Source organism: Enhydra lutris, unplaced genomic scaffold (genome assembly GCF_002288905.1).
Source record: "Enhydra lutris kenyoni isolate GAN:26980312 unplaced genomic scaffold, ASM228890v2 scaffoldscaffold14, whole genome shotgun sequence".
In the NCBI taxonomy this organism is placed as follows: Eukaryota; Metazoa; Chordata; class Mammalia; order Carnivora; family Mustelidae; genus Enhydra; species Enhydra lutris.
In genome coordinates, this window is record NW_019154098.1 from 45208266 (window position 1) to 45496623 (window position 288358).

At 37.6% G+C, this 288358-nt stretch overlaps 3 protein-coding genes and 1 long non-coding RNA gene across 6 annotated transcripts; 1 reads left to right on the forward strand and 3 right to left on the reverse strand.

The window, feature by feature from the left end:
* Positions 1 to 3691: 3691 nt before the first annotated feature.
* LOC111146693 (solute carrier family 26 member 7) lies at positions 3692 to 116450 on the reverse strand. Its single transcript, XM_022502356.1, has 19 exons — positions 116429 to 116450; positions 115984 to 116291; positions 87867 to 87977; positions 85819 to 85991; positions 67736 to 67900; positions 55561 to 55713; positions 51852 to 51934; positions 49552 to 49699; positions 47402 to 47515; positions 34186 to 34263; positions 33087 to 33182; positions 28675 to 28781; positions 27522 to 27588; positions 23675 to 23812; positions 19363 to 19411; positions 9591 to 9691; positions 4798 to 4852; positions 4612 to 4715; positions 3692 to 3727 (listed from the first exon to the last, which is right to left on the reverse strand). The coding sequence occupies exons 2-19, from the start codon at positions 116174 to 116176 to the stop codon at positions 3692 to 3694; spliced, it is 1971 nt and encodes a 656-aa protein (XP_022358064.1). The 5' UTR covers positions 116177 to 116291; positions 116429 to 116450.
* A 28093-nt stretch (positions 116451 to 144543) lies between these two features.
* On the reverse strand, positions 144544 to 250238 carry LOC111146846 (leucine rich repeat containing 69). 2 transcript variants are annotated; one of them, XM_022502552.1, is made up of 8 exons: positions 250056 to 250238; positions 212070 to 212196; positions 208422 to 208494; positions 201834 to 202029; positions 198835 to 198906; positions 168142 to 168243; positions 160161 to 160340; positions 144544 to 144654 (listed from the first exon to the last, which is right to left on the reverse strand). In XM_022502552.1, exons 1-8 carry the CDS (start codon positions 250236 to 250238, stop codon positions 144544 to 144546), a joined length of 1044 nt encoding a protein of 347 aa, XP_022358260.1. The 2 variants fall into 2 exon arrangements, with proteins under 2 accessions (XP_022358260.1, XP_022358261.1); XM_022502553.1 differs by lacking the exons at positions 198835 to 198906; positions 201834 to 202029; positions 208422 to 208494; positions 212070 to 212196.
* An 11114-nt stretch (positions 250239 to 261352) lies between these two features.
* Positions 261353 to 276452, reverse strand: LOC111146784 (OTU domain containing 6B). 2 transcript variants are annotated; one of them, XM_022502466.1, is made up of 7 exons: positions 276193 to 276452; positions 275375 to 275526; positions 272696 to 272776; positions 267829 to 268141; positions 266111 to 266172; positions 262791 to 262897; positions 261353 to 262004 (listed from the first exon to the last, which is right to left on the reverse strand). In XM_022502466.1, exons 1-7 carry the CDS (start codon positions 276365 to 276367, stop codon positions 261920 to 261922), a joined length of 975 nt encoding a protein of 324 aa, XP_022358174.1. In that variant the 5' UTR covers positions 276368 to 276452; the 3' UTR covers positions 261353 to 261919. The 2 variants fall into 2 exon arrangements, with proteins under 2 accessions (XP_022358174.1, XP_022358175.1); XM_022502467.1 differs by lacking the exons at positions 272696 to 272776; positions 275375 to 275526; positions 276193 to 276452 and adding an exon at positions 269948 to 269959.
* Positions 276453 to 276674: 222 nt separating this feature from the next.
* LOC111146785 lies at positions 276675 to 278662 on the forward strand. Its single transcript, XR_002640563.1, has 2 exons — positions 276675 to 276747; positions 276856 to 278662. It is a non-coding gene; the product is annotated as an uncharacterized LOC111146785 (long non-coding RNA).
* The last annotated feature ends 9696 nt before the right edge of the window (positions 278663 to 288358 follow it).

Consider the following 288358-nt stretch of genomic DNA (forward strand, 5'->3'; position numbering starts at 1 on the left):
CTGTGCTGTTTTGTTACAGTAGCCTGAACAGACTAAGACCTCCCACCAGTCACTGTTCCTGCCACCTCGTCTAGGAAACCCAGTTTCCGCCATACTTCCCATCCTCTTTTCTTGCATTATTCTTATTATTAGCACATATTATCATCTAACTTACAATAAGTATATTTTACATTTATCCATTGATGTCCAGTTTTCCCTTGTTAGAATGTAAGCTCCATGAGGAGAGGGATTTTTGTTGTTCTTTATTCATTGCTAGATCTCTAAAACCTAGAAGCATGTGTTAGCTTCTGATCTTTGGAATGTCAACTTTTAAAATGCTGAAGAATATGGACCCTGGCCTAGACACTCAGAAGAGATTAACAACAACACATAAATGAAGAACCCAAACAAATAGAAAATGAGCATGGACCCATTAATGACAATCAGAACGTAACAGATGCAAGCCTGCAGAAAGGCTTGCATAGATGTTGTCTCGCAGCAGAAAGTGCCCTTATTAGTGGTCCATAAATGAAGGGATAATACCTTACCATTGATATTTTGTAAGAACAAATTACCAAGTGTAATGGATGCTTCCAAGAATTTTCAACACACCCTGGTCAGTGTAAAAAAGCAATATGTATTATTCGCTTTGCAGGAGAGTAAATACTTGGAAATAATGGATACAAATCTATTCAAGCATAATAGTTATTATATTTCAATTTATTTCCATGTAAATTGCTTGTTACATGCTGAGTTAGTACAAAGAATTACAAAAGAGATAATTGAATGCATTGAAAAATATAAAAAAATAAATGTGACATATTAGACTACATGATTTTTAACTAAAAATCTTTGGATTGTGAAGGCATCACTTAACTCCCTATTTGAAATCTGGCAACAAACTCACTGCCAAAAAGCATATGCTATATCAAATTAGATCATCATCCCACAGAATACAGAACATGCATTTTTAAGGCATATGTATATTCAACAACATACCAATATATTTTGGTAACCACTAAATGTCAAACGTTATCCATACAAGGTATTAACACATTAACGTTTTCATTAAAAAAGAAAGATCTCTTTCCTCATTACATTACACATTTATAGAATAGAGAACTGTCAAATAAATTACCACAAAGTAGTTCAAGCTAGACCTTATAACACTTGAATCATATAATCGGGGGCAAATAACCTTTAAAATGAAAGACAAATGGTAAAATTTAAGGGCATTTAATTTGCATAAACGTAATGTTAACAGTCTTTTCCTGGTTTCATATAATATGCTTAATTTATATATGTCACTCTATTAGGTCCTTAACACTCTTATAGGTCAGTTTTAATTTTTTCTAATTTTATTTTACCATAATAAGTAATATGGAAGTAGTTTATCATATATAAAAATAAGGTGAACTCATAAAAATAATTGAGCATGACTAGAAACATTCTAGCATCAAGACCATATTATAGTTCCTTTGTTAATGCTTGCTTTGAAATAAATATGTGTATTTTAGATTCTTGTGTGTTGAAAACTTATATTCAACTTTGGATTCTCAGAACTGAATTCCAAGGAATTCTTCCAGATTAACAGTCATTATGATTTTGTATGCAGAAAAAGACAGAACAAAGAGCTTTACATGGTGCGTGGTTTGGTCTTCCTTTACTTTGAAAATATTAACATTTGACACTCAAGTTCATGACCTCAAAGTTTTATCCATTAAACTTCTACATAAACACTGAAATGCATTCAAATACACTTGCTCAGACAATACTGTGTCACCTTTAACAATAAAATAGAACAAAGCATCCACTGATTAACTGTAGTGATTTCAAGGTCATCCATGACCTATAATCCCTAACAAATTATAAAATGCCAGCAGTGCATGATTTTAGCTCTAGGTCAAAGTTGGACAGCAAAATATCAGTTTATAAACAACAAATTATATTTTCTTTTCTTAACTTTCTTTGACTTATCTTTATGTGCCAACATCAATGGATTCTGGATGGTAAATTTTGCAATCATCCACTGATGGGATAATTTAAATGGATAAAACAGAGTGAAATTCCTTTCTCTAAAGAAATTTTACCTCCAACTATTACTTTCACTTATTCTTGGAACAATAAGCGATGAGAATGAAAGTTGTCCTCACTCATTTTAATCCAAATCAGTGATGAGAGGATTAAGGCTTCCTTTAGGACAAAAACATTTCTTTTTCTTTTTCTTTATGTCAACCAAAATTGAAATGGAAGGGGTAAGGTATGAGATTCAAAACATCTATTATTCCCCATCATTTTATTACATTGTCCTCCTATGACTTAATGTGAAAATTAAGGGCCATGTGAATGTTCACCACACATTTGCTAGGGACCTTTATATTACTTGGCAGGCATATTCTCATACAGATGCCCATAAAAATACTCAAATGACCAGTCTAAGTTTTGTTTTTCAACCTACTTTTCAAATTCAAGTACTTTAAAGTACTTGGTTTTTTGTTACACTGGTAATTTCAAGAATAGTTCTAATACCTTCAAACTGAAGCAGACCTACCTTTGAAAATGAGATTTCTTCATAAGCGTATCCAATTGCCTGATAAAAATATGAAACTGTGTAATTGTACATGATCAAAAATATATATACAAGCATGAAAACAATAATTTATACAGGTCATCCTGGCCTATGGAGCTTTTCAGTTATCCTACTGATTTGGTATTTTTACAGATAATTGCATATCTAAGTTCTACTCTGGCAAAATAAAAAGAAAAACATACAATAGAGACCTAAGTGGATAGAGAGATAAATGTATTATATTATATTGGCTGTTTCTCTGAAATAGGAAAGTCCTAAACTACTACAATTAATTGTATACTAGAATAGCACAAAGCTATTCTACTGGTGGTATTTATTTTCTCATCTAAAAATCACATTTGTGACAAAATATAAAATGTGCAACTTCCATATGCTCTGGCTCCAATGAAACCTAAGGTAAAAACAGAGACTTTTGGGATTTGGAATGCAGAATTTAGGACTAAGCATTTCCAATATTCAGAGTAACACAGACTACTATCAAGAACTTGGTTTCACTGGGACACTGGTTATCTTGAAAATAGTCTTGAAAACTTCCTTGCATGGAAAGACATGAAGAACAATGGTTTCTAGTTTGTCATTTGTTTTTGTTAGAGTTAATTTCTGTGAATTTCGTATCATACTGTAAAGAAACATTTAATCTTATTGATGTTTACTGGCTTGTTTTTTGGAGAGGAACATGGCACATTTGCTAAGTTGTTTTTATGTATTAGTTACAGATGATCCTGGATTTTTACAAATGTCTTGCAAATGTTCTAAATCTCTTATGCAAAGTGTTTCTCAGTTTTGCAAGTTTACTTACAACGAAACAGAAATAAAACACAAAATACTGTGGCAAAGGAAATAAATTCATGTTTACCTTTTAGTACACTAAAACTAAATGCATACCAATTTTTATAAAATAACTCTACAATAACCTACTAAGTAAATATGCTTACAAGCAAAGATTGGGAAAAATTGCTGGTGAATTCTCCACCCGTGGCTACATGGTCATTAAGTCACATCCTCCTTACAGTCGAGGTCATCTGCAGGATCTCAACAATAGAATAGGTTGTGCAAAATGCCAGAGTACGGCCTCTTCAGGGCAGTTGCTAAAGGCAAGAGCTGAACTGCAGCAAAAGGGTCTCAGACTTCACTGTGATCACTGAGTTTGCTCAAATTCTAAAATAGAAGAGGAAGAAATAAGCACATGTTCAACTCTTAAATTGGTACCATAATCAAAGAACAGTAGCAACTGATGCAAGCTGTCCAGCCAAGTTAAGCAGACAGACATTCTGTGAGGCATGAGAGTTTGGTGAGTATCTACCTCATAAGGTTGTGGCAAGTCTAATGAATTAATATAGGTAAAGCTCTTAGGATATTTCTGCAAGATAAGGAATACTCAATAAATGTCAGGTATATCATCATCATAATAATTGTTCTGTCATTGTTATCATTTTGTAAATATATGCTATTCTGACTGAATGTGATAGGGATGATTCTGGGAAGTGCCAAATGCTGTTCTAGGGATGGGAAAAGCAAAATGATTCAAAGTCAAAGAAAAATTGCAGGAAATCAAAGATCTAGGAACTGCTCTTTAACTAGAAAGCCCAGTATTTGGAGGATAAGTGTGATGCTTCACATCAGGGGAATGCTGGGCTCTGCAAATAATATTCCCAAGGATGCCAATATGAACTTAGAGGTAAGAGTATTAGAGCAGAAAAAGGCTATATAAGACTAAATCTAAAGTTTTAGTATTTGACAGAGGTGCATTCAAATTCCCAGGATAGTAGATCCTGGAAGAAGCATTTATTTTTACAAGCAAGCACTTTGCACTTAATGGGTGATCCCCAAATCCTCTAAGCCATGATATTGTTGGAGACCCAAATTATTAAACAGCGTTCATAACTGATCCAAGTTGGGAATGGAAACATCCTTTACTGCAGCAGAAGACTCTGAGAGGGGAATACAAAAAAAAAAAAAAAAAAAAAAAAAAAAAAGCAAAGCCCTGGATTCTACATTCTAATTTTTCTTATAACTCCTGCATGCCAACTTGCATGGCTCACCTTATTTGAGTAGATGTTACTTAGTGCAGCAGATACTGAATCAAAATAAATTGGTTTCTCTGAGTCTGGGTTTCCACAGTACTTCATTGCTTTTACCAAGGAAGCTACAAGAAAACACAAGTAATTTAAGGCTAGCTGGAGCGGCAGAAGGATCCTGTTCAATGTTAGTCAAGAATCCTCCCTTACCTGTGCAATGGGTTAACGAGACATCCACACTTCCGCTCTTACAGTCATTATAAACCTGGAGGAATGAAGATAGTATCTCATAATTAATACAGGAGAGCAGGCAGGGAAGAAAAAGATGGGCTTAAGAAGAAAGGAGAATTCCTAGTTAAAAACAAAAAAGCCAATGTGTCCGATGTCACACCACCAGAGGGAGACATTGCTACACAGTCGGGCACACCCAGGCACACTTCTAAAAGACAGCCTTAGCCAACACCATTAAGGCGGCAGGATATTCACCTTTCCAGCAACTAAATCCAGCTACTTAATAAATGAAACTTCATGTCATAAAAACTAAAACACCACATTCCCTTCCCTGTAAGAATACTAGAAAGTTGTTCTCAACCTTCTTTTCCTGGAAAAGTCAAGGACCCACTTATAAAAGTGATGAAAACTGTTGACCTCCTGATTAGTTTAATATTTTACAACAATTTGTGCATATTCGTGGACTCTCAAATCCCATCCATGGACGGTAAGCTGAGAACTAACAGAATCAAAGCCGAGTTTGATTGCCCAACCTCCCATTTTTTAAAGGCCATCAAGATGAGAGATGTTAACTAACGTGCTCGGTGTATTTTGGAGGCTTGCATCATTCAGGTCCTAGAAAACACCATGGAGGAACAACTTATTGAATGCCCAGACTTTAAATTCACCCAGACAGAAGTCAATCCATGAAACTCGGTGAAAATAAAATGAGAAGTTTTAGCAACAGTAGGATAGATTTGGTTATGTAATAGAGATGTATCTTACATACAAAATAGAGAAAGCATTTACAACACATTCTAAGAGTTTGCATGATACATTCAAAAATTTTCCCTTATATTTTTCCGGCAGTAAGTAGTTATATGGTAGAAGAATTGCAGAATAATAAGAGATGTGTCGCTCTGAGCATGAATAAATAAGCAAACAAACGAACAATACATGGGCTGAAACTTGGCCAAAATAAATGGCTCCTGTTTTTATAAAGTAAAAGGACTAATTCAAGGTGACTGGTCAGTGTTTGACTTTTTCCTCAAGCTCAGAAAGCTCAAACACATTGCTACAGGTGGTTTATTGATGTTGATAAACATAATCTCCAGTTCACTGACCTTCCCAGGGTCCTAAGTAGAAGAATAAACAGAAGTCATTCCATTTCCTCCAACCTAGAACTCACAGGGGCATGTTCCTAGCACTACAGTGACTAAGGAAATAAACGAGGAACTTTAGGAAGCAGGAAGACAGGCATGGCTCAAGACACCCTGGGGTTCTTACTCTAGACCCTCTTTCAGTGGCTGAAACTAAAACAATAGTATTATTTGCATTTTAAGAAATGACTTTTGCGGGGCACCTGGGTGGCTCAGTGGGTTAAGCCACTGCCTTCGGCTCAGGTCATGATCTCAGGGTCCTGGGATCAAGTCCCGCATCGGGCTCTCTGCTCAGCGGGGAGCCTGCTTCCCCCTCGCTCTCTGCCTGCCTCTCTGCCTACTTGTGATCTCTCTCTCTGTCACATAAAAAAATTAAAAAATTTAAAAAGATTAAAAAAAAAAGAAATGACTTTTGCAAAATGAAAACAAATAATAAAAGCTAGAATTACTGAGCACTTAATAACTTCTAAAAACTTTGTTGTGTGCTTTCTTTGCAATGTATCACTGTAAAGCTTCACAACTTGATGAAGCAGGTATGTCTACTTTCAGCTTACAGAAAAGTAAATATGTTAGCCCAGATCATGAAACTCGTTATATGGCTAATACTCGGAGCCAGGGTTTATCTATCTTTAAAGCCAATGTTCTTAATATACATCATAATTTACTGTAATCATAATGAAATAAACCAAACAGAAATAAAGAAATTAAAAAGGGCAAACTGACACAAAGCCGCTGGTGTCCTATATACAGACAGGAAACACTAGGCCAAGAGCAAATGTTATTTTTTGCTAATCTAAAAATAAAATGCATTAGCTGATTTATCTCATAATTCCATTGTGCAGTATTTTAAAACCATGAAGATGAATGGAAAAAACAAAAACCAAGGGTGCCTGGGTGGCTCAGTGGGTTAAGCCACTGCCTTCGGCTCAGGTCATAATCTCAGGGTCCTGGGATCGAGCCCTGCATCCGGCTCTTTGCTCAGTGGGGAGCCTGTTTCCTTCTCTCTCTCTCTGCCTGCCTCTCTGCCTGCTTGTGATCTTTCTCTGTCAAATAAATAAATAAAATCTTAAAAAAAGAAAAAAACTCTTTCTCAACATGCCTAGTACCTGAGTTGTTTGGATTCCTCTGAATTTTCAACTTTAGATCTTAACCTTAGTGGGGATAGGTAACTGTTTCCTCCTGTTTACTAACTCTAATACTGATTTGTAATCTCTAGAGAGGGGTGCTGATAAACATTTGAGCATATTCAAAATATATTTAAAATACAATTAAACCAAAACTGTACATCCTGGTCTTTCCCAGTAAAGGGACAATCCTAATCTAGTGTTTCCCAGAATGTGATCTTATTGCCTTATTGCCTTATTGCCACTTGCCTCAGAATCACCTGTGGTTGTTTAAATAAAGATTCCTGGACCAAAACTAGGACCCAGACAACCACGTGGACGACAAGCAACCCAGGTGAGCCCTTCTGCACAACCACTGGAGAGCACTCTTCTAGACCCTGGTGACACAGAGGAAACAGAAAGGCCGAACAGCCAAGAACCATCTGTCTACAGTCCAGATTTGGATGCAAGAAAACATGACGTATTCAGGTTGAACTATGCCAAATTGTGCAGTTTTTATAGTGAAAGAAACAAGAAAATGAAAGCATATTATATGGGGGGAAAAAGGGTGACATACCAAAAACAGCCACTAGATTTAAGTCTAGGATATATTTAAAACTCAACCATTTTTACATGATTTTCTTTCTAAATATCTACTCATACTGAGACAAAATCCTCCCCTCATTTTTACGAGGGGCATAAACAGCGACCCACGGGGCTTAGTGATATCCCTCATGCCTCACAGATAGTGGGATAGTACTAGGACCACACCCCGACTGTCACACACTACCCATATTCTCACCCTTTGTTCATAGGAAAGCGATACAGAAGTTGGCCTTTGCACTGTGTTTCTTGTCTTTTTTTTTGGTGTGTGTGTGTTTTGTTTTTTTGTTTTTGTTTTTGTTTTTTTGACTTTGCACTTTCTTAAATCTGGAAGTCTGGACATTTCAATTTTATATTTATAAATGGATAGAGGCACAGTTATGCAACACCACAGAAAACAACCAACACCCATAATGTGAAACTGTCCAAAAACTACTGATCTTAACTCTTTAAAGCTCTAGTTCCAATTTCTACATCTTGCCCTGATGAGTAACTAACGAGACTATCCCAAACTCCATAAAAGTAGACAACCAAACAAAAACATACGAACAACTGTTTTCAGATAGTGGGAACAGGGAGCACAGGACTGAGTGCCCTGAGGGAAAGAAGACAGATGAGAGAAGCTCCCTAGGAGTTCAGCTTTCTGCACAAAGCAGCTTCTGGGCCAGAGAATGATGGATGCCTGAGTAAAATGTGAGAGCTTCACTGAGCTGAGCAGACAGAAGTAGAGTTCAGGAAGGATTAGGTGGGCGGAATCAGTGGGAGAGAGTAATGGAAATGAGGGAGATAAGCAGAGAAAGAGCTCCAGAAATGTTCATATGATTTTGATTAAGTTTTTGGCAGAATACAAAATTACCCATGACTATGAGGCAGGGTAAAGAGCCCATGGGGAGCAGATACCCAGAGACAGGTAGGCCGAGCTCCATGCAGCAGAAGCTGGTAGAGGACTGAGGACAGTTGAGGAACAGATGTAGCTCCATCCTCAAGACCCTTCCCCAACAAATTCAAGACACTGAGGGAGAGAACAAATGGAGAAAGGAGGTAACTTCCCCTGTTGGCATAGTATTTAGTAAAAAAAAAAAAAAAAAAAAAAAAAAGGATGTCTGGGTGGCTTAGTAGGTTAAGCATCTGCCTTCAGCTCAGGTCATGTTCCAGGGTCCTAGGATCGAGTCCTGCATGGGGCATCTTGCTCAGCTGGAAGCCTGCTTCTCCCTCTGCCTGCCACTCCCCGTGCTTGTGGGTGCTCTCTCTCTGACGCATAATCAAATAAAATCTTTTTTTAAAAAAGCAGAGGAAGAAAATTCCAGAAGTGTCTGAGTTTTCCTTGAATTGGAAAAATTCGGTGTTGTTCTTCCTGTGGAAATGTCTTGTGACCCATGTTCATTTTAAGGAAATAATCAGTTTTATATTTTGCACACCAGGGCCATGGAGACACCATGAAGATCACAGGGTAGAGAAGTGAACACTATCATCTGACAGAATGGAGAAAAGCTCCCGTACTGGGGACTGTTTGAGAGATCAGATAAGGTATCTGGTGAAACTACACCCATCCATGAGGATGAGAGAAAAGATCCTGCCATGACCAGGGCCACTTTCTCATGGAGGGGACTTTTCTTTTCAGAAGCTTGTAAGCTGACTGCCCAGCAGGCACTATGCCCACTACATCTCAAGCCTGTGTTCTGTTTTCTCTGATCACCCCATGTGATTACCCCCACCGCTGGCCCCCTCACATACACACACCGGAAGCTTGATGGGATCTCCTGAAGTCAACTCTATGGCAGTGTGAAGCGTCAAGTTCTATGTCCTTTGGGGAAAATGGGTGAGACGAGCACTGAAACAAGTGGAGTCAAAACCCTGGGGCTGTGAGAGTAGCCCTGTTACTACAGAAAAGGGAAAGAATCAGTCCAAACACAAGCTATGTAAATACCTCAACAAGCATGGAGACTCCAGAATAGTCAAAAAAAGTCACTCCACTGCAATCCAGGATTAAAAAGCACTTCTCACTTGGACCGGGCTGGGACGCTTCCTCTGCAGGAGAAACAGAGACTCGAGTTAGGGAGAATTCTCAGAGATGTCTGCTGCAGGCTGTGCTGAATGTGGATGTGTAACAGCCACCTCATGTTTAACAAGACTGATTCCAAACACTCTTCAGTTTTTATGTTTTTCACTTAATTACAGATTACTTCTGAACTCTTTAACATTTAATTACTCAAATGTGACTTCAGGTACTTATTACGTAACTCAGAGAGGAAGATTGGATGGGTTAATTACCTCTCATTTCACAGAGAGACAAGCTGAAACTCAGCCATCATTTTAAACGGTTTGAAAGAACACGGGCAAGTCCTCTCCAAAGAAAGACTGGAATCGAGGCCTCCAGGCATCCTGAGTAGTACTCCTTCCACACTATCATACCATTTCCTTCATGGGTATGCCCAGAGGTAGAGCCCTGCTTTGTGGTGTCCAAAGCTAATATAGTTTGGGGGTCACATTTTAAGGAAAAGATTCATCATTGGGGCTTATCTCTTGGGCATGGAAGGGATTTATAAGAGAGACCCTAAAAAACGAAGCTTTCTTTGTTCACAGTAAATCAGCCTCTGAATGTACCTGAGGGAGAAAAATTTACTCAGGACATCATGGATCCTGACCTCTCATTTGCTGATATCTTCACCACCATGGTTTCCTCATGTGACATGGTTTCAGACAGGCCATGTCTAAAGTCCCTCTAAAGAGTGATATGGCTCTCAGAACAGACCATGTAAAGTTGGTAGGCAAAATCTATCAAATAAATTCCAGGTCATTAGTGATTATGAAATTCTCTGAAGAAATAAATTCTTAATTGGACTAGTTTTGCTATTTAAAATACCCATGATTTTCATCTATAGTGGCTACAAAACCATGGGAATATTATTGTTTCTCAGTTAGCATTGGAGGGAAGTATAAGGGAAATTATCTATTTTTTTAATACTGCTGCTTAAAGGTAAAAAGAGGTGGGTGGAAAATATAGAACAAACACTGAACATTTACTTTTCACAGTAACTACTAGCAAAAAGAGAACTGCCACACAGTGATTTTAATGTATTTGAAAAGTGGTATTCAGGTATAAGATTTGTTTCCAAGTTTCACCTTTAGATCTATACTTATATTTATTACTTGAAATAATAAGTATCGAGCAGGTACTCCATTCAGGGAAACTTTTTGAATATAGTTGCTCAAATGTAGTTCAAACTACAAGGTTTCAACATGGTAGAGGGTAATACAAGTCAAATACTATCCCTTTCTTCTAGAAGCTCATCCTTGAGTGCCAAGAATAAGATTGGTATATAAATGACATGATAAATGAAGATGAATGGACATTTACAAAAAGGATAAGTCTGTGGAGTGATCACTCAAGGCTTCGGGCAAAGTAGACTTGTAGGATGTGTATGATTCCAAAAAGGAGAAATGATGCACTGTGAGTATTCCATATGGACAGCTGTAACTGAACACTAATGATAGTTTGAGATTTCAAATTCCTCTTCACTCAACCAGCATATATTGAGGACCTACTGTGTGCTAGGCACTCCAGCAGGCCTTCTGTTTTCCTATTTCTCCCACAGAAAGGAGGGCTAAGGAGTAAGTGTAGGTTTAGGCTATGCTTCCATTGGCCCAAAACAGCAAATTAGGACTTTAAAAAAAATTGGGAGTAACCATAACTGAGATCATCCACTGACCACTCAGTAGTAATCACTCTCATTCACTATTTGCCTCATTAAATATGGAACCTACCTCCACTAATGCAAAGACTCTTATTTATATCCTCAGATATAATGTGCCCTGCTCACTATCAGAGATAAGAGAGGATCTCCTGAAAGATCACAGGAAAAAGAAAAATACGTATCTGAAGCAAAGGTAAATGGTGGCATGCTGACTGGCCTTTATTCCTTCTATCTCTCAGTCCCATAAATACACACACACACACACACACACACACACACACACACACATATTTATACACACATACACACATATATACACACATAAGTTGGTACTATAATAATTGCTGTATATATACTGTTACTTTATTTTGCTTAGAATTACAGAGGATGAATCACTACATCGATGTCAAAAGAGCTTCTAAGACATTTGGCTCATTATTTGATCCATGATATGTATTTCCTTGAGTATTTTTTAAGATTCATAAGCACACTTTTATCCAATTCAAACATTTTGTTGAATTTTCAGAGTATAAAAATTTCCCTCTAATGATTAAATTACCAGATAAGCTTTCTTACAAATGTTCGATAATTCATGATATCCATATATAAAATGTATACAATAGATTAGACATTTTCTCACAAAGTTAGACATAAAAAGTTTTAGTAAGACTAATGTTTGCAATGTACCATGGAATTCAATACTTAAATGGTTTCTATGAAGATACTTTCAAATATACCTGTCTTAGCAATAAAATTTATGTGATTTCTTTAAAGGCAGTACTGGGTTGAGGCCAGCTCATACCAGCTCTCTTGACATCTCTTCAGTATGTCAATTGTGTACATATCTTCTCAACTCCAAGATTAAGGACAGCCTGTTGGTAGTTTGGAATCAGTCATGGTAGAAATATTTACACCATGGAAATGGGCAAATACTACACATCAGTTCTACTCCACCAACTTACCTCGTGCCCCCTGTTCCAAGAGTTTCTTGTTATGTACCAGCACTTCACTGTTTAAAGGTGGAGATGCTTATTAAATATATGGAATGCAATCAGTAGTTTTTAAAAATCCAGTGGCTTTAACTAAATACCTTTTTTTAAAGATTTTATTTATTTGACAGAGAGAGAGATCACGAGTAGGCAGAGAGGCAGGCAGAGAGAGAGGGGGAAGCAGGCTCCCCACTGAGCAGAGAGCCTGATGTAGGGCTCGATCCCAGAACCCTGAGATCATGACCTGAGCCGAAGGCAGAAGAGGTTTAACCCACTGAGCCACCCAGGTGCCCCACTAATACATTTCTTAAACCACTTCCATCTTTAGCAAGAAATCTTAAAATGACAATGATGACAAAATTTGATATCAGAATCTCTATAGCCTATTTTCCATCCATTTATGGCACCATTATTAACAAATGACATATGTCTTTTACAAAACAGTTTATATTTCAAAATAAGCTACAATTTAAATTCTTAGTTCAAAAAATTCTTTGGAAAAAATTATCATTAGTATTTAATCCCAAAAATTAAAAATATGAATTTTTCCGAGAACTTTTTCATTATTATTTACTTACTAAAAAACATATATGAATTTTTCTGAGAACTTTTTCATTATTATTTACTTACTAAAAAACATAACTGTCATTGGTACTATCTACAAGAGAAGCTTGGAAAAAAGTAACTATAATCTAAAAAAATACCAGAATTGTTTTATTTAGAAATGTCAAAAGAATGTCAAAGCATTGCTTTTTCTGAAAGAAGCCACATAAATTATTATCTATAATTATTACACTATGGCATAAGTTCTATCATACCCATTCCTCAGCCAGACAGAAATGACTGATCAATCACGGTGCTTTTTCCACTGAGGTCAAAGATCTTAGAATTTTTATCAACTCCCTGCTTCAGGAAGCCACTAGTAGTTCACAAGAAATGTATCTGTCAATCTGAACTCAATACTACTGTGAAAAAAAAACAATCTATTTAGATATTATTTAGAGGGATTGATCACTGGATCTAAATGACCAGAAAATGGTGGTAAAACATACAGAAAATTCTTTAAGAAACAATTTTTTCTTCTTCCCTAACCCATCACACTTACTTCACTTATAAATTGCACTTGTCATTCTCTATATTTTCTCATGGTTATTTCATAATTTAAGTGGTGATAGGCTGTTAAGTATAAAAATGTTTGGGTTTTTCCACTAATAGTACAAAACTTTCCCTTCTGTCGTCTCAGTGGGCTTGCTTTGTCTTTCCTCCAGTTTCCTCTTTCTTGTTCCCCTCATCAAAATACGGCATTTTTTCAGACCATTCAAAATGAAAGAAAATAACGTAAAACAAAAGAATTGTGCCATGTAGTTGTAGGTTATTATTTAAGTAAGCTATTTTAAGAGAAGTAATTCATGATGCCTTTTCCAAATAAAAAAGACATCTTTAGTGGTAAAGTTACCAATTCACTCAAATGAAAATTTAAAGACAATGGACACTTCTGAAATCTTTCCACAAATAAGTGAAGTTTTCTTTTACACACGACCCTCTGAGTTCTGCCATTGTACTGGTTTTATGGCTATAACCTTGTGTTTTAAGTTTCTAAGTAAATCAACCAGTGCAATAAAAATCACATCATCATAGAAAAAAGGAAAGTGAATTCACAGCTAATATCCTACCTTAAGCAAAATGAGGTAAGCTTGGAGCATGTGCAAAGGAGACAACTAATCTATACCCATGTGGAATGTGGTAAATGATGGGCTTTATCTACAAAAACCAACATTTCAGAAAGAAATTAACCATCAGGTGTGGGTGGGCAATTAACTCCAGACTGTGGAAGCTAGCTCTTTCCTGTAGAATATTCATTAACTCCTTTAATTAAAAAGTATTCATAGCTGCATAATTTAGGAGTGCTTTTCATATACTTCAAAAGGTTCTTGACAGTCTGTGAGTCACTCATAATTTTTTAAGAGAAGGAATTTTCTGTTGATATCAATTAACTATTGAGAAGCAGATTTACATCTCTAATTTCTCAAGAAAACAGGGAACTATGAAATATTTAGGACAAACCACAACATTCTCTTTGGAAAACATGTGCACATATTATCAAGCATCTCATTTGTTCATTCATTCATTCAAGCAGTCAGTCAATATGGGCGTATTCAGGGCTCTGAATGCTGTCCTAAGTAAGGCAAGTAGAATGGTGAACAAGAGAGATGATGTTCTCTGCCCTCAATAGGCTCACAACAAAGCCAGCAAACCAGTTGACTGAATTAGTAATCTGAAATATTCTGAAGGCTGGAAAAAAATATGCACAAAGAGCTAAGGAGATATAAGAGTGACCCGGTATGGGGGATAGAATAATGACCCCAAAGATGTCCACATCTTAATTCCAAGACCTGTAAATAGGTTGTTATATGGCAAAAAGAATTCTGTGGATTTGATTAAGTTAAGCACCTTAAGATAGAGACATTATCTTAGATTATCCAGGAGGGGGTCCAATGTAATCACAGGGGTCCTTATGAGAGGAAGATGGGAGGGTGGGAATCAGAGAAGAGGTGGAGGCAGAAGAAGAGGTCAAAGAGAAATCTGATGATGCCACCATACTGCTGGTTTGAAGAAGGAGGAAGGGGCCAGGAGTCACAGAATGCACATGGCTTCTAGAATTTGGGAAAAGCGAGGAAATAAATGGATTTTCTTCTAGAGCCTCCAGGAAGAATATAATCCTGCCAAAACTTTGATTTTCTCCTGTGTGATTCATTTGAGCCTCTGTCCTCTAAAACCATAAGATAATATATGTGTGTTGTTTTAAGCAATTATGTCTGTAGTGATTTTTACAGTAGCAAGAGGAAACCAATATACCTGGGTTGCTGGTTTGGGGAGTGAGGAGTGGTGTTGAGGGCATGGAAATTGTTTTAGACAAATTGTAGGGTCTGTGATAGCAGAAATCATGCCTACTTTCATCAGCCTTGAGCCTACAGCACCTACCATGGTGCCCAGAACCTAGTAGATGTTGAGTGAATACAAACTCAAATTCAGTTTGCCGAGGAAACAGGACAGGAAACAATGGATGCAGGAATGAAGAGAACAGAACATGTGAGTGGAGATGTGGGGCATGAATAAGAGTTGAGTGGGTGAGAGGGGGGTGGAGGTACAGCTGGCCAACCAGAAGCCTAAGAGAGACGTGTGCAGGAGTGCCTCTTGGGAATGGCATAACGTGACTATAATGTATTGGGGACACAACCTCCCCAAATGGAATGATAATGGAATATTTCTTCACATTTGAACAATTTTTGCTTTTATTCAGACAAATATGATGACTGCCATCTTATCATTTATATAGCTTGTTTCATATATTCAATCATGTACTCATGTACTCAACTACAAATCTTCCCCGTCTGTGAAAATTATTGTGGGGGGTATAGATTTTTTTATTCTCTTCTCTGTTTCCCACTCCCTTGCTCAGCTATGTCTCCCTTGGATTTAGTTACTTCCAGATCTATTTGGTGTTCCCCCTAAACCTGCTGCACGACTCTTGGATGACCTCCCAGCATCTTTGATTCACCACCCTCCGAAGTAAATTTATCTTCCCTTTTTCTCCCTCAGGTTCCAGGTCATCCTAGTGTAAGAGGTTCAAAGCTTCAGAATCAAATCATTGTTTGTTTTGCCCTCTCACCTCCTCCGACACCCAAACAGCACCATCTGTGTTCACAACATGCTGAAATCTCTTTCGAGTTCATCCTCTCCCTCCATTTTCATAGCCTTGTACCCAAAGCAGAGGTATTAACGGTGCTTGTCTCCCTGCCGGCTGCTTTCAGACCAAGCTCTCCTGTCCCAGCTTTGAGCATCTCTTTCTGTATGCCTGTCCGACTGCAACAGGGACCCATGTTCTGCCTCTATTCCTATCTAACTGCACAATTCAGAGCAAGTAAATCAGCCCCTGTGGCCCCAACTTCTTCATCAGTAAAAGAAGAGTATTCTAACACCTATTTGAAAACGGAAGTACAGTATTTACTTATTACCTATTTCAGAGTTATCAAGAATGTCTTCTGAAAACCTTCCAGTGCTGTACAAATATCATCTATCATTATAATTTTCATTCATTGACTAAGTGTTCATTCGACAACGAAAGATAATGCAGTGAGAATTCAAAATGCATTTCTTGCCTTAAAACTCTAGTTAGAAGGAAAAGATGCAGAAAAAGAACAACCTATAACCATATAAGACATTATGTGACTGAGTGAAGCATGTGGTATCTCTGTTTTGCTACTACTATGATCTCCAACTCACAGCTGAAGATACTGAACTCCACGCACGCTGGCAGTATGCTCCCCTGTACGGGTCTGGTTGACTTCTTTTTCTGCCTAATGGGATTGCCAAGTAGTGTGTCCTTCAATTTACTTTACTTCTCTATTAAATCTTGAAGATAGTATAAGGTTTGAATTAGCAGATAGAGGAGATGGTTCTATTCAGGAGAATCTAAACACAGGCTCAGAGCCAGGGAAGACTGAATTAGATACAGGGACCATGAACTGATTTATCTGACATGAATGGAGGACTTGTATAATGTGGAATAAAAGGGAAAGCAGTTCAAGAAGAGAAGGAAGAGCTTTAGGTGCCATGCTGAGGAGCAGAGGGCACTTGATTCTCAAAAGGGAAACTTTATGATGAATCATAAGACAAATTTTTTTTAAGATTTTTAAAAAATTTATTCATCTGAGAGAGATACAGAGACAGAGACAGAGAGAGCACAAGCAGGGGGAGAGGCAGAGGGAGAGGGAGAAGCAGACTCCCTGCTGACCTGGGAGCCTGACATGGGACTGGATCCCAGGACCCTGCGATCATGACCTGAGCGGAAGGCAGACACTTCACAGTCTGAGCCACCGAGGCGCCCCCTTAAGACAGATTTTAAAGTAGCAGTGATTTAAGATTAATCTGTCATTACATCAGAGAACAGAGTACGGGTAGGATGGCAACTGCATCTCACCTTGCGTGTCAATACCAACCATCTTCAGTAGCTTCCTACAGCCCTGGGTTGAGAAGACTCTCGGGCTCACCCCCCCACCTCTACCCCCACCCCCTCCACCCACCCACCTCACCCCCCACCCCTGCTCATAGGACAAAGTGCCTTGATCTACTAGTTCTACTAGTTCTACTAGTTCTGTCTGGGGTGAGCATAGGACACTGGATATTTTCTATCCATGGATTAAAGCCAAGGATATCTCATAGCAGAAAAAAAAAAAAAAAAACCCACTCATTCACTTTACACATGATTAAGGACAGAATCAGAGTCGCAGAAGTGAAAATGCAAAGTTAATAAAACCAAGAGTTATAGGTTTTAGTAATTAAATGGAAGAAAAAAATCAAGAACATGTACAGTAGACGTACCGTTAGCATTTAAGCACAGGGAGGGGAGAGTAGGTTGGTGTTTCTGAACAAGAAGGAGAGATGATAAGACCGGGGGGTTTCAAAAGAGGGAGAGGAGGAAGATACTGGAAGAAACATTCTTTCTATTAGTTCTAGTATCAACTAGTTCTGACTTCCACAGAAGGGACCCAGCAAAGGTGATGGCACCCATCAGCTACTGTTCTGTGAAAAGTGGGCCTGGGCTAGTGAGACAGAGGGGAGGACACCCTTAAAAAGTTTCCAGATAAGCAGGAGACTAAGACATTCAAGAAGTGATCATTGAGTCAGTATTATACCAGTATTATGCAAACATTCTTTGAGAGCATAAAGCAGAAGAAAATCAATTTGCCACAAAAAGTCAGAAAAAAACAGAGAAGATGGCATCTGAGCTACACCCATGTTGATATGGGTCAATGCTGTTGATTCATCCATGTATTTATATAACATTTATTTTATTCTATTCTATATGTTATATATTCATTCAGAATATATTTTATACAGTAATGTAAGTATTACAATATGTTATCCTCTTATATAAACATTCTATGTGTTCTTTATCTATTATACTATTAATTTATAAAGATTATTATAAAATCATACAAAATTATAAAGATATTTCAGTTGTCTCCAGATTTGGGGGAATCTAAATTTTTATTTTGTTTACCACTGTTAGGATTTTGATTCACCTAGTAGAGATTTGGTGGTATGGTGTGTGAATTACAATGAATAATTTCATTCATTGTAGACACATGTCTCATCATTGTATATTATTAGCAAGACTGTCCTTTCCTCACTGCTCTGCGGTGCCAGTTTGTCCCAAATTGAACACTAGTATGTGGGGGATCTTTCTCCCCTTCTGAGGCCCCTACTTTGTCCTACTGATCTGTTTATTTATCTTGGAACCAATTTCATAGTGCATTGATTATGAGAGCATTATAATATATCTTGACAGTTAAGAAAACATTCTTTCCCCCTTGTTCACATATTTCAAGAGCGTCTTGGTCTATTCTTGGTCTTTAGAATTTTTATACAAAATTTAGAATAAGCCTGTCCATTGCCATTAAAATGCCCCATTGGAATTTTAATAAGGATTAAATTTATGTTTATAAATCAATTCAACATAAATAAAAATGACACCTTTTCAATATTGAGTATTCTAACCAATGGACATTGCAATTCCCTTCCATTTATTTCTAAGTACCATTTACTTAAGTGTTGCAAGTATTTTTTTGTTGTTGCAAGTATTTTTAACACCTTGTAATAAAGTTTTACAATTCATCCTGTGTAGGTCAACCCATCTTTACTTAAATTTAATTCTAAAAATGAGTAGTGGGTAAGATGGAGGAGAAGGAAGGGAAGGAGAAGGAGGAGTGAGGGAAGGGAGAGAAGACAGAGAAGGAAGGAGGAAGAGAGAAGTAGAAATAGGAGGAGGACTGGGGAGAGAGGCAGAACAAGGAAAGGAGAAGGAGATGGAGGGAGGGAGTGGAGGTGGAGCAGAGAGAGAAGGAAGATGAGTACAGTAGAGGGAGGCAGAATGGCAGGAGAAGGAAAGAGGACTCTGGTTTATATTCAAGACAGGACACTTGGATTTTTTTTTTTTTTTAAGCTAACTCACCATTGCAGTTGCAGTTGGATAGAGAATTGAGCAATGTGTTTTGTTCACACTGAAATGAAAATGAAAATGAATATAAATAACGTTATAAAAATTTACTTCTGTCCCTGAGAACAGCACATTTTTCTTTTCTCCATAAATAATAAAAAATTAGGCTCTAAATATTATTTTTCACCAGTCCTTTTTTTTAGAGTGATAAATAACCTTGAAATAATCAACACCTTGAAATAATGAAGTGACCATTGGTTGTAAGTATTTACTAGCTCAGGAATTAACGTACATTACCAAGTCAGACTATCTTGTTTAGAACATTTTCTGCAAGATTGTTTGTTTTGACTTTTGATCAGGAATTAAAAATCTGCATCTCTTTTCATGTAATGTATCCAATCAGAAATTAACCTCATTAACACAACATTCTTTAGAGAGAACCACTGACCATATATTTCATATTACATGAAAGTGAACAGTTCACCTGCAGCTCCAAGAAAATGTCTGAGAAACAGTCCCGATTTATGGAAATGCTGAAAAATGAAAATAACTCTGCATCCTACAATTAAAGTTCTTTGAAAGTGACACTAATTGATGCCTCTAATGAAATCACATGCTATCTACTTCTCAAATGTTGTTGATGATGATGATGATGATAGTAATTGAAATTTTTGACTACCTGCTATATACCAAGGACTCTATATTAATTATTTGATCCTCAGAAAAATCCCATGAAGTTACTAATCTCATTTTCCATAAGAGGGAGCTAAAGATTGGAAAGGTTAAATAACTTGACCAAAGTCACAAAGCTGGTAAGAACCTTGGCTAAAACCAAAGCTCATGCTTTTCCATTCAGAACCTCACACTCTCCAGCACTACGCTATACCACTTCTCCGAGACATCCCATCAGTTTCATCTTAAAGGCTGAGTAGAGAACATCTATTTTCTCTTCCTGATACGCAATGCTACAGCTGACATACTTTAATTCTGGCTCTGACAGTTGTCGGCTGTATTTCTACCAGGTAATTTTACATTTCTAAGTCTCAATCTTCGTTTTTTTTGTAGCATTCCAGTAATACCACTTATATCACGGGGCTGGTGGTGATTGTTAGCCTAGTTAAAGGTACCAGTTCTTGAGAGACTTTCAGTGAATGTGAGTTTCTTTTCCTTCCTCTTATTTTTAACCTTGTCTGAAATCTGTGCAAAAAAATTTCCAATAATTTATGTAGACACTCCACCTTCAAGAAGGTGAAGCCCATCTCCACAATCTTCACGTTTGGGCTGCTACACCCTGATCTTATCATGATCAATTCTAATAGAAGGATATTCTACAAAATGCCTGACCAGTACTACTTAAAACTGTCAAGGTCAACAAAAAAGAAAAGTCTGGGACACTGTCACAGTGAAGCAGCATCTAAGGAGACAAGACAACTAAATAAAATGTGATATCCTAGATGGAATCCTGGAACAGAAAAAGGACAGTCGGTAAAACTAAAGAAATCTGAGTAAAACATGAACTTTAGTTAATGATAATGCATCATTGATTGTGACAAGTATGTCATACTAACCCAAGATATTAATAACAGCAAAAACTATATGGTGCAGGGTGTATAGGGACTCTCTACTAACACTTTTCAATTTTTTTTTTGTATGTCTAAAGCTGTTACAAAAAATAAAGTCTATTTAAAAAAAATACCTGGTCTGAGCAAAAGAAAATTTTGGATAAACAGCAAATTGAAACTTCCTTTGCAAAGTGAGCTCACAAACTGGTGACTATTACATGAGTTTCTATATATAACCTATATAATAATGACCATGAATCTAATAAACACTAGGACGCTGAGATCCTCCTAAGTTTCTACATTCAGGAAGATATTTAATGATGACATATAGGAAATATATTGTCATAGTATGACAAAACAGGAAATCCTTTATCAGTTTGTGTTTTGAATACAGTATGATTCTTCTTGCCCTAAGGTGTTTTAAATGCCCTCCCATCACCGCCATCTGTTGAAAATGAGGCTAGGAGAGAAGACCAAGACCCCAGCAGAGTACCCCAGTTTAAGACAGAACTGTGGACCCCTGTATAGAGTGCAGCAAAAGGAGGCAAATCTGTAGTAGAAATTAACTGATGCTGTCTCGTTACATTAAAACTGAAACTGGAACAAGCACAGGCCTTAAAACAAGAAGTAGATACCCCAGACAGTGTATGATTAGAATAATATGAGATGTCCCAAAGAACATCTGTGCTACTCAAGACCATCCGTTTAACCATTCTGAATAAAGGTTTATCCCTGATTCCTCAAATAGCAGAGCTTCCAGATTACCATGTGCATCCTTAGCGTATCCTTTAAACTCACACAGTCTGTTAATACAGAATATTTGCATTATTCTCATTACAGTGAAACATACTCTCAAGAAATCCTTTCTTACCACCACAGAGTTCTGAGTTAAAGAATCCCTTTGGATGTCATTATGTACCAATAACTTAGATTCCATGAACTCTACTTGATTATTAGACTCAAATTTCTTAAGTCCCAAGTAGGTAAAATCATGTATGTGGAAGCTCTTCCCAGAAGGCTGCATTAATGAGGTTTATTTCTGACTTCATATGCTACGAGATAAACCATATGCCAACTTTCAATTTCTGAAAACACATTGGAACAACCTTTGTCTTTCAGGAAAATATTCAAAGGAAAATACTATCAACTACCAATAAATAACTGGTTATAAGAATATTTATGTCGGATACTCTACTAGTCATGATAAAGCCTACAAAGGAGCATATCATTCCAAGAAGTAAATTTACATTTTGGTAAAATAAGACTACATGTTTCTTATGGGTTAATTAGGTTATTTGGAACTGTGGACAAATTTCCCCACAATATTTTCATGTATGGTGGTTGTGAACTTACATCAGCCACAAGAACCTGCCTATCTCATAATAGAGCTAAACATTGCTATGAAGTAAGCATGGCTTTATAAAAGAAAGAGGCCTTGTATCCAACTTGAACAACTAGGAATGATGTCCATCTTAGGCATGAGTGCAAGTTCTTCTCAACCCAAAATCACAGGTAGGGTTCCTAGTAATCTGATGAAAATGACATACTAAAGAGTAGAGTGAGAGGAAAAGACAGAGCTGGAGATATGCAGGCTGAGCCAGTCTCATAGGCTTGAAACCTGTGTGCTCATACAGGGTCCCATTCTTAGAAGGGTCTCCTACTTGATTTAATGCTCTGTGAATGCCATCTTGAAACTCAATAATTATTGAACAAGGGACCTCACATTTTCACTTTGCACCGTGCCCAGCATATAATATATTTGATCCTGTGTTTGGGACCTCTGTGGGGTAGATCAGACTGAGGCCCAGAAGCAGAAAGCTGCAAGGATCAGGAATGTGTTACTAGACAGCTTCTGCAATGCTAGAAATGGGAGAGTCAATACTTCCTAGGTACCAGAGTGACGGGATAATATACACTCAAGGACACAAGAGAAAGAGACTTGTGTAATCTGAAGTAGTCAAGGAAAAGCTTCATGGAGAGGGTACTACTTGTGCTCAAACTAATAATATTAGTTAAAATTTTATAGTATTGAGTAGGCCAGACTCTATTCTGAGTGACTTGTATATATTAACTCATTTAATCATCCTGATTATAGATCAGGAAACTGAATCACAGAAGGTTTAATAACTCAGTTAATTTCCCACAGCTCATCAATGTTAACCTAGACAGCTTCGCTCCAAAGTCCATGCTTAAGGGCTTAAGGATTCAAATAATCACAGATAGCTTATTTACATATAATCAAGCTGATGCACATTTGATATCTGTTAATGAAGATAACTTGTGCAGATAAAGAATGCTAGTTTTTTATAATAATATTACAACAGTAATATTATTATAAAATATTATATATTTTATAATATATAATGGCATATTATATATTAAATAATATGGCAACAGTTAACACATCACTGAAGTCATTTATCATATTCTATCTCTTTAAGATTTGGATCTGACTCTTCTTTCTCTTGGTAAAAATGTCCTTTAGGGTAAGTAATGTGTTTATTTATTCTTCTCAGGGCTATAGTAACTAGTACACATGTCCACTAGATATATGCTGAGGGAAGGAATGAGTGGATGAATGAGAGCAATTACCTAAAAACTAACTACAAGAACCAAATGAAAAGTTTAATACAACAGAAGGCTTTGCTGAGGGAGAGGTCTCCAAACACTCTTATAATGTGTTATATTTCAAGATTCATATCTTAGTATCATGATATAAGGTTATTTGTAGTACATTATTGTAATCATGAGCTAGCTGATCCTACCTTGCTGACATCATCCAGTAGCTGGTTGCTCACATTTTCTTTTTGGATTATGGTCATTATATCAGTATGAAACTTCTTTGCATTCAGGAAAACAAGAGGGTTGTTTATTGAGACAATTTTCACCTGCTGCAGGGTTTCCTTTTGGAGGAGAACAGGAATAAATTCAGAATTCTGAATGAAATAAGAGGATAACTCTATCCAAAGAATCTAAATCTTATAAATCCAAATATCACTCAATGATGGAAGCAATTTCTTAGCCAAGGTTGTCATTATTATAACTTATTTAGAGAAATTATATTATCATGCTTCTTAGGAAAAACATGTACTTCCTCTTTACTAAAAAGCATTAATAACTATGAGATGATCCTGCATCTTTTCAGAAAATGGCCCTTATTCCTATTGATTTGAGGAAAGCAACACCCTAGGATATCCAAAGAGTATCAGGAAGCCCTGTCTTCCCAAAAGCACCTCTTCCATATAATCTAGAAATCAAAATTTCATTCACCTGACCATCAGGTTTTTTTAATGAAAATCTTCCTAAAGGGTTAACTCTCAGTCATTTACCTCATAAAGACATAGCTTTCTTTTGGCTGGAATTATAACCTTACAAGCTTCAGTAGTCCTAACTAGAAGAAAGAAACCAAGAGGAAGTATGGGGAATTTGGTTTCACTTGGGGCAGGCCTGGGTTACACCAGACTACCAGGATGCAAGTAAGAGATGCAGGAAAGGAGATTAAAAAGCTTCCAAACAAAAAGTGCTCTCCATGATCTTTGAGGCAGGGGTCTGACCTAGAAATCAAGAAGCAGGTTAAGTTCTATGAAATAACTCCTTACCAATTAAATAAAGAGATACTCCTTCAGGCTTTAGTACTTGCACAGAAGAGGAAACCCAGGGAATAGAGAAGCATACAGTCAGAGAAAGAAAGAAAATATTAGGTGTTACTCTTCAGCTTCCTCATCTTCTAAGTAGGTACATTTTTAAACCACATAGTCTTAAAACATTTCTATGGCTACACAACTGATTAAACTCTAGAAAGTGAGATTTGCTACAAATAAACTATTCCAGAAAGCAAAAACCTTACATTATCAGATTAACTTTCAATCAAGAGTAAACCTCTTACAGAGAAAGACAAATCAAGAAGCAGACTATTAATTATAGAGAAGAAACCGATGGCTACCAGAGGGAAGGAGGATAAGGGGTTGGGTTAAATAGGTGACTGGGATTAAGAAGGGCACCTGTGATGAGCACCAGATGATGTTGGAACGGGTGAATCACTATATTGTAGACCTGAAACTAATATAACATTGTGCGTTAACTCACTGGAACTAAAAAAAAAAAAAACTTTCTTAAAAAGAGTAAATCTCTTACAAACCAAAAATAAAACAATTCCTGGGCCTGTAATACTCAGTTATCACGAAGCCCCTGTATCAGGAACACCTGGGTGGCTCAGTTGGCTAAGTGTCTGCCTTTGGCTCAGGTCATGATCCCAGGGGCCTGGGATCAAGACCAGCATTGGGCTCCCCATTCAACAGAGAGCCTGCTTTTCCCCCTACCTCTGGTGCTCCCTCCTGCTTATTCACTCCCTCTCTTTCTCTCTGTCAAATAAATAAAATCTTTGGGGGAAAAAAAAAGCCCCACATTGAAGATCAACCCACCAATCATACCACATGATTGGGCCAATATGCTGCTTTAAGTTAACTTTTTTAAAAACGGGTATTTGCTTAGGAATAAAGATTCAAATTGTGTTAGAAAAGAAATTCTAAATGGGGTTGAGTTCACTCCAAAAGAGGTCTCCCCCAAGTCAAGGACATTTGTTTCATATGAAGAGGTGGGAGAGCATGAACAGAGGAAGGGAGTGGTGGACCATTGCCATGCTTGAAGTTGGCTAAAAACTCCACCTAAACAGTTCATGTTCAAATCTCACTCTGAGAAAGTCAATTATCATATGGTTTCACTTACTTGTGCAACGTAAGGAATAACATGGAGGACATTAGGAGAAGGAAAGGAAAAGTGAATTGGGGGAAATAGGAGGGGGAGATGAACCATGAAGGACTGTGGACTCTGAGAAACAAACTGAGGGTTTTGGGGGGGATGGGTGAGCCTGGTGGTCGGTATTAAGGTGGGCACGTATTACATGGAGCACTGGGTGTTGTACATAAACAATGAATCTTGGAACACTGCATCAAAAACTAATGATGTATTTTATGGTGACTAACATAACACAATTAAAAAAAAAAACAAATTTTTCTCTGAGCTTTCTTTCCCTCTTATTTTTAATACAAAATATTAAATAATTAGTGAAGATAATATTCCAAGAAAATTAACATTTCCATGTGACACAGTTATTATTCAGGTATGTGACTATACTGGAACCAATGTTTAAAGATGTGTGAATTTTGGCATTTTTATCTTCCTACAAATCCTCTCATTCACTTGCCCGTATGTTTAACCTGGAAAGAAGGAACAGATTAGACAGAACTTATTCTTCTGCATAATCTTTAAGCTGAAAAATGGTCAAACTGGAATTCTATTTCCAAGCTACAAATGTCAAGGGTAATGTGCATAGCTGTAGAGTAGGATACACAGAGTAGAGTGTAGAGTGGATACACAGAGGCTTCTAGGGGCCCAAGAGCCAGTCTAGGACTTTGTGTGAGCACTAAATTCTCATGGAAAATTTAAAGAAAGAAAAGAAAGGCATCACTGGTGGAAAACTACTTGAGCCTGGGACACTCTTAGGGCTCTGGACTCTAATAGCTCTCTATGAAGCAAACTTTTTCACACTTATTAAAAACACAAGCCATAATGTATATAAATACTGAATCGTTATGTTATATACCTGAATCTAATACAATAGTATATGCTAATTATTCTTCAATTTACACACACACACACACACACACACGTGCATGTTCATGTGTAAACATGTGAGCCATTTCCCTGCATGTCACAGAAGGACTCCTGGTGCTACTTCCTACTTCCGGTCTACTCAGAAATACCCTGACAATAGGTCCTTCTTGTGGAATGCCAGTTCTTTTTGTTCTGAAGACAATCATGAGGTACCAAAACAAGAAAATAAGATAAATAGAGGCGGGGGGCGGGGGAACAACGGTTAGTCAAACATTTACAAAGCAGGTTCAAAGTGTGGACAATTTTTTTAAATTGGCAAAATATTTAAGTCAACATCTTTCCCCTCACCTTAAACTTGTTTTGGCCATCCTTCAGAATATATAAGTTATATAAGAATAGAATTCAAACACAATTGGCCTGCTCAAACATGCTCAGGCAAGACTATTTCCATAAGCTGTTTCCTTAAAAAAGATGTCCACTGCACAAGAAACCAATTCTATTAGCATTCCATAACCATTGGACTTAATTACCCTCTGCTAATAATGCAATCTAATTGTGTTTAAAAAAAATAAAGCAATACCATGATCCAACCTTGCTTTATTCTATTCTTTATTCCCTATCTTCTTCCATAATTTAATTCAGAATAGACTATTTATCTAGTTTGACTATTTTATGCAACTTAGCAAATGGAAGAGGTTTCCAAATGTCTGAACTAATCTGGACAAAGATTCCACTGTGAACTGTAGTTCTATGACTATCATCTCAGCGGAATGCTAACACAAGATTTTTTTTGTTGTTCTGTTGATTTTTTGCATGTCAACTGCCATGTGTATGGTGGTCACAGATACCATGGAAAGTTCATGCCAATTTAAAATAAAATTATCATGAATTTAAAATCATCATCTACTTAAAATCCATTATCTACTTATGATACCTTAAAACTATCTGAACTACAGAAATTTTTAATAATTACACAAAGGAAAAGAAAAAGAAACTTACACCATCCATTTCTGTCTTCACTTTCAATTCCATTTCTTTCATGTTTTTTATACTCAGAGTCTTTGCCCTAAAATTCAGTCAGATAAAAATAAAATGGCATTTCTGAATCACTACATTAGTAATGAAAATGTAAAAAGGATGTCATTTTATTTTAACAAATAGAACTTATCTGTAATGGTTAAAATCCTACATCCCATTTGTTCATAAAACATTGGTAAATCTATATTTCTCTGGGATCCTCAGGAATAGAGAGTAACACTGGAGACATCTAGGTAGAGATTAACCAATATAATTTACCTCATCTGGGTTCCCAGAACCCCATATGTCCAAGCCACAAGAGGTAGATTGACCAAAAGGGTAATAAGAGAGTGGATAGTGTTTGGGAAAATCTTGTTTTAGGGGAAAAAGAAGTAAAGAGGGAATGAGTGGCAAGATAGGACCAGATACTAATGAATTTACACAGATTTCTACAGAAATCTCTTTATAGAATCTATAGAGGTAAAACTCAAAATGTTTTTGAAGTATATTATTTCACAAAGAATTTCAAGGGAAGGATGAGAAATGAGTAGAAGCATTATCAGGTGATGAACACTCAAAGTAGAAAAATAACTGGCCAAAATAGGGGAATGGTTTACAGATGTTCAGTAGAAATCTTCAATAAATTATCTAGAGCTCTTCAATAAATTATCTAACTTATCTTTAATAAATTATCTAGTTCTTCAATAAATGATTATGTATATTATATATATATTTATGTATATTATATATATATATAAATCTGGCTTCTGAAAAATTTACTGAAGTTATTCAATTTTCTAAATGATTAAATTTTATGTAGTCACTGCATAATATATCACCTTCACTTGATTAAAAAAAAAAACAGCTCTGCGGCACAGTGTATGGGTATGGGTTAATTTATTTACTTTGATAGATTTTATGTTTCACTTTATAGTGTGGACAAGATAAGTTTCTTCATTAAGACCAAAATTGTCATATATTGTATGTAGAGAAACCTTTTCCTTTCATCTCTAATTCTCTGATACCAACTAAAACATGACCATAGCACTCAATATTCCACAGTAATAAAAGTAACTGGCAATATCATTGACTTTGCTGCTGTGTCAAAATAGACAGCATTTAAGTAAGATCTTACCTTGGGAAGCGACCGATAACGATAGCTATGGTACAGACCACACCGAACAGCAGCCCCACGTTGGCAGCAAAGCATATTGTAAATACATATGTACTGACCCAGATGCCCTGAAAGAGAAGGAGGAAATAGGAGATACAAACCTTTTAGTAATTTCTCATCTTTCTCATGATCGCTAAATTCCTCACAATCTTATTCTACAACATTCCTGTGACCAAATCTCTCCGCAAGAATATATTATTTAAAAAGGGGTAAACAGAAGCCTGGGACAGAGAGACGAATCCTGGTCCCATCAGACTCCCAGCAGCAAAAGTGGGGAAAAGACACATTCTTTCATTTCTAGAAACTGCCAGCCCCTACTAGTTCAATCCCCAACAACACTTCCTTTCAGATCTGTAAATATTTGGTTGATGTGTATGGTTCAAAAGCATGCCATAATTTCCCACTGTTTTCTCATTTAATGTAATATTACAAGCAATTGTTAGCAGATTTTTGGTCATTCCCCACAATGCCTGTGTTCTAAGATTGTTATACAAAGAACTAATGTAGTTTATTACTACATAAGACCCTCAAAGCCTAACAGTTAAAATGATTAAATCTAACACTACCAAGGACACTTTTAGATCAGCCACTATAAAGATTGTTATAACTTTATTTGCAAGGGGCGACTTCTTATGACATTATGAAAGCTGAAAATTCTGAGCCAATTTAGGCCTTGGGAATATTTCAAAAGATGGCAAGAAAATTATTTTTCTCCTTTAGTTGGGATTCCAACATTATTCAACATTATTACAGTTTTGTCCACCTCCTGAAATGACAATCTATCACAAAATATTGTATTATAGTTGACATTTCTAAGTTTATTGTTGGCAAAAAAAAAAAATCTTTAAAAGCAAAATAATTTATGAAATCCAGGAGGTTATATTTCCTAAACACAATATCCTGCATTCATCAAATAGTAGACCAACAAAATGTTCAAGCTCTCTCTTTTCCCTAAATTATTTGCATCACTTTTACCTATGCATATAATTCTAAAGTTAATTTCTTTCTGTCCAGATGGCTATATTAGAACTTTAAAACATCTTCAACAACCTAATTCAATTTCATATGCAAATGAAAAAGTTAGAAACTTCTCTATAATCTGAAGATAGCACAGATTTTTGTGGGGCGGAGTGAGACAAGTTTAAAGCAAATGTTTCTAAATAGCATTTTTTACTCAAAATGCTTCTCCTTTGTATTATTTAACTAAATGGAGCTTGAGTGGTTCTTTGTGATGGGCTATTTAGAAAAGCCAAGCCCTTGAAAGCAAATGGAGGGATTTTTATCTATAAAATTCTTTTTGATATAGAAGAAACAAACATTCTGAAGTAAAGAGAGAAAATATATTTTGAGTTTTCTCATGTTCAGATCCATCACCAAGAAATGTAATGCTAAGTTAGGACTTATTATGACATCATCCTCAGCCTGTCATCTCATAGGTTAGACATTGAGATGTTTTTCCTCTATTCAGGCAAAAAGACAATCATTTGAGTCTTTTATATGTATACAGTGTAATTTTCCCCCCAAATGAATTACATTATGCTTCATCACATACAAAATAAGGCTGCAAGTTTTTGATCATTACTTCAACTTGCCATGATTGCTTTGTTTCTTACTCATCACTTAATGCCGACTGAACCCGCCTGGGTGTGGCAGAATAAGATTTTACCCGAAAGCTTTATAAGTCCAATTCCTTATGGCCAACCTCCATGATTCAATATAGCAGAGGGAACTGAGGATCCTGGTTCCTGCCATTTAAAAAAGCCACAGAGCCCAGAGGCCATGATTCATCAGAGCAACCAAAAATTTTGGTACCATCTGGTTCTATTTTTAAAGCACATTTACTCTCCCACAATATCATCTATTGTAAGTTGGGTTCACAATGCTTAGTTATTTCCTGGGGCTACATTTATAGCTTTGAAAAAAATACCAAATGTAAATTAACAACATAGCCAGTATAGAGTTCCATTTTTAGCATAAGTCCCATCACTATTCTATAACAATATCTATTAAAGATGCAAATGTTTGTTGTCACAGCTATAAGGGATTAGTTAACTCCCAGCCTCCTATTTTTTTCATTATGTGTTCCCACTTGATCCCTCCTCTATTAGCACTCACAGCCCCTAAACACAAGCTAACTCCAAAGCTGACCTGAAGTAGGAAATACATAAACACATAAACCCTTATACATTTGAGCAGCTACTCAATCACTTCACCTCTTCTTGATCTGTTCTGGTGATTGATATACATTATTATATTTCTGTAGATGTGAATTCTATTCCCATGTTCAGTTACTCAAACTCAGCTCTGAGCCCATGGTCTCCATTTTGGATTCCTATTTCCTCATTACCTCAGAGAGGGTTTTGATCTACAGCTCAAAGTGGAATCCATTATTCAACATAAACAATTTAAAGTAATAAAAATTTCTGACTTTTCATGTGAGGACTGCTTACATGATTTTCTTAAACTTTCAAAAAAGTCTGTGCAATAGTCTCACTATAAATGCTATGCCCAGATTGTATCCCAATCATCAATGGCTTCTCACTGTTAAATTCCTTAGCAACTAAAAAATACCTGTCCACTTCAACCTTGTATATAATCCTTAATTCTGAGATCAAAAGGACACATCACTCTCATAGAAACTTGATGCTGGGTGTTCAACCACAAGAAATATTCTGATAATATTACCAAACCTCATGGCAAGGAAGAACTTCACTGAACATCCATGCAGAAAAACTAATTCACATAAAATACAAAAAAAAAAAAAAATCATGTTAACTTGTGATTTCTCTGTCTTATCCCTCAATACCTGCAGATAGCGCCAGGTCTAAAAAGTCGCGTGGGAAAGCATTTGAGACTCATCACCTTTTGATGATGTCTCACTGCCCTCAGAATGAAGTCTAGTCTTCTTTGCACAACATTAGCAGCCTTTCCAAGTCCAACTCATTCTTAAGTTTTGCAACCCCATCTGTCACTACTCCCACCCTCACACTAGATGTTCTACCCATCATTTCCTGGAAAAAGCCTTCCCTGACATCACTCCCCTTCCAATATGGTAATGTGCTCCCTCTTATGTAATTAATGCATTCCTTAGAAATACCTTTATCATAGGGTTATCAAATAGCTTGTTCAGTAAGTCTGCATCCTCTAATTTCTCTATATCCATGTGCTATCTCAAACATATCACCTTTAAAAAGTCATGATCCTCCATGAGTCTGGCTAATTTTAATCCTTTGGCCTGCCTATCAAATACTGTTCCTTCAAGTCTCAGTTCACATTTCAGCTGTCAGACTCTTTCATTTGGACCAGTCCAAATTAAATGCTCCAGCCTCCATTTTTCCCCCCAGAACTAAACTTGTACTTTTGCTTCCAGGTCATATTGTATCATGCTTTGCATAATAAGTTGATGTTTCTATGTCTGCTTCTACACAAATATTCTGGAATATATATAAGTGAATATAAGTGTCTGGAGGAGACAAATAGTTCTTTATTTATCTCTGAATTCCCCATGGCACCCAGCCTTGTACTTTGGTAGAGTAATACTGAGCCTTGGGAGATATATTATGAAAATAGGCACCAGAACAAATAATCCCCCCAAAGTCTCTCTGAGCAAAGAATCTAAAGGAGGGGAAATATATAGACTACTGCATTTCAATATGGTGAATGCCATGATAAAGCTAAATAAAGGGTACTTATGAAATACTTCACCTATATTGGAAATGTAAAGTATTTTGTATGCTCCTGCATAGATACATTTCTCTAGAATATGTATGTTAAACATTTCTGTTAGTAAAAGCCACACTTGATCATTGATCAGTAATATTTAATCTCTTGCTGGCAACATCCTATTAACATAACACTCCTCCCAATGTAACCCCTTTAAAATTAAGTTCGTGAGACTATATTTAGAAGGAATATGGTCACTGTTAAGATGTTCAACCTATATTAATGCAACACATTTCTTAGCAATTAATGATATTTTTTCATATGTGTTCTATTAGTGTGTGCTTCCTTGATGAGCTTCATTTCCAGAATCAATTCAAAATGGAAACTGAGCATCCCTAATTCAAATTAGTTAGCATTTCATTAAAAGTTCTCAAACAACACATCAATCAAAATTTGACAAAATTCCATTTCTGTTTTTATATACCTCAAATAAATGAATATTTTCTATTTTACAGCCTATATATTTACAAAAATAGTTTACTTTCTATATTTTAATGACTTTATTAAGAACTTAGAAAATAAATGGTAGCTTATGAAGTGTACAAGTTTCAAATGGCCAAAACTATTTTCTGCAAATAAAAATATTACAGTTGATTTTGCAGTGCATGTTAAAGCCAAAGAAGGAAATTTTAGGTCAAATTTCTACTTACCCAATCAATTTTATCCACATTCCAATATTTTTTTAAGTCTCGAAACTGTATTAGCATTCCCTTCAGTCCCACAACAATAATACTTGCAAGAACACACTACAAATAGGAAATAAGTTGATGAAGAAATAAGATAAAGATTTTAATCTGAATTTAAAAAGACCAAGGAATTTTTATGCCTTTGTTTTTAAAGTCCTTACTAGAGAAAAGCAATCACCATTTAGAAGACTAAAGCAATATTCATTTTGTTTAGAACTAACCTATTATTGTACTTTAGGAATATAATATCAATTCTAGAAAATCACAGTATAAAATTTATGCCATTGTAAAACATAAGAAAGAAAGAAAAGAAAAGTAATGAATTATAAGGGTGCATGTTATAAAACCAAATGTCCTCTTAACTTTAATTAGCCACTGCCGTTTGAAGTTTGTTGCAAAAAAATTAAATATTTATATTATATATTTCTTTATAATTGCCTTCAGCACCAATGATCTGGTATCACATATGGATATTTATAACTCTCTTGAAAAGTGAACTTGATTATTAGAAGATCTGCTGTGGAAATGATTGATACTCACTATATGAATGAAGAATTAGAACAAGACAGGAATGAGATGATGTCTGGCTCTCTGAAGACCAGGATCTTAAGATCACTTCGGTGCCCCAGACTTATGAAAAGCACAGTGGTGCTCTGGGTCACTTTGTATAAAGATATCAAGGGTGGCAAGATGTATTTTGTTCCTTACTCCCTTGCCCTACACACATTTTTCTAACAGTCCGAGTTCTGATAAAATTCTCCCAAAGTCTGTGCCTTACACCAGAGATTGCCCAGTTCTGCCCTCCAAACAAGCACAGAATAAATCTAATTCCACAATGCCATTTTAACACATAAGCCGAAGAAACAGAAAACAGCCATGGTTTCTTCCCATTCTTCCCCCATCAAATGTGGTCTCTGTCCAACCCCCCCCATTCAATCATTACTTCTGTCACATGGTTTTCAGATGTAGAGCCATTGAGACTACTCTTCTAAGACATTTTAATATACAATGATTTCATTAAAAGTAAAGTTAAAAAGTAGATAATGAAAAAGTACTACTGTACCATGGGCAGCCAGTAAAGCAAGGGTCCTACCGCGTAGATGACTATCAGGACAAGAATGCAAGATATTAAACAAGCCACCTGTAAAAAACAGGACAGATGAAGAAGAAAGCTTTGAACTTTATTATTCCAAAGTCATGGGGGGAAATAAAATTCTTAGTTCATCTTGATTCTAAGAGACCAAATGTTGGAGCATGATTGTTAAATTGCATAGACTCCCATTATCTATAGTTTGCAGCTGAGGGAACCCAAACATGACAGCTGACAAAGTGTTGCAATCAAATTAAGTCAGTGATGGGAGAAAAGCAATTCCACACAAAGAAATAGGACACCATCAACTTTTATCACACATCATAGCAATGGCTTTTTTTTTTAATAGTGAAAGTGACATTTCAATTAAAAGTCCGTTAGCCTGTTGTTGTTCAGCTTGACTCTCTCCATTTCCTAGCGAGTTGTTTGAATAATAACTGAATATGCAGCTTAGGGTTTTTCTCCGTTGATGGTAAATTTCCACTGAAGCATTTACTCTTTGGAGTTCTTTGTTAAAAAGGGTTCTAGTATGAAGCGGTTATGCGGGATTATAGGAGTCTCTGCAATCAAGTAGACTTAACTTTATTAATCCTGAAGAGTCATTAGTATCAGGTTCCAACCAACTCAACCTGCTGACAAAAGGCAATTCAGAACACCTGATTCCTAGCTATGCTCCACTTGATGGAGAACCTGATTCCACATAAACAAATGTGCATAACTTAGTAAAAACATTTAGCTAAATTGTCAGCCTAATGAGAGAAAAGAGGTTCATAGGACCACAAAGATGCCCAGAATATCATTAAGGAGATAGCAAGAGAATCGGGATCTAGTAGGATGGCTAAAATCAGAAATAAAATTATAAACCATCAATCAATATTAAGGATTGACATGGACTCAAAGCAACTAGAGCTGCCAGACATTGCTGGTGGGGATGTAGTATAGTACAACCACTTTGAAAGGAGTTTGACAATTTCTTATATAGTAATGCATACACCCACATGTGTCCCAGAACTACCTAAGAGAAATGAAAACACATGCCCATGCAAATACCTATATGTGAATATTTATATCAGCTTTATTCATAAACACTGAAAACTATAACTTAAATGTCCATCCCTTGGTGAACAGATAAGCAAATTGTGGTACATCCACACAACAGAATATTACTCAGCAATAAAATAAAAGAACAGACTACTAATATATGCAACAGTATGGATGAAACTCAAAACCATTAAGCTGAGTGAAAGTAGGCACAGTTTCATTTCATATTTAGTGGAACTCATCTCCAGCACTCCCCAGCATATAAAGAGGAAAAATAATTCTTCTGTGGGAAACAAATCATTACGGAACCAAAATCACTCATAAAACAAGTCATAGTACACCTAACCATTACAGTGATCTTTTAGGAATAACTGGTTATTTTAAAGGAGAATTTTTAAACAACAAAATATGTCTGACATTCCAGTAGGCTAGAGAAAGGCCGGTGTCAGAGAACAGCAGATCATAGGATTTATGCAGATAGCTCAGTAAGTGAAGTATGTTTATGGAAAGAAAATGGTACCAAATGCAAAGGAAAGAAAAGGGTACCAAATGACAAAAGATAATGAATGGCTTGCGCCCCTGTTGTGAGACTCTTCACTCAATACACTTACAGCGTACTTGAAAATAAAACTCTTAATCTTAGTTGCAGATATGAACTTTGGACAGCTACAATGTAAACTCCTTTGGAAGGGTTTGAGGCACAAGGAGGCAAAGTGACTAGTCCAAGGTCTTAGAACCTGGGAGCTAGAAGGCATATGGATTATGAGCCAAATTGGGATCCATAAAACTAAATGTATTTTAAGGTTCTTAAATATCTTATAATACACTGAAGCTGTTATAGAAATTACAATCAAAGTAAATAATTTTATTTAAAAACACTAAATTACAACTACCTTTGGGCTTTTCTCTAATATTTAACTGACCTTTAGTTTACCTGATGCTTTGTAGGTATGTCAACAATTACGTACTCACTGAATTACAATTTCAATCATTGCCGAAATAAGTCAAGAGCTAAATGGATGTTATTTCCAAAGGTGAAAAAAATATTATTTATGATACCTTCGATGGTAGGTCATTTAATGAAATAGATCATATAAACAAATTGCTTAACTCCTTCAATGCACTTGCCTCATCCCTGTTGATACCCTAGCTCAAAATATATGTAATTGCACAAGAAATTTTTATCAGTTCTGCCCAGAGTATCTACTCCTTGGGCATAGAAATCAATAATATAATAGTTTCTGCCCTCAAAGCTCTCAAAATACTGACATTCATTGTGCCCCCAATCAAGACCCCCAGATGCTGAAGTATAGATTTGTAAAAATTCTTTGAGGTCATGCAGTCCAAGTCATCATTCGTAGATGGATGGCCAACTCAGCAACTGTACAAGAGGTTGAACAGAGATCAGATATTTGCAGTGCTATCACAGACTTCTCTAACTTAAGGTTTCTGGAATAACACAGTTGAGCTATATTTTCAAGTATTACCCAGTTTCTGAATATCTGTTACTCTGCGTATGAAATGCTGCTTTTTATATATCTCTGATCTACCAAGAGAAACATTTTAAAGGTAGGTTGCTACCAAAACCAAAGAGAATCTTGTTCCCTTTTTTTTTTTAAGATTTATTTATTTATTTGAGAAAGAGTGAGAGAGAGATTGGTGGGGGATGAAGGGTGATGCACAGGGAGAGAGAGAAAAAGAAAGAGAATCTCAAGCAGACTCTCTGCTAAGTGCAGACCATGATGCAGGGCTCCATCTCATGAACCTGAGATCAGGACCCAAGCCAAAACCAAGTTGGACACTTAACCAACTATACCACCCAGGCACACTACCCCCCTACACCCCGTTACTTTTTTTCAAACCTCAGAAAACAAATGCCACTGAAGTGCCTTCTTAATAAGTTTCAGGTTGACCTCTGTTGTTAACCAGTAATGAAAAGTGTTCTCACCCCTAGTGATGCACAGAGCAAACAATCTAGGTATTTTACTCTTCTTCAACTCTTTCCATGTCATACTTACCAAATGGCTAGAGACAATTTTTTTTTTTTGCTCTAAAATCTAATTACTCATATTGAGTTAATTCTGCATAAAGGATAATGGAATCTATATTTTCTTCTTGTTACATTATTGTATGTATTGTATATGTTATAGGTTGCTTACAAAGATGACTGCAGGCATTCATGTTACCCATACCTATATAGATGGCTGAAGGAAGGGTAAGATGCCAGCCATTTCCTTCCTAAATAGTTGTTAAAGAATGCAAAGTCGGTCAAGAGCTCACTGTATGCACAGCAAAGTGGTGGAATGGCAAAAGTGATGGGAAAGGGCAGCAGGAGAGAGAGGATACTGGGTAACTAAGGCTAGATTTTAAAAGTTTTAAAGAAGTTGGAAGCAATTAGCCAAATTTAAAAGAATAAAAGAATATAGTTTGGCAAATTGGAACCTAGAGGCAACATCAGTGTTGCAGAAAAACATGCCAGCTGTCGTTTCCGGCTGTGACCAAGCTTCGCCTACAGCAGATGCTGCCTCTCATCCCTCATGGTTCAGTTATGCCTCCTGTACTGCCTGCAGAGCACCAGTGTATCTACTCTGCTGGAAGCAAGAGGAAACACAGGGGAGAGAGCCAGGGCATACTGTGCTCCCTCCCATGATGACCAGTCCTCAGAGGGAAGGCTGGAAGGAGGACCTGTAACACCGCTTTGTGCTGTATGCCTAGGCAGCACCAAGACTTTCTTATTCCTACATATCCATGCTCAGCATGTCACATTTTAAGGCAATCAGTGTTAAAAGGGTTTCTATGTGTGGAGGACAGAAATGTATTGGCCTTTTGGGTGCTTGGCTGGTCAGTTGGTTAAGCTTCTGGACTCTTGATTTCTGCTTGGGTCATGGCCTCAGAGTCCTGGGATCGAGCCCCACTAGTGGGATCCATGCTCAGCAGGGAGTCTGCTTGAGATTTTCTCTCCCTCTGTCCCTCCCCAACCCCACTCTCTCTTGCTTGTTGGCTTGCTCTCTCTCTCAAATAAATAAATAAAATCTTTAAAAAAAAAAAAAAAAGAGCAGGAAGGGCAAGATGGCAGAGAAGTAGGAGACCCTGTTTCAACCAGTCCCCTGAAGTAAGCTAAATATCTACCAGAACACTCTGAACACACATGAAATAAGCCTGAGAAGTAAGATTAAACACTTCTGGATCTCTGTGGGGACAGGAGATCATCCATGGAGAGTTATACATCCCTCAATCACCTCTCACCAAAATAACTAGGAGGAGAGCACCCAACAGAGGAAAAATTCAGAGACTGTGACCTCTGCCACAGAACTACTGGATATGGACATAAACAATATGTTAGAAATGGAATTCAGGGTAAAAATTGTCCAGGCAATGGCTAGGTTGGAGAAGACCATTAGTGGCAGCATAGAATCTCTAAGGGAGGAAGTAAGAGCTGATCTGACATAAGTAAAAAATGCTATCAATGAAATCCAATCTAATCTAAATACTCTAACAGCTAGGGTAACTGAGGCAGAAGACCGAATTAGACAAGGAAGACTAGAAGACAAACTGACAGAAAAGCAGGATCAGGAGGAGGCCTGTAACAACTTAGAAGCCATGAAAACAGAATTCGGGAAATAAATGATGCCATGAAACATTCCAATGTCAGAATTATTGGGATCCCTGAGGGGGTGGAAAAAGAGAGAAGACTAGAAGATATAGTTGAACAAATACTGGATGAAAATTTCCCTAATCTGGGGAATGGAACAAGTGTTTGTGACCTGGAGACAGAAAGGCACCCCCTCCCCAAGATCAATGAGTCGAGAAAGACATCCAGACACTTCATTGTGAAATTCATGAATCATAATTTCAGACAAGATGTCTTAAGGGCAGGTAGGGGGAAGAGATTCCTTACGTACAGAGGAAGGACCATCAGAATAATGTCAGACCTGTCCACAGAAACCTGGCAAGCCAGAAGGGCTGGCAAGGCATATTCAGAACACAAATGAGAAGAACATGCAGCCAAGAATACTTTATCCGGCAAAGCTGACATTCAGGATGGATGGAGTGATAAAGAGCTTCCAAGACCGGCAAGGTCTAAAAGATTATGTGACCACAAAGCCGGCACTACAAGAAATACTAAGGGTGGTTCTATAAAAGAAGAAAGAACCCAAGAGTGACATAGAACAGAAATGTACAGAGACAACGTATAGAAACAAGGACTTCACAGGCAACATGATGTCAATAAAAACTTATCTTTCAATAATCACTCTCAACATGAATGGCCTAAATGCTCCCATAAAAAGGCACAGGGTTGCAGACTGGATAAAATGACAGGACCTGTCCATATGCTGTCTACAAGAGACATATTTTGAATCTAAAGATACATCCAGACTGAAAGTGAAGGGATGGAGAATCATCTTTCATGCAAATGGGCCTCAAAAGAAAGCTGGGGTAGCAATTCTCATATCAGATAAATTAGATTTTAAGCTAAAGACTGTAGTCAGAGACACAGAAGGACACTACATCATCCTTAAAGGGTCTATCCACCAAGAAGATCTAATAATTGTAAATTTTTATGCCCCCAACATGGGAGCAGCCAACTACATAAGCCACTGTTAAACAAAATAAAGAGTCATATTGATATGAATACATTAATTGTAAGGGATCTGAACATGCCACTCTCAGCAACAGACAGATGATCTAAGCAGAAAATCAACAAAGAAACAAGAGCCTTGAAAGACACGTTGGACCAGATGGACCTAATAAATACATACAGAACATTCCACCCTAAAACAACAGAATACTCATTCTTCTTGAGAGCACATGGAACTTTCTCCAAAACAGACCACATACTGGGTCACAAATCGGGGCTCAACCGATACCAAAAGATTGAGATTATTCCCTGCATATTCTCAGACCACAATGCTTTGAAACTGCAACTCAACCACAAGAAAAAATTTGGAAGGAATTCAAATACTTGGAAGCTAAAGACTATCCTGCTCAAGAATATTTGGATCAGCCAGGAAATCAAAGAACTTAAAAAATTCATGGAAACCAATGAGAATGAAGACACATCAGTCCAAAACCTATGGGATATGACAAAGATGGTCCTAAGGAGGAAATACAGAGCCAACCAAGCCTCATTAAAAAAAAAAAAAAAAATCCAGAATACACAGAATACACCAACTCTCTTTACACTTTAAATAACTGGAAAATCAACAACAAATTAAGCCAACCCCACACACAAGAAGGGAAATAATTGATTAGAGCAGAGATCAATGAGTTAGAACTAGAGATACAGTAGAGCGCATCAACGAAACTAGAAGATGGTTCTTTGAAAGAATCAATAAGATCAATAAACCACTGGTCAAACTAATTCAAAAGAAAAGAGAGGACCCGAGTTAATAAAATTATGAATGAAAGGGGGAATATCACGATTAACACCAAGGAAATAGAAACAATCATCAGAAACTATTATCAACAGTTATATACCAATAAGTTAAGCAACCTGGAAGAAATGGATACATTCCTGGAAACCTATAAACTTCCAAAACTGAAACAGGAAGAAATTGACAACATGAATAGACCAATATCTAGTAACAAGATTGAAGCAGGGATCAAAAACTCCCAAAAAACAAAAGTCCAGGACCTGAAGGATTCCCTGGGGAATTCTACCAAACTTTCAAAGAAGAAATAATACCTGTTCTCCTGAAGTTATTTCAAAAAAGAGAAACAGAGAGAAAACTTCCAGACTCTTTCTATGAAGCCAGCATTACCTTGATTCCTAAACCAGGCAAAGACCCCATCAAAAAGGAAAATTCCAGACCAATATCCCTGATGAATATGGATGCCAAGATTCTCGACAAGATCCTAGCTAATAGGATCCAACGATACATTAAAACGATTATCCACCATGACCAGGTGGGATTTATCTCTGGGATGCAAGGGTGGTTCCAAAATTCGCAAATCAATCAATGTGATAGAACAAATCAATAAGAGAAGAAAGAAGAACCACATGGTACTCTCAATTGATGCAAAAAAAGCATTTGACAAAATACAGCATCTGTTTCTGATTAAAACTCTTCAAAATATAGGGATAGAGAGAACATTTCTCAAACTCATAAAATCTATCTATGAAAAACCCACAGTGAATATCATTCTCAGTGGAGAAAAACTGGCAGCCTTCCCATTGAGATGAGGAACACGACTAGGATGCCCACTCTCGCCACTGCTGTTCAACATAGTACTAGAAGTCCTAACAACAGCAATAAGACAACAAAAAGAAATAAAAGGTATTCAAATTGGCTAAGAAGAAGTCAGACTTTCTCTTTTTGCAGATGATATGATACTTTATATTGAAAACCCAAAAGACTCCACCCCCAAACTACAAGAACTCATAGAGCAATTCAGTAATGTGGCAGGATACAAAATCAATGCACAGAAATCAGTGGCTTTCTTATACACTAGCAATGAAAATATAGAAAGGGAAATTAGGGAATCAATTTCATTTATTATAGCACCAAGAACCATAAGATACCTTGGAATAAACCTAACCAAAGAGGTAAAGGAACTATCCTCAAGGAACTACAGAACACTCACGAAAGAAATTGAAGAAGACAAAAAGATGGGAAAACATGCCATGCTCATGGATGGGAAGAATAAAAATTGTTAAAAGAATAAACATTGTGGGGGTTCCTGGGTGGCTCAGTAGGTTAAAGCCTTTGCCTTCAGCTCAGGTCATGATCTCAGGGTCCTGGGATCAAGCCCAGCATCCGGCTCTCTGCTCCGCAGGGAGCCTGCTTCCTCCTCTCTCTCTGCCTGCCTCTCTGCCTACTTGTGATCTCTGTCTGTCAAATAAATAAATAAAATCTTTAAAAAAAAATAAACATTGTAAGAAAATAAAACATTGTTAAAAGAAACATTGTTAAAACAATGTTAAATATCTATACTGCCCAGAGCAATCTATACTTTCAATGCCATCCTGATCAAAATTCCACTGGCACTCTTCAAAGTGCTGGATGAAACAATACTAAAATTTGTATAGAACCAGGAAAGACCCCGAATCACGAAGGAAATGTTGAAAAAGAAAAACAAAGCTGGGGGCATCACGTTGCCTGATTTCAAGTTTTACTACAAAACTGTGATCACCAAGACAGCGTGGTACTGGCACAAAAACAGACATATAGACCAAAAGAAAAGAATATGTCCAGATATGGACCCTCAACTCTATGGTCAAATAATCTTCGACAAAGTAGGAAAAATTATCCAGTGGAAAAAAGAGGGCTGACAAAGAGCTGATATCCAAGATCTATAAAGAACTCTTCAAACTCAACACTCAAAAAACAGATAATCATGTCAAAAAGGGGGCAGAAGATATGAACAGACACTTCTCCAAAGATGACATACACATATGGCTTACAGACACATGAAAAAATGTTCATCATCACTAATTACCAGGGAAATTCAAATCAAAACCACATTGAGATACCACCTTACACCAGTTAGAATGGCCAAAATTAACAAGATAGTAAACAACAAATTTTGGAGAGGATGTGGAGAAAGGGAAACCCTCTTACACTGTTGGTGGGAACAAAAGTTGGTGCAGCCACTTTGGAAAGCAGTGTGAAGATTCCTCAAAAAATTAAAAATAGAACTACACTCTGACCTTGCAATTGCACTACTGGGTATTTACCCCAAAGATACATAGTGAAAAGAAGGGCCATATGTACCCCAGTGCTCATAGCAGCAATGGCCACAGTCGCCAAACTGTGGAAAGAACCAAGATGCTCTTCAGTGGCTGAATGGATGAAGAAGATATGGTCCATATATACAATGGAGTATTATGCCTCCATTAGAAAGGATGAATACCCAACTTTTGTATCAACATGGACAGGACTGGAGGAGATTATGCTGAGTGAAATAAGTCAAGCAGGGAAAGTCAATTATCATATGGTTTCATTTATTGTGGAGCATAAGGAATAATATGGAGGACGTTAGGAGAAGGAAAGGAAAAGTGAACTGGGGGAAATCAGAGGGGGAGATGAAGCATGAGAGGCTGTGGACTCTGAGAAACAAACTGAGGGTTTTAGATGGAGGGGGTGGGGGGATGGGTGAGCCTGGTGGTGGGTATTAAGGAGGGCATGTATTGCATGGAGCACTGGGCGTGGTGCATAAACAATGAATCTTGGAACACTGAAAGAAATAAAATTAAGATGTTAAAAAAGAAGAAATGTGTTGGTTTCTGACTATGGCACTTGGTATTAAATGATTAGTATCTTATTTGAATTCAAAAATTTTAATTTAATTTTCGAAAGCACTGAAACACTTTACTACAACTCTCTTGTATGTAAAATGTTCCTAAATGCACTAATACGACCACATGTAGGTCTTGGGCATTTGAGAGGTGGATAGCCCATATTAAAATAGGCTGGAAATGTAAAATACACTCCAGATTTTAAAGACTTAATACAAAAAGAAAATAATGTAAAATATATCATTGACAATTCTTAGATTCTTTGTTGAAATAATATTTTGACTATTGGATAAATCCAATGTATTATTAAATTAATTTTAACAGCTTCTTCTGCTTTTTAAAAATGTGACAACTAAAAAAAATTTAAATTACCTATGCGGCTCCTATTATGTTTCTACTGAACAGCACTTTGTTAAAGTCTGTGATTCTAAGACTGATTTCAAGTGGGATTTTCCTAACTTCAAACATACTGTATTAAGTCTCAATAAAAGCTGCATGACTTCGCCTGTCCCTTTTCATGTCAGCAAAAACCACTAGTTTTATCATAATCAGATACTTTCATTTCATTCATTCTTATCACACATAGTTACTGAACACCTACCATGTGCTGAGTCCTAGACTAGACACTGAGGATGTGGTGGACCAAAGCAGAAGGGATCCTGTTCTCTAAGAGCCTCAGTCAAGGGTAGAAGGCAGGCATCAATCATAAAATCACATTGATGAATGTTTAATGTGCAGTAGAGAACAGCTGTGCCAGAAGGAACAGTGGGATCTGAGGGATGGGAGGAGTTATCTTAGAAGGGAAGGGGAGACAGCCACAGCAGAGGACACAGACACTTGTGGCCCACCCGAAGGAAGAAGGATCCTGGGCCCAAGAGCTGGGAAAGAGGAAGAAAGGAGTCCAAGATGAGACTGTAGAAGGAAGCACTCAGAACCTGGTAGATACTATAAAGGTGTGAATTCCAAGACCCATGCAAAGCCTTTTAAGTGCTTTAGGAGGCAATAACAAGAACATATTTACATTTGAAAATGATAACTTTCTACAGAAATACCAATAATATTTCCAAATAAGAAAAGAGTCTGTTGGTGAAATAATTAACAGTGGAAAATGGTTCCCACTGCTCCTTTAATTAGTTGTCTTTAGCCTGAAAGTTAGAGTTCTTAGGTCTTCTAGACTAATTTACTGAGGATAACTCTAGTTCCTAAAAGAGACAGAACCATTTAAGGGGTTGTTTTGTAAAGTCTTGTCACACAGAAAACAGGTTTCACAGATAGCCTATTTAAAACAAAACTTTTCAGACTTGGCTTTCCCAAGTGCCACGTGCTGAAGATCTAAAACAACTTCAGTGGGAAAGCATTCTCAATCTGGGTATGCCCATTAAATCAGATTCCTTCCCTGTGCAGTTTAATGGGTTGAACAGATTAGTGACCATCCCAACAAGCGGAACAGCATGAAAATACTCTCCTGCTGAGCTTTGTATCTCTGAACTTGTGTTTTGTTAGATTTCTTTCATTTCTTCTGAAGTCTAGAATAAAATGCCATGCAGAAGATAACTCTGAAAAATCGTTAGAGAAGTTCTGTTGCTGTTATTATTCAAACATACGGCCCACAGAACAGAGAAAGGTGCCCCTCCATCCCCACCCTCTTAGTCGAACAAATGCACATCCAACTAAAAGGAAAAAAAGACATCCAAGATTTAAAAATAACTATGTTTTCTCAATATATTGTCCCCTTAGACATTCAATATTTAAAGTTACAAGGATTAATGAGACAGTTTTGTTATTACTAAAAGAGTAATTGGAAAAGTAGTAAAAGCCTAAGGAAACTCCAGGTGTGATATACCCTGAGGTGGAAGACATCACACAGATTCTATTCCAACCTCCTCTTGTCCGTGTGATGGATGAGGAGGCTAACCTGTTCAACATCCCCAGCAAGTTGGAGGGGCGACTTGTAATTGAAACTGCCTTACCGCATTGCAGTCAAACCAGGATTGTCAAACAAAAAGTTCTGGAAAGATTTTATTATAATAAAAATATTGAACAATAATAATAATGCAACCAAAGATCATTGTTAACATTGAAGGAGTATTTATTTAGTGTTCAGGCTTTGGGCAAACTAAGCACATATTAACTCATATAATCCCCATAACAAATACATTACCAGCCAAGTCCAGTCAGGCTAGAAAGGTCAAGTTAGTTGTGTTAAGTCACTCAGTAACCAATGGTGGAGCCAGAACACAGCCCAGGCTCTGGAATGCATGCCTTCAGCCATTTACTTTATTTATCTAGTCTGAACACAAGGAGAGGAAATGGAATATATTTCTACCTCGTGAGAAACCAGGTGGAAACTTGTATAAAATCCTAGAATTTTATATAGATAGATGAGTCCTCAGAGTCGGGGATGATACTGAGTACACTACATATTAAACATTCGAATTTAATCCCCAGACACCTGAGAGTCCAGTTTGCAAGTGTTCATGCCGGCACACATGATAAACCTTGGCTTGAAGTCACTAGTTGCATAAAAGCCAATCAAACTGTCATGTAAAACAAGGTTGAATGACGACATCACATCTCAGCTCATGAGTTGTGGCAATTGTCTCTGAAATTATTATACATTCTGAATTTATTGCTGCTTCCTTTCTGCTCCATGGTATATTCATCAGTAATTTTATGAGTTACTTTTGTGCTATGTTTTAATTTCCATTTACCCATCTTTCTCTTGCCACTTGCCCCCAAGGTCAAGAGCCATATCTTTTTCAAATTCATTCTTCTAAAACCCCCCCAAATGACTTAATATAAAGTAGACCCCTAATAAATGTTTGAGTCATCACATAAAATGTTTTCTAAATTCTCATTCAATTGCTTCAATGATGGTTAGTTGTTAATATTAATTTCTTATAGTAACAACTGCATAAATTTTCATATGTGAAACAATACATATAAGTGCAATAAATGGGAGTTGCTTTAATGATGGTTAGATGTTAATATTAATTTCTTATAGTAACATCTGCATAAATTTTCATAAGTGAAACATTACTTATAAGTGCAAGGTTTGAGGTTGATCTATCTAGGTTCAAATCCCAGCTCTGCCATTCACGAGCTCTGTGACCTAGATAAGTTATTTTAACCCTCTTTTCCTCAGCTCTCTCATATGGAAACTGAAGATAATAATTATACCTCCTTCACAGAATTGCCTAAAGTTTAAAAGAGTCCATTTATATAAAAAGCATGACATATACATATGACATACACATTTATGTAAAAAGTATGACATAGTATATGCTTTCACCAACACTCCCACCATCATCATCATCCAGACAACATCTTCATTATCACCACTGTCTGCCTACCAGCATCCAGCGTAATACCTGGTATAGATGAGGCTCTCAGCAAATGTTGAATTAAGTTCCTAAAACATATATAATTGTTTCTTTAACCCAAAATGTGCACACGTGACTTACCACTTGTCTATATACTTATACATCTCTATAGACAGACATTTCAGCATCAAGGACAGATTTTGCATATAATCGATTTCATTTTATTTAAAGGAAATGAACAAGAAGGAAAATTTTTCAAATTGAATGGCTAGATTAGCAAAACACAAAACCAGCAGCACCACTAGAGGGAGCTTTATTCAAAGGTTGCCAACAGTAATGCTGCCACTAGTAGGATTTCTGTATGCTCCCTGAGTCACTGGGCTTCTGGAAGGATCATTCATAAGAAAGAGACAGACTTTCTCAAAACTAGTTAGAAAAAAGTTGAAGGAGTGAAAATATTTTCAGGACTTTAGAGAGGAGCTCAATTTTCCCCCTTTCCAAAAATGAGAGTAACCAGCAGTTTCCCCCTTTCCAAAAATGAGAGTAACCAGCAGTTTTTTTGGTCCATTCTGAATGATGAACTTACCTGTGTCTTCGCGCCTGTGCTGTACAGGCCGGCAGTCCTTCCCATGGCGGCAGCACTTGGTATGCAGAAGAAAAATGAAGGAATCACATTGCTGAGGCCATGGGCCAAAAATTCCTACGGGATTGACAGTAAGAGAATATATTACTTAATCACTATCAACTTTTGGAGACCACAGGGACATCTTGTCAAAGAATGAAGCTTGTTTGTATTCAATTTCAGTTCTCCTTATTATTTAAAATATATATATATATATATATGTATATATATATATACATACACATATATTTATATGTAAATATACATATAAATATACATAAACTCAATAAAAGTTATATATATATAAAAGTTATATATATATAACTTTTATTGAGTGCTTACAATAAGCCAGAAACTGTTCTAAGCATTTAATGCTCATAACCACCTTCTAGGGAAGTAGGCCATCTACCAATGGCCCCCATAATGATAACTCCAGTGGTTATTTCCTATCTACCTTGCCTAAAAGTGGCCTTTGAGATAGTTTCTCACTTCTTCCTCCTTAGAGGTTCCTTCTAGGTCCTGCTAGGACCTCACACCCTCCTGTTTTCCTCCCACCTCCCTGGCCACTACTTCTCCATTTCCTTTATGGTTCCTTCTCATCTAACCAATCACAAATTTGGACCACTTCTCTCCCTGATCTTAGCTACCCAAATACACATTGACAACTCTCAAATTTACATCTCTAGCCAGGGCCACTCCTCTGTAGTTCAGACTCATATGGCCAACCTGCTACCTAGCATCTCCATTTGGATTGTTGGCAGGTATCCCAAACTTCACCAAATCAGGCTCTTGCTCTCCACCATCCCCAACCGGGTCCTCCCACGTTCTTCCCCACCTCAAGTTCCAATTACTTAAACCAAAAACATTAGAGATGTTTTTGGCTTCTTCCCCTATTCCCAGATAGTATCCACATCCAATCCAGAATCTGTCTTCCTCTCATCTCCTGCACTGTTATATCCCAGTCCAAGTCATCAAATGTTACCTGGATGTTTTCCTGCTTCTGCTGTTGCCAGTAAACAAAACAAACATCCCTGCCCTCAGACAGCTCCACTCTAGTGAGTGAATGCTGACAGTAAACAAGATTAATAATGAAAAACAAAGCAGAGAAGGGAGTGGAAAAATTTGGAGTTTAGGATTTTAGTTTACCAAGGAAGGCCTCCCTGAGAAGGGAAACTTTGAATAAAAGAGGCATGCAGATATCTGAAGGAACAGAGTTCCTGGCAAAGGGAGCAGCAAGTACAAATGTCCTAAGCCAGAAACATGATTAGCAAGGCAGTAAGTGTGGCAAAAACAGAGTGTAAAATGGATACGAGATCAGAGAGGACAGAGAGGGTGGCAGGTGGTGTAGGGCTCTGTGAGGCATGGAAAAGAGGCGTTTCATTTGCATATGATGCGAAGCCACTGGGAGGGTTTGAGATAAGGAACAACATAGTCTGTGTTGTATTCCATTGCATCCCTTGTTCCTAGACCAGTGTCCAGCACATGGCACAGCTCAATACACATCTGTTAAATGAATAAATGTGGGGTTTTTTCATAGATAACAAAACGGAGCACACAGCCAATTAAGGACACATAGCATCAGAGTGAGATTTAGACACAGGTAATAGAACATTCATAACCACTGTCCCACAGCTACCTCCGCAGACCTATGCAGGCATGTAGGGAGGGCCACAAGGATTAAAATAAGAAACTAGCAGAAGTCGTTTCAGAAGTAAATCAGTAAAATTTTCATTCTTTGATATTCTTAAAATAAACCCTTGCGCTCTTTAGTTTTTTACTAACATAAATAATATTAGTGTTATTTTTACTTTGAAATCCATGATTTTTAAAAGTCAGCATGCAATGATAAATATTTGTAGATTCTATCCTAACACCAGAAAGGACATCAAGATGTCCTTCTCCCTAGGGGGAAAAAATTTTATAGTTTAAACCAACCCGTGGAGGCCAGATTTTCAGCTTTCTATGAATGATTTAGAGATTTCTGTTTTGTTCTACCTATTCTTGCTATACACTCAGGGAAGTTATATTTCTCATAAGTTCAACATTGTCAGGGTCTGGGAGTCCGGAGTACCATGACACGACCACCGTAGAGGGGGGGCTGAGGCGTACTCCACCTGGTTGTCATCAACTGAATATTTGTATTTTTTAGCAGATCCTTGAGCCAGAGCCAGGGAGGCCACATAGCCGACAAGTGCCACTCCAAAAGCTTCAGTGATTACTGCAGAGAGGACATTCATGGGGGGAGCTCTAGGTGGAGGGATTCTGTGGAAAGAAAGACCATCAATTTTCATGTAATTTCTGTAACAACTTACACTGAATTCAACTGTGGTAATGACTATGAAGTTTGCCTAGAGGAAGTGAAACACCCATGTGAACAAGGAGCCTTGTGGTTGGAAGCCCTTTGTTTTCAATATTATTTAGCAGAAAAGCAAAATCACAAGGATCACCATGGAGATGGGCTCCATGTCTCCACCGGCATTTATGCCCAGGTTACACTACAGAAACTCTGTCTCAACAAAAATGTCCTGTATCAGAACAAAAGCAGATCTGGAGTGTTCTTTCATTAGAACGTTTCCAAATATGTGATTGGCAGGCGTTAAAGACTATACTTTCTGCCCTGAGTACTACAGTGTTTTATGCAAACAATGGTTTACTGTGAGCTACAATTCTTAAGCTGGTCCCTAAATTTGCCATAATCTTAATTATAATCTTAATTCATAATCTTAATTATGTTTTTAACTCAATCCTTTTACAGTACATTTAACTATGCATCACATATGTTAAGAAAAATGTGTGTAAAGTTTCCATGTACCCTCCGTTGCAAAATACAGTTCCCCAGTTTTTTTTTTTTTCCAGTTCCTCAGCTTTAAGGAAGAGTTTAAAATATTTCTTTCAACTAATACTCAGCCATTGTTTCCTTGTCTTTTGAAAACTACTTGAGCCAAAGGATCATTGTTTATTTATCCCTGATGATGCTTTGGAGGACTTACTTCTCCAAAAATAAACGCAAAATCCCTCTGGGGACAAAGTAGAAGAAAAAGGGAAGATAAATCATGTTGACTTAATATCTAGCAAGAAAGTGGAATGTTCAGCTCTCTCAATTAGCTGTTTCATTTAATCGTCCACACAACCCCACATGAGTGCCACTCCTGCACTCTATGGCAGAGAAAACATTTTAAGAAAGTTTAGGTAATGTACCTAAATCACAAAGTGAATGGTAATGTTGGGGTTCACTGTCTCTTTTCAATGCCACACTCCTTCCATAATTCCTTCAGAGAATGGGTGTGGAAAGGTCACTCAAAATAAAGGAGAATTAAAGCAGGAGGGGGAGACGCATGATTTCTTTTATCCACTTCCTTAAGTTTACACCCAAGAGAAACTGATGCGTAACATTATAGGCCCTAAGATATTTTAATATGACATATAAAAGAGCTGCCATTTCAAAGTATAAGAACTTGTTTCATAAAAATTGAGCTTCCCTAATTATTATTAATAATAAGCTGACCTAGAAACAATAAATTGACTTTTGAAGGTGGAAAAGTAGAGACCCCCTGCAGAAAACCCAAGTTGATTTAAATAACAACCATTAGCTTGTATCTAACATAAAGGTTTAAGACAGGATTTTTAAAAAAATTATCTTTTTAACCCTTGATAATTTTTCTACTGTTCCTCCATTTTAATGTAATGAGAAACCAAAATTTGGGACTGGAAGATAAAAATACAGAGGAAACAACTGTAACTCTGCCCCACATTTATAAGTACCAGTGTTTATACAGCCCATTAAGAGGGAATAACCCTATGACACCCCTCTCTTCCCCAAGGTGTCTTTGTGTTCCTCCAGGCTGTATTTGGCTCAATGTTTTTGCCCTTTTAGGGTGAACACTTCTTGTTAACCTTCCTCTTAGGGTCCAGAGGAAGGCTCTGAGAAACCATACCCTCTTCTCTACTTCTACGCTCTTTTACCTTATACACCACCCAGGCCTGTGGGATTGCTATTTCAAATGATGCTTATGTGCTTTTACTACATTTTAAGTGAAATAAAAATAGTCATAAGAATGCATGTGTGGAATAGGGAACAATAAATCCCAGAGCATGACTATAATTTAGAAATTCAATACCCTCCTTTTTTTCCCCAAATAATATCTTTGTAAATAATTTCCAAATCTTTAACCTGAAGCAATGCTGTATAAAACAGTTGTCAACTTCCCTAGTAATAGGCAAACAGTTTAAAAGGTTACTCTTTCTCCATATGTGTATTGTTTGTTCCTATCATTTTCAAATAGAAATTAATTAAAATTTGTCCCATAGAGGGCCTTTGAAAGAAATGAAATCCATAGCCACCTACCCCAAGACTTTTCCTCCATCATAAACAAACAAACAAAAAAGAAAGAAAGAAAGAAAAAGACTACATTACCCTTTTGGAATATGACCAACTACTTCTAATCCATATGTGATTTCCATATTGGTACAATAACAAGCAAATGATGCAGCAATAATCTGTATGGTTCCATTTGAAAAAAGAAAAAGAAAATTATTACTGGCGTCCCAAACACCTTGAAGCTATTTCTGAAAGCAAACATTGTTTATGTGTCCCATGATTGTCCAGAGTAATGTAGTAGTTGCACAGACTTTTAAAAACTAAGAAAATTTTAAAAATCAAAAAAATGCCTTTGAAACTTGAAAGCACTTAATTTGTAGTCTCAAAAACCAAATGGCATCCCCACAATATGGCTTTTCTAACATTCTTTCCAACAACGTCAATCCAAACATGACTGATTTTGAAGAGGCGCAGAATAGAATATGGGAGTGTATGTGTGTGTACAGATACCATAACCAACCTAAATACATATCTCCTGGAACATGAAGAAATACTTTATATCACAGCACAATTCCCTCCAGGACACCAACTTTCAAGAGTTTGAGATATTGCATAAATGACTACATAGGTCAGTAATCGATAATGATTTACAGTCTCCTTGAATAATTTTGAATTTTGAGCTTTGACTATTTCTTGAAGTAAAATGTACTAGTTAATAACAAGCTGAACTCACTGTTCTTAAAATTACCTCTGTTGGAGTCTCAGGTTCCCTATGCTCTATTATCTGACCTACAATAGGCAAGATCAGGTGTTCTCTGCCTGCATACCTTTAAATCACCTTTAAAAAGGATGCTCAGAACCCAGTTCAGTCTCCGTCATTCTAGCCATGCCACCCCCATGTTTTCCCCCCATTTTCACATTCTCTTTTCATTTTTCTCATAATTTTAGTAGGGACTGGGACTTTCACATGGTTATGGTATCAGTTTGGTATTAGCTTGGATCTACTTATATACTATACATTTTTGTTAAAAAGAGACATACCAATTATCTATTTAAAGTACAAATTTACCACACAGATGGCCAGAAATAAGGTATAACAAAATCACACTAGCAAATTAAGACATATTTAACAATTAATGCCCAATAATTTTATTTTGTAGGGATTTTTCCTATCTGTGTATTTCTCTTCTCTATAATAATATTTAACTTAATTTACAGAGGATTTTAAAACATCAAATAGACTTAAGAAGCAACAGACTTGAGGATTTTTTAAAAAGGCAACAAAACTGTATAGGTTATACTGTTGAACAATAAATATTGTGATATAATAGTGTTTCCTGATGAAGATAGTAGTTAAAAGTTCAGCCTATTAGGTTAGAATCAGAAGCATTAATATATTTAAAAGTTCCTAAGATGATTAATAAATTTTAATTGTTAATAATTTCCATGAAATATTTATATCGGTTCAGAAAATATTGTAAGCTGTAAAAGAAAATATACCACAGCCACAAAATACTGGTTCCTTATTGAAAATGGAAGAATACATGATGTTCAATACCTATAGGCAATATTAAAATTAAGCAATTTAAGCCACTGAATTGGCTTTCAGACAATATCTTATTTCCTCACTCTATCTCTTTGACAAAATTAAATTCCTCTATCAGATGAATCATTGGTTCCCTCTTCAATATTATTATAATATTATATGTGTGTATAAGGCCAGCACTGCCCTTAGACTTGGGGCAACAGGGGATCCTGGTCCAGTCAGGCCCAGTGAGTCAGGGCTTTCTAATCTGGTCCTTTCTAATCTGGCCCTCCCCATAAAGTAAGAGCTTTGTAGGGGTGCCCAACTCACCTGTACTTGTCTTTCTGGACCTCACTTTGGATAGTCAGGAATCTACAGTTTCCTGCTCCAATGGCCCAAGGCTGCTCCCCCAGGTTCATCCTCCCAATGTGGCCCCCGAAGAGGTCAAGAGACAGTTTTGGTGATGAAAGAGTGAGGATGTGTTTGGAGCTTGGAGCAGGAAGAGCCACACATATACATACGAATCCACTCGTGGATCCCACAGAGCTGGAGTAGGAAGAGAAGGGGGCAGGCCAAGGAGTTGGCTCACCCCATGCTGCCTCATTCTGACAGAACTCGAAGGATGGAGAATTCTCCATTCTGACCTTTCAAGGTAATCACTAAGGTGTTTTAGTCAAAATAGGAAAACAGAACTTGCTTTTTTTGGGTTTTGTTTCTCGGGGTATTTTTTAGAGAGAGAGCACATACAAGCAGGGTGGGGAAGGAGGGGGAGGGGAAGAGGGAGGATCTTAGGTAGGCTCCACGCCCAACATGGAGGCCTACATGGGGCTCGATCTCAGAACTCTGGGATTGTGACTTGAGCTGAAATCAGGAGTCAGATGGTTCATCAGTTCAACCACCCAGGCACCCCAGAACATGTTTTATTTAACACTTTGATCTATAACTTTTAATTATTGGGGCCTGCATTAGTACTTTTACCATGGATCCTGCAAATATTAGGGGCAAACTTGTGTAAGAATTACCTCTCCTTTTCTTTTTTATAAGGATAAAGTATATCTTACTACTTTTGCATTGAATAAGTAATTTTTTTATTACTAGCTCAAGGGGCATGTTACTTAAGGTTATTTTCAATTTTTGGTTCATGCAACATACATAATAAAGCTTCCCAAGATAGAATAAGATTTCTTAATACCTATAGGATTTTGGAATAAAATGGTATGTTTCACAGTTGTTGTGAAAACTATTAATAATCACAGTACCCTCCACTTTTATGGCTTATTTGAAATACAAACACACACACACATTAAATAGATCACATATGTTACATGGATCTCCATAAATTATCAGGAGTATAGAATCATACAAGTTCTAGCTATGGAGAGAGGCCATCCACGTGAGCTCTACAAAAGTAGAGTTAGTTTCCAACGTGCTAGGTTTATCTATTTATGAAAACCTACCATTTCAGCAATATAAACGACTATTTCAAGAGGTGAAATTATTTAGACATCACTTGTTCTGTACATGTGTAACCCAAAGACCATTAAAAAACTAAAGCCAATTAATGATTAAATTAGTAGACTGTGGTTGTGTTAACATTACATTTTCAACTTAATGCTTTGTTTAATTAAGAGTTCCCATTAGAGGCTCTTAAAATTTCAAAATGTGTTTTTTAATGCATAACCCATAAACCTTAAACCATAAACCTTAATGCAAAGTATAATTCATTGTTTGGCCAGCTATAGCAACAAAAAATATCTTAGAGAACCAGCCCCGGCCAGTGAAAATCATGAGTGTTCTTTCAATAAAGCAAAATTAGGTTGGTAAAAAAAAAAAGTGTTAATAACTCTACCAATCACTGATGGACATTTGTCAACTAATAATACTTCTATGCATATCATACAGAAGCCACATCAATAGGATATGATATCCCTTTTTACTGCTTTAAAGAGAATCATTCCAGAAATCTTTTGAGTCTTACCCTCAGAAATGTCTCCTTATTTAAAATCTTAAGTTATATGTTCTATTATTTCTATAAAAAAATTACAAGCGTATGAGAAATGCTATGTAAATTGAAAACATGTGTGCCTCCTTTTTAAAATTATTGACTCAAACTGTTTCCTGTTCTTACATTAATGTATAGCCACGCAAAATTAGCCCTCCTTTAATGAGAGACAGGAATAGCTGTGGGTTACTGTGAACGATATAGGGAGCCTCTGCAGATTACCCCAACAACAAGCAAGCACTGTAAGGCACAATGCTAAATGTTGATTTCATACTTACCAAAACTAAATCTACAGGAAGGACAACTTTAATTTTCCTTTTAAACTGTTCATTCAGCTCCTTAACCAGAACGAGCACCACGATACTCAGCAAAGATAACAGCAGTGCCTCCAGTCGAACAGACTTGATGTTTTCAAAGACATATGCGTAGATCTGCAGTGACGAGGGAACATGCAAGCAACACTCGGGGTCATCCACAACAGACCAACACTGAAATCTGGCTCCAAATGAACTCATTGATGTTTTGCAAAAATCACGTTAAGGGGTGGGATGTGGAAAGGTGGGCATAAAGTGTGGTCGGCGCTAACGCAGAGCAACCTATAATTCATTTGCATGTACAAAACCGCTTTGTCCCTGACTCTTCCACTAAACTCAGGGGTCGCTCCTTCCTACATAAGGACACTGCTAGAGAGGATGACTCTTCCGGGGCCTTCGTCGGGCAGAGACACTAAAACTCATTGCCCACATGCAGATTCATCAGGCTCTTCCTCAAACTGCAGGATAGAACAAGCACATGCACTTTAAATATCTGTGGATGCATCTGGAAAGTTAAGAGCTCTGCATAAGGAGGTATTTGCGTTGATCTGTATCTTCCAAATTCTCTCTTGCGAAGATATATCACTTGTATAATTTTAAAAGTTTTTAAATAAGCCTTAAATGCTTATCTTCAACATGTCCCTTAACTCCTCCTTCTGTTGGATCATGCTGACTCTGATTTTTATAAGCTCACTTTTATTTGTCCACAACAGATTCTTCGAGTCATTTCAGGTGATAAAAACTAGCTTTTGCTCTAGGTCACAGGCTATTCTTACAGCAGCCCAGCTTGTTGGCATTCTTGTTGGCATTCTTGTTGGCAACTTGTTGAGATACTCTGGTATCTCAAGTATGAGCTGACCATAACTAAAAATACTGGATCAAAATATTACGTACACAGTGGATCAAAAGAGCTCACATAGACTATGTTCTTCAGGATCTCCTAAAATTCTGCTTAGTAGGTTTCCTAATCAAAGGACTTAACCCATCTGGTCTAGAGATCTGGTCCAGGGATGGTATAAGGAGGTACATCAGGTTCAGTTTACCCGAACCTGAATTCTAGAGGTTAAACGTTATCATTCACACTGTAACTCTTGCAAACAAACAAATTAAATAAACTCAGTTAAACTGAAGCTTCACTGAGTGAAAGGGACCACAGTAGGTAATCCAGAATCCCTTTTGCCCACAGTTTAAAAACAAAACAACAAAACCAACAGAAACAAAACAAAAACAACCCAAAAAACCCCACTACTTGTGTATCAGATACATTAAGGAATAATTAGGGATCAGAATAGCTTTACCTGTTATCTTTTTCCCAGTATTCTATTTTATCCCACACTACCTGAAAAGAAAATTAGGTACTACAATATCATAGCTATCTGAGATGCAGACAACAATTTTTTCTGTCTCTCCATGCTGTGGACAGTAATTGCTCACAGTAATTCCTACAGCAAGTGAAGGAGCAAGTTCTATTTCTCATAGTCATCCCTTACTCAAAGTAGAGGACTAAAATTCAAAAGGCCTCTCAGTGAAATATATCCTATAGGGGATAGGGTTAGAGGAATGTCAAGAAAATTTTGTCCAGATACATTGCTTTCTGATGATTTAAGGACAAAAATGAGGATATCATTCAGATGATTTGTCAAGAAAAAACACAAGCATCCAAATGTTTTAAAGGGTTTAGAGGATTATTCCTTCTGTTTTATGGTATTAAAAGTATGCCACGAAAGTGCCTGTCTAAGAAAGGGGGGAAGGGCTACGCTCAACCGCCAAGCCATACCAAATTTGCTATAATGTGCATTTTGAGAACATGTGTTTGCAATAATAAAAATGACCACCCCAGAATGAAAGGAATGAGAAAAGCCCCCCCAGGGTTTTTATTGTCTGTCTGGGTTAAACAACAACTTGTAGGGCAAAGCACTTCTCACAAGATGCTCCAGAAGAATGGTGGGGGTGGGCAAAGGCTTGTTACAACCAGCTCGAAAACCACAATAGAAAAGCAGGCTGATGAGGAGTGTCATCCTAATGACTGTCATGTGGTCCCACAGGAAGAAGTCACAGCTGAAGTCAGCTTGCAGGCCACGAGTGGCATATGGAGACAGAGACAGGAACAGGGAGAGGGATACAAGCGGATATGCAAACACATACAAACACATAATTACATATGTTCGTTTAATGCAGGTCTAGGCATCCTAAGCACACATCAAAATTTCTCATTGCTCATCAATCCAGTCATCTGGGAATGCTATCACACGCTAAGCTCCAGTGGATAAAAACTCCCACCGAAGAGCATCTTTCCCTCAGAAGAGCAGAGGCAGTTTAATACGTGTGTGGATAAATGGTGTCATCAGAACTGACCACTTTAACAAAACAGGAGTTCAGTTCATTTTGAAACTATAATGCTAATTCTTTAAATTGGCTGTTTACTACGACTTGACATTAAATGAAAACTATTGGTATGTCCAAACAAATCCGTTTTGAGATATTTCAAAGAATAAAAGTAGTCTACTCACGATACATACGTTGTTTCTCACTGTTTTCTTGACAGATGAGATTTTTCTGAAGTAGTTAATAGATGTCTGCACGCCCACGCACAAATTTTTTTTTAAGATTTTATTTATTTATTTATTTATTTGAGAGAGAGAACATGAGCAAAAGAGCACAAGCAGTGGGGAACAGTAGAGGGAGAGGAAGAAGCAGACTTTGCGCTGAGCAGGGAGCCCAGTGTAGGGCCCTATCTCAGGACCCCAAGGTCATGACCTGAGCTGAAGGCAGTCACTTAATTGACTGAACCACCCAGGTGCCCCAACAAATTTATTTATAGAATGTGTTCTTATCTGAGTTGGCCAATCTTTTTTTTGTTGTTTAACTGATGGATTTTCAACTTCTGGAATAGTGTCTGGCAGATGGACACTCAATAAATATTGCTGAATGAGTAAATACTTTGGTCTAATGTAGTAAAAATAATAATAAATAGGAGACTTTAACTTGAATAAGCAGAATGATGAAGAGAGACAGGACCCAGAGTTTTCTTTTCTCACTATCAATACTTGAGCTATATCACATTATGGGGCTTTGTAGCTATCATTTATTAATCACTCAACATGTTTATTGAAGTTTTATTATAGGCAAGGTCTTGAGCTAAATATTAAAGCTACTATTGCAGTAAATTTCAAGTAATCGATTTTTTATATCTTCTATCTGATCTAAATAATCAGATTTTTAATAACTCCATCTTTATAAGAATGAGGCAAAATCCAAAGCTGAAAAAACTCATATTTGGGATTTAGTTAAGGAAAAAAAAAAAAACAGGCAAGGGAGGTTGTACCCATTCAATAGTTTCTCATTATGTAACTGAAAAAGCTAAATTATGTCCATTTTGTTAAACTTCATAAGGCAAAGGGAAAGATCTTAAATGTTTAGAAATGTTAGTAAGTATAAAAAAACTAATGGATTTTCTGTCCAATACTCAATTAACCAGAAATTTCTATCAATCAAATATCCTTTCCACTAGCATTCTCCATGCTCTACGTATTGCTATAATGAAATGTCCACGACAGAAACAAAATGTTTTTAATTTTTAAGTATATAATGTTATCATTGACAATTCTTCAGTAGCAGTGATGAGTATATTTCTGAACTATCTATAAAGGGACCACATGAAATATGCTAACATATATTTTATGCCAAAAAGAACACATAATCCCCTTAGTATAGTTATTTATCATTCCTGTGCTATTTTTGTATTAGGAATCTGTCATAAATCACTTTATGTTTCACTGGAAAAACAAGAGTGATGGTACAATCAGCAAACCTTAATAAAGCTGTCAGCATTCTACTTTATAGTAGGTATAAAGTACTAATCTGTGATCCACAAGTCTTGATTCCCAATATATGACTTTGAGTCTGTCATCAACCACAAAACCAGGAATATCTCTAGGAAAAAAAAACTGTAACATTCATAAATGCTTCTACCATGTGTTCAGACTGTGGTCTGAAAACACTTGTGGCATCATCTGTGCACAGATATTTGTCTCAAATCCAACAAGTGCACTTACAAGAGACAGAAGAGGAGAAGACATGAACACAAAGCAGAAGGGGCTTTGGGGTAACCAAGGCACAGTTTGGTTGATGTAGCCACAAGCCAAGGATGCCTGGAGCCACCAGAAGCTGGAAGACAAGGAAGGATTCCCCTAGAACCTTCAGATAGATCATGGCCCTGCTAATACCTTGATTTTTGGACTTCTGGACTCCAGAAATGTGAGAATAAAGTTCTCTGTGTTTAGTCCCCAGGTTTCTGGTAATTTGTAATAGTAGCCACAGGACACTAACATAGTTACCAAGTCAAATGCTTTTCACTGTGTTCCCCTAAAGTTCATATGCTAAGGCTCTAACCCCCAGTACCTCATTAGGTGACTATATTTGGAGAGAGGGCCTTTAAAGAGGTAATTAAATTAAAATGAGGCCATTAGAGTGGGCTCTAATCCAATTTAACACCTGCTGTTATAAAAAGAGGAGATGATGACCTACAGAGAGACACCAGGGAAGTGCGTGGTCAGGGGGAAGACCATGTGAAGAGGCAGGAGGGGGGCCATCTGCAAGCCAAGGAGAGAGAGCAATCCCAGAGGAAACTACTATGCTGGCACCCGGATGATATCCAGCCTCCAGAACTGTGAGAAGAGCCATTTCTGCTGTTGGATCCACCTAGCCTGCGGCCATTTGTTACAACAGCCTTACCAAATGAACACAGAGGATATTCCCCTCTTCAAGTTGACTGAGATAGAAGTCTTTCTAAAACACAAAGTGAAACTTAACAGAAAGCTTTTAGTAACTGTCACTCCTTGAATCCGTACAGTGCATTCACCTTAACCCTTTCTTTCCCCCTGAACAGAGGAATTTTTATATTTTCACCACCACACACAGATGTGGGGAAGGCAGCTCCTGGTAGAAAGAACAGGAGAGCCTATTTCAATATCATCATTCTCTAGAAAGCAGAAGAAGTAACATTTCTAGGCACTAGGCTATCTGATGTGCAGTGACTCATTTAATTTCCCAATTAATACAAGGTGAGTATTATCATTTCTCCTTTGCTCTATCCCATTACCCACCTTCATTACAAGAGCTGGCTTCCTTCATTAACATTATCTGGGATGATCTTGTTCACCAATCTGTCTCCTCCTGCCCTATTTCATGCCCACCTCAGTATTTCAATAAAACTCCATGGGAACAGGGATATTAATTCTCAACTGCATCTTCAGTGCCCAAGAAGCAGTCAGCTAGTATTTGCAGAGGAACTCTATTCTAGTGGTTCTTAAATCAAGGATGCATACATACTAATATCTTCCCATCCACGTGTAGTTCCTAAAATCTCCCCAAATTAATCTGTTGAAGATTTCTGATTTTGAAGCCTCACACTTAGTCCAACTCTCCCACCTAGCAGGTGGAGAGACAAGTCCACTCTCAGCCCTGGCTTTTGTTCTTAAAGGCAGCTTTCACATCCTTGGGGCCTTTAAACATGAGCTACGGTTGCTCAGACAAGTCCTCTCCCTGCCTCAACTCACTTTCAAATTCATTATATTTGAATCCCATCTCTAAGCAGATATAGATTCTTCTTGGAGATCCCTAAAGCCATATCCAATCCCTCCAAAATTGATGTGAGTACTAGTTCGCTCTGTTCTTAAGAATTTGATGTCTCCTCTAAACTTTGCCTATATATCATTGTATCATTAAACATTTTAGGGTCAGTATTGTTAAATCAAACTCCTCAAATCCCTCTACTTCTTAAAGTCACTCAAACAGAAAAACAAGAGAAATATATTAAGCTGAAAGCTTAACCCCAGGCTGTGTTTTCATAAATACAAACAAAACCTCCAAAGATAGGGAAAAAAATAAAAACCCACATTCCATTTATTTTTTTTACATAATTATATGCAAACTTCTGATCAACAAGTGCTTCTCACACTGGGAATAAATCCATTCACTATTGGGGTGCCTGGATGGCTCAGTGGGTTAAGCCTCTGCCTCCGGCTCCGGTCATGATCTCAGGGTCCTGGGATCGAGCCCCTCATTGGGCTCTCTGCTTAGCGGGGAGACTGCTTCCTCCTCTCTCCCTCTCTGCCTGCCTCTCTGCCTACTTGTGATCTCTGTCTGTCAAATAAATAAATAAAATCTTTTAAAAAAATCCATTCACTCTTGCTTTAAGGGATAAATTAAGTCTGCAACCAAAATGTGAACTAGGGGAAGTATGGGGTGCTCAACTCTAGAAACAACAGGGCACACAAAACTCACAACACATACAACCAAGCTCACCACAGCCTTGGTAGCATCCGGCCATCCCTTGTTTAGGAGATGAAGTTTAACTTGAATCACTTGAGCATGGATTTCATAGTGCTTTGATTTTCAGTGAGTTGTGGGGCATAGAGAGAGCTCAACCCAAGATGGTTGAGTTGCAAAAATGAACTGCCCTCTGATTTAGAATTTTAAAGTAATCTTTGTTATAAATTCCCACATAATTGTTCCGTATCCAAATTAAACCTGCCACATTCTCTATCCCCAACGTCACTGACTGAATCAAGCTGCAGGTGAACATTCCTTTCCTCTCCCCTTCAATTTATTCTGTCCATTTTTCAGGGTATATTGTACATCCCAGCAATTCACAACAGATATGTCACAGTAACTGAAGAGAAAACATAGGCTTTCCTAAACCACCAAAGTGTGTTCTTCATTCAGAATTCCCAGAGGGCCTAGGTCTTCAAAGTAGATTAATTCTCCACATATAAACCTCATTTGTACATATTTAATTGTGAGCTCATTCTCTATTAAAAAAAATGTTTTATTGGCTCTGATTTCCTTCTGATGTTTCTACCCCATTTTATTAACATTCTTGGTTCCTGCCTTGCAGCCTTCGGGGATGTCCAAACTAGAAAATGCTTGCTTGTACTTCAGGGATTGGGGTGGGAATGAAACTGTTTTTCAGTCCTGAAACTCCTCAGATTTAAGGAAGGAAATAAAAACTTCCAAGAAGGGTAATTGAATATGTTGCCAAGCTTGCCTTGTGCTCTTGGGTTTAATGTACAGAACTGTACATAATTATTTAGAACAGTACTCACATGAAGCCATGCCAATGAGACTAACTCAGCCAAATTTATCATATGTTGCTCCAGGCTGAGACACTGGCGCCATCTCAAAGAAACCCACATGTGCTAATAGGAACTAGGAATTTTTGTAATTTTTATTGTGCCTTTTGGGGAAACATCCTTTCTAACAAAAGATACATCATCATTTCTCAATTAAAAAAAAAAAAAAACAATGAATTTTGGAACACTGAAAAAAAAAGATTAAATTAAATTTAAAAAAATATTCTAGAGAAGAATTAAACTTTTCCCTCTTATGTATGTGGGGAACCAACTATCAGTCAAATATTCGAATTGTAAGAAAGACAGGAATAAAATAGTGTCACTGGTTTGCCAGAGTCCCAAGACAGAATGTTATTGCTCCTGCTTAGTGTGAAATGTATTCCAGCACTGTTATAATTTGTTAAGTGAGTTTTTAACTATTGGGGTGGTGAGCTGAATAGATGGAAATATTTTTAAATAAAAATAAACAAAAATATAGCATTTCTTGAATTCTGATGACTAACTCTCATTATAAACAGCAGATACAGTTATTTTTTTTAAGTTTTATAAATTTTGAAGTCATCTTTCTAAGTTGCAAGAAGAGATATAACTTTGTTTTACTGTTTAGCTTTGGTTATCTGATCGAGTCCTCCAAAGTTTACAGGAAAACCATCTATTACAATTCTATTATTATTAATAGACAGAAGTATCTTTTACATAAGAAGCTCTTTCAAAAATCTTAAATTTGTTATATCCAACAATGCATTACTAGTACAAAGATAATGGCTTCTGTTTAATGAATATGTTCTAGGCATTTCACTTAGGGAATGAATCCCGATAGGTATAATTATCATCAGTTTATGAAACAGGCAACCAGAAGTCAAAGATACTTGATTTGGTCAAGACCAGAGTTATGATCTGAATATGGGCTTCTAAAATTCTCAAGTTTTTTCTCCTGTTGCCTCTTTCTAAGGAAAAGAAAAGATGAATTATGGCCTACCTGACTGTATGGACCCTAAATAAAATCAGCAGAGCTAAAAGTCAACTCAGAGAAAAAAACTGATTTTTACCCAATAAGTAACTAAAAAAGAATGTGCAATACTTCAAAGATCATTAAGAAATAGCCATAATTTAAAATTTATTAGAGGTATATGAATTTAGAGATAAAACTTGCATAACAAAGGAGAAAGTAAAACATGATGCATGAGGAAATTTGGGAAGTTAAATAAGAAAGATGAATTTTGCCTAATTCTACCCACTTTTCTTGGGAATCAAGGAAATCATAAGGGTGTACATGGGGATCTATCTGCATATAAAGATCCTAGAAATTCTGAAAGAGGTACTCGAAGGACCAGGAGCTGAAAGCTTTAGTAGGCTTTAACACTTATTGGAGATCCCCTCCTCTGATGAAGCTTCTTACCAGTTTTCAGCTAGAAGAGAAGAAGTGGCCTCTCTGATCTTAGCTGGCATTGGTGGCATGTGATCTACATGGCAGATGTAGAAAGGGGAGAAGCATTAGGGCACATCTATTTCTTACGACCTATCAGACATCTGTTCTACAATCTGACAGGGCAGAATCTGCCACCAGGTGTTTCTGATTCAAACTGCTCTTTAAAAATGTTTTGCTGAGGCAAGAACACCCACCAGTTCAGAGTGACCAAAGGGATAGAGATTTTAGATATTCAAACTAGAGAATCAGATTCTCTTAGTAGCACAGCATCAGGCATCCCCCAGGTAGAAGACACTTAAGAAACCATCCCCATGGCGGAAAGGAGAGACCCCAACCTCCAGTGACCTCAGAACAGGATGAAGGCAGAAGGTGACATTGATAGCAAAGATCACAACAATCAAAATTAATCAACAGACATTTTCGTTGGCCAAACTTGAATTCTTTTAAGAAAAATGAGTGTTCCGGCTGAGAAAATTAGGCATGACCACTGACTCTTATACAAGAGTCTCAAATACTTTAGATATTAATTTATGCTCCAAAGATAACCAGCTACATATTCTTTATCACCCATCAGCCTGAGTAGCTTTCAAAAAGAATAGAAGAGTTGTGAAACCTCAGAGGTAGGAAACATAGTCAAAAAGTGAACAATCCCCCAATGTGTTAATTCACCCTCTTCTGGGTTCTCTGGCCCTGATGATCAAGGCCTCCATTTTATTTTCTGTTCTATACCTCAGAGCTGAGTTCAGCTTTGGTCCTGCACACCCCACCCAAACGAGCTAGGGGCAAGTTCACACTTACATTATCATCATCAGCTTCCTCAGCCTAACTACACCAAAGCTCACTTTGCAAACATCCCAGTAGAACCCATGCATGACACAAAACTTATTTCTTTTTCTTTCTTTTTTTTTTTTTTTAAAGATTTTATTTATTTATTTGACAGACAGAGATCACAAGTAGGCAGAGAAGCCGGCAAAGAGAGAGGAGGAAGCAGGCTCCCTGCCGAGCAGAGAGCCCGATGCGGGGCTCGATCCCAGGACCCTGGGATCATGACCTGAGCTGAAGGCAGAGGCTTTAACCCACTGAGCCACCCAGGTGCCCCCACAAAACTTATTTCTTAATCTAAAGCTCAGATCGCCACAATTTTTGACGTAAAATAACCACATTCATTTTTGAAACCCTGGCAAAGAATCAAAGCACCATTCCAACCCAGCAACTAAACAGTGTAGGACTCTGGGACACGGAAAAGCAATAGCAACTTTCTTCATTTTCCCTCAGCACACAGCTTAGCAATTCCCACCAACTGAATACGGTGACTGTAAAGCCACCCATCTATAAATATTTTAAAATCTGATCCTGTTTCATTGTGAGAACTTAACCCCTTGCCTCCAACAAGCCACACAGGATTTGACAGACAAGGCAAAGATTAAGTAGCTTACAGTTTTCCTCACAAGAAAATAAAATGGAAAAAAGAAATCATACACAAAACACTTTAACATGGCATTTCATATACTTGCCATGAGAGAGACAAGCTGAAAGACTGAATGTCATTCCCCTATCAGGCTCTCCTGCCTCTTTTAACAGAACTAGAGAAAGGAGGGATGATTATTTGTGTGTGAATATGACTGAAGAGGCTAATTTGTAATTCATTCACAGTTCCTTACACTTCCCACGCACAGATGAGCACACCATTCAGGAAGGTCAAGACAGAATCCAGTGCTGATTTGGTTCTCTGGTGTAGACCTGGTGTCACCAGAAGTCGTAAGGGACCCGTCACCTGACGGCTTACAGCTACTTTGGTCTGCATTCCTTTGATCTGGGGCCTCCAGGCTCAGTTCCAGCGCTCTTGTTTTAGTTTTTAAGCTCTCTTATAATGAATGAGTCATTGAGCAGGATATTACCTAAATAGCAAAAATTCAGAACCAGCTTCCAGCTCCATGTTGCCAACTGCTATCTTTATGGACTGCTTTACCAGTCACTCACAGAAACACACACTTAAGCAGATTAGATAATACTACTTTTCAGGTACCAGAGTGACAAATTTTAAAAATAGTAATAATTAGAGTTGACAATGATAAGGCGAATGTGCAATATTAATGAGCACAACTTTTCAGACTGAAATTTGGCAAACATCTTATATCCTTCTGATCCAGTAATTCCATTACTAGGAATTTATCCCAATAAAATAATTAGTGATGCAGATAATAACATACAAATAACAAAGATCCTCGTGAAGCTGTGTATAATAGTGAAACACCACAAACTACCATAACATCAGGCATTAGATGAAGAAATTATTTTACTTATATGTTAAGCTACTATTTAGCCTTTAAGATCAAGAAAATTGAGAGTCAGAATTCTCTCATTATAAAACATTAATGTTACTTAGTATGCAGCATTATATTGTGGGAGCTCAGGATGTGCCACCCCAAAATATACCTGTTTGACATAAGGATTATCTTCAGGTTGTTATTTTGAGAAACAGCAGACACAAGGAAGCTCTGGAAACAGGATATAAGTGACCCTTTTGTAAGAGAAATTTACATTCATAAAGGAACTCTCCACCTATAAGGTGTCTCCCTCTCTGTAGAAGGAAAGGGTGACTCTAACTCACAAAGTATTCCCATCAAGAAGAAGGAACAACTTAAATCTGCACAGCAAACCTTATCCCTGTTTATAGTACTTTCCCTGGTCACCTTCCCATAACTTGGCTCCGCACACTCTTTCCTCATTTGTTTTGGGTGAAGAAAGTATTTACACCCAAATTCTAGCCTTTCTCAAGTTACTCATCTCTGAGTTTCTCCCTTGCCTATATGATACCCATGTTAATAAACTTGTTGGTTTTCTCTGGTTAATCTGGTTTTTTGTTAGAGGGTCCACAGCTCAGAACCTAGAAGAGTAGAATGGAAATATTTTTTTTTCCTTCTCTACTACATAAAATTAAGAAATTAAGTAAAATGAAGTTTGGTTGCCCTCCAGTTTATTGATGAAACATTCATTTTCTTATAAAGCTCCATAGGATATGACTTCCTGAGCAGTCAGAGATTTTAGGTCAGCTTCAAAAAGGGACAAAAACAATGGAGTATTATTAGGGTAATATTTTGAAATTGGCCATAGGTTCCTCTCTCAGGTTCAAGTGACTTTTAGTAGCTCATTGTCGGCCACTGGGGCTCCGGCCACCAATTTTGCCCAGGCCTGTGATTTGAGCCAAACTGGAGTTCACAATACTGAATGAAAGTGGTAGAGTGTCCTGTAGTCAAACTGGGCCCCAATCCCAGTAGATGACTTCCATGAGAAGTTGCAACAGAGCTGGCTCTTGGAAAAATTCCAGTTATTTTTTTCTAATCATGACCCCAAATTATATCATACTCAATTTTTATCAAGAATTGCTTCCAAAATTAGTAGATAGAACATATTAAGTTAGCTTCATATCCTAAATTACATTAAAAGTATCCCAAAACGATTGTATTTAAACCCACGTTCCATACCTACCAAAAAATCTCAGTATTAGAATTCACCGAATTCTACTTTGTGAAACACACTCCCAAAATACACGAACAAAGACATATGGAAAGCTCACGTAAAAGAATCCAAGTGGTCCAGATATATATGGCATTTTCATTCCCAGGAGATACTTGACTTGTGAAGTCACAACATGGGTGGCAGCCCCGGTCGTCATCGCACTGATCACGGGCTCCGTAAGCAGGAAGGTGGCACTGCCCAGCTGCAGTGCAAACATGGCCACCTAAGAGGACAAAGGAGAGTGACATTTCCCAGACTTTCTAGAGGAATTAATGTCCAACACATTTTCATGTTCATTCCACACAGACCTGAAGAACTCACACGAAATGGGATTCTGAAATCTTATTTATTCAATATCTGAAGTTTTTCTTGAAAATATAACTAGGTTCCAAGACTTTCCAAATATTCTTAGGTATAGTGTAAGTGCTCCAATTAAAAGGAACACATCTTTCACCCCTGAAAATTCACTTCTTTTTTCTCTTTTCCTCATCATAAAAAGGGGAAATATGCTCATATCAGTTCATAGATGGGGCTCTGTGGAGAAAAATTAAATTTGCATTATCATTTAATTTAAGAAAAATTCAGAAGGACATGATGCACTACTCCACACCCAGGAGGCTTAAAACCTCAAAAGCACTGAAGAAAAAAACCCATTTCTTGAGTTTCTCCCTGGTTCTGAGAAATAGGAACACTTTCATGACTAGAAACTCTGTCAAGTGGCTCCAAATGGCCAATTCTAACAAGAAGATATGAGGACTTATTTGTATGTGGAAAAGAGCAAAAGACAGAGGTAAATTAAAGGGATATGAATTCAGAAACCCAGGAATCAGTAGAAAAGTCATTTTCCTTAAACAGTCCCTATCTACTCGTAGCATCGTATTCCATGGCAAAACCATGTCATGACCAGGCATAATGATCAGGAGTGAGTAGAAGCTGTGCATTGAGTTCTGCTGGGCAAAAGATGACCGGAAGAATCAAAACTCTCCTCTCTCACTATTAACACAGCAGCAGTTAGTGTCCTTCCTTTGCCAGAGAGAGAGAGCTTTCAGAAGATGGCCCATCCTCTCACTGAATACAACTGTGTAAACTCCATCAGGGAAACTGCAAAACACAAAATTCAGTCTTTTAAAAGTAACATTAAATTACATTCATGAGTTTCCACACCGGAAAAGGGATACTAAGTGGGTCATGTTGATAGAACCTTTCAGTGTGTTAATTATAATATTTAGGTCAGGTCTTAAAATTCCTGCTGGAAAATAAGATTAATTATTAAAAATCAGAGGAAAGAATGACAATGAGATCTCATTCTATGAAGAGCTCACAGTGATGGGAAAGAGAAGTATAAAGTTCTGTCTGATAACTCTAGAGCATAAGTTGCAAAATATGTCCTTGCTATCATGTTGCAAGGCCCTTTGACCAAAAGCAATCACGCTCTGAACTTGCACCAGAGTAGAGTTTCCTCAAATCTGAAAACCTAGGTCCTAATCCTGCTCCTAGCCTGACATCCTAGCTGTGTGACTATAGAAAACCTACTGAAATTTTCTGAGCCTCCTCATCTAGAAATTATTACAGTGATGTCTATGCTGTCTTGTAGAATCATTATAAAATGAAGATGAAATAATACAAGAAAGGGCTTTGAAACTTGTAAAATGTGCAACATACATGATGCACCAGGAACATGGTAAGGTGCCATGCATGCTTCCCCAGTACAAAACACCAGGCTCAGTTTTGAAAACATACAAGGGGCCACCCCACCTTTTCCAATGCTGGAAAACTTGAGAGCATTTATCAGTGCAGAAAGAAATGTATTCAGATTGTTTGCAGTTTAGCAGTACCCTTTTATTCAATATGCAATAAAAAAAAATAATATGGATCGCCAACATAGAAATCAGGCAATCTCTTTCTGCCAACATAGGAAGCCAGAGCAGCAGCTTCTGCTACTAACATTTCTTTTTTTTTTTTTTCCCCAGAAACTATGTGTGTGTTTGTTAAAGTAGAATTATCCTGAGGGAAATATGCAATCAATGGTATAGGTACGAATGGAACGCACTGATCTTCTTGGCAACTCCTGATTCATAGTCTGTTGATTTTCATCCTGAAAACACAATCAGTTAAGAAAAACATTGAACCAATTTTCCCCAACCACCTATCTACTAGTAAGTAAATTCCAACTTATGACATTAACTCTTACAGGCCCTAAGGATAAAATTCACATATTATTGGGGTAAAATGAACACCAGAGAGACGGATTTTCAATTCAGCTAAATGTAGCCTACAAGCAATCCAGATCTTTGAAATTGTGAAACCTGTTTGCATATATGGAATTTTATGCACACATGGAATGTTGGAAAGTTCTCATCTGGATGCCAAGAAATCTTATCTTCATTTATTGTGGAAGAAAACTGTTTTGGAAGCCCTTGTATAAACCACCACCATTTTACCTTCTGTTTATTATTTGTTTCAATTCTAGCACCTTTTTAGAAAAGTTAATGATTTCTCATGGCTGAGAAACAAAGGTCACTTCACCTGAAGTCATTCACCAGCCACTTCCCAGCTAACCACTGGCTGTTAGTAGCAGCTTCTTAGTCATTTCCACAACTTGAATGTGACAAATGGAAGGGCTCAGGAAAGCACAAGATAGACAGAGTTCAGCCTTTTCACATATTGAAAATACATACACCTGCCTTACAATAGAAACCAGAAAAGATGGAGTACCCTCCTTTAAAACTTAGCCAAAGACTCAAAGTGTTTCTGTAATATTCTACTTCTACACATTTTTATGCTTAAAAAAAAAAATCTTCTCAGCAAGAGATAAATCCCTAAAACAGAGAATTTTTGACTCTGAAAGGTCAACAAGCCCCTTAATTGTTCATTCCTGACATAAACCACTGGGTATTTGAAGGATGACTGCAAACATGGGATATTTAACTGAAGAAAAATTACTCTCGTGGGTGACAACATTCTCCATAACCCAAGACAATGGTGGCTATTTTAAGAAGGACAAAGAGGAAGAAGAAAAGGAAAAAGGAAAGAGAAGGATCAGAAAGAGGAGAAATTTAAGAACTCCTCTTTTCTCACTACCCAAATTTGAACAGTTTTTCACATCAAAATTAGGGCTCTAGCATATATAGAGGCTGATGTACACAGCTTGAAGACAGCAAGTACCCATCCAACGCAGGTTTTGTAAGAAGCACCCACAGATGGGTGCGACTTCCAAGATTATCTTAGAACTTAAGTATGTGAAATGAGGATCATTCTAGGCTATTTGTTCAGAGGCCCAGTATTTAAATTTTATATCAATGTTAAGCATTTTTTTAAGCTAATGACTTAATAAACAGCCACCTCAACTCCTTTTACTAAAAATATAGATAACAATAATTCTAAGCTGGTTAGCCAAGTCCCAAAATTTGGCCATGCAACATTTTATGAGAAAATAAATTTTATACCATCAATACATTTCAGCTGTTTGTAGTAAAGCTGATGATCCGGGCTAATGCTGAAAACCTCTGACACACATTATCAAGGTTCACTAGCGTGATACTATTGAGTAATGATTCTATAAACAGTATGTGTTCTATATAAACTGAATGCATCTCAGATTTCAGGCCATTTTTTGCAACTGGTTTTCACACAGTGAAAAAAAAAAGAAAAGAGTACATAGTAAACAAATATCCTACCCAAGCAGATGGAATATAGCATGCATTTCAAGTTTGTCAGTTCCTTTGCCATCTGATTTTTACATTGTACCAAGTCATTTATTTGTCTGCTCAATAAATATTTACTGCACATACACTAGGGGCTAGCTGCAGCATTGTTCCAGAATACAATGATAAAGATACAGTTTATGCTTTAAAAAAACATGCAAAGAGAGGTGAAACGAAGATGTTGGGATGGGGCAATATTAATCAAAAACATAAAGAACTGTAATGTAGATGTGTGACTAGGAAGGTAAAGTCTGAGAAGCTCCTTGGGTGGGAGCTAAAATGCTAAGAGCTGTGTTCTTTACTGAGCAGCATATGCAAGTCTGGGGAAGAGAGCTAAATTGCTCATGACAATAGGAAAACAACTGAGTGCTGCACAGGGATATGGCAAAAAAGTTTGTGTGGCCAGAAAACTTGAGAATAAAAAAATGTCAAATGGATACCTACGCACTGTGGATTTGAGAACATAAAACCCTCTTCCATATCGTTGGTGCTAAAAGGGAAGGAGCTATCAAGCCATGCACACTTCAATTCTGAAATATAAACTCGGTGTGGTAGGCAGAATTTTTCCCCAAATTCCTATTCCCAGTTATTCAATAAAACACTAATTTATAGGGTCACCTGGGGGGCTTAGTCTGTTAAGCACCTGCCTTTGACTCAGGTCATGATCCCAAGGTCTTGGGATCGAGCCCCACATCGGTCTCCCTGCTCAGAGGGGACCCTGCTTCTCCCCTCCCTCAACTGCTCCCCCTGCTTGTGCTCTTTCACTCTCTGTCAAATAAATAAATAAAATCTTATAAAAGAACACACACACTAATTTATGAAGGAATTTTGCAGATGACATTAAGGTTATGGCCTTTATAGCAGGGAGAGTATCTTAGGGAAAAAAATAGAAATAGATACAGGTAGATACATATAGAAATATATACAGATATGTCTGCATACATATATATATTTCTTCACTCTGTCAGCTGAGAGCGTTAGAAGGAACAACACCCAGTTGCAATGAGCATACCTAGCACCCAGATATTGATCTCGGATGTTATTTCCCCAGTAACAAAAGCCAGGGCTCCTCAAAGAAATGGTTGATTCTAGGACTGGGGAAGGAAATATACATTTGGAGCCTGGCTTATCTTGTAGTGTCAGAAACAAAGGAAGTGCTCCAAAAATAAACAAACAAACAAATAAATGGGGGGTATGTCAAAGAGGGACATAGGAGCCAACTGAAAGCTCTCCCAATGCCCAAAGCTAGAACAATTTGAGGAACAACATAAATAAAGTAACATTGGACTATAATCCAAAGGATGAAATAAATAACCTTAAGTCCATACTGATATAAATAATTGATCACATTTTTTAAATGGAGGAGCCAGGAAATCTCCTGTGTAAATTATTATTCCAATAATTTACATAGACACTCCCCACTCCTTATCTCAACCTCTCACTTAAGGTAACTCCCACCTCTTAAGTGTGTGCTCTGCATGTTGACTTCTTTCCAAAAAATACAATATGGGAAGGGGGGAATAGAGAAACTTTACATTGGAGCAACCTGACAAACACTAGTTCAGCCAAGTGATTAAGGTTAAGACCAAGAATGATAAGTTATACTGATAGTCTAGATTTCTGATGTGATGTAATCAGAATGTCACTCTGTCTCCCTGGTCTTCCTCCTAAAAATCCGTAAGCCCAGTCTAATCATGAGAAAAATATCAGACAGATCCCAATGGAGGGACATTCTACAGAACACTGACCAGAAGTTCTTAACCTGTTAAGGTAATCAAAAACAAGAAAAGTCTCAAACATTTTCACAGTTAAGAGAAGCCTAAAGAGAGACAGGACAATTAAACATAATGTGGTGTACTGGATAAGATCCTGGGAACAGAAAAATGGCATTAGGTAAAAATTAAGGAAAGCTGAATACTACATGTGGATTTCAGTCAGTAGCAATGTATCAATCAGGCTCATTAATTGTGACTAATGTACCACACTAATGTAAGATGTTAATAATAGGGGAAACTGTAGGTGGATGGAGTAGGTGGCAGCTCTGCTCTTTTTGCAAATTTACCGAAATCTAAAATTATTCTAAAACAAAAAGTTAAAAAAGAGAAAGAAACCTCCTCCACGTCTTCCACAGAATCTTCAGGTAAGTTGACATTTCTTCCTCATGTGTGTGACGCATTTGTTGAGTTCCTGAGTTCTGCACATGTGGGCAGGGGGTGGGGGGCGAGGGCGGGGAGGGCACTTCAGGGGAACTTGACACAGCTGGGCATCAAAGGTATGACATGTGAGTAAATAAGCACACCAAGACAACTGTGCACACATATAAAAGAGAGGACTAGAAAACATGCCATAGATTTCAGAGGGAGTGGGAATTATGCTGGATAGGGGTATACTCGTGCCTTGACACATAAGGAGGAATCCAAGCGGGAGAAGTTATTAGAAAGCATTCCAGAAAGAGGGGAGAATATGAGAATAAAGCAGGACACCATGGGATATGTTCAGAAGACACAGAGCTGCTGGTTCCAAAGGAGCACAACTAGCCCAAAGGGAGTAATAGAAAATAAAGCAAGACATTTTGAGTCAGAATATGGAGCACCTTAAAAGTAGTGAAAAGAGAGTTTTGCAGGAGTGAGTGACATCACTCTTCCATACATTTATTAAACACCTAATTTTGCCAAGAAGTGTGTTGCACACTGGCTCAAAAATAAAACCTGGGCTTTGCTAGAATTAATCTGATAATGAAATGTGGAACAACTCGCCATTTAAAAGGTCAGTATAAGAGGAGTAACTAAAGGAAAAAGGATGGAAAACACCTAAACTGGACACAGCAGGAATGGAGAACAGAAATGAGCCATGTGTTGGATAATCCAGAGGCAAATTGATTTTAGGCTTAGGAAACACATTTTATTTTTCCATTTGATTTTTTATTGTCGAATATATCAGAAATTCGCTGGTGTTAGGAATTATTTTTATTTGGAACTTCATGGTTGAAAGGGGCGCCATAATCTTTTCGGTTCTCAGACTTTACTGGGCAAAAAAAAAAAAAAAAAAAAAAGCCTCTAATGCAAGAGGCGATGAGAATCAGAAGTGCTATGGGTGTACAGTGATCTGACTCTTCTGCCTTCTTTTCTGCCCCAGTTATAGAAAACAATGACATCATAGGATGGGATGACTGGAGCACGATAGTATTAAAAGACATAGGAGCATGGGAAGAGGCTGTGTTTTTATTGTTCCCTGCGTGGTGGCCAGGGAATAGCTGTGGGGAGAGGCGGGAGATTTCACTGACTAGGTCTTCACATTCCCACTGGATGGATCTGACAAAATCCATAACCAAATTATAAAATTATAATACATTTTCTTATTCCTTTTTCATTAAGAACCGTTTACAGTTTAAACAGATATAAACACATTCTTTATCTTCTGGTCAGGGATAGAGAGAGAAAATGGTAAATTAATAAAAGTTTAAAAAATCTCAATTTAATTTTGGCTACTTAACATAAGTGATACCATTAACATTTAATTGACCTTTTTCTTATTCAAATTATTCAACTTACATTTATTAAATGCTAGCTACTGGAATTATAGGGATAAACAGTCTCTGCTCTAGAGACTCACAGTCCAGAAAGGCAGGTGTAAATATGTGGAAAATATTTCCTGGTAGAAAGAAAAATCCTGTTGTGTAAGTCACAAGCAATGTCTCGCCGAAGGAAGTGGGGGGAATCACTTATAACCATGTCAAGAGATATCAGGGAAGGCCTCTCTGAGATGATTATATTTAAGTTGAGCCTTGAAGGACATGCAAGTGACATGGAAAAGGACCTTGAGTGCCTGGAGGATGGTAGGGACACAGCCATACAGCCAAGACCATTGCCTCAAAGCCTAGTGCATAGGCTGCTGCTACCACTGAGGAGGAGGTGAATTGTGGGAAAGAACACACCCAACACCTGACCTTAGAAGCTACTGGATGGAGTTTCCTTGGTTCCTATCTCAGTATGAGTTGAGAAAGCCAGGTAGCTAGCATAGCAGTTAGGGGGATGTATACCGGAGTCCAACTCCTATTTGGCTCGTTCCTAATTATGAGATTCTAAACAAAAGTCACTTTGCCTTTCCATATCTTCATTTGTATAATGGGAAGAATAAAATGATTTATTTCATAAAATGGTGATGGGGATTGCATGTATGAATACCTGCATCAAGACAAGAACGGAACTTGGCATGTAGTAGGATACTAACTATTATTGTGATTTTCAATGTGAAGAATGGTCATTGTTATAATTTTGAGGATGTTATAATTCTACTTTTAAGTGTATTACTTCTTAGCTTCGCCAGGTACAAATACAGCTGGAAAGATTTAGATTAAACAGAATAATGACTTCCTGACGATAATGGTTGTGAAATAGTGAAATTTTAGATTACCTTCCCCCTGCCCTTCAGAAGAATGAAGGCAATGATTTTTCAGGAAGCAGAATATAGGATATGCTGAATAGCCAGGTTAAACTAGTCTATATTTTAAATCTTTCTATATTCATGATCTCATTATTTAATACACCTAAAAAATGTTCAGTACTAAACCAAAAGTAAATGAAAATCCCCTACTTGGGTCTGCAGTTGGTTTCTATCATTCTTGAAGACGTAAGCCTGTGTGTTTCCAGAATGCAGCAGTTCAATAATATAAGGCTTTGCGCCATTGAACACCCCCCACCTGTGTCACCCCATGCTTGTGCAACTGTCAAACAAAGGAGCTGTATATCCCCATGTCCTCCAGGGCAGAAATCTTGTCCCATAGTCGCTTCAGAAAAGCAGAGCTCAGGAAAACTTCCAGAAGTAAATGGGCTGGGGACAATCCTAGAACCCTCTCAGTTCTTGGAAAAAGGAATGAGCAAATGGTTTCACTTATTTGTGGAGCATAACAAATAGCATGGAGGACAAGGGGAGATGGAGAGGAGAAGGAAGTTGAGGGAAATTGGAAGGGGAGGTGAACCATGAGAGACTATGGACTCTGAAAAACAATCAGAGGGTTTTGAAGGGGCGGGGGGTGGGAGGTTGGGGGATCCAGGTGGTGGGTATTGGAGAGGGCACGGATTGCATGGAGCACTGGGTGTGGTGCAAAAATAATGAATACTGTTACGCTGAAAAAATAAAAAATTAAAAAAAAAAAAAAGGAATGGGCAAGATGCCCAACATGAGAATAATAAATGCTACAGGCAGAAGAGAACAATGGTTTTTAAAAGTGCCTTAACTTTTATGGAGTGTTTGTTTCCTCAACAGAAATGCTTACTGATATTGACATTTTAAAAGGTTCCACCTTGCCTGAAATTAACGCTTCATTGCTGTGAGTGAGCAAGCAATTGCTCTGTTGGCTGCTACTGTTTTTTGGCTAGAAAGTGTTTCTTTTTTATTTTTTTATTTTTGAAGAGTAACACTAATAGCACAAAATTGCATCAGTTACAACAGAAACACTTCCTCTGCAAAATGAGACACTTAATGTACCTTAGAAAGAGATGGTACAAGGGGAAACAAAAAGATTCCCAGACCAGAAAGTTCAGTTACAATCAGATACTGCATGAGTTCTAATCACAGACGTCCTTGCTACAAAACCATTACCAAAAAACTAGTAAATCAACAACAATGAAATTACACAGAGGGAAAGAAACCAGACAAAAATAATACAGTGAATACGTTTTTATGAAACTCTAGAAAATGCAAACTAATCTACAGTGATTCCTGGTTGATGGGAGGTGGGGTCCTAAAGCAGTGAGAAGGTCAAGTGTCAAGGAAAAATTTAGGGGAGTCACAGATATTTTCACTCTCTTGATTGCAGTGCTGGCTTTGTACATATGTCAAAACATCAAATTGCACACTGTAAATGTGTGGAATTTATGTGAAGCAATTACACCTCAATAAAGCAGTTTTTAAAGGGCCCATAATCTAATCTACAACATAGAAAGTATCATATTACATTATTGTGGTTGTTTAAGTGCACTTCATACTAGCAATGTTAAAAAAAAATGGTAAGAGAGAAGAGAAATGGTAAAAAAAAAAAATGGTAAGAAAGAAGAGAAACAGGAATCACTTCTTTGCCTGAATGGCGATGAATGAGAGATATTTGAAAGCATTTAAGTTTAAGATGTACACATAAACAGTTTACCTAAAAGTTAATCAAACCGCTACAAGGCAAGTCTGTTTATTGTAGTAAAAGCAGCCTACAGTAAGGAATGCATCATTCTCAGTGCAAGAAAGACCAAGTAGACAAAAAACTGAATGAGAATATTGAAAACTTGGTAACTTAAATCAATAAGGCAGAGCTTATAGCTAATACACTAAGAGACTATACCTTCTTCTCCCCAAGTGCTCATGAACATTCACAAAAATTGATCATATATTACTTACATGGAAAACATCAGTAAATTAGAAAGTGTAAAGCTATTACAAATAGCTCTCTCTGACCACAATGTAATAACACCAGAAAAATATTGGCAAAAACCAAAAAGGTCCATTTGTTTAGAAATCTAAAACCTTTCCCTAAATAATTGCTGGGTAAAAGGGGAAATATAAACTGGAAGTACTGAATTTCTAAAAAAAACATTGACAGTTAAAAGCTATCAGAATGTACAGAAAACATTTCAAGCAAAGAGCATGAGAAAATTCACTAAATGCACTAAATGCATTTATCAATAAAAATCTTTTTTTTTTTCAAAGATTTTATTTATTTATTTGACAGACAGAGATCACAAGTAGGCAGAGAAGCAGACAGAGAGAGGTGGAAGCAGGCTCCCTGCAGAGCACAGAGCCCGACTTGGGGCTCGATCCCAGGACACTAGGACCATGACCTGAGCCGAAGGCAGAGGCTTTAACCCACTGAGCCACCTAGGTGCCCCAAAAATCTTAAAATTATAATAAATGATGGAATTCCCAACTAAAAAACTAGAAAATAAATAAACTAAAAAAATAGCAAAAGAAAGGAAACAAAATTAAAAGCAGAGGTGGCAACAGAAAAAAAAATTAGACATACTGTTTCAAAATCCCAGTTTTTTTTAGAAAAAATTTTTTTAAGATTTTATTTATTTATTTGACAGAGAGAGAGATCACAAGTAGGCAGAGAGGCAGGCAAAGAGAGAGGGAGGGGGAAGCAGGCTCCCTGCTGAGCAGAGAGCCAAATGTAGGGCTCAATCCCAGGACCCTGAGGCCATGATTTGAGCTGAAGGCAGAGGCTTAACCCACTGAGCCACCCAGGCACTCCCAAAATCCTAGTTTTGTTTTTTTTTTTTAATAAAGAATTAAAATAGACAAACCACTAGCTAATTTAATCAATAAAAAGAGTGAAGTATAAATACAAAACTAGAAAATGTCAAAGCAGAAAACATTGAAACAAGAAACTGTTTAAAAATCATAAGAAATCAAAGACCTACCTACCAGTAAATCTGAAAAGCTAGATAAAAAGGATAATATTCTAGGGAAATACACAGTACCAAATTTGACCATATTGGAGACAGAGTGCTGTACATGACAACTTTATAGAAGAATAGAGAAAATAGAAAACGTTATCAAGAAATTACCCCCAGGGGTGCCTGATGGCTCACTCAGTTAAGCATCTGCCTTTGGCTCAGGTCATGATCTTCAGAGTCATGGGACTGAGCCTCACGTCCAGCCTGCATCTGGCTCTGCCCTCAGTGGGGGTCTGCTTCTCCTTCTCCCTATGCCCTTCCCCCACTCATGTTCTCTCTCTGTCTCTCTCAAATAAATAAATAAATTCTTTAAAAAAAAATTGATAAACAGAATCCATGACCACATTAAGACTAAAACACACCATGACCAAGTGGGAGTCGTTTGAGCGATTTAAGGTTGGTTCAATGTTAGGAAATCCATTAACAGAGTATAACATATAATAGATTTCAGAGGGAGAAAAATCACATGATTATCCCTATAGATGCTGAAAAGCCTACAGCAATATTCAGCTCTTTTTCTAATTTCTATTAAATACACAAAAAATATAAAACAATAGTAATTTCTTAACATGGTAAATTTATATACTCTATTTTCAAGGTTAGCATCTTAAAGGAGATGCTAATGGCCTTTTGAGCAAATTCAAGAAAAGGCAAAAAAAAAAAAAAAAAACCTTGTTTCTACTATTATTTACCATTATAGCAGAGGTACCATGTAATGCAATTGAACAAGAGAAATCATGAGTTATATTAATTTGTAAAAAGGTAAAAGTACCTCTAGGAAATACTAAAAAATCAATGATTAATAAAACATTTAAATAGTAAAAAAGCAAAAAAACAAAAAAATAACAATTCAATAAGGTTTTAGGATATATAATGAATAGACCTAGGCACTGCATATGTACATGTACACAGTACTAGAATAATAGTATTTTTTTCTCGATAATGACTTGTTCAGTTATCCCTCTCCCTACTAGACTATATCTTCTATGAAAAGTGACCTGAGCCTGTTCTCTCATTCCAGTTTTCCCTATGTTTAGCAGATAGCTGGCTAGTGTAGAGTTCCAGAAAATTCTTCCATGTCTGGCACTGATATTTAATCTTCTAGTAACTATCACATTCTTTATCACTAGCAGAATCCCAATTTGTTCACTTTTCTTTTTGTGAGATATTCAAGGAAGGAGTTCCTTGAACTCCCAGAGTTCTACATCCCAGAGGTGAATTTTAATTAGTCTATGACAATTATGGTGATATTATCCCCCACCCCACTTGCAATTCACTTAAGAATGGGCATGTGATACTTTCAAGCGGGAGAAGTCCACCAGGGACTTTCTGGGGTCAGCTTTTATTCCTGACAAAGAGATGCACAAGGAGAGACTGCCATTTTTCTGACTCTTGATGTGATTGTATGAGGACGTGGTGCCTGGCACGATGGCAGCATTTTGAAACTCCTCATGGACTGAGGGGTCACCCAGGAAGAAAAGCAACCAGCCAAGGATGGCATAGCAGGCAGCTATAAAAAAATATAGGCTATAGACACAATTATAGTTACTGAATTAACCAACCAGGAACCCTGATACTACCAGAATTCTTGTCATATGAAACACTAAACTCCATCTTTTAAGCCACTTTTGTGTATGAATTATATTTTCTGCAGCATCTTAACAGATACATTTGTTAAATAAAGAAATGAGTGGGGAAAAATCAATAGCTTTTATAGACAGAAGCAATAGCCAGCTGGGGGATATAATGGTAAAGAAAGTTCCATGTATAACAGCAACAAAGATAATGAAATACTTAGGAATAAATGTGCAAAATGTGTAAGAGGAAACACTCCTGAAAGACTTGAAAGTCTAACAAAAGTAGACTTGAACAAAACTAAAGGCACGTGTTTTTGGATAAGATAACACCATGGCATAAAGATGCCAATTAAACACAATCCCAATAAAATATCAGCAAGTTTTTTTTTTTTTAATGGAGCTAGACAAGTTGATGCTAGAGTTCAGAAGAAAGAACAAACATGCAGGAATAGCCCAAAACACGCTAAAATGTAAAACCTACGAAGGTGGACCAGTCCTACCAGATTAAACCACACTATAAGACTCCATAATTAACACAGAGTGCTATTTACAGACCAGCAGAATAGAATGGAATAGAATAGAAAAGATCAGATCTAAGTAAATGTGGAAACAGTAAAGGTGGCATCATAAATCACAGAAGCAAAGGTGAACTTTTTAATCAATGTTGCTGGCCCAACTGGGCAACCACTTAGAAAAAGAATACCATTAGATTCTTTTTTTTTTTAAGATTTTATTTATTTATTTGACAGAGAGAGAGAGATCACAAGTAGGCAGAGAGACAGGCAGAGAGAGAGTGGGAAGAAGGCTCCCTGCGGAGCAGAAGGCCCAATGCGGGGCTTGATCCCGGGACTCTGGGACCATGACCCAAGCAGAAGGCAGAGGCTTTAACCCACTGAGCCACCCAGGTGCCCCAAGAATACCATTAGATTCTTATCTCCCACACACATAAGAATAAACTCCACATTGATCAGGAAAGTAAATATTTTTTAAAATGCATATAGAAAATAATTTAATAAATTAAATTTTTAAAAATATGCTGAATGTCTCTATATACAAAGGTTTCTAATATTAACAAAGTCCAGGGGCAATCAAAAAAATGATTAATAAATCTACATAAATTTCTTCAATTGCATGGTCAAATAACTTGCATGTCTAATCAGACTAAAACACTTGAAGCATATATCATAGATGAAAGGCTAATATCCATAATATATAAAGAGGTTTTAAAATTTGAGGGAAAAAGGACCAAAACCTTAACAGAAAAATTAGAAATATATATGAACAAAAAATATAATCCACAAAATGGATGCAAAAGAGTCTTAAACATATACAAAGATGTCATCATTTGCCATCACTCACAATTTAAGAAATGCAAATTACCCTTGAATATGATTTCTTACTTACCTGATTGATTAAAACTTAAAAGTCTGACAACACATTCTGTTGTGAAGCTGAGGGTGCTCCCATTTATTTCCGTGGGGAATGCAAATTGCTACAACTCTTTTGGAAGAGAATTTGAAAATATCAACAAAACCACCTATGCATTGACCTTTTGATCCAGTAATCCCATTCTAGGAATTCACCCTGACCAGACACCCCCAACAATATGAAAATACATAAGCACATACACAGGAGCATTGTTTACAAATGCAAAATGTTGGAATTAACTTAAATGCCCAAATATAGGCGATATGTTGAATAAACAATGACATATCCACACAACCCAGCACAATGCAGCAATAAAAAAGTATGAGGGGCGTTTCTAGGAGCTGACATGGAATGATTTCTGGGATATTTTACTGTTAAGCAAAGAAAGTCAGACACAAAAGAATGCTAACTTTCATGTAAGAAAGCAGGGTAAATAAGAAAACACTCATTCTGCAAAAGTATCAACCAGAAATGAATGAGACGGCTTACCCACAGGAGGTGGGTGAGAACAGAGCAGAAAGGAGAGGGAGACTGGGGGGGGGGGGGGCTGGGGAGAATGACAGTTCTCTGATGTACCTTTTTTCAGAGTCTCCTCGTGTTATAATTATTAAGTCAACAAATGTCAGATTCAATTCTTTTAAAATCACAAAATTATTACCTGGCATGATGTCTGCTTTTTCTTGATTTTCAGATTCTGAATAGTTTATTTTTTAATTCACTAACTTTTCTGCGAATTTACCATGGGTGGAGTGCTAGGCTACGTACTATGAAAACTGGAAAATAGATAAAGATACTGTAACCGCAAAAACCTTGTGTTCCACATAATGTCTTATGTAGAAAACAAACCAAAATATTACAGATGTACAGAAAGCTGAAAGAAAGGCAAAAAAAGAAGCAATCTCAAAATCAGAAATCTTATGGTATAGAAACAGTTTGCTCTAAGTATACATCTTAATTCTAATCTCTTCATTATTTTATGCCATAGTTTCTTCTAAAAATGAAAGAGAAAGACATACTAAAATCATTAACACAATGTTAAAGAATGTAAGTCCAGTAATGAAGTAGAGTAATGAAGTCCAGTAATAAAGTTGCATGGGAAAGGAAGTTAGATAAATAAAAGCAACAATTTAGAGGAAAAAGTTAATGATGAACTACCAGAAAAGAAGCCAAAAAAGGAAAAAGCACTAAGTCACAGAGACCTTATTATCTAATGAAAAAGGCAGATCAGTTCATCAATTGAATGCGTTGCCCAACACTGATGAACCTGAGGTCGGCCATGACCTCTTTAACACAAAATGCAATGAATGTCTGTATAAGTAAGCCTCCGGTAGTAAGGTTCTCCGTTACTTCCAGTGGAAAGCATTTCCAGCTAATCCACAATCTGTCAACCAGATTGGATGTGACTATTTCAAACACCCTAATATAAAATTTTATTAACCTAAATAGTTCCATCAGGGGTGCCTGGGTGGCTCAGTGGGTTAAACCTCTGCCTTCAGCTCAGGTCATGATCTCAGGGTCCTGGGATTGAGCCCCACATCAGGCTCTCTGCTCAGCAGGGAGCCTGCTTCCCCCTCTCTCTCTGCCTGCCTCTCTGTCTACTTGTGATCTCTCTCTCTGTCAAATAAATAAATAAAATCTTTAAATAGTTCTGTCAGTCAGAATTAAAAATAAACAAAACAAGGTAAACGAACAAACACTGTGTTTATAGAAGCTGGAAACCCTAGGACTGCCTTCATATTCAGGAGGTTTCAGATCTGAAGGAGGAAAGGAAAAATGACCGAAAAGCTGGGTCCAACAGATCCAGCAGACCCTAGGGTTCTGGTTGACAATGGACAGATGAGTTTGGAGGTCAAACAGAGTCCAGCCATCTGTTCAAAAATTGGCTGAAACATAGGTCACATATCCAGGATCAGAGCGAAAAGACAAAAGAAAGCAGATGTTTGATGAACTTATAAGACAAAACATGTGACTCTCTGGATCAGATTTTACATGTAATAAAAGTCCATGAGAACCAAATTATTTTTATTCTCTTTAATAATATCCTGCTTTACTCTCATGATTCTCGGGAGTTTCATTCTGAGAAATGAGACATTTATTTTTTATGTTGTTAGAATCCTGGCTTTTACTTTTATATTTTATTATCATTTAAATCCTTAATCTAAATATGGCAGATAATAACAAAATACCTGATGATTGTTTTGAACTATGGAAAATGGCTAAAATGAGACAAAGCCGAAGGTTGTTGGGTCTTACTGTTAGTTATATACCCTCTTGGATTTTTCAAAATACTAATATCCACCTAAAACTAGTTGTTCCATGCTTAAAAGAATAAGAGAAAGTCCAAACCTAGTTAAAATCATAAATTCAAAGAGAGATATGAATGGTAGTTAGTGGGACCAGAGAAGTGATTTTACTTTTGCTGTGTTAATACAGAGATTTTTATTTTATTTTAAATGAGCAGAAATTAAGGAAAACCTAGACCAAATCTATGGCAACATACCCTTTTTGAATCACCAATTCACATGGCTGATTATTTCTGAGGTGGACACAGATCACAGGTCCATCAGAGGGTCTCACAGTGGCCAGTCGAGGAAGAAGAGCCCACTAAGCTTGCTTATGCAAGTCTCAGAATACATGCACATCATCCACATTTGAAAAAACAAAACAAAGTTTACAGGGTACTCAGGAAACCAGTCTGAAAGCACACCATCACTGCACACGACACCCATTGGCCTTCTAGTCCAGCAGTCTCCTAGGCAAAGCTGCCCCTCACATGGTCTATTCTCTAAAGAACTGGGAAGAATTGAGTTAGTATTGGTCTTATATCCTAAATTCTCCCACCCTTTTTACCTCATTAGAAAGCAATACAATTTCTGTCTCCTTCCCTCTCGATCACATCTTTTCTTCTAACCCTCCAATTCCAGGCAATCATCAACTCTTCTTCTCCCTTCTTGGCCTTTACACCATCTTTGACCTTGTAAATAACATTGCACTGTAGAATAGAGCCTCTACCAACGCAGAAGATAGTCGCCCAGGGAAGTTTATGTACATACAACTCATCATAACACAGAAGACTAAGCCAAAATGGCCATCAGATAAATTCCGTGTCTAACAGCACTATCCTGCATTTATTTTATAGTCACTTCTGAATTGTCTGATTCTGACGACTGATTAGAAACAGCAAATTACATAGTCCGATACTTTGAAGAAGCAGAAAGACTGGAGCAGACCAGGCAACAAACCAGCTGCCTGATGCTGAAAGGGGCAGAGTCGGGGCAGATCCGAGACAGAAGACCTCATGCCGGCCAGTCTTCGGCACAAAGGAAACACCAGTTGTTACTGCTGGAGGCAGTAACATCATAAACTCTGAAAAATGGGAAGGACCTAAAAAATCTAGTCACGTCTCTTCCCATTGTAGGAACTTCTCCTACCCTATCCTACAGTGATGATGCAGTCACTGTATGAACGCAAGGACTGCCTCACTGCTGTAAAAGGAAGCCCATTCCATTTTGTAAAATGTTTTTTAGGAAGCTCATTCTTTTTTTTCTTTCTTCCTTTTCTTTTCCTTCTTTCTTTCTTTTTTTTTGGCGGGGGGGGGCAGGCAGAAATCACAAGTAGGCAGAGAGGCAGAGAGAGAGAGAAGGGGGAAGCAGACTCCCTGCTGAGCAAAGAGCCTGATGCGGGGCTCAATCCCAGGCGCCTGAGATCATGACCTGCGCCGCAGGGAGAGGCCTAACCCACTGAGTCACCCAGGTGCCCTAGGAAGCTCATTCCTGAAGAGTCAAAAACTGCTTCTCTGTAACTCTGATTTCCTGATGCTGATTCATTTATTCAACTGGCACTTAGCAGTGTTTCCGTAAAGATAAAACACATCGATAAAATCTTCATCCCTCTATAGAGACAAAGACACGAACAGGAATAAAAACAAAACACCAACTGCCTTTCCTTCCAGTCTCCCTTTCTTCATTCCCAAGTCTCAGTACCACTTACCTGAATCACACCTCCCAAGAAGGAAACAGCTGCGGCAACACCAATCCTTCGCAGCTCGAAGTCCGATAAACCCAGTGTGCTTGTGTTACTCTGTGTGGTGAAGTTCTGGCTGCTCAGAGGGACAAGCCGTTCCACTGCATTGGCTGATATTAAGGATGTCAAGGCGAAGGTGCCTAAGAGGGGGTGGGGGTGGGGGGAATCTTCTGTTAGTAAAGGACTCAAGAATAATGGTTAGATTCCACCATTGAAGTTGAGCACATGGTGTAAAACTAAACAGATCTATTGGAAACACTCTTTTCAGCACCCCGACTCCTCCACCCTTCACTCCACTCCACGGAAGAAGCAGAACCTTTCCTACAGATACACACAGTCCTTCAACATATGATCACACCCAGCTCCTTGCTCTTCCCAGATCCTATGTACATTTTCCCACCACTCTGCAGACCTACACAGAGAGTATCTTCAGGACAGGGATTAAGATCACAGTTTAGGCTTGCATGCAAATCCTCTATTTATCAATAATGTGACTTAAAGTGCATGACCCTGAGTCTCCATTACTTCACCCATAAACTGCAGATGATAATACCTACCTTTCAGGACTTGGGGGAAACATAAATGAGATGATAATTGTGAAAACCTCACTAGGCTCAGTGGTTAACTGTGAACTCTTCCCCTTCAGTATTAGCTCCATGCAACTCATTTCAGACTTCTGACTTCTAAAACTATAGGATAATAAATTTATCTTGTTTCAAGCCACTAAGCTCCTGGTAACTTATTATATTGTAAATAGGAAACCAACGCAGTCAGTGACACAAACTGAAATGACACAAAGTGAAGAAACAGACACATACTTACAGGCTGAGATCTTAAGCACACAAAATAAATAGAAATGCCTCTATGGATATTTCTGTTAAAAGTATTTTTTATCATTATTACCTTAATATTTAAGATTAAGGTATCATTTCTGTAATAATAATAACTAACTTACTCTTATGTAGCAAGTACTAAATTAGACACTATACATCAATTATTTCATCTAATTCTAATTATAGTCATATGAATTTTTTTTATTTCACTATCCAGAAAGCAGCAAATAAGCCTTTGAAAGGTTGTCCAAGGTCATGCAGATAGCAAACAACAAATAAGACATATACCCAGAACCATCTCACTCTACAACCAAGTTTTTAACCAGTTTGTTCTATTATCAGACTATTTGTGATAGTTCACATTTTATTTAGTAAGGCAGAGATAGCCAAGGTAAGAGATATACTAATTAAAGGGCATTATATGTCTGTTAGCCATTTGTATGTCTCTTCAGAGAAGTGTCTATTCATGTCTTCCATCTATTCTTTGACACAGTGGCTAACTGAACATAATAAAAAAATTAAAAAAATAAAAATGAATAAAGGGCATTATGGAATCTAGCTTGGATGAAACCTAAAAGATCATTGAGTCTAAGCACCAATTACATAAAAAATGTTTTTTAACATTGGAGTAAATAAATTCAATAGTTTTTTCTTTCCCTTAAAGAGCTTACCTTCTCTCATTTCATTGTAAATTCAGAATGTATGCCCTTCTTTTATGACCTTTTTGCAACTTAAAAATGCAAAGAATTTTTAAAATAATCTTGATTACATAATAATATAGCAATAAGTCACAGTACATATTGAGTGAGGCACAGAGAGTTAAATGTCATGTTCTAATATTTGCTGAGGTTTTCAGAAGTAAAGTTAGAATTGCTTTGGAAATGTAATCAGTAACTAACGAGCATTTTTTTAAAAATTATTTATTTATTTGTCTTAGGACGCGAGATTGCGTGTATGCACTCGCACAAGCATGGAGGGCAGAGAGTAAGGGTCTTAAGCGGTCCGTGCTCATTGTGGAGCCCCAGTGTGGGGCTTGATCTCATGACCTTGAATCACAGCCTGAGCTGAAACCAAGATCTGCAAGCTTAACCAAATGTGCCACCCAGGCACCCCTTTAATGAGCACTTCTGAGTCCTTTCCATTAGTAGCATGAGGAGCATAAACAGAGAGAGAAATTATTACCTGTGGCAACATGACGTCCCATTCCAAATATGGCATAAATGATGGCAGGAAACAGAGACCCGTATAAACCAAACACAGGATGCACGGATGAAAGAATCGCAAAGGCCAACCCTGTCAAGCAGACCCAGGTAATTAGGACCTTCTTAAAACTCCAAGATACAGTCCACTACAAAGCAGAATGGATATTTATTTTAGTGACTAAAGGAACTACGACTTAATTATTCCACTCGCTCAGTGAGATTCTAGAGTTACCATCCTAACTAACTAGAAATTCCCTCATTTAGTTCATATTTAAATTTCAGTTCTAAAAACCATTATTTTGGGACCACTACCTTTCCCCTCGATTACAGAGACGTCTACAAGAAAAGACTGGTCCAGAGAATCTTCCTGGTAAAAGTGATACCAACCTAAGGCAAAATATCTCCACACACACTTCGAGAAGCATTTCTACAGTTTTTGGGGATCATTTTATTGGCACAGTAGCATCTGTGGGGTAGGCAGAACTAGCAGCATTACTGCCAACAAGGGTCAGGAAAGCTGGGGCAAGAAGGACACACACTCAAGGCTGCCTGGCTGGCCGCTGGCCGGCTGATCTCAGACTGTGTCACAGTAGCAGGGCGACATGTGAACTGAGGCACTTCCCATCCTGGATCCCAAACTATTTCAGCTCTAGTTTCTTAGAGTGAAAAAAAAAATCAACTTTGTTTATTCGAAGAGTAGGTAAGGACTAACCCATAACTGTTCATTTTTATTCTTCATCAATACCACTGCCTACATAGTTTGTATGTTACATACAAATAGATAATTTTCTTAGATGTGTCTAAATGACCACTAGTGGTTTATATGTGACCAAAATACATGTGAATACGAGCTCATTAAAGTGATCTTGCTGGTCATGGCTAGTTAAGCTAGGTTCTGACATATCCATCCAAGTCTATACAATTTATTGATAAGCATTTGATTGAACATAATGCATTTTAGAAGGTACAAAGGGACTCGAGGAAGGAGGTAGCATTAGAATCTAGATTACCTGCATATGAGGTTAATTCATTATTCACAGTATGGTTCTAGGATAAATACTTTTTTACTGTTTAACTTTTACTGTTTTAAAATTAAGTTTAAATATTTCTTTTTTAGGGGCGCCTGGGTGGTTCAGTGGGTTAAAGCCTCTGCCTTCGGCTCAGGTCATGATCCCAGGGTCCTGGGATCGAGCCCCACGTGGGGCTCTCTGCTCCGCAGGGAGCCTGCTTCCTCCTCTCTCTCTCTCTCTGCCTGCCTCTCTGCCTACTTGTGATCTCTCTCTCTGTCAAATAAATAAAATCTTTTTAAAAAAATCTTTTTTAATAAATAAGCGGTAGTTATACATCAAATACGTTTTTCAAGCACTACAAGACATTTTAGCTTTACTTAAAATACATAAAATGTTTACCAGTGACCATCCCTTCTTTATTTTAAAAAACCCATCTGGGGGCACCTGGCTCATTCATTAAATATCTGCCTTCAGCTCTGGTCATAATCCCAGGGTCCTGGAATCCAACCCTACATCGTGCTCCCTGCTTGGCGGGAAGCCTGCTTCTCCCTCTCCCACTCCCCCTGTTTGTGTTCCCTCTCTCTCTGTGTCTCCCTCTGTCAAATTAATAAATAAATAACCTTTAAAAAATTTTTTTTAACTTAAAAAAATCTGTATTGCTATTTACTTACAAAGTATTCCTAAATGTCTGGTAAAAATAAATAAAAAGTGATTCTAGAAGGTTCAATGGCAGACTCTGCTCTAGAATTTCATACATGCAGGATGAGAGGCAGCATTCTGGATTTAGGAAGGACAATTTTAAGTGTTACTCCACCCTACCCCCCAAAAAGCCCCTCCTGGCATTTATAGCTTATGCAACTTTGCAAAAATTGTACATTATATCAGTCACACAGAAAGCTAGAAAAAACTTTTCTTTTTCATTTTCAGAATGAGTTACCTGAAAAAATTACCTATCAAGAAACAGAATACTGAGTGTTTCCAGGTAAGGAAAAAATGTGGCCCACATTTCGGAAGACCCAGATCTACTAAATCAAGGATGGGGGTAAAGGAAAATTGCACGCAGCATCTTTAACAAAAGATGGATGAATTATACACACATGAAATTTTGATTAATGTGATAAATATCAACAGGATAAGAGTTGCCCTGTTTGGCTACATTTGTATTCTATCTGCAACAGAAAATGTATAGACAGACCTAGAAGCAGTGAGATCCTCACCTCTTGCCTAGTGCCAACTATTTACCTGTTAGCTTTATTAATTCCTTTCTCTCTCTGCCTCTCTCTCTCTCTCTCTCTCTTTCCCTCTCTCCCTCCTTCCAGTTTCCCTCTCCCTCTCTCTCCCAGTCTTTCTTTAATCCCCCGCAATATCTATATATAGCAAAATCCATTCAAAAACAGAATTTCTTCAGATCTCATACTCTTATCAAATTAAAATCAGGATAATCATGTAAAGCATGTTTAATCCAAATCTTTAAGAGCTCTCTAAACCTAAAAATGTAAAATATTACTTCAGTAGATTCTACAAAAGCAACCTCAAAAAACAGAAATACTGTTGTAGCCATTTCCTTCCTCTCATCTGACACCGATACTGAGCTTTCCCTTTGAGCAACAGTGTCCTTCACCCTCAGCCAGAATCTGTTTCTTTGCTAAGATGGCAATGAGGAATGGATGAACACAGATAAACAGTGCTTTAAAATACTCTTTCCACAAATAAGAACCATAAAACCCAAGCCATCCTCCCACACACACCTCCAAAATGTACAGGGGCCTGGGTAAAGTTTTCTTATTCGGTCTGATTCTTTTATTATTCTGGGCCACAAAATAAGCCACATACACATTTTCATACACACACATTCACCCAGCTAAAATATGGTAAACACTTCAAAAATGATGAAAATATTAACTAGTTCGAGTCACTTACAAATTACCAGAATTATCTATACTCTTCTCCATGTTTATGAAACAAGGAATTTAATAAATTAAGAGCAGAATTACAACTCTCTAATTCTAGTATTTGGGGAGGAAATACTGCAAATGTTAATAAATATTTGTATTACCTAATCTAACTTAGACTAGAAGAGAAGCAAGAGGACAAAAAGAAGGATCAAGAAATAAAAACAAAATAAATATCAGGCCAAAGGGTGCCAAAGGGGGATAGGAAAGAAAGAGCAAAAGAAAGGAGATAGAGAAGGAAAGGAAACAGAGATAGGAAAGAAACAGAAGTAAAGGGGAAAGGGAGAGAGAGAGAGAGATTGGAGGACAGAGCCCAAACCTTAAAGTCTTTAGAGGGGTGATTATTTTTAAAGATCAAAAATCGTATATTGGTAAGGCAAGTCTGATGTAACCACAAAAGAATTGTCACTTTCTGAAGGACTGAAAGATGTGGTTTTTAAGAAAACATGTTTTGTAGGTGTAGTAATGGCTCTTATAGTACAGAAACAGAATGGACTCTTTATTCCCACATCAACACCATCACTAGCTTCAAGGCCTATGAACACCACCAGACTTTGAGGGGCCCTGAGCACGATGTCACACATTTCCCACCATTCCCCTTGCCCCTAAACCCCAGCTGCAAGGAAAATGGCTTCCCTAACACAGTGCCTGGCCCATGAGGGAGAGGGAGCACCAAAGCTGGTAGGTCACTCTTGAGTCTCCGCCTCTGCTCCTGATCTAATCTCTTGGTTGAAATGGCTAGAAAGTCACACTGTCACTACTGGTGAGAAAGAGAATTGTTTATCACAGAGAAGACACTGTTCAATACTTGAAGATACAGATTTTTATTTCCCTGTCAGCCATTTTATCCAGATTTACATGATAGCAATTATTCAGAAAAATCCAAGAAGCCTGGAATTGCAAACGATCACGTCTAAAAATTAAGTAATGTGTTGGAAGTTGAGGATCAGGTGCTGGGGTTACACATAGAGAGCCACTCTGTTGGAGCCTCCATGTTCTGCTGGCTTAGGGACTCACCTGTTTATGCTAAGGTCAGGCAGCTAGGACTCAGAAGCACGGGTTTTACTCCCCCTAGAACCGTGGTCAGTCTTTAAAAACTCTGTGAATTGAGTTTCTATACGAAGTAATAACTGAACTGTCTCATAAAATCTCCAATTTCTAGTACACAAAAAAGAAGATATTTACAAAAATATCAAGAAGGCTGAACCCAGGCTGACCGGCTCATGGGAAGACCCCCGCCTTGGTGCCCAGCCTGCAGCTAACTGAAGCTGGTGCTAGATCACTTCCCACTCTATGCAAATTAGAAAAAGGTGCCCCCTGCTGGGTGATCAACACCCTTTATTTGTGAGCTGTGACTGCCCCTTTAGGATATATATAGATAGTTTTCCCTTATCTTCTGCAAAAAACAGGAAGCTTTTAGTTTTGTCAATCTCGAAAATACTCATTTCTCAAAATCACGTTAAAGCACTGTATTCAATGTAAGTTGCTAAGCAGAAAACAAACATTCCTTTTCAGTTCTAGATGCTGGGCCCACAGATGAATTGTTGCCTTTGGATAAGATAGAGGAACTCTAGGATTTGAGATAGACGCTAATAATCTATTCAACTGGGGGTGTGGGGGGAAGGTGGTGTTTGTCACCTACGCCCCTGCCTCCTGGTTTTATTTTAAAACTAAAGCCGAGATTTTATCCTAGTTAAGTCATGCCACTTGATAAATTGTAGCATTATCCAAATGACACCCCCACAGTAAAGATACTTCATAGGAGTAAAAGCCAATAACAAAAGCTTAATTATTTCTTATAAATGCCTAGGGGCTGGCAGTGGAAGTGGTGGCAGTGTGATGTCATGAATATTAAGGATCAAAAGTAATTTTGTGTGCATTTCAGAACTTATTCTGAGCCCAGAATTGCTAAAGATAGAAGCACTTAAAAGTTCTCATTCCAAAGAGTGAGGACTAAGCACCAATAATCCCAGAAGGGTAAGAGAAAGTGTTTGGAATTTAGAGAAAGCACCAACAATAAAACTCAAAGAAAGGAAATGAAAGAGCCAATCCTGTGCTGCATTCCTTAATCACTGACTTAAGACTCTTATGACTAGCCTTTTTCATGAAAATGAAAGGGCCGCTTGTGTGGACAAAGGAAATGGAAGGCAAGGTGATTCTGCAGTACTTTTCCAGGTTAACAGTTAAAAAGGAAAAAACGCTATGTAATGAAAAAAGGTTTTGTGCGGTTCTGCTCTCCCTCATTGTCTTCTTCCCTCACTGTCTCTCTCCTCCTTTCTCTCCTCCCCACCTTCTCCTTTTCTCTTTCTCTATTTTTATAGCATTTTTAAAAGATTTTATTTATTTATTTGGGAGAGAAAGGCAGACCATGAGTCAGGTGGAGGGGCAGAGGGAGAGGGAGAAGCAGGCTCCCCACTGAGCAGGGAGCCCTAGGCGGGGCTAGGTCATGAATTGAGCTGACGCAGATGCTTAACTGACTGAGCCCCCTCTCTTTCTCTGTTTTAAAATAATCTGATATTTTCTGACTCAGAGAAGGTGGTAGAAATATCTAGAATGAAGACATTAGGACAGTAGGAAAATAGGAATATTGAATCCCAACAATCAGCCTAGCAGCTACACATCTTAATGGAAATGAACTGAATAGTCATCAATATGGAGACCATTAGATGAATTACGGTATAACAGAACTATGGAATATAATGTAGCTATTAAAAAGAATGAATTAGACCCATATCCATTAACCTGGGGACATGTCCATTATACATTGTTAGACATGACGAACAGGTTATAGGCATATATTTTTTATGTAATACTTTTAGGTAAAAATCCAAGAAAGAGGATTATACATCTTTTTACACATCTTTGAAACTTTTTTCACATTTTACATTGTTTATAAAACTATACAACTTACGCATTTTTGATGGAGACTTTTGAAAGCAACCTCAATATTATCCTTAATGTTAGAGAAGTCATTACATTTTTTTCTAATAGAAGCGAGGTGAGGAGATTTGTTTTTTAAGCAATCACTCTGGGGGTTATGTGGAAGACACACAAGACTGGTGGAAAGAAGAACAGTTAGGGAGCTCCTGCCAATATCCAGGTAGTGGCAGTAGAGAAAGAAAGTACAGTTCCATCACATATAAAGGGACATTACACACAGTCAAAAAACAAATCAGTTCCCTGACCTGTGGCTTTAGCACAGCGCACTTTCTTCCTAGAACATGTCACAGGGCCAAAGGTGACTGACTGGATGTAAGGGGATGTAACAGGAACCCGCTAACATCCTGGTTTCCGCCCGAAGAGACCAGGCAGGTCAGCATAAGAAGGCCGAAGGCCTGGTCAATACCAAAATTCCAAGAGTGAAGAAACTGTCAGATGCACAGGAAGAGAATTAAGAGAAAAGGGCATAAAGAAGCCAAGGCCGAAGTCTGTGGCAATTCCATAGAAACAGTATGCATGACAAAGAACAGAAATGTCCTTTGAAATAAATAAAATCTTAAAAAATAAAATGAAAAGTTGTAGGAACCCTCCTACATTGCTGGTGGGAACGCAAGCTGGTGCAGCCACTCTGGAAAACAGCATGGAGTTTCCTCAAAAAAGTTGAAAATAGAGCTACCCTATGACCCAGCAATAGCACTACTGGGTATTTATATTTACCCTAAAGAAACAAATGTAGTGATCCGAAGGGACATGTGCACCCGAATGTTTATAGCAGCAATGTCCACAATAGCCAAACTATGGAAAGAGCCTAGATGTCCATTAACAGATGAATGGATAGAGAAGATGTGAGATATATATGTACACGTACACACACACACACACACACACACACACACACACACACGATGGAATACTATGCAGCCATCAAGAGAAATGAAATCTTGCCATTTGTAACGACGTGGATGGAACTAGAGGGTATTAGGCTGAGCGAAATAAGTCAATCAGAGAAAGACAATTATCATATGACCTCCCTGCTATAAGGAATTTGAGAGGCAGAGTAGGGGGTTGGGGGAGTAGGAAAGGAAAAAATATGAAACAAGATGGATCGGGAGGGAGACAAACCATAAGAGACTCTTAATCTCACAAAACAAACTGAGGGTTGCTGGGGGTAGAGGGGTATGGAGAGGGTGGTTCGGTATTGGGGAGGGTATGTGATATGGTGAGTGCTGTGAAATGTGTAAGCCTGACGATTCACAGACCTGTACCGCTGGGGTAAATAATACAATACATGTTAATAAAAATAATTAATAAAAAATAAAACAAAAAACAAAAACAAAAAAGACAAACACAAAAAGAAATGTCCTTTAAATTGGATAACAGAAGAGCCACTGATGACCTTAGACCCAGCACTGCTGGGGAAAAGGGGGCATAGGAACCCAGGGTGGGGGAGTGAAGTTTAAGGAATGGTCCTGAGGAAGGAGAGGCAGAAAACATGAACCAACCCCTAAAAAGCCTTATTAGTGAAGAGAAGAGAAAAAGGCTTGGGGCCAAATGGAGACAGGGATGAAGGAAAGAAGAGTTTGTTTATTTTCTTATTAGTTTTAAGATAGGATACACATGAGCCCTTGGGCAGTCAGGGATTTTTGTTGTTGTTTTTAGAGAGGGAGAGAGAAAGAGAGAGAAGAGGGGCGGAGGGAGGATAGAGAGAATCCCAAGCAGCCTCCATGACCAGTGCAGAGCCCAGTGCAGGGCTTGATCCCACAACCCTGAGACTTTGACTCAAGCCAGAATCAAAAATTGGATGTCTAACCAACTGAGCGATCCAGGCGCCCCTGGGCAGTCAGTTTTATGAGCCCCAAAAAGATAAATTTACAACATAAATTTAGTTACAAAGTTGAGTATTTATTTACACTGAGAAATCACACTAAATTATAAATTCTAAAAAGGTGACAAACTCCACCACCAAATATCCATAAAAAATAATATACTATTTGTATTAATTAACTGCCTGATATATCTCTAAACCTCTTTTTCCCCCTTATAATTTTAGGCTGGATGTTCTTTGAACACTTCTTCATCTGGCGACTTTTGTAATATTTGCTATCAAGAGGAGGAAGATAAATTTGGCTTTCCTCTTGTACATCAGACATTTCTAATACATCATTTCAAGTGTTCTTGGCCTCTCCTGTCTCTCAGAGCTCTGCGGGGGCTGTCTGACTTCATGTGGTGCAATTTGACAGCTTCTCTTTTTCTCACCCTGGTGTTTCTCTGTTGACACCTGCTCTGCGATTCTGTTAATGCCCAGACTCCCCCATGTCAGCTCAGAGGAGAACCCAAAGGGTGTGTCTTTGACCTGTGACAGAAAAAACCAGTGAATACAACTTTCCTCATTTCTCCCAACTGAAAAATGGTCTGGAGGTGCAGGCCATACCTTCTTGGGGGGCACGGCCCCCATGCCAGAGCCATGTGACACCCTTGGAGAGAGCCAGACCCCTTATAGGCATCTCTTGCCCCCACTGTCTCTCCCTAACAGTCCCTCCCCCTGCCCTCGGGGCTTGCATTCCTTAATTACAAAGTTGCACAGAAGCTCTCTGACTCAGGCTCCAGTTGGGGGGAGAATCAGACTAAAGTCACCGTTGTGTATTTAGGTTTGTTTTTTATTACTTGATAGATTAGAAATTTTTATTTTAGCTGTGTAACTGGTTGCTAATATCACATGTAATTCAAACTGTCAAACTGAGAAAGCCTCTTTTGAGATTTTTTTTTTTTTTAAGATTTCATTTATTTATTAGTCAGAGAGAGAGAGAGAACGAGCACAGGCAGACAGAGTGGCAGGCAGAGGGCGAAGCAGGCTCCCTGCCGAGCAAGGAGCCCGATGTGGGACTCGATCCCAGGTCGCCGGGATCATGACCTGAGCCGAAGGCAGCCGCCCAACCAACTGAGCCACCCAGGCTGTCTTTTGAGATTCTTGATAGCTGTAAGATTTCAGGGCATTTCAAGTTTTCTTGTGCAGAAAATTTAAATATGACTTGAGAACTGCTGACATAAATTACCTAGTTTCTTGATAATGCCCTTGTTATATTACTGTCCGATTAGTGTTAATTGATCTTTGTCAGTGTCAGCCATTTGTGGCAACCTCATCTTAGCCAGATCCCAAAAATATCTTCAGTCATGCCAATGCCACCAGACAGAAGAGGCAGGGCCTGAGGGAAACTGAGTTGGGAAGAGGCAGCGTTCTTAATTAACTTCTGTTAAAATATCTCACCTGGGAAATTTTGCAAAAATACATGACCATGTGAAGACAACTGACCCTGGAAGGAGCACAAGCAAAGGAGATGCAGTATTGAAGAGGATGGATGGTAAGCATGGAAATACAAGTATGATGTGTTTTGTATGTGAATTACCAAGGGCAATGGGAGGACAATGAGCCTCCACCTGAGAGGCGTGTCCAGGGGGATAATGCCCTTGGATGAGAGAGCAAGCTTTTATTTTTTTTTTAAAGATTTTATTAATTTATTTGACAAAGAGAGATCACAAGCAGGCAGAGAGGCAGGCAGAGACAGAGAGAGGAGGAAGCAGGCTCTCCACCAAGCAGAGAGTCCGACACGGGGCTCAATCCTAGGATCCTGGGATCATGACCTGAGCCGAAGGCAGAGGCTTTAACCCACTGAGCCACCCAGACACCCCGAGAGAACAAGCTTTTAAGAAAGATGAACAAGTTGCGAGAATATCTTGTGAACATTTTGGAAGTGTGGATTTTTATTCCCTAAGGAAGAGAGGTTCCTAAGGGTGCACTGGTAAAGGCTGGCCATGAAGCTATCACTGGGAATAACAAGCCAGAGAGGACACACACTGTGTACTAGAGGAAGAGAAGGAGAAGGAGAAGTGATAAAGGAAGGGTCTGATTTTTGTGGCGATGAAGAATCACAGGAACCAGAGGCAAGTGTGCAAGTATAAACTCAAATATATGCAACATATGCCATTTCTTTGCTTCTTCTTACTGTAATTATGGGGATTCTGAGACCCACTAATTAGGAAAAGAAAGAGATGGCAACAGTGGTCTCTGGTTTCCCTGTCTTGAACTGGGTCAGTATGAAGCACTTTCTCTGGGTCACTTCCATCTTTTAATATTTTTAATACTAGAGTTATTACCTAACTATATTCAAAACTGTAATTTTCAGGGTGGGGGAAGAAAAGAAGTAATCCTTGAACTTTAGTGACATAATTATATAAGTAAACATCAGACCAGGCCTGTGAGATTATATCACTTTTCAGGCTGTAATGGTTTAAGTCATTTAAAAAATGGATTATGTACAGCCCCCATGCTCAGAAATGGTTAATTTACTCCTTAAAGATAGCCCAGCTACTTCTGGGAGGGTTTCATTAGCTCACCAGTTTCAAGTGGCTAAGTGTGTTAAGAACAAACAGTAAGGCCCCATGAAAATGGGGACCTGTTTGAGCAGAGGAAAGGCACACTTCGCTAATCCCCAGCTCCGGACAAAACCAAGGAGCCCTTGTCTGTGCAGACGAGCGCAGACAGCCACAGTCCGGGGTTGGGACTCCCGCCTCACATAATGCAGCCTCAGAGACAGGAGCGGCTTGGCCACACAAATCATACCAGAGCAATAATGAGCCTCCTGTCTGCCCAGTGCCATCCTCCAGCAATGCCCCCAGTTTACACACAACAAGCTACATGGGAATCATCATGAACCCACCGGATACAAACAGTCCTCAAAATATTCTCTGACCCAGTCACGGATGTAAGTGCTGGCTCACAGGCCTCGAGAGCCAAACAGAAAAATACAATGAGCTTAAAATGCTAATTCGCTTATTTGGCACCTCTTCCCATTCCCTTTCGGATTTGTTTTCATTTCTGTTTCTGTTTTTTAACTGGGTAGACAGGGAAGGAAAGAGAAGTGGGAGAGAGACGGAGGACGTGCACATTCATACACTGAGTACCTGCAGATGTTCAATGACATCTGTCTAGCAACTGGTATCAGTGATAGCTGGAAGGAAGACTTGTACCATCCAGGCAAATTGGGAGGGCAACCTTATTCTGTAAGATGCCTAGAATTTCTCTAACTTAATTGTTTCGGAAGACTGCAGGCAACACTGATTATTTTCCATCTTCTTACCTTTCTTTTACCTCCAAGGAGCAGGACTCAAACCTAGGCGTAGGACCTAGGCATAGGAGGACATCTGCCTTGAATGAAACCCATACAAGGTGCCATGCCCTTGAGGTTCAGCAATTAACAACCCAGATAAAAATCCCTGCTTTTCTTGAGTTTAGGTTCTCATGGGAAATGGAAGACAGCAATCATAGCATCAAAATAACAGCATTTATTAAACACTTCTTTGGTACTAGATACTGTCCTGAGTACTTTATTGTCTCTCATTTAGTCCCCAAAGTAACTCTATGTACTAGGTGTTATTATTCCCATTGTACATACAGGAAGACTTAATCTTAGAGCAGCTAAAGAACTTGACCAAGTGATGTAGAATTCAAAATTGAGGTCTTTCTGATAGTTATCCTGTAAGTACTTAAACCTTTTACTGTGTACCCAAATTCACCTTCAATTTCATTAGAGATATAAAGGAACATGGGATATGAACTAGAAGGTTCTTGCCTGAAACAATTACATGTGCAGTTTATAGAATGATCAGTATGGTCAAAGTTCAGAGATGACAGAGAAATATGGGAGCCATAGTCCCAGAAAATTTTTTTGAAAGGTAAGAATTGAAGTGGGGGTTGAGAATAGAAAGAATTTTTTCCACAAGTTGCCCTCATTCCTGAAGAGTTGTGAAGCATTTTGTTTTGGTACATCTGAGTTTATCATCAAAAATATTTTCAAGGGCACATGGGTGGCTCAGTGTGTTAAGCCTCTGCCTTCGGCTCATGATCCCAGGGTCCTGGGATCAAGCCCCCCATGGGGCTCTCTGCTCAGCGGGGAGCTTACTTCCCTTCCTCTCTCTCTGCCTGCCTCTCTGCCTACTTGTGATCTCCGTCTGTCAAATAAACATATAAAATCTTTAAAAATATATATAGTTTCCAGAGGTACCGTCAAATTTCACATGATTGGTTTATTCTTTAAGTCCTGGGAACTCTACTTTTCATAAATACATTTTACCATGTCAACCACACTCTTCCTAGTACTGTAGTACTCCCGGGGCACTATGATGCTCAGGGACCGTGATTTCTCATTCCCCTTTGCTAGTTCTCAGCCACTGAAATGTCAGTGTTCCCCAAAGTTGCTTTCTTTCTGGTTTCCCTTTTTGTTCTACGAACTAATCATGAATGATCCCATCCAACTCCACGAATATAATCTTTCCTGAAGGGAATTTCTCCTAACTAGTCATTCCTAACTAGTCTTTTGCCTCTGCCAAACATGTAACAGAAGCTGTTGCCAGAGTGATTGTTCAGTGACACAAACCTTTGTCACACCCTGGCATCCCTCAAGATCCATCAACGCTCTCCATCACCTTGGAAAATAAGCCCAAACACTTTATCCATGTTACTGAAGCCTTCTGTGGTGTGGGCCATTCTATCCTCTCCAGCTACAACTCCCACTGAGTGAGATTACTGATGAGTGTTTAAATGAACTGTTCTTTTAGTCTTCTTACCTTTTCATATGTTTTTTTCTCCTGTCTGCAGTGCCCTTCATCTATGGACTACCTGGGAAGCTATTGTTTAGCCTTCAAGACCCAAAGTATAGTTTCTCTTGAAAATTTCCTTAACTACAAACCTCAACCCCACTCCAGCAAGACTTGATCATGCCATACAGTGCAACTGTATATTCTTCATTTATATACTACCAAAATTATTACAATTATCTAGCTTTTGTGTCTAGGACTCCAATGAGATTGTGAGATCTATTGTTAAGGAAGAGAATAAAAACTATTTCCATTTATAAGTAAACTATTAGGTGTCAAGCAAGGTACTGGGATCTTTTTCATGGGACTCTGATAAAGACAGGAAGGGTCCTAGAAATGAAGTGATACATTTACCCAGATTTACCAGATACCCATTTACCCAGGATCTGAGGAGACAAAGGATCAGAGACAAAGAAAGGTACTGGTTACAAGGCAGATGGAGACATAAGCAAGGTCAGGTAGTCAAGAAACTATAAACAGTTCAGGAAATGAGGTTAATAAGTGGTTCACTGTGGAGACCAGTACCAACCCAAAGGTGCCGAAGGCCAGTTTTCTAGGAGGTGCTAACCACATCGGGCAGAATATGACTGCGAGCTTTGAGACTTCTCATAGATCCTGATGTTCTTTCCCCTTGAACGTTCTACCTGAGTAAATCTGAACAGGAATTGCCCCCTGGCATCTTTCAGTGTTTTTTTCTGAGTACCATTTTTCCTTAACACCCATCTAGAAAACACTAGACCATGGAGCAGCAGAGTGCAAGAAATTTCATCCCACGTTACATTAATTGCTGGCTCATGCTTCTGCCTTCTCTTCTCCAGCCAGGTGTATTTTCTCACTGCCCTCACTGGGCTCAAGTCCACCCACCAAAATTTGAAGCCTGCTCATATACTGGGTAGAAAATTAGAAAAGACATTGAGATCTGTCCATGCTGGTGGCTTCCTAGATTGTAACGCAGACCCTTTTGACCCGGAACCTTGGACCAGGGTCCTAATCTGGCGTTGCTCCTGGGTTTCATCTTACCTTCTAACACTTTATTCCCCAGTTTTACCTTTTATCCTGCTCTCACTGGTGGACATCCAGGTGCTAAACTTTACACCCACCGGGATGAATTTGCATCTCCCAGCTCACCTTCCTGAACTTGACTCCAGTCCTACCTTCTCAAGTGACTTGATTCTATCCCGCTCTCTCCTGTTACAGCTCCAACCTCAGTTCAAACAATGGAGCAGAAGTTCTCAGACCCCTTCTCCCCACTGCCCTCTACCTCCCAAGAGAAGGGCTACTAATTGGAGAGGTGAAAGTTGAACGCTCCGATGAGGACACATTTCTCTCTCTCTTTTTTTAATTTTAATTCCAGTATATTTAACATACAGTGTTAGTTTCAGTTATACAATATAGTGATTCAACGATTCTATATACTACTCAACATTCATTGTGATGTATATTCTTAATCCGAAAAGACAAATTTCTTGATGGGCAAAAGTATATCCACACATGTATGTTTTTCTCTCTTCTACTATATCCTCTTCTATGCTCCTAATATGATAAAAAGACCAGGGCCTGCCTCAAGGTAAGCAATGATACATCTTTCTCTCACTCTCTGGCCACAAGCACATCTACACCTCAGTTCTAAGTTGTTTTTTTGACACAATCCAGCTTAGCTAGAGCTGCACTTTAAGCAGTAATGCAGCAGATAAAGTGGGACACTGGTTGCCTTCCCCTAAATGTTACCTGTGTACATAGTTCCCTTGAGATCCTCTCCAGAGAAAGAATGATGAGCAGGACTTGATTTCTTAAAATGCCATTTCACATAATACTATATGTCTATACAAATCAAGTCTTGCCAGCTGTTTAAGACTGCCACTTGGATCTCTATATTTGCTCAGTTTTTACCACCAATTCATTTCATGTTATGTTATATAGATGGGCTTGTACTACTTCTCATGTTCCTAAATAAAAACACATTCTTTGGCAGCTGCCTAGCTTAAACAACCTACTCACAGCAGAAAGTGGCTGAAACCAATACTCTACAAACTTTCATTAAGAAAATGTTCCCACCCTTATGTACCCACACCAGATTGAGATCTTTAAGGCTGAATAACAAGATCATATTTTCATATACTTTGTACAAATTTCTGAGGAAGGGAAAATAATAAGGCCCTTGTGGGCTGGATTGTTGTCTTATACTTCTCTGTCTCTTTCCAAGAACATAGCAAAATACTGTATATTCTTTCAAGTATGTTTTTTAATAGAAATGAATAAAGCACCCTAGGAAGACAGATTAGTATTCTTGAAAACAAAATAATTAGGTGGCAGTAGGTACTTCCAAGAACTACACATAAGAAATCAAACCCAAACTGTGTGGGTAATGATGAAAGTTTATTTCCCTCTGGTAACTGGTTTGTGATGGTCTTAGAATTGTTATTAGCAAACCACAGTATAATCAACTGTCTGATTCACAGCATCAGTGGGCTCAGGGCTAAGCAATATTACAAGTGGGTCTCCCAGAGTAAATTTACATATATTCAAGAACCACAACTACAGGCAAACAAAATTCCTATAGACACACATTCTCTAGGTTCACAGACAAAGACTGTTAATCAAAGATCATTGGTTCTAATCACTAGAAGAGTTAAGGCAAATCATATCATTCTTTCACACCATACATAGCTTGTTATACAGGTGAGAGCTTAACAAGAGTGAAAATAAAGAAATCACCATGACCAAGAAGCTTCAGGATGAACAGACTAAAAGCTGATAAAGCAGAAGGAGTAAGAGACCGAAAGTTTCCATGGGGAGAGTAGCCAACAAAAGCAGAGTGAAAATAGGAAAATTTGGTCCTGTCTTCTCAATTATGATTTTTTTCAATGTCAACAAACATTTGAGTACCTACTAGGTGATAGGAGCTGAAAGGGTTTCCCAGGACTCAGGACTTTCATTGCTGAAACCAGGATGGTTGATCACCCTAGACTATAAATAGTCCCTGTCCTCAAGGAACTTGTAATTAAGGGGGGAAATCAATTCAAATCGCAAATGAATGCAATAGTTAGTTTAGCGAATAAGTGAGAGTACTATGGGAGAACAAAATCTGTAATTCTCAACCCTAGCAACTCATTTTACTTCACTTTATTATCAGATGAGGAAGCTAACTGAGGCCCAGGAAATTAAATGATTTTCCCTAAATTCCCCAACATTCTAATTTAATTGGTCTAGCAGTTGAGAATAGGTTTTAAATGCCAAAAGAGATTCTTTCTTTTTTTTTTTTTTTTAGTTATGTTATGTTAGTCACCATACAGTACATCATTAGTTTTTGGTAGAGTGTTCCATGATTCATTGTTTGCGTATAACTCCCAGTGCTCCATGCAATACATGCCCTCCTTAATACCCAACACAGGGCTACCCCATCTCCCTCATCCCCCCCACTCTGAAACCCTCAGTTTGTTTCCTGGAGTCCATAGCTTCTCATGGTTCATCTCCTCCTCTGATTCTCCCCCTTTTATTTTTCCCTTGCTTTTCCTCATGTCCACCATGCTATTCCTTATGTTCCACATATAAGTGAAACCATATGATAATTGTCTTTCTTTGCTTGACTTATTTCACTTAGCATAATCCCTTCCAGTACCATCCATGTCGATGCAAATGGTGGGTATTCATCCTTTCTGGTGGCTGAGTAATATTCCATTGTATATATGAACCACATCTTTATCCATTCATCTGTTGAAGGGCATCTTGGCTCCTTTCACAGTTTGGCTATTGTGGTCTTGTTGCTATGAACACTGGGGTACATGTGTCCTTTCTTTTCACTACATCTGTATCTTTGGGGGTAAATACCCAATAGTGCAATTACTGGGTCACAGGATAGCTCTATTTTTAACTTTTTGAGGAACCTCCATACTGTTTTCCAAAGTGCTGCACCAACTTGCATTCCCACTAACAGTGTAGGAGGGTTCCCCTTTCTCCACATCCTCTCCAAAATTTGTTGTTTCCTGCCTTGTTAATTTTTGCCACTCTAACTGGTGTAAGGTAGTATCTCAATGTGGTTTTGATTTGAATTTCCCTGATGGCTAATGGTGTTGAACATTTTTTCATGTTTTGTTAGCCATTCATATATCTTCTTTGGAGAAGTGTCTATTGATGTCTTCTGCCCATTTTTTGACTTGATTATTTGGTTTTGGGGTGTTGAGTTTGAGAAGATCTTTATAGATCTTGGATACTGGCTCTTTATCTGTAATGTAATTTGCAAATATCTTCTGCCATTCCGTGGACTGCCTCTTGATTTTGTTAATTGTTTCCTTTGCTGTGAAGAAGCTTTTTACCTTGATGAAGTCCCAGAAGTTCATTTTTGCTTTTGTTTCCCCTACCTTTGGAGATGTGTCCTAAAAGAAGTTGCTGTGGCCGATGTCAAAGAGGTTACGGCCTATATTCTTCTCTAGGATTTTGGATTCCTGTCTCACACTGAGCTCTTTCAGCCATTTCAAGTTTATCTTTGCATATGGTGTAAGATAATGGTCAAATTTCATTCTTCCATATATAGTTGCCCAATTTTCCCAGAACCATTTATTGAAGAGACTATCTTTTTTCCATTGGGTATTTTTTTCCTGCTTTGTCAAAGATTAGTTGACAATAGAGTTGAGGGTCCATATCTAGGCTCTCGATTCTGTTCCATTGATCTATATATCTGCTTTTGTGCCAGTATCATGATGTCTTGGTGATCACAGCTTTGTAATATAGCTTGAAATCAGGCAACATGATGCCCCCAAATTTTGTTTTTCTTTTTCAGCATTTCCTTGGTAATTCAGGGTCTTTTCGGGTTCCATACAAATTTTAAGATTGTTTGTTCCAGCTCTTTGAAAAATGCCATTGGTATTTTGATCGGGATGGCACTGAAAGTATAGATTGCTCTGGACAGCATAGACATTTTAACAATGTTTATTCTTCCAATTCATGAGCATGGAATGTTTTTCCATCTTCATGGTCTTCTTCAACTTCTTTCATAAGCGTTCTGTAGTTTCTAGAGTAGAGATCTTTTTTTTAAAAGATTTTAATTATTTATTTATTTATTTATTTGACAGAGAGAGAAAGAGAGGCAGCGAGAGAGGACCACAAGCAAGAGGAATGGGAGAAGAAGAAGCAGGCTTCCTGCTGAGCAGGGAGCCTGATGTGGGGCTCAATCCCAGGACTCTGGGATCATGACCTGAGCAAAGGCAGACACTTAACTACTGAGCTACCCAGGCACCCCTAGAGTACAGATCCTTTACCTCTTTGGTTAGGTTTATCCCGATGTAGCTTATGGTTTTTGATATTATTGTAAAGGGAATTGGTTCCCTAATTTCCCTTATATATAGTATAATTCCCATTATACTATATAATGTATAGTTACATTATAGGAAAGCAACTGATTTCTGTGCATTGGTTCCACATTACTGAATTGCTGTTTGAGTTCTAATATGCAGCCAAGGTTAAGAACCACTGAGCTACAGGGTCATGATCTCAGGGTCCTAGGATCGAGTCCCACATTGGGCTCACTGCTGAGCGGGGGGCCTCCTTCTCCCCCTCTCTTTCTGCCTGCCTCTCTGCCTACCTGTGATCTCTGTCAAATAAATAAATAAAATCTTTAAAAAAAAAACAAAACACTAAACTAAACCCAGCCATGATAGATGCTAAGATACAATCAGGTGAAGATATAATCTATAGATATAATCTATAATCTATATAGAGTGAATCCAGGGGGAAAGGCTATCCATTTAAGAAGAAGCAGTATGAGCAAATGTCCTGAGGCAAAACAAGCATGATCCTTTAGAACACTAAGCAGTTCAGTGTAACCAGAACATAGGGTGAATAAGTAATGATGTAGCTGGAAAAGTGCGATCCAGATATTGAGGGGCTTTCAAAAACATCTTCAGAAGTGCAGTGCTATCTAATGAGAGAAAAGTTGGCTATTTATAGCCATAACTACCTTCTAAATAGTGTATGCTTTTATATTAAATATGTTGTTCTTTGAATACTTATGAATTTGGACAATCATGGTGCCATGATTGAGCCTGAGAACCATGAGCTCAGCCATGAGCTGAGCCTGAGAACATCCTGCCCTAGTTCTGATGAGACTTGAAAAGAGGAATGAAGTGGTACTAATGGAAAAGAATAGCAAGTGTTGGGGAATATGATAAATTGGAAAGTCCACACCCATAGAAAGGGTACAAGCACCAATAAACTTCAGCCTACGGTGTTCATTTAGAGATATGAGTCACTTGTTTTTAAATGATTACACTTAAATGAAGGGGGAAACCCTCTCAGTTTTAAAATGAAGTCTTCTGATATTTGAATGTCAGCTCCCAACATGATACAAGTCAATAAACACACACCTGAGGTTTCAGTTCCAGGGACACATGAGTGAAGTGATGAGAAGAAAGACTGTTGGGGAAGTGAGAGAGAGACCAATGAAACAAGGGTGTTCTATGGAGTCAAACCAAAAAAGGTCCAAAAGCCATTGGCAGAGGGGTAGCGGAAGGAATTTAAGACAAACATCCCCATCTAACTCAAAAATTTTTTGTTGAAGTTTGAAATAAAGAATACAGAGACAATACTATAAACAAGAAGACATTCTAACTGGAATGTAAGAAATGATGGTGACTTTTAATTAAGATAAAAGCATGGGCTCAGGAGCCAGAAAGACAAATATCAGAACACTCCCTCTATAAAAATAATTAATTAATTAATTAAATTTTAAAACTTAAATAATAAATGCTCCAGATTTGAGCAAATATGCCTTTAAACTCCTTCTGAGAGAAAACTTACATCCTTTCTCTGTCCTTGGAGATGTAAATCTTATTATGAACTTAAAATGTAAATATCCAAGAAGATAACTTCCAGCTAAAGCAACCCTGTACAACTGCCTAGGGCTGAAAAATAAAGTAAAACAAAAAAGAGGCTTTTTTGGAAAAAAAAACCCCTCTGCTTTATAGAAACTGTACTACTTGGCACTATAAGCAAACTAATCCATTTTCTTTCATTTGTAAAATACAGGTAATCATAGTATCAAACTCTTAGATTATTCTGAAGTTTAATTAATATAATACGCAATGCATGTTTAGGGCCATTTGTGGCACATCTTAAGCACTCAGCAAATAAAACAGTACCTATTAAGTACAATAGTACAATATTAATACCAAGGTCTAATATCTAATTAATATCTATTAATACCATTAATACCAATGGTCACAAGGGCAATGGACATCAGGTATATTTAAGAGATGTTAAGAGGAAAGAATTTAGAGAACCTCCTCAGCTGAATACCGTTGTTAAGGGGGAAGGGCAGTAAGGATCATTCCCAGACTTCTGGTATAGACAACTGGGTAGATGGGGGTGACTCTCTGTATCATACAGAAATAGAGGATAAGGACTGATTTTGAGAGGGGAAAGTGATGTGTCCAGCAGTAAATATATCCCTGGGAGACATTAAGATGATGTTTAATAGGTAGCTAGATAATTACATCTAGGACAAAAAAAGAGAATATTGTGCTAGAAATATATTTTTACAACTCACCAACAGAAAAGTGGCAACTGAAGCCATGGAAATGGATTAGCTCATGAGAAACAAAATGTATAGAGAAAAAGATGATCGAGAACAAAGACTAGACGAACAGGCTATTGTGTTTTTTTATTTATAGAAATGGTGTGAAGCTGAGACAGACCTATGCTGCTGAGCTCATGGCTACGGAGGGGCATAGAGTCATGCCTGGTGGGCAGACATCTCTAGTGGCAGAAAAGTTAGAAGAGCTCCTAGGAGGCCGCCTTCTCTTGGGCTTAGAATGGCAAAGGATAGATGTGCACAGTGCTGCCCTGAGCAGGAGTGGTTAGGGTTAGAGATGGCATTTACTGTCATTGAGGACAGCAGAGCTGAGAATGAAGGGGAATAAACGGTGTGAAGATGAGTAAGCCTGGTTACAGACCTGCGGCACTCCACTTTTCACTTTTATTGCCTCCTAGCCTTTAGTAAAGTCTCATCCAGACATCTGAAAACATCTGATCCGCGTGCTCCCTCTGCCACATGGTACAAGTGGTACAAGCTATTGTTCATTGATGCTCAGGGCCAGTGTTCAAACACATCTCCTCTCCCTCTTTCCACTGAAGCAAGTCTAATGGGGCCAGTGAGATGCTCTGGAGAAAAGGAACAGGAGCCTCACCTCCCAGGGGCAGAGCCCTCTTCCACTCTCAACCGGAATCTCCCGGTTTTTATTTCATCAGCAAGGTGACATGTTATCTTGGGAAGGGGCACCTGAGGGGTGGATGGGAAGGGAGGCTGGGGCATTCTGTTGCCCAGAGTCAGTCCCAGTCCTACTCAGGTTATATCTGTTCTGGTCGAACAAAACTGAGGAACGGAAGGCAGTGAGGGCTGAGGGATGGAGCCTGGCATATGTAGATTTGAACCCCTCTTAAGCTGCCCATTATCTAGTGTTCTGAGCCTCAAACTCCTCTTCTCATAAAAATAAAAAGTATAGTGATATTTATCTTGCTGGGTTCTGTAGAATTAGAAAAAAATTGTGTGATACATTTAAATTTAACAACACTCAAATGTGTAGTTAAGGTGATTAGAAGTAACCCAACTTAAACCTAATTAAGCAATTAAAAATATGTGTTCGTATATGCAAGTAAAAAGTTGAAGGTATATTAGCTGTCATCAGGACTGTTTCTCTCTGCTATGCTCTTTGCCAGGCTGGCTTCATTTTCTGGCTGTAGAGATCCTGGGAAGCTACCAAGGCACATCAGCCTCCCTGCCAGCAGTCCCAGGACAAACAAAGGTGTCTCTTCTTGAAAGGTCCACACATACGCTGGGATTCAGACTGATAAAACCATTCAGGCCATCTGTATTACCATTATCATTTTAAAACAAAAAATGACTGACTTACTGCATAGTAAATCCACGCCCTTGTGTCTAGGTGGCAGATCTCTTCCCTGAACCAGTCACCAGCCTGATAGATGGGATTGTACCAACTACCAAGGCTTTAGCCGTAAGCCTTCCCCTGGACTAATCACTGTGTCTGCATCCAGTTCTCAACACTGATGCACAATAGAGTCTTGGACAGCTTAAAGAAGAAAAAAACATAATGCCTCAGTGTCTGGGAACCCCTCCAAGGAAGTCTGATAATAGCTTGATAATGGGGCCCAGGTATCCACATTCCTTGAAGCTGTTAGGTGGTTCCAGTGGATCTGCAAGGTTGAGAATCTGGTTGAGGGGGACCCAGCCTATAACTGGCCTTGACTCACTCCATCACTAGAGTCAAAATTCCAAGCTCATATACACATATACTAAACCACATATGCTAAAAATGGATATAGTCACTAGCAAAAGTAAGAATGGATCCTAGCTGGTAAAAATAGAAGTCTATTCATATATAGGCCACACAATTTATCCTCACACTCACTGCTGATCTATTTCATTGGAAACCTTGCTAAGGTCTGACGCACTAAAAAAGAAGGTCATGATTCTTCCATGCAAACAATTCTAAATATTACCAAGAGCATTACTCTAAGTGCAGAAGTACGTAAATGGCCCTTTACTATACAGATCATCATCTTTTTTACATTTAAGAAAAATAAAAAGAAAACCATAAGTATCGAATGAAGATGGAGTTATACTGTGAGGATGGGTCACAGGATAAAGGGAAATGGAAGAGAAAAGCCAGCAAAGAGTTACTAGCTTGTGGGCATATTTGTATAAGGATCAGGACAAGTATACTTTAGACTTACATAGCAATATTTTGCTGCCCTTGTTTCTGGAGAAGAGAAAAGTTACTAGCAGGAAGAAATAGTCTAGGGGTTTAGGTTAGAGAGACGTAGCTAATGCCAGGATTCTGAATCCTCAAGGCTGAGACCATGCAGCAAAAAATTCCCAGACAAGCCTTTCATCTTCCCAAGGCAGTATGCTTCAGGAATTTCCACTTATTGTTCCACATGTCCCTAAGCTGCCCTCAGGAGTGCAACGAAGCTCAGCTTCCACACATATGTTTCGGTGCCAGTAATGCCACACATTCTGCATAATTATAAGGAATATCCATCTTTTGTCTGTGGCCCAAAACACTGTGGTTTGAACATCAGGCAGCCCTATGGCAGCATAAAATTTTTATGGCTTGGGAACACGATTTCTAGGTGATCCCTTGGAATGCAAGGCAAAACATTCTCATATTCCTTCTCAGTGGATTAACGTCTTACATGGCAAGTCATGCAAGTTAGGGCTCCGCCCTGTCTCAGTGCTTGAGTTTTCAGGTTGGAAACAAAGAACCTACTTCCCCCCAAGTGCTTACTTGGGCTAGAATGTGGTCCAAATACCCTAGAGACCACAGCCTTGTAGTGCTTAGCTCGCCCACCATGTCTGGGACATGTTTTAAATCAATGACTTTCTCTACAATGTTTGCTCATCTTCAGAACACATTCTGTAGTGAGGTCCCACAAACGGTCCGTTAAAGGAGATTGTGGTAGATACAAACTCTAATGGCTTGTACCTAAAGGTAATGATAAGAGCCTCCAGATTCGTTAAATAGTTTTAAAAGACAAATTGTTTCTAAGAAATACTTGAACATGCCGAAAGAGGGTCTAAGGTTTCTCTTCCTTTGCAACGAGGACACCCATACTTTTATTGATTTACTTTGAGGAGGTGCAAGCTCCCCTTTTAGCAGTCTGGCAGAGCCTGTGGACACCTTCCCAGAAAACTCTTTTAAAAAATAATTAACAGAGAATACAAAGGATTATAAAGAAATAAAGTCTACTGGAATACATTAATCCAGGTACGTAGACCTAAGGGTTCTGTGGATCTAAGTTAAGAACCTAATCTTATGTAATCTCTCTGTAAAGGTTTCGTTTAGGGATGAGTTCAGACATTCATGGGCCTGGGCAGATAAACTAGCAGGAAGGGTGGCTTGACACAAGTGAGTAATGAAGAGTGTGGCAAAATGCAAAGTGTGTGCCCTGTCTAAAAGGGGTCCCCTCTCTGAAGTCCAAAAGATTTTTGCCAAATGGGAATGTGGGCCCTGTATGACCATGTTTTCCCCCTTTTTAAAAAAAATTTTTAAAGATTTTTTAAAATTTATTTATTTGACAAGGAGAGAGATCACAAGTAGGCAGAGAGGCAGGCAGAGAGTGAGGGGAAGGAGGCTCCCCACTGAGCAGAGAGCCCGATGCCGGGCTTGATCCCAGGACCCTGAGATCATGACCTGAGCCAAAAGCAGAGGCTTTGATGCACTGAGCTGCCCAGGAACCCCCATGTTTTCCCCCTTTACAAGAGAAACCAGGCATCTGGATTTATATATGAACTCTTCATATTTGTTGATGTTGGCTGGAGAAAATATTAGCACTTTTGGGGACAAAGGAAATCTATCTTTTACCATATTCGTCTGGAGGGCTGCACATCTGTAACCTCAGCAAAGTAAGAGGAATTGGAAGAAATTAATTACTCATATTTGTAATGTACTTTTTACTAGTAGTATTTCTGTTGCATATATTCTGAAAATCTAAGAACATTAATTTCCTCCCTCAAGTGGTAACGTGCTACTATGGGACAATCAGAGGCAGCAGGAGCTAAATTGTTTTGTATACTTCCAACAGATATTTATTGAAAACCTACTCTATGTAACAGGAAATATACAAGTTGGTAATAACAGGAAGATTAAAACATTACCTTTGTTTCCAGAGCCTACAGACCAGTGTGGAAAGGGCTGTATCGAAATATTATAATACAATCTGTTAAGGCCTATCATAGAGATACCTGAAAAGTACAGAGGGAGTAGGAGGGAAGAAAACATGCATCTTCCCAGGAGACTGAGAGGGATTCTCAGAGGAGAGATCTCTCTGAGTAGACCTTAGTATCAAGGGGCCCAGATTATTAATGATCTAATAAATTATTCAGAAGAACTGGACTTTTATTCTAGAAGAAAGAGAGGATTGAAGGTTTTTGAACAGAGAAGTGCTGTGTTCAGATTTTTATGATCATTCTGACTGCAATACAGAATATGGCCTACAGGAGGAGACAAGGGAGAAGGAAGGCCCACAGAATGGTGACTGCAATGGTTCAGACAGTGAACTAGGCCTCAGCAGGAGGCATGAGGAAGACTACCCCGTTGGAAAGATAATCGGGGACTGGAAGTAACAGAACCTAGGGGCTGAATGTGTGCTAGTGGCTAAGTGGCAAAAGACAGGAAAGATTTGGAAATGGCTCTTGGGCCCTGCTGTGAGACGCAGTCTAGTCTAAGATGAGAGCCTAGTCCCTGGAGCCTGACTACTTGAGTGCAAATCCTAACTCTTTTGCTGTGTGACTTTAAGCAAGTGACTTATTCTTTCTGAACCTCAGCCTTGTATATAATGTCAAATATTCTTACAACAGTGTTTACATTCGTGCCTAAAAATTCCTGCTATTATTATTGATTATTATAATTCTGGTTAGGATGGTGGTGTTATTCAGTTTGTTTTCAAAGACTAAATGTTGCATTTGAAACACTTTTAGAAGGGCATGTGTTGTGTTATAAGCAACTAATGAATCCTTGAACACTACATCAAAAACTAATGATGTACTACTATATGTTGGCTAACTGGAAAAGAAGAAGAAGACTCCAGGTTTGCACAACTGAATATGCAGATCTCAGGTTTATAAAAAGCTTCATTTGAAGGATGATGGTAGTTAAAACCTCTTGGGCTGATTAAATGGCCTCCAGCTTTCTTGGAGAAGAAGGCCAGAGCTTGAGTCTCCAGGACACAGACGCTTAATGGGTGGATAGGATAGGGTCAAAATCTGCAGAGACTCACAGGAAGAGAGGGACAGAGGGGTAGGAGCAGAAAAATGAAAGAGCAATGTCTCAAAACCAAGACAAGAAAGTTTTAGAAAGAGTATAGTCAATACAGAAAATGCTTTACATGAGTTAAATATGATGATAACTGACAATCATCTATATGTAACAATTGGGAAATCTTTAATAAAGTGATTTAAAATACATAATTTAAAATATCTGACCTATAGAATACATTCACAGGTTAGTTTCCATTATTCTTCTCAATTTTAAATGCATTTATAGAGAGGGAAGAATGAAAAACTACTGGATTGAACCATATAACTTTCCATATTTGTAGGTAAAAAGTGTTAAATTCAAAACTTTCATATAATTCAACTATGCTGAGTAACTGAAAACCTGCTTCAAAGCTCAGTAGAGTGAAAACAGGTATTTGTTTCTATTGTGTTATGACGCAAGAGCAAAAATTACCCCTTTCTTCTGATTTTCCCAAAGAAATAGAGCTGATAATGATTGCTTACATTCACATAAATAGAAGCTAATGATATCTAAATGCTGTTCTTACTCTATATTCTATGGTAGTTATTTCCCTCATCACTCACCTTCAAGTCTAAAAACTTCAGGGATGAAACTTAAATGCAAAAGTAATTTGAAGGGAAGGATATTCATACCTATCCCAAGAAATAGCTTCTATTACTAATAACATTGGTATAATGAAAAAGTCTAGTTATCTTGGCAGTGTAGCACATAAAGTATAAGATGTTGAAAGTGTTGGCTTTGGAATCAAGTCCTAACTCTACCACTTATCAGGTGTGAGGTCCAAAGAAAATTACTTGCTTTTCTAAGCCTCCATTTTCTCATGTGGAAAATAGAGAAGAGACTGCTGTCTCTTGGGATTTTGTTAGGAAAGGGGAAGATAATGATTAGGGAGGTTTAGCACAGGGCCCCTGACAACAACGGTAATTTATTTATATTTCACTTTTTATCTCCCCATAGTGCATAAGCCTGAGAAAGTTTGAATTGTCTTTAAAAGAGTAGGTACTTTTAGGAGGATTAGTCTTTTCATGTATCAAGAAAAACCCTAAAGATCTTTCTAGCAGTGTAGCCTTGACCAGTCACTGGTAGCTTTCCAAGAGAACCAGCAGCCAGATCCGTAACTTCAATGTACAGAGCTGAATAAGCTTTGTGCTTCTCCTCAGTCAGGGGCTGGCCAGTGTGTTTCTTTGTGACCAATGAAACATATGACTCATAAAACAAAATCCCCCAAAAATCTACATCCAAATGAAAGCCGTACAATTAATTGCCAAGGACTTATACATAAATACTACTGCTAAGGGTGTATCATAGGCATTTATCACATCCCCAAATTTCCTTATTAACTTGATATTTTATAGAGATGAAACTACAAATGGTTTTAAAAATACATTTCTCTTTCACTCTACATTAAATTAAAACAAAATAAATGTATAAGATATACTGACACTATCTGGTGAAAAAGCCCTTGGAAGTCAATCACCTAAGACTCAAAACACATAGTAGTGTCTCATTTTGAATTTAAAATTGAATAAAATCAAGGCTGAAAATGTCCTAACCTATTATTTACTTTGCATTTTTATTAAAGATTACCATGCTTCACTGTTGGCAAAATGGTCATTAAAAATGTAATATAAGACTATTCAGGAAAATAGAATCCTATAAAGTATGATAGTATTATGGATCTTAAAGTAAAGCCACCAGTGCAGATGTTCCTAATCATACTAAAAATACAAATACACAAACCAGTTTGTTCCAGCTACAGAATAATTCAGTTAAAAGAGTGCTTATAATTTAACAGTATGAATAATAGTTGAAGCCAGGGATACAGTAAAACTACAAGGAAATATAAATCTACAGAGTCTATGCCAAGGAAAGTGTTCCAAATCCTCAAGGTTGAGAAATTGGTTTCTTTCCTTGCTACAGGTAGGAAATTATTACTTGAATTAGAGAAAAAAATCATAATAACACTAATAATAATACAACAAATGTACCTTTAAGGCAAACAACATGTGCACACACACAAGCTCACACACACATGTACATACCACTTAACTTACATCTTTCACCAAGAGAAACACATATCTAAATCCAGAATATCACTTAGAATCTGCTTTGGGAAAGTTAAACTCAGACTTCTCAACCGTTTAAATTTCTTATTGAGAAATAAATACAGGACATACTGTAATACAGAATTAAATCAGCATGCACAGTAAAACATAAGCTCTAAGGACATACAGGATTCTCTTTGCAAATAATGATCTTGGCAAAGAGCCTCCTTTATGTACAGAAAGCTCTGTTCCTTGCTTACAGCAACTCGAAAGGCTACAACAGGTCATTGTGTGGTGCTAATTAGGTTTACAAACTTTATGTACAAGCCAGGAGATATTTTATAGCTTGATTCCGTGAAAGTAAGAAACTATTATCAGTAAGGTCAAACTATAAAAACTCACTTTCCTACAATTACTAATCTTTTCCTCTTACATAGTATGAATTTTAACATTGCAAATACATATTAATGCTATTCAAAAATTGGTTGTGCTTAATAGCTTTCAAAAATAGAAAAAAAAAAACACTAGGGAAACCTTCGTGTACAGGTATTCCGTGTGCTTATTTCCCCCAGAGTTAATGAACTATCCATTTCACTAGCAAATTATAGCTCTTGGGTCATAATACTCTTCCAAGAAAGCGAAGTGACATCTATTCTGCATGAAACAGGAAAATCAAATGCAGTACATTACCTTGTGTCACCTGTTGAACTGCCAACATTATCCCAGACATGGTGTCTGGAAGCAAGTTTTCTTTCAGATTGTAGTGTGGTGCCCATTCCAGAATAGGCAGACGCCTTCGACACCACTGTTTAAAGTCTTCGCAATGGGGGGTTTGCATCTTGCTCCACAGCATGCCTTTCTTTTTCCTCTTTGTCCCTGTCATTTTTCAGCTTCCCTCTTGTAGAAGTAAACTTCTTTAGACAAGAAAAAAAAAACTGTTGCAGAACACCTCCTTTCAATGCCAGGCTCCAATTCGTCTGTGGTTTTCAATGTCAAAGCTATCCAGAAAACAAATCAATAAAAGAGAGAGAGAGGGAGAGAGAGATTAACAGAAACACTTAAGTATATGCAGCCAGGCTGTATGCCTTATTGTGGTGAAGCTAATTATTCCAGATAAAAGGTATAGATTTAAAACCTTGAGTCGTTATCTGAACAAGATGGGGAAATGGTTCCTGTTAGTGTATGATTTTTCTGAGCTTGGAAAAGTAATGGGTTCAGTGTTAAGCTGGTCTAGAGCTCTTTTGCCTGTAATTCCTCGTATATTCACTGTAGTCTTATGTTTTTGGCTCCAATCCCAATGGCTAATGAGGTAGTTCTGGGCGTGTGTTGGAAGTGGGCTGGGTTATGCTAATGTAACCAGGAAGCTAGTCCAGTCTCTGCCCTACAAGCTGTGCCAAAACATAAAACTGCCCGAGGGGTCTATCGTGCGAAATACATTCAGACAATCTAGGCTTACTGTTTGAGAAAGTATATATTTTCAATATATCAGACGACTGCCAGTTCTACAAAATTCAGAAAAAGAAGAGGGTATTGCTAAATATCCTTATCTTTTTTATTCCCTGGGAGATGAGCTTTTCATTCATACAGAAACATTCAGACAGCCGCTGCCCAGTCAGAGAACGGAATAGCCAGTTCTCACAAACAAACTGAAATTTCATCTCATGGGCTAAGAAAATAAGCATCACTATGAGCAAATACTTGTGGCAACAGTACTTCCCTGCCTCTGACATTGTTCATTCAATTTTTCTCTAAATCATCTAATTCTCACACTCATGCTATTGTAACTAGAATTTCTTAAGGAATAATGTATGGTTCAAACTATGGTTTAAAGTGTCCCCAAATTTTTTTGTGCTGCTGCCTTCTTTTCACGTGACCTTTGGGGGGTTTCTCTTTTTTTAGGTAGTGTGTTACATTTTATAATAGGACAGGCTGTCAAAGATTTTTATTTTATGATTTTTTCCCCCTACCCCAGAAGAAAAACACTGCATTTATGAGCTGTGCCATTGGAATTAAACCAAAAAGCCAATATATTAACTAAAATCCTGAAGCCAAGAAAAAGAATATCATGTACGAGTTTGCGTAGCCTCTTTAATACCTATTTATTGAGAGAGCAGGAATCTGATTTCTGAAAACCTTCAGAATAGCAGAGTACTTGGAGCCCTTGACTACGTCCAAGCTCCTCTACTGTACCTTTTTCCATTGTTTTTAAATTAAGGTAGAGAACTATTCTCTCTGCTTTCCAAATATGACATGGCTTTCTATCTGTGCAAAAGCAACTTTCTTTATAAATACAATAAATCCCAAATATGTAGGGATACAGGTACACTTCATTCGTACATACAGGTTAGAATTTGTTCTGCATTTTTCCAATTGTTTATATCATGTTAAATTTACAAACCCTTCCTTAGTTTAGATATTGGGTCCATTTAGAGACTGAGTCATAGCATTTTAACCCTACCCCTTGGTACGAAAGATAAAACCACCAGATAAGTAAATCCAGTCTCTTTTTGTTTTATTTATTTATTTATTTATTTTTGAGATTTTACTTATGTATTTGACAGAGAGAGATCACAAGTAGGCAGAGAGGCAGGCAGAGAGAGAGAGCACACTCAGGAGCTGGGGGCGGAGGGGGTGGGGGTGGGAGAAACAGGCTCCCGCCTGACCAGGGACCCAGGTGCAGGACTCAATCCCAGGACCCTGGCATCATGACCTAAGCCAAAGGCAGACACCCAACCAACTGAGCCACCCAGGTGTACAGTAAATCCATTCTTAATAGAGATGCTCCATTGCTTTTCTTTCACAAACAGCAATCTTTAACTTTGTTTTATATACTACATTCAGTATACAAACAAAGATATATATGCATGTATGTATGCTTCTATAATCAAAATTAACACTGAAGATATTTTTTCAAAACAAATCTAGATCATAAATTCAAATCTATAATGACAAAAGTAAAAAAAAAAAACTTGACTGAAATCACCAAGCAACAGCTACAATTTGTGTAATTTCAATCATTTTTTAAAAACCCTTATGTTAAATATTTATCACAAAGAATTCACATGAATGGACTTTTAGAATTGAAGAGGTATCTAAGTATCTAAGTTGAAGAGTTATCTAAATATATTAGTACCAGCAAATGTTCTAAAATATCCTAAGACCAGGAAAGAGGAGAAATTAGTTTGATAAAATAGTTCTGTTTTATTTCAATCAAAAAAACTCTTTTAAAATACAATAAATCTTTCCCCCCCAAAATTTTTAAGTATAAATCTGGAATTCCAAAATCCAGAATTTTTTTCAATTTGATATGCTTGCATATTTTTAAAAACATGCCAAAATCTCACTCCAAAGCAGGGTATCACTCCTATTTATAACCAACAATACCAAAAAACCCTATGAAGAAATTTATTCACACCCACAAGATTCTCAGAGTACTTTGATCCAGCCCTTAAAATTCAAGAAGACTAAATATACTTGTTCAAAAGTTTCAATGACTAAAATTAGCTTCAAGTTCAGTACTGTGTATATTCTATATGAGACAGCTCTTCCCAAATGTCCAGGCAATCCTTATACAATAAAAAGATGACCATATCTTCCACCTCTACCTCTTAGGCAATGACAGAAAAATTCTTCTTCCTAAAATAATATTTTGATCACATTGGTGACATTTTTGAACTTCCAGTGATGTCCAGTATCAAACTTAAACTCATCAGCACAAGCATGTGACTCTATTCCATTCCCCTACCCACCTCTGACTAGCTTCTCATCAAATCCATTTAATTAAGTATTTATTGAACACCTACTATTTGCTAGATTCTGTGTGAAGGGCTACAGAAATGGAGTAGAGGGTGGGGGAGAGCAGATTGTCTTCACTTTCTGAGAGTTAGCATTTAATGAACAAAATAGGAAATGTATAACTAACGGACTCAAAGCAGAATGGGATAAATTAATAAAAGGTCACACAAGAATGTGATGGTTGCCCAGAGAAGGGAGAGAATTGCATTCCCACTGAGAAAAAAGGCTTCCCACCTTACTTAGACCCTCTGTTCCAGCAGTAAGTATACTCATGGTTTACTCTTTAATAGATCTCTATGCTAATTTCCCTTGTTCCATGGTCTTTTTCCTCATCTAAACAGTTTACTCAATGCCACCTCTTCCATGAAGCTTTCCCTGGCTTCCCCATAGTTCTGTTCATGCTATACACTAAACACCCAAGTAGCCCTGAAGCTATTCATGGGTCTACAGTTATAGTCATTTTCACTATTGGTTTTCTTCTTTGAAATCTATTTCATTTGATTTTATTAAATTTGGCTCATGAGATTGTAAATTCCTTGTGAGTAGGGATTATTCACATAGCATGTTTTGTCTCTTTTCCTTAGGAAAAGTCTGGGAAGTCTAAGAACAAGGCACCCAAAGAGTAGATGTTTGGTGAGGGCTCTCTTCCTGGTTTGTAGATAGCCACCTTCTCATTGTATCTTATATGGCCAAGAGAAAGAATTCTTGTCTCTTTTCCTCCTTATAAGGGCCCTGATCCTATCACGGAGTCTCTACCCTCATGACATCATATAAATCTAATCATTTCCCAGAGTTCTCACCTCCTAGTACTATTCCATTTACTGTTAAGGTTTCAACATAAGAATATTGGAGGATACTCCAGAACTGCGAGAAATAAATGTGTGTCATGTAAGCCACACAGCCCATGGTTTTTCTGTTACAGCATTCTGAGCAGAAAAGGAAAGAATTGAAGGACATGGAAGGAAGGAAAGAAGGGAGGAAGGAAGGAAAAAGGAAGAAACAATAAAAATAGTAGTTCACTAAGAATTAGTAAAAGCCCTTTCTCATTTCTGACCAACAACTGATACACAATAAGTGAAATATACTATGGCTGGGGACATATCATGATTTAAGATTTGAAAATGCCAAAAGAGGGAATTACCCAGTACACTACTAGAAATCCACCCTTCTAAGAGCTCCATGACTGTGAATCTATAAATACTGCTTTAGCTTTCCTACTTCTAAGAGCATTAACATTAACATTACACATGTTAAAGGAAATACATGTAAATTGGAAGGTTGTGATTGTGCTTTTCTTATGCATCCTCATTTTCCAGCTACATGTCTTAAGTAACTTCAGTTATTGGCATAGATTGTAATTCTTTGAATTATTTAGACCATTTAAATTTATATGATTGTCGATATGGTTGAGTTTAAATCTACCATTTTGCTATAATTTTATACTTATTCCATCAGCTCTTTATTTTTCCTCTCCTATTACCATCTTTTGGATTATTTTCTATGATTATACTTTATTTCATTTGTTGTTTTATTTGCTATAACTCTTAATTTGTTGATCACTTTAGGGCTTATATTGCACATGTTTGACTTATCAAAGTCTATCTTCAAGTGATAGCACACCATTTCACATTTAGTATAAGGACCTTACAACTGTACACTTCCACTTTCCTTTGTGCTATTATTGTCATAGACTTATATCTACATTATTACTTTCTGTCTTAAAGTTGCTTACCTTTTAAAGACAGTTAAATAATTTTAAAATTCTATTATATTTACCCATTAAGTTACCGTTCCATTGGTCTTCATTTTTCCTTGGATAGTTCCAGATTTTCTCATCTGGTATTATTCTCCTGTCTGAAGTACTTCCTTTAACATATCTTCTTGCAAAGATTTGCTAAATAAATTCTTTCAGGTTGTATATATCTGAAAAAGGTTTTATTTTGACTTTTCAAAAATATTTATTTATTTGAGGGAGGGAGAGATAGAGAGAGCGCAAGCACACAAGGGGGCTGGGGCAGAGAGACAAACAGACTCCCCACTGAGCAGGAAGCCTGACTCAGGGCTCTATCTCAGGACTCAGATCATGACCTGAGCCTAAGTCAGACTCTTAATCAACTGAGCCACCCAGGCACCCCTATTTTGCTTTGTTTTTGAAAGATATCTCCATTTGGGTATAGAATTCTAGGTTGACAGAGATTTTCTTTGTTTTTGTCATCCCTGTTGTGTTTTTTGTTTGTTTTAGTACTTTAAAGCCATTGTTCCACTGTCTAGCTCTTTTCCAACAAGAAATTTTTTGTCATCATCTTTGTTCTTCTGTACATGTTGTGTCTTTCTTCTCTAGATCTTTTAAGACTCTGTCTTTATCATTGGTTTTAAGTAATTTCATCGTACTGTATCTTAGTGTTTCTTCCTTCCAGCATATTTTGTTCCTTTTTTGATGTATGTACTTGGTGTTTGTCAAGCTTCTTAGATCTGTGGGTTTACAGTTTGAACCATATTTGAAAAATGTCTGACAATTAATTATTCAAATATTTTTTTCTGCCCTACATCCTTTGGAGACTCCAAATAAATATACATTGGGCTGATACTGTCCCACAGTTTGCAGATGCTTTTATGCATATTTATGTCAGCTTTTTTTAGGTTTCATTTTAGGTAGCTTCTATTGTTGTCTTCAAGTTCATTAATCTTTTATTCTGTAATTTCTAATCTATTGTACATACCATCTGGTGTGGTTTTCACCTCAGAGATTAAAAGCAAGACCTGAAAGCATTTTACTGGTAAGTGGGACCAGAAGAACATTTATTCCCACTATTAAGATACAACCAAAGTCACTACCTGATGCTCTGTGGATCATGAGATTTTCACTCAGCCTGATGGAAACATGAACTATTCCTGACACTGCAGGAATCCCTAGGATTGTTCCTTCTAGCCATTTCCCTAATGTCTATAGATTCCTCACACTCTTGTGTTCTTCTTTATTTAGCTGAACATTTTGCATGTGCAGATTTCTGACACTGTCTCTGTATCACTCTTTTCTCTTATACTCTGTGTGAAATCTCTCTGCTTTGGCCTCCCAGACTCCAGGTTAAGGAGACTACCAGTCTTCTGAGTTCTCATCTACCCCTATGCTCTGCTATACCTTGGCTTGGCAATTTTCCTAGCAGTAAGCTGGGACAATCAGTGCCTCATTTAGTTTGTTTCCAATCTTTTCAAGATTACTGTCCTTTGTTGCCTGATGTCCAAATTCTTGACAGTATTGTTTCACATGCTTGTCAGGTTTCTTTTTGTTTCAGGCAGAAAGATAAGCTTAGTCTCTGTTACTCCATTCTGGATGGAAAATAAAGTTATTCACTATATAATATGGCTTTCAAACAGTCTACCATTGTGATCACTTCCTTAAAATTTGCTATACCTTGCTAATTTTCTTTTTAGAATGTGGTACCAAAATTTAATAGTGATTAGCTGTGTTCTGACTTGAAAAGTGTAAACAGTACCATACAATTAAATTCTAGTTTTTTTCCAAACCACTCTATTAAATGATTTGTTCTCTATCCTTTTTATGTAGGAGATTTTATAAAAAATCTAAATACTAAATTTTATATTAAACCTTATCTGACATATTGAATCTGGTTAATTAATTCATTGGGTGAAAGTCTTTCTGAATCTGAGATAGCCATTACTAATACTGGTAATTATATACTTCACTTCAACATATTAGTTATTCCTTCAAACACTGTGTTACCTGTATTAGTTAAGTTAGGTTGCCATACAAAATACCATAGATTCGGTAGTTTAAACCTCAGGAATTTATTTCTCACAGTTCTGGAGGCTAGGAAGTCCAAGATTAAGGTATGGTGATTGAGTTCTTGGTGAGGACCCTCTTTCTACCTTGCAGACATCCACCTTCTCACTCTGTCCTCACTGTGTCACACAGCAGGGTGTGAAAGAAGAAGCAAGCTCTGATATCTCTTCTTATAAGGGCACTAATTCCATCAGAAAGGCCCCATCCTCATGACCTAATCTAAGCTTAATTATCTCCTGAAGACCAGTCTCCAAATATCATCATATTGGAGGTTAGGGTTTTAACATAAATTTAAGGATACAATTCAGTCCATAGAATTGGGAAAAAATGATGCATGTTTTATGTCCTTATTCAAATCAATAAATAAGAAAAACCAGACACATCTACTAGAATGTCCCTCATATTAAAATTTATTCTTTAGTAGGAATTATTTGAGAACAAATATAATTGTTCTCATTTTGTCTAAAAAGGTATCTTAAGAGTTTGTATCAAACTTAATTCCTAAAATCAAATATACTATGTCTTTATCAGTCATGTAACTTTGTAACCTTTCAATCTAGTACTTCTATTAAAAGACATAATGGAGTTTGTCTACTAGCTTCATTAGACTCTCCCTCTGGGCACAGAGTCCTCATCTAGAAAGGATCAGGGTATCAGAGAAAAATGGACTCTTTGGAACTGTTGTGTTACTCAGAGAAAAAAATAGTTAAAATAATCTATATAGTCTATGGTGCTCCATGAGGATCAACCTAAAAAAATTTCCCCAACATTACCAATATTATTCTCCAATATTATCAATGTTTAATTTATTAAATTACTTTTAGTGAAAATTCAATACTAGAATGGATCTTGTACTGTTAGACTTATTCATTTTTAAGTCTTTTTTTTTTTTAAAGATCTTACTTATTTATTTGTCAGAGATAGAGAGAAAGAGCCAGTGAGCACAAGCAAGGGGAGCAGCAGAGGGATAAGCAGGCTCGCTGCTGAGCAGGGAGCCCTATGTGGGACTCGAGCCCAGGACCCTGGGATCGTGACCAGAGCCAAAGGCAGATGCTTAACTGACTGAGCCACACAGTGTTACCTGTATTAGTTAACTTAGGTTGCCATACAAAATATTATCCCTCATTTTTAAGTCTTAAAGTTGAAATAGTACCTAGAGATAATCCCTAATGAAGAAGATCCAAGCAATGTGGAAATAATTTTTATAGCATTTATGAGATGGTCACTCAGCTTTTAATGCATGAAACAGGGGGCTATTCTAAGATGCAGGACTGATAACTACTTTAGGTTCTCACTTACTTGCAAGAAGAAGTGTTTTTCTTTTTATTTGTTTTATTTTTAGTAATCTCTACATGCAACATGGAGCTTGAACTCATGACCCTGAAGAGCAAAAGCCACATGCATCTTCTGACTGGGCCAGCCAGGCACCCCCAAGAAGTATTTTTATCTAAAGACAATTACTTTATAGATGGAATATGAGTAAACTTACAAAACTGAAAATTAGCCAAAGTACTCTCATAAACATATATGTATTAAAATATCAAAAATTAAAACTCAAGTTCCTACTCATTCAATTGCTTTTACTTTCGATGGTTAACCTCATGGCTTGGAGGTTAGAGATGAAGAGAGCAAAATGCAGAACATTTACACTTCAACAAGAATTCAGACATTATTTATTTTTCTAAATATTTTTCTTCATTTTTCTGGTTATTAGATAATCAAATTACTATTATAAAATAGAAAATTTTGAAAAGTATAGAAACATTTAAAAAATAGAAAAAGAAAAATATAATCCAGAATCATACTGATGATTGAAACTTCGGTACATTTGTCCTAGGTTTTTTTTTTTTTTCCCATGAAAAGTTTTCCTCTAAGTAGTTGAGACATTACTGCACATATAATTTTTCATTTCACTGAGTAGTATATCATCAGCCTTTATCATCTCATAGAAAACTCTAAGGGAACACCTTTTTTTTAAAATGACTGCACAAAATTCCTTCATAAAGATGGTTTGGTTTACATATCCACTCCCCTAGGAGTAGATACTTTGGTTCTTCCAGTTTTCGGGGCTTTTTTTTTTTTTTTAATTACACATAACACTGGAATATACATCTTTGGACATAAATCTTAAACCAGATCTTGGACTATTTCCTTAGAAGTAGAATTATTAGGGTCTAACTGGCAAGGAATCACTACAAATGATGTCATTTTTTATTGGTGGATATTTTTCTCATGCTCCAAAGCACTTTTTTGGGTTAACATCTTACACTAGCCCTGATTTATAATAAATTCATCTTTTGAGTGGTCTCACTGGGACATTCTTAGACCTGTCACATGTTGACTTCTACAACACTTAATGATGTCTAGTTTTCTGGATCAATTGACTTTCCAATAAAAATTTAAAGCACCATCTTTAGAATTTCTTGGGACCTTGAAGCCACAGAACATATTTTTCTTTTGAGATAGTTTTTACTTGCTGGTTTACATTCCATATCTGACAACATAATTCTAATGTGGGCTACCACTAATGTCTTGTTACCAGAAAACACATAATAATATTCAGACAGCATAGGGAAGATAGTCAATAATATTATAATATACTTATTGTGGTGAAATTTCATAATGTATATAATTGTTAAGTTACTATATTGTACACCTGAAACTAATTTAGTATTATATATCAACTATACTTCAATTAAAAGTAAAAAAAATTTTAAAATAACAGTATTCAGAAATTCTCAGTGCTCAAGTTTATTTGTCCTTAAGAATTCAAATTGGGTGACTACATATAACTCTAACAGTGAAGCCAAACAGAAAAAGAAATAGTTAATAATTATAAATTTATCATTTATTGGAAGATGTAAACAAATACCCAAGCCATTTTAGTTTACTGAAAATTAATTCAAAATTTTGAGGGTCTTTTTATACTTTCCATAAAGCACTTCTCTTGCTCCAAGAAGTAGCATATAGGGGATAATACCAGACTTCTCATTCTCTCAATTAATTATTGGCATTACTGAAAATTACACTAGAAGTTGCACGGTTTACATTGCACATAGATTACAATGATATTTTGTACCATATCCACTATAATATTGCCAGTAAAAACTATATACACTGGAGCAGATAAACCAAACCCTAGAGAACATTACTTTTTATTCATGTCAAAAGGAAAACAACAAAAAAGAATTATTTGAAGCGTTATACTGTGGAGCCAGACAACCAGCCAGCACATTGGCAAGCAAAGCCGACATTCTATGCTAACTTTTCAAGGTTGTTGAGGGGAGGACTTAGATAAGTAGAGTACCAAGGACAATGCCTGGCGCATGGGAAAGGCACTGATAAATCTTACTTGTTAACTCCTATAAATTTCTTTCATTGGTTGCTAAGATGATTTGAACGATGTGTGTGAGTATTTCAACAGTTTTGAACTGAGCTTTTAGAATGCCTTAATGCATTAAAAGCACAGAAGAAGAACACCATATATGTCTTACTTCCCATCATTATTCAATTAGAATGGAATGTTTTCTTCTTCTGGAATGGATACTCCTATTCAGTTTATAATTTTTTGCAAACCAGTCTACTTAGCATCCACACTGAGTTACAGCCCAAATCTATTGCCATCGACCTTGCTTGAATCTGAAATTCTGACTTAGACTACAGCATTATTTATTTATCCTTAAAACATGGTCATCTACTCCTGTCTGTCTAGTCTGGAGATCTGCATGTCAACTTCACTCTCTCTGCTCAGATCCTAAACATCGTCGTGTCCTCAAAGTGGTCCCAAATTCCTAAACTCTTGACTTTATCTTCTGGTATTCATCCTCTCTATTCTGAATATAATTAACAAAAGGGCCATCCATATCCTATGTTAACAGAAATGAATTTTTTCTTCAGTTGAATTACTGAAATTTGAAATTGACAGAATTATAAAGCAGTGCATCATGCTCAGCAAGAAAGTTGGCATAGATATATTGGTGATGTCTTCCACAGGCATTGGCAGGAGTGACCACACATACAGTGTAAACTTACCATATTTGCTCTAAGAATTTTTAATCTAAGGCAATTCTTTAAGAGAGCTAGCAGAAATATTTTCTCATATTTTTATCTATAAATTGTTTTTAACAAATTGACTGTCTCAACCCAATCTATAAAAAAAACAAGGTTTTATTGTACTTAGAAATATAAAATTAGTACAGAATAAAAAGTGATGAATATGCTTAGTAGCACATAGTACTTGTGCCTATCAATTCTTTTAGAGAAGAAATTCTTTAGAGAAGAAATTATTTTTGATGAACAGTTGACTAACCTGTACTTAAAAGAAAATCTCCACCTAATTAAATATATATTCCCAAAGTCTCCAATCCAATGAACATTCTTATTATTTGAAACCGGTGTTTTGATGGGTTGCTTAAAAAATTATGCAGGAGAAAAAAAAAAAAAAATTATGCAGGAGGATCAGCATGTTTTCTGATGTATCTCCATGGATTGCCCATTCTCCAGGAAGTCTCAAGATGAGGAAGCATTATAGTTTAAGAGACCTAACATAATTAGGGTTGCAAAATCAAGGGCAAAAGATTTAAGAGTTCACAGTATAAACTGCCTTTCTGGAATCATTCTTGAGACTAGAAATAAGGCAATGCGTATATATGATCTTTCCCATATTCTAGACCACATCTTGAGTAGATAATGCTTAAAACAGTGAATGTAATGAAAATACCTGTATCATGTTTATCAATAAAGCAATTTCTGAACCTGTGAACCTGTTGACCCACTTCAGGTAAGGTAAGATAAGAAAAGTAGTTCATCCCCCACCTCCATTTTCATGGGTCAGGGGATCACTCCCCAATAGCAAACAGCTGAAAGCAGAGAGCTCATCAACTTATCCACAAGTCCAGAAAAATAAAGAACGCCTTCACTAGAATACGCTTTTTATTCCCGTCGCCCCAGGATAATCATCAGTTAAGCAGACTAAGGTGGAGAATAATAGAAGAAAATTCCTTTCCTGTTAATCTTAATTTTTTTTTAAAAAATCCCATTCCTTTGTTTGATTAATGTGATCAAATTAAAAATCAAAAGGAATGGATGGATGCAAGAATGTAGAAGAGACAGAAGCTGCATAATAAAGCAAAAAAAAAAGGGGGGGGCGCCAAAGAATGTCAAAGACAAATCTTTCTAGTATCTGGGTCTATGGTGATGCCATTATTACAATAGAAATAAAGATACTGAAAATCTCAAGAGTATACAAGAAGAGGACGGTGCAACCATGGGAAATAGCACTGAGAACTGAAATACGGGATTAGAGATGGAAGACCATCAAACAGAAGGAAAAAAGAAAGATGAGGGCTTAGAAAAGGATGGAATTTAGCAATTAGAAAGTTGGTAAACGCCTTTCAGGATAGACATTTTATTATAGTAATAGGTAAGGTACCAAATTGCAGCTATCTGAAGAATGAATGGATGGTAAGAAAATATGGGCTATGCTTCAAGAAGTATAAGCAAATAGGATGCAGAGGAAGCCTGAGGTTCTTTGAGGTAGACATCTCTAATCACTTTTATAAGTGAAAAAAAAAAAAAAGACAAAGTAGGGAGGTGAAAATGAGACATGCATGACAGTACCAGATGGAGCAAGTCTGGGAAAAGGCAGAAAGCAAAAGGATGAGGGACACAGACCACAGGATCATCCTCTAAAAGAACAAATGTGTATTCCTCAGACAGGAATGGAAGGAGACATACAGAGAAAAGGGAGAAAGTCCAAGATAGAGGGAAAGAATATTCAGTGAGTTTTTGTTATACTGCCTCAAATTAACTGGAGTAATAGGTAAGAAGATGTTGCCAGATCTAGCAAACTAAAATGGATACCTAGTTAAATTTGAATTTCAGATAAACAAAGAATGATTTTTCTTTTTTTAAATATAGATATGCGCCATGCAATATTTGGAATAGACTTACACAAGGAATAAATGTATCTTTTGGTTGTCAGAAATTGAGATTTGTGCATGGGACATACACTAAAATGTCATTTATCTGAAACACAAATTTAAATGCAGATCCTATGTTTTATCCAGTAATCCTAAACTCAGGTTATCTGCTGTGAATAAAAATATTAATAGGTATATCAAATAGACACAGGTGTTGTTTTCCCCACAAATATGAGTTCCCAAAAATACCTTTTAAAAGTAATGTAAAGAAAATCATATTATGCTTATGTTAAACCTGTTCTACTACTTTTTTCCCTAGACCCTGTTTTAGTTTTTTTTTTTTTTTTAAGATTTTATTTATTTATTTGTCAGGGAGAGAGTGTGAGCAGGACTGGGGGAAGAGGCAGAGGGAGAAGCAGGCTCTGAGCTGAGCAAAGAGCCTAATGTGGGACCCGGTCCCAAGACTCTGGAATCATGACCTGAGCTGAAGGCAGACGCTTAACCGACTGAGCCACACAGGCACCCCTCAATCCTGTATTTTGATATAAAGAACTGGGTTGGACATGCCATGACAGAGCTCAGGTAGTGTCCTGCCCCCAGCCTACCAGGGGACTGGCCACCACATTATCCATGAAGGAGCTGGAGTACCAGCTAGATGGGATCTGAATTTTTATTCTGCCACTTCTTAGCTATATTATCGTTAGCAGGCTTGAGTGACAGAGGGACCCAGTAAAATAATTACCTAAAAGACTAAGCACAAAGGTCATCAAAGACCTAGCAGCTGATAAACACTAGCCATTGTGTAGCAGAAGTAGTAGTAGTTCGTTTTATTCCCAGCACGTGCACAATGTATATAATAAATAGTATCGTCAAAGCTATTTCTAATAATACTGACAATCAATATTAGGTCAATTTCAGGCCAGTAGATCAAATATGCTTATTTAAACATTAAAAAATATGTTTATCACAAATATAAACAATAGCCCTGCTTCTATAACTTACATGTTTAATGGAATATCCCGCGCTAACTCTGAGAAGCAACAGCGTCACCTAGTGGTTGTCAAGTCAATAATGAACAACTAAGAACACCTAGAGATAAAGATTGTAAGGGCTTGTATCTGCACAGAACCCAACAAATTTATCTCAGTAATGACTGATCACTAGGCTGATGCTCGTTAATATTTTCTGTAATATGATACATCTATTCTTCTCACTTTGTTTGATTAAAATTATGTGTGCCCTCCCTCAAGAGGGTTTTGGCTATTTGCTGCTTTTACCTGCTTCATCTGACAGTCTAACATACTTTGCTAAAGAATTTAATTGCCCAGGATGCTTGAATTATGCAATGATTCCAATGGAACTTGGACTTCTCACTGCTTCTTCTGACTCTTACTTCCTGAAACCTTGGCAGAAGAGGAAGGAGAAGTGGGGAGAGCTGGAAATTTGAAGCTTGAGGCTTACTCAATTACCAGCTTCAATTTTGTCCCCTTCTATTTAGGTTAGAGGTTTCTCTTTCCTTTCTCATGCAGTCAAGAGGATCTATGCTTTTCTTTGGGAAAAGAAATGATATGATTTTCCCAAAAGTCAAACTGAGATATAAATAGACTACTGCAAATCTTGTTTCTGTATTAATTGGGACTAATGTCTACTCCAGATATATTTTACCACTTCTGTCCTAAGGGCCTCTCAAAGAAAGGAGAGATTTATAGCTCACAGGGTTATGCATGTAAGTAAAATGTTCAAAAAGTAATGAATAGTTCAGGGTTTTGTTTTTTTGTTTTGTTTTGTTTTTTCACTTCCAGAAATGTCAAGAGAAATTAAGTTAAAAATTCTAAGTAGCTTTGGGGGGAGATTTTACTCTGACTCTATTTAACCTATTTCTTCTATGAGAATATTACAGAAAGTTCCAAACCAAAATTCTAGTGGTCAGGTTATGGTTAATTTAAGTAAACTTGACATTTAAACTAGTAATATATCAATTCAAGTATGACTTGGGAGTTATTAGTCAACGGCTGTTAGAAATTTTTCCTGTGTTTGTGAGAAATATATATACTTCAAACATCCAATAGGAACCAGTCCTTTTAAAGAACCAATCTTTTCTTAGCTGTATTTTTTTTAATTCCCCAGACAATGATTCTCAATCATCAAAATATTTGTGTCTCTCAGACTTTTCAGTCCTTTCCTCCCCCAGACTCTGCTTCATCCAGAATCTCTCATAAATATTTCATGGCTGACATTGTTTCACAATGTTCCTAGACTGGTAGGAATTTTGATTTTCTCTTTTTCTCCTGATAGGAATGGATAAGAATAGGCACATGGATAATTTATTAGAAAGTGCATGCCAGTGTCCCAAAAGTCAGCCCCATACATGAGGAAGAATTATCTCTTGCAGTATTTCCTTCCATCTCCTCTAGTTGCTCTTTCTTTTCTGGAGGCTTATTTTCAGAATGTAGGGACTAAGCCCTCCGTGTGCAGAGACAGACAACTCGGACACAATTGCACGTTGCAGAAATCCAGGTACAGCAACAGAGCCAGACCACTGAATCCTCCTAGGTCCTCCAACTCCTGCACACCTCAGAAACCTGCTCACTAATTCATGGCATGACTATTTGTAAGGCATGAATGACTGTACTTAGAAGAAAAGGTAAACTTGAAGTAACAGGTAATACTGCACAGTCCCTTTGAACTCATCCATGTGAGTCAGGTGGAGAAAGAAATGACATATTCTTCCTTGAGCGTACTATTTGTCTGAATACGTCTAAGAAAACCAAGTAACAATACAATGATAGCTGGGTCATAATATGTCTATTCCTTGAATGGGAAGATTGTTTTCAATCATGATCATTTGCTATCTGAAAAAAAACCTCATTCAGGTTTGGCTGTCTTATTTAAGAACATTGAACACTTCAAATTTGGTTTCTCAATTCCTTCATTAGAATTGAGAATGAGCCAGTATTTCATGCAAGTGAAAAATAGGCAAAGATACATGCCCTTTGCTGCCAAGTCTTTCTGCACCATTTTTATAAATAATAACAGAGGAGTCACCTAAATTTAATCCATGCAAGGGCAATTATTTACATATATGTGTGTTTATATATGTATTATATATGAATATATATATATATATGTTTAGCAGATGTACATATCTGCTTTGCTTTAGTAATAACTTAATGGTAAGCAACTACTCTACTTCCTAATCTACTTCTTAAGAAACGTAGAAGAATTTCCTAATACACAAACCAACTATGAAGGCTTTGGGAAGCCACTCTGAAAAATAATGGGTTTAGCACTAGCACGTTAAGCAAGCACTGAAAAGAAAAGTTTGTGCTATAACCAATAGACTTGATTAAAACCAATTAAGTTATAAAGCTAGTAATCTCCAAAATATATTCCTGACCAACACTCCACCCCTAGAGGTGGTCATGCATTGAAGAGCAAGAAAAAAACAGAAACCGAGACTTTCAGAGAATTGAGAATTATACTTGTTGAAAAGAAATTAAACTAAATTAAATATGAAAATTAACTCCATATTCATGGCAACAAATTAAATCCATTCTTCTTATTGCCCTGGTCTTCTACATCTGCCATCTGATCCATCTGGAATAAGCAAATGCTTCTGAGAAGTCGAAGTTGGAATATCATCTTTAAGAGTGTTGGAGAAGAGGAGAGATAAAAGACAGAGGGAAGGACAGTGAGGGGGGCTGGAAGGCAATCACATTTAAAGGTCTAAAGAATAGCACAAAGAATAGCCTTGTGTAGCAACAAGAAACTTAAAAATGATACATTATAGGAAGTCTGGTTCTCTGGAAGGCTCTATGGGCAAGGCATAGACATATTAAAGAAAAAATTTGAACTAAGCAGGATGCTAAGAGTTAAGGCTTTTCCACTGACATACTGAGTGATTTTGGACAAGTTACTTTACCTTTTTGTATTTCAGGAACATATTTATTTCAAAAGTGATATGATGTCAGGTTATGTGCCCCTCCCCCACATTTTCTGAGGGGAAATTAACCTACTGCCTTCTACACTGTCTCTTCAGAGACCAACTTTTTTGTTGCTTTTTCTCTTCACATTTCCTCTTCTCCCCTTTTGGGCTCACCCTGTTTTCTATTTTGCAAGAGTCAGTCTGATGCACCTTAACTAGGCTGAAAGAAATGATCCCTAGGGTTTCAAAAGGACACCAAAAACAACATAATTTAAATATAATCAGGCAAGACCATGGAAGTATCTTGCAAACCCAAGGCATTCTCCACCAACTTAGAAATATGCCCAATATACTTCAGTTCTCCCAAAGAACACTGAGCAGCATTCTTGGCTAGAATTATCAAACCTTAATTTGTTAGTAATCACCAACCTCAGAAATGCATAACCTTTCTTAAAATCACGGGACAAAAAAGATCAACGTTCTGTTTAGATTGAGGCTTCATAGGAATATATCATAAGCCTACTAAACATAGGCAGTGACTGATTCCTTTATACAATACTTTGCAACCCATGGATGTTCTATCAACAAACACAAACTAGTCCCATTTAGCATGCCTGGTGACGTCTTCACTGGTTCTGCCCTCTTGTCACCTACACAAGCACTCTGGCATTCTGGTTTCTCCAAGCCACTCTGCTTTGTTTTGATGTTTCTGAAATCAGCAAGACATGTTCAACCAGAAAAACTGATTCTGAGATAAGTGCCCTGTAAAGTCTACGAGTACTAAGCTAATGGGAATACCATTAGCACTGTAAGGACCACAGTAGAGTGGAAAAGTACTTTTCTAACAATAAATAATTCCTTTCATGAAATGAGAAGTTCGGAATCAGCAGTAAAATACCTGGTGTCTATGACATGAAAGATTCTCGCAGTTTCTCTAAATAACTCTTTAAAAACATAATGTATTAGAATTCTGGTTCAAAATACAAAGCCTTGCATGAACATACATACAAATAATGTATTGTGAGTAGATTCACTTGGTTAGATAGATAACCCCTGGAAATGTTTAGATGGAAACAATTTGACTCCATGACTATTTCTATCAGGAAGGCATCACTTTATTTATGGCTTTTATTTATGTATTTCTAAAATACATCCGGAAAAAAAAATGTAACTCAGATCAGTTTCTTTTTTCTTAATGAGTAATTCTGTCCTAAAAGGACTTTTCAGTTCAGAAATCTTGGGTAATTTTTGTTATAATACACTCTATAAAAATTATATAGAGTAATAGATAAAAATTGCATACACCTAATTCTTTAAAAAGTGACACAAAGCCCCAGCATTACAACTAGGAAGTTTTTATTAGTTTTTATTTATTAAAGGATGGCCACAGTAGCAATGCCAGATGCTGCTCTGATCTCTGGTTCCTGCCTAGCAGTGGAAAAGAATCAAACAAGGAAGACAGACAACGCATGCACACGCATGTGCGCGCGCACACACACACACATTCTCTCTCTCTCTCTCTCTCTCTCTCCCCCCTGTGTCATGTATTACTGGCCTCTTGCCTTGAGATCAGGAATCTAACAGCTACCTACAGACTCCATCTTTTTCTTCTCAGTTTTTGGATTTAAAATAATCCACCCTAAACTGCAAATTGGAACACCATGATTCAAAGTGCCAAAGTCTTAATCCTTGAGAAGAAAAAAAAAAAGAAAAAAGAAGCAAAGAATCACAGCCAGAGCCAGACCTTATTAAGTAGTTCCCTTCAAACACTGCTTCTTCTGACTTTTAAACAGGCTCCTCAGGTGAGCCCTTGCCCCTCTTCTACTAAAAGAGCCTTCTCCTCTACTTTTTTCTGTATCTTTGTTACCTGAGACTGAATGTGGAAGGAACAGAGTTGTCCACTTATTAGAATCTTATCCGGGATGAGTCTAAAAAAGGAATGAGATCTATAGAACAACAATAGAAGCATCACCGTTTTATTTCCTGGAAGACAAAGTCCTCAGATTATACAAGGATATAATTCATTCCTGATCAAAATCCATGCTTTTGATTTTATTTTCTTTTCCAGTGTTCTGGTGGACAGTTCCACCAATGTCCAGTGAGCATCCTTAATTTATCTAAATAATCTAAAGTCAAACTTATTTTTCACCAAATCCAGTCCTTCTACCGGAGTCCCTTATCTTATTACTTTGCACCAAACTTGTCACAGATACCAATACAGAAAGCTCAGAGGTATCTATGTCTCTACCTTGGACTTCACTCTTTGACATTCATTCAGTCTGTTCTGACTCCAAAATAAAGGTCTTCTGAATCTTTCACATTTTCAATTCCTACTGCCATTACCTCAATTCTCACTGAGTGTACTCACATGGACTATTACTCTCAGCTAGTCTTCCCCCTGTGTTGGCCTGCTGCCCCTAATTGCTCTTCCACTCTGCTGCCATCCCCTTCCATCATTCCCCATTCATTCGTATGCAGTAGACCTAAAGCATAAGCTTCTAAAAACTCAAGTTCTCCACAACATGGAGTACTAACATTGAACACTCACTGTGTTGCCTAGCTAAGTGCTTTCCATATGTTAGTTCAGTTAATCCTCATAACAACCCATTGAGAAAGGAATGATTATTATTCCAGGATTCTGACAAAGGGTTAGGGATAGAGGCCCACAGAGATGAGGAAACTTGCCTATAGTCACCCTACAGTAAGTGGAGGAACCTGAACAAAATGTGCCAGGCAGCCAGCAGTAGGATTCCGATGGGAGGGGACTTCATATAAAAGGTCCAACGTGGAAGCAGCATAGAAACTTCGAGGCACTGAAAAGAAGATGACTGGAGAGGAGTAAACTTGAGAAAAGAACAGTGAGAGGTAAGACCAGGGAAGAGGTAAGGAAAGCTAACGTAGAAAGTGTCTGTGAGGCATAATAAGGAGATTCTACTTCATCTAGAATTTGGTTGGCAGCCACTGGATGCTTCCAAGCATGATCTGGTTCATAGCAGATTATTCATAATAGACAGAAACTGGAAAAAAAGCCCAAGGTGAAGAACAAGTGAACAAAAAGTATTAAACTTATATTATGGAATACTATTCAGTAATAAAAAGGGGGAAATGCATGAAATATATAAACAATATGGATGGATCTCAAAACCATCACACTGAGTGAAGAAAGTCTTATAGAAAAGAATACATATTGTATACCTCCTTCTGTGTACACAAATCTATAGGGGAAAAAAATCAGAACAATGGTTCTTCTGGGGCTGAGGCAAGAATTTACTTAAAAACTAACATTGCTAGATAAATATAGGATTTCCAGTTAAATTTGAATTTCAAATAAACAACAAAGTCTTTTTTATTATTTTATTGAATTTCAAATAAACAACAAAGTGTAATATTTGAGACATTATTATACTAAAAATGTGCTCGTTGTAATTAAGAAAACAATAACACTTACAGTTGTAGCAAAAATAATAAAATACCTGGAAATAAACTTAGCCAAGAGAGCAAAAGACCTGGACTATGAAAACTATAAAACACTGAAGAAATAAACTGAAGATAACACAAACAAATGGAAATAGAGTCCATGCTCCTGGATTGGGAGAACAAATATTGTTAAAATGTTCATACTACCTAAAGGAACCTACAGATTTAATGCAATCTCTATCACAATACCAAAAGTGGCTTTCACGGAACTAGAACAAATAATCCTAAAATTTGTATGGAATCACAAAAGACCCCAAGTAGCCAAAGCAATCTTAAAAAAGAAGAACAAAACTGGAGGAATCTCAATCCCAGATCTCAAGATACGCTACAAAGCTGTAGCAATTAAAACAGTATGGTTCCAGCACAAAAAAAAAAGATACATATATCAATGGAACATAATAGAGAACCCATAAATAAACCCATGGTTATATGGCCAATTAAACTATGACAGCAAGCAAGAATGTATAATGGGGAAAAGATAATCTTTTAACAAATGGTTTTGGGAAAACTTAGAGAGTTATTTGCTTAAAAAAATGAAACTGAACCACTTTCTTATATGATATATAAAAATAAACTCAAAAATGGATTGAAGAGCTAAATGTGAGACCTGAAACTACAAAATCCCTAGAAGAAAACATAGGCAATAATCTCTTTGACATCAGTTACAGAAACACTTTTCCAGATATGTCTCCTTTGGTAAAGGAAACAAAAACAAAATTGAAATATTGGGATTACACCAAAATCAAAAGATTTTGCACAGTAAAGGAAACCATCAACAAAACAAAAAGATAATACAGTGAATGAGAGAAGATATTTTTAAATGATATAGCCTATAAGGGGCTAATATCTAAAATATATGAAGAACTTATACAACTCAATACCCAAAAAACCCCACAAATAACCCAATTAAAAATGATCAAAGGACATGAACAGATATTTTTCCCAAAAAGACACAGAGATGGCCCAGAGGCACATGAAAAGACGCTCAGCATCATAATCATCAGGAAAATGTAAATCAGAACCATAATGAGATATTACCTCACACCTATCAGAATCCCTAAAATTAAGAACACAACAAACATGTATTGGTGAGGATGTGGAAAAAAGGAACCCTCATGCACTGTTGGTAAGAATGCAAACTGGTGCAGCCACTGTGGAAAACAGTATTAAAATTTTTTTTAAATTTTTAATTAAAAATTAAAAATAGTATTACCATATGATTAAAAAATTGTAATTAGAATTTCAATTAAAAAATTAAAAATAGAGGGGTGTCTGGGTGGCTCAGTGGGTTGAGCCTCTGCCTTCGGCTCAGGTCATGATCTCAGGGTCCTGGGATTAAGCCCCACATCAGGCTCTCCGCTCAGCAGGGAGCCTTCTCCCCCCCCACCCGTCTCTGCCTGCCTCTCTGCCTACTTGTGATCTCTCTCTCTCTGTCAAATAAATAAATAAAATCTTTTAAAAAAATTAAAAATAGAATTACCATATGATCCAGTAATAACACTACCTGTGTATTTACTCAAAGAAAATAAAAACACTAATTCGAAAAGGTATATGTACGCCTATGTTCATGGCAGCATTACTTACAATAGCCAAAATACAGAAGCAACCCAAGTGTCCATAAATAGGTGAATGGATAAAGAAGATGTAGTGTACAAACACACACACACACACACACACACCTGGAATATTACTCAGCCATAAAAAAGAATGAAATCTTGCCATTTGCAACAACTTGGATGGAGCTAGAGTGTATAATGCTAAGTGAAATGAGTCAGTCAGAAAAAGACAAGTACCTTATGATTTCAATCACAGGTGAAATTTAAGAAACAAAACAAACAAAGAAAAAAGAAACAAACCAAAAAAAAAAAAAAAAGACTCTTAAATATAGAGAATAAACTGCTTGTTGCCCGAGGAGAGGTGGATGGAGACATGGGTGAAATAGGTGATGGGGATTAAGAGTACAGTTACCATGATGAGCACTGCATAATATATAATTGCTGAATCACTATATTGTACACCTGAAACTAATATAACACTGCATGTTAATTATACTGGAATTAAAGAGATCAATAAAAATTTATAATAAATCAAAATGTATTTATTGTTTTGCTGAAATTCAAATTTAACTGGTTGTCCTGTATTTTTATTTGTGAAATCTGGCAACCCTACAGGGAAGGCACAGGAGAGAATTTTCTGGGATGATGACAATACTGTGTATCTCAATAAAAGGTCTATAAATGCACTTGTCAAAGTCACGTAACTTTGCGCATATAAGCAGATGCATGTAAATTTTACCTCAAGGGAAAAAAAAAGAAACAAGTATCGAACTCTAATTAGTTACACACACTCTGAAATATTAGAAGAAAAATACTCTGTCGTCTCCAACTTCAAATTATACCAAAAATGAAATGGTAACATGGATTCATGCCTGAATACAGGGATGAATAGATATGTAATAAAAGCAAAGATAGTAATATGTGAATTGTAGAATCTAGGTGATGGGCATATGAATGATCACTGCAAAATTCTCCCAACTTTTCTGGGTGTTTGAGAATTTTTATAATAAATGTTAAGGGGAAAAGCTCTGCCCTTCTCTCATGGAGTTTACATTAGAGTGGAATGAGACAGACAACAAATAAAACTGGTAAGTCAATTATGAGTGAGAGAGAAAGTGACAGACGCATAGGAGAAGCAGAAGGTAAAGGGTTTAGTTATGCTGGATGGAACTCCCAATCAAACATGTGGCCAGGAAGTACTTTTCTTTCAAGCCAATCTTACTTACTTGAGGAGACATTTAAAGTGGGAAGCTTTAAAACCTTTTAAATGGGGGCGCCTGGGTGGCTCAGTTGGTTAGGCAACTGCCTTCAGCTCAGGTCATGATTCTGGAGTCCCAGGATCGAGTCCCACATCGGGCTCCCTGCTCAGCAGGGAGTCTGCTTCTCCCACTGACCTCTCTCCTCTCATGCTCTCTCTCTCTCTCAAATAATAAAATAAAAAAAAAAAAAAAACTTTTAAATGCCCTTTTTTCTTCTATTTGAAAAGAGAACATAAAATGACATGCCACCCCTGATTTACATGAGCAAGAAATCAAAGTTTGTGGTTATAATTCGATTCATTGGAAGCTGTTTCTAATTTTACCAGGAGAGAGGTGGCTATTTATGATCTATTTCCCCTGCATCCAGCTACCGCATCCTCCAAAACACTCTCCTTTTTCCTCTCTCCAAATTGTTATCAACTATTTAAGGGAATAAAAGGCAGATTTCCCATAAAATGGCCTTGTGAACGTGCTGTGCCACACGGCCCCGGCCCCACACTGTCTGCCTGTTAGCTGCAGTCCAAGCTTGCCCTCATCTTGAGTCTGCAATGATGCTAAGGATCACCCCCTCTCCTTGCAAGGCCCAGACACCAGCCCTTGGTTGTGTCTGATCTTTCAGCTGCCCTTGGATGGCCTGACTCGACAATATCATAGATCCTTTATTCTCTCCACCCACCTTCTAAAGCAGCCTCCCTCTTTCAGCTCTCCTAGCTCACTCACCCACCCGCAGCCCAGGTGTTTAATGACGCTGTCGCCCTAGTAGCCCTCCTCACTCACACCAAACCTATGTAGAGACAGGGTATGCATGCTACACTCCTCTCTACCTCAGGTGACTGCTCTGGCCCCTCAGGGTACCCACTCTAGCAGGATGAGGGTTATTTAAAAGTCCCCTCATCAATCCTGCTGTGCCACAGCTGGTCTAGGCATCTCAAAGTAACTTCTGAACTGCAGGTCAGGAAACTCCACGTGATTTGGAGTCCTGCGGCCTGCAGAAAGCTCCCCAAGTTCCAGCCCTGGGTTTGCAGATTAAACTGCCCTGCCTGGGAACTTTCTCTGCACCAAGAAGCAACACCATTCTTTTTAGCAAGTGCAACTGACTTCCAGCTATTTATTTTCTCACAGCTGCAGTCTGGGAAATAACCAAGACAATAAGGAACATGCAAAGAGGTATTTCATGGAGAAATACCAATCAGAGTTCCAACGGTTATTTTCGAGTTTTTAGAAACTTTATCAGCCAAAAAAAATTAAATCTCCCTTCATCTAAAAGGGGTGCCTCAGTGAGGTGCCTGGGTGGCTCGACTGGTTAAGCATCTGCCTTCTGTTCATGTCATGATCCCAGGGTCCTGGAATCAAGTACCACATCAGGCTCTCTGCTCACTGGGTAATCTGCTTGTCCCTCTCCCTTGCACCTTACCCCTGTTCAAGCGTGCTCTCTCTCTCTCTCTCTCTCCCTCTCTCTGCTCTCTCTCAAAGAAATAAAATCTTTAAAAAAAAAGAATATCCATCTTGAAAAAAATTAAAAAATAAAAAATAAAACTTTCTCACTAATGGCCACTAATAAACATTAACATAAAGAAAACAATGTTTTTTTAACCAAGAAAGTGAAAAAAAAGGCAGATATCACAAATATCATTAATGGCTTATTAGCTTTGATTATATAAAAATAGTACCAGTACTTGGCTACATTTATTCTTTGCCCACAGAATTCAACAAGCACCATTCTGAACAATTGTTGGAAATATTGGGTAATTAATACTGGGAGAGGGATGCTTGGGTGGCTCAGTGGTTAATTGGCTACCTTTGGCTCAGGTCATGATCCCAGCATCCTGGGATCGAGTCCCACATCGGGCTCCTTGCTAGGCAGGGAGCCTGCTTCTCCCTCTGCCTCTGCCTGCTACTCTGTCTGCCTGTGTTGGCTCTCTCTCTCTCTCTGACAAATAAATAAAATCTTAAAAAAAAAAAAAGTTACTTCCTCCATATCTTAAAAGGATCTTTTTAAAAAAATTAATACTGGGAGAAAAATCCACATTGGATCGTGTACACAAAGCGTATCCACAAATATATTTGTGAGATTATGCTGGGATTATTCATAGTAACTATAGACATATAAAAATTCATAATAGGAATAGGAATAGAATAATAGAAATAGAATAGAACAGAATAGAATAATAGAAATAGAATAGAACAGAATAGAGTGGGAAGAAACTAGTAACTAGGGACAAATAGAATTCATTAGTAACCCTAAAATAATAAATGTATTAGTCTGTTTGAAACTATTTCCCAATAGCTGATGATAATATGAGTTTATGAAAAACAGTAGAAGAGACTTAATTTCTCTTCCTTACTCTCCTGTATCTTTCTGAGGCAAATATGAGTAAACCAAAAAAATTCCAGAGAGCACCCACAACAGAGACGAGAAGAGGGAAAAAACTGAATCCAAATAATGCATAAAAAGTCAATGTTTCAGCTGCTTCAGCTTCCCCTGAATAAATAAAGGTCAATTGTAACTGTTAGGAGTAAAATTATTTTGCAGCGTTTCAGATTCTCATAGTGTCTCGGATGGATACATATTGGCAAGGAGAGACCACAAACTCACATGCACATACACACTCACATATATAAGGAATAACAATAACTAAATTTCTGATTTAATTAACCAATGATTCAGAACATGGGGTGGCCCCAGAGGGTAGAAGCAGGTGCACCCTTCCCCAGTCTGGTTGCCATGGTGACAATTGATACATGACCATGCATCCAGCCACACTAAATTTTCTGACATCAGAGTCACGATTTTTCTTCAGCATACCACTGGTTACCTGGCACTTTTAGCATCATCCTGAACTTTCTGTTTTTCAAACACTCAAATGATTCCAATTCATTGTATTCTATCTGTAGAGTGCATGCCCACACTTGCTTCAGATCTCTGATCAAATATTACCTTCTCAGGACCAGACCAGCCTCAATAAAAAGTATTCCCATCATTCTCTATCTCCCAAATCTTATTTTACTTCTCTTCAAAGTATGTATGTATGTATGTATGTATGTATGTATGTATGTGTGTGTGTGTATCTCACCATATTATTTGTCTCTTTTTCCTCATTTGCCTCCCCTGCCTCATTAGAATATAAGCTTCCTGAGAGCAGGCCCTGCCAGTTTGTTCTGCTATATTCCTAGAACAAAAACACACAATGCCCAGCAGGGAGTAGTGCCTCAATAAGTATGTGTTTACTACAACGGAAGACAAAAATTTGTGAAGAAGAGAATCAGTCTTGGGGTGCCTGGGTGGCTCAGTCAGTTAAGCATCTGTCTTCAGCTCAGGTCATGAACCTGGGGTCCTGGGATCGAGCTCTGCCTTGGGCTCCCTGCTCAGTGGAGAGTCTGCTTCACCTCTGCCCCTCACCCTGCTTGTGTGTTCTCTCTCATGTTCTCTCTCAAATAAATAAATAATCTTTTTAAAAAATCTTAAAAAGAAGAAGAAAAGAATCAGTCCTATTTTAGAGATGTTGAAGTGGAGTAGCTTAGAAACATGTGCTAAAATTAAAAAGACTAGGGAGCTACCCGCCACCCACCCCCCCAGGTGTGAGTAGATGACTTCCTTCAGGTAAAGAAAACATGCTAAGAGAAGAAAATGGTGCTGAGGAGAGAGTCTCATAGAACTCTTGTTTTTGAAAGAAGGTATGGAAGAGAATTAAGTTAAAGGTATGGGGAAGAGGCCACCAGAGAAATAAAGAATGAACTTAAGGCATTTAGTTCCAAGAGGCAAAAGATGGTTAACTGAGCTCAAACTTGAAGGGAAGACCAGCCAGATGACGAGCAGGTGGACTGGTAGGGAGTCACAGATGACCTACAAAATATCAGTTTTGGGAAAGGGGGAGAAACTAGGTCTCAGGACCCAGAGACAGAAGAGAATGGGGGTGGAAAGGTAAAGAGTTAACATTCTCTTTTCATGTCACCTGAGGTTGAAGGGTACTTGAAATATTTTGTTGAACAAACGAGTGCACAGATGAATGAATGGATCCAATGTTCTCCCCTGAACCAGGATGGCACAAAAACTGTGGCTGAGGTCGAGATTAAAATGGTAAACAAAACACTGTTGAACAGCACATGTTGCATAAAAATATTTCCCTAATCAAAGTCAATTTTCCAAGTGGTTTTCCCTCAATAAACATATGCGGCTTTTTCCTGTAACTCATTTTTAATGAGGTCCTATGACTTTCATTTGTACTTTGTTTTTTATTTTTGTTTAAAATGCACTCTTGATTAATGGAACCTTCAGAAATTTACCTTGAGGCCCCATCTCTGTCTCAGTGGGTCCTGACTCTTGTATTCTTTGGGATTGAAGGCCTTTCAGCTGAGCTCCATTGAGTTACCTTCCCAGGCATGCTAGAGGCAACTCTGGTACATAGAGGAGTATATCCTGAAGTGAACTAAAAAAGGCCTCGCTGGGAAGGTAACATAAATAATAAAATAAATGGAAAATGAGAATCCACTCAGCTTTCCACCAGAAGTACCACCAAATAGTTACATGAAGAAACATAGTTCTAGTGGGATTTAAACATAAAATGATTAAATTTCTTGCTTTCCTGAACCTATAGCAAATTTCTCTTCGTCAGTACCTATGGCTCTCACATGACAGCGTGGCTCAAAATCACCTGGACGATCTGTTAAGACACAGACTGCTGTCTTACTCCCCCAGTTTCTGATTTAGTAGGTCTGGGGTAGGGCCAGATACTTTGTACTTCCAACAAGGTCGCGAGTGATGCGGCTGCTGCCAGACTGAACTACACATACAAAGACCACTGGTCTATGGGACCTATGTCATGTATTTTCATAACTTCTTTCTCTACTTTTCTGTTGTCCTTCAGAGAAAATGAGTCAAATTCTCATTTCAGCGCTACTGCCCTGGCTTCTGTACATTTCTCTTGTGAAAAACAAAAACAAAAAATTACAAAACTTTAAAAGTAGAAACAAAGTGATGTTAGGATTAACCAAGCCTCAGTTTCCAGGTTTCTACTCAGTTTTAAATGGAATAAAGTTTTTACCTTAGTCAATAAGACGTTAGTGCCTCTTAAAAATAAGAGCTCAGCTGAAATCATACAAATGTGATACAACTCGCACTAAAAAGTAATTCTCTTTCGATTGCAAAACATGCATAAAATAAATACTTGTCCCCATCAAAGTCTCTTAACACTTATCTAGAAAAGGAGGGCGGTGGCCATCAAATGACAGGAAAATATAACACTCACTTGCCACACAGATCTTTATTTTTCCATTCTTTATTTTGTTTTTAAATCGAAGAAGAAACAGCACACCTAGAGTCTAAGCAAGCTAAAGGTAGAGTATAGCGGTTAAATTGGGATCTTTACAAGTAAATTATTTTTCTTCCTTTGTTAATGTGCTGGGAAAAAGAAGAGACACAGTATGGTGTCATAAGTAGGGTATAATCTGACTCCGTGTGCAGAGCCTGGGGGGGGGGGCAAGTCATGTGAGACTCTAAATGAGCTGCTCACCAACTCTACAGTTGAGCAATTCCAAAGAGGTTAGGGCCACGTTGATTAAAACATTTGTAAGAACAAATTAATATTCGAAGAGGTACCAGCTGTAGATTTCTGCTTATCTTCCAGTTCTAAAAGGTAAAGATTAAAAATAAAATTAAAGCAGTACTCAATAAATATTTTTGAATAAAATAAACATTAACTTTCTCTGAGATTTCATATCATTAACTTCTAAAGGGCACACTATTCTATTTATGCTTGATTTGCTCTTTTCCCACACAAAAATAAATTAACTAGCTAAGAAAGGCATCTTCAAAACTAAACAAAGGGGGGCCTGGGTGCTTCAGTCAGCAGAGTGTCTGACTCTTGGTTTCAGTTCAGGTCATGATCTCAGGGTCCTGAGGTCCAGCTCCATGCCGGGCTCAGTGAAGAGTCTGCTTGAGATTCCCTCTCTTCCTTTCCCTCTGTCCCTCCTCCCATTCTCTCCCTCTCCAAAATAATTAAATCTTTAAAAAAAATTAACAAAATTCAAATGATAAAGGATTATCTATGCTTTTACCCAAATATATTATTACTCAGTCTAACCATAATGAGTTTCAGATAAAAGTAAAAAATGATACAGAATCCACACAAACCTGAGTTCTGCCCTATAGGGATGTTAAATTGATCAATCAGCAGACCTTTATTGAACTCCCCAACGGATATCTTGGTTTGGCTTGTCCACCATCCATTTGCCCGTGGAAATTAATCTTAATATTCTTTGCTCATTATGCATAAAATGTTCATTAAGATTGGCTAGATTTCAGACAATTTGCCCAATGCGTGACTTAAAATTCTGTACTTCAAATCTGTTTTTCATTCTCAGTGCACAAAATAGGCAGTCAAAAACCTTGTTAGCCATCTTAGCATACATGTCTTCACCACTAATGCTGGAAATAATGGCAACTTCAAAAGCTTACCATCTGTATGCTTTATAAACAACCTCTGAAGTCAACATAGCTCTCAGTCAAAGAATCCAAAACAGTCACACAACTAATAGTGTAACTCATTGACAGGGACACTTGCTTTTATCATGAACCCATTGGGCTGTCATCATCACAATGCACAGTGAGAGATTTCCTTACTGTTTTGTTCACTCTTTCACAAAAGAACAGTGAGGGCCCGTTTAAAGGCTCAAATACCTAAGCACAGTTATAAATCCACCCTTGAGAGAGTAATAGCCTTCCAACCTTGGTGGTAAATCAGTGGGGAAGTCAAAGTCATATGTGATATCACCTTTTCATCCCTCCAACCATGACTATGAAGTGCTCAGAGGATACATGGCACTTTCTAATGAGAAAATATCTGGGATTAAGGTGGAAAATGGTACAGACTCTCAACAAATCTGACTTTATTCCTAAAAGGAAGTTTAGCTGATCAATCAGCAAATATTTACTGAAATCTCGATTCAGTATCTTATTTTTGTTTATCCAGCATCTATTCCCCATTCTGCTGGCATAAAAGCCTGTCTTTTCCTTTTGGGAACCACCCCTTCACTGATTTCAGTGTTTATTTTATGGAAGAGAGAGGATAACTGATCCCACCCCCTGGCTCAAGACAGCCATGTAACTCAAGCCTGGCACATAACCCAAGAGAGTCCAATAAAGTCAAAGAACATCAGCCCTAGGGCTTTCCCTGGATCTACTAAGAGAAAGAAGCTCTCCCTCTATTGCCAGAGGGCATAGTGTAGGGTACAATGAGTGCAAAACCAGGACAAAGGAAAACAGAGACAATACACATAGAAGGACGGATTCCTGATGATAAATTTGGGTTACCTGACCCAGCATGACTAAATATTTAGACAGACCCATTCCTAGGCCTTGTTTATTACTCATTATTAGTTAGTTAGTTGGTTAGTTAGTTAACTAGTGCATAAGTTGGGTTTCTTTAACTTGCAACCAAGAATTCTGACAAATTATAAGCAACCTAAAATCTGAACCACATTAAGCAAAGTTCCAAGAATACAAAGATATAAATAACAAATAATCTCTGCCTCAAAGAATCTTTTCAGTATCTAGTTGGAAAGCTAATATGTAAACACAAAATATAACTAGAAACATATGGTTCAACACCATGATAGGTTCTATATTAATTCAGAGAAGGGAGACACCACCATAGGCTGCACATTAAGCAACATTTTGCAATGTAAGAAAATGGTGAGCTGGGATTTGAAGGATGACCAGGGTGTGACTACCTGGAAAGGACATGAAAGGACACTGAAAAAGAGGGAGAAGTGAGAGCATAAGTTCAAGAATGTGCATATGGTATTGGGGAAACAATACAGTATAAATAATAAATAGACCATAAAATACTGAAGCATGGACTATCAACAATAAATGAATACATTAGTCTAGAGGTAAGAAGAATTCATAAAGTTTTCCAATGATGCACACATTATATACAGTATTTTAAATCTATATGAGATCATAGTGATTGACTGAATTGTAATGGCTAAGTGTAGAAATTGTGCTCAAAAGCTAAATGTGTTTTTTCTGCTTTGCATATGGGTCCAACCAGCTAACCCTGCTTACTACTGTAGCACATTTCATCTAGAACTAAGGGCTGTCAAAATAAATCACACTAAAATACCTCACTTAGTGGCTATTTAAGAAACTAGAACAAAAAGAGTACAGCCATGAACCAAGAGGAGTTTACAGAAAGAAAGACAAACATAAACCAAGGAAACAAGTGGAGCCATAGAGTTAATCTGATTCTCTTTGTCCAGTTTCTCCATGAGGTAAGAAGTTTACAACAGAAACGATTAAAGACATTTTCCATTTCCACTGTGGTTTTAGCCATTTCCCCTTGTGTCATTAAGAAACTGTATGGGCAGGGTTTGGATTGGCTCTTGTTGCAAGCAGGAATGCAAAGGTTCTGTATCCCTCTTTCCCCTTCTTAGGGTATCAAAGTTTAGTTAATTAGAATAAAATGTTTTGTTTCATTTTTTAGAAGTTTATTTTATCAAGGACCATTATCAGTTTTGTACTGAATATGAAACTTTGCTTGTAATTATTGTATGACTTAATAATTACTATTTCTGATATCTCTCAGTACTGTGAATTGTTTGAAATTTTACTAAGAAAAATGAACCCAACATAATTCCTTGGGAACATACTTTTCCATCTAGAATCACTGGACACAGTAATGTTTTCATAAAAAAAAAAGTCTCAAATGCCTGACGTGCTGATATCCATTTAAATTTCTATGCCCATTTGTGGCTTCATCACAATGGTTTCTACCAGTATGACACTTGCCCATTTGAGCATGTTACAAAAGAATAATGACACAACCTCTTATAGAGGACCTCTCTTCACAGGCCTCAATTAACATAACTTCAAGATTCTGTGGAAGATAATTACTGCTTTGGTTGTTGTTTACAGAGAGAGATTGAAATATCTGAAATCTTCTTTCTGTCAAGCTGAAGTTAGAAAAGCAAAAGGAATTGTCTATGATTAGACATGCTTTTATTCTGAAGTATCTTTATAGCAAAAAGCTTTAAAATGTGAAAATATACCAGTCTAATTTTTCACCCTTTACTATGTATAGCCAAATGCATTATTTCCTAAAGCAAATGAATATATGATTACATCCTCTCCCTATTTTAGGAAAAAGCAGTTTTATATTTTAAGTTTAAAAACATACATTTACTAAGTTTTGTATTTTTTGAATGGTGGAATTGAGTTTTTAAAAAAATTCAACACCTGCTTTATCAGTGACATTACTGTCATGTTTTAAACTGAGAAATAAAAAATTGTCAAAATATATATTAACATCACAGTATAAAGCGAAGCTTTGAATAAGGTTTCAGTATTACATGAACCAGAAAGCATAGGAAAAGAGTAAGATGGTTTCCTGTTTTCTTCAGAAAAGTATCATAGTAGGCAGAGTAATATCTGAACCCCCCTTGCAAAGAGGTTCATGTCCTAATGCCTGGAATCTGTGAATATGTATGTTAACCTTACATTGCAGAAGGGACTTTACAGGTATGATTAATACAAGGACCTCGAGAGGTACATATTTATTCTGTATTATCTAGGTGGGCCCAATTTCATGACACAGATTGTTAAAAGTGGAAGAGGGAGACAGAAGAGAAGATCCAAGTGATGTGATGTTGAGGACAGTCCTGCCAATGTTGGCTTTGAGCCAAGGAATGTCAGTGACCTCTAAAAGCTGGAAAGAACAAGAAAATGGATCCTCCCCTAGAGTCTCCAGAAAGCAATGCAGCCCTACTGACACCTTGTTTTTAGCTCAGTGAGACTCGTGTTAGACTTCGGACCTTCTACTGAACTGTGACATTATAAATTTTTGTTAGGAAACGAAGTTTATGGCAATTTGTTACAGCAGCAATGGGAAACTAATACTGGTCTCATGATCCAAATTAGCAGGACCATGAAAAGCATGACTATGACAACCCCTCAGACACTCTGAAGCTAGGAGAGGCTTTGGTCTAATCTCTTCATTGCCCAGATAAGGAAATTAGTCCAGATATAAAGAGAAGAAAGGTGGTTTAGCTTAAGCCTCAGAATTCAAGCTAGAGAGAGAACTAGACATTAAGTTCTCTAAACTCTTACTCAGTGTTAGTCACAGTATTCCTCCTAGCTTCTTTCACCAGGGCAGGATTTTGGTTATGGTTTAATAACAATATGCAGAATTCTCTGAAAGAATAAACAGTTGTTGGAAATCGCACACATTTTCAGATAACGCACAGAAGTACACTGCTTTGCTGTTCTGATCTACCTGCAACCGGCTAAATATATTCAAGTGAATTACCCGCACAACACTTGAAACTCAGTATGTCTGTGATAAAACTTGGGGTCTTGCCTCCCAGATCAGCTCCCTCAGGAGTTTCCTGGTTTTTCTCCTTCACACCCTTCTGCAGTTTCCCTTATCCAATCAATCAAGTTCCATCATCCATCCTCCTCCCAGGGAAGCTCTTTCCTTGCATTTTCTAATGATACACCTTACACCCACACTAGGCAACCACTAATTGGTCTTTTTTCTTCATCTTCCCTTCTCTTCAACCTCCAATTAATCCTGAACAGTACTGTCAAATGATTCCTTCTAAAATACATCTTTCTTTATATCATTGACTTGTCCACATTTAGTAGGACTCCATTTCCAAATGGGATCAAGTTCAAACTCCTTATTCTATCCTTTGACAGGTTTATAGAATTTGACCTCATTTTTTAAATAATGTCTCCTCCCATTCCATGAACTAACTTAACTGATTCACTGCCCTATGAACAAGATCCATTCTCCTCCATATCATTCTCTTCTAAAATATCCCCTCTGCCTCCTTCTCCATGTATCTGAATTTTACCTATGCCAAGGCCTTGTAAAGTCGCAGCATCTTTCTGGGTACCTTCCAGGCCAGACAACTTAAAATGATCTCGTCTTCCACTATGAAGCACTAAAGCTCTTACCACACATTTAACATTTAGTTTGTATTGCTAATGTCTTTTTCATCTTTAGAGTTTAAGCTCTTAGATTTTAAACCATTTGGGACCAACTAGTTCCCCTACTTATCTGCCCTGTACTTGGAACCGGAGTTTCCTGTTTAAAGCAGGACTTCAAATATTTACAGAGTGACTGAAAATAATTTTTAAAAATCTAAGAATGACAATTCTCCACACCAGCAGTGAGAAAAACCAGCAATGAGCACTACTCTAAAGTTAACTGCTCCATTTAAGAAGGGGAGCCACACATTCAGATTTGCCCAGGACAGTCCTGATTTCTTGCTGGTTTTCCAGCTTATTAATAATGTTCACTTTCACTCGCAAAAGCATCTTGGCTGAAGTAATACATGACATGGTCATTCTGCCTGTAGGGCACTTTGGACTGTGGTAAGAGCAGAAACCAGGAAGAAATCCCTGCTTATGTCCCAGCCACGCATCCAGCTAAGCAGCAGTCTCTCCTCTACAGAGTGGATCCTGCTCTCCAACACCATGTCTGCGTAATCAGTGTCTTTTGAATTTCACGTGAGAGGTTCAAACATTTTGGGGACACAAAATGGTCCAGATAAAGGTGCTGAAGTTGAATGCAATTTGAGATTCTTTAGAAGAAAAAATAATCATAGATATTGAATACAACTGTGACTCTACCCAGCAGTTTAAGAACAAAAGGGAGAGTTTTCTAAAGAGAAAAGAAAATTCAATGAGTTCCCATAGGACTAGAAGTAATCAAGATACAGTGTGTGAGTTCATTTATATTATAACTGTTTTGCTATTTTCTGAATAAAATAATAAAGAACATTCACACCATTTCAATTTTTCTGAACAATAAATACATATTACTTTCACAACTGTTTAGAATTAGAAATGTGATGCCTTCTGATCCTCTTAGTGCCTAATGTACATTAAATTGACTAACCACTGCATAAATGTTTTAAAACCTACATTCATTTTCACAGTTGGTTGGCTGAAATGATCAGTTTCATAAATGAATGTCAGTGGTATCTAAACAGTAATAACTTTTTACTGCAAAGTAAGATTTTGCTCTATAAGTAATGAGTAAAATTATTAAATGTAATCTTATGTTTCATTACTGGCAGCTTGTCATAAAAAAGGAATTAAGGTCACAAATTTTCATTTATTTTCATAGAGTAGATCAGCATTTTCACTCATTTGTAGTGAAACCTACTCAATCTAATCTCTTTTGAGGATAGTTTTAATTACATTACATCATTCAACACAGGGTTGAGAGTTCATGTTCCAAATGGTTCCCTCCCTAAACTCTTCAACTTTAAAGGTATCTGGGGAAATGTTAAGTTCAACCAATGTAACTATACAAAATGAAAACTATCAAATGCATATCTTGGGCCCAGGATCATTCTTAAGTGTTTGGAAAAGATTTTATGAGACTATTTAGGTTACCTCTAAGTTACTAGTTCAAATATGACCCAAGCTGATAGTAACTAAAAGGGTTAGCTTTTGTTGCTATTTTAAAGATTTATATCATTAGCAGTTAATACTTAAATATCTACTACACTGAAATTATTGATAATTCTATCATTGCTAAGGACTTGTTTAACTCAGATGGCAAGAGCTGTAACATTTGGAAAAACACAATAGCATCTGGATGAATTATGGTAAAGGTTAATATTTGATATTGAGCAAAACTTTTCATCAGCTACTTTTCAGTCCTCATCTCATTACTTCATAAGTACCACATAATTTCACATTCATCTGAATACAAGCAATTACAATTCGATATTTAGTTGTTTCTAGTTGTTTTATGTCAAGAATAAAGACCCATTTGTCATCAAGTGTCTTCCCTCTTCAACTGTGCCTTCAGATGGCAAACTCCGGCAGAGACAGAACATTCTGTAAAGCACAACAAAGCAACCAGACGTTGGCATTATCAAATGGGCTCTCCCTTCATGATAAAGTATTTACTCTAAAGGTCAGCGTTCTCTAAATTTCATTCCTGAAAAGATAATTAAGATATTAAATTTTTTTAATAGAAAGGAAGGCTTCTAGGCAAACTAGTTTTTGTATAATCTCTTCCTACTTAAGTGGAAAAGCAACATAAAATCCTAAAGACATATAAAAGCAACTGTTTACCAACACGGTTAATCTGATTATCATCCCATGTATTTTGTGCACATTTTCATTCTAGAAACAGGAAACTAAACAACTCCATTAAAATAAGATGTTTTAACTGTCAAGTACCAGGTAATGTATATCCCAATCTAAATTTTCTTTATCCAATTTTTAAATATCCTTAAATTTATTTGGCATAATTTATAAATTCATAGTATACACTTACTCTAATTCCACTGTTACATACTTTTTTCACTGTCACAAACTTACTAAATGTTACTTAATTTTTTCAATTATTTTAATAAAGTTAAGATCAGTGGCTATTTCAAAGCAAAATAATTTTCCTTTTCAAATTTTTTCTTCTCACGATTTCTTGACCTTCCAATGTCTTTTGCCTATCAACTTATCTAGGCATACAATTCTAGATTTTGAGCTATTTTCTCTTAGTGCTTGAGGATATTATACCATTTTTTCCTGGCATCTGCTTTCAGTCCATTGTCATTTCTTTGTAGGTGATCTATTTTATTAAAAATTTATTTTTAGCTCTTAATAGCTCCTCTTTGTCATAATGCAGTTTTACCAAAATGGGTCCAGAGATGGATTTGTTCTTTTTATTCTCCTTAGCACCCAATGTGCTATTTCAATGTGAGGAATCATGTCTTTCTTCAATAACTGAATATTTTCTGCCATTTGAAAGTGTTCACACCTAGGTCTCTGACTTATTTTTTTAACCATTATGTTTTTAACCCATGCTATATTTTTATGCCATTCTGTTATGTTTATAATGCACTCAGACATACTTAATTGATAAAAAGATATTTTTATTCCTCTTTTAATTTTTTTAAGGATTTTATTTACTTATTTGTGAGAGAGAGAATATGGCTTGGAAGGAGCAGCAGAGAGAGAAGAAGGCTCCCCACTGAGCAGGGAGCCTGATGTAGGGCTTGATTCCAGGACCCTGAGATCCTGACCTTGAGCCAAAAGCAGAGGCAGATGCTTAACAAACTGAGCCACCCAGGTGCCCTTTGCTTTTAATTTTTAAAATGAAATTATGTAGATACCAAACCTTGTTATTCTCCTATCCTTTCTTCCATCCTTATTGTCTTGTTCAGTAATGACCAGTATTAACACGCATGAGTGCATGTGTGTGTGCATCTGTATAAAATCCCATAGGAAAAGTCTTCGCTTCATCTGGCCTGAATGCCGGTCATGCTAGGTTCCACACCATAAGTCAACAGAGGAAAAACCTCATCTCTCTTCCACCTGACAGTCTTTCAAATATAGGAAGGCAGCTGTTGTGGATAATAATATAACCATCAATCAATGAATTTATTTGCACTTTCTTTTATGGTTCAAAATAAAAAAGTGTGTATGCTATAGAAGTACAACAAAGAGAGAACTGAAGGGGCTATCAGGAGGCATTAACTCAAGTCCTAACCTCAAAGATTTGAAACTTATGATGAACAAACTGCTTATCTTATTTAGTTGCTTCACCTCTAAAAGGAGGCAATGAAAACCAAGTAATCAAGTTAATACGAACATTGTGACCTCATGTTACTCAAATATCGCCTCCTCAGAAAAGTTTCCCCTAAGCCTCCTGCTATAAGATGAATGTTGGTGTCCTTCCAAAATTCATGTGTTAGTCCTCATACTAATGTCATGACTTTAGAAGAGGAGGCCTTTGAGGGGTGATTAGATCAGGAAGACAAAGCCATCATGATTGGGTCTTAGAAGAGACTTCCTAGGGGCGCCTGGGTGGCTCAGTGGGTTGGGGCCTCTGCCTTCGGCTCGGGTCATGATCCCAGGGTCCTGGGATCGAGCCCTGCGTCGGGCTCTCTGCTCAACGGGGAGCCTGCTTCCTCCTCTCTCTCTCTGCCTGCTTCTCTGTGATCTCCGTCTATCAAATAAATAATAAATAAAATCTTAAAAAAAAAAAAAAAAGAAGAGACTTCCTAGCATCTTCCAACATGTGAGAATACAACAAGAAATGTGTGACCCAAAAGAGGGCCCTCAACCAACCATGCTGGCACCTTGATCTCCGACTTTTAGCCTCCAGAACTGGAAGATATAAATTTCTGTCATTTATAAGCCACTCAGTCTGTAGTATTTCATTATAGCGGCCTGAACAGACAGGGACACCTCCTAAGTAGCTGCTTGCTTCGTCTGTGATGCCACAGTAGGAGTATATAACACCTCATTATAATGCTTATCACACTGTTTTTTAAATAAATAGTCCATGATTTCCTCAATGGCATGGACTGTCCTATCCATCTTTGGATGCTTAGAGGCTAGCACAGTACCTTGCACAGAGTAAGCACCCCTTAAAGGTAACTGAAGGAAAAAAATACATACAAATCATACTCTAAGTGGGAAAGTACCACCACTATCCATTTTCTAGTTATTTAAGAACTTTCAAATCTGCTCTTTTTAGCTTACTCAATCCCTTAAGGTGATGGAAAAGATGAGGCTTATCATGTGGTAACCAATTCTAGCCCTATTAATTCCTTAAAGTAGGCAGCACATAATCAAAACACTAAACCCTTCCTGAATTAGCACAAAACACAGACTAATTTTACGTTTCATCTTCTATTATCTCTGTCCACAGCCTACAAATCATGTATTTCTTCATCCTCAAAATCTTTCCTCAAGCCTTCCTCACCCTCGAGGAAACATCCTATTACTCTACCTTTATACTATACATTTCTTGGAGATTAGTCAAGACTTGTAGACTTTATTTCTGTGTTCTCATTTGGTTTCTGACCAATGGAACCTGCTTCCCATTTAATGACATTTAATGACACAAAGGATACCATGTTCCTCTCCCAATTTTCTAGCCCAGTTTTTTCTCCTCAGCTCTGAATCTCTCAGCTTGGCACCTTTAACCAACTCATGCTTGAGCCTATAGCAGAATAAGGGAACAGCCAAATTATCTCACCCAGAGAATACTGTGGTAGGAAAGGACAAGCAGGACAAAGGTATTCTAAGGTCAGAACTAAAAAGGACAGGGCACAGAAGAAATAAGCAAAGGTCAATGGGAAGTGGGTAACTGAGCAGACACCATCAGGAAGATAGGACCACGTGTGAGGTCTTGACAGGATGACCATAAACTTCAGAGGATGCCCACCTGGGACACTACTCAAGAGCTCCAAAAATTGGATAATACAGGAAGAAAAGGAGGAGAAGGAAATCCTGAATGATCAAGATTATATCTTAAATAACCAAAAACATCATAAAATTACCACATAAACTTGGAATTAACTAAAATAAGTTTTCCAGTAGAATGAGGGCCCAAATAGAAGATAAGTTCCACAGAAGAAAAAGTAAGAAAATCCTGTTTCTCACATATTTGTGTTTTATAGCTAGAAAATCTGTGCTTGCACTACCTGATTTTGGCCCTCACCGATTCCCTGACTATATTTTCTCAATCTCCTTTGCTGACTCCTGCTTTTGTTCATCCCTCTGATATAATCATCCTCAAGTGTTCTGTCCTTCTGACCTTCTCACCTCACCAGATAAGTCTTCTTGAGCAATCTTCATTCCCCTGGCTTCAGGTATCTCATATAAACAATTCTTATAAACAATTCCCATCACTAGCTCTAACCTCTCTTTGTCAAAAAATTTAAAAACCCCATCTTGCTACTCCGTTGTTTCAACAACTGTAAGTAGGTCTTATGGGCTGAAACATGCCCTCCACAAATTCAAATGTTGAAATCTTAAACCCCTGTACCTCCAAATGTGACTATATTAGGAAGTAGGGTCCTTAAAATGGTAATTATATTAAAATGGGGTCATTATGGTGGGCCCTAATTCAATGTGACCATGTGCTTATAAGAGGAGGAAATTTGGACATGGATGGGTACAAAGGGAAGATTATGTGAACACACAGAGATGACAGCCATCTATGAGACAAGGAAAGAAGTCACAAAAGAACAAGCCTTCTGACACTTTGGTGTCATATTTCTAGCCTCCAGAAACGTGAGAAAATAAATTTCTGTTGTTTAAACCTCTCAGTCTGTGGCCTTTTGGGACAGCAGCTGTAACAAACTGTAACAAACCAATATAGTACCTTTCAAAATTAAGTTCAAACACAAGCGCCATCCTCCTCTCACACCTGCTTCTCTCTCTAACGTCATCTCCCATCTCTGCGAGTTTCCTGCACTCACTGTGTAATTTACTTGCACAATGTTACCTTTGCACAGGGAGTTCCCTTACCAAAAATGCCTGTCTACTGGTTCTTTATTCTAATACTTCCCTATCACTCAAAGCACATTTACAAGCAAAGCTTATTAAAATAATGTTAACATGTATTATGCGTTCAAGTACCAAGAACAATCACTGTGTTAGGCCCCAGGGATAGACAGAGAATGTTCCCAGTTACATGAGATGACTTCTTCTCAGAGCACCCTGTGCATTCCTCCATCACTGTACTTACTCAAGAATGTAATAATTCTTTCTTGTCTGAAGGCCTTAATTTTTTATATCTATCCTGCTGGTATCTAATATGCACTAGTGTGCATGTACTGTGCTAAGCACCATCTGCACAGAACCTCATGTATCATTCATCTCAGCCCTGTGAGATATGTACTATTCTTATTATTGCAATTTTACAATGGAAGTTTAGCCTCAAAGAGGAAATTAAGAAGACCCAGGTGGTTAAGTGGCACGGCTGATAATCAAGCCTAATTTGTCAGATTCCAATCACCTTCTTATACCGCTTTCCTTAGAACGTGTAAGTTCCTGAGAGGCTGGAGCTCTATATTCCTAGCCCTTGGTAAAGTACCTGACACGTAGTAGTAAAAAAAATTCATGAGTTTGAGTAGGTAAATAAATGATGATAGAATAAGGCTCTTTAACATAAATGCCTTAAATTCATTTGAAGCAAATGAGATATAACTGGGTTGAAAAGCATCGGAAAAATGGTCTACCATGTCTGGTTAAGAGAAAGGAATAATGTACATGGGTTCCCTCCACAGAAACCCTACTCAGCAGCTTTGTGAACTGAGCCAAAGTACTTTGCTCCTCTGCAACTTGGATTTAACACTGGTGTCGTGAGGTTATTGTGTACGTTAATTGAGGTATACCATGCTTAGTATGATATGAGGCACAGTACCAAATAAATGTTGGAGCCAGTTACTATCATTAGGTGTGACTTCTCTACTTGAGATGAGACTAACAGCTCATCAGATGATTTTAAGAAAAAAAATCTATTACAGAAAGAACATTTTCCCTAAGAAAGACTGAAAGATGTTCATTGGGGGAAAAAAAGAAAAATGGCAACTTCTGCAAGGTGTTCATGTCATGACCAGTGAAAAGCAGAGTTTTTGGACAACTTTTACCAAGTAATATGGCATACATTATACTCATTAAATGTCTCTTGAATGTAACTATCAATGCCAGATGGTAATGTGAACAATTCACAGATAGGTTACATAAGCAATAAGGACTACAGATTTACTCCCATCTTGAGAACCTAAACTTACATTTTTATTTTCAATTTTCCACTGATGAGCTCTCTCTTCTCTTGGTATTTCAGGTCCAACTGGTTTTCACTTTTAAATTTCTCTTCAGCCATTATTTTACCTTGACATTAGCCCTCACTGGCAGCAGTTCTGCCAGGTTTTTCTCTAACATACATTTGATATGTTAATAACCTAATAGAATGGAAGAACTGGATTTTCAGATCCAGATCTTGTGATTCATCAGCCTTTCTCAGAAATAAAATATGTACCAAGCACTGTGCTCAGCTCTCTATAGTCTCACTCCTGTTCAACAGAGTACTGAAAATCCTGGCCAGCACAATCAGGCTAGAAAATGAAATAAAAGGTGCCCTAATAGAAAAGAAAGCAGGATAACTGTCCTTGTTTGCAGATGCTATGATATTATGTAGAGGAAATCCTAAAGACTCCTCCAAAAACCTGCTAACACTAATCAATAAATTCAGTAAGTCAACATACAAAAAAAAAGTCGTGTTTCTGTACACCAACAATAAAACATCCAAAAAAGAAATAAAGTAAACAATTTCATTCACCAGCACATCAAAAACAATAAAGTTCCTGGGACTACATGTAGCCAACAAGGTGAAAGTACTCTACACTGAAAACTATAAGACTTTATGAAAGAAACTGAAGGTACAAACAAATGGGAAGATATCCCATGTTCATTGATCAGAAGAATTAATGTTGTCAAAATATCCATATTACCCAAAACCACCTATAACTTTAATGCAATCCCTATCAAAATTCCAATGACATTTTTCACAGAAATAGAAAAATAACAATCCTAAAATTTGGATGAAGCCACAAAAGATCCATAGCGGCCAAAGGAATCCCCCTTCCCAAAAATAGAACAAAGCTGGATACATCACACTTTCTGATTTCAAACTGTATTATAAAGCCTATAGTAATCAAAACAGTATCTTACCAGAATAAAAACAGACACTTAGGCCAATGGAACAAAATCTAGATCCCAGAAATAAACCCTCACATATATAGTCAACAAATGTTGGACAAGCAAGCAAGAATACTCAAAGGAGAAGAGTTAGTGTCTACAATACTACTGGAAAAACTGGATAATTACATGTAGAAGAATGAAATTGGACCCCTACCTTACACTAATCATAAAAATAAACTCAAAATGGACAAAGATTTAAATTTAAGAATTGAAACTGTAAAACTCCAAGCAAAAAACATAAGGGAAAAATCTTTTTACCTTGGTCTTGGAAGTGATTTCCTGGATAGGACACCAAAAACACAATTAAAGGAAAAAGAAATAAATAAGTGGGTCTACACCAAACTAAAAAGATTCTGCACAGCAAAAGAAACTCAGTGAAATGAAAAGGCAACCTACAAATGAGAGGAAATATTTATAGGATATATGTGAAAAAGGGTTAGTGTCCAAAATATATAAAGAACTCATGTAACCCTACAGCACAAAAATCAATTACCTAATTACAAAATGGGCAGAGAAAATGAATAGACATTTTTTCAAAGACGACATACAAATGGACAACAGGTACATGAAAAGGTGCTCAACATCACTATTCATTCAGGGAAATGCAAATCGAAACCGTAATGAGATACCGCTTCACCAGTTACAATAGCTATCATTAAAATGGCAAGAGATAAGTGTTGGCAAGAACATGGGAAAAAAAGAACTCTAGTACACTGTTGTTGGGAGTGCAAATTAGTACAGCCACTATGAAAAACAGTATGCATGTTCTTCAAAAAATTAAAAATAAAACTACCATGTGATCCAGCAATCCCACTTCTGAGTATATAGGTAAAGAAATTGAAATTACTTATTTCATAAAGGTATCTGTACTCTCATATTCATTGCAGCACTACTCACGACAGTGAGTAGTCAAGACATGGAAACAGTGTAAATGTCTGTCAGTGGATGGATAAAAAAAGATGTGAGATACATACACACACACACACACACACACACACACACACAGAGGAGTATTATTCAGCCACGAGAAAGGAAATCCTTCTATTTGCTACAAATTGAATGGATCTTGAGGGCATTATGCTAAATGAAGTAAGTCAGAGAGAAAAATACTTTATAATAACACTTAAAATATAACTTATAATATCTAAAAAAGACAAACTCAGAGATACAGTAAAGTAGTAAAGTGGTGGTTGGTGGGAGTGGGAGAAATGGGGAGATATTGGTCAAAGGGTACAAACTTCAAGTTACAAGACTAACAAGTCTAGGGATCTAGGGCACAGTCTGGTAAGTACAGTTAATAATACTGTTTCATATACTTGAATGTTGCTAGTTTAATAGATTAGAGGTGTTCTCATCACAAAAAAGAAATAACTATGGTGGTAATCATTTTGCAAATTTATGAATGTACCAAAGCAACATGCCTTACATAAACCTTAAACTTACACAATGTTATGTGTCAATATGTACCAATAAAGCTCAATAAAAAACATTATACTATCACAGAAGTAAATTCTTAGATAAAAATCTAGTTAGTATTGGTTGACTTGGGTAAGGACAAAGAATAAGAGAAGGTCTTAGGCTCTATTCACACAAAAAGCATCATTTACCTTTGGTGGAGGAACAAATTCAACACATTCCAGCCATATTGTTAAAAAGTAATTTCCACATATTGCACATTTTCTTCTCTGAGAGATTATGTTCCTGACCTGTGGGTGCTGTTCTATGACGTGCATTATGAAAGGATTCTTTCCTGCTAGTTCATTCATTATAAATCTTGATGTTATTTCCTAGATTAAAAAAATACAGTTCCTCAGATTATTTTTAAGATAACTATTTTATATTACAACTATTCTCATTTCACTAATATACTTTTTTGGCCTATTTCTCACAGTTTCTGTTAATTTTCCATAATACATATATAATAAATTATATTGCTAGTGACTGATCTTATAAACTCATTTTCAATGATATAAGAAAAGCAATTTGGGACGCCTGGGTCGTTCAGTGGGTTAAAACCTCTGCCTTCGGCTCAGGTCATGATCTCAGGGTCCTGGGATCGAGTCCCACATCAGGCTCTCTGCTCTGCAGGGAGCCTGCTTCCTCCTCTATCTCTTCCTGCCTCTCTGCCTACTTGTGATCTCTGTCTGTCAAATAAATAAATAAAATCTTAAAAAAAAAAAGAAAAGCAAGTTACTTCCATTTCAATATTTCCATTTCAAATCTCTTACATTCAGGAATCCAAATTATTAAAAATTTACATCATTAAAGTTTAGGTTCAAATGTTATACCTCTCATTATAATAAGCAAAAAAAAGAAACAAAAAAATAATAAAACACGGATTGTACAAATATTCAGACTGGACTAAAAAATTGAGTCTGTCATAATAACTAACGTCTAAATCCTTATTACTTAAACTGTGACTCATGGACCAATAGAACCTGTATCACCTCAAAACCTATTAGAAATGCAGACTTCCTGGGGCACCTGGGTGGCTCAGTTGGTTAAGCTTCCAGTGCCTGATTTTGGCTTAGCTCAGGATCTCAGAGTCCTGAGACTGAGCTCTGCACCAGGTTCCGTGCTCAGCGGGGAGTCTGCTTTTCTCCTCCTTCTCCCTCCGCTCCTCCCCCCTGCTGTCTCTCTCCCATAAATAAATAAATAAATAAATAAACAAACAAACAAACAAACAAACAAACAAATCTTAAAAGAAGAAGGAAGAGGAGGAGGTGGAGGAGAAAGAAATGCAGACTTTCGGCTGCACTTCAGACCTACTGAACCAGAATCTGCAATTTAAAAAGGTTCTCTGGGTAATCAGTGTGCCTGTTGAGCTTTGAGATGCACTGGTCTAAGTTACCTACTGCAGTGAGTACCTGAATAGAGTCATATTGGTAAAGAGCACTGATTCCTACTGCCCAAATCTCTGAATTCAATCTGTATTAAATCTATCTACCCAGCCATGTCCAGAAACTTCACTTCAGGTAATAACTTAAAATATTAAATAACAAAAAGGGTGGTGAGGATATATAAGCTGGCTTTTGCCATGATCACCAACAATATCATCACCCTAAAGTAAAATACTATATAATACATAAAATTAAATCTTCACTGATGAAGCAAACAAAATAAACATTTAATTTACTCCGCTAAAGGAACCTCATTGTTTGTGCTGGTAGCATGAAGTCCTGTATGAATGTTACACAAACATTGCATCAATTGTAACCGTTTATGGGAATGGGTGTTTTTTGTTGTTGTTGCTTTCGTTTTTTTTTTGTTTTTTTGGTTTTTTGGTTTTTTGGGGTTTTTTGGCCAAAGTGAAAGATTTCCCTCTGGTATTAAGATAGCTCACATCAGGCTCTTTTGGAATAGGGTCCTAATAGGAATCTTTGGGAATACATACATACATACATACATACACACACACATACATATGTACATACATAATCTTCACTCATTTGCCCCAATTAAAATCTTAAAAAAATAAGAACAAAGTTCTATAGATTGTTGTCTTCTTGTTCCTTATTACTCTAACCCTTCCATTTACCAACTTCTAAGAAAGCAGCCTTTCTACAGCAAACAGCTTTAAGATTGGGCTCCTTAAATGTCTGATCCTCAACAGCACAACCTCCTCCCTACTTCGGCTCTTTTTCCTGGATTGTTACATGATAAGGTCATCCTTTCTGAAATAATTACTCTTTCATACGAATATTACCAGGACTCCTTAGTTAGATGTCCATTACCAAATCCTCTTCTTTAACTACTTACACAGAGAAGAGTTTGTGATTCGGAATGATATACTAATTTTAGAGGTCTATGTTTAGCTATCAAATCTCAATGGCTAGGTCTCACAATAAAGCAGAAAACGAATAAACAAGGTTTCACTTTCCAAGCAGTAGATAGTAGGAAAATTTGCTGAAATACATGGGACCTATAAATACGTCACAATTCATACAGTTCACTTTTTCAATTTATGGTTTCTGGAACCAAACATGTTTGTTGCACTTGATATGTCTCTTGACAACTCTTATATTACCCATTAATTATGTTCTTCTCCTACTTGCTGCCAATATGTTACTTTGGAAGAATAACACATACCACTGAAACATAAGGTTATGACTTGGAATTGCTAGCATATATAAAGTAAGATATTGGCATGACCAATAGTATCTTTTAGGACACCTCTTAAAGATATAGGCAATGCAGGGTGCCTGGGTGGCTCAGTGGGTTAAAGCCTCTGCCTTCAGCTCAGGTCATGATCTCAGGGTCCTGGGATCGAGTCCCACATTGGGCTCTCCGCTCAGCGGGGAGCCTGATTCCTCCTCTCTCTCTGCCTGCCTCTCTGCCTACTTGTGATCTCTGTCTGTCAAATAAATAAATAAAATCTTAAAAAAAAAAAAAAGATACACGCAATGCAGTTTTTGAGAACTTACAACTTAATGATGGCCTAATTCTAGCGTTATTAAAAGTCAAGAAATCTTTTATGAACCAATAAATTGTTCCTTTTGAATAGCTTATGTGCTATTATGTTAGAATATTTTTTTATCTAACTATATGTATATCAGAGATGATTCCTATGCTTAAACCATCATATATTAAAATCAGTTTCAGCTGGATGTTTTTATTTTTCCTTACATATGATTATTTAATTTGAATTTTAAAATTATCCATATACAAATTATATTTTTATAAATATTAAAATTATAAAACGTAACAACAGATATAAAGTCTTAGAAGGAATGATGAACTTTGAAACTGTTGTATGACCAAATGTTACTGTGTGTATGACAGGCATTAAAACATCATCAAGAGGAAAGATTCTTAGAGATAGACAGATAAATGGGTAGAAATCCTGGCTCTACAACTTTTCAGCAGGGTGATACTATCTGTCAAAGTCCTTATTAACTTCTCTAATCTTGGATACCACACCTGTAAAATAGGGATTTTTTTTCTAATACTATCAAACAGAATTCAGAGAATTAAATTAGATAACACAGATAAAACTTTTAGTCCAACATTTACTGGTGCAGTATGCTTTGGTAAATATTTTGTTATAATCTAGTCATAAACATTAAATTTTAGTTCATAAATCTTTGAGGTGAAGAAAAGTTTTTAAAAATCTTTTTTTAAGATTTTATTTATTTCTTTATTTGTCAGAGAGAGAGAGAGAGCACAGGCAGGCAGAGTGGCACAGAGGCAGAGGGAGAAGCAGGCTCCCTGCTGAGCAAGGAGCCTGATGCGGGACTCGATCCCTGGACGCTGGGATCATGACCTGAGCCGAAGGCAGCCACTTAACTAACTGAGCCACCCAGGTGTCCCAGAAGTTCTTAAAAATCTTAACCAAGGCAGAGCCTAAATCAAAGCTCTACAATTCTTTGACAGATCAAGTAGTTTAAATCAGGGGTGCCTGGCTGGCTTAGTTGGTGGAACATGTGACTCCTGATCTCAAGGTTCTGAGTTTGAGCCCCACGATGGGTATAGAGATTACTTAAAAAAAATCATTAAAAAATTTTTTTAATAGTTTATATCAGTAATGTCACTTTTTCTCCACATCCTCGCCAGCACTTGTTGCTTCTTACATTTCTTATTTTAGACATTCTGACAGAGTAAGGGAATATCTCATTGTGGTTTTGGTTTATAATTCCCTGTTGATGAGTGATGTTGAGCAACTTTGTCTCTTGGCCATCTGTATGTCTTCTTCAGAAAAATGTTCATATCTTCTGCCCATTTTTAACTGGAGTATTTGTTCTTTTTGTGTTGAGTTGCATAAGTTCTTTATATTTTTTGGATATTAAACCCTTATCAGATATATTGTTTGCAAGTATCTTCTCTCATTCAGTAGGTTGTCTTTTTGTTTCATTGATTGTTTCTTTTGCTGTACAGAAGCTTTTTATTTTGGTGTAGTCCCAATAGTTTATTTTTGCTTTTGTTTCCTTTGCCTTAGAGACATATCTAGAAAAAATGTCAAAGAAATTACTGCCTGTGCTCTCCTCTAGGATTTTTATGACTCCTGTCTCACATTTAGGTCTTTCAACTAATTTCAGTTTATTTTTGTATGGCATAAGAAAGTGGTCCAGTTTCAATCTTGTGCATGTGGCTATCCAGTTTTCCCAACACCATTTTTTAAGGAGATGGTCTTTTTCCCATTATATTCTTGCCTCTTTTGTTGCATATTGACCATATAAGCATGGGTTTATATTTATATCTGGGCTTTCTATTCTATTCCATTGATCTATGTGTCTATTTTTGTGCCAGTACCATACTGTTTTGATTACTACTGCTTTGTAGTATACCTTGAGATCTGGAATTGTGATTCCTCCAGTTTTGTTCTTTTTTAAAATTGCTTTGGCAATGTGGGTGGCTCAGTTGGTTAAGCATCTGCCTTCAGCTCAGGTCATGATGCCACAGTCCTGGGTTCAAGTCCCATATCAGACTTCTTGCCCAGAGGGGAGACTTCTTCCCCCTCTGCCTGCTGCTTCCCCTGCTTGTGCTCTCTCACTCTGTAAAATTTTTAAAAATCCTTTAAAAAATTGCTTTGGCTGTTTGGGGCCTTTTGTGGTTTCATACAAATTTTAGGATCATTTGTTCTAGTTCTATGAAAGACACTATTGATATTTTGACAGGGATTGCTTTAACTCTAGAATGTTTTTGGCGGTAAGGCCATTTAAACAATATTCATTCTCCCAATCCATGAGTATGGATTCTCTTTCCATTGGTTTGTGTCATCTTCAATTTATCTCATTGGTATTCTATAGTTTTCAGAGTTCAGGTCTTCACCTTTTTTGGTTAAGTTCAATCCTAAGTATTTTATTATTTTGGGTGCAATTAAAATAAATCTGATTACTTAATTTCCCTTCCTGCTCTTTTGTTATTACTGTATAGAAATGCAACAGATTTCTGTATATTGATCTTGTATCCTGTGAGTTTATTAAATTCATTTATCAGTTATAGTAGTTTTTTATGGTCTCCTGCTCTTACAGGTAGTGGCCTTATGAAAGAGAGGTCCTGTGGTGTCCTGTAGTAAAATGTCCCCTGGTCATCAGAATCTAGAGTTTCAGGAGTGTCTCCTATGTGAGTTGTATGTGACCTACTGCTGTGGCTGAGCTGTATTTGTTTCAGGCCAGTTGTCAGCAATGGCTCACTTTCCCTGTTGTGGGCAAGTTTGGTCCCTCTCTTGTTAATGGGCAAATGTGGGGCTGCCCTGAGCTTGAGTGGGGTCAGACCAGGCATTTGTCAGAGCTGCAGTAGCACCAAACTGCAAGGCACTCTCCCGGTGTTATACCAAGGCTGGGGGGGCGAGGGGCTTTCACCGATGGGTAAAGTGTGTAGTTAGACCAGATGTTTGCCCTCAGCCTACTGCTGGGGCTGCAGTTTAACTGGTATGTATGGTTACCTTCAACTCTCGCCAGGACAGGAGTCACATTGGAATGGTGCTGGCCCCTACTGGGACTGCTTACACAATGCCATGCTTGTGGTATAGATTTGGACTCTTGTGGGGGGCAGGTTAGAGGGTTCTGCTCAACAGGAGAATGCAAGGGCAGGGCACATAGTGTCAGCAAGCTTTGTACAGGTCTGCTGTGGGAGGAGACCTGTGCCGATCTGGAAAACTCCTGGGAAGCCAGGGTTGGAAGGAATGAGTCTGCAGAAGAATGTGGGTGTGGGGTACACTGTTAGCAAGCTCTGTGGAGTATTCACACTTTGCTGGGTCCTGCATGTGTTTGTGTATCTAGGCTGGGGGTGTGGGCCTTCCAGCTCTTTTGTTTTCAGAGAAGTCTCCCAAAGATCCCTGCCCCTGCTGCACAAGCTCTGAGATAATAAATATCTCTCCCATACCCCAAGTGTTGTTCAAACTGCTGCTTCTATGCTCTATCACTGGGGCTGTTTGTTAGGCTGTCTCTCTCTCTCTCTTTTTTTTTAAATTTCTTTTCAGTGTACCAGAATTCATTGTTTATATACTACACCCAGTGTTCCATGCAATACATGCCCTCCATAATACCCACGACCAGGCTCCCCCAACCTCCCAACCCCCGCCCCTTCAAAACCCTCAGATTGTTTTTCAGAGTCCATAGTCTCTCATGGTTCATCTCCCCCTCCAATTTCCCCCAACTCCCTTCTCCTCTGTCTCTTTAAGGGTGGGGACTCAGTTTTTTATCGCCCTTTGGCTCTCCCAGAGCTAAGCTGCTGACTTTTGAAGTTCCAGGTGTTAAGCCCCACTGATTATAAAAACTCGCAATGTGCCAAAACAAAACAAAACAAAAATTGTAAAAACTCACAATGTTAAGCCCCTCTGGTTTTCAAAGTCAATGAAATTTTCAATACAGTGTAGTACAATATTTTCTCTTCTTTATGATTTTAACATTTTCTTTTCTCTAGCTTACTTTATTGTAGGACTACAGTGTATAATACATATGTATATTAACTCCTATTTCTTATATGTTAATATGTTCATCAACTATTTATATTACTGGCAAGGCTTCCAGCAACAGTAGGCTATTAGTAGTTAAGTTTTGGTGGAGTCAAAAGTTATACATGGATTTTCAACTGCATGGGGCTGATGCTCCTAGTCCCTGTGTTGTTTAGAGGTCAACTGTGTGTGTGTGTGTGTGTGTGTGTGTATATAAATGCTTGTGCTCCTGGCATAAAAAAAGAGAAAAGAAATACTGCTCTCTCACTCTGTGTCTTCATCCCAGCCACAGGGCAACATTCTTGACTACAAGGGCTTCCAATGAGACCACTGCCACATTGGGTTAACTGCTCATTCAGTCCCCTCTACAAATCAGAACCTCTTCCAGGAAGGGACTATCTCTGTCCCCTTTTCCCTCACCTTCCAGCAGCATCTTTCTGAGACAATGGACCTTTCTGAGAATGGAATCTGAAGCCCAGCTGCTTAGGTGGGCATCATCATCCCAACACCTGCTAGCTCTGTGAACTTGGACAAGTTATTTAACCTATCTGGGTCTCATTTTATGTAGAAGGGGGATAATAATGGTGCTACTTTTTTAAGATTATTACAGAACTAAATAAGTTCATTCCTGTTAAGCACTTAGAACCTGAGAAGTCCAAAGTCATGATGGAGACACATACTCAAATGTGGGAAGATCTACAATCTTTAATTCATCTATCACCAAAAAAACACATAAAGAGAGTCCTCAAATATGCTTTTCTATTCCATCTTTTAATATCATCAATTTGTCTGACTAACGTTAACATGATTTCTGGATCAGATTCATTCATCCACTAGAAATAGGGACAAGTGAAAATAGGATGGAAGAGGCAAAGATCCTGGTAAGAACAAATTAAACATATCCTTAGACAATATTGAAAAAATACTTGGAAGGTTAAAGTGAAAACAAATTCCTCTCTTTTCTTTTCATCCAACAAAATGTTTCCATTTCTCTAAATCTGGTCATTCTGGAAATTAGGATTACATTGGATTCTGTAAGCAAGTCAAAGAAGTTATGTCTAGGATCCACACTGCCAATGGACTAAGGTTGCAACAATCATTTGCTGGCTTGCAAAACTGCTTTAAAGAAAACTCTTTAAAATTTAAATCAGGGCTTTCGCTTGAAGACCTGTGTAAATGATAGAAGGCTTCACCTGTAGACTCCAGGCATCTTCCTGTTGTACAGCATTCACTGGCTGCCTCAGGAACAGTGGATTTCCTTCACAGTAGAATTCCTTCAGCTTCAGGTTCTGAAACTTTTGAAACAAAATAAAAACTTCATTGTGTGATAAAATAACAAACTTTACTTTTCAGGCTACATCTTACTTTATTTAGAACTTCTATTCCATGTTAGTATTTTAAGAGCAGGACATAATTTAGTTTTTAGAAGCTTAAGAGCCTTCATGCTGGCTTGAATGGCAACGCAATGACCTTACAGGTCCCTGATGGCATCCTCTATACTAGACAATTGTGAAAACTTGTTCAGGATAATAGAATTGATTAGTAATAGAAGAGAGATCAGTTAATTAATCAATTAATCAATTATTTGATTATTCTCAATCAAAATGCTGAGAATATATTGCAAATAATGTATTTGTTAGAAAACCAAGTATAATGAAAAATAACATTCTAATATACACCAATATTCAGGTCTCAAAGACTGTGAACCAAGATCCATTTATGTTCAGTGAGAAAGGTAAGAGAAACAGAGGAAAATCAAAATGTTCTCATTATAATCTATTGTGCACAGTGAAAATAAAAAAGGAGAACAGATTTCACAAGGATATTTAATCTTCTATGAAGAAAACTTAAATTCAATTGTCTGCCATTTGAGTCTACCATTATTAGGAGAAAAATAAGGGATTCTCTCATATTAATAGTGTGCCTTGTCTCCCAGGAAATCATGTGTTTTCAAAGTTAAATTCATTTAGAGAATTACTTTTCCGAGCCTCAGTTTCAGCTGTGAAATGGAAAAAAGAAGACCTATCTTCAGTGGTGTGCTGGTAAAACAGTTCTGTGGAGATAAAAAATTTTAAAAAGCCCTGAACTGTGGCATGTTTTGATTCATTGGTATAAATACTGCTACCATGGCTGATTCCATTCACCAAACACAGAGCTGGGAAGAGATGCGGAAAACTGGTTTCTATGAGCCACAATGAACTGGCATCTTCACACTTACGGGAGAATTAAAGATATTTCCCTGATTTCAGCTTAGGGTTTGAAATTCAACAAATTAAAATAATTGATTTAAAACATCTTTTGAGAGCACCATGTCACTAGGTCTCAAAAGTCTCAGGAAATTTCTACAACGTAGACAACATTTTTAAATAAAATACAGAACTCAAGGCCACATTGGAACCACATTGTCTCCTAGTCCCAAAGCAGACATTCTGACTTTCTTAAGGCAGTTTCCTATGTTGTTTACCATCAGGAAGCAACCTAGAGAGTTGAATCCAATGGTAGCCCCAAGTCAGCGCTGGGTGTGCTGAAATGAAGAAAGCACTCCCCATGCTTAATAGAACCACCATTTTTTTCCTTTCTGTCCTAAAGAACACTCCATAATTTATATCAAAACTCACAGCCCTTTTCCAAAACAGATACAAACTTGAATACCTTGTTATATGTAAATATCATTGACATATGAACCTCATTTCAAATTTGAGCATGGTTCAAAGGGCATACATTTCTCTTTAGGGGTCATGCTTCTCTTCCTTCAATTTCTGTCACTACACTTCCACCATACATGGCAATGAATCACTCAGTTTGCTACCTTGTTACATAAAATATTCCAGAAAGAAGTTATCCTCCTGAAGGGACATTAATTAATGAAATTCATTAGCATGTGTTTTGCAGGAGGCATTTCAATAACCTGAAGTCACACCAATCTATCAACGTCCATTCTGAATATTCCCCAGAATAACATTTTTTCATACCCTCTCTCTGTGGGCATTACTGGGTTTCTGGTCAGCCTTCCTTCTTAATAGGACAATATTTTTGGCCATTGTTGTCACTCCAGTAGCATAATAAGCTACATTGTCTTCTATTTAATAAAACGTTGTTACAGCTTTTCAGAGTCTCTGGACCTGCCTACTCAACAAGAGTTATGAGTTTTATCTTAACTGGAACAATTTTGCCCCTCCCCCATAATAGAAATTTATAGACACCTTTGGTTGTCATAACTGGGGATGGGGGCGTATTACTGGCCTCTTTAAGTAGTAAAGAGCAGCGATGCCGCTAAACATCCTCCCTTGCCCAGGAGAGCCCCCACAGAGAATTATGAGGCCCAAAACTATGTTGAAGTTGGAAAACTCTTGATATAGAGGCAAAAAAATTATAAACCCTCATTGATCTGTTCCATCTGGAGAGGAGATTCTCAGCTGTAGGGAAATGAAGGTTTAAATGAGGGATTTTATTTTTTTTTTAAGATGAAGATCACTTGAGCACATAGAAGGCAAGTGCCAACACAGAGATTAATGTGAAGGAGATACAAGAATAATTGAAATAGTAATGATCAGGTGAACACAGAATGACCTATGACTTCTAACATCTTTGAATTATTCCCTCTTCTGTGACCAGAAGAAAGGAAGTGTAAATGCAGGCAGGGATACGTTTGAAGGTATGGGCTTGGATCATTGAGGGAGTCAGACATGATCCCTTCAATTTTGCCTCTAAAATAGAGAGTAAGACCATCTGTCAACCGAGTTGTGAAGCAAGGTGTCACTGTGGAAGGAGGCAGGAAGAAGGTGGTGAAAGTCTGGAATGTGCTACAAATTTTTGAAGAGAAACCTGGCCAGGGACAAGCAAAAATATTACAGAAGTGCTGAAGGACCTACTGGAATCCGCACATTTGGTGATTCCTGTCTACACATTGTGTGCTTCCATTTAGCACCCAGCAGCCCAGATCCAGCCTGGAGAGTCTGCAGAACGGATATGTCAGAAAGCAAAGGAATAGGTGCACTGTATGTACTAAAAGTAAATGCTTTGGACTTTATGGTCTAGGCCAGATAGAAAAAGAAATAATAGCACAAAATTTCAATGGACCAGGACTAAAAGGAGAAATAAAGGGATATGAAGTTGTCAGTGACCCAAAAGAAAAGATACAGCTGTAAACCAATAGGGAACTGGAGGAACCAGTGCTCAAACTGCCATACTAGACTTTCATTCTTCCAATTTAGAGCAGGTGAAAATGATGGTAAGAACCAGACATGAATGTGGAGGTGGTTTGCTGAAGTGAAAACTTGGAAAGCTCATTAAAATCAAGGATTAGGGGCACCTGGGTGGCTCAGTGCGTTAAGCCTCTGCCTTTCGTCATGATCTCAGGGTCCTGGGATTGAGCCCCACATCAGACTCTCTGCTCAGTGGGGAGCCTGCTTCCCCCTCTCTACCTGCCTCTCTGCCTACTTGTGATATCTCTCTGTCAAATAAATAAATAAAATATTAAAAAATAAAATGAAATAAAATAAAGGATTAGAAGAACTTTGTGTGGAAGTAAACCACCTTTACAAACGAACTTCCTGGGTAATGCTCTCAAATATCTGGCTATCTATGGAACATCTCCAGCCAGATGTCACACAATCAATAAACTGCAACATTTGAAACTAAACTCATGTTTCTTCCACATTTTCCTCCTTCCTTTTCCTCATCACCTACATCAAATCTCCCTCCATGTTCTGTCAATTCTACCTTCTTAAAATGTCTGGAATCTATCATTTTTTTTAAGATATACTTATTTATTTAAGAGAGAGAAAGAGTATGAGTTGGGCAGAGGGAGAGGGAGAGAGAAACTTAAATAGGCTCTATGTTCAGTGCACAGCCCAACATGGGGCTAAATCTCACCATCCTGAGATCATGACCTGAGTCGAAACCCAGAATTGGACACTCAACTGACTGTGCCACCCAGACACCCCTGGAATCAATCCTTTATTTCCATCCCACTCTCCCACCCACCTCCTCACTACCATTGCAGAATCTCCTCCTCCTTCCAACCCTAGCCACTAACCCTCTGCCTTGATTAAGGCCCTCACCTTATATGAATTACTACAACAGTACTCGAATTAGTGTCCATGCAAACTTCTGCTGCCAAAGTAGTCTCTTAAAATGAGATTCTGATCATAATACAATCCTGCTTAATACTTTTCAATGTTCTCTTTTGCCCACAGAATAAATTCAAAATCCCTAGTATGTCATAACTGGCCTTTCTTGGCCAGTTTCTCCAATCCCATATCCTGGTAAGCCCAACCTTCACCCTTATACGCCAGTCATCCTAAGGCACTCAGGGGTCTCACAAGAGGCCTGTGTCTTATCTTTCAGTTATTACTCATGCTGTGCCTTCTACTCATCCCACTCCTGGATCACCTCTTCTTAAAGATGAAAATATTACCCACCTAAGCTTCTTTGGCTTCTGCCAAATATTTCCATGTCTACCCCTTGGGCCTTAAATATAAATCATACCACCTTCAATACTAGAAACAATCATTTTCGAAAAGCCTATCTTCATCTATCAGGCTTTAGTCTCTTTAAGAACCACATCTTAAGTGCCTATGTAATGCAACCTCTAAATTCAGTACTTAGAACACAGCTGATACCCAGTAAATAACTGGCAAGTTAACAAATGTCTTCTCAGAAACCCAGACACACACGGCTCTCCCTAAGAACTCAAATTTTTCAAAGGCCTTCTTCTCCAGAGGTGGTCAATTGTTAACAGTTTCTCCAAAGCCCCAGGCCTCAGGAACAAAGTATAAATTCAACAAGTCCTTCTGTTGCTTTAGACTAAAGTAACAAGGAAGACCAGAGGGTCTGGTTCAGCAAGAAGGAAAAAGGAGGCTGAGATTTCATATTGACTAAAACAGAACTGATAAGTAAGCTAACAGCAAATTACCATGGGGTCTTCGGACCACCCCAAATCTCATGGGTTAGCAAGAATTAGAATTCCTAAATAAGCTAAAGAGGATAAGATTTTAAGTGTGGAGCAATGGCATTCAAAAAATATATGAACAATTCTAAAACGACAAAAATAAGATTTGTGACCAATGAGAAATTTACAAAAATTTATGATAAACTTCATATCTAATCAGAATTGTATAATGAGTAGGCTGATGATATCATCTGAACATGACAAAGACAAAAACTCTATTCTGGGAAACCTTCTCTCACACACCCTGGATGACTGGGAGTGAAAATAGGCATAAAGTAACCTAAAGTAAAGATCCTTCAGTATCTGCTGGATACTTGTCCCTTGAGAAGACCCTTAGAAAGAGTTGAAAAAGGGAGGGCAAGAGAAAACTAGAGAGAAGGAGATTACTAAACTCCTCAGCTCTAAATATGTACACACCTCTTCCTCAAATCTGGCCAGGAAGAAGTGGCCCAAGCCCAGACCCCTTCCTCCCTTCAATTCACTGGGCCTGAACCTGACGGGGCAGTGGCTCCAGCATCCTCTTCAGGACTCTTGATTTAAATATCACTGTAAAAAGAACAGCTGGTCTACAAAGGCTTGTTTCTATCTCCTCACAATCCCCATCCCATCCCTGCTTTAGAGCCCACTTCTGTCCTCGAACCACCAAGAACCAGCAGGCGAAGAGGCCTTTGTTTCCACAGGCTCTGAGTGCTCCATCCTCAACGGTGTGATCTCCTCACAACGTAAATTAGATCATATTACTCTCGATCAAAACCATCCAGTGGTTCTCATCTCACTCCAGATGAAATGTAAAATCCTCACACTGGCCTATAGGACCCTTATGATTGGATCCTGCACTATTTTTGACCCCTAGAACTCACTCTCTCACTTTCTCTATTCCTCTCTCCAGTCTGGAAATACTGGCTTTCTTTCTACACATTCTTCACCTCAGAAGTGCACTTCCTGCTTCTTAGCACTCTGCTCTCAGATTTGTCCATACCATTAAAATTCAGAATAAAATGGAATCTTACATTTAACCATTTGAGAGGGGAAATGCTGATGACCCTTAGATTTGAAATCCAGACAAGTTTTCATTAATGTGCAAAAACAATGGAAAGGCATTCTCACATGTATGAGCTAATTACCTTAACCAAAGAAAATTTCTCAAGATACAAAGCAGTGAAAGAGAGTAACAAAAACGAAGAATTTGGGGAATACATTTATTTTGCCTGTCAAAATGCAAAAAAAAAAAAAAAAAAAAAATAAGGAGATGGGTGAGGACTTGGGTGAAATAGACAAAGGGGATTAAGAGTACACTTACGGTGATGAGCACTGAGTCATGTATAGAAACGCTGAATCATTACATTGTACACCGGGAACTAAGATAACATTGTATGTTAATCATACTTCAGTAAAAATAAATAAATAAATAAATAAATAGCTTCTTAGAAACATCTAAAGAAAAAAATTTTTAAATAAAAATAAACATTAGAACACCCCCTGTCCAACGTAAACAAGATTAGGGCAATCTGCTTATAAACAAATTTGCAATGTCATCAAAAAGCCTGAAAGTCATTCTTTCTCTTTGTTAACTCTACTTGAAGGAATTCACCCAAAATAAATATTTGAAATAGAAACAAATATGTATGCACAAAATACGTTTCTCTGAATTACTTAAAATTTTAAAAGCTTCTCCTATATTAAAAAAAAAAAATGTCTGGTAAATTATAGACATACCTGAATCCTCTAGCCCTCTCTCTCTTCACTCCCTGTGTTTAAGAAAACCTAACCCTGGGTCATCCCTGCCATCAGTTTTCCCTGTTTCTGCACTCAAGCAAGTAAGTCCCATTTGCAGAGTCACACTGCAGAATAGACAGGAATCAAGTCACCAGCTTCCAAAATGCCCTCAGTGGTTGCCAGAAATTCTTCTCTATTCAGCATGCTAGCCAACATTAACTCTGCTTTTCCTTTGTTGGCCTATCATTCTTTGCCCAACCATGAAATAGTTCTCCACAGAGACTACCACATTCTCTTTTCACTTTTTCTTTTCCCTAGGCAATTTACCCACATCCACAATTTCAATTAAGTCTCTATGCCAATGACTCTGACCCACACCCAATAGCCAACTGCTTACTCAAAATCTTCACTTTTGTGTCTTAAATACAAGTCAAACTCACCATGTCCAAGAGTGAATTCATGATCTGCTCTCCTAAGGAGAGCATTTTTCCAGCATTTTCTATGTTAGACCACAGAAAGCTTACTAGCCCATCACCATTTCCAAATTTATCTTTTAAATGCCTCTTAAATCTGTTCAAGTCTTTCCACTCCTACTGCTAACACCTGAGACCAATTTACCAAAATTTTTTACTTGGCTTCAGCAAGAGTCTACCTAAAGTGCACCCAACACTCCCTCTGGTCTCCACCCAACACGTCCTCTAACCTTCAGACAAAATGATCTTTTCAAAATGCAAATTTAATTATGTCACCTGATTATGTCTCCTGCCTAAAATTCTTTGAAATTCGTGTTGCCTTTCAAATAAAGATCAAAATCCTTACCACATCCCCTATGTTCTTCATCCATGGCCTCCTCCCATCCAGACTCTGAGCTCCAGCCACACTAAATTATTTCCAGTTCCCTAAACATCCATGTTCCTTCCCAAGCCCTTTCCACATGCTTTTCACTCTGTCTGAAATGCATCTTTTCCTTTCACCTAACTGATTCCTACTTATTCTTCAGCTCTTAGCTCATGTCACTTCCTCCTAGAAGCCTTCCCTAACCTACCTGTTGACTACTGGTCTCTCTCATCGACCAGTGGTTCTTTCTTTTAGTGTACGGATTTCAGTTTTTAATTAAATATTCATAATGTTAATCACTTGATTAATACATTTTCCCACTATACCACAGCTCTGAGAGAGCTGAGACCCCTGGTTCCTCACCATTATATCCCCAGTTCCTAGTGCAAGACTTAGTATATAATATGTATGGGTTTAGGAAAACAGACTTGGTAATCAAAATGCCTTGTTTAAATTTCAGCTCCATTAAACATATACCAGGACCACCAAACTTTTCCTACTCTGCCGAAGCTGATTTCCTACTCTGCTCCAACCCTCACCTTCCACCACTACCCAGGGACCCTGCCACCTACACATTTTACATGGTATGATTCCAGTACTTGGACACTTGAACAGGGGCTTGACTCCTGAGCCAAAGAAAGCTAATCATAGGCCTGATCAAATCATATGCACTCCACAGCCTTGCCTAATCATATACTCTTTTGGGAATTTAAACCTAGAAACATGGAAATAATTTGCAACTGAGTTCTGGAAGCTGGAATAGAACAGCTATTATATCAAGTTGCTGGAAACTCCACAGTAGCTTATGTGTATGCTGATCTTATAGGAGACCAGAAACAAGGTATAAGCAGAGCAACATTCAGAATGTGGCTACATTATAACAACATACCAACATTACACCAAGTGTGATAGCCTAACAGTTCATGTTCCTGCTGCTGAGGATCCTAGCAGCAACCTGAGCTGAGAACACACTCCAATACCTCTGAGATCTGCCTAGCTTTACAGTAGATCTTGCTCGAATACCCATGAGACTCTCCTTACTTCTCCCTATGTAACTCTAGTTAAGTTTTATTTATGGTGCAACAAAGGGCCAAAAGAAAACACACATGCCAATTTCAATATGTAATAGAATTTTCTTGTCCCACCTTCAGCAGATAAACAATTCTCTCCACTGTCTCTGAACTAACCTTCTTGGGGGGCTTTTCTGCGAATCCTTTGCAAAACATAAAAACCTACTTCTCCCTTTTGTCAATCTAGCTAAGGTTTTCAAACACTCTTTAGAAATAGTTTCTCCACCCCCAAACTATTAGAACTCATACAATAATTCAGCAACGTGGCAGGATACAAAGTCAATGTACAGAAATCAGTGGCTTTCTTATACACTAACAATGAAAATACAGAAAGGGAAATTAGAGAATCAATTCCATTTACTATAGCACCAAGAACCATAAGATACCTGGGAATAAACCTAACCAAAGAGGTAAAGGTCTGTACTCGAGGAACTACAGAACACTCAAGAAAGAAATTGAAGAAGACACAAAAAGATGGAAGACCATTCCATGCTCTTGGATCGGAAGAATAAACATTGTTAAAATGTCTATACTGCCTAGAGCAATCTATACTTTTAATGCCATTCCAATCAAAATTCCACTGGTATTTTTCAAAGAGCTGGAGCAAATAATCCAAAAATTTGTATGGAATCAGAAGAGACCCCGAATCGCTAAGGAAATGTTGAAAACAAAAATAAAACTGGGGGCATCACGTTACCTGATTTCAAACTTTACTACAAAGCTGTGATCACCAAGACAGCATGGTATTGACATAAAAACAGACACATAGACCAGTGGAACAGAGTAGAGAGCCCAGATATGGACCCTCAACTCTATGGTCAAATAATCTTCGACAAAAACAGGAAAAAATATACAGTGGAAAAAAGTCTCTTCAATAAATGGTGCTGGGAAAACTGGACAGCTATATGTAGAAGAATGAAACTCGACCATTCTCTTACACCGTACACAAAAATAAACTCAAAATGGATAAAAGACCTCAATGTGAGACAGGAATCCATCAGAATCCTAGAGGAGAATATAGGCAGTAACCTCTTCGATATCAGCCACAGCAACTTCTTTCAAGACATGTCTCCAAAGGCAAAGGAAACAAAAGCGAAAATGAACTTTTGGGACTTCATCAAGATCAAAAGCTTCTGCACAGCAAAGGAAACAGTCAACAAAACAAAGAGGAAACCCATGGAATGGGAGAAGATATTTGCAAATGACAGTATAGACAAAGGGTTGATATCCAGGATCTATAAAGAACTCCTCAAACTCAACACACACAAAACAGACAATCATATCAAAAAATGGGCAGAAGATATGAACAGACACTTCTCCAATGAAGACATGCAAATGGCTATCAGACACATAAAAAAATGTTCATCATCACTAGCCATCAGGGAGATCCAAATTAAAACCACATTGAGATACCACCTTACACCAGTTAGAATGGCCAAAATTAGCAAGACAGGAAACAACATGTGTTGGAGGGGATGTGGAGAAAGGGGAACCCTCTTACACTGTTGGTGGGAATGCAAGTAGTGCAGCCACTTTGGAGAACAGTGTGGAGATTCCTCAAGAAATTAAAAATAGAGCTTCCCTATGACCCTGGAATTGCACTACTGGGTATTTACCCCAAAGATACAGATGTCGTGAAAAGAAGGGCCATCTGTACCCCAATGTTTATAGCAGCAATGGCCACGGTCGCCAAACTGTGGAAAGAACCAAGATGCCCTTCAATGGACGAATGGATAAGGAAGATGTGGTCCATACACACTATGGAGTATTATGCCTCCATCAGAAAGGATGAATACCCAACTTTTGTAGCAACATGGACGGGACTGGAAGAGATTATGCTGAGTGAAATAAGTCAAGCAGAGAGAGTCAATTATCATATGGTTTCACTTATTTGTGGAACATAACAAATAGCATGGAGGACAAGAGGAGTTAGAGAGGAGAAGGGAGTTGAGGGAAATTGGAAGGAGAGGTGAACCATGAGAGACTATGGACTCTGAAAAAACAATCTGAGCGTTTTGAAGGGGCAGGAGGTGGGAGGTTGGGGGAACCAGGTGGTGGGTATTGGAGAGGGCACGGATTGCATGAAGCACTGGGTGTGGTTCAAAAACAATGAATACTGTTATGCTGAAAATAAATTAAAAAAAAAAAAAGAAATAGTTTCAGGCTTCTGAAAGCAAATTATGTAATTAGTACCTCTCCACTGGATAGGGAAGCCATATACCCAGCAATACTCTTTCATCCATATTTCTAAACCTCACAGACCTGGTTACAATAAAAAGTAGTCATCAGCAGTAACCCAACTATAAAAGGCACTTTCCTTGTGGAATAACAAAGAAATCAAAGTTCCCAACCTCTGCCCTGAGATAGTCTACAATTTAAACTGAAGAATTCCATCTTAAAATTTATTCAGACCAGGCAACAATTCAGATTAGTGAACCAGAAGAAAAATATTCAAAGATTTTGTGAAAGCTGTTTATGGTTTGAAAACCAATTGTGAGATCTTTGGTCTTCCATTTTTTTATTCTGACAGGAAATTAAGATTTTAGTGGCCAGATTCATGATGAGAACTGAAGAAAGAATGCCAGTTTGTAGCTTCTGCCTTGGTTTCCAAGCAAACCCCAAAGTGGTCTTAAATAAAGCTTCTCAAAGGTAAAAACACCTTTAATTCCACTCTACATATCTTTGTTCTTCTTTATTCAAATTAGGTATCAATGTTTCAAGAATTCTTGATTGCTTTTCTTTACCTTTCCTTAAGTCACTGTTATTTTAACTAAAACACCTTTTCTTTTAAGCTTTTCATATAACTAAATCTATACTTAGTTACAGAACAGAGAAAGCATTGGTCTTAAAGGCCGGGGACTGGGACCAAATCCACTTCTTCCACACAATCTCTCTGTTCAAGTCATTTAGAGTACCTGAGCCTGTTCTTCATGCATAAATATAACAATATCTCACTGATTGTGAAAGTCAAATGAGGATGTATAATGTACGTGGTAAACTTAAACATATTCTAGAAAAATTAGGTACTACACCAACATGCAGTCCATTGTCTAAAATAGGCAAGTCACATGTACTGTTTTTCTGGCTTGTTAAGATCAGCCATTATGTTGTCTACCTTTTTCCCCCCCAATACTTTGCTTCATTTAAGTCCTACCAGACAAGGGTAAAGGCATTTTTGCATGCTGCAAATGTATTAGCAAATTGATAGAAGTACTTTCAGTTGCAAGATGGTAAAACAGCACAATCAGCAATATCCCTCTCATATGACAAATCCTAAAATGATACAAAGATACCTTTTAAAATAAAAAATAAATAGCCATTTAAAAACAGGAAAAGAAATTCTCACTGGAGCAGAAACTATCTATAAAAGGTAATCATTTGAAGAAGGAGGTATCAACCCAGGATGCAATGGAAGCCCAGGGGGAAATTTCCACACACAAAAAAATGGAACTGAGGGAACTCAGAGGTAGGAAAGGTCTCCAGAAAAGAACAGGTAGTGAAACAACAGACAGAAGGATTACCCTACTAAGAAGCAGGCAGATCCTACGGATTCAACCACCCATTCTTATCTCACAGCTACACTCCACCTCTCACCTTCATACCTCCTTTCCCTGACTTCCACACACCTATAGCCCAAGAGGCGCAGTGCTTTGAATAGAGAGATGTGAGAGGAACCCTGAGTGGCTAGCAACAGGGAAGAATGAGCAGCTATCAGAATGCATTTTACCTGTAGGAATATCTTCTCAACCATTTCTCTACTGTTACTGACCAATATAAACTCCTGTAAGAACTTTATCTTCTCCCATAAAGTGAACTGCAAAGATAGCTGCCAGCTTTCAGGAAGTCTCAAGTGTGCCAAATTCAAAAATAAGATGAAAGTTTAAAAATAAAATTACCCGAAAATCATTGGGTGTCAATATCATTAGAAATAATAGAGGCAAGAACTTACATCAGAAGAAATAGAGCTGATAGGACAGGACTCTAAAGTAATTAGTATAATTAATATTTTTAAAGAGGTATGTGAAATATTACCTAGGTAAAGAAAGAATAAAAACCAATTTTAAAACTTGAAAATGTCGAGTTTTCTGAAGCAAAACTTGCAACATTTATTAAAGCAGTAAAAGCTTGCATAATTTGGATCTAGCAATTACATTTCAATGACTCTTTCCTAAGGGACTCACGAACGGTATGTACAAAGATTAGTTACAATGACATTCACTGAAGCACATTAGCTGTGGCAAGAAGTTTGAAATCTCCTACCTGTCAAAACATAGGAGGCTGCTTAAATATAAACAACACCAATATGATGCACCTACCCATTAGATATAGAAAGGCAGAGTCAAATCACTATGTCATACACGTGGAATTAGTGTAACATTGGACACCTGAAAATAATGTCAGCTATAACTTTTTTAAAGTTAGTACAAAGTAGGCCAAGATAAAAAATATTGAATAATTAAGTCAAAGTTCCACAATAAATCTAGATACCCAATGTGAAAAAAAAAAAAGAAGAAGAAGAAAGAGAGAAAGAAATAGAAAGGGAGGAAAATACTTCAAGGAATGGGGAAATGTTTACAATAGAAGTTGAAAAGGCATATTATAAAATAATTATAAAACAGGTATGTATGAATAATACACTAATATGTATGAGTAACAGTAATATTAACACATTAGCATGTCTGACTATTCCAATTTTTTATAAAAATCTATATGTGCACATACACACATGCATTCACAGACCTTAAAAAAAAACCTAGAAGAATAGGAAAAAAATAAACTAACATGTTAAGGTATAAGCATTCCTCCCTCCCCCACCTCCATCATGCTTAGATTGTGGGTAATTTTGCTTATCTTCTTTTTGTTTATCTCTATTTTCCAAATAATTCAGAGTGAAAAGAAATTCCCAATTTTTTTTTTCCCAAAACGATCAAACTTACATCACCCCAATTCTGATTTCTGATCTGCAAACTTTCAGAAGATGTGTTTGGGAATGGCAGCAACAGAATACAGATTTTCTGTACTGGGTTGAAAGACCAAAAACACAGCTTCCCAAAGTGGATAAAATTTTCCCAGGACTAAAAGTATTTCAAGGATTTCAAGAAAGCTATCTCAACATCTGTGCTGATTCTAAGATTCTCTCAAAAGTTTGAAAACTCTCCCACATATCTGGCCCATGAAGTATAAAAGTAAGAATGTAAGAAATATTTTTTTCAAGTTCTGTGCTGGTTCGGCTCATGAATTTCAATAGTGAGGGCTGATATGGTCCCTAAGGAGGTGAAATGTGTTATGGGGGAGGCATACCAATCTTAGATATTATTAAAATGGCTCGTGGCCCTCTAAAACTCAACCCTACACAACAATATAAACATATATACAGTTTCTCTCCAGTACTAAAATGTAATGGGGTGGGGGACAAGTTATTAAGGAAAAAAACGTCTAAAAAGCTTCTGCAACAAGGGGGAAAATGATGAAAAAGGGTTTAGAAACACTGGATCAGCTATAGGAACATAAAACCCAAATTCTTTTTTTCAAATATCCTCTCTTGGTTAGGTTGCTTAGAGCATTCACTACTTTTTTTTTAATTACACATGTTCACACATACATGTTCACATGTTCCTTTGTTTTAGAAAATTCAATCAATTGACTCTTCAACAATTTGCTTGTATACTGAAGTTTGTAGACAAAAAGAATAATACTCGATGAAATGCCAGATTTTTTTCTAAGCATTGTGTTGCTTTCTGTTTTCAAATATAAGTGAAGCTTTGAAAAAGTGTCTACTGACAACTATTAACATTAGTTAATAAAATAATAAAAGTTTTTCCAGAAACTCTACCTAAAAGATTTCAATTTATTCTTCTCTGGCCAGAACTGTGACACATGGCCACTCCCCATAAAAGTAGTTCAAGAGAAGGGGGTTTGAGATGGAGCCTGCAACCAGCTTCTCAACAGCACCTGCCACATGGGTTCATCTGTATCATTCTAGTCTCTCTGACTGCATGTCAGCCACACTTAGAGTAGCAGACCCTCCTTTATGCTGATTTGTTCTTGCAATGGTGTAAACACTGAGAATAGAGCAGTACGTGCGTACACACACACACACACACACACACACACACACACAAATCCACAAAATCTCCCCTTCTAGGCTTACAATGCCCTGTGTGCTTTCTTCACAAACTACCTAAAATTCTATTTTTTGTGTATTGGTTTATTATGTCTTCCCCTCTAGAATATAAGATTCAAGAGGCTACAGAGTTTATTTTACTAACCTTTGTATCCAGAATGCCTAGAACAATAGTTCCTGGCAAACAAAAGATATGCAAATATATATTTAATAAATGAATTAATAGTAAGGAAACAGCAAAGCTAATATATTAAGAATCTCTGACACAAAAGAAAGACATATAATCTCTTTAAATTCTTTACCAGTATGCTACGGTTACTGCCATTGATTTGCTGACTGGTACCAGATCAGGAAAGCCAATTATAAGCACCAATGTTCAATTTGGCTTCCAGTGATATCATATTGGTAACCCGATACAGGCTATGGTGGGAGTATTTACCCCCACGGAACTTGGCGGATGCCACAAAGAGAGCTAGCTGTCAAACATTTAACACCACTGGATATCTCCTTCCTATCCCACTTCCTAGTCTATTCATGCTGAAAGCACTTACATGAGTGACCCAGACTTCTCTCCCTAGGAGTGGTCCTTATTTTGCTGCTTCTGTGGGACTCTGAGTTTTCAGCATGGTGTCCCCTTCTTGCATTCTCCACTTTCTAAATCTCTAAATCTTTGAATAAGGATCACACAACAAGAGTGGGGCAAACCAGTAACTAAAAACTGTGACTATTCAGCAAGCAAATCAGGCAAGATCACCAGGGTGTAGGTGGAGAAAGAGAACAGAATTTACAACCAGCTCTGAGTCTGTGAAAATGGGCAGGGGCAGGGCTTTTATTGAAAGACAGCACTTGGTTGGCAATCCTGGTCTTACTCCAAAGACACATAAATCCTCTAGTTCTTTTCATATGAGGACAGTTAGTGCTGGACTGACTCTACTTATTATTCCCCAGGGGACATTCAGTGGAACTTGTACTCCAAAACACTGAATACCTGAATAAAAATTACACAGGAGTATTATAAAATAATTTCATAAAATGACCACTTCCACAGCAATATTAAACACAAGCTACATGTTCGTTTCACTTTATTTTGTTCTTACTTTAAAGAGGGTATATTTGATCCATGAGCATAAATTATAACTGTTCTTCCTGCAATAAAGTTGAAAATAATGCTAGCATTAATTAGATTTCCAACAATACCTCCTCAGGTATGCAAAGGTATTTATTTTTTCCATTTATTATCCCCCCATTCTCCCCCCATTCATTCACTCATTGTCTGGGTCAGATCACCCAGGGGGCACCTAGATACGTAAGGGATAACCTAGGACAAAAGTGGAGGAGAAAGCAGTAATGACATCTAGCATCACATCTCAAAGGCCTTCACATCATGGTGGTAACCCTATACCACTGTCATAGTGCGGGTGCACATGCTTGTGCTCTGCTGGTGATAAGCAAAGACAGGAGTCAGGACTAATGTAATAAAGCACTGATAATAATAATAAAGGTTTCTGATGTCTTACACTTGCCAGCTCAGTCAATTATCACAGCAGCCAGGATTATTTGTATTATTAAAAGCAAAATGTGTATACTCTGAAACAAAGAACTATAGGGGCACCTGGGTGGCTCAGTGGGTTAAGCCTCTGCCTTCAGCTCGGGTCAGAATCTCAGGGTCCTGGGATCGAGTCCCGCATCGGGCTGTCTGCTGAGCAGGGAGCCTGCTTCCCCCTTTCTCTCTGCCTGCCTCTCTGCCTACTTGTGATCTCTCTCTCTGTCAAATAAATAAATAAAATCTTAAAAAAAAAAACTAAGAACTGTAATACCAAAACTCTTCCCACAGTGACACACTCAGCTTTCCTCAACATTACCTACTGTCTCCCCACCTGTGAGCGGGCTCCCTGATAACCACTGCACCACTTAGCTGTCTTAAGCCTTCTACAAATCCAGTGTCTTCGGTTTGGATTAGTTCCTTGACTTATAGTTCTGTTTTCTCTTTAGTCTACCCTCCTAGAAAGTCACACCTGCAGTTTCTTTGAAGTCCCCCCTTTAACCAAGAATGCCAGCATCAGACTCTCCCACAAATTATCTAAAAATATACTCCAACCCCAGTATGTTTTCTTTCCCTCAATAGTAAGGTTAGTGGTCCCTTTCGTAGAGGGACTTAGATGTTACCAATTGTTCCCCCTAATTACTAGGCACAAAAAGCCCATTTCAGCAAGAGCTTGCAGAATCAACTGCTAATTTCCACTCCTCATCTCAAGTGAAATTATGCTTTTAGTTCTCCTAAAGAATACATTTCCAGGGGTCTCGACTTCAATTTCCTAAAGTTAGCCAGAGCCTACAGGAGCATAGGGGGCTATGCAGCAGGGGTAGAGGGTTCAGAGATCAGTCCTTTCTCTGGCGAGTTCAACTCAGCCACGCCTTCCACAAAAATTAAAAGAAATATACAGTCTTGACAAACATGAACAATCTATGATAATCAAGCATGGTATATTCATATAAATTACTACCAATAATTAAGAATATTTGGACTTTGGGACGCCTGGGTGGCTCAGTTGGTTAAGCAGCTGCCTTCGGCTCGGGTCATGATCCCAGCGTCCTGGGATCGAGTCCCACATCGGGCTCCTTGCTCATCAGGGAGCCTGCTTCTTCCTCTGCCTCTGCCTGCCATTCTGTCTGCCTGTGCTTGCTCTCTCTCCCTCTCTCTCTCTGACAAATAAATAAATAAAATCTTTAAAAAAAAAAAAAAAAAAAAGAATATTTGGACTTTGAAGTGGCCTAGGTTTGAATTTCAGCTCTGCTACAGGTACATTAATCACTTTACAAAGCTCCAGTTTTCTCATCTATAAAATGGGAATAGCATTAGAACCCAGCTCACAGAGCTATAATGAGGATTAAATAAGATGATGCTTCTAAAGTGCTTAACATAAAACCAAATACATAGTTTTCAAAGAATATTAGTTATCACTGTTTGTTTTTACATAGTAACTTTTATATATCTTCCTTAGCATAATACTGTTTCCAGCAAGCATCTGTGACCCAGATAGATGAAACTCTTACTAACAATATAATAATACATCACAAACTGAGGAGCATCCCTCCCGTGATGGCCTTTGTCCAACCCTGACAGTTCTTCCTCCAATCCTCACACTCTATCTAGTCCAGGGAAGTTTCTTGCCAGGACTTCCCAAAGGGAAGCTTCCCTGGCACTAACAAAAGAACCACTTTCTGGGCCAAGTTCCCTGACACCTCTGGGTAGCTGTCATCTTGATATGCAGGTGATTTTTTTCCCTTCATTATGTCCTAGAACCTTGAGTCTTTACTGTCACTAATCACTATATCTACCTCCCCATTATATCTTCTCTGCACACTAGTGTGATTTTTTGCATATGGACACTTAGAGGGGAAAAAGAGAGAGAAAGCTAACATTTATATAGTAAACAGTTTTCTATAAATTTATTTGGTCCTTGCCTCATAAAAGTCATACAAATAATAAGAAAAGTGACCTCTTTGCCTCCTGCCTTCACTGCTGATTATAAATAAAATGTTAAATGCCCTGTAATTTAATATAGGGAGCTTTGGAAGTCTCTTGGGATACCTATTCAGCCAGGGTTTAGGTTTTTATTTTTGTTTGGGTTTGTATTTTAATATATTCTCAATTATCTTCCAAGAACTTCAGGTGGCTTATGATAGAAGACTTATAAATTGTGGCAAATAAAATTAGAGTTCAAAAATATGAAAATGATGAGGATTCTCAAACTGTAATATTTCAGGAGTGCCCGGCTGGCTCAGTTAGTAGAGCATCCAACTCCTGATCTCGAGATCATGAGATGAAAGCTTACATTGAATGGTTACCATCAGCCAAGCACTCCTCTGGGCAGTAAGAACATAGTAATGGAGTTATCTGCTGGCCCACCTTCCAGGTGTGTGGCAATGGCCAGGCCTGCCACACCTCCACCTTCCCAGGATCCTTCAGCTTCTCAGACTCCTGGGCCAGGGGTGTGTGTTTGCTCCATGATGAGGGACCTTGGTTTTGCAGGACACCCACATCAACAAGAATTACAAATGGAAAAACTCACCTCAAAAAAAGAGAACAAGAGATAGCACTGACTGCCAGGCACCTAATCAGTATGGGTATAAGTAAAATGTCAGAACTGGAGTTCAGGATAACAATTATAAAGACACTAGCTCGGCTTGATAAAAGCATAGAAGACTCTAGAGAATCCCTTTCTGGAGAAATAAAAGAATTAAAATCTAATCAAGTTGAAATTAAAAAGGCTATTAATGAGATGCAATAAAAAATGGAGGCTCTAACTGCTAGGATAAATGAGACAGAAGAGAGAATTAGTCATATAGAAGACCAAATGATGGAGAATAAAAAAGCTGAGAAAAAGATAAACAACTATGGGATCATGAGGGGAGAATTCAAGAGATAAGTGATATCATAAACTCAAACAATATAAGAATAACTGGGATCCCAGAAGAGGAAAGAGAGAGGGGAACAGAAGGTGTACTGGAACAAATTATAGCAGAGAACATCACTATTCTGGGGAAGGAAAGGAAACAGGCATTCAAGTGAAGCTTACAAATCTCAGCAACAAAGAGAAAGTCCTAAAAGCAGCTCAGGACAAGAAATTCATGACCTAAAGGTCTAGAAACATTAGACTGGCAACAGACCTATCCACCGAGACCTGGCAGACCACAAAGGACTGGCATGATATATTCAGGGTGCTAAATGAGAACATAGTGATGAATAGACAGATAAGCATCCTGCTTTCATGGGAATTTATATTCCCTTGGACATAAAAGAATGGATTGTGGATAAAGACAGATAATAAGCAGGTGAACAAATAAATAAACATACCTTTATAATAGTGGTAAGTTACAAAGAAATTTTTAAGAATTGAGGTAACAGAGTAATGAGATGGCTACTCTGATTAGATTTCCAGGGAAAGTTTTCCTGGGAAGCTGATACCTGATCTGAGACCTATAACAGTATAGAAGAACCAGGCATGCAGAGATGACGGAAGACTATTTCCTCAGGAAGGTAGGAGACCATACATTCAACTTAACCAGAGAACCAGATCTAGTATCTATTTACCAGCAAGAGAATGGTTTGATTGAGTCAAAGTTAGAGTACTTTGCTACTTCACATCCTGATACCTGCAGAAGAGTCCTGGAAAAAAGCAGAAGTGATCATTAAAGATGGCTGTTGAAGAAAGTAAATGAGTTTTTCAGAATGAAGTCACTCAAGTTTTTTCACTGTCTTAATGAAATCTACCAAAAACTTCCAAATCCAGTAATGGAGAAAAAAAGTAATTCAGACAAAATATCTCAATAAAAATAAATATATATCAGAAATCTTCAAGGCATGAAAGAACTAAAAGACCAACAGAAAATCCAAGACAGGATTAAGGAGCACATGGATAGCCAAAGAAATGAGTCTCACATTTAAAACCACTTTTTCCCCTGAGACCAGAAAGAAATTTTCACCCTGGAATAACGTTAAACAAAAAAATATCCACCCCACTCAACAGACGAATGGATAAGGAAGATGTGGTCCATATACACTATGGAGTATTATGCCTCCATCAGAAAGGATGAATACCCAACTTTTGTAGCAACATGGATGGGACTGGAAGAGATTATGCTGAGTGAAATAACAAGCAGAGAGAGTCAATTATCATATGGTTTCACTTATTTGTGGAGCATAACAAATAACATGAAGGACAATGGGAGATGGAGAGGAGAAGGGAGTTGAGGGAAATTGGAAGGAGAGGTGAACCATGAGAGACTATGGACTCTGAAAAACAATCTGAGGGGAGTGGGAGGTTGGGGTAACCAGGTGGTGGGTATTAGAGAGGGCACGGATTGCATGGAGCACTAGGTGCGGTGCAAAAACAATGAATACTCTTACGCTGAAAAGAAATTAAAAAAAATATATATCCACCCCACACAGATAGCAGCCCAACTTTGACTATCCTGGGTGACTCTTAGGCACTGAAAAAGGGGCACCATAGTCTTATTTCCATTGCACTAAAGGGTGCCATTACAACACTGTCAAAGTGGCAGAGGAAAATGAAAATGTCTCTAGGAAGTTACATCATCTATGGCCTCAAGTTACTTTCAAAAATAATTTTTCAGATACAATGTCCTGGATATAATCAAATGCAACCTAGCATCATAGCATTATACAGTTACAATATTGCTATATTATACACCTGCAACTAATATAATATTGTGTGTCAACTACACGTTAATAAATACATGTATTCAATATATATGCATATATGTGTGTGCCTATATATAGAGAGAAATAAAATATTCACATATATATGTGTATATACACACACACACACACACACACACACACACATATATATATCACTTAGCACATGAGAAGAAAAGATGGTGCACTGGGTTGAATAGCATTTCTCTGGAGAACTCTGACTGATACAGGTAGATTAAACAGCACAAACAAGAGACAATAGAAATCAGCCCAAAAGTACTTCCCAATATTGAATTTATCAGACTCTGACATTAAAATAACTATACTTAACATGTCCCAGGAAATAAAAACCAAGCTTAAATTTTTCAGTAAATTACTGAAAAATACAAAAAGTAACACAGTAGCACCACTGAGGTGGCTCAGTCAGCTGAGCATCCAACTCTTGATCTCAGCTCTGGTCTTGATCTCAGGGTTGTGAATTCAAGTTCCCCTTTAAAAAATATGTGGGGCGCCTGGGTGGCTCAGTGGGTTAAGCCTCTGCCTTCGCTCAGGTCATGATCTCAGGGTCGTGGGATCAAGCCCAGCATTGGGCTCCCCGCTCAGCGGGGAGCCTGCTTCTCCTCCCTCTCTCTGCCTGCCTCTCTACCTACTTGTGATCTCTGTCTGTCAAATAAATAAATAAAATCTTTTAAAAAAATAAAAATAAAATAAAAATTTTAAAAAAATTTTTTAAAGTAACATGATAGATATGAAAAAGAACCAACCAAAAATTGTACGGCTGAATAAAACTCAAAGAAATAACCTAATGGATGGGTTAAAAAATACATTAAACACAGTAAATTATTCCATTGTAAAATATCGGGAGGAAATATCTAGAATGAAGCACAGAGAGACAAAATGAAAGAAAACAGTTTGGGGAAAAGGGTAAGATAAAAAAGAGATACAGTGAGAAGATGTAACATACAGGAAACTAGAGTTGCAATAGAAGGGGGAGGCAGAAGTAACACTGAAAAAGACAAGATGAAGAATTTTTCAAAAAACAAGGGAAGACATTAATTGACATATCTAAGAAGTCCAATAAATTCCAGGTCAGATAAATAAAATGAAGTTTATATCTAGACACATCATATTTGAAATGCAGAATATGAAAGATAATGAGGAAATGTTTAAAGCTACCAGGAAAAGGAAAACAGGTTATCTAATGAGAAGCAGCAGCTACACTTCTCCCAGACCTCTCAACAGCAAAAATGGAAGCTAGAAGAAAATGGAACAGTATTGAAAGTACTGAAATATAGTACTGTCACTTTAAAATTTTATACTCAGTAAAAATTTATTCTTCAAGAATAAAGTTAAAAGAAAGATAGTTTAACTCAAACAAAAACTGTGAAACTGAACCACAGGTAGACTCATTTTTAAAGAGAACTAAAAACTGTGATTCGAGCTAAAAACAAATATAGAATCCCAAAAGGAAGAATGGAGAGATGGGAAGAAATGAATAACAACAAGAATATGAACCCTGCAGATAAATCTAAATGAATACTATCTGTATAAAATAATAGTAAAACCTTTTAAAATAGAAAATTATATTTAAAATATAATCGTATTTAAAATACAAAATTATAATACAAATAAAATATCTAAGAATAGAGGTCGATAAATAAAGTGTTGTAAAGTTTTTACACTGTCTAAGAGGAGGATATAAGTATTAATTAATAATACATTTTCATAAAGCAAGTAGGATTTTTTTTTTAATTTTAAGGTAGTAAATTAAAAGAATAAAAACACCGTATAAAAACGCCTTACGGGGGCGCCTGGGTGGCTCAGTGGGTTAAAGCCTCTGCCTTCAGCTCAGGTCATGATCCCAGGGCCCTGGGATCGAGCCCTGTATCAGGCTTTCTGCTCAGGAGGGAGCCTGCTTCCCTTCCTCTCTCTCTGCCCTCTTGTGATCTCTGTCTGTCAAATAAATAAATAAAATCTTTTTTTTTAAATGCCTTACAAAGATTTTTTTAAAATGGAATCACAAAAATCTCCAATCATATCAAAGAAGAGAAAAAAGAAAGGGAACACAGAGTTAGCAGAACAAATTACAAATAAACAAGAAGATACTGAGCTAGTCTGAAATAAATCAGTAACTACATTAAATTTAGATGAACTAAAAGCTGCAATTTAAAGACAAAGGTTATCACACTGGACTTCTTAAAATGAAGAGTCATATGCTATTTATAAGAAATATATACCCAAAACCTAAGGATATAGAAAGGCTGAAAGCAAGAATTAAAATAGATGTATCCTGCAAACATGAATCCAAATATATGTAGCTGATAAAGCCACATTAATATAAAACAATTCAACTTTAAAGAAAAAAGCATTATTTGCCATAATTCAGAATACATAAGCATGGAGCCAAGACATCAAAATCTTAACAAGCACCACTGCTGATTCTTAGGTACTCTCAAATCTATTTGATAAGGATATATTTCATAGGGATTACAATCTGAAAAACATAGACGAATAAATAGGAAATCCTTAAAACCAGGATTTCCAAACCAAAACATTGGCATTTTAGACCAGGTAGTACTTTGTTACAGGGGACTGTCCCTCACAGGATAGAACATTTAGCAGGACCTCTAGCCTCTACCCGCTAGATGCTGACAGTACCACTGCATCTCCTCAGTTGTGACAACCAAAAATGTCTCCAGATACTCCCAAATGTCGCCGAAGGGCAAAATCTTCTCTGGTTGAAATTTACTGCCTTAGACCAACTTTTTTCTTACTCATTCTCACCAATCAGTTCTGATTTTTCCAGCAAGACAAAGCCATTATGTTTGGTTGTTTGGTCAAGTCCATATCCGGCCAATGCGTCCATCCACCCACCAGTCCACCTATCAAGTATTTATTGGGTGACTAGTTTGCAGGATGCACCATTCTAGGGGTTGGGAATACATCAGTGAAAAAAAGACAGAAATCCCTGCTTCCACAGAGTTTACATTTCAGGGTGGGTGTGTGGGGCAGAAAAAACTCACCATCTAAATCAAAATCAATGCATAAAGAGGCTGTCTAAGACCTGCATTACTGAATTTCAGCCCAAGTCCCTTTTTAAAATTTTTCTCATTTTTTACTAGATTTACCCCTTGAAAAACATTGGCCCTCATTCTGAAATCACTTAAATTCAGCTTCTATCACACAGCAGAAAAAAGCCAGCAGCCCTGACTCTGACTCCAAGAGCAAATAACCCTGTGCTTCCTTTCTCTCAACAAGTGAGGTGAGTGTTACTTAAATTTTGGGATCTACGTTTTGAAGATAAAAAGCATTCCCTTTGTCACCTCAATCACTCTTAGCCACTTGTCTCGAACAAGAAACTTCCAAGAGTAATGAGTAAGAGTTAAACACTGTTCACCACCCACCATACCATGTAGAATGGGGTACTCCAGAGCAATTAGAGTCGGTCATCCAGGACCAGCTCATCTCTAATGCTGATAAGAGCACACAGAGAAGTAAAAAGGCAGAACTTGGAGTATTTACTTTAAGCAGGGAATATCAGTTTTACCTGCAACTTAATGGAGCCCTCAATTTTTGAGCCAGAGTTTTAACAAAACCCTTACTGCATCCCGGGTAATATTTTATGAATTTTCTCTATGCTTTTCATTTCAAAAAGTCTTTCTCATGAAATTTTAGAATTATAAGGGTGAAAGACGCAATCACATATAATTCGACACTCTCCTCCCTGCCTCCCCCCCATATAAGAAACAGCAGAAAACATGATCTCATTCTCGTAAAACTAGTGACAGGCAAGGCATTTAGTCAAGTTTTGGAACTCACTAATTCTCTATTAGCTAAGCTTACATCACTTACATAAAACCACAGAGGCCACAAGGGGTTTTCATTAGGCAAGCATTGGCTTGTATCCCATTTTTTTAAAGGTCACTGAATGTTGTTTTAAATGTATATCTCCTAATAAACTCAGCCACTGAAGGCAGCACCGACAACCAAAGAAAATATACTATTTTCAAATTAAGGTCAAATTTTAGAGAGGATTTAATGAGCTTCATGGATAGGGTACAGTTTTTCTTAATATTCAACAGAGACAGAAAATAAACTATAAGTAGGAGAACAAGAACAAAGTCCATCTCTAATGTTGCTGTTCGAGAGGCAGAAAAGCAAAGGGAATGAGCCAGACAAAAGGACTTTCTCATGGGCTACTGAGCAAAGTGGATACCTTGAACCAAATCACTAGATGGTGGAGACCTTTGCAGATGTCCTTGAACACAGCTTCATGGACACTTCCCTGCACATCAGTTTTAAACTATTAGGCTGCTTTCTAAACATCTTGCAACAGAGTTTCAAACGTTTGGACAGAAATTTTGATACAAGACAAACATCACAATTTCATTTTCCCAGGCAGTTCCTTTCCCACGATTGCACTGAGCTTTTGACCATTCAAGCACATTTTTGATTGTGGACATTTTGAAATTTTATATAACCATTCTCCATGTGTTTGGTCAGTTTCACAGAACTATTTCTCTCCACCCAAAGCTAACAGCCCTCCCTATATGTAGTGCACATATTTGTATATGTCTGCTCATACGCAGAAATCATTCTGTTGAAAGCAGGTGACCTCACCTGTCAATAATGAGTCATTCAAAAATATAATGCCTTTCTTCACTTGACTTTGAATTAAGCACAGAAAAGTAAAACAGAAGACCCTGGCATCATTTGTGAAATATTTAGGCTTTATAGATTAGACAAATAGGAGGCTGAAGTGACACTAAGCCAGGGTCTGTGCCATGCTAGATGAAGGCAAGTGTCTAGAATCAAGGACACCGTAACAAGATGAGCTTAGACTGGCATGGATCAAAATCAATCAGCATCAGCTACAAATAGAGAAACTATTTTAAACTCTAAGTATTTGAGAGAAGAAAGGACATTAGGACAGTAGCTGGCAACAATTTGAGTAAAGGGTCTAAGAGAAAGGGAGTTCAGTAATGAGGAGTCCTATTTTCAGAGGAATCTGGTATGACAATCAAAAAGCAAGTGAGAAAAGAGGGTGAAAGGATGAGACAAATAAACAAAATCACTGGTGACCATCCAAAGAAAGAAGGATCCCCTTCAGGGAAATTGGGTTCTGTCTTATTGTTCAACCAAGGTAGGCCAGGAGACTGTAAATGGGTCTGCAGAGGAAAATAACTTGGAACAGCTATTGAAGCAAAAAACACACGGAGAACAGAAAGCAGAGTAAGGTGCTAATAAGACTGTACCCATCTGGTATACCCCTGCCCATACAAATCGGTGGTTATTCTGCTATTGGCAAGTTAAAATCATTCAGGTGCTTTCATGGCTTTAAAAGCACGTGGAAGTGTCCCTGTATTTGGGATGGATTCAGTGGCAGGTAGCTCAGACCAAGCTTTAAAATAAAAAGAAAATAATACTTACCATCTACCACGGGTCAACCACAAGTAAAATCTTTATACATATCATCTCATTTAATCATCTATTTATTCTGTATTGCTGAACACAAACTGTTGTGACTAACCCTTTCCCAACAATGTTATGATAGAAGTGTTATTAATATCCCCAATTTCCATAGGGAAAAAAAGAAAACACAAAGTGCTTGGGTTATGTGCTCAAGGTCACACAACTGGTAAACTGCTAACTTAGGCATATTTAATTTTTGTTTGCGAATAGTGGATTCAAATAGTCTCTTTGCCACTCAAATGATTTGTGTTTCTGGGAAAGTTACTTACATTTTTTTTTCCTATGTTTCTCATACTGTGAAAGAGAAAAGTGTTTGCCCTGTTCTCAAATCTGATTTATGATGACTCTGAAGAATTCTTGAAGGAAAAAAGGGGGGCACTGATAAAATGGAATAGGTGCTATAGCTATTATCCCTCCCATAAATAGTCCAAGCATATTTTTCTCATGACAACACCACTGCATGAGGCTTTTTCTCCTTGTATGTTTTCTTCTTATAAAAACACTGTATGCCTACAGGCCTTAGGGATACACAAATACTCAAGATTCTTAACTCCAACACAGAACCTGTTTATGGAGGCCACGGCTTCACATGAATGTTAATACCATGAATTTGAAACTGAAAGCAAACAGCAACTTTGGAAAATGAAGCATTGGCTACGGTTTAGATCTTTTAAAGCCTATTTCCTCAATGCCTCAAAAAGCAAAACACTTTCCCATGAGTTATCATATTGTAAGTTATCACATTACATGTCCTTGTAACTATTTTACCTAGACCTGAGCCTCACTTCCAAATACAACCACCTGATATAAATGGAAAACTTTATGAAGACAAAAGTTAGAGACTACAACACATTATACGATGACGGATTTGACCAAACTTTCTCCAAAATAAAACTCAGTGTTTAAAGTTACATGCTAAAAACCTCTTCGATGTTTAGATTGGCTGATAGATCAATGTTTAGGAAGATGTGTCAATGCACCAAGTGCATCCACAGAGTGGCTGAAAAAGAGTAACATATAAAACTCAGCTTCCAACTTAATAGGCATTTCTTGTGATCACATACCAAAATCCTAGTTTCTGTGTAAAGGATCTTCCAGAGTATGCAAGCACTGTATTGTTCAAGGAATGCCCCTTGAGTATCATTTTAGTTGAGGATACAGGGAAACTCTCGGAACCCAGACTCCCTGGGAGATGAAAGAATGGTCTCATTTATTTGTGTAGCACAACAGAGACTGCCCCGACTGTCATTCGTGACACAAAGAATTTGTTCCTCAGTATTTCTTTTTTTCTCAGAGGAAAGTTCTAATATGTGAAGAGCCCTGGGCTTGCAGCCAAAAATCTTGAGCACAAGTCCAAACGTTATCACTGCTCTATACCTCCAGACAGGGGTGCTCCAGATGTGGTCCCCAGACTTGCAGCATCAGTATCACCCGAGAACTTAACAGGAATGAAAATTCTCGGGCAACCCAACCTACTGAATTAGAAACTGTACAGATGTGGGCCAGCCCTCTGCCTTTTCACAAGTCATCCAGGGACTCTGATGCCCTCTCAAGTCTAAGGGCCACTGCCATAGGTAAATTACTTCTCTGGAGCCTCAGAACTAAACAGGAATAATAATACCAGATTTTGGTCTTTTCCAATAGGCTATTCAAAATCTAATTGCTATGAATATTTAACAACATGCAAAATTGCTTTGCAATTTAATTACTAAACAATTGCAAAATAATGCTTTAGAAATATAACTTTTAGTGCCATTTCTCAATCTGAAAAGTACAGTTATGACCGTTCAGGCAGTTAGACTAATGGAGAATTCTGATCACAAGTGTTACAGAAACATGAAGTTTTCTGTTAGGTCTGCAAATGTTTTGTAGATACTTTGTTATACACTTCACATCAAAGGCAAATGTCATGATACCCCTGGTAATCATCATTAAAACTTTTTCTCACTTTAGTCAGGTCACCCTTTTCTTCTAATGACTGCAATTTGAAAAATAACTGGGCTCCTGAGGGAAAGAGGAGCTGGAGAAAGATCTTTGCTTAAAAGATTTTTTAAGGATTTAAAAATTATTCTTTTGAGGGAACTAAAAACTCAATAGTTTACTTAACTTACAGTCTATCTGCAAGACAGACTTGAAAAGAATTATTCTACTACGTGGAATAAATCTAACAGTACCACAGAAATGGTAGCACCAAAAGACTATTTGGGAAAACCTGGAAGGCATCACAGGACAGAGAGAGGTGAACTAAGACTTGCACAATGGTAAGACTTGATAGCCTTCACAAATTCAATATTAACAACATGCAATCATTAAACATTCAAAACTATGTGTTTTTAGAAGATAGTTTGGCGATTTCTAAGGGGTGCATTTATTGTGAGGAGCACTGGGTGTTGAATGGAGATGCTGAATCACTATATTGCACACCTGAGATTAATGTTATCCTATATGGTAATTAACTGGAATTTAAATAAAAATTTTTCAGAAGAAGTAAACATGCAATTACCATATGACTCAGCAATTCCACTTCTAGGTATATACCCCAAAGAAATGAAAAGAGATACTTAAACAGATACTTGTACAACTCATGTTCACAACAGCATTATTCTATATAGCCAAAAGGTGGAAGGAGCCCAAGTGTCCACTGATAGATGAGTGGATAAACAGAGTGTGACAGATATGCACAATGGAATATGATTCAGCCTTTAGGAAGGAAGGAAATTCTAACCCAGCCTATAACATAGATAAACTATAAAGACATTATGTTAAGTGAAATACAGTCACAAATGGACAAAGAAGATGTGAAACACATACACACACACACACACACACACACACACACACACACACACGCACAGGAATATTATGCAGCCATCAAAAATGAAATCTTGCCATTGCAACAATGTGGCTAGAACTAGAGAGTATTATGCTAAGCAAAGTAAGTCAATCAGAGAAAGACAATTGTCAAATGATCTCTCTGATATGAGGAATTTGAGAAACAAGAGAGAGGATCATAGGAAAAGGGAGGGAAAAATGAAATAAGAAACCAGAGAGGGAGACAAACCATAAGAGACTCTTAATCTCAGGAAACAAACTGAGGGTTGCTGGAGGGGAAGGTGATGGGCAGGATGGAGTGGCTGGGTGATGGATATTGGGGAGGGTATGTGCTATGATGAGTGCTGTGAATTGCGTAAGACTGATGAATCACAGACCTGTATGTTAATAAAATAAATAAAATAAATAAAATGTGTGGGGAAAAACAAACAAACAAACAAGAAATACAGTCACAAAAGGACAAGTTATTGCAAGTTTCTATGAGGTATATTGTACTTAAATGAGGTTCCCAAATGTGCAATTTGTAGAGACAGAAAGAACAGTGGCTGTGAGGGGCTGGGTGTGGGGAGGGGAATGGGGAGACAGTGTTTAAGAGGAATAAAGTTTTAGTTGGAGAAAGTGAAACACTTCTGGAAACAGCTGATGATGGCTGTGCAACATTGTGAATATATACCTAGTGCTGTAGAACTGCACACAAAAGTGTGTAAATGGTAAATTTTATGTTATACATATTTTAACAAAGCCACATTTTTTTCTAAAACAGACTTTACACTCATTTTTCATATTTGAGTTGCTTTCAGTGAAAAAAATTTCTTTAAGGGTAAAAAGGACTGAAATCTCAGCTTGGAGCTGATCAATCAGCTAAAGTATTTAATAGCTCAAAAATTATTTATTGAAGGGTGCCTGGGTGGCTCAGTGGGTTAAGCCTCTGCCTTCAGCTTAGGTCATGATCCCAGGGTCCTGGGATCGAGCCCCACATCAGGTTCTCTGCTCAGCAAGGAGCCAGAAAGGAGCCTCCCTCTGTCTCTACCTGCCTCTCTGCCTACTGGTGATCTCTTTCTGTCAAATAAAAAATATATATATTTATTGAAAACCTTCTGGATTGATGAGCTTCTAATTATTGCCCTGCATGTGGAACTAAGCTTGCTTGGGTATAAAAATGCAATATGAAAAAAGGCCATTTCTTTTCCAAAAGTCAAACATCACCAAGACCAACTGTTCCTCAGTTTTTTGAAATACAGTAAAGTCAAAACTCACTTCCAAATGGGAAAAAGTATATTTTTCATTGTTCATGGCTCAAAAACAACTAACAAAAGTGTCACCTTGGATTAATTACAAGGGATAAAAATGTATGCTCTGGAAAGTTATATTTTCAAAAAGTCTGAGGTAACCAAAGCAGTATAAAATAAAAAAACATTTAAAATATTTATGATAGCCATCAGAGTTCACTTAGTTTAAACAATTTCAGCAGGCAGAGAACACATAGGAAGGAATGGAAGAGAACAGGTTTTGAAATTCTAGAACAAAGCAAATCTTTGAGTCATCTGTATAACCCGAGGTTCCAATTACTACAAAGTTTTACAACTGCTCATATTTTTCTAACTTCAGTAGCATAAACAAAGTTATATTTCACTTATAATAGAGGTGGACTCTACTTACTCCTGATGGAAATGTCTGAATAAAATTTCCAGCTATGTCTAGGATTCTTAGGTTTATAAGATCACAAAGTTCCTGTGTCAGAAAACAAAAGAGAGATTTTTAAGAATCTAATATGTAGAATCATAAATTTCTTCCAGCTTCAAACTTGATGGGAATGACCTTCTTTCCTAATTACCTGATCAATTCTTCAGCACTCCCTCCTGGAGGAGATCCATAGGTCCAGGGGTGTCTGTATGGTCTCCTCCGACTACTCCAGGGCAACATGGTGGCCAAGAGTTAGACTGTTTGTGGGTTCAAATCTGACCTCTGATGCTATGTAACTATGGACAAATTTCTTAATCTCTTTGTACTTCAGTTTCCCCATTTGTAAAATGAAAATGATAATGGAAGCCCTTACTTTAATATGGTTATTGAACGGATTAAATAAGTTACTAATCAGAAAGTGCTTACTGAAAGGCCTTATAGTGAGAACTTGGTAGATATTACTAAAATCAAAATACAAAGCAGTTTTAAAAAACGGAAAACAGGTGTAAAAGGTCTATCAACAATTCCAAAGGCATTTATTTTACATCTACGTTTTGCTTAGGACTGTGCTGACACGATCCTTTCCTTTTAAAAAAATAAAATCTGTTACTGTCTCTACATGCCCAATGTGACTGAATGGTCATATACATTCACATCCGTGTGCAAACATACACGTAATTCATAATATACCAGGGATGCCTGGGTGGCTCATTCAGTTAAGCATCCAACTCTTGATTTCAGTTCAGGTCATGATCTCAGGGTCCTGGGATCAAGGCCCACATGGAACCCAGCATCATGTTCTGAGCTCAGCGAGGAGTCTGCCTGAGATTCTCCCTCCCTCTCCCTCTCCCTCTGCCCCTCCCCAACTCATGCTCATGCTCTCTCTTCTAAATAAATAAACAAAATCTTTTTAAAAATTAAAAACATAGAAATAAACTTTAAAATTTTAAAAAATATAATGTACCAGAAAATGATTCATAATTTGTTCATTATCAAAACAAATGAGTACTTCCTATAATGTCTTACCATTTATAATGTAGACCAAAAAGAACAATGATAGGCTGAATCATATTAAATGTACAAGGACATAAATCATAGGCATTCTTTACATAATAATTCAGGACAGGACCTACTAGCATTTAAATTTTTTAAAGTCCAAACTCCTCAGGATTTAAAAAAAATTGTAGTAAGAATACTGAGTCTAAGTACAGACCTTTAAGTCAGACAGACATGGATTTGAGTCCCTTCTCTGACCTTTGCAAACTGTGTTCAAGTCATATAACCTCTCTGTTCCTTATTTTAAATGGGTAGGGGTGCTTAGGTGGCTCAGTTGGTTAAACGTCTGTCTCAGATCATGATTTCAGGTTCTGGGTCTGAGCCCCACATCAGGCTCCCTGCTCAGCAAGGAGTCTGCTTTTCTCCCTCTCTCTCTATCCCTCCCCCACACTTGTGTTCTCACTCGCTTTCCCTCTCTTGCAAGTAAATAAAACATTTTTTAAAATGAAATAAAATGGTTTAATAAGAAGAGCAACATCCCAGAGTTGTTATGAACACTAAATAATATAATGCTTCATGACAATGATCGTGGTACTACTGTTACTGTTTTTCCCTCACATAAAAGTATTACACTTTTAATAGATTTAGTTTGTAATTTTGAGAACTGTTCTTACTCATCTGCAGAACTTGGGATTTTTTTTTATGGAATTGAAGAATAAAATTTTTGAAATACACTTTTTCACATATCAGATTACAGTTTGCACAGAATTTTTATTTATTTTTATTTTATTTTTTAAGATTTTCTTTATTTATTCATGAGAGACAGAAAGAGAGGAGGAGGCAGAAGAAGAAGCAGACTTCCCAATGAGCAGGAGCCTGATGTGGGACTCAATCCCAGGACCCTGGGATCATGACCTGAGCTGAAGCCAGATGCTTAACCAACTGAGCCACTCAGGCACCCAGAATTTTTAAATGGAATATCCTCTTGAGAGAAAAATGAAACATTAGGAATTGATCTACTTTTTGTATTCCTCAACTTACTGCATGACATGCATCCCTTCCTATCAAATTAACTTTAATTTGCATAGGGAAGGAAAGTAAACTCAGTGACAAGTTCTTAGCAGGAAACTGTACTCTTAAACTGGGAAATTTGAGGAGAATTTAATAAAGCCGTAATTTATAAAGTTTGGCAAGGTTCCCACAAAGTTCCCAAAAGCTGGCAACAGCAAGGAGTTCTTTCCAGCTATGGGCCTAAAAAGCCAAGGGGAAGTAGTAATTGTCCACATGAGGATCACCTAATATTCATTACGGTCTACCAGAAAAGTGTGCAGACAACTTACAACATTCGATGTTGTAAGTATCCATGGTATCCATGGGAATACCATCTGGTACTCATTCTCCTCCTGCCCTTTCACCTCCTACTAGTGGCTCTCATTGGCCATATCCAAGAGGAAGCCAGAGGACAAAGGAGCTTACTGATGCCCATGCAGGTCAGTTTTCCAAGCACAAAACATGTTGGAAAAAGATGGAGGAGAGATATGTAGGAAAAATGGAAGGTATATAGCACATATTCCAAAACCAAAATGTACTTAAAATTTATGCCATATATAAGGCTTCCAGATAAAATACAAGAGGTTTGCTTAAATTTACATTTCAGACAAGAATTTTTTTTTAGTATAAATATGTCCCATACTATATTTGGAACATATATGTGCTAAAAAATTATTCGTTCCTTATCTGAGATTCAAGTTTAAGTGAGCATCCTGTACCCTTATTTACTAAATCTGGCATCCCCAGCTACGTAGAATATCTAAGTGATAACCCTCTTTCGTCACAGAGCTTTGGGAATGGACTATGCCTAATCGGAGGGAAAGCAAATGATGGCTTGTACTCAGATGTCCAAAGCTATTCCATAACCACTCTCCACTGTGTCACAATGAGCTCTTCCCCATGAAAATTTGGTTCCATGTTTTGCTTACCTCTGGCAAAACTTCAATGTTGTTTCCCACCAGAAGAAGCTTCTGGAGCTTCTTCAAGAACTTAATCTCTTCAGGTATGTAAATGAGCTGATTGTAGTTAAGTTGAAGTTCAGAAAGATTCTTAAGAAAACAAAGTTCTTTAGGAATGCTGGCTAGCTGGTTATGATTCATACTCAAATATATAAGGCTTTTTAATCTAAAAAATAAAGTACGTGAAAGAAATTCATGAGAATAAGAAAGCCCATTTACTTATCAGAAGCCATGTGTCAATTCATTTTCTTGTAGCTCATCTGAGCCTTACTTTAGTCATGGGCTCACAACTACTACAAATACTTGGAGCATAAAAAATCTTTACTATAATTTAACTTTTAAAGATAGTTTATAATCAGATAGCTTATGTTAAAAGAATGTTATGTAATCAAAACTTTGATTTAAGAGAGAAAACTCTATTTTCGCTTTTTGTTTGTATACATTGGCTATATTGAAGAAGAAGCCAGAGGACAAAAGAAGACATAGATATGCACAAAAATACACATACATGTATACATGGATATAAATGGATAGAGATATAGATATAGATTAAATATCCTGCACCAAATAAATGTGAGAACTACTTAGTTGCCACAGAAGATACAAAGATGAATCAGCCACAGATTCTGCCATTATGGATATCATGGTCTAGAAGGAGATATTAGAGCCATAAAATGAAGTCAGGAAATGCCATCAGACAGGGAGAAAGGGATTCAGGAAATTCGAGTTTCCAGTTGCAGGTATGCTAGGGAGGTATATCACAAGCATTTTGGGAGAATAAACATTTGAACTTGGCTTTGAATAACAGAACTTGTAAAATCAGGCCAAAAGGGGGCAATAGAAGGTGAGAAAATATTAATATTTTGAATAAAGAAATGAAAGAAATTAGTAATGTTCAGCATCAACTATGTACCTGTGCATTAAACTACATCATCACCACAACCCGAAGGCTGGAATTATTACCCTTAATTTAGAAATGAGGAAAATAAAGCATCAGAGGCAGTAAACAACCTACCCGAATCACCCATCTAGTAGATAACAGTGCCAAGATGCGCAGATGTGTCTGTTTACAAAGCAAAGAATGAAAATATATAATAATCTCAAGGTCCAATGTGCCGAGATCAAAGTAATAACAGAATGAGGTGATATGTTTTAGACCATTAAAAAAGGGGCCCTGGCGGAAGGGAAGTGGTCAGGCCTGGTGAAGGGGACTGGGGAAGACTACAAACCTGATAAGGAAAGCCATGTGAATAGATGAGATTGAGAGAAAGAACAACAAAAAGGGCAGGAGAAGAGGGAGAAGCAGCAAGTGGTAAAGATTCTTGAAGAATATGAACATCTGACAAATAACAGAAACAAAAACAAAATAAAAAGGCACCTAGGGAAGGCATGAATAGAGAAACAGGAGATGAACCAGGTTGACAAAGAATCTTTAAAGGTACAGGAGGAGAGTACTTCAAAATTAAAGAGATGGGTGACACTTTATATGGTTTTTTTTAATATTTTATTTATTTATTTGACAGAGATCACAAGTAGGCAGAAAGGCAGGCAGAGAGAGAGAGAGGAGGAAGCAGAGCTTCTCTGCTGAGCAGAGAGCCCAATGTGGGGCTTGATCCCAGGACCCTGGGATCATGACCTGAGCTGAAGGCAGAGGCTTTTACCCACTGAGCCACCCAGGCGCCCCCTGACACTTTAAATATTAAAGAGAAGTAATACAAACTAACAAAACTACTAGAACCAGAAGCAGGATCATATACTATAAAGTCACTATTTTTAAAAATCTATTGTACTTCTATACTGTAGCCACAAAAATTGGAAATGAAAGTTCTAAAAACTCCATTTACAGCAACTTTTTAAAAAAACCACCATAAAATAGTTAGAAAAACATTTAACAAAGGATATGAGAGACATCTATACTGAAAACTATCAATTATGACTAAGAAAATTTAAAAGATCTCTAAATAAAAGTAGGGATACATCTTGCCCACATATAAAAAGAAACAATATTGCTAAGATGCCAGTTCTCCCCAAAGTGATCTACAGTTCAACTTAGCCCAAATAAAAATTGTTTTTAAAGACTGATTTATTTATTTTAGAGAGTGTGCACAGTGGGGAGAGGGAGAGGGAGCCTGAAGCAGAATCTGTGTTAAGCACGGAGCCTCACGCGGGGCTCAATAACACAACCCTGAGATTACGACCTGAGCTGAAACCCAGAGTTGGACGCTCAACTGACTGCATCACTTAGGCTGTCTCCCAAATAAAAATCTTAACAGTTTCTTTGTGTAAAAATTGACAAATCAATTTTAAAATTTACATGGATAGTCAAAGTACCTAGTGTGGCCAAAACTATTATAAAAAACACAAAGTCAAAGGACTCACACTAACTGATTTCAAATCTACAATACAGCTACAGTAATTAAAATAATATTTAGAGAAATTATAGAAAAATGGATCGATGCAATAGAAGGGAGAGTCAAAGAGACACATGAATGGTATTTTGACTTTGGGGATGTCAAAGCAATTCAATTAAAAAAAAATAGTCTTTCAACAATTGGTGCTGGGATAACTGGATAAACATACAGGGCAAAATAATCTTTGACCATTACCCACATCACACACAGACATTAATTTGTGGTGACTCATAGACCTATACATAAAAACTAAAACTATAGTTTGTAGAAGAAAATATAGGATAATGTGGGGGAAAATGAACTTTGACTATTACCCAACATTATGCACAAGCATTAATTTGAGATGAATCTTAGACCTAAATACAAAAACTAAAACTATAAACATTGTAGAAGAAAATATAGGATAGTATCTTGATAACTGGGATAAGCAAATATTTCCTTATGAAGGCCAGGGAAAGCACTTATCTTAAAATAAAAGTATTTATAAATTGGCCTTCATCAAAGTTAAAAACTAACTTTTCATCTAAAGGTACTGTTAAGAAAATAAAAGGCAAGCCACATACTAGAAGCGATATCTGCAATACATGCACTTACCAAAGCACTTGTATCCAGAATGCATAAGGAACACTTACAACTCAATGTTAAGAAAGAAAAAACTGCAAATTTATTCCAATGGAAAAAATACTTGATACAAACACTTCACAGAAGATACAAAAATGGGGAATGAGAACATGAAAAGGTGCTCAACTGTCATTAGACACTAGAGAAATGCAAATTATAACTACCATGGGACATGACTTCATACCAACTATGATGGTAAACATTTTAAAAACTGCCAGAATGTAAAATGGCACAATCACTTTGCAAAACTACAGGCAGCTCTTAATAAATTGATATATACACTAATACTCCTACTCCATGACTCTACAACTCTACTCCTAGGAATTGAAATGAAAAATAAATTAAACATATGTCCAACAAAAGACTTCCACAAGAATAGTTATAATATCTTAATTCATAATAGCCCCAAATGGGAAATAATCCAAATGTCCCGGAACAGGCAAAAATAACTTGTGGCATAATTTACGCAATGAAATGTTACTGAGTATAAACAAAAAACAACAAATCCCCGACAAAGGCAACGATAAGGTGACTCTCAAAAAAAAAAAAAAAAAAATTTATGCTCAGCAAAAGACAGACACAAAATAATACAGACTGTATGATTCAATTTATTTAGTTCTAGAACAAGTAAAACTAATTTGTGGAGGTAGAAATCACAATAGTTGCTTATGAGAGGTAAGAATTCAGGAAGTGTGGATGAGGAAATTTGTGGGTTGAAGGAAACGTTCAATACCTTATTGGTGTGTGTACATTGGTCAAAATTTATTGAATGGAACACTCATGATTTTTGAGGAATTTGTATTCAGCAGCGAGAAAATACCACTAGATTTGATTGCCCAAAGGACACTAACGGTCTTTAAAAGTAATATTAAGTAGAATGAAGAGAAAAAAGAGAATTTTAAGGGAGAAAACAAAAGCAATAGACAGATTGAGAGAAGTTTGACTATAAAGAAGAGAATGAAGGAGCAAGAGAGAAAAGGCAAGAGGTAGATTTTGTCTTTACGGTCTGCTTAAGGCCAGATAAAGAGGCTGGAAAGGCAAGATAAAGAGGGAGCCAAATTTCTTGGTAAAATACGGAGCAAAGTCATTTGCAGAGAAGATATACAGTCAAAACTGGATGACCCAGTGTTAAAAGAAAGCGAAAATGTGTGGAGTAGGTCCTGTGGAGAAATTCCTGTGGGACAAGGAATTTTCTTCACTAATCACTGTTACAATCACGACTCTGATTCTACTCAGAATTACTACCATGGCAGTTGGTTTTTCATTTTGTCGGTATTCCATGCATGAAGCTGAGCTCAGAGGCTACTGTAAATAGCCATCATTCATTGGCTGAGCAAATAGCAGAGGAAAAAAATAGTATGTGTCATTGTTTTCATTTCCAGGAGCAGGGAGAACTTCCATTCCTCCAAGAGAAAACTGTAAGAGGCACACTTGCGGCTTCTCCCTGCCCACTTCCTCTCCAGCTGGCTGAAGAGTAACTGCACTGAGTGGTGAATTTGAAGAAAAAACTGAGTCCACTGGCTTAGTCCATTCTTTTCTCCCTTTTTTTCAGAGAGATTCTGTCGCCAAGATGCCCACCTTCTCCTTTTCCTTCTGTGGCTGTGCTGTCCTGCCAGAGACAGGGTTGTTTAGGGGCAAAACTCTGACCTGTCCAGGTTTGACTCCAAGTCCATTAACCAACACTTTGTAGTTTAGCCAACAAACAGATCTCTCCCCCTCCCCGGTTCTAAACAAATAGAGAAATAAGACATGGGATTTTAAAAGAAGGGATTCACACATCAGCATAAAGCTGACATGAACAGTCTCCCCACCTCTCAGTCCTCTCCTGAATAAACATACCCACCCGGTCATGGACTTTCCTGCTAAGGACACTGCTTACTTGATGACAGACTAAAAGGAAGACACTGAGCCATGTACACTAAATGGTTTTCCCAAATTCACCAGTAAGTCCTTCTTTCCTCTCTAAAAAGGAATGAATGGGAGGAACAAAAAGAAGAATAAAAATAAGAACCCATAATAAGAAAAGCTAACATCCACTAAGCACTTACTATGTCCCAGGCTCAATCTTAAATATTTTTGACAAATTTGCATATTTAACTGTCAAAACAACCCTATGAATAGGCACTATTATTGTCCTCATGCTGCAGCTGAAGACACTAAGGTATGGGAAAGTGAAGAAACTTTCCCAAAGTCAGAAAATGGAATCCTGCTTGAGGAGGTGACCAATCAGCTTACATATAGGACACAGTCAAAATACAGACAATCTCGAATTATCTATAAAATAGTGTAGACTTAACTATTTTGCAATCCTACATTTTTCAGCAAAAGCTTTCATTTCATCTTCTAAAATGTCACTATAGATTTATGCAGTTCTTTGACTACTATACTAATACTCCAAACAGATCAAAGCTTAATAGATTATGAAATCATAGTGTTATAACTATAAAGGTTTTAAAGTTCATCTACTCAAGCTTTTTCCTTTAGAGATAAGAAAGCTAAGGTGCAATTAAATTACTTGCCCAAACTCATAAGGCCAGCGGCACAAAGATATGGCCCAGTTTGCCAGATCTTCCCTTTTCTTCATTATATCATGGATACACAAATCCCACTGAGAAGCTGAATAAATGAAAGAGCAAGCAAACACCTACTGGCATCTTCATTGTTATAAATAGTCTTCTTCTTCAGAAATTAGATCACTTAAAATTTTTCCTAGTTATTCTGACTTAAAACATTACTTTCTCTGTGAAAATCTCCCTGGGAAGCAAAACATATTGGCTAGAAGTATAGACAAGTGAATTGGAATAGACTTTAGGTGCTGTACGAATCCCTTTGTTAAGGACTGTTCATAGTTTTGTATCCTTTAAAAATCTGGATGTTCTTATGTTGTAAAACATCTGTTTCCATTCAACAGGCAATAAAGAGAGTCTCCAAAGTCAAGTAAACCCAAGTAGGGTTTTCTCTCCATCTGTCAGGGGAAAAACCCAAGAGAGTGTTTTGCCTGCAGAAGGACGAGGCCCTCAGCTGGCTCCAGAAAGCCACTGTAACCACAGCCCATCTGTGCAGATGTGCAGGATAAGGTGTATAGCATTTTGTTTTTGTTGTTAACAAGAAAATGTGTGGGGGGTGGTTAATGAAAATGCTATCTTGATTTTCAAGACTTTGCTTTTACATGACTTTTTCCATTAAGCTGAAAATGGTTTCCAGTACTTCACGAAATAAAATTTAATGTTCCCAATTCTGTATCAGAGCAAACTCCAAGAACCCCAGAGTGAGGAAACCAATAATGCAATCAACTTTAGAACTTTTAGGTTTCAAACCCCCACTTTTACACTTAGACCGCCAAGTCATGCTATTTTTCATTTCCCTCAAGTGTTTGAAGAACCATTTGCTTAAGAGTAGTGGCTTGCCTCAGTCCTTCAGATGCCTCTTTGCCAGGTACGAAGCCCACGAGAGCAGAGGCCAGACAATGAGGCTGAGGTTCAGAGGACCAGGGTGGGGCTGGAAGTCTAGCTATAAACAGAATTACCTGCTGACTTCTTGAGGAATCCATGTGAGCTGATTGTTGTTCAGATTAAGCAGAATCAAATTTTGTAAGCCATCTGTTGGGAAATAATTTTAGTCACGTTAGCTCTCTCTTAGAGAATAACTTGTAGCCACTTTTCTATATACCGTTGTTTTCCTTCTGGTTTCTTGCCTTGGCCAAGGCTCGTGGGGTCGCTGGTGACAGATACCCTCTTAAACTAGCTTAAACAAAATAGAGGGAATTCGTCCCCAAATTAAAAAGCTAAATCACAGCGCCCAAGAGCAGAGAGCACAGCCAGGCTCACCACAAACTGGAACCAGAAACTAAGCGGCACCTGAACTCAGGGTTATTTTGTTTTAGTTTTAACTCAAAAGGGCTGTTCCATAAATGTTGAGTGAATAAATGAAATTCAAAGTGTCCTCCTTACTGGCGGCATTCACCCATCCATCAGAAAAATCACGTAAGGAGAGCGGTCAAAGGCACCAGCCACCAGCACCTTGGCGGGCGCGCGGCGAGGCAGCGTGAGTGGGCAGACCTCCTGCGCGCGAGCCGGGCACGTGCGCGCACACGCACGCAGGCACGTGCGCGCACACGCACGCAGGCACGCGTACCACCGTCTCTCCGCACGTGCGCGTGCCTGTGCGACGGGCTCCGCGCCCCTGTGCTCCCGCCGCCGCCCCACTGCTGCACAGCACCTCGGGCAGGTGGCCCATGACGGCACTCTCTTCGCATCCGCTCAGGTGGAACTCCCTGGAGAGGAGAACGAAGGGGACCCACAGTGTGAACAAGTGTCCATGCAGCGCTAGGGCCAGCGTGACCTTGAAGAGGGACGAGTAGACGCCCTAGCACCTGGCACGGGGACTTGGGGATCTTCTTCAACAGAGGTGCAAAGGAGCTGAGGCACTCTTTGGTGCATTTCGTGGGGAATAGGTCCTCCTAGACCACCAGACTCTGCGCAGAGCTCAAGGCAGAGCAGACGGACGGACTGGGGGCCTGTGTGCTTGTCCTTTTTCCCCGCTCATCGGACTGACAGCAGTGTGTGTCACACACGGGGGGGCCCAGAGAGCCTTTCCTGCACGGAATTCTGAGATGGTGCTCTACTGCAGGCCGGCCAAGGGGAAAAGGTCATGGTGTGGCTCACTATCTGCTCTTAGAGGTCTATCTCCCGAGGCGTCGCCACCAACCCTTTGAACTCAAAGTTGGTGACTCAAGGCAGGTCCAGGTACATCTCCATGGCAGGCTTCTCCCTGTTAGGCTTGGCCATGACTGTGCCGGCCGCCCAACACACTGGGCCCTTAGCTCATGGGGCTGGGGGGATCTTATTAACATAAATATATGTATATATACGTGTTATCGATATGTAATGCTACATGATTATAGGTTCATATATACATATTGGCTGTTTATGTATATACGTAGGCCTTCGATTGCTCTTCATAGTTACAGAAATGCTCATGCTGGGTCTCCTGGGCTTCTCATGTTTCTTGGACTGAACCACTAAAACAAGTTGTGATATGCAAGGACACCCACACCCTGCTCCAGACTAATACTATGTCTCTCGCATGAGTTTCTCAAAGTCTAATGGATACATTCTCAGGGCATCTCTGAAGAGCACAGAGTTTTATTTCTCATTACAGCTTCTCTCAACTTCATATTTATATTCTGTCTCTCTTTCTCTTCCTACTCCTCTCTTTCCCCCACTCCCCAGGCTTTCTCTTTTGAGTAGATTTTCTCTAATTTTCCATACATTCATAGCCATCCTACTATTGCTGCATTTAAATGTTCACGGACCGGGTAGACAGTTCTCAAACTGAAATGCCTACAGGAACTGAGAAGATAACTCAGAACATCCTAGTGGCCCTGGTGGGAGTGTACCAGGCAGGAGTGTACCAGGTAGGAGTGTGCGGAATTGGTGAGCACCTGCCTTATCTAACAGGGCAGCTGCCATGCAGTCAGCCCCTGGCCATTGTTATCATGTAGGAATGTGATTCCAGTATTGCCTAGTCTTTCTTTCTTAAAACAAAGAAGAGCGGGAGATCCAGTTTGTTTGTTGTTGTTGTTGTTGTTGTTATTTTTAATGAACTCTTCTGATTTGCAAATTTTGGTACCCTAATTCAAATTTTTTAAAAGGCTGTCAAAAGAGAACCAACTTATTTGTGAAACAGTTTCAGCTCACAGGACACCAGTTGCAACCACTATCTTAGTTCATATGATGAGCTCAGACCAGTTACACTGTTTTAGATTTCTATAATTCCCAAGAAAAAGACTAATATCGGCCTATCTTGGGACACATGTCTAGCCCCGGACCAGTCTGGTCTGGTCAGAGTGATTGGGTCATGTAGTACAGGCTGGATAGCGCTCAACTCCCTGACACTAAACTACTTCTGCTCTTGGATAATAAGGACACAACATAAAACATGTTCTTTGTCATTCACATGGGCTTTTCAAAGTTCAACAGCCCAAAACCAAGAAATAATAGCAACTACAGACATCCAGGGGCAATGTACACAGGTTATATATATCTTACAAACCTCCTATTTAAGGGCACAGAAGAAAAAAAACTTCTTTATGGAAACCTAAATCAGCATTAACTAGGTTGCATAATATTGTTTATGTAAGTCAGGTTTTAAGTTTGTCCCCTCAGTATCGTTTATAAAATTGTGGTTGTTTCACACCCTTAATTTTTTCCTTATGTAAACTGTTTTCTTCCTATGTAAAGTGTAATTGAACCCTGAATCTATGGATTTGCATATATAACATGCATAAGCATCGGTTAAGTGTTTACTACAGTTCTTATTTTGAAAAACTATTTCCCCAAGATACATGATTCAGGATTTTAAAGTAAAGAGATCATACGAAGTCTATTTGTGCTATTTGCCAAATAGCCCCCTAATTTAGCGCCCCATGCAGTGATAGCCTCAATAAATGCGGCTTGATGATGACAGTGATTATATCTAGCACCCATGTCTCAAAAGTTCACAAAACATATCTTTAGTTTTATTAATAAGGACAAAGACGTAGAATGATAAAGTACTGTACATGGGTCAATGAAGCTATAAAAATCATCTAGATCTCTTTGTCTTGTGTTTTATCCTTAAGCCCTTCTCCCTATATTAAATAAGAAGAGTATCCTATTGAATGGAGAAGTTATAAGTTGAAAGGAAACACCAAAAAAAAAAAAAAAGCCAATTATTGGATCTCATATTTTTTTCTTTCAAATTCTCCTTTGATTTTAAACTTAGCATCTTGATCGAATATTGTAGCTTAACATTGAGACAATAAAAAGTGTAAAGAACAAGAAGAGTTTTTCTTAATTTGATTTTCAACCAGTTTCCTCGCAGGCATAGAGAAAGGGCCTCTAGATTCAAGGGTCAAAATGTACACTGATTCTGAAAAGGGAAGGTTTTCTTTTTTAGATTTTAGATTTAGAAAAATCTAATACTAACTTATTTTTTTAGGTCTACATTAGAGAAATAGATAATACAATAGTTGAAAAAAAGGACCCCAAATTCCTTAATTTCAAGAATACTGTGTAAATATCTGCAACAAAAAATGATTAAAAGGTAAAATATCCTTTTTTACTTTTTTACTTGTCCAATATAAGAAGATTAAGTTTGATTCCATAATGTTGCCCTTCTTTGACTAACTTACCACATACTCCAGATGCAAATTTACAAATCTTATTTCCAAATAAATGAAGCCTCTTCAGGGATGTAAGGTATTTCACCTCTTCTGGAATTTCTTCCAAAAGGTTGTTTCCCAGATTTAGTACTGTCAACTGTAAACATACAGAAATTTAATGAACTCATGCATTATTCACCTTCAAATGAGATGGAGAAATAATTAAGAACTTTTGTGGATAACTTTACACCTAGAGGATCTAAAAAAAGAACAAGTGACTCCTAAGCCAGCAGCTGAAGAGAAATAATAAAGATTAGAGTAGAAATCAATGATACAGAAACAGCAACAACAAAAACAGTAGAACAGATCATGAAACCAGAGCTGGTTCTTTGAAAAAAATTAATAAAATTGATTAACCCCTAGCCAGTACTTACCAAAAAGAAAAGAGAAAGGACCCAAATAAATTAAATCATGAATGAGAGAGGGGAGATCACAACCAACACCACAGAAAAATTATATGCCAACAAATTGGGCAATCTGGCAGAAATGGAAAAGTCCTAGAAATATGTAAACCACCAAAACTGAAAGCGGGAGAAATAGAAAACTTGAACAAACTGATAACCAGCAGCAAAATTGAATCAGTAATCGAAAATCTGACAAAAGTCCAGGGCAGGATGGCTTCCCAGGGCAATTCTCCCAAACATTTGAAGAAGAGTTACTACCTATTCTTCTGAAACTGCTCCAAAAAATAGAAATGGAAAGGAAACTTCCAAATATATTCTATGAGGCCAACATTACCTTGATCTTAAAACCAAAGACTCCACTAAAAAAGAGAACTACAGGCCAATATGCATGATGAACATGAATGCAAAAATCCTCAACAAAATACTAGCAATTGAACCCAACAGTAAATTACAAGAATCAGTCATTCACCATGATCAAGTGGGATTTACTCCTGGGTTTCAAGGGTGGTTCAATATTTGCAAATCAATCAGTGTGATACATCACATTAATAAAAGAATGGATAAGAACCATATGATCTTAATAGATACAGAAAAAGCATTTGACAAGGTACAGGATCCACTCTTTTTTTTTATTAAAGTTTTTTTTAAGATTTTATTTATTTATTTGACAGAGAGAGATCACAAGTAGGCAGAGAGGCAGGCAGAGAGAGGGAGAAGCAGGCTCCCCGCTGAGCAGAGAGCCCGGTGTGGGGCTTGATCCCAGGACCCTGAGATCATGACCTGAGCCGAAGGCAGAGGCTTAACCCACTGAGCCACCCAGGCACCCCCAGGATCCACTCTTGATATAAACCTTCCACAAAGTAGGGATAGAGAGTACATACATCAACATCATAAAGGCCATATGTAAAAGAACTATAGCTAATATCATCCTCAACAGGGAAAAACCGAGAGCTTTTCCCCTAAGGTCGGGAACATGATAGTGATGTCCATTCTTACCATTATTATTTAACATAGTACTAACCTCAGCAATCAAATAACAACGAGAAATAAAAGGCATCCAAATCAGGAAAGAAGTCAAAGAAGAAGTCACTATTTGCACAAGACATGACACTCTGTATAGAAAACTGGAAAGGCTCCACCAAAAATTTGCTAGAACTGATACATGAATTCAGTAAAGTCACAGGGTACAAATCGACATACAGAAATCTGCTGCATTTCTCTACACCAATAATGAAGCAACAGAAAGAGAAATCAAGGAATCAGTCCCATTTACAATAGCATCAAAAACCCTAAGATACCTAGGAATAAGCTAAACTAAAGAGGTTAAAGATCTATACTCCGAAACCTGTAAAACACTTCTGAAAGAAATTGAAGATGAGACAAAGAAATGGGAAAGCATTCCATGCTCATGCATTGGAAGAACAAATATTGTAAAAATGTCTATACTACCCAAAGCAACCTACACATTTAAGGCAATCCCCATCAAAATATGACCAGCATTTTTCACAGAGCTAGAACAAATAATCCAAAAATTTGTATGGAATCACAAAAGACCCTGAATAGCCAAAGCAATCTTGAAAAAGAAAAGCAAGACTAGAGGCATAGCAATTCCAGACTTCAAGGTATATTACAAAGCTGTGATGACCAAGATAGTATGGTACTGGCACAAAAACATGTTTGTGAAAGGAACAGAACAGAAAGTGCAGAAGTGAACCCACAACTCTATGATCTACTAATCTTTGACAAAGCAGGAAACAATATCCAGTGGGGGGGGGGGGCAGTGTCTTCAACGAATGGTGTTGGGAAAACTGGACAGCCACATGAAAAAGAACATGGACTTTCTTACAGCATACCCAAGAGAACGCAAAAGAACACTACTTTCTTACAGCATACACAAGAACAAATTCAGAATGGGTGAAAGACCTAAATGTAGACAGGAAACCATCAAAATCTTAGAGGAGAGCACATAGAGGTAATCTCTTTGACATTGGCCATAGCAACTGCTTACTAGATACATATCCTCAAGCAAGGGAAACAAAAGCATAAATAAAACTATTGGGGATGCCTAGGTAGTGCAGTAGGTTGAGCATCCAATTTTTGGTTTCAGCTAAGGTCATGATCTCAGGGTTGTGCGATTGAGCCCCATGTCGGGCTCCACACAGTGCAGAGTCTACTTGAGATTCTCTCTTCCTCTCCCTCAGCTCCTCCTCATGCACTCTCTCATACTCCCTCACTCTCTCTCTCTCAAACAAATACGTAAATCTTTTTTTAAAAAAATAAAGTATTGGTAAGGTGCCTGGGTGGCTCAGTTGGTTAAGTAACTGCCTTTGGCTCAGGTCATGATCCTAGACTCCAGGATCACAGCAGGGAATCTGCTTCTTCTGTCCTTCCCCCTTCTCATGCTCTCTCTCTCTCATTCTCTCTCTTAAATTAATAAATAAAATCTTTTAAAAAAATACACAAATAAATAAACTATTGGGTCTTCATCAAGATAAAAAGTTTCAGGGGCACTGGGTGGCTCAGTGGGTTAAAGCCTCTGCCTTCAGCTCAGGTCATGATCTCAGGGTCCTGGGATTGAGCGCACCGCATCCGGCTCTCTGCTCAGCGGGGAGCCTGCTTCCTCCTCTCTCTCTCTCTCTCTCTCTCTCTCTCTCTCTGCTTGCCTCTCTGCCTACTTGTGATCTCTGTCTGTCAAATAAATAAATAAAATCTTTAAAAAAAAAAGTTTCTGCACAGTGAAGGAAATAACAAAAATAAAAGGCAGCCTATGGAATGGCAGAAGATATGTGCAAATGACATAGGTCATAAAGGGTTAGTATCCAAAATATATAAAGAACTTCTGAAATTCAACCCCCCCCAAAAAAAAGCCAGTTAAAAAATGAACAGAATACATGAATAGACATTTTTCCAAAGAAGACATACAAATGGCTAACAGACACGTGAAAAGATGCTCAACATAACTTACCATCAAGGAAATACAAATCAAAACCACAATGAGATATTACTTCACACCTGTCAGAATGGCTAAAATTAGCAGTACAGGAAACAACAGATGTTGGCAAGGGTGTGGAGAAAGGGGAACCCTCTTAAACTCTTGGTGGGAATGCAACTGGTGCAGCCACTCTGGAAAACAGTATGGAGGTTCCTCAAAAAGTTAAAAAATAGTACTACCCTATGACCCAGCAATTGCACTACTAGGTATTTATCCAAAGGGTACACAAGTACTGATTCAAAGAGATTCATGTACCCCAATGTTTATAGCAGTATTACCAACAATAGCCAAATTACAGAAAGAGCCCAAATGTCCACTGACTGATAAATGGTTAAAGATGTGACTATATGTACAACATAATATAGTCAGCCATAAAAAAGAATGAAATCTTGCTATTTGCAATGACATGGATGGAGCTAGAGAGTACTACCCTAAGCAAAATAAGTCAGTCAAAAAAGACAAATGCCATATGATTTCACTTACATGTGGAATTTAAGAAACAAAGCAGGTGAACATGTACAGGGGAAAAGAGAGAAGCAAAACATACAGTGAACTCTTAACTATAGAAAACAAAAGAGTTGCTGGAGGGAAAATTGGGTGGGGGATGGGTTAAATGGGTGATGGGTATTAAGGAGGGCACCTGTTGTGATGAGCACTGGATGCTGTATGTAAGTGATGAATCACTAAATCCTACACATGAAACTAATATTACAAGGTATGTTAGCAAACTGGAATTTAAGAAAAACTTGGTAGAAAAAAACAACTAGAATAAAATAGTCTTAGTAGGTATGCTGCATGAAAAATTAAATTGATAAAATACAAGAAAAGTGTATGTCAGAAATAAAAATACTGAATGGAAAAGAGGAATGTTGGGTTGAATGTGCTAAAAATAATGTAATAATTCAAACCAGGGAAAGGCCAACTAAAGTGACTGCTGTTAAAACCAGCATCATTATTTTTAGTTATTGTTCTATATAAAATTCTTTCTATTCAAAATTTATAGCTTTGACAATTTCCCATACATATGTGATATTACCTAACAATTTCAACTTTAAAATGATTTTATAATATGAATTTAAAGAACTTTGTTGAGATCCATGTAACCTAAGAATATGTCAGCATAATCTTACACAATTATTTCACATGAAATAAATAATAATTTCACATGAAATAAATAATAATGAGCTTTAAAAATAAAGTTTATTTGAGCTTTATGTCAAACATCTTATGTTAATTAAAGCACAATTTAATTTTTATTTAAAACACTGAACTTCGGGGCGCGTGGGTGGCTCACTGGGTTAAAGCCTCTGCCTTCGGCTGAGGTCATGGTCCCAGTGTCCTGGGATCGAGCCCCACATCGGGCTCTCTGCTCAGCAGGGAACCTGCCTCCTCCTCTCTCTGCCTGCCTCTCTGCCTACTTGTGATCTCTATCTGTCAAATAAATAAATAAAAATCTTTAAAAAAAAACACTGAACTTCATTAAAATTGTAATACAAACCATTGTAAAGACATTTAAAAACACAGTAAATGATTCACTGATAATTCACTTGAGCATCTCAAAGAGTATCCAAACATTGTGACCCACACAATCAAAACCTTTAAGAAGTCAGCAAAGGGTTCATCAAGGTAAGTGTACTCTTAATCTCCTTTATCTATTTTCACCCATCCCCCCACTTATCTTGTACACTTATATTGATGAACACTGAGAAATATATAGAGCAGTTGAATTATACTGTATGTGTGAAACTAATGTAACATTATATGTTAATTATACTTGAATTAAAGAAGAAAGGGGGCACCTGGGTGGTTCAGTCAGTTAAGTGTCTGCCTTGGGCTCAGGTCATGATCTCAGGTCCTGGGATTGACCCCTGAGTTGGACTTTCTTCTCAGTTTCTCTCTCTCCTTCAGACCCAACCTCATGCATGTACACTCTCACTCTCTCTCTCCTCTCAAATAAATAAAATATTTTTTAAAAATTAAAGTTAAAAAAAAATCTTGGCAAAGGGACTCATTTCTTGAAGTCAGAAATATAGTCCAAGATCTGAGGTCCTCTTATCATACTAATGTCTGATTGGTCAGACTTGGAAGAACCACACATAAGAGAAAAAGACCCTCCTTGATCTTCTAATCTAATAAATGGATGATACAGAATTGGTCCTTAAATATTTGCATTTTTCTTTGATTTGAAATCTAATCATAACTTTCAAAATACAAAAAGAATCTTTTCTTTTACTCCCAGACAGAATTTACCATTCATATTTCATTACCAACTCAAAGTTTCATAGATTTAATATTAAAGGGTATAAAAAAGGCATCATAGGAGTCTTTTTTTATCCATAAGGAAGCTCTATGCCCAAGGTGGGGCTTCAATTCATAGTTCCAAGATTTAGAGTCTCATATTTTACTAACTGAGCCAACCAGGTGCCCCAGAATCATGAGAGTCTTGACAAATTAATGACTTTAACATAAGGCAAGAAAAATAAGAAATTTTAGGCAAGTTATGGCTTATATTTAAATATCATTTGGTATTTGGCATTTGGTGTGGATGTATGTTAATAAATTAATGTAAAGTAGATATAGTATATTTACTAAAAAATTCCATGTCCCTAGAATTCATGGAAAAGTTTTTGCTTTTATACATGTTTTCCACTGAAAATGACCATCATGTACCTTCGTAAAGGACTTATTCTTTTTTTTTTTTTTTGAGGATTTTATTTATTTGAGAGAGAGAACAAGCAAGAGCACATGTGTGAGAGAGAGAGAATGAGAGAGAGAGCATGAGCAGGGAGATGGAGGGGCAAAGGGAGAGGGAGAAGCAGACTCCATGCCCTCCTCCGCTATGACACTGAGCAGGGAGCCCAATGCAGGGCTCAATCCCAAGATCCCGGGATCATGACCTGAGCTGAAGGTAGATGCTTAACCGACTGAGCCACCCAGGTGTCCCGGCCATATTCTTTCATACAGGTGAAGTTAAAACATATTCATGTAGCCATTCTAATGGAAAGACTTAATCCAGAGTCTGTGACTATATTAGTTTCCTATTGGACTATAACAAATTACCACAAATTCAGTAGCTTAAAACAAGGCAAATTTATTATCTCATAGTTGTGGAGGTCAGTTGAAATTAAATGGGATTCACGGACCTAAAATCAAAGTGTTGACAGGGCTGTGTTTCTTTCTGGAGAGTCTAAGGGTGAATCTGTGACTTCTGGCCCTCACTTTCATCTTCAAAACCAGCAATGACTAGTGAAGTCTCAAATCACATCACTCTGATTCTGTCTTCCATATTTAAAGAAACTTACACTCTGTTTTCTCTTCAGATTGTATAAATCTTTCACCCTTTCCTAAAGAACTTCACAATTACATGGGGCCTACCCATAATTTCCAGTATAATCTCTTCATCTCAAGGTTAGCTATCAACCTTGATTCTATCTGTAACCTTGATTCCTCAGTGACATGTAACCTAACATATTCACAGATTGTGGGGATTAGGATGTGGGCATCTTTGAGGAACCATGTCTACAGCAGTGACTACTTGAAATCTCTTTTCCGAAAATCAAGTCAATTTCCTTCTTTTGCCTAAATTTAGTGAGAAATGCATAACAGTAAACTAGTGCTCAACAAAATCTATGTGAGTACAGTAAGAAATACAAGAGTTAGGAACTGAAAGGGCTGTGAATTTATTCAATTTGCAAGCTAATATTTAACCTGCCACCATTTCATACATGCTGGCATAAAGCATGAGACCTCTGGGCAAGAGACAAATGTCATTTTATTACCTACAGCAACAATGGCCAGAATATGGTTATTTTTGCACCAGCAACGCAAAAAGAACCTGATGATATCCGGATGTGCCGTGGACTGTGTTACAGAAGAGAAACCATGAATTTAGGGAACCTGGATCTTTTAGAATAAACGGTAACTGTGCTTGCCCTTTGCTCTAGAGGAAGACACAATTCCTAATTTCCAAGGCTATCTGCTATATAAATGTTCCCCAAAACTTTGTTCAGAACAAAGATAGTCAGTGCCTCTGCCTGCAGAGATGTACAAAAACATAACAGACTCATGGAAAATTGTCTCCAATGAATATATGGCAACATATACTTTTAAAGTGAATAACAAAGAACCGGACTTGTGATTTCTCACACTATCAATGCTTTCCAAGTATTTCTGAGGGCACAACCTCTATAGTGCTTATTTTGCATACTATGTCATAAGTTTTCATCTATGATTTATATATATTGTCATTGTGTTTTACAAAATCTAAGGGCATGGCCCAGATAGTTGAAAGTAACACTGTAACTTGATTTCATGGTATAGCAAAGGGAACTCACAGGATGTAATCAAGCTTGCCTATAAAGTGGGTTAGGTTTTTCGATGCTTAGAAATATATCCACAAACAAATTATGAAAAATGCAATCTAAACTGTCCATATAATCATCTGTAAGGAAGCAAGTGGGTCAGTATTCATTCGAAAATATGCACTGTATGCCTACTTTGAGCCACCAGTTCCAGATGCTAGATACATAGAGGCGAATAAGACTTGTAAGATCTTTACCCTCAAGACACTTACACAATTATAGCGAGGGAACAGCAGTCCAATGAATGAAAAATGAATGATGATGTTTCATCCCTTGAATACAACTAGATAGTTATCAAATCATTCTGAACACCCAAGAAATCCATCAGAAGTCTGAGAAAACAAATATTGTAAGCCTACAAGTAGAAAAGCAACCACCTTTTGGGAGACAGGAGGTGCAGAGATTTGATTCTGGTTTTATATAGCTGAGTATATGGCAGCAAGGAGGAGGCCTGCTTAAGGAGGCTCCCACAAAGCATTATAAGCAATGGAGTGAAAAATGGGAACTTTTACAAGTCTGCTGCACCGGGAAACATGCCTGGCTTAAAGGTGCTCAGGTGGTGAAGTGGCACAGAATCCCAGGTGTGACGCCGTGATCTGAGGACCCCCTGGGTCACAAGAACGAGTGGTGCCTTAGTGAGGCACTGTTCCCGAGTGTAGGAGTGTGGAAGCCAGCTAAGAACAGCAAGTCCAGGTGCCAGCTTTCTGCTCTGTGTTGCCATAAACTGAGAACTGCTCTGTGGTTGTGTGACAACTTTCCTGGGATGGGTCCAGCAAAAGGCAGAAGCATGGGAGACTCTCCCTGGGAGGAACAGTGAGAGGTCCCTAAAAATTGGAGTTTTGAAACTCAGTCACATGCCTGAGATTTAAGGGGAAAAAAAAAGCTTGGACATAGGCAGGGTGAACACAGAGTTCTGACAGAAACTGGGAAGATGAGTGACTGCTCTTCTGTGAGAGCTCACCAAAGAGTGGGGGAGCACAAATTTTCAGCTCCCAAGCTAGAGAGCTGGGCACCCCCATATTCATCCTGTCCATCAGTACTGAAAGCCTTCAGGGAGCATAACAGCACCACCTAGTGGAGTCTGGAGCTGCTTACATCAAGCCCTGCCTCCCTTCACACTACAGGTACACTTCTACTAGGACAAATCCACCTCAGACTCAGGGCAACGGGACCCACCCCTAGAAGACCAGCACAAACAACTTGCTCATACCACGTTTACTGGTCATAGAGGGCTACAAAGCTTCAGCTCTAGGGGGACAATAGTATCTAGTATCCTTTGTACTTTTATTCTTTAGGAGTTTTGTTTTTCCAGTTATTTCTTTTTTTTTTTCAATTCTTTTTTGTTCTTTTTAAAGTTTAATTTATATATATTCTACTTTTTGTATCCTTTTATTGTATTTTTTATTATTTATTTATTTATTTTGGAACCTGTTTTATTTAACAACCAGACTAAAACACACCCAGGATCTGTGATTTACTGCTGCTGCTATTGTTGTTGTTGTTTCTTTTTCTTTCTTCTTTTCTTTTATGGAAAAAAAAGATGAGATGGAGAAATTCACCCAAAAACAAAGAACAGGAGGTAGTACTCATGGCCAGGGATTTAATCAATATGGATAGAAATAGATGTGTGAACTAGAATTTAAAACAACAATTACAGGGATACTAGCTGGTCTTGAAAAAAAGCATTGAAGACTCTAAAGAATCCCTTACTGTAGAGATAAAAGAACTAAAATCTAATCAGACCAAAATTAAAAATGCTATTACCAAGATGCAGTCCCAAGTGGAGGCCATAAAAACAAGGATGAACGAATTAGAAGAGTGAATCAGTGATATAGTAGATAAAATTATGGAAAATAAGGAAGTTGAAAAGAAGGAAAAAAAACTATTAGATCATGAAAGTAGACTTAGAGAACTCAGAGATTCCATAAAGCAAAATAATATCCATATTAAAGGAGTCCCAGAAGAAGGAGAGCAAAAAGGGAGGAAGTAGGTTTATGTGAACAAATTATAGCTAAGAAACCCCAGATTAGGGAAACAGGAGTTTCAGTCCAGGTGGCACAGAGAACTCCCCTCAAAATCAACAAAAATAGGCCAACACCACAACATATTGTGAAATTTGCAAATTACAAAAATAAGGAAAAATTCCTAAAAGTAGCTTGGGACAAGAGGTTCTTAACCTACAAGGGTAGACACATAAGGCTGGCAGCAGACTGGTCCACAGACACCTGCCAGGCCAGAAGGACTGGCATAATATATTCAACATGCTAAGTGGGAAAAAATGTGCTGTCAAGGATACTTTATCCAGCAGGGTTGTCCTTCAGAATAGAAGGAAAGATAAAGAGTTTCCAAGACAAACAAAAACTAAAGGAACTTGTGAACACTAAGCTAGCCTTGCAAAAAATATTAAAGGGGATTTGAGTGGAAAGAGAGTCCAAAAGTAAAAGAGACTGGAAAGGAACAGGAACAATTTACAGAGATAACAACTTTACAGATAATACAATGGCATAATACAACTTCATATCTTTCCAAAATTACTCTGAATGTAAAAGGACTAAATGATCCTCCAATCAAAAAGCAAAAGGTAGCAGAATGGATAAAAAAACAAAACCCAATGATATGCTGCTTATAAGAGACTCCTTTTAGACCCAAAGACACCTCCAGATTGAAAGTGAGGGGGTAGAGAACCATTTATCATGCTAACAGAAATCAAAAGAAAGTTTGTGTAGCCATCCTTATATCAGACAACCTAGATTTGAAACCAAAGACTGTAATAAGAAATGAAGAAGGACACTGTATCATAATAAAGAGGTCTATCCAATAAGAAATCTAACAATTGTAAATATTTATCCTTTTAACTTGGGAGCAGCCAAATCTATAAATCAATTAATAACAAACTTAAACTCATTGATAATAATACAATAATAGTAAGGGACTTTAACACCTCACTTACTGCAATAGATCACCTAAGCAGAAGATCAATAAGGAAACAAGAGCTTTGAATGACATACTAGACGAGATGGACTTCACAGTTCTACCAGAGCATTTCATCCTAAAGCAGCAGAGTATACATTCTTTTCAAGTGCGCATGGAACATTCTCCAGAATAGATCACATACTGAGTCACAAATCAGGTTTCAGCTGGTACAGAAAGATTGGGATCATGCCATGCATATTTTCAGACCACAAAGCTATGAAACTTGAAGTCAACTGCAAGAAAAAATTTGGAAGAACCACAAATATATGGAGGTTAAAAAAATCCTACTAAAGAATGAATGGGTCCATCAGGAAATTAAAGAAGGAATAAAAAAAATACATAGAAGCAAATGAAAATGAAAATGCAACAGTTCAGGGGTGTCTGGGTGGCTCAGTGGGTTGAGCCGCTGCCTTTGGCTCGGGTCATGATCCCAGGGTCATGGGATCAGGCCCCTCATTGGGCTCCCTGCTCGGCAGGGAGCCTGCTTCCCCCCCACCCCTGCCTGCCTCTCTGCCTACTTGTGATCCCTGTCAAATAAATAAATAAATAATCTTTTAAAAAAAAGAAAAAAAAAGAAAGAAAGAAAATAAGACAGTTAAAAACCTTTAGGATGCAGCAAAGGTGGTTCTAAGAGGGAAGAATATAGCAATATAGGCCTTCCTTGAGGAGCAAGGAAAGTTCTCAAATACACAACCTAACCTTATACCCAAAGGATCTGGAAAAAGAACAGCAAATAAAACCTAAACCCAGCAGGAGAAAAGAAATATTAAAGAGTAGAGCAAAAATCAATGATGTAGAGGAAAAAAAAAAAAAACAGAATAGATCAACAAAACTAGGAGCTGCTCTTTGAAAGAATTAACACGATTGATAAACTCCTATCCAGATTTACCAAAAAGAAAAGAGAAAGGGCCCAAATATATAAAATCATGAATGAGAGAGGAGAGATCACAACTAACACCACAGAAATAAAACTTTAAGAGAATATTATGAAAAAGTATATGCCAACAAACTAGGCAATCTGGAAGAAATGGATAAATTCCTAGAAACATATAAACTACCAAAACTGAAACAGAAAGAAATAGAAAATCTGAACAGGTGCATAACCAGCAAAGAAATTAAATTAGTGATCAAAAATCTCCCCACAAATAAGAGTCCAGGGCTGGATGTCTTCCCAGGGGAATTCTACCAAACAGTTAAAGATTTAATACCTATTCTTCTGAAACTGTTCCCAAAAATGGGCCGAAAACTTCCAAACTCATTCTATAAGGCCAGCATTACCTTGATCTTAAAATTAGACAAAGACCCACTAAAAAGAATTACAGACTAATATCTCTGATGAGTATGGATGCAAAAATTCTAAACAGGATACTAGGATACTAGCTGAACAGATCCAACAGTACATTAAAAGGATTATTCACCACAACCAACTAGGATTTATTCCTGGACTGTGGGGTGCTTCAACATCCAAAAATTAATCAACGTGATACACTACATTAATGAAAGAATGGATAAGAACCATATGATCCTCTAAGTAGATGCAGAAAAAACATTTGACAAAATACAGCATTCTTCTTTGATAAAAAACTGTCCAAAATATAGGGATAGAGGGAATATGCCTCAACATCATAAAGGTCATATATGAAAGACCCAAAGCTAGTATCATCCTCAACAGGGAAAAACTGAGAGCTTTTTCCCTAAGGTCAGGAACATGACATAATGTCCATTCTCACCACTGTGATTCAACATAGTACTGGAAGTTATGACCTCAGCAATCAGAAAACAAATAGAAATAAAAGGCATTCAAATTGGCAAAGAAGAAGTGAAACGTTCACTCTTTTCAGACAACATGATACTCTATGTAGAAAACCTGAGGAGTGGAGACAAGATGGTGGAGAATTAGGAGGTGCTGTTACAACTGGTCCCCTAAAGTGAGCTGATTATCTACCAAAGAACTCTGATCACCCATGAAATCAGCCTGATATTAGAATTATACGCTTCTGGATCTCTACAGGGGCAGAAGACACCAGTGGACAGGTAAAGCAGAGTGGGAACATTGGACTGATATCATAAGATAAACAAAAGGGGGAGGGAGCCACCAGAAGCAACTCATTGGAGAGTAATACCCCAATACGAGAGTGCCTTGGGATTGGGGACCAGCATTAACTTGGAGTCTGGTTAAAGCTCTCAAAAAGAACAAAAGATCTTAAGGGGAAGTTGGTGGAATCGGGCGATTAGAGACAGGGGCTTAAGCCCACAGACCCAGGACAGCCACCGTTGGTGTTGAACCAGACAGAGTGCAATGAAGAAGCCAGGCTTTGGTTCCTGAGCCGCTGGCACACATGAGAGTGTCTGGGTGGTGGCGTGCATGAGAGAGACTGGTGTGGATGTCAGCTGGCGCTCTCTAGAACACAGCCTTTTGCACTCTGCACACACGCTGGGCGACTGGGGTATGAGTCGCGCTCCATACCCTACCCAGAGAGAGGTACGTGCAGGGGCTAGCCCGTGCTCTCTAGGACCAGTGAGAGTCTGAACACTCCCAGCCCTGGCCAGCGTGAAAATCTCAGTGTGCTATCTCTGGTTGGGACCTCTCTGGTGGTCTGGACCTACCCAGACAGCCGCGGTGGAGGCAGCCACTGGAAGCCAGTTCTCTGGACTAGTACTTCTCCTGGTTTTGGGTAAAAGCAAGAGTTACCTGGACCCCTGAGACCGTGACTCTGCCAGTGGCAGAGGGGTAATTTATGTGCTCTAGAGCACCCACAGGGGAACAGACTGAAGCTTCTCTCTGAGACAGAGGTCTGGGTGCAGTTTGCTTTCCTCTAAACCTCCAAAGAACCACCAAAAGCCGCCAAGGGGAGGGGAAAAACAACAACAACAACAACAACAACAACCCTCCAAAACCTCCAGAGAACAAAAGCCTGAAAAACCAGTTTCCTCAGAGCCCAGCCCCTTGAGAGTGGGCAGGAGGACCCAACTCTAGCAAGACTGCCTGAAAAACTATGTGGCAGGCCCCTCCCCCAGAAAGCCCGCCAAAAACAAACAAACAAACAAAAAAACCAAGAGGACAACCACTACTACTTCATAGATACAGCTTTTAATTTTAATTCGTACCCACTATTCTCACTCTTTTCAATTTTTTGATAATTTTTAAGCTATTTACCATCACAGTGAGATGCTTAGTACAACAAATTCCATAATAACCTATTAACTTGAACTTTTTTGATACATATACTGTGTTTTTCTTTTGCTGTTCTATTTTTTTTTTAACATTCATATAGAGATAAGCTTCAAGGTAATCCCCTTTCCCCAATCAATGCTACCCCTATATATAAACCAGTTTTAATCCCCCTTTATCTCAGGAAAGTTGAGTCCTTTAACAAAGATATCAAGATACATCCAGGGAGAATCAAAATAACCTTCCTCGCCCACACTGAGAATTTATAACCACTCTCCCATCTTTTTCTTCTCTCAGTGTTTCTGTGTATTTGTTTTTGCTCTGGTAGTATATAAATCTTATATTTGGGGTTCATTTTGGCTGGGTTCTTTTTTTTTTTTTTTTTCCTTGTCATTTACTTTTGTCAGTCTTTTTGTTTGTCTCTTTTTGTTTGTATATTTTATAAATCTTATCTTTGGGGCCCATTTGGACTGGGTCTTCTCTTTTCTTTTTTCTTTTCTCTCTCTCTTTCTCTCTCTCTCTCTCTTTTTTTCTTTTTGGTGGGGACTCCTGATTGCTCAGAAGTGTTTCAGAGTGCACCTTGCCTGCACCATGGTTGATATATTTAGCTACACATCCCTTCAGCCATCTCTCACCAAAATGACTAGGAGGAGGAATACCCAACAGAGGAAGAATTCAGAGACTGTGCCCTCTCCATCACAGCTATTGGATATGGACATAAACAGTATGTTGGAAAGGGAATTCAGGTTAACAATTATCCAAGCAATCGCTAGGTTGGAGAAAGCCTTTAATGACAAAATGGAATTGATTAGGGTGGAAGTGAAAGCCACCAGGGATGATGTTAACAATGCTCTCAATGAGTTCCAATTGAATCTAAATTCTCTAAAAGCTAGGGTATCTGAAGCAGAAAATAGAATTAGTGAACTAGAGGACAAACTGATAGAGAAAAAGGATCAGGAGGAAGCCTGGAACAAACAGCTTAGTAGCCATGAAAACAGAATTAGGGAAATAAATGATGCCATGAAATGCTCCAATGTCAGAATTATTGGAATCCCTGAGGGGGAGGAGAAAGAAAGAAGACTAGAGGATACAGCTGAACAAATTCTCCGGGAAAATTTTCCCAATCTGGCAAATGGAACCAGCGTTCATGTTCTAGAGGCAAAAAGGTTTCCCCCAAGATCATAGAATCTAGAAAGACCTCGAGACATCTGATTGTGAAAATTATGAATCATAATTTTAGACAGGAGCTCTTGAAAGCAGCTAGGGGGAAGAGATTCCTTATGCACAGAGAAAAGCCCATCAGAATAACGTCAGACCTGTCCACAGAAACCTGGCAAGCCAGAAAGGGCTGGCAAGATGTATTCAGGGCACTAAATGAGAAGAACATGCAGCCAAGAATACTTTATCCAGCAAGACTGATATTCAAAATGGATGGAGAGAGAAAGAGCTTCCGAGACCAGCAAGGTTTAAAAGAGTATGTCACCACCAAGCCGGCACTACAAGAAATATTTAGGGGGTTCTATAAAAGAGGAAAATCCCAAGAATATCATTGAACAGAAATTTATGGAGACAATCTATAAAAACAAGGATTTCACAGGTAACACGATGTCAATAAAAACATATCTCTCAATAATCACTCTCAACGTGAATGGCCTAAATGTGCCCATAAAATGGCACAGGGTTGCAGATTGGATAAAACGACAGGACCCATACCTATGTTGTCTACAAGAGACCCATTTTGAACCTAAGGATACCTCCAGACTGAAAGTGAAGGGATGGAGAAGCATCTTTCATACCAATGGGCCTCAAAAGAAGGCTGGGGTGGCAATTCTCATATCAGATAAATTAGATTTTAAACTAAAGACTGTAGTCAGAGATACAGAAGGCCACTAGATCATTCTTAAAGGGTCTATCCACCAAGAAGATCTAACAATTGTAAATATTTATGCCCCCAATATGGGAGCAGCCAATTACATATGAAAACTGTTAATCAAGGCAGTCATATTGATATGAATACATTAATAGTAGGGGATCTACTACTATTCTACACCACTCTCAGTAATAGACAAATCACCCGAGCAGAAAATCAATAAAGAAACAAGAGCATTGGATGACACATTGGACCAGGTGGACCTCATAGATACATACAGAACATTCCACCCTAAAACAACAGAATACTCATTCTTCTCGAGTGCACATGGAACCTTCTCCAGAATAGACCACATACTGGGTCACAAATCAGGGCTCAACTGATACTAAGAGATTGAGATTATTCCCTGCATATTCTCAGATCACAATGCTTTGACACTGGAGCTCAACTACAAGAAAAAGTTCAGAAGGAATTAAAACACCTGGAAGCTAAAGACCACCTTGCTTAAGAATGCTTGGATCAAACAGCAAATCAAAGAAGAACTTAAACAATTCATGGAAACCAATGAGAATGAAGACACTTCAGTCCCAAACCTATGGGATACAGCAAAGGTGGTCCTAAGGGGGAAATACATAGCCATCCAAGCCTCCCTCAAAAAAATTGAAAAATCCAGAATACACCAGTTATCTTTACACCTTAAAGAACTGGAGAATCAACAACAAATTAAGCCAACCCCCCACACAAGAAGGGAAATAAGATTAGAGCAGAGATCAATGAAATAGAAACTAGAGATACAGTAGAATGCATCAATGAAATTGAAACTAGAGATACAGTAGAATGTGTTAATGAAACTAGAAGCTGGTTTTTTGAAAGAATCAATAAGATCGGTAAACCATTAGCCAAACTAATCCAAAAGAAAAGAGAGGAGACCCAAATTAATAAAATTATGAATGAAAAGGGAGAGATCACAACTAACACCAAGGAAATAGAAACAATCATCAGAAATTATTATCAACAGTTATACACCAATAAATTAAGCAATCTAGATGAAATGGATGCATTCCTGGAAAACTATAAACTCCCAAGACTGAAACAGGAAGAAATTGACAACATGAATAGACCGATATCTAGTCACAAGATTGAAGCAGTGATCAAAAACCTCCCAAAAAAACCAGAGCCCAGGACCTGATGGATTCCCTGGTGAATTCTACCAAACTTTCAAAGAAGAAATAATACGTATTCTCCTGAAGTTGTTTCAAAAAATTGAAGCAGAAGGAAAACTTCCAGACTCTTTTATGAAGCCAGCATTACCCTGATCCCCAAACCAGGCAAAGACCCCACCAAAAAGGAGAATTTCAGACCAATATCCATGATGAATATGGATGCTAAGATTCTCAACAAGATCCTAGCTAATAGGATCCAACAGTACATTAAAAAGATTATCCACCAAGACCAGGTGGGATTTATCCCTGGGTTGCAAGGGTGGTTCAACATTCACAAATCAATCAATGTGATAGAACAAATCAATAAGGGAAGAGAGAAGAACCACATGGTCCTCTCAATTGATGCAGAAAAAGCATTTGACAAAATACACCATCCGTTCCTGATTAAAACTCTTCAAAATATAGGAATAGAGGGAAAATTCCTCAAACGCAAAAATCTATCTATGAAAAACCCACAGTGACTATCATTCTCAGTGGAGAAAAACTGGCAGCCTTCCCATTGAGATGAGGAACATGACTAGGATGCCCACTCTCGCCACTGTTGTTCAACATAGTACTAGAAGTCCTAACAACAGCAATAAAACAACAAAAAGAAATAAAAGGTATTCAAATTGGCAAAGAAGAAGTCAAACTTTCTTTTTGCAGATGACATGATACTTTATGTGGAAAACCCAAAAGAGTCCACCCTCAAACTACTAGAACTTATACAGCAATTCAGTAATGTGGGAGGATACAAAATCAATGTACAGAAATCAGTTGCTTTCTTATACACTAACAGTGAAAATACAAAAAGGGAAATTAGAGAATTGATTCCATTTACTATAGCACCAAGAACCATAAGATACCTGGGAATAAACCCAACCAAAGAGGTAAAGGAACTATACTCAAGGAACAATCGAACACTCATGAAAGAAATTGAAGAAGACACAAAAAGATGGAAGACCATTTCATGCTCATGGATCGGAAAAATAAACATTGTTAAAATGTCTATACTGCCTAGAGCAATCTATATTTTCAATGCCATTCCTATCAAAATTCCACCAGCATTTTTCAAAGAGCTGGAGCAAACAATCATAAATTTGTATGGAATCAGAAGAGACCCCGAATTGCTCAGGAAATGTTGAAAAAGAAAACCAAAACTGGGGGTATCACGTTGCCCAATTTTAAGCTTTACTACAAAGCTGTGATCACCAAGACAGCATGGTACTGGCATAAAAACAGACACATAGGGGTGCCTGGGTGGCTCAGTGGTTTAAAGCCTCTGCCTTCAACTCAGGTCATGATCCCAGGGTCCTGGGATTGAGCCCCGCATCAATAATAAATAAATAAAATCAAATAAATAAATAAAATCAAATAAATAAAATCTTAAAAAAAAAAAAAAAACAGACACATAGACCAGTGGAACAGAGTAGAGAGCCCAGATATGGACCCTCAACTTTATGGTCAAATAATCTTCGACAAAGCAGGGGAAAATATACAGTGGAAAAAAGACAGTCTCTTCAATAAATGGTGCTGGGAAAATTGGACAGCTATGTGTAGGAGAATGAAACTCGACCATTCTCTTACACCATACACAAAGATAAACTCGAAATGGATAAAAGACCTCAACATGAGGCAGGAATCCATCAGAATCCTAGAGAAGAACATAGGCAGTAACCTCTTCAACATCAGCCACAGCAACTTCTTTCAATATATGTCTCCAAAAGCAAAGGAAACAAAAGCGAAAATGAACTTTTGGGACTTCATCAAGATCAAAAGCTTCTGCACAGCAAAGGAAACAGTCAACAAAACAAAGAGGCAACCCACAGAATGGGAGAAGATATTTGCAAATGACAATACAGACAAAGGGCTGATAACCAGGATCTATAAAGAACTTCTCAAACTCAACACACACAAAACAGATAATCATGTCAAAAAATGGGCAGAAGACATGAACAGACACTTCTCCAATGAAGACATACAAATGGTTAACAGACACATGAAAAAAATGTTTATCATCACTAGACATCAGGGAGATTCAAATCAAAACCACATTGAGATACCACTTTACACCAATCATAATGGCCAAAATTAACAAGACAGTAAACAACGTGTGTTGGAGGGGATGTGGAGAAAGGGAAACCCTCTTACACTGTTGGTGGGAATGCAAGTTGGTGCAGTCACTTTGGAAAACAGTGTGGAGATTCCTTAAGAAATTAAAAATAGAGCTTCCCTATGCCCCTGCAATTATACTACTGGGTATTTACCCCGAAGATACAGATGTAGGGAAAAGAAGGGCCATCTGTACCCCAATGTTCATAGCAGCAATGGCCACAGTCACCAAACTATGGAAAGAACCAAGATGCCCTTCAATGGATGAAGGGATAAGGAAGATGCGGTCCATATACACTATGGAGTATTATGCCTCCATCAGAAAGAATTAATACCCAACTTTTATATCAACATGGACAGGACTGGAAGAGATTATTCTGAGTTAAGTCAAGCAGAGAGAGTCAATTATCATATGGTTTTGCTTATTTGTGGAGCATGAGAAATAACACAGAGGACATGGGGAGATGGAGAGGAGAAGGGAGTTGGGGGAAATTGGAGGGGAAGATGAACCATAAAAGACTGTGGACTCTGAGGGTTTTGGAGGGGCAGAGGGTGGGAAGTTGGGTGAGCCTGGTGGTGGGTATTATGAAGGGCACATATTGCATGGAGCACTGGGTGTGGTGCATAAACAATGAATTCTGGAACACTGAAAAGAAATTTTTTTTAAAATGTAAAATTAATAAAAAAAAAAAAAATAAAGGCAATGAAGAGAAAAAAAAGAAAAAGAAGGGACGCCTGGGTGGCTCAGTTGGTTAAGCAGCTGCCTTCGGCTCAGGTCATGATCCCAGCGTCCTGGGATCGAGTCCCGCATCGGGCTCCTTGCTCATCAGGGAGCCTGCTTCTCCCTCTGCCTCTGCCTGCCATTCTGTCTGCGTGTGCTTGTTCTCTCTCCCTCTCTCTCTCTCTCTCTCTCTCTGACAAATAAATAAATAAAATCTTTAAAAAAAAAAAAAAAGAAAAAGAAAAAGAAAAAGAAAACCCAATAGACTCCAGCTAGAGCTGATACACAAATTCAGTGAAGTTCTAGGATATAAAAATCAATGTACAGAAATCTGTTGCATTTCTATACACTAACAATGAAGCAGCACAAAGAGAAATCATGGAATCAATCCCATTTACAATTACGCCAAAGACCCTAAGATACCTAGGAATAAACCTAACCAAAGAGGTAAAGGATCTATACTCTACAAACTACATAACACTTATGAATGCAATTAAGGAAGACACAAAGAAATGGAAAAACATTCCATGCTCATGGATTGGAAGGACAGATATTGTTAAAATGTCTGTGCTACCCAGAGCAATCTACACACTTCATGCAATCACTATCAAAATACCACCAGCATTTTAAAGAGCTGTAACAAACAATTCTAAAATTTATATGGAACCAGAAAAGAACCCAAATAGCCAAAATAATGTTGAAAAATAAAACCAAAGCTGGAGGCATCACAATTCAAGACTTCAAGCTTTACTACAAAGCTGTAATCATCAAGAAGTATGGTACTGGCACAAAAACAGACACATAGATCAATGGAACAGAATAGAGAACCCAGAAATGGACCTTCAACTCTATGGTCAACTAATCTTTGACAAAGCAGGAAAGAATATCCTGGAAATAAGAGTCTCTTCAACAAATGGTGTTGGGAAAATTGGACAGCCACATACAGAAGAATGAAACGGAACCACTTTTTTACACCATACACAAAAATAAGTTCAAAATGGATGAAAGAACTAAATGTGAGAGAGGAAAACATCAAAATCCTAGAGAACACAGGCAGCAACCTCTTTGACTCGGCTGTAGCAACTTCTTGCTAGACACATCTCTACAGACAAGGGAAACAAAGGCAAAAATGAACTGTTGGGACTCCATCAGGATAAAATAGCACAGCAAAGGAAACAGCCAACAAAACTAAACGGCAACCTACAGAATGGAGAAGAGTTTCATAAATGATGTATCAGATATGGGGATAGTATCCAAAGTCTATAAAGAACTTATCAAAATCAACACCCAAAGAAAACAAAAAATCCAGTCAAGAAACAGGCAGATGACATGAATAGACATTTTTCTAAAGAAAACATATAAGTGGCTAACAGACACATGAAAAAATGCTCAACATTACTCATCATCTGGAAAATATAAATCAAAACCACAATAAGATACTACCTTGCACTAATTAAAATGGCTAAAATTAACAACTCAGGAAACAACAGATGTTGGCAAGGATGCAGAGAAAAGGGAACTATCTTACACTGTTGGTAGGAATGCAAACCAGTAAAGCCACTCTGGAAAACAGAATGGAGGTTCCTTAAAAAGTTAAAAATAAAACTACCCTACAATGCAGTAATTGCACTAGTAGGCCTGAACCTTTGGATGAACCAAAGAACACAAAACAAGTGATTCAAAGGGACACATGCACAGCAATGTTTATAGCAGCAGTGTTAGCACAACAGCCAAAATACGGAAGGAGCTCAGATGTCCACTGACAGATGAATGGACAAATAAGATGTAGTGAATATAGAATGGAATATTACTCAGCCATCAAAAAAGAATGAAATCTTGCTGTTTGCAATGACACAGATAGAACTAGAGGGTATTATGCTAAGCAAAATATGTCGGTCAGAGAAAGATAAGTACCATACGATTTCACTTGTATGTGGAATTTATTTTTTTAATATTTTATTTATTTGAGAGAGAGTGAAAGAGGGAGTGAGAGAGTTCTCACAGAAGTGGGGAGAGGGGCACAGAGAGAAGCAGACTCCCCACTGAGGGACTCTGGAATCATGACCTGAGCAGAAGGCAGATGCTTCACAGTCTGAGCCACCCAGATGCTCCCATATGTGGAATTTAAGAAACAAAACAGATGAACATAGGAGAAGGGAAGGAAAAATAAATAAAAACAGAGAGGGAGGCAAACCATAAGAAACTCTTAACTCCGGGGAACAAACTGAGGTTACTGGGGGAGGGGGGAAGGGGGTGGAAAGATGGGGTAATTGGGTTGTTGGCATTAAGGAAGGCACTTGATATAGTGAATACTAGGTGTAATATGCAACTGATGAATCACTAAAGTCTACCTCTGAAACAATTAATACATACTATACTAACTAAATTAAACTTAAATTTAAAAAAAAGAAAAAGAAGTGAATGAAGGTCTAAAAAAATAAAAATAAGAAAAATATTAGGTAGCATTAAGTGCTCTGTATATAATTAAAGGAATGAAGAGATAGTGATTGGCTGATCAGGAAGCTTGTCTTAGAAGTTGATCTTTAAATTGAGATCCGAGCAATGATAATAAAAAAGAATGGCCAAAATGAAGACCCTAAAACAGGAATATTCTTAGCATAGTTGAGGAACCAAGAGATTTGGCTGATGTGGCTGAGCATAATGGGCAAATCCAGCAAAACATGAGGTTGCAAAGGTGTACTTGGGCCAAATTGTACATGATTTTGTAAACCAGGGTGAAGGATTGGGATTTTACTCGAAAAGTAGTGAGAAATGACTGTAGGGTTTTGAGCAAACGTAGTATTAGTTGGTGTATATCTTAATGGAAGCACTCTGACAGCTGTATACAGAATAGTCTTCAGGGCAGCAAGAGATAAAGAGCAGAGCTAGCACACTCTTCAGGGGCATAACTGCAGTGGTCAGGCCAGGAAATTAGGATGGTTTGGGCTAGAACAGTGGTGATGGAGATGGAAAGAAGTGGATGAGTGTGAGATATGCTCTGGAAGTAGGGCCAGAAGCTTGTGAAATGTAAGAGAAAGAGAGGAGTCATGGATAGAATCAAGCTTTGGAGCTTGAACACCTGAGATGAGGACAACTAGGACAAGGGCAGGATGGGGAAAGACAAGGAATGAAAAATTCTGTTTTATCACTATCAAAATTAAGATGCCTTTTAGACCTTGAGGTGGAAATATCAAGTAGGCAGTTGTAAATCTAGGTGTGAACTCTCTAACGTGGTCAAGATCAGAGAGTTAAATTTGAGCCTTCACCAAGTAAAAGGTATCTTATGAAATTGTAAGAGATCACTGAGAATGAGATTGTGGGAGAGGATTGAGCCTAGCAGAGGAAAAGGAATGGCCAGTGACGTAGACAGAGAAGGTGGGACACCGGCAGCATCTGGTGTAGCAGCTCTCCTTTATTGAGACTGTGCTCAATCCTCAAGAACCAGACTTTTCCTGCTGAGGACTTTCTACTGCATCCTTCTCTGAAGTATTTCCCTTGGCTACTACGAGAGGCTTTAACCTGGAGGTGCCTGGAAAATTATGCCTCTACTCCACCCTCTCCACTCTCAGGGTGGAATATATCCTGTAATGAATGCAGGGGTGTAATAGCCAGCCCCCTTGCCTCTGTGGTGCAGGGCATGTTCCAGAACTCTTATGGGATAAGGCTAATTTCTCCTGAAATCAGATCTTAACCTTGATTCTTTCCCTGCTCTCTTCTGCTTCCTCATACTTTTATAGGTTTCTCCTGAGAGCACAGCCTCAATAAATTACAAAAATCTATGACTTAGGTTCTCCAAGATACACAATGTCACAGAAGCCAAGGGAAAAGAAAAGGAAAAGAAAGCTATTTTTTAAAAAGAAGATGCAGGCCATATCCCAGGGGAAGGTTAAGTAAAATAAAAGCATGGATATAACCACTGGATTTAGCAACATGAAAATCATTAGCAACCTTGGCAATAGGGAAGTGAAGTGTTGGGGAAGAAACTCTGATTGAGTAGGCTGCAGAGAAAATGTGAAAAAGTGAAGATAATGGGTAATAGACAATTCTTTTATGAACTTTTGCTATAAAGGAATCTTAGAAAATTAGCAGATAGTTGGAGGGTTTTTTCTTTAAAAATAAAAGACAGTACAACTTATTTACATGCTGTTGGAAATAATTCTGCAGAGAATGAGAAACTAATGATATAAGGAGAGGGATCATTTCAGAATCAAAATCCTTTAGAAAATGAGAGAGGATATGATCCAAAGTATAAGTGGGTGCTGGCTCTGCATAAGAATAGGGACTCTTATGTACATGCAGATCAGAGCCATGGATGGATTTGGTGATAGAAAGATGACGGAGTTCCTGACTGGTAGTATCTGGCTTTTCTGTCCCAATTAAATATGAAATAAAACCACCTGCTTGGAGGAGGAGATGTACAAGGTTTGAAGAAATGTAATTTTGAAGAGCAATCTGGGCAAATGTGGTAGGGTGGCTGACAGCCACAGCTGGTTTTCTGATTGAACAGCTCCAAGGAAAGTGCTATAAAATGGATAGATGACCCATAAAAAGGCACCTGCTTTGGATGACACATTAAATGGATGGCCCTTTGGCTAGAAAAGGTAACCATCTGAAATTCTGAGCTCAACACCAAGACTATGACATATAGATGAAGAGGACTCAACTGAAAATCTCAAGATTTTAAAGGATTCTAAAGTTAATACTAAGATGAAGTGAATGGAAGCAGAATTATTCTTGATAGAGTAAGTAACTAAAAGAAGATTCATTTATGACCTTTAAATTCATAAAGGTATCCTAAAGACTGTGTGGTTATACTCCATCACTATATCCATGACATAAATTATACAGAAGTTCCAGAGACGTTATAGCAAGGACTAAATTTCCTTTGAAACATACCTCAAAATCCAACCTAAATATTGTACTAATTCATTCACATTTATTATATGCATATAATATGCATGGTATTCTGAATACTAGAGTGACAAGGACACCTACTATCCCTCTCTCGTAGTGCTTACATGTTGGGAGGTTAGACAAATAACAAAGTAATTTCTGTTAGTGTTAAGTGCTTCGTATAAAGGAGAGAAAACAGATTAATGGGTTGGAAAGTAACTTTATGTTGGGGCACTTGGGTGGCACAGTTGGTTAAGCATCTATCTCTTGGTTTCAGCTCAGATCTGATCTTGGGGTCCTGTGATTGAGCTCTATGCAGTTTCTACACTTAGCATGGAATCTGATTGAATTTCTCTCTCCTTCTGCCCTACCCCCATACTCGTGCTTGCTCTCTCTCTCAAATAAATAAATCTAAAAAGGAAGGGAGGGTGGGATGGTGGAAGAAACTAACTCAAGGCCAGATTGGGTCATTAGAGAAGACCTCTCTGAGAAGGTGATGTTTGAGGTGAACTAATTGGGATGCCTTGACAAGTTGTTTGAGGTGAACTATTTGAGATGCCTGGACAAGGTTGTTCCAAATGGTATTCAATTCACAAAGGGTTTCAGAAATACCAGGCATCCAGAAAGAACACATTCAGCGCTTCACTAGTAACACTCTATGGTTAAGGATAGTTCCTAAGGGAGGCCTTTAGTCATATAAGAGACAGCTACTGGATAAGTTTGAAACTTCTGTTACTTCAGTAATTATCTATAATGAAATTTCTGTTGGCATATTCAGAATATAACTCTTCCATCTTTGGAAACTAGCATATTGCCGTGGATCGAAAGATGCCATCTCTACAAAATGGTTTCTCATGGTCCCCTGACCAGGGAATTATAATATCTTAAAATCAGGAAGAACTTTTATATGTCACCTAGTGCAGCATATAAAATGCAAATGGATAACCCTTATGTACACAGTCAGTAAAGGGTAGTTCTTTTATTTCTTAGGAAGCGTTATTTACTTATTTATTTATCCTTTTTTTGTTTGTCAGGCTCTCTGTAACTTCTAATTTTCCCCATGGCAATCTTAAAAAAAAAAAAAAAAGAACAGCTTTATTCCCTCTGCTCTCTGCCACATAATAATCTTTCAAATATTTGAAGATTTCTATCATATTCCCTCTGAATTTGTTTCATTCTTCCTTAACCATTTCCCTCAGGACATAATTTCCAGACCCCTCACTGTCCTGGTCACTCTCTCATTTTTATAAGCACCCCTCTCTGGAAACATGGCGCCTAGGGTAAGACAGGAAATGTGATCTCATAGCATAGATGCTGGTGAGACCACAGAATCTCCCTCAGGCAGATGACTGCACTTCTACTAATGTAACCCAACATGGCATGCACTCTTTCAGCAGCAGGCCACATTATTGTTGCATAATTGATTTTGTGTGTGGCCATCAAAAACCCACTTCCAAAGAGATAACTGTGAAGGAGATAACCCACATCCTGGACTTGTGCAATTGAATTCTTTTCTTAAATGTAGGAATTTACAGTTATCCCTGCAAAAATTGCATCTCGTTGGTTTTGGCTCAAAAGACCTCTCTAGTGAATGTGATATTGTCACTCTAAATTCAAAGTCTAAAACTGGACAATGTCAGTGGGCATACTAGATCTGTTTTTCCCAACCCCACTTTGGTTAATGCACCCATCATTCTTGTAATCCTATTGTCTCTTGTGACTGAACTTTGGAATCACCTAGAACTTCCTCCTCTCTCTACACCCAAATTCAATTTGTCACCATTCCTAGTCTCAAAATTCCTTAGAGATGCATCTTTTCAGCTGTATCTCATTGCAATCACCCTAAAACTGGTAATCATTACTGCCTGCCTATAGCATTACATAGCCAAAGAATGTAAAGAATGGGTTGTGCATAAAGGATATTTAAATTCCCTTTATCCAGTCCTACTACATTATATATAAACAAATGCCTAAATAACCAGTCTACAAGGAATTGCTCTACCCAATAATGTCCTAAACATTGTTGATATCCCTATAACCTTTTCTGCATCTTGGTATACTTATCCCAAACAGTGTCTATCTGTCCCAACTTTTCCTAAATTTGATTTGATTTATTTGATAGGCCCATCCATACCTCTAAGTTACAGCCTGTCTGTGGCCCACCTTGAAATAGATGGATGTTTCCTCTTACATCTTGGATGTGAGGTAAGCATCTTAGTGTCACTGATGCCTATGGATTATGGAATCCAGGTTTAATGTGAAACAATCTTTGTATAAATAGGAGAGAAGAGACCAAGAAATTTGAGAAGAAAAAGTACCAATTAACTTATTAATGATAATACTAATGACTAACACTTAAATAGAATTTTATTTGTGCCAAACACTGTGCCAGGCAACCTTGTACATTCCTTGTAAGTGCAGACCTCACAATACCCCTTTTACTGAAAAGGGATCTCATATCCAGACTACAAATTATGGTGAAATAACACAGCTTCACTCTATGGCCTGTATTCTTAACTTGAACACTACACTGTCTATAATAATGTGCTACCTATTTTTAAAATAAACTTACTGTTGTTCAGCATGATCATGTATATGCATGTGCATGCACATATATACATTGATTCACACACACAATGCAATTGTATGTAGTACATAGAATTCCCATTTTAAATATTCTGTTGGTTTTCACTCTTTAGTCAGTATTGCACAGTAGGCAAAGCACAGGATTTGGAGACCAACTGCTTTGCAATGTACTAGCTCGTGAATTCAGGCAAGATCAATTCCTAAGTGTCAGTTTCTTTTCTCTTTCTTTCTTTCTTTCTTTCTTCCTTTCTTTCTTTCTTTCTTTCTTTCTTTCTTTCTTTCTTTCTTTCTTCCTTTTTTAATGGGGATAGTGTGCCTGGCTGGCTCAGTCAGTAGAGCACGCAACTCTTGATCTTAGGATCATGAGTTCAAGCCCCAAGTTGGGGGTAGATATTATTTTAAAAATACGGGGATACTAGTGTCTACTTTTCAGGGCTGTCTTAAGGATTAGAGACAATACAATAAAGTACCTGGAAAATAGCAGATATTACAAAATGCTAACTATAATCTTTTAGATCCAGAAAAAGACCATAGTACGAAATGTTGGACATGCATGGTGCTAAAAATTCATTAGGTGCTTCCTATATATATGTTGACACTTCCATTTGGTTTTCAAATTTTCCACCTGTATTCTTTTTTTTTAATTTCTTCAAATTTTTATTTAAATTCTAGTTAGTTAACATATAGTGTAATATTGGTTTCAGGAATAGAATTTAGTGACTCATCACTTACATACAACACCCAGTGCTCATCATAACAAGTGCTCTCCTTACTGCCCATCACCCTAGCCCATCTCCCAGCCACTGCCCTCCATCAACCCTTAGCTTGTTCTCTATCATTAAGAGTCTCATGGTTAAAACTGTTTTCTTTCTTTTTTTTTTAAAGATTTTATTTATTTATTTGACAGACAGAGATCACAAGCAGGCAGAGAGGCAAGCAGAGAGAGAGAGAGGGAAGCAGGCTCCCTGCTAAGCAGAGAGCCCAATGCAGGACTTGAATTCCAGGACCCTGAGACCATAACCTGAGCTGAAGGCAGCAGCCCAACCCACTGAGCCACCCAGGCGCCCTAAAACTGTTTTCTTAATGATTTCTAACTCATTTTTTCAAAGATTTCTAAGTTCAAAGCCACTTTTAAAAAATTGAAATATAATTGACATACATTAGTTTAAGTGTACAACATGTTGATTTGATACATACATAAACTGCAGTATGATTACCACCATAATTTATCCGGCACTCTATCATGTCACATAATTATCATTTCTTTTTTGGGGGCTAGGAACAATTAAGATCTAGTCTCTTAGCAACTTTGTAGCTTTTAACACAGTTATTGACTATAATCACTATTCTGTGCAGGACTTACTTATCTACTAGTTCCTAGTTTGTACCTGTAAATAATAGGTTTCTGTTAACTTGTTAATTTTGCCAAAAAAGTTTTTTTCATTGTTACTGTTGGTAATGTGTTCCAGGATTCTGTTTCCATTAAACTATCACTGTACCTTAGTTCTCCACTTATTGTAATAGGTTTCTGTATTTACTGCTCGCTCTTGGCATATACCCCTTCTCCAGGAAGCCACCTTCCTTTTGTAGATGCATGGCCCTGTGTACTTTTTTTTTTCATTTCATTTCATTTCATTATTATTTTCATTAACATACAATGTATTATTTGCCCCAGGGGTACAGGTCTGTGAATCATCAGGCTTACACATTTCACAGCACTCACCATATCACATACCCTCCCCAATTTCCATAACCCAACCACCCTCTTCCTACGAGAGATTAAGAGTCTCTTATGGCTTGTCTCCCTCCCAATCCCATCTTGTTTCATTTTTTTCCCTCTCTACCCCCCACAACCTCCCGCTCTGCCTCTCAAATTCCTCATATCAGGGAGATCATATGATAATTGTCTTTCTCTGATTGACTTACTTCACTCAGCAGAACACCCTCTAGTTCCATCCACATCATTGCAAATGGCAAGATTTCATTTCTTTTGATAGCTGCATAGTATTCCATTGTATATACATACCACAGCTTCTTTATCCATTCATCTGTTGATGGACATCTATGTTCTTTCCATAGTTTGGCTATTGTGGACATTGCTGCTATAAACATTTGGGTGCATATGCCCCTTCGTATCACTACATTTGTATCTTTAGAGTAAATACCCAGTAGTGTAATTGCTGGATCATAGGGTAGCTCTATTTTCAACTTTTTTTTTTTTTAAGATTTTATTTATTTATTTGACAGACAGAGATCACAAGTAGGCAGAGAGGCAGACAGAGAGAGAGGGGGAAGAAGGCTCCCTGCAGAGCAGAGAGCCCGATGTGGGGCTCGATCCCAGGACACTGGGACCATGACCTGAGCTGAAGGCAGAGGCTTTAACCCACTGAGCCACCCAGGCGCCCCATATTTTCAACTTTTTGAGGAACCTCCATGCTGTTTTCCAGAGTGACTGCACCAGCTTGCATTCCCACCATCAGTGTAGGAGGGTTCCCCTTTCTCTGCATCCTTGCCAACATTTGTCGTTTCCTGACCTGTTAATTTTAGCCATCCTGACTGGTGTGAAGTGGCATCTCATTGTGGTTTTGATTTGTATTTCTCTGATGCCAAATGATGTTGAGCACTTGTTCATGTGTCTGTTGGCCATCTGGATGTCTTCTTTGCAGAAATGTCTGTTCATGTCTTCTGCCCATTTCTTGCTTGAATTATCTGTTCTTTGGGTATTGAGTTTGATAAGTTCTTTATAGATTTTGGATACTATGACCAATTATTATCTTCTGCTTTGTATTGTAGTGATTGATTGTAGTATATATCTTACCTCTACTATTGAGTTGGGTCTATGTGATTCATCTAGCATTCAAAAAAAGTATCTGGAACATAATAGTTGCTCAATAAACATTAGTTGAATGCCACCTGCTTAGATCATTTCTGCAAGCTAATGGTTCACACTGTGAAATACTCATTGACTCCACATCTTTTTTTTTTTTTAAATCAAGTATCCATTGAGCACAGTCAGCTCCAATCTTCTCAGCTTGATTTACTTCCTTCTAAGGGGCTGCATGCTTTCCTTATTCTAAGCATCTGCTCATTCTCACTAACCTCTATACTCAATTCAGTATAGAGCCTGCCTATCAGATGTACGCCTAGAACTTGCATCAGGCAACTTCTCCTAACATTTTGTTACACTGTGCTTGTAGCTATTAACTGCCAGTGGAAAATTCTGTGCTATTTATTGTGTCCTTCAATTGCTTATTTGATTTTTAAAATGATATCTATGACTAGCTCGGATAAAAACATTTTTAAAAGTGTAAAAATAAATAAGTTCAGGGGTGTCTGGGTGGCACAGTCAGTTAAGCTTCCTACTCTTGGTTTCTGCTTGGTCATGATCTCAGGGTGGAGATCTCAGCGTCCTGAGACTGAGTCCTGGGTCACTCATGCTCAGAACAGTCTGCTCAAGACTCTCTCTCCCTCTTCTTCTGCTCCTCCCCTCCTCTAAAAGTAAATAAATACATCTTTTAAGAAAAGGGTTCAAATGTCCACTTTATCTGGACATCTTTTTTAACTAAATCATGCTTGCTGATACCATTTTGGAATAAGCTGTGAGACCATTTGCCTATAACATATATATGTGTATATATATATATACATATATATGTGTTTTATAAAACATATATATATATATGTTTTAGCTAGTATGTGACTATTAAGCCTAAAATTCTTTAAGGACAGTGAATATTCCTATTCACTAAGCCTAAATAATATGTAATATAATGTCAGGTTCTGTAACCTATTTAGTAAAAATAGTTGAATCAAATTAATGAGAGAAGACTAACAGGATTTCTACCTTTTTTAATTAGCATGTGTATGACTAAGGTATATCAGGGAGGGTAGCATTATGGCTCACTCTGCTAATTCTTATAAATGCCTTTTTAAGAAAATTTTAAGGACTCTGTGGCATCTTTAAAACCACAGTATAGGGGCGCCTGAGTGGCTCAGTGGGTTAGAGCCTCTGCCTTCGGCTCAGGTCATGATCCCAGGGTCCTGGGATCGAGCCCCGTATCGGGCTCTCTGCTTAGCGGGGAACCTGCTTCCTCCTCTCCCTCCTGCCTGCCTCTCTGACTACTTGTAATCTCTGTCTATCAAATTTAAAAAAAAAAAACAAAAACACAGTATAAGGGGCACCTGGGTGGCTCAGTGGGTTAAAGCCTCTGCCTTCAGCTCAGGTCATGGTCCCAGTGTCCTGGGATCGAGCCCCACATCGGGCTCTCTGCTCTGCAGGGAGCCTTCTTCCCCCTCTCTCTCTGTCTGCCTCTTTGCCTACTTGTGATCTCTGTCTGTCAAATAAATAAATAAAGTCTTTAAAAAAAAAAAAACACACAGTTTAATATGATTGCCAAATACTTCTTCTAAGTCCAGCTATTCCTGACTTGATCTGAATAATTTTAAAATTTCAAAACTATTACTTAATTTTGCATAACTTCTGAATATATAAAGTCAGATTTCTCAAAACAATTGTAATTTCATTGGAAAGAGAGGCAAAGTTTCTAAAGTCCAGCATGGCAGCTAATCTCTAAAGATCCCTGCAACTTTTAAGCACTATCCCCTTAGATCCCAACGTGAAACCAGGTGTCATGGAATTGGCAAGTCCTACTCACTCAGCATAAGAAGGACTCTCTTATAGACAGTCACAGTAAAACCATGAACAAAGCATTACTTGTTGGCATCCTGTCAGAAACTTATTAAGAATACAGAAGAAACAAGGGTTTCAAATTGTTAGAAAAGAGGAATTACAACACAAAACTGACAGTCAAAAGGTAAAACCCAAACTGTTTGGAAAAATGAAGCATTCAGATATTTGGTGGTAGGGGCTACAATTTTCCAAGTAACCAGGTTATTAAGGCATTCTATACAAGGTAATGTTGACAGCAACCTCAGGTGCTAAGAATAACAAAGCATGTTTTAGAGATGAGACAACCAGGGCATAGAGAGATAATGTGAGTTGTCTCCCGTTACCCAGCAGGCAAGTGAGAGAACAGGATTGAGCCTCTTTCAGACACCTGACTGCCAACTAGTGGAGAAAGCTCAGTTCTAGAAAGGGTGCAAGAGGCTTAACACAGGCTTGAGCAGAGAGATAGAGGCAAAGGAAGACTAAAGGAGCTTGGAGAGAAGGAATTCCCTTGGTGCCTCTATACCTGGAGAGGATACAATAAAGCACGATAATAAATCCCTGTTTGATAGAAAAGCCAGGCTTGGGAAACAGAGGCATTAGTTGATAGAGGAAGAAGAGATTTCCAGTGGTAAGGACAGAAGGAAGGATAGTACAGCTGACAGTACAGATGACATCAGTTCCCTGCTGTTCCTCGAGGCTTCTAGAGTGAGACCCAGAACACCCAAGGGGGGAGTGAGCAGAGGGTTTGCATGCGCTGTCCCTCTTTTGTGTCTCTGCATAACTCATCCTCCAGATTGTCACTCCCTTGCACTTGTCGGGACCACCTTTCTTACCTGACTAGAGATGCTCTTTGCACAGTATAATTCTCCTTTGTGGTAATTTTCACAATTATAATTTTACATCTATCTGTACATTTGATTACCTTTCCCCACCAAACCTGAGAATAAGGACACATGGATATCTTTATTCTTTTTAACATTGCCAAAATGTAGCAGAGTGCCTCATCCACTGCAGGCACATACAACTATTTGCTGACCACTGGCAGAAAGGACGGATGCAAGGAAAGGAAGGAAGCAAGCCAACAAGGGAGGGAGGGAGGGCAGAAGAAAGGAAGTTGATTGTGTTTGGGGTCATTGAGAAGGACAGTAAAATTTTTAAAAGGAGAGACTAGAAACACAATAACAAATTTAAAAACTACCCAACTCTGCTTAGGGTTGGCCTTATTTACTGTCAATTGTTTATGGTCAAATAAAAAGCTCTGGTAGACCGTATCTTATTTCTGGGCAGCCACATAACTTATGTGAGCCTCATAAGGAGAACATTGCTGTACTACCATTGGACCTTGTGATGTGTGTCCACAATGCCACACACAATAGGAGATGATGGTTATTTTTTTCACTGGGGATTTTAAAACTATAGGCAATTTGCCTATGAAAGAACTTTGTTTCTAGGTGATGTCATAATTATGATAACACTGTGTTTGGTTAAGCTGAACTCTGAAAATGGCTTCCATCCCATTCCACTCGAGTCTACCTTACGTGGCTTACTAGGTGCCAGGAACTTAGGGACAAGACCAGGTCTCTGCCCTCAAGAGTTACAAAGTGCTTCTTTGAAAATTGTTGACATTCCAGCCCTTCATCAGTCACAGACCAAATGCATTCACTATAAATTACAGGGCATTAATGCATTTTCTTCATGTCATTAGAAGTGATTAAAATTTCCCCAAATTTCACTAGCCAAATAAGCAAAGAAACAGGTAGGATCTATATCTGATCTCCTCCCATTTTCTGCTTGTTGCCAGTGACTCTACAGTGGAAATACTAATCATAATAGCAACTATAACTTTGAAAATTTCCTGTGTGCCAGGCATTGAGCTTTATTCATGTTAACATTTAACTTAATCCTCAAACAAGAAGATAGGGTCCATGTGTTTTTCACATTTGTATCCTTGGGACCAGCACAGACACAGGAAGATGAATGGTAGATGTTTGTTGAAAGAATGCATATGTAGGGGCGCCTGGGTGGCTCAGTGGGTTAAAGCCAAGCCCTGCATTGGGCTCTCTGCTCACTCGACAGGAAGCCTGCTTCCTCCTCTCTCTCTGCCTGCCTCTCTGCCTACTTGTGATCTCTTTCTGTCAAATAAATAATAAATAAAATCTTAAAAAAAAAAAAAGAATGCATATGTAAACAAATAGTAAGTGGGGACAATCCACATAGCATTTAAACCTCCTTTCTTTAACCCAGTTTTTGTTTTTAGGAACTACAAGTTGAAATACCACTGCCTGATAAATTACACACTAAGTATATAAATGAAACAGGGCTGAAAGCAACCTTGAAAGGGACCTCATTTTATAGATGTATTCACTGGTTGAGTGACCTTGACAAGTGACTTAACCTCTTACTGAACCATACATATATTTTATTAAGAATAGGAGGGTGGTAACTTCCTTGAAAATGAACAGAATTCCTTGCATTGTGCCTGGCCCTCAAGAAATGATTGATTCTGTTATTCTATTTGATATGATTTTGTAAGTACTGAAATTTAAGAGTATTATTTTTGCTTTAGGAACTTAAAAAATATCATGACCATTTTTATATTTTGTAGAAAATATGACCAAAATCAGAATATTGGGGCAAACTAGACTTTCTACAATGATTTTAAAAAAAGGATAGTCCAAAAGGCAAGCACAGTATAGACCCCCAGAAATGTGGTAGGGGGATACTTTAAATAATTGCTCATAAAAGGTAGGATTCGAACCAGTACAGGAAAGAGTTCAAACTAACTCTTGAAAAATACACTCAAGGGTTTTATGGAAAGTGGTTAGAATAAGAATGATCTTGGAACTATGATATACATATCATCAGGTTATAAAGATCACAAAGACACTTTGTGGTTTAGATCATTCCTTGACATTTCAGCTCAAATGCCACAACATGTCCTGCCTGCCTTCTCTACTGTCGTCTTCTCCTTAGAACTGATCACTGCCTCACATCCTGTTCATTTTGCTTGTTGATTTCTTACAGCTCTACTGACTGGAGCAGAAGCTCCAAGAAGGCAGGGATTTTCATCCATTGCTGAGTCACTGGTTCCTAGAACCTGAGACATAGATGATGCTCAGTACTTATGTGTGGTTGGAGTAAATGGAGGCAGAAGTTGAGACCCAGGGTGACCAAGCCCCTTTTATTTAGCTGGTATGTGGCTGAACCAGTTAAGATACTCAGGTCACCCAAACGTTCCTCCAGGGCTAGCAGCCCCTCTTAGCTCTCTCTGAAACTATCATCTGTCCTTTCTGTTAGAAACTTTGAGGTTGACTGTGTGGTATTCTGAACCATATCAACAGTCTGTATCTTTTTGAAGGCTTCTAGCACGTTTTATTTGAGCTGCATCTACAACTCCTGTTATAAAGGGGAGATGGACTTTTTTCAAAATTCCACACTGGGGAGACTCTGTATGAGAAAAATTGCTAGTTCATGAACAGCTAAACAATAATGACATTAGCTTGACTCTGACTTGTAAGGCACTTTAAATGTAGATCACAAGAAACCTGTTTTCTAAATCAGATGAATTCTTCTTTAAAAGTAAGGGCTGAGCTTATCCAGGTCCCTGTTTAAGGAAATTGTGAGGAAACAGAAGTCAAAATTTAGAGGCTCTCATAAATAGAAAGATAAGGAGGAAAGTACAGGGGGAGCCACAAGAAGAAGACAAAGTAATAATAGAGTCAGGCTTTTTTCCCTGAGGAAATATATTTTACAGTCTGTAATTTTTTTTTTTTTTTTTACTAAACAGCTATTGACCAAATATGAAGGAAGAATACACATTTTTACACATGCAAGAGTTAAAAAAAAAAATTGAACTACCACATACCCAGATGACGATAGTATCTGGCGACTTACTCTGACAAAATAAGAAAGGAAACCAAGAATGAGTAAAATATGGGCCAGAGGAAGCAATGGGTCCAATTCAGGAGAGCCTCCCTAGCCTGACAGTATCCAGCAAACCTATGTAGTAATTAGCTCAGACTGGGACAGTAGGATGGAGGGCCCTGGGGGGAAGTCACTCAAGGAAAAAACACATTTGCTAGAATATGTAATATAATCAAGTTTGAAATAAAACAAGGCCATGACAAAGGCAAAAGACACGAGAATAAAAGGAAACTGGCAACTCCAAGGGAACAGAAATGGGATATGAGGGAGAAAATATAATCATAATACATTAATTGACTCTGCATGAATGATATTAATGATAAACATCTTAGAGTTCCCCAAGAGACAAAATATTTAACCACATTTATAACTCAATACAGTGTAAATGGTATACATCTTATAAAAGTAAAATGTTTGAAATTTTTGGTGAGGAGGGAAGGAGAGCTCAAGATGGATTAGAGATGCTGATATGGTCATCTTACGAAATGGGGACTAAAAACAGACTGCAGTTGTGAAGAGAAGAAATGAAGGTGTAGTAATAGTAAGTTTAAAAGATAACTGTGGGGGTGCCTGGGTGGCTCAGTTGGTTAAGCAACCGCCTTTGGCTCAGGTCATGATCCTGGAGTTCCAGGCTCGAGTCCCACTTCGAGTCCCACTTCAAGTCCCGCATCAGGCACCCTGCTTGACAGGGAGTCTGCTTCTTCCTCTGACCCTCCCTCTTCTCATTCTCTCTCTCTCTTTCTTATTCTCTCTCTCTCTCAAATAAATAAATAAAAATCTTTTAAAAAAATAAAATATAACTATGGAGAAACTAAGTCTCGTAATAGTACTTGGAAGAATGAAGAAGAATGATATCTAAAATGGAAAAATCAAGGAAAAAGAGATGAGTGAAAAATGTGTACATATGGAGATCAGGTTTGGGGGTGAGGGAGAGTGAGACAGAAGATAGTAGCTTTTTATTATAAGCCTTTGGTAGTATTTTATTTTCTTAAAACAATGCACTGTGTTACTTTAATGGAAAAAAAAGTCAAATAAGGGAAGAAAATCAGCTCATGGCTCAGTCAAATCCTAAATTCTTTTGCATAGGAATTCCTCTGTCCTGTGAGAAAAGTCCGAATCTTTGTCCTGTGACCATATATGCACTTTTGGAAGCTACCATCAAAGGGAGGAATTTGTGAATATTGCTCTTTTTTTTTTTTAAAGACTTGACCACAGATTACAAGTTCAAATAATTTTGTGACTCTAAAAGGAAATGAGATAGGTGAAGGTAAGTTGTTTTTGTTTGTTTGTTTTTGTTTTTGTTTTTTTGGTAACTCTGAACTCAAAACCAATGAACTGCAATGAGTTTACTGTTCATGGGTTCTCTCAGTGCTTGGTGACAGTTTAGAAGTGAACACAAAGAAAACAGCAAAATTAAAAACCCCTGCCTTCTCCTAACCTCAAGATTTTTAGCAGCTGAGGTTTCACATTGTCGGGCAGAAATGTTTAACACAAGCATCTGGGATTCATTCATGTCAACTGTTGCTTTTTAAGAAGGGTATTCTTTTTTAAAAATACTAACCTTCTTTTAAAGACTGCTTCAGAAGAAATGAATGTTTCCTCCTTGCTATTTGCTGCCAATGCTCTCATTTAAAAGTTCAGTCAGCTCTAGGAAATTGAAAGGAAACCCCCTTGCTACATCCAAAAAGTCTCTTCATTCCATATGCAAAGCTTCAGGATAGTCTCCACGGTGAACAGCATCTCCTGGGTCCTCAATTCCACTTCCAGATGGAGCCCCCAAGGTAGACAAGCAGCTCCAGGCTCTCAAGCCTTTTCCAGATGACAGCCTCCAGAAGGATGAGTGTGTCAGGGACCTAATCCTCTGATTCCAGATGTGCACATGAATACGTTGGAACATCTTCTCCCCTACCAAATGTAATCCCCAAAGGAAGAGAGCTTTTTGATGCCTCTCCAACAACACTCCACAGTAAGTCTCCCGGGAGCTAAGTCTCCAGAGAACAAAGCCGTATTTTTCTCTCACCTCTCTTCTCTCTTCCTATTTTCCAACCTCAATCCAAAATGCTATGCTATTCCTTACCTGGGTCAAGGTGCTTATTTCCGGGCACACCTTGGGGATTTGGTTATTCCGAAGATCTAGAGTCTTCAGGCCAGGCAGTTTTTCTAATGCTGAGGGCATCTTTGTTATCTTCTTCCCATTCAAGGTAATGATCTTAGTATTTTCACCACCCTTCAGTGCTCTTAATAGCAACCTTTCACTCATGGGCTTAGAAGAGAAATATAAGAGGGAGAAGGTAATCACTAGGGATTAAGTTCCTTATGTGCCTCTTTAGAACCTCTAATTACAGAACTGGTGTGTCATGGAAACAAAAACATTCTGAGATCTACCATGTTGAAGATAGGAGGCATCAGAGTGTTACCTGTGAAAAAGATAGGAAGAAGAAATAGCTGATTCCAGATTTGGGGCAGGAAATATACACAATGAGCCTAGGATATCTTATGCTAGATTCTAATGCCAGAGACATGCACGTTATCAGACTAGTGAGATCACACATCAAAAGGACACAAAAACCAATTTCTAGAGGTTAGGTTCCCACTGGTCTAAAATGGGAAATTTGAGGATCAGAAACAATAATCTAGAATGAAACATATGAAAACACATTAAAATCTAGGAGTTCATAATGGTATTTTAAAAATAAAAGAAACTCATTGATTACCAAGGGATTGCTGAGAAACTTACTCATAAGTCTGCAAACTGATAAAGGAAAAAAATGAAGCATCTATTCTGCTTTTCCAGTATAAGTACCTTTTAGTATAACTTAAGGGTTAATAAGGTTCCTATTCAAAGAAAAAATAAAAGCTTATAAATGAGGAGGGAAAAAATAGATTTAGGAAAATCACCATTTTTGCAAATCCTACTGAAATAATGGATCTCACAAAAATCATAATTGGATGCTTCTAGGGGTGCCTGGCTGACTTAGTCAGTTAAGTACCCGATTTCTTGATTTTGGCTCAGGTCATGATCTCAGGGTCATGGGATTGAGCCCCAAGCTGGGCTCCATCATAGAGTCTGCTTGAGATTCTCTCTCCTTCTCTCTCTACCCTCCACCCTGCCACTCACACACACGGTTTCTCTCTCTCTCTCAAATAAAATCTCAATAAATAAATAAATAATAAAATAAAAATAAAAATTCTAATTTAACCTGAGTCCTAGTCCCAAAACCCATTACATGGGTGTATTTTGTTATAGCAGAAAATTCTTTATCAGAGAAGACCAACAAAACTCATATAGCCTTCGGCCTTAGATAATTGTGGGAGCCGATTAAGCCATCTATGTAGGGCTATTGTGGATGTGTCTGGTGCTGTGCTTGCTCCAGGATTCAGGGACGCTGAAGGAGAAGATCTGGCAGAAGTGGGAGAAGCTGCAGGTTCCATTGTTAATTCATACCAGTGAAGTGAGCCAGTAGATCAGCAACAGGACACATTACTGACACTCGAATGCCTTCATGCTAACTTCCAAGCGTCTGCTTGCCTTGTGCCTTCCAAATGTGCAACATGTCTCTTGTGGCTAGGACTGGGAAACTATACAGGGAAGGGGATTCTGAGATATAGTCTAAGTTTAAATTGATCCAGTACAAATCCACCACACCACACCCTTCACACTTATCTGTTTCTCTTTCTACTGCTATTATCACAACATGGTCTCATCATCTCTACTGTATTACTGCCTGCCGCCATTATATTCTCTGCCATTCTGCCATTACATACATTGTCACGGCCATCAATCATCTTATAATACATCTTACTCTATGATAAAGCTATAATAAATAAAAGTCTTTCATTGGCCCCTCATTGCTTATAAGTTAAAATCCCAACTGAGTTGGAATTAAAGTATCAGTCTAGCCCTAGCGTCATTAGATGTCATTCCCTTTCACAAACCTTCTGTATCTAGATGACCACCATTCATCAGAAGCATCAAATATATTTAGTCCTTTGCTTATGCCATTCCTTTGGCCTGTATTCCTGGCCACTTCCTAACTGTTCCTAATCCTTTCAAGAGTCTGCTCAAGTATTTACTCTATCATTTTCCTTGAATTGTGACCTTCTCTCTGAGCAGAATTGCTTCCATGTTTGTTTCAAGGTGACTTTATACAAACTCTAATTTAGGACTTAATACTTTGTATTATTGTTCAAGTCATATTTCTTGCTATGTGTTTGAACTGCAATCTCTATCACCATGTTTGGCATAGAATTCAGTAAATGTTCATTAAATTAAAGTGAATTTTATGCCAAGGGGTTGTGTGAAAGAGTACCTTATATAAAGTCTATTAGTAGCACAAATTAACGTTCTTGAAAATATAGGAGAAAAGACATGTGAAGACACAGAAGTTTAAAACATTAACTATCTGTTATGCACTGTCCAAGATGCTTAGTATATGAACATGAATAACAAGTTATTATCTTCAAGGGGCGTAGAATCTAGGGGGAAATCAGAAATGTAAATTGGTCATTCATTCATCAAGTATTGTTTTCTAGTTTCACTGAGATATAACTAACATATGACATATAAGCTTAAGGTGTACAAAATAATGATTTGACACGCATAAATGCGGCAAAATGAAAGCTACAATAATCAAATATTCATTAAGTGCCCATTACATACTAGGTACCATGATAGCACTGAGGCACCTTGGTTCAAGAAAGATTTCTTGCTGTTGACTGCTGAGTCTAATCGTAACAGGTTAAGAAGAATTAAGCAGTTGATGAAATAAATGTAAGGAGGTGGGGGATGAATTTAAATAAAAGGAGTGTGAGAAAAATGTTCACAGGCATGAAATACATGGGACCATGGGGAATATAAGTAATTCTAGTGCATAAGTCTAAAGAAAGGAGTGAATGGAAATGATGGGGGAGAGGTTCACAGGACCAGTCATAAAGGAACCCCCTTAAACGCTATGTTAAGGACTGGACTTCAACCCCTAGGCCCAGGGAGCCACTGGAAAGTTTAGGTTAGGAGACAGTCTCAGATTTGCATTTCTGGAAAATTCACTTTGGCAGCATGAAGGAAGGGGGAGTATAAGGGAGTGGCTCTGCGGACAGGGAAGCAATTATGAGATTTTTGTACTATTCTAGGTGAGAGGAAAAAGGGACGGGGGAAGAAAATGATAGGGTATAATGTGGGTAGGATTGCCATTAGAACCTGATCTCGTAGGTACATTAGATTAGATGTGAGCCACAATTTAGGGTGTAAAGTGGGGAAATGAGAGTGGGGTAATATTTGGTAGGATAAGGCTGTGACACAAACCCAGTTTATGAAGACATTAAAAAACTAGGAAGAAAAAGGGGATGGGGTTTACTATTTCAGACTTTGGAGTTTTCACCCGCATCTTAAACATGCTCCCTATAAACACTCAGCTGAAATGGCCTCTGAGCTCTGCTGGGTTGGGCTCATGGAATGCGGCCATCCCCAGCTTTCCCAGCAACCAGAAATCAATCTATTTGCAGGAAAATTGAAAAAAATCACCAGTTTTTTGAGAAGGCATCATCCTGTGAACTCATCATAAAACTAGGAACTTTAAATTGAATGTTAATCTAGAATGTGAAAGTGACTTCTGTAAACTGCAAGTAAAACTGGTTTTATCTCTCTTCTCAGTAGAATAACAAGAATACCAGTCTATTCCACTGAGATTGTGTGGGAAATATCTAACTGATGATTATAAACTACTTTAGAAGTATACAGTGCTGTAGGAATGCTAAAATATATAGCATCCTAGAATCTCAAGGACTTCAAAACAATCAGGAATTTTATTTAATTTATATTTATGAATTTAATTTATATTATTTAAATTTTAATTAACATCTACAACACATCTACTAACATTTATTAACATCTATACTACAAAAGAAACTGGCTAATTCCTATGACAGGGGCCCCTGTGACAAAGGATTTTGAGAGGTGTAAAAATGCATTAAAAACAGTTGTTCATAAACACAGGTTATGGCAGGAACCAACACACTTGAATTGTTTTGGCAAGCTTACTTTGTGATTTAAATGTGGTGTGAGATTTGGGTTAAAGTTTTCAAACATGAGCAGATGCTTCATGTACTAGGAAGCTACTGTAGAGATTTTCTGTCCTGTAATAAAAAAGGGCACTGGATTTCTCTTGGTTTGTTTTCTTTTTAAATATGGAAATGGAAGCTTTGAATTAAAGGGTTTTAGATGCTCAGGGTGCCTGACTGGCCCAGTTTGTTAAGCATCCAACTCTTGGTTTCAGCTCAGGCTGTGATCTCAGGGTTGGGAGTTTGAGCCCAGCATCAGGCTTTACACTCAGCTTGGAGTCTGCTTACAACTCTCTCTCCCTCTCCCCCTAAATAATAAAGAAATCTTTTAAAAAAAATAATGAAAAATATAAAGGACTTCGGATTCTCAAAGGCCTGCTTTCTGAGGTCAGCCTTGCCACTTACTGGCATTGTGGCTTAGCAAGTTGTTCACTCTCAAAGTCTTCAAGTCTCACTCCCATTTTTACAACAGGGATGAGAATACCAAGCTGGCCTGCAAGGACTAAAGCCCACTTATGTAAAGCACTTAGCACATAGATAGTAAATGCTCAATAAAATGTAGTTCTATTTTGTACATTTTAAATCAAGATCTCCACCTTTTGTTAAATCTCAGATGTGCATGTACCATTTTGGGACTGACTAAGGTGGTAATATATGTCTAGTGTGTCAAGGACCTGTCTCTCCACTGTGACCTGTACTACACTATCCTTTATCCATCACTACTTCAACTTATTACTTAGATATCTGAATGTACTCTCATTAAAGGAGTTTAAATAGGGAACTAGGTGAGGATTTGTCAGCAGTGCTATACAAAGACTTCTTACGTTGGACATGAGGTTAGAAATATACCAGTGGTTCAGAGACTTTAACAAAAGAAACAATTTGTAAGAAATTCAGTTATCAACTCTTAATTTTGCCAAGTATATTTTGCTATGTAAAGTCATTTTATTATATATATATATATATATCTTTTAAGTGGGGGTGGGGGGAGGAACAGAGGGAGAAGGAGAAGCAGATTCCCCACTGAGCAGGGAGCCTGATGTAGGGCTTGATCCCCAGACCCTCGGATCATGACCTGAGCAGAAGGCTGATGCTTAACCAACTGAGCCACCCAGGCAGTCCCAAATAAAGTCATTTCTAAAAGTTCACTTTCCTCTATTACCACCATAATTTCATCAAAGGACATTTTAAAGCTCTCTGGTTAAAAAAAATTATTTATGTATATTTCTTGAAATCAAATGAATTTGCTTTATGAAAAATTCATCATCTTACACAAAATTTTATTTTGCAAATGATATCAGCTTACAGATCAACAATAGATTACCACTAGGTTAGATGAACCTCTCATATATTACTTAAACACCCACACACAAACAAATACACTTATACATAATTTTTAGAAGTTTCTACCAAAAGTTAAATAGATAAAAAACAGAAGGAAGTAACCAATTAAAATTAAAAGTAGAAATGAAAGTGAGATAAAACCAAGCACAACAAGGTAACATTTACAAAGTCTATGGATAGAATTAAAGAACAAAAAGGTGAACCTAGAGGGGGATGGTATGATGCCAAGCAAGATTCTGGCTTGAGCACGAGGCACCCTTGACCGAGACATGAACTGTACTTTTCCAGACCAGCTGGGGATGGTGGTGGGCAAACCGAGTCCATGTGCTGGCTAAAGGCCACAGCCTCGACTCAGTCCTTACTGAGTGCTGCCATGAGGAAGTCCTGGCCCAGCGTTGACAGTTCTGATTTCTAGAAGTAGAAACATGGACTTTAAGTGAAATCCTCCAGTTCTTATATACTGCTAACTAATTCACTTTTGAATGTTCTGTGAACCACTTCAAACAAAATACCTATCCGGACCTCATTCAGCTTCCCAGGATAGCAGTTCAGGTGCAGCAAGGCAAAAAGAGTCAAGGATAACATCCTGAAAGCCAGTCAAGGGAAGAAGTATGGCCAGAACAGAGCCTAAGGAGGAGGAATCAGCAGAACATTATTGTGAACGGCAAGACAGAATTTCAAGGAGCGAGTGTCTACAGCATTAAATGCAGCAGAGATTTCCAGGAAGATGCGAGAACAGATAAGTGATCACTGGTACCACTTTTAGAAGCGATTTCAGTGGAGTGGTGGTATTAAACCCAGGCTGTTGTGGGTATTCTTTGTGAAGCTTGGTAAAGTGTTTTCTTAATTCACATTAATTCACCAATAATATAAAAAAAGTTAAAAATCCATTAAAGAAGATCATAACCAAACCTGAAAATTCTATTCTGATCAAGAATCTTGACAGCTCAATTCCAAACAGAATATAAATGTCAAACTTTGAGATAACAGATAAGAAGCAAAACAAATACTTTAGAATTTTTACCTTATTATCTCAGATTCTTCCTGGGACTCATAATGGCCTGCAAGCTACAGAAAATCCTCAATGCTGAATACCAAGAGCAGCACTGAAACTCCCCTCATTACAGCATCTCAAGCTCTGCTTTGTGAACCACCATGATGATCCCACTTTTCCAAAACAAATCATTTGCCTCTCTATCACACCTGCCTCCCTTCCAGGTGACACATAGGCAAAAACAAACAAAAAAGAAACACAAACAAAACCCCCACATATACAAAACACAGCAAAATAACCATTATTTTCATATTTGCCATAAATTATAGAGCATTTACTAAAATCCTAGATTCATTATCTAAACTTCCATATTTACTTGTATCATTTTCCTACTAAAGTAAATGTTACTATTATTCCCATTTCCTAAAAGCAAACTGGAGCTCTAAAAGGTTAAATATATGCACAAGTTTAAAAAATAAGTGACACTAGGTCTGATCCCAAATTCCAGTATTTCCAATACATGTGAAAATGTACATGTGTACTTTCTAGTACACATGCATGGCAGGGCTGCCTCTCTGGGTACTTTCCTATTTGGGTGAGGCTATACGACAAATTCAAGCCAATGAATGGAAGAGTGTTTCTTCTGAACCACATCATTGGAGTCAAACTCCAGAACAGTCTCCTAGAAAAGTTTAAGACAGTGACAGCTTAGGTCCCAGGGTATAGACATGGAGCACAGCTCCCAACCAACTGGTGAAATATAGCCCACACAAGAAATACTCCTTGTTGGAACAGCCACCAAGATTTTTGAGTTGTTACCACACTCCGACTTAAGTCTATCCTGACTCCTACCACCAGTGGTCTCAAAAGTCAAACACATCTCAGTGGGTTAGGATATAGTATGAACATAGGACAGAAAAAGTTAGGGTCCAGAGCTTTTCAAAGGATGTTCGTGTAAAGTCCAGCATTAGGCAGTTGCCAAAATTATCAGACAAGTAACTCTGTCTCATGTGCCCAATTTTTATTTTAAATGGTTTTCCTTAGAATTTTCCAACCTCATTAGCAGGAAAATGTAAAGATTTACTAAGTTATTCTCAACTGGGAGCAATTTTGTCCCCAAGAAGACATTTAAAATGTCTGGCGATATTTTTCTCCCTCGCATCTCTGGAGACAGGAGTATTACTGGCACTCAGCTGGCAGAGCCCAGCAGAGCTGCTAAGTATCTTATAACACACAGCATGGCCCTCACAAATCATCCAGCTCAGAACATCTGTAGTCACTATTGAGAAACTCTGGTAGAGGTGTAGAATGCCTTTCTGATTTCAGGGGGGAAATGTCTGATTCAAAAACAGCAATTTACTTTTTAAAACTAGGTTATTTTTGTCATAAACTTATGCATTGGGTTCTCATTAGTCCTCATGGTGATACTGTATTGGTTAAGATTATAAATAGTAACCGGAGTTTCCTTTTGTCAAGATAAGGGTAACACAGATAATAAAAATCGGGAGAAAGGTTATAAGTCATTCCTGTTCAGAGAACTGATAATTTCAGCAGAAAGGTAGTAATTTGTTTCAGTAAGGTATGCTAGTCATCCTGATTATACTGAAATAAGACAACTATAAACTTCCTGGTCAGTGTATTTACAAAGTTTGTAGTATTTTCTTGGTTTATACACTTACCTTAAAGGACCTTTATATTTCATAGATTAAAATCAATTGTCCTAATTGAGACATGAAGCAAATTAACAGTCTCAGAAGAAAAAAGAAAGCTCTCTTGGGTTGTTCCTCCCTTAAATCAACTCAAAAGACTAGAAGAATTCATCCAAGGGGTTAGGTAAATTTAGAAAGCAGCCCTTTTGTAAGCAAGCACAATGCTAAGTCAATACCTCTCCCTACTCCTGATGGTCCATTAGTCTAAAGACAACTCCTCAGAGTCACAGCCTATCCTTTCAATTAGTCATATATATGACTGTCAACAACATTTATGAAGCACTTACTACAGAGGTCAGGCAATGTACTAGATATTTTATTAATAGCCAAAAAGCTGCTTCTAAGCACTTACAGGGAAAATAATAGTAACAATAAACTAAATACAAATAATTACTAGTGTGTAGTTACTAGAAATCAACATGTATGAAGTGCGGCACCCAGCCCAGGCTGGATGGGAGTTTGGCTAGGTAATTAAGGCGAGACCAGGATAGGAAGCTAGGCAAAGCTGGGTGGGTGAAGTGCTCAACTCTGAATGGCAGCTCAAAGGCCTTCAAGTTGGAGGGAACAATGGTGAACAAGAAATGATACTTCCTACAAGTTGCTTTAAAAAAAATAAAAATAACTCCTTGAGTTGTATTTTTCTGCAAGATGGAAAAAGATTTTAAACAAGATATAAGACAGGAAAGAAAAATCAATGTGAAACAATATGGAAAGGAAGAAAAACCACGCTCATTTGTTCAATAAAAGTAAAAACATTATGAAATTACCAATTTAATTCTCAGAAACACAAGTGTTCCACTCCTTCAGCTAGTTCGTGAGAACCCGTACCAAGATAATATATTAACAATGATGTGCCAGCATTAATTTGCACAAATTTCCTTACTACTTCTCACTTATACATAGTGCTTGTTTTCCTTCTTTAACACCCAAGTCTTAGAATATTCTTCAAATTCATTTGTCCTAAATTATTCTATTGTCCTTCATTATTCTAAGAGGTTTTAAGCTTCAACCTGATTTCTAAGAGCCATGGCTTAAATGCCTATCACTTTATCTCCCTCTATTCTGTCTGAGACATAATGCTATGCTTGATATATTTATTCGAAATCCCTTAAAGCAAGAATCTGTGATTGTATTATTCTCAATTATATGTAAGGACAAAATAGAGCCTGGATAAAATTCTAAAACAATCTGAGAAGAACAATTAAAAATAACAATTGAACAAATGTTGATTTAATTCATACAGCTTTTATTCTTCTTTTGGCAAACATCAGATAATATGAGCAAAATTATACTGCTCACTATAGTTACATACATTCTTTTTTGCTTTATATAAGTTTGTAAACATATGTTAAGTGGATAAAATTCTTGGCTAAAGACATATTCAAAAACTCTGACATATACTTTTCTGAGTTAGGAGAAAAGAAAGCTTATGAAACTTCCATTAGACCATAATCACACAGCAAACTAAATTAGTATATGCTGTTTTTAAATTAACATCTGCCATTTTTTAAAGACTTCAATTTTTGGTTACAGCTAAAATGATTTTTATCTGAAGTTTTAGAAAAGAACAGAAGCTGACCACACAAATCTTACTCATAACCATATTGGCCTTTAAAAATAAAAAATAAAAATAAAACTATAATCAAGAAAATTCCATTCATCTTATTAGAAAAAAATAGCTACCAATAAGATATTTTAAATATAGATGGCATTTGTAATAACTAGGTTTCATGATACTTGTCTTATTACTTCTTAATGCTTATCTTTTGATTTTAAAGTAACAGATTACTTCATAATAAAGGCAAGCCATTTAGTATAATTAAATAATTTTATAAAATTTCAGGTCCCAAAAATTTCAGATCAAGGACTCCAAAACAGTCAGCCTTCAGAATACATTTTGTTTGGCAGTCAGAATGGTTTTTCATCTTTTGAAATGAAATACCTTCAAGCAGTACTTACTTGCTCTAGCTGACTACAGTCCCTACCAGCTTCACACACGGTCACCAGCTGGACATGTGAGGCTCACACCCGGTTTTAATATAAAATCCAGTATCTACTTACAAAAATTAGTTGCACTCATGGAGGAAAAATTCAAATATTATGAACTTGATGCTAAATCTTATTACTCATTCCTAATTTGGGAAAACTAGATCAAACCCAAAAGGACCCATTTTCATAATACTTAGTTATATAACAAATTATCAATGAGACATGTTTCTATTACATGGATACTGTCGTCTTAGGCAGAACAGTGTTAAGAGTAACCTGAAATCAGATACAGATAAGTCATGCATATCACGAAGTATTGTATACTGACTTCACTACACACAGTCATAGCTCCCAAACAGTGGCTTTCAACTTTATCCCTACATGTAACACAAACATTCTCAAATATCTGAATTAAAGGACAGATATCATTAAAAAGGCTAACTAAAATAACAAGTAACAAAGGCTTTCTTCTAATTCTAAAGAATGAAACAAAAAGAAAGGTTCTGTAAGACAAACTGGAAATGAGGAAGAATTTGAAGTCAGGTTGGCCTTGGACCCTTTTACGTTGCTACTTCTGCCGTTTGTTCAAGCTAAAGAATAAGAGAGGCCACAAACTGTTTCTTATGGAAAAGGCTGCAAAGAAAACATATGCAGCTAAATGAGGATGAGGAAAACATAACAAAGAATATAAAACTTTGTAGTTATAAAGCTAATCACGAATGATGGTACTGGAGCTCCTGGCTGGCTCAGGCAGTAGGGCATGCGACTCTTTATCGCAGGATCATGAGTTCAAGCCCCATGTTGGGCAAAGAGATTACTTCAAAAATAAAAAATAAAAATAAAATGTAAAAAACAGACACTAAAAAAACTGTAAAAAAAAAAATGGTGGTAGTAATTCCATTAGAAGTTTAAGAAACAGCAAGGAGTAACAAATAAATTAGAGACAGTAATCTGATAGGTCTTTATTTGCACACAAATAAAAGGCTAATCTGTAATCCTTTAGAAGTCTGATCTGGTAGGGAACACCTATTTGCCTTTGAATCTGTCTCATTTTTTAAACCAGATTCCCATGTGAACAAATATTTTAAAATTTTTAGTTATTAGGGGCGCCTGGGTGGCTCAGTGGGTTAAGCCGCTGCCTTCGGCTCAGGTCATGATCTCAGGGTCCTGGGATCGAGTCCCGCATCGGGCTCTCTGCTCAGCAGGGAGCCTGCTTCCCTCTCTCTCTCTCTCTCTCTCTCTCTGCCTGCCTCTCTGTCTACTTGTGATCTCTCTCTGTCAAATAAATAAAATCTTTAAAAAAAAAAATTTTTAGTTATTAAAGCAAACTTTTTAGCTTCACTTTGACAGTTATATAAAAAAAGTTTCATAGGATGAATCCCATCAGTACCAAGTTACTGAAATCAGATTCATTTATAAGCACTAATTAAATTTGCTATCACCATTACCATATATTTCCAATGACAAAGAGACCAAGTCATTTAATTTCTTCAAGAAAAGTTACATTAAAATGGCTACTGAAAGCTTTTACTAATAAGAACAAAATTTTTAATTTATTTTCAGTGCAGAACAGAATGTTCAGGACCTAATATTAATAAAAATATCAGCAAATATCAGGTCTGTAAATGTTCTCCACACTGGACTCACAAGTGTTTTTAAAATACCACTAAGGGAACACTGGTTAAAGTTTATTTCTGACACTTTTTTTTTTTTTTAATCTTTTAGTAGCTTTGCCATAACTGATTTAAGGTAGTTGTGTTTTTCAGTAATGTTAGAACAATCCAGCACTTGTAAGAATAGTCAGATCGGCACACTGTACTAAAACATAATTGTGCAACATTTTGTAAACTAGCTGCAATTTTCAGTAGCTGTGTTCACCAACTGTGTAACAGAATTGTAATGTTCTCCTAAGCCGTATGCATGTCTCATATATCTGAAATGAGAAAAGGAGAAATGAGTAGTTTAGATGAAAGTAATTCATTGTATATAAATGTTTATTATGTATATAAAACGAAACAGTCTGAATGAATCACTCCACAGGGATATCATTCAAAGACTTCATTGACATATTACTTAAAAGTTCAACACCATTTGAAAAGCATCAGCAGTCAGTAAAACCTGGTTCAATAACTCTGTAACTGAGTTTAAGTCAGGGAATACACAATCACTGGGTGGGGAGGGTAAAGCGAAATACTGAAATGCGGAGTGCTCAATAGCTTAAACTTTTACCTAAATTTAAGCCATCAGTGACTACCTTTGTAGGTTTGGCTAATTAGCACTAAAGCCAATGGCAAACTCTCCATGCTGTGTTTCAGAGAAGAATTCTCATTCATGTAAAATACTTTTACAATATAAAGAAAAAGTTCCTAAAGAATAAACAATTAGGCAACATGAATATATTTCAGCTTTTATACTTGCTGAAACTTAGCATTATTCATGTGAAACTAGGACAATATGAAAACTAAGGCTAAAATCTGTAACCTTTAGAAATGATTTTATTCTTAACTCATACACAATAAACCACTAGAGGTTTTTTAAACAATTATCTAAATCACATATTGAAAATGCTTTCTAATTCTATTATTGCCTTTAACATAAGATAATTAATGCAGCTGAAGATACTTTTTTCTGATTAATCAACATACACAACCAAAATATTTGAATAATTCTTTTTGTCTTAACTATGAAAAATGTAAAGTAAAAATTTCCAGGTACTTACACAAGTATTAATGGGTTTTTTGGATATTCTTCACCAACTACAATAGGAGGAGAATCTGCCTGTATTATCTCTATTGGTGTTTGCAAAATGTGAGACAAAGCTCTTAGCTATAGGAAAGAAAATGTGTTAGTAAGGAAAATAAAAAGGTCAATCTTATTCAAATCATAAACTACTGAGTATGCATGAATAGGGCAACCATCATCCAACAAGGATCTATTCTGTTCCTCACTGTACACCAAGAGCCTGCCACACAGTGGACACTTAATACGTATTTGTTGAAAAACAAATATAATATTTATTAAATCAAATGCAGAAGTTTCAAGCCCTGGCTGCATGACAGCTTTTTAGAAATAGCAGTACCACAGTTAATGAAGTGAGGACAGGGGTAGATTGGATTCATTATACTAGTCTCTCTACTTTTGAATGTTGTTTGAAAATTGCCAGTTTTTAAAAATGCTATTGCTCAGGCACCAGACCAAATCAATTACAGTTTGGGAGGGGCTGAGGGAAAGAGAGAAGAACAGGGAAAATCAGGAGGTTTACTACTTTTTTTAAAGCTTTTCAGATGATTCCAGTGTACCAGTGCTAATAACCACTGCTTCTTAATTTTCAAAGCATGACTAGACTGATTTATGTATATGAACTGTACCGTCCTTACACGGGCTTTCCATCTGATTAATTCACAATGTTAATTTCGTATCATATATTATAAAATTAAAGCCTAGGGGCGACTGGGTGGCTCAGTGGGTTAAAGCCTCTGCCTTCAGCTCAGGTCATGATCCCAGGGTCCTGGGATCGAGCCCTGCATCGGGCTCTCTGCTCGGCGGGGAGCCTGCTTCCCCCTCTCTCTGCCTGCCTCTCTGCCTACTTGTGATCTCTGTCTGTCAAATAAATAAATGAAATCTTAAAAAAAAAAAAAAAAATTAGAGCCTAAAGTCATATGAGTAATAGTTAATAATAAGTATTGGTAGTAACATTGTTTAGACTTACTGACCAAGGACACTAAAGCTCTTTTACGTATATTAATTCATTCAATCCTCACAATAACCCTATAGAATAGGTACTACTGTTACACATTTTAAAGAGCTAGAATCTGAAGCAGAAATGGTTAAGATGCCTGCTGTAGTTCAGCACAAGGAAATAAAATGACCTGTCACTGAATTGATTAAGTGTGCCTCTAGAACCCAAGTTCATATATTAATCACTTTATAGTCCTCACTCATAGTGCCCTCATCTATATATTTACCTAATTATAAGAATTCTGTCTAGAACATGGTCCTTTTAGAAAGTTTTAACAAGGGGCACCTGGGTGGTTCAGTGGGTTAAGCCGCTGCCTTCGGCTCAGGTCATGATCTCGGAGTCCTGGGATCGAGTCCCGCATCGGGCTCTCTGCTCGGCGGGGAGCCTGCTTCCTCCTGTCTCTCTGCCTGCCTCTCTGCCTGCTTGTGATCTCTGTCTGTCAAATAAATAAATAAATAAAAATAAATCTAAAAAAAAAAAAAAAAAAAAAACCAACTCTTCTAAAAAAAAAAAAAAGAAGTTTTAACAAAAGTAAAAAATTAGTTCAAGGATCTGGAGAAAATTCTATGCTGCACAACAGTAAACTTAATCCCATGCTCTATCTCATAAAATGTTCCTTTGGGACATTTTTTTTTTTTATACCTGAAATAACATTTTTTAAAAGCCATCCAGAATGGAGGGTGTGAAACAAGCTCTGGAAATAACCCTTCTAAATCTTTTGAAATCACCCCTTTTAAGTCTTTTGAAATCATGTAAAGAATTTCTTTTTAATAATTTAAATTTACTCCATTATGAAAACAGCAAATCTTATTTCAAACGAATTCACAAACCAAAAACTTATGTCCTTCAAAAGATGTTTTAGAGGTTATTTTTCCTCAATTTATTTATTTTTAATATTTTATTTATTTATTTGAGAGAGTGAGAGAGAGGACAAGCAGGTGAACGGACAGAAAGACAGGCAGACTCCCCACTGAGCAGGGAGCCTGATAAGGGGCTCTATCCTAGGATCCTAAGATCATGACCTGAGCCCCCTAAATGCCCCTAAAGTTGTGTTCTCAACTTAAAAAGAATTGCTTAGGTCTCTAGTTCTCCTATTAATCTGTGATTCTCAAAAGAAAGTGCAAGCATCTTTACTCCTAATGTAGTCACAAAGCTACTATGAAAATTTCCTGAGTTTCAGATACCCAGGAGAGGCATACAAAATGAATGGACATAGTTCCCTCTGGTGGTTCAGAAGAGGTACAAATAGAGCACTGAGAAAAAGATTTTGAAGAAGCATTCATGCCATTTCTTCCAAAAATAAAGTTCTTGAAGTGAAATACTCTGAGCCACAAACTATTCAAGATGACTAATCATCACTACACAACACTAATTACACTGTTAGATTCAACCAACTGGCACCTTAGCTTACAAAGTTCTATGCATATACTTATTTAAGGTCCACAAATGACCTACCAAGTACACACAAGGCTTTTATTACCCACATTTAATTAGGAAACTTGAGCTCAGGAGGCTTGGCTGACCCCCCCAAGATCACAAAACTGAGAAGGAGAGGGAAAGCCAGGACCCAAACCCAGGACTTTCTCTCTCATCCCCTGACATTCGAATACCCCAGACTGCCTCATTACCACTTGGACCAAATAAGTGTTCTGTTTACTTTTTTTTAATGAAACGGAGTTAACAATAAAATAATTAAAGCTTTAAAGACAATCCTAATTAACTCCCTACATGTGACTGAACATACTGTTTTCCTACACGTGAATTTTAAGATATTAGATACAGCTTTGAAGTCAACCAGTCAGAATTAACTGGAATTCCAATTGTAATGTATTGTGTTAGGATCTGGCCTGTAATTTCACATAAAAAATACTATTTTCTATTTCTAATGTAATGGATAAGTCACTTTATAATAGTGATTCATCACCTGAGCCACTTAGGGTAAATTTTACTGTACTTGAATAAAATCCTCACGTTCTTAAGTCCAGAAAATCAAATTGCCAGGAGCAGCATCACAAATGGAAATAAACAGGTACAAGATTAGCCTCACCAACACACAGATTACACACTACATTATTTAAAATAAAATAGTGCTTTACTTCCCAAAGATACATAATTAAATCAAAGGTCTAAAAATGTTAACTCCCTATTTCAATACTTCATCAGCAGAGAAATAGCAAATACGTAAAGAAAAGGGGTAGTCAGTAACTGGGATCATCTGAAAAAGATGTCTGAATACTACATATGGGATTTAGAAATTAAATTTAACAATCCACAAATACCATAAGTAATTACAAACTTACCTCAAGCTGACCTCCCCATGCAGCTGTGTTGACAATATCATCACAGTACTTTCTAAACTCTTCTGTAGAGATAAATGGGAAGATAACACTTAATTTTCATAACTCATGTTACAAGATCCCTTTTATACCTCCCACAATTCCTGATCATTACTCAAGTTGTGAACTTACTCCTTCCTCTACCTGCACTCTCCAGAATTTAATCCACTTCCCATATCCAAACTTAACTCACTTCAACTTTCTACCACCTCTCCATCTGAGAGGAAAGCTATTCATTTCTGCTTCTCTCAGACTGAAGCCCAGGGACCTTAACCACACAGCAAGGCTATTCTCTGTTTACCCAAGCAACCCCCAAAACTGTCACCATATTCACCATCTTGACATGTATTTTAAAGCCCAGATCTACATCTGAAAAAATACACTGAACAACTAACACAGTGCAGCCTTTATCAAATCAGGTCTACTCTAAGACCCCAAAAGAAACATGAGGAGAGAATTAGGGTAAACGTAGAAATGACCTGAAATTCCTTTCCCAGCAATAGCACTGCACCAGAGTGCCTTCACTGTTTATTTTGAAGGCATTTACTTTATTTGCTTCAGTATCAGTTCTAGCCAAAGAAAGGGCTTCCTGGATCAGTCATAAGAGTTGGCAAACTCAGAGTTTAATGGTACATCTTAAGCGTACAAACTTTTATACAGAAAGATAAAATGGGAAAGAAATATCCTCCCTGCTTAGAGGAAGGGAAAAGAATTAAGGGCATCTATAGAAAAGACGGTCTGTGGGTTTGCCTCATTCACTGCTGTATCTCCAATGCTCAGAACAGTACCTAGAATAGTTCCTGGCACATAGTGGCCCTCAATAAATATTTGGTTGAATGAATAAGAAATTAAGTCTTTTATCTTTTTTTAAATTCAGCAGTCTGAGTCGCCACCTCTTTTCCACTGCCCTGCAACTCGCAGAGTTGGGGACTCCATTAAAGCCAACCTTAACCTTCTCTTCTCCAACTCATTCTGGCCATATGACTTGCTCCCAGAGGATACTACCACACCTGTAAGCTTCTCTTAAGGACTAACTTCCCTCTGTTCTATCTCTGTGTCCCCCCCACACTCTGAGATTTTCACCTGCTCTCTCCTTTGCCAGTTGTGCTTTTTTTTTTTTTACACCTCTCCATAAATACTTTATCTTAATTATCAAAGGTATTATAAAGAATAATAAGGCAGGTTATCAACTCATTTGTTTTTGGTTTGGCAAAGTCAAATTTTGCCTAAATATTACAGCTTACTGAGAAAATTAAATCTCCCAAAGTACAGGATAAAAGTAGGATTTAGTTTTCCCCATCTTTGTGCTTATGGTCTTTGGGCCCAATACTTCCACAGACTAGTCAAAGCTTACCTCTATGCCCAAATCTGTGACATGTGAACTCATAAACAATTTTTTCGATAATAATAATGAATCCTATTCCCATTTCTATCTTAAATGAAACAATATATTAAACCCCAAAATAGTTAAGTACTTAAAAGATCTTAATAAAGCAAAATGTACTAGTATATATTAAAATTATAAAAAATAATTCAGCCTAAATTTTAAGATGTTTTTTTCCCTCGGTAAGGACTATCACGGGTTTTTCTTATTCTCAATCCCAGGAATCATTTTATTTACCAGCAGCAAGAAAACATAGTGGTGGGGGAGGGAGGGAGAACAGTGAAGAAAAATAAATTACCTGGAGTATACATATCTCCTGTATTAGGATTTGTTAAAAATGGCAGAAAGTCTTCCACGTGGCCTTGCATATATTCAGCAGTTTGACTTCTCAAGGCAGCCACAGTCAAGGGGCATTTCTGTTCTTTCAGCTGATCTTCAATGGCTCTATACATACAGTGGCCATCAGATGGAATCTGTTTGATTTCCAACTGCCTAGCTGCCAATATTTGAGCAAGTTTTTCACTTTCTATGTGTCTAGCTCCAGATAAGTTCTCAATTTCAGCTTCAGCTATCCTTTCTTCCCGTTCCTTTTCCAACGCAGCTTTTTTGTCCTGGGAGGAGGAGAATACAGCAAAGTTAATTTACAATAATTAGGACTGTTTCACATTTATTAAGGGGGTAGAAATATAAGACTCTCAAAATTTTCTGCCATTTTCCTCCCTTCTCCCACAAGCATTATCATACTGACGATCTCATCACTTAAGGAATTTTTTATACTATGACCTCCTTTAAGGGCAACTTCTCATCTGCATGTACCCAACACCAAGCTCTGTACTAGAACAAAAAAAGCCTTCAAATTTTTCTTTGAAGTCTATTTAAAAACTACAAGACAAGTTCCTAAAATCTCTACTGATTTCAAAGTACTGCCATAAGACTGAGTTATCCTAGCCCTTAAAGCAACATCATTATCATATTTATGCCAAGCTAATCCAAGCTTTTCAACTTATCACTCAACTACTGGAGCATTAATATGCTAAATCGCATCAATTGCCAAAGCCTTTAGAAGAGTATAGGAATTCTATTTATCTAGCCTAAAGAAAAAAACTGTGTGTGTACATGTATATACACACACACACACACACACACACACACACATTTAATTAAAGCAACAGATAAAAAAAATTCTTCTTACGCAAAATTAAATGCTACAGATAGACTGAAGTTCCCCTAAGGACCACTGCCAATTTCAATGCTTGCTCTAGAGGTCTGGTGAGTATCTTTGTCAATTTTTTTCCTAAGCATTTTAACAAATATAGATGTACTCATAAAAAAAATATAGGAAAAAAATTTGACAAAAAATGGTATCATATTACATTCTGCAACATGCTTTCCTTATTCAAATGTCAGAAGAGCTCTTCCCATGGCAACCTATGCAAGGATGGTGTAGGGGTAGGGCAATGAGATCTGTGACATGAAGGCTGGTTAGGAAGTAGAATGAGAAGGCTAGGGGAAAAGAGAAAAAAAATCCTGACAGTTATACCAGCAAGGAACAAATCCAGAAAGTACTACATGTTTCATAGCTGAACACAGTTCATACAGCTAGAGTACCATAGAAACATGTCAAAAAATGAGGTTGAGGGCAAAAAAGTTATGTATATAGTTAATATATGTTAAATCTGTACATACATAGTTTAAAAATTACAGAGATATACACAAAATAGACTGCTTTTCTCTGGACCATAGGATTACAAAGTAAGTTGTTTCCCCACTTCACCTATCCCCCCCATCCACCACCCCTCTATCTACCACCAGTTTGTTTTCTGTATTTAAGGGTCTGGTCTTTGTTTACAAAGTAAGTTTTGTTTTGTGCATGTGCACACGTGCACTTTTCTGCATCTTTCTAATTCTCGATCATGAATATGTTTTACTTATATACAGGTCATGAATGCTTTTCAATTTAAGAGAATAAAAATAGCTAAGTAAAATTCCACAAATCTTGATATTGGTAGCAAATTACAGTGAAGGATTTGGTAAACCAAGAAAAAGAAGGAAAAAGTAAAGATTTTCATGTCCCTAGCTCTCATTCCTCTTTGGGGCAGAAGAAATTAATGGAAAGGCAAATTTCAAACTTATTGTCACTCACTTGAACTACTTGCCTGTTATGTGCCATGCTGGAACCTTAAATGATTTGTAAATTACCTGAATCAAAACATTATTACCTCCCTAATAAAACATACACCTATTTAAGTTTGTTCCACCCAAATCCAACTATGCCAGAAGTAACACGAACAAATTTATTTCACTGCATACCTACAACTGTGCATCACAGCAGCATAAAAATCTTAAAACACAAGATGGCACTGTTACTTTATGAAAGTCTAAAGAACATTTTCAGAGGGGAGAGGGAGGATAAGCACCTTGGATATCATCTAATCCAAAACCCCTCATTTTCCTCTGAGGAAACAGCACGCAGAAAGAATTCCAAAGGCCATACAGCTGGTTTAGAAGCAGAGTGGGACCAAGGACAACACAGAGCACTCCTTCTATCCAGGCACCTAAATCAGAATAAAAGTTGGAGCAGATGGGAGCTGGAGTTAATGATGTTATATACTAGTTACTAGAAGAGTGGAATTTTATACTTCTGCAAAAAACTTTTAATCCTTTAAAATACTAATCCAAGCATTTCATTTTTGCCCTCAAGCTCTGCTTCAATGTTACATAGCAATTGTGTTTTCTTTCCAGGCACATGGGGGGAAATACATTGGCTTCTGTTCCCAGCCATGGATAGCTTCCCAATGGCACTAAGCACTGCAGTTTCTACAGCCTTAGTGCTGGAGACAGAATGGCAAAAATTAAGTCTAATGAAAACATATATTTGAAATGAAAACAGCAATTAACTCATAAATATATTGTCAGTAAAACTAGAGTCATGTCAATATAGTAATGTAGCAAAATCATCTCTGAAGAGAAATCGTTAAGAGCTGGGTACTAGTCCTGGGTTTGTATCAAACTTTCAGTTTGCACTAAGACAACTAGGCCTCAGCTTTCTCATTTGTGAAATAAAGAAATTAAACTAGATTTCATTCCAGCTCCCAAATTTCCTGTTTCTGAAACCCAATTCTTCTAAGTTCTACTCTGGGCTCTTTCCAGCATACCAAAGAGCTTCTTCCATTGAAGCCTGATGAATTAAATAAAATACTCCCTGTGTTTTTCTAGATTCAAAGTAAGAGATTTGCTCTACAATATTCCAATAATAAATCTTCATAAAGTTTTATCAAGTTTTTCTAAGACAGAACTATATCTCTCCCAAAGACAAACACAATTAATTTATTGGCTTTTCATACCTTGGTGTTTCTGGCAAAAAAAAAAAAAAAAGTTCAGGTTTCATTTTCTTATATACTATAAACTTTTAAGTGTTTTCAGTTCCAGAATCCTATTAATACTATTAATATAATAAAGCAATAAAAAAGTTCAGGCATTACTTCAAGGGTGTTTTCTTGCCAAGTGTTTAAGCAGCTGACCATAAAAGATACTAAATTTTTTGAGAGTATAGTTGAAAAGGTATGCATTTCAGCTACATAGAATTTTAGGAGAAAGGTAACAAATGTTTGAGAAAAGTAAGGGAGTTTAATTTTTTATTTGTTTTGTTGCCTAAGGGTCCAGATGGGGATGAGTAAGATTTGATAAAGACAGGAATCAGTTGGGACCTAGGTTTTCCAGAATGAAACAGGCTACTCTAAGATTATCAATTACTAAGTAGAGGCAGTACCAACAAGTATTTTGTTATGCCCCTGCCAAGCAAAAATTCTGACCTTTGTTTTTGATCTATAGAAGCTACATGATAATTAAGGCTCTTACAAAAAGAATACACATTATAAGGAGGGAGTTAAAATAGACAACCTCCAAGATACCATAAAATCTAAATTTCATGACTCAAGAAAATAAAATCTTACAGAAGAATGAGAAATGTTTGACAATGCAACTTAATCAACTTTCAAACAACAAAAAAAAGATACAGTCTTGGGTTGAATTTCTAAGAGGCACACTATGCAGTACTGAACATACTAAACAATACTATCATTTGCTGACCCATTAGTTCTCCAGGCCTTGTGTTTGGGCTTTGGAAATGGTATATTATTTAATATTTACAGTAACTCTGTAAATATTATTTACCCCATTTTGTACATATGAAACTGAGGTTTAGAAAAGTTAAGAATCTTACCCAAAGCCACAATAGTAAATGGGATTAAAACCTTCATATGTCTGACACCAAATACCATGCCCTATTAAAATTATGTACTACTAAATTATAAAAATGCTGAATTAGCTAAAAATAAACATTTAAATCCTACAAAACATCAAATGTTCGTGAAACAATATTTGATTAAACATACTAGATTTAAATCCTTTTTTCTTTTTCCAAGTGAAGAGCTGTAACCTATCTAATTTCATTCCCATAATTTTGATTTCATGAACTCACTACTTTCAACAAATCAGTTTTCTCATAGCTCTCTGATGATGTAAAATTTCATGCCCACATTTATTTTTATGCATGCTGTTTCTCCTACTCATATATCCTATTAATTAACTGTACTTTCTTAAAATTCCAACTCATTATTTAGTAATTGGCACAAATGAACTTTCCCTTCTCTGACTTTTCACTGCAACTAAACATTACATAGATACCTGCATAATTCTGAGAATTCTGTACACCTGTTTATCTTGCTTAATTTCTAGATTCAAATCCTTGTTTCACCACTTAACACCATAGTTTTTAACCAGAACAGAATCACCTGAGCCCACAATGGGAAGATTCTGAATTATTAAGTCTGGGGTAATGTATTTGTAAAAATATCTTTTGCACACTCCCTTCCTATCCCTACTCTCTGAGACCTGAACATGTTATTTTATACTGTTTAGACCTATTTTCTTCTCTTCAAAATAAGGATAAGACTCTACCGGATTATATCTAGGACTAAATGAGGTTTCATATAATCTATAAGCCTAGCATTGTATCTGGCACATACCAAGGGCTTAATAAATGTTAGTTCAGGTATTTGGCAAGAAACTCCATCTTTTTTTTTCTATTCCTTTTGTATACAATACCTAAGATACTAATAAGCATATAGCACTAACTTAATTACTTGGTGACATGACATTCATACCCGTCTCTTTTGTGCTTTTGATATCCGAGGTGGCTGATTCTCAAGAACCAAGTTTGAAATGTTAACAGCAACAGAATCTATCTGAAGGAAACAAAAGCATTACCAAGTTAATGGAAAATACTTTAAAGTTATTCTTCAAGTACTAGATTATTAAATTGAAAATTACAAAGAAAGAAAATCACCAATATGTATAATACAACAATTCAAATTTGAGTAACAGTACTAGGTACAATATTACATGACATGGTTTTTCTTTTTTTATTTTTAAGGGAGAATTTGTCAGAGTCCCACAAAGTTTCCTTAAAGCTCTCCAAATGCTCATCCCTGCAGGCTTTCCTTCCTTCTTGAAATTCCTATTTCATTAATCTAAATACTTCCTGTAAGTGCCAACTTACACTCAGTCATTGAGCAGTTCACCTTTTCCTTCTCTAAAGGCTGACAGTACTTATAGGATATGTAAGGTCCTGTGCTAAGGTGCCTGAGTGGCTACTTTGGTTAAGTGTCAGCCTCTTGATCTCGGCTCAGGTCATAATGTCCAGCTCCACACTCAGTGGGGAGTCAGCTTGTCCCTCTCTCTGTGTGCATGATGTCCAGCTCGTATTCTCTCTCTTTCTTAAATAAATAAATAAAATCTTAAAAAAAAACCAAAAACAAAATAAGGTCCTGTGCCAGATCAGTTCATTACCGCCTTCATAACCTCAAATGTGGCAGGAAAGCCCTTTCTCCATCTCAATTAGCCAGAACCTAATGAACACTGTTGAGCTTTCTCTATCCTCTTCCATCTACAAACTGATAACTACAGGTAGAAAAGTTAATGTATTGTTCAGATACCATAACCAATCTTAATCACCAAATGGCTATCATGTGTTTGCTGAAGTAAGAAGAAAGATGCTACACTAATGATCAGTGTTAGTACTAGTATTTTATTACTGCAAATGTAATTTAAATTAAGTTTTTGGTATAACAAATGCATAAAACATACAGAGGACTCTAATAACAAAAGAGATAGCAGTCTGCAAGGCTATACCCAAATTATCAAAATATGAAAACCAGATTAAGACTTCAAAGAGTGGTTACATCAACTTTAATAAAATTAGCATTCTTGTATTTTTCACAGGAATCTGCTAAAATCTACAAACTGCCATACTGACAATAGGCAAGATACAGAGAAGCATCTGGAAAGCAATGACATGAGAATTCAGATAGTATTCAGGAAGAAAACAAGCTTAAGTTAATGAAAAAGATAATAGCCCAAAGTAAAATGGGAGTTTGTATTTTAACAGTTGAAGAATATGTTCAAAGAAATCTTTGAGAAGAATTCAATGAGAAAGAAATCTCAAAACTGAAAGTTGGAAAGCAAATAAAACTGTATCACTAATAGAAAAGATGGGGAGATAGTTAGGAATACCATGATTGTAACAACACAATTAAATATCTGGAGAATCATGCCTTGCTACTTGGAAATAAAATATGTTAAGGCACAGGTCGGGATCTTAATGACTAGCTAATAAGGCTAAAGAAAATGAGACCATGTTTAATACACTGACCACTGTAAATCAGTACAGACAAGTTGTTTTCACTATCAACAGCAGACCAAAAACAAGTAAAATTAATTTATGGTAGATAAAATTTTATCCAGCCATAAGAACCTTCTATCAAAAATAGAGTAAGATTATGGACTCTGTGATCCCGGATATCCAAACCCATGTGATAAACCACCATACCACACAAAGTTTTAACAGAATTCAGATTCACATCCTGGAGTAAGACAGCCCTGATTCTGAATTCTGGCTTTGGCATTTAATAGCTGTTATGAATTCAGAAGGAAATTCTTAATCCCTGAGTCTATTTCTCTCTTGAAAAATGAGATTATCTACATTTATTTAATGGGTAATACCTCATAGTGTGTTACTAAGAAAAATCACATGAGAATAATGCACATGCTATCTTAAAGCATTTGGCACACTATTAGCTACAATGATAAAATAACTATTTGTTAAAAAAAAGACAGTATGCTCTACTTTACCCAAGAAACAAAGTAAATTTTCATATAACCTGAACATGATTTCATATTTGCTGTCCCACTTGATTCTTATAGAATCTTGTGCTAAACAGCTAAAGTATTTGTATCATAAGTGGAGAATTTTTTTTTTAAGATTTTATTTATTTATTTGACAGAGATCACAAGTAGGCAGAGATGCAGGCAGAGAGAGAGAGGGAAGCAGACTCCCCGCTGAGCAGAGAGCCCAATGTGGGACTCGATCCCAGGACCCTGAGATCATGACCCGAGCCAAAGGCAGAGGATCAACCCACTGAGCCACCCAGAGAATTTTATGCTTAGGAAGTAACTTAACCAAGTTAGCCATACTATTAAATGGCAATTCTGGGGCTAGAAGTCTGATCTTCCAACTTTCACTTGGTGAAGATTCCTCTGGTCCACTTTTCAATCAGTTAATTTTGGGGGCAAGTACATAGTTGAAGTGTACGTTTTTTGCTCCCTTACAAAAACACATTACCAAGTAAACCTTGTCACAGAAATATTAATGAAAGGTAACGCATGAGCATGATCTTGTAACTTCCTTTCCCTCTAATTTTATGATTTCACATAGTGAACAGTTTCTTAGAGGTGGACAGTAGCTTTCAGATGCTGTAGGCAAAGAGAAACATCACTTTACATACTTTACTTTCCTTAGAATTCAGCTTCAGTTGCTCCAATTCCTCCTTATGTTTCTGTTCCATTTCTGCTTCCAACTTAGCAACATCTTCAGTGAGTTGCTTCCTCCTCCTTTTGTCATTCTTGGGAACAGCATTTTTCATACCCTGAATTTTGGCTGAAAATCCACCAAAAATCATTAAGTCAACAACCCAGAGATTGAGAGGAAATGAGAAATAGGGACAATAAGAGGATGGTAAGGGGAGAAGGGTGTACACAAATACTGTAAGCCAAGTATAGTAATTACATAACAATCAGACATTTACAGAGAAGAGGCCAGATGAGGGAGAGAACACCTCCCCAAAAAATAAATAAATAAATAAATCCTCATTAACAAAACATACGTTTAGTGTGATAGAAGTGGGGGGAAAAAAAAGACTCTAGTTTTAAATCTCTCAAGCATCCCTTTTGAGTCCTCAAAATCGAGGTGAGGTATTTCAAAACGCGTCCATTAGCGCCCAGTATCAGTAACTGCTTAGGAATAGGAAAGGGAGACAGGGGAGGGGGTGAACAATCTGGGCCCAACACGAAATTCTCAGACTCCAGCATCCGGCGGTGGCGTGGAGTAGCGGGGACGCGGTGGACCTGAGAAAAGAAAGCTTCTGAAGATTCGGCGGATTAAGGGACCATCGGGCCAGGGGATTTAGAAGGGGTGAGGCCACTGGCTACTTTGGGAAAGTCTAAGAAGATCCAGATCAGAAGCTTCTCGAGATTCCGCAGAACCGACCCGCCACGCGCCCTTTCCTGGGTCCGAGAGACTTCTAGGTTCCCATTCCCTCGTCACCTTGCAACTCCTTCTTCTCTTTGCGATGCCTTCTCACTAGCAGCTCCTCCTCATCAAGCTCCTCCACTAAGACTGCCTCCATGACGACCAGGTAGCCTTGCACATGCGCTGGTAAAAACCTGCACCACCGGTTACCCGGCACTTTCCACCCCTCAACCTTCACCTGGGGTGCCATTGGCCGTGCCTGGAACCCAGGCCCGCCTTCGAGGCGGTACCGGATCTAAGCCGAGTCATTGGACCGAAGGGAAAGGAGATGGGATGAACGCATGCGCACTCTCAATGACCCCTCCCCCCAGCTCGGATGAGGCGGGAGAAGAGCGACGGCGCGTGGGGGTATGGCCTGGTCCAATGGAGTTTGCTGCCTCGCGATTGGCTAGCGCCCTATAGCCCACCCCTCAATAAAGCTAAGCATCTGGCTATTGGCTCTGACGTGAGGCGCGCGGTGATGACGTGACGGAAGCCATTTTGGACATTCGTTTTATTTTGTGAGGTGCTTCGGCACGCTTCTTTTAATCTTTACTTTTGGTCCCGTTGCGAAGGAGAGTTGTTCGAAAGGTAAGCGAGAGGAAGAAAACATTTGAATAGAACTGTTGATAATTACCAATGGGAATTTTGGGTCTGACTCAAACAGTAGGAAATTAAGTTTTGTTTATTGTTTTAAAGGTCGAAATAACAGAGTTCGGGAGAAACCTTTTATAATCGAGAAAATGCCGCCTCTTGAAACGGATATAGCAGTGGAAGCCGGAGAGAGAGTAAGATTTGACTATCGTATAACACAGGAGCTTAAAGATCTGTGTTCAGTAATAAAGCAGCTAATGTCAGAGCGCCTTAGAAGTATCAGGGAGTTGAAAGAGATAACGGAAATGTGCAAGCCTGATCAGTCACAAAATCGAATTACCGAAGTAAATGCAAAACAAGAGAAGCCGCAGGCAGGAAAAGAGGAAAAGTAAAAGAGATTAGAAGCGAAATCTACAGCATCGGTTCAGCAGATACACATAATAGGAATACCTGAAACAGAAGACAAAGCAAATGAAGCTGAAACAATAAGGGACTAATTGAAGAAAATTTTCCAAATTCGAAGAACAAGCTAAATCTGCAAATAGAAAAGGTTAATAGAGTACCAGTAAAACAACGAAAAGAAAGCAACACCTACACATATCCTATTGACGTTTTTAAATTGGAAGGATAAAGAAGAAAAATTCTACGAGTATTCAGAGAAAGCAGGTTAACTATAAGGGATAAAAGTCAGACTGACCCGATTTTTCTCTTTCAGCTCTAAATGCCGAAAGGCAAGGGAGCAATATCTCTAGTTTTAAGGGAAAATGATTTTGAGCCAAGAATTCTATATCCTGCCAAGTTACGGTTTATATATGAAGGTAACTGGAGGACGTTCCCAGATATGCAGGAGTTAAGAGTATTTTTTCTTTATTTGTTAAATGCTGTTACTACAGCCCGCAAAAACAAGTAGTGAGGCAGTTGTAAGAAAAAAAATGTCGGGTAAACATTAAAGCTAGTTAAATAACATTAAGATTAAATTGTTATGTGTAGGGTTATGAAACTGAATGAAAAGATAAATTCTTAAGTTCGGTCTCTAATTTCAGTTTGTCTTGTTTTAGACTGAAAAGATGTGCGAAATGTTCACTTTAGAGACTACTGTTTTTAGTATGTAATGTGGATAAAAGTATGCACGCTCTACAGCTACAAAATCAAAGGGCTTTGTCACTGTAGTGGAAAGGACACCTAGAGTAAAGGCATTCCAAGTGTTAATCTGATAAAATGGGAAGTTGGTACAGTTTTGTGTCCTTTATTTCTAATTATAGAGTGGGGAAAGTTTGTTTATAATGTTAATATTGACAGTGTAAAGAGAAAATTTCTAAATCCCTGACTGGGGAGGTGGTAGATGAAAGCATTGTTTTATGTACATCTTGCCTTGGGAAAACCAGTAGTAACCGCTTCATGTAGTAGTTCATTCTAAGTAAATTTGACAACGAGATAAGTGTTAAAGATAAAATTAGAATATACCAATTTTATGAATTGGAAAAGAAGTGGTGAAAAAACAAAGCAAGGAAACATTAAAATTAGCGTAAAATAGATTAACAGAGATACAGGTGAATTATCACATTCATAAACGGACTAAGTACCCCTGTTAAAAAGATTCAAATTGGGTCAAAAATCAGTCTCTGAACCTGGATCTTCACATTTGGATAAAACAAAGGATAAAGGAGTTTAAAGATAATGAAAACTGTTAAGTCATAGAAATTGAACTAGGGAACAACATTTTTATCAGAATTTAAGCTGTAACAAAATAAACAGTGTGGGATGTAACATTTAAGAAGCTTTATGTGGTAAATAATACGGCATTTATCTGTAAAATGTTCACTGTCTTGATGCGAGTGGTAGTTTTACTGATGTATACATAGTTTTTAAAATAAGTGTATTTCAAGTACTTAATAAAGTAATTCTTAATTCATTTACATATGGCAGTACATATATTGGACACTGACTTCGACACTTCCAGTCTTTAGTAAAGTAAATGAAAAGGAATACACTAATTAGGAGTGTGTGTGTATAATATGTATTACTTTGCTCCTTTTTTTATTCTTTTCAGATTATCCTGAAACATTTCTAAATGATCTTGTACTAGAATACAGAGAAAACTTCAATCCAAGAGCACATTGCACAAATGACTACATTGCAAGAAAGCTTAGAAACTTAAGTTTAAAAGCTGAAAAGTCATTCTTGGAATTTTGGAATGTTCTTAAATACCTTGGGTTAAAGAAAATTTTAACAAAGACTTATAATTTAGGAAATGGTACAATAAGGATATTATACATTATATGTTATGGAATGAATGTACAAAAGGCAAGAAATGGAGAGAAAACATTTAAGTGACTAATGGCATATGCCCCTAAGATAGACTTACTAATTGGAATTTGTTAATTTTGTTACCTTCTAAGTAGTGGGTTTTCTCCAATATAAGTGGCACTCTACTAATAGTGCCAAATAAGGCACTATTTCAAGTGCCACAATTAACATCTTGGTGACAGATTTCTCCCAACTGAGTTTTAACCTAAGTTCTAAACAGCTCATTTTCGAAGAGGGAGAAGCCAAAGTCTTTTCTCACCACTACAACCCCCATACACACACACACACGTTTTGTTGTCTCTTTCTTAGACCTGCATGTAATATTTCTTGCAGTGTGGTATTTATACGGAAATTATGCTCCTCAGAAAAGCAATATCAGCATTACCTAGGAGCTTATTAGAAATTATCTCAGGTTAATAGCAGCATGGGCTAGATTATAAAATACATTAAACATCTATAAACTTTCTCACTGAACATAATGCATTGTACATTATGAATGCTTAATAAATGTTAAATAGCATTAGAATCTAGAAATAGTTTTGCTGAAACAGTGTTACTATATAAAAGTTCTTGCATTTGAATTACAAGTATTTTTTTTTTTCCCCAAATATTTCAGGGTAAGACAGATACTTCTGTTTTCCTCCTTGTCTTGAAAATTTATAAAGTTGGGACATGGAAATTTCAAGTTGAACAATCCAAATTTAGAAATGTTGAAGTATAGCATGGCAAATGGTAAAAGAATGAGCCTCTCTAATAATAGTAATAGGTCTCTCTAGTGAATAAAATAACCTTGGGGTGGATTTAAATTCAAGTTGTGCAGATAGTTCAAGATTTCTGGAAGAAATCAAAGATTTATAAAAGCTGTAAAAGGCCTTTATTTAACTATAGAATTGGTGACAAGTGATAAATAGAAGTATTACAGCAATTGAAACAGCAGCTCTAGTAAATTACAGACAGGACTTTTTTTGGATTCTCTAATGTTGAACTCCCCTGAAGATGATAACATTCTTGTATTAGTAAGTGTGGGATAGAAAATGCTAACCAGTTGCCTGAAGATGTATTAAGATGCAGATAATACAACAACATATTTGGGATAAAGCTGAGATTGTATTTTTTTTTTTTTTTTAAGATTTTACTATTCGACAGAGGTCACAAGTAGGCAGAGAGGGAGGGGGGAAGCAGGGAAGCTGAGCAGAGAGCTTAATGCAACCCCATCCCAGGACCCTGAGATCATGACCTGAGCTGAAGGCAGAGGCTTTAACCCACTGAGCCACCCAGGCACCCCTGAGATTGTATTTTTTTTTTTTTTTTAGATTTTATTTATTTATTTGACAGAGAGAGAGGTCACAAGTAGGGAGACAGAGACCGAGAGGAGAAGCAGGCTCCCTGCTGAGCAGAGAGCCCGATGTGGGCCTCGATCCCAGGACCCTGAGATCATGACCTGAGCCAAAGGCAGAGGCTTAAACCACTGAGCCACTGAGGCACCCGAGATTGTATTTTTTAAAAGCTCCCATGTATTAATCCTGTCAGTCTGGACACACTTTCAGGTAGAAAAATAAGACCTTCACTGTTGTCTACTAACCATGAAAGTGAGGCTCAAAAAGTAATTGGCTTAAGGCTGCATAGTAAGTATTAGCCAAATCTGATTTCAAGACTATAATTTTGTCATCTATGTAATCCTACCTCGTCTACACTACAGCACCTACTTAGAAGATTGTTGTGAAGATAAACACAGTTTATATGATGAGGAAGAATGCTTATTACTTCAGTTAAGGTACATACCCAGAAAACAATGGCTTATGGAGGGAAAAATGAGTTTTGTTTGTAACATACTGATAATGATTTGTGACGGGAATTTGTGGATAAGTCAGGTATTTGGAAATTCAGGTCTAGAGCCAGAAGAGATATCAAGATTGGAAATTCAGGTTTGAGTTTTCTGATTTGAAGACAGTATTTGAGGCCATGAGGAAGCACCCTGGAAAGGAGGATAGGAGAAAGGAAAGGAGATTAAAGCTTAAGGGATACCTGTATTTGATGGGTAGGTATTACAGTGAAATAGAAGATTGAGATTTATAGTTCCAGTTGAATTTAACATAAAAAACAACACACACTGTAGTCAGCCCTATACTTAGTGATGGGTAATAAGGAGTATGGGACTTTTGTCTTTGTACCAAAATGTTTTTAATTTGTAATTTTCAAACTTTTAAAAATACAATGGCACACCCATTATTCTAAATATTCTAATACGTAGTTCACTGCAACATAGTCGATTTTTGTTTCCAGCAGTTACTCCTATAAAGTCGCACTGAATTAGCAAATACTGTATCATAGCATCTGGGGGAGAGATAGGATTAGGTTCCTGTGAACCTCTGGTCACATTATTTTCATGAACTTATCTATACATAACATTGTTTGAAGATACTTTATTTAGTATCTGTTGTTGATTGACCAACATTAAACTCATAGCCAACAGCACTGTAATACATGGCCTGAGCAAATCTTACTTAACATACTTTCTCTGTAAGGCACATCAGAGCCTTGAACTTAGGAACATATACTAGCCAGCCCTATTCTTGGACCATTTTAAAAAGCAAAATCACCAACAAAAAGCACAAATATGTGAAAAGTATATCATGAAAAGGGCACTTGTTTGCAGCATGAGAGCTGAGACCAGAAGACTGTCACCTTGTCTCACTTCATCTGGGCCCATGCATGTAAGAAGTCTCAAACGTGCTGCTACTCTGCACATGTACATGCCCATGAAAGCACCATAAGTATTGATTTGGGGGTTTTCTATTAAATTTTAGGAAACAAATTCACATACATAACTTGCAGAAAATGAATATGGACTATAATTCAACGTTTTTTTTTTTAAGGATTTCCAACTGGAATTGGGAAGCTACATTTACACCAAAAGCCAAACACTGATCAGACTTCCACAGAATTAAGGATCACTGCAATGGTCCTGAAAGACTTGTACGTGATCACCATGAACACAGTGGTTTTTGCTTCTTTCCTTTCTGTTGGCCTTGAGCCAGCAGGTCTGAATTCCTAACAGCTGTTATTTTGCTCTTTTGTCTGGGACAGCAAGAGGAGAATGTTCCCAATATGGAACAGAGCCAGGTTGAAATCTAGACTCTCTGTCCCAAATATTAATTTCAAAGAACTCTTAACAAGACTTAAATGATGATATAAATCTATATGCCAAAAAAGTGCAAAAAAAATTGGGGGTTTGTGTTTTTCATTTGACCAGACTGCATAACAGAGATACCATGCAACCAATTATGAAATGAGATTGCTGTTCAAGGGTCGTCACCTAGCTGCAAAGCTCATAAGGGTTAGATACATTGCTGAAGGAAATTGGGCCCTGGTTTGGTTTGGTTTGGTTTGGTTTTTTAAGATTATTTTGGTGAGAGAGCAGGAGCAGGGGTAGGAGTAGGAGGAGAGAGAACCTCAGGCTGACTCCCCATTGAGCACAGAGCCCAACACAATCCTGAGATCATGATCTGAGCCAAAACCAAGAGTTAGTTGTTCAACAGACTGAGCCACCCAGGCTCCCTTGGCCCTTAGTTTTAATTAATTGGCAATTTTGAGCGTCTCATTCTAAAAGCTCATAAAAGTAATAATAAAGCAGTATATGTCTTAGTCTTAGGTGGCCATAAACAAAACTACAGGCTGGTGTCTTAACAAACTTATTTCTTGCTTTGAGAACTTCTCAAAGCTGTGAAGTCCAAGATCCAGATGCCAGCCAACTCCGTTTCTGATGAGAGCTCTTCCTGACTTTTAAATACCTGCCTTCTTATCATGCTTCCGCATGGCAGAAAGAGGGGGAGTGGGGACAGGAAGAGAGGGAGGCAGAGAGCATGCTTTCTGGTGTCTTATAGGGACGCTAATTGTATTGGGTTAGGGTTCTAACCTTACAACCTTGTTCAACCTTAATCACTTCTTTATTCCAAATATAGCACTCCCAATGAGGAGGGAGATAGAATTCAACCTATGAATTTTTGTGTGTTGATGGGGCACAGTTCAGTCTTTAACGATATAGGAAGGCAATACAATTTAATGCAGCCTAAAATAACTGCTGGTTTACCGACACTGAGCTTTTAGGCAGCAACCTTAGTTGTTACGTGCTAAATTTCATAAATATAAAAATGTGGAGTGAAGTCAACTTGAAATTTTGAGTGTAAGAGCTTTTTGGTTTCTGAGAAAAAATTAACTCTACATTGTTTTCTCTCAAGAATTGCAAGTATTAAATTTATTTTCAAAATATGGCTGCTATGATTGGTAAAATGGACACTTGGGTTTTTATAAAGTTCTTTTGTATATTACTATCTTGTTTAAGCCTCGAACAATTCAGTAAGACATGGAAAAAAACTATTACCATTGTCAAGTGTCTTTTAGAGAGAAAGGTCCGAGAGGTTTGAAATGGAACAAACAGTATAATAGTAAAGAAATGATTGGAGCACCTGGGTGGTTCGGTGGGTTAAAGCCTCTGCCTTTGGCTCAGGTTATGATCCCAGGGTCTTGGGATCAAGCCCCGCATCAGGCTTTCTGCTCAGCGGGAAGCCTGTTCCCCCCCCCCCACCCCCCGCTACCCACCTGCCTCTCTGCCTACTTGTGATCTCTATCAAATTAAAAAAAAAAAAATCAATAAATGTATTTCAGGGTGATTAACTGACTAGTATTTTTCAAACGTGGCTTAATAATTGATAGCAAACCCAGCAACTTCACTTGTAGAAGTTTATCCTGGAAATACAATAGAAAAGTATGCAAAATTTATAATATTGAAAAAAATAGGGAATGATGTATATGTTCAGATATAAGGGCTTAGTTAAATACATTAACAGGTAACCATTAGGAAAGAGTAAGCTCTATATCAATTGATGTGGAAAGCACCTAATGACATGTAGTAAGAATAAAAAGCCAGTTAACAGCAAATATATTAATACTTACTGTACATGTTTGTGTGTGTGTGTGTGTGTGTGTGTGTGTGTTTGCATGACTTTTCCCATCTAGAAAATGTGTAGAAAATTACTTGGATATTTCCAAAATTAACACTACATACTATATATCTGGGTGGTAGCTTTTTAAAAAATTCCTTACTCTTTATCTTTCTTTAGCATGTCATGTTCACAGCAAAAGAAAGCCATATTACTTTTTTATTTATTTTTTTTTTTAAGATTTTATTTATTTATCTGACAGACAGAGATCCCAAGTAGGCAGAGAGGCAGGCAGAGAGAGAGGGGAAGCAGGCTCCCTGCTGAGCAGAGAGCCCGATGCGGGGCTCGATCCCAGGACCCTGAGATCATGACCTGAGCCGAAGGCAGCGGCTTAACCCACTGAGCCACCCAGGTGCCCCCATATTACTTTTTTAAAATTAAAAACATTTCTGCAGAAATCTTGAACAAGATAGAGATGATAAGTGTTACCCATTATCCCACCATGCAGAGATGCCCTGAGAATGGGATATTTCCTTCTGGAAATTACTTTCAAATTTTCAAATTTAGGCCAAAACTATATATAAATTTCTGCTTTTTGTTCATTTGCAACTGTAATACAGACATTTCTCCAAGTCATTTTTTCCTCAAAAAACATTTTTAACTGCTACATGTATTTCCCACTACATGAAACAGCTGTCAAAAATCACCACTTTTCACCTTGTAGTTTGCTTCTCAGCAATATCAGATACTATTGACTATCTCTTCTGTCCATGTTTCTACTGAAATGTCAGTGAAGTCTGTCCTTGTCCCACCATATAAAAAAGGAAAAAGAAATGTGTTCTTCCCACCCACCTTTCCTATTTCCCTGTTGAATTTGTTTGACTTCTCTCCATAAGAGTTATCACCAACTGATATATATATATATATATATATATATATATATATATATATATATCCTTGTTAAATTGAGCATTGTCTATTTCCTCTCTTCGCTTCCATGACATATCTTCTCCTGCTTATTTTTCCATTGGTCCTGACTTCTCCTTCTGTCTCTCGCTGAAATTTGCTGGTTCCCTTAGGGCTCTGTCCCAGGCCCATTTTTCCCCTAACTTCAACTCCCATGGCTTCAATTACTACATCTATGTGCCAACTGGACCTTTCTCCCAAGGGCCGGAGTCATGCATATGAATAGAGCCTCCTGGGTGGCTTCACTCGGATTGTCCCGCAGGTGCTTTGATTTTAACTTGCTAAACACCGACTCTTACCTAATTTGTTTGGGTTTTTGTTCTTTTTTAAAATAACATTTCTGTATTTCTGGGATTTTTAAAAAGATTTTATTTATTTGACAGGCGGGGAAGCAGAACGGGGAGAGGGAAAAGCGGCTCTCTGCTGAGCAGGGAGCTTGATACAGGACTTGATTCCAGGACTCTAGGATCATGACCTGAACCTAATGTTTAACCAACTGAGCCACCAAGGCGTCCCAGGACTTTTTTTCCCCTAATCTCAGTATATGGCACCACTCCACATTGTAGAAGTCCCCATGCGTTTCTGTTTCTGCATTGATCTCTGATCCCATCTACTCCCAACCCCAGAACTTCAGCCATTTTGTTCTTTTTTTTTTTTCCTGTTTTTAGAAAAATCCAGCTTCTTCCTACCTAAAAGTTTTTTAAATTTTTTGCTATGGGCTTCCTTGGGGAAAACATTCCCCAAATTTTCTAAAACTGACTGTTATCCTTCAGGTCAAAATTCGTATGTTTCATTTATCAGAGATGCAGCACCTAAACAACAAGCTACTGTTGGAAGCAGGGGTGGGGGGGAGGTGGGGTGGCACTCATGATATACATATATCACTTACCTCAAGGAGCTGTCAGTGACTTTACCTTCTGTAGCATCGTCAGGGCCCTGATTACCCTCTAGTAGCGTCATTTTCTTGCCTCTTTTCTTTTACAGTTTTATTTATTGAGGTGTAATTGACCTACAATAAACTGCAACCAATTAACCAGTAAGCAGCGCCACCGTTGTCTCAGTTGCTCATGTTAGAAACCTGGGTATCCTTCCTGACTACCGTTTTCCCTTACTCTTTACTTTGAGCAAATCATTAAACCCCACCTTCTAAATGTATCTCAAATCAGTTAACCTATTTCCGGTTCCTGGCATCATTTTAGGTCCAAGCCTGTATCATTTCTCACTTGTATTATGAAAATATGCCCGCTGGGCACCTGGGTGGCTCAGTCATTAAGCATCTGCCTTTGGCTCAGGTCATGATCCCAGGATCCTGGGATGGAGCCCCTCATTGGGCTCCCTTCTCCACAGGAAGCCAGTTCTCCCTCTCCCACTCCCCCTGCTTGTGTTCCCTTTCTCACTATGTCCCTCTCTGTCAAAAAATAAATAAAATCTTTTTAAAAAAAGCCTCTCTCAAGTTTATTCTTTATATACAATGTGAGTGATCTTTCTAAAATCGAAACCAAATTTAAGAGTTTAACTCTTAAGTAGATTTTCAATAAAGTGTGTGTTTCTTAACATACTTCTCAAGGCCGTCTCCAGTCTCATCGCATGCCACATTCTGTTATAATCTATTAAAGTCATTCTGGCCTTTGGTATCTTGAACTCTCACACCATCTCTTCCTTCGGGAACGGAGTACCTTTGGAAATAGTGCTTTCTCACCACTGGAAATATTGATCTGCCTTCACTCCCTAACCACTCTTATAAGGTAATACACAATATTTATCCATTTATTCTCTATCGTAAGTACCCTAATTAGTCCCCCTTATAATACTTTTACTTTTCTTCTGTCTTTTTTTTTTTTTTTGTATTTGAATATACCTTTATGAAGCACAGACTAACTAGATTCGCCTTCTTCACGTTTTTGTCCTCATTACCTAATGTAGTACTTAGCACACAAGTCATTTAGTAAACACTTCATTCAAACATGGACTGGATGATCATTTAGCAATAATAAAGACAAATAAAAGAACATTTAAGGTCCCTTTCATCTTCATACAGTTATGGAAACATTGTCCCATATTTTATTATCAATATTCTCAGACTCAAATCAGTCCTCAGTGGTAATTAGAAGACAAAAGCTCAGATCTTGACCCTGCAATGAGATTTTACCCAATGGCAAATAACAGAATACCAGTAAGTGAAACGAAATACCTTATAGTACTTTCTTTTTTGGCCTTTTAGCTTTCTAGTTTGTGTCTTAATTTGTATTGTATTTCACCATTTTCAAGTATTTTCAGTTGCTCTGTTCTCAAGTTTCTCACTTTTGTTTTCTTGCCAATTTCTAAATCCTTCTCACTAAATTATTTTTCTTCTTCCTTTATGACAATTTTTTTCTGCTTTTCCTTTGCCTATCACTAAACAGTCATGTGGCATTAGTTAACAATCCTAATGTGATGGAACCTGATGTAGTGGGTATGGCAACTGGTATTCAGCATCCATTCCAGCTTCTTCCTAAAGGTGAAAGAAATTTTAAGGACTGGAAAGAGTACTGTATTTCTTCTATCTCATATAGGATTCTGGATTCAAATTAATTTCCATCAATTAGAGGGACTTGCCCAAGATTCATTGAGTAGGGCTGTTTTTTCTTATTTCTTATTTCTGTTATGACTGATTAGGACTTTCATGGAGCCCTTGGGTGGCACTGCAACAGCATTCCAGTGTCCAGTGCCTTACACCTCATCTCTAGGTATCTTTCTGTCTCTGGTCAAGGCCATGGAGATGTGTTCTTGAAGTCAATGTGTCTTGTGGCAGCCTCTGTTTTATAGCCTCTTTATGCCTCAGTTTCTAATTTTAAGCTGAGGAGGATGGTAAGATGGAAAAGCCATATCTTTATTTTTTACCATAAAACTATTTTTTCAAATGAAATCTTTTGCAGAAGCCTAGTATATGAAACAGATAAAACAGAGCCAATGAGACTGAAAGGAATGAGTGACATGAAATCCTACCTACTATTCCCTAAACTTGAGGCACCTCTGATGAGCCTCGAGGAGTTTAGTTTGAACATCACTGGATAATCTGAAGCAGAAATTTCCAATCTGCATGTATTTTTTGAATCATCTGAAGAGAGATTAGTTTTGTTTCTAATGCTGTTGTCCTGGTCTCTTTCCCAAAATGTCTGCTATTGGGACCAAGCAGGTGTATTTTTTTAAAATCTTCCCAGATCACTCTAATATGCAGCCAAAATTGGAAATAACTTCTCCAGATAGCTTTTTTTTGTGATTCTGACCACTCAGCTTTTCATTGCTTTTCTTTTCATTTTTTTAGTTTTTAATATATATATATATATATAATTGCCAAAAAACTTCTCAAAAAAAGAAAATACCGCGTCCATAAATTTTCTCTGGTGAATTCTATC

Bases quoted from the DNA above. Each gene is read 5' to 3' on its own strand.
- LOC111146846 (XM_022502552.1), bottom strand. From the start codon at position 250,238: ATGAGTGAAAGGTTGCTATTAAGAGCACTGAAGGGTGGTGAAAATACT. The intron at 212,197-250,055 runs GTAAGGAATAGC...GTATGTTTACAG, and splicing joins AAATAAGCACCTTGACCCAG to TTGACAGTACTAAATCTGGG. The intron at 202,030-208,421 runs GTAATTCTGTTT...TTTATTTTTTAG, and splicing joins ATTCCTCAAGAAGTCAGCAG to ATTAAAAAGCCTTATATATT.
- LOC111146693 (XM_022502356.1), bottom strand. From the start codon at position 116,176: ATGACAGGGACAAAGAGGAAAAAGAAAGGCATGCTGTGGAGCAAGATG. The intron at 47,516-49,551 runs GTGGAGTACGCC...TCAATCCCGTAG, and splicing joins ATTCAGTTGATGACAACCAG to GAATTTTTGGCCCATGGCCT. The intron at 23,813-27,521 runs GTAAGTTTCTTT...CTCCTCCAAAAG, and splicing joins TGAAGACAGAAATGGATGGT to GAAACCCTGCAGCAGGTGAA.
- LOC111146784 (XM_022502466.1), bottom strand. From the start codon at position 276,367: ATGGCACCCCAGGTGAAGGTTGAGGGGTGGAAAGTGCCGGGTAACCGG. The intron at 272,777-275,374 runs GTATGTAAAGTG...TGTTTCCTTCAG, and splicing joins TGAATTCTAAGGAAAGTAAA to ATAGATTCTGTTGCTGTTAA. The intron at 268,142-272,695 runs GTATGAATGTCA...TCCTCCTCCCAG, and splicing joins CAAAAGCACAAAAGAGACGG to GACAAAAAAGCTGCGTTGGA.